This window comes from Lichenostomus cassidix, chromosome 2, assembly GCF_008360975.1.
Source record: "Lichenostomus cassidix isolate B80296 chromosome 2, HeHo_3.0, whole genome shotgun sequence".
NCBI classification, from domain to species: Eukaryota; Metazoa; Chordata; class Aves; order Passeriformes; family Meliphagidae; genus Lichenostomus; species Lichenostomus cassidix.
The window spans coordinates 108426832-108673710 of NC_139482.1; the positions used below are offsets into that span (position 1 = coordinate 108426832).

A 246879-nucleotide genomic window follows, 5' to 3' on the forward strand; every position below is an offset into this window, starting at 1 on the left:
ACATTGTGGAAGATACAAATTCCACAGGGTATGTCCTGAAATGTTAAACTTTCATGGGAAAAAAAAGCTTAAGCTTCTGCTTACTCATTTCAAGCAGGAATCAAAGAGCACCATTTAAAACTGAAGCTCCCAGCCAGTGAGTGAACAACTCACTTCCATAGAGCCAAAAGAGAGTTTTTTAAATGTCCTTAACTGATCTAAAAATACTCAAGGAATATTTCTTTTTCAATTTTACAATACAGAAAAATTACTCAGGAAATGCAGCATAAGATTCAATATTATACTTAATTGTTTATCACAAGTTATGCTACTAGCTCAAGTTCCTGAGAAAATACGATTCCTAAAAAGCTGTAGCAAAATGACTTAACGATCTTAATTTTGGAGATGTACATTTGACAAATATATAGATAATATGGATATTTATTCCAGGTCAGAAACTATAAGTATAGTCAGTATACTGACTATACCAGTCAGAACCTATACATGGCCTTGCAGCCTGGATGTTTACTTTGCTTTCCTGGAGCAGATTTATTTACAGAAAGTTCTACAAAAAATCTTCACTGTAAAGATTTCTCTGTAAAATCACTGAGATACTAACGTGATAGTGTTAAATCTGCACCAACCCATTTATCTTTCCTGTCCTTCTCACACTGTAGTGATTCAGGTTATAATTTGCAGCAAGGATTTACTCTGCCTGCATGCCTGCTCAGGCACATTCCATTCTCTACCCACCAGGACTAGTGTGAACAGCCTGTTACTGGCTTCCCAAAATATGCAGGACAAGGGCTTGGGCTGTGGACAGTGACTCCTGGGGTTGCCTGCCCTGCTCCTGTTCCTCATTCAAGAGAAGATCTCTGCATCTCTACCAAAGACCCAGACCTAAGTGAATGTTTTCCTCTCTGCTCCTCCTCTTCTGGGCTCCAGACTTGCTGTACAGCTGGACCCAGCAGAGTATGTGCACATTGTATCCAGAACTGTGTGCATGACTCATTCCCCACTGCCGAGTCTGTCAGGAGCCACAGCATGGGCTTAAAAATAAAATAACTCTGATGCTCAGGTCAGTGGCTCAGGTGTGGAAAAAAAGGAAAGGAAAGGAAAGGAAAGGAAAGGAAAGGAAAGGAAAGGAAAGGAAAGGAAAGGAAAGGAAAGGAAAGGAAAGGAAAGGAAAGGAAAAGGAAAGGGAAAGGAAAGGGAAAGGAAGGGAAGGGAAGGGAAGGGAAGGGAAGGGAAGGGAAGGGAAGGGAAGGGAAGGGAAGGGAAGGGAAGGGAAGGAAAGGAAAGGAAAGGAAAGGAAAGGAAAGGAAAGGAAAGGAAAGGAAAGGAAAGGAAAGGAAAGGAAAGGAAAGGAAAGGAAAGGAAAGGAAAGGAAAGGAGGAGAAAGGGGAAAGTCACCATTCTAGGTACTTCTGGGTCTTCCTTCAAGAATCTCAGCACTGCAGAAAATCTTTTAGTCATGCCACCTACTATCTATGCCAAACAGGACACACAGCCTCCTATTCCTGACACAGACAAACCAACTTACTGCTATTTGCATCACACAGATCAGCTCTGCTCAGTTTAGCTTTTGCATAAGTAGCAAATTACTGAGTCATAATGTCTGAGTCTGGCTGGCACTGCATTGTCTAAATGCAAAAAGGGACTGATCCTAGACACCAGCCCTCCTATTTCAGCTGAGTGTGTCAGGTGTCTCGTGCCACCCACGCTAGGCAGACACTGTCCCAGGGTGCAGGGCACGAGTCATGACTTGTCATTTTCTTTAGGTGAGATTCAGAACAGAGACATAGCATTTTTCCTTTTTATTTTCCCCACAGGTCTCCTCATCCACTGCTGTTAGAGCTCAGGGTCTTCTGCTGAGACACAGGTGCACCCAGCTGAGCTACCTTTGGTTCTGATAAATAGGATTTTAGTTCTCCTCTCTTTTTGGACTGCATTTTCAAGCTATCTTCGGGGCCGGTAGTATAGATAGTTATGTCTCAAAAGGAGAAGACAACCAACAATTAAAGTGCCTTTTCTGTAACAATCAGGTGCTGTTTCTCAAATCTAGAATTATTGCTTAGAGAACTTTGCAGTATTGGATGCAGTAATGGCAAAATAGCTGTATTTTGCTCTGTTCAGAAATTTTGAAGAGAGTAAATATATAGGGTGATCTCATTTTCCCACTTCTTTCAATGATATATATTCTAGTTTATTACAAAAAACAGCTCTGAAGTTGAGATTTAAGAAATTGTTTCATGCAAGAAGATAATGAATTTTTTTGCAACAGACAGATTCCATGTGGCTGCTTTCCTCATCTTCTCCCTTTGTTGAGCATCAACAGAAATAACTGGGGAAAAAACAATGATCACAAGAACTCAGACAGATTACTACTTACACCAGGTGCACTCTAACTGGTATAAAGGCTGCAGATTTACAGGTTTACAGGTTTACAGATTTACATTGGAGTTCTCACTTCTTTTGCTCATGAATTCTTCTACTTGAGATGAAAAGGTCCATGCTTGATCTATGCCTTTGACATCACCTACTGTGAAAACAAAATAGCGTCAAAGAAGCTTAACTGGAATATCCGGAACTTAAAAGAACAAAATCAAACCTCGTGCTTTCCCAGGGTTGCAATGCTTAATCCTACAATACATAAACATGGTCACTCTTCCAATGCAATACTCATGGGAAAAAGAATTGTGTGCTCTTTATCAGATTTCAATCTTATCTTTAAATTATTTAATGGAACATTTTGATTAACTTCTTAATGACAGCCTTTCTACTTTACAGGTACTAATGTGTAACTAGAACCAACCACCTTCTTATGCTAGAACTCTCTGTATGTGCACTTGTCCTTGATTTTTTATTTTAACACCATCTGGATCTATGAAGTCTGTGCTACAAAAAGCCAGATCAAAACTTGCCAGAAGTACATCTCCCTCTTCATCTCTCCTTTTTTTTCATTCCCCATATTTCTCATCATGTTGTGAACACTTGGCTTTGGAGGCAACTTTCACTCATGTAAATGATATTTGCTCATTCAGAACAGAACATCATAAATAACATAAAAGTGACTCCAGTTTTATTTGTTAAGTAAGCTATTAGTTTATTAAGCTTGGTAGTTACTAAGTTGTTTAATAAAATTTGTTTATTAACTGCGGAAGGAGTCTCTGTTGCTCCTTAGAAGAATCAGCTTTCATTCTGGCTGCTATTGTCATGCTTTCATCACCAGAAAAGATTTGTCAGGGTAAGCTGGAGATAAGGAGAGAAAAAGAAAATTAAAGGGTTGCCTTGACCAAAAAGAAAATTACCATGCTTAAGTCTTAGCAGGTGCGATTGAGAGGAATGGAAAAAGGAAAGCTGATGGGATAACAAAGTATGAATTTTCTTAAGGGAAAAAGTCTCTAAGGAAAATAAAGAAACTTAAATTGAGACAGTGAATAGCCACTATGGGCCACTGCATGATAGTCTGCAAGCCATGTCTCTTAAGCAGATTCCTCCTACTCAGCAGCCCAACCAGCTTTTCACAGGCTGCCAGCTCACAGCAAGATCAATTGCCACTACATGTGTCCATTTTAAACTTCTTTCCATCAGCTTACAGCAATGCCCACATCTCTCACTGAAAAGCGAGACTTCCAGCTGCCCAAACCCCAGGGCTGCAGTGCCTTTTTGGGCAGCTCTCTCCCTCAGGAGAAACTGAGAGCCAGAGAGATGCAGAGCTGGTGTAAGCATCACACAAAACAGACTTAGCCGCTGGGAGCTGGAAGACTGAGGAAAAGCTTGAAAACATAATCCCTTCTATGAATAAAGGTGGTGGTAATACCTCACTGTGCCAGCTCTGCTGTGTACCTATGGAGGGCTCATGCCTGCATAAGCTGCAGCTGGGAGCAGCAAACAAAAGTGATTCTTGCCTTGGAGGATTGGAGGAACAGGTGTTGACCAGCTCTCTGTTTACAGAGACACTGAAGAGCAGATTTTGTCCTCCTTCCTTGTGATTTTGTCACTATCCCACACCCAGTCCCCCTTGCCAGGCAGCAGGGTTGGCTCTTCCCAGCACTCTGCCCCACACTGGCTTCCCTGGCCAGGTCCCCACAAGGTCACATGGTGGGAATGACTGCAAAGTGATTTGATTAACATCAAACCTCCCCACTGGCAATATCCTATCCATGCCAGATCTGCAGAGCACTGTCTGGCAACCACCTTCCCCCCAGGAGCAAATCCTGAGTTTTGGAGGAAATTTGGGTTTCTGAGAAATACAGATAGCCACACATGCATCCATTTTGAGTGCAGTCCCAGCAGCCTCTACATTTCTGAAGTGATATGTGGGAAACAGAGAAATAGAGGTTTATTAATAGAGGTTTTTTCCCCCTGGGGGTTCAAATGAGCAGGCCACTCTTTGTGTTAAGAGAGTGAAAAAAAATGCTTTTTTAAAATGCCATGATAATGCCTGAGTACCTCGATCAGGTCATGCCACTTGTTTTCCTAAAAGCAAGTTATCTTGGCTTCCACTTGCCTTGAGTTATACCCATATTGCACAAACCACTTTGCAGGTGTGTCAGATTGCTCTCAGATTGGCTGTGGTCAGGCTCACTTGTGTATTTGCTTTTTCGCTTATTTCCCACTGCATCTCAATGATCTGGAGTGCAGCAGTGCAAAACCTGAGGGCAGCCCTCCCCTGCTGCGGGGGAGGGCTGCCCTAGAACCGGAACACGCAGGATGGTCATTCCATGGCCACGAGCTGTGGGGCTGGTCAGACACGGTTCTTGTAGAAGCGTTGCAGGTTTAGAAAGGCAGCTGTTTGGTTCCTGGTCTCCATGGTGTTTTTATTGAGGAAAACAGGGGAGGAGTGGGGAGACTGGGGAGGGGGAAGGGAAGGCGAGGGAGGGTACAGGTTCCATATGAGTCCAGAACCAAAGAGGCTGTTCCGGCTCTTGCTGGGGATTTTATCTCTAGGGATGGGGGGCGGTCCTGACTCACATCCAGTCAGAAGGGGTCAGGGGGGCGGGGTCAGGGACAGGAAGGACACACGTTACAACAAATCCACTTTTTCTCTTATACAAAAGGAAAAAAAAAATTTTCTAGTTCAGAGTCTTTTGGAGCTGGTAGAAATTTCTTCAGTAGGGCTGGAGTTGAAGCTGGTTGGCTGAAATCAGGTGTCTTGCTGCTCTGCTGTGCGACGGGGCTGTGCTGTCTGCTGTGCCCCCCCCAGCTTGGACGTGCAGGGAGAGGGGCAGAGCTTACACACAGCTGGAAAGACACAGGGATTTTGGGAGAAGCAAATTTTTAGAGAGCATGGTAGAGGGGCTATTTGGGGAAGAAGAGGGTAGGAAAAAAGGGGGTGAGGAGTGATTTTTTAAGGGTGATGGTACAAGGGGGGAACTGGCAAGGCGCCTGAGAGAATCAGTAGCAACTCAGCGTCTTTTTTGACGGGATGCAGCCTTGTTAGTTACCTCCTTATCAGAATGGGAGGGAAGAAGGGACATGGGAAGGAGGAAAGGTATTAATAGGGGTAAACAAAACATACTGTAACTCGAAAAAGGGTTTTAACTAAAGAAAATACCTTTCTTTTTTGAGGATTGGGCAGAGAGGGCCTTTTCCGGAAGCCCTCTCTAGCCCAATTCTCAAAATGCAACACTTGTTAATCTGTCTAAGGTTAAAATAAAAAAGAATGAGCTGGGTTTTAAAACAGAGCCCTACACCCTGCCGTGTTCTATGACTCAACCATTCACACCTCTGCACCCCCTCCCCTGGGGGGTGCCTTCAGCCATTCACACGTTTCCCACCCCCTCCCCTGGGGGGTGCCTCCAAATCACATTCATACAAACATTCACTCCTCCTCTGCTGCAAACTACACCTTTAGCAGAGGTCCAGGGTCGGAAAATTTCCCTGAATAGGCAGTGCAGGTGCTATCGGCTCACCACAAGAGTCTCTCTTACTCTTGATAGACTTTTGCCAACTGACAAGACTGGTCACCGCTTTCCGGTCCCTTGCAGTCCTCTTCGTCACTGTTTCATCCTCAGCAACTCAACACAGACTTCACAAGCTTTCTACAAGTCCCTTCAGGGTCCTCTTCTTGGGACACGCCTGTGTCTTTAAAGAGTCTCACAGCTCGCGGCCAACGCGTGTGCTGCACAGCAGAGATGGTGTTTGGCCATGCAGAGTTGGTCTCGCCGGGGGAGGGGCGCACTCGACACAAAATGGCGGCTCACAAGATGGCGGCGCCCATGTGCGGGCCACGCGGCCAGGGTGGTCTCCGTCTGCAGCACAGGCAGCGTCCCGCCGCGTCGGCGGCTCCCCGCCGTGCGTTCGCCCCTCCGCCGCAGCCCCGCGCAGCCTGGCGGGGAGGCGCGGGCGGCGGCCAGCTTGGTCCGGCGCGGCCGCGCCGCCGGCCCGGCTCAGCCCTTCGGGCCGGCCCGGCCCCGCGCCGCCGGCCCCGCCGTTCCCCGAGCACCGCCGGCTCCCGCCGCCCCCCAGCTCCCGCGGGCTCCGCTGCTCCCCGGCGTGTCTAGGCAAGTCTCTTACCGCTGCCCGCATTCTCCACCACTTGCAGCAGTGCAAAACCTGAGGGCAGCCCTCCCCTGCTGCGGGGGAGGGCTGCCCTAGAACCGGAACACGCAGGATGGTCATTCCATGGCCACGAGCTGTGGGGCTGGTCAGACACGGTTCTTGTAGAAGCGTTGCAGGTTTAGAAAGGCAGCTGTTTGGTTCCTGGTCTCCATGGTGTTTTTATTGAGGAAAACAGGGGAGGAGTGGGGAGACTGGGGAGGGGGAAGGGAAGGCGAGGGAGGGTACAGGTTCCATATGAGTCCAGAACCAAAGAGGCTGTTCCGGCTCTTGCTGGGGATTTTATCTCTAGGGATGGGGGGCGGTCCTGACTCACATCCAGTCAGAAGGGGTCAGGGGGGCGGGGTCAGGGACAGGCAGGACACACGTTACAACACTGGAGTACTAGGACCAGCTGGGTTAAAATTACTTTTTTTTTTCCCATTCCACAAATATTCCTCGGCTATAAAACACTTTCCTACTTCTTATTAGGTGGCATCAACAGCATTTTGGGGCTTTGTTTCCCAAGCCTCCATGGGCTGGGGTGCAGGAGCTCAGGTATGTGGGTGCTGGCTGATGCTCACAGCCTGCAGCCCCTCACACGACAGGAGGGTTTTAAAGCTCAAAAGATGGAAAGTTTGATATCTTTGGAAACGCAAGGCTGAGCATAAGTTTCTTAATCAGCAGTTACAGCTGCTGTCAACTGCCTTCCTGGCAACCCCCTGCTGATGGTGGAAGTGGTTTTTAGGGAATGTTTTGCTGTACAAAGATCACCTCTTAAAGGGGAAAGCAGAGCACTTTGCCATCTTCCACCCTTTTGCACACTGATTTTAGGACGGAAAAAACGAAATAGCCTAATAAGCAGTAGAGAAATCCTGACCTTTCTTTGCTACCATTTTATTCAGCATAGATGTGAATGATTAAATTGTGCTGAATAACTGGTGCAGCATCTGTGAGTGCAGGATGTCCCTCAGTTTATTAAACAGGAGTGCAGGAAACTCTCCTTCCCCACCACTTTGTGTTTTGTCACAAGAGGTGCTGAAAGCATTTGAAATTTCAGGAGCTACTGTTGAACTAAAAGTATTTTTTGGATATGTCTCTCAAAGGCCACTGTGTAAGACATAACTGTGCACTCCTAAGGGTCTGGATCATCTCAGATGGAGCCACACATTAGCAGGATTACCTTGCCAAAGATCTCTTCCCATCTGTAGGATAGGTTATTTGTCATTAAACCTCAGACTTCAGTGATATTTAAGAGCACAGCAACTCAATGCAAATACAAAAAAAAACCTTTTATGGAAGGGGAAATGTGGGTCCCAGCAGCCAGAGCCCTGACTCCTCTGCATGGATGTGCAAAACAAAAGGCAGGAGGAACATCATGGTCACCTCGTTCACATCCAGGGACTGCAGGATGCAGGTGCAGGCCTCTGAACTGGATGTTAGGGATAGTCACTAAATATTTACCTATGATGTTGAGCTAATTGCCCCAGTACACTGGAATCTTGGTACTTCCAAGCTCTGGCAGGAATGAACTTGAATGCGATGAATGTTCAAGCACTTACAAAGTAGTTTTACAATTAATTGCCCAAATACTCCTGAGGAATGGGAAATCAGTTTTTCCATTTATCGGAAAGAGTTAAATCAGTTCTATTAGGAGGCTTAAGTAAGGGCACAGAGTAAATTGCTGTCAAATTAGCTTGAGAAAAGGCAACCCACCAGCACCTGTTTGCTGATCTGACATTTTGCTGCCCCAGTGGTGTTGTTCAGTCCAGCAGTCACAGCCAGGGACATGCCACTTGGTGGGAGCAAACCCTGGATCTCTGTCAGTGGCTGCTCTGCCATGGCCACGATCAATGGTGAGACACTTCTTCCCCTTGGCCCCCAAAATCTGCCAGCTGCTGGCAGACAGACCTCAATGGCTGGATGAAGGTCGTGGCACCAGCAGTACCAGGAGTCCCTGATGATGGGTCAGGAGATGCTAACCCTGATCTTGCTAAATCCAAGGAAGTTTGGGGCTGTGTTGTCAAAAAATGCAGCTTTCCAGGCAGCTGAATGACATTTACAACCAGATTTTGTGTGCTACCACTTGATCTTCATAGTAAGTATTTTTTATTCAGTGTTTTCTAAGCTCCTTCACTGTGAAAAGAGGAAGATGCCTTTGACAGTGTTCCGGGTATGTTGAGAAGTGTCAAAGCTTTTCCTGTTTTCAAGCAATGAAGATGAAAACTTGCCAAGTTTAAAACATTCACTTAAACCTTGTAAATACCTTGAAACATCTTTACTACATATTTTTTATTCCTTTTATTTCACACGTTATTCAAAAACACAGCTTCCGTATAAATGTCATGAGATGAAATGTTCTGCTTCAGCTTTATAGGAGAAAATTGCGAACTAGTCAAATCAACACTTTTCATTATTTCAGGTACAGGAGCCTTCCATACTTCACCAGGATCTCCAAAAGCACAGGTCCAGACAATAGAAAGAAGATAAAGCATTAGAGAAACATGTGCTTGAGTCTTAAACTTCCCAAAGTTGAAGAGTTCTGGCTATAGAATTTTAGTTTGTTTTTTTTTTTTTTCAACATTTCCCCTCTAGAATGCTCCTGAGTCCTCCTTGCAAACTTGGAAATCTTGCAACACTAATTAGCTTCTAAACTGCTTAATTATTTGTATGGTTATACCAACAGTATTGGTGTGTATTGAGATCGCAATTTTCATTTCAGTCTCAAACAGGAAGGAAAAGAAACAGAAGCTGTCATTTCTAAGGTAATGACTATTAAAAAAATAAAATATATATATATAAGAACCAAATCTGTTTTCTTAAGGAAAAAATTATATTACTACAGTAATATTGCATGCTTAACACTCCTCTAGACAATACTGCAACACAGGTGGGTACTAAGGACATCCTCAAATTCTACTGTTTCAATTAATGAGACAGAAATGCTCAAAATATACTTTCCTTTAATTAGAGTTCTTTCTAAAGAATCCTTCCAGAATAAATATTAAAAAAAAAAGTATGATCTCATTCCAAATTTAAAGGAAGCTTGCCTATGTCCCACCTAGCTTTGAATTTCATTGAGGGACCAATTTCTGCCTTTATTAAAGCTTTAATAGACAGTCCTTTGGATTGCAAAGCACAGCAGATCCATTAACATGTGATGTGATCCATCAATGAGTGACATTAGGCAACTGCTTTGGACTTTTGTGGCTCCTCGTGTGCCACACTTGGGTTCCCAGCAAGGCAATGCTTTTTACCAGGGATGATTGGGCAGCAGATCCCACCTGTACTGATGTGGTTAAAGCGCCATGGCAGAGCCCTGTGGAGGAGGTGTTTCAAGGTGCCCTCTTGAGGAGAGAAAAGACATACTCAAAAGATTTCACAAGGATTATTGTTTAAGGCTAAGATATTTCTTGAAGCAAGTTATCAAACATTTGATTGAAACTCTGCAGAGAAACAAAGAGCTTGATTTATGGAAGGAAGCTGACATCTCTGCCAGGAGCTGTTCTGGAGCAGGTTAGAGTTTGCAGCTAATGTAACTTAATTACGGGTACTGAAAACAAAGCTTTTAGGAATGAAGTCAGAACTGAACAGCTACTGTGACTACAAGTGACAGAAGTAGAATAGTTCCATCAACTTCAGCAATAAACTGAAGCCCATTCCAGAAATCAGTGGGTGTCTCGCCCGAGTGAGCAGCGCAGGATTAGACTCGATTGCGCATCATGCCAGCACTAGTTAGAAACATAGAACAGATGTCAAGTAAATAGGGAAGTGTGGGACAAAACAGAAATAATTGTAAAAATGTGCCCAAGGATAAAATAAATTGATCCTAAGACACTAACAAACATTCTTGTATAAGGCAAAATGAGTCTTTGTACTGGGTTGGCTTTTATTTTCTTGCTAATATTGCATAACAGAACTACGCTGGCATGATGAGGAGGGGGGATAATAAAATAACTTATCAATGCACTATTAACTCTACACGCTCTTACCTAATAATAAGATATTGATGTCTCCTTTAATGCATGCCCCATTGTTGAGAACTTTCTCATTACCCTGCAGTAGCATACACAAAATGGCTTTTTTAATATACTCATGGCCGTGAACGTTTGGTGCTAAAGGCTTGCTTAAATGGTCAAAGATACCCTATTTAAGAAACAGCAAACACTTACATTGCACATTACCAACATTAAACGCAATCTCATTATCCATTAGCCAGTATTAGTGCAATTTATATCTTACTTTTGTTTGAGTTTTGCAGAATTTCTTGATCTTTGCCACATCATCAGTTGAGAATGTGGGTGCTATTTCTTTGCTCATCAGTTTGATATTATTAGGCAGCATTATTGTCCCAGGCTTTTTCCTCCAGATGCAGAGAAATGTCATGGGATTAACTATTAAATAAATACTGGACCAATGTTTACACAATAGAAAAATAATAAAATTCAAAGGATTTATTAGATTTATCCATTTTATTATGGCCCAGCAAGTGAAATCCACATGCCAGAGGATTCAATGAAATTCCAACATCAGCCCCCGCAAAGAGGGCTTTTGGAGGAGCAGGCACCCAGCTCAGGGTTATTACTGAGGAAGGCTCTGGACCAGGAAATGGGAGGAAATTCATCAAAGAACAGATAGCATTAGGTGGAAGGGCTGTTCTCAGCTCCAGGGGTGGCATGGCATGGCAGTGATCTCTGACAGGTACAGCAGGTGGTGGCTGGCACAGGCCAGGCCAGCTTCTGGCTCTGAAACTGTGGGATCCTTCTAAGTACTGCCAGCCATGCTGACAAGAATTTAACTGTTTGGAAAATGCCAGTCCCTCCCATGTGACACCAAGTTCCTCTCAAGCTAGTGCTGATGGCAGCCTCTCCTGCTGCCATGCCTGTCCATGGAGAGTTTTACGACCACTTATTCCTCCCATGCACTACACAAAAGAAATCGATTTTTCTGGAAATACATTTCACGTGACAGCTGTAATATTGTAAGCAGACCATTTGGTCTTGAGACACAGAGTATTTGGATATTTCCCCACTGAGGAGAAGGAGGATGGACGGAAACTCCGGCAGCTACAGACATACAGTGGAAGGTCGAGGAAAGGAGGATGCAATGGCTCACAATTGCCTGTATTTTCAGTGCCTGTTTCAACCAGACCTGCAGCTGATGCCTCAAGGCACATAAGGACACCAGGATCTGAAGAGACATCTGCCCAGGGATGCCCACTTTGCACTGAAGGACAGCAGCTCCCCACTGCAGCCACAGGACCAGAGCAGGCAGGGGGCACCCAGCGAGACCAGAGCTACCAGCAGGGAGGGGGAAATGCTGTATTAATTCTTGCCATTAATACTTACTGATTAAAGAAACCCAACAACCAGTGCATATTGCCTTTTACACAGTTGACAGACAAAATACAGACCAAGTTACAACAAAGCTTAAATCCAAAATAATTACATTTTTCACAATTCCTTCCACACAGTCCAAGCTACCAAGGAAGCGAGATGCCAGCACCTGAGGAGAGACATGATTTGCTCCACAGCTCCCTTCAATCCCAGCGCAAAAAGTTCCAAATGTTTGAAACGGGGAGCAAGTAAATCTTTTAATGCTCTCTGAAAAGCAATCAGCTCACCGAACGCATCATTCAGCAGCCTCTAATATAAAATAATTAAACCATGAAAAGCTGCTGCAGTAATCTTACTTAAAAAATCCTAAATTCCTTTACATTTTGAGGATCTGATGGCATTGACTCCCAGTCAGACACAAACAGGCAGGGCAGAGACCGCAGGAGCTTCTCACAGCTCAGCTGTACAAAACTCTTCCATTCCTTGAGCAGAGGCAGCTTAACTTTATGAAGATTTGTTGTTGCAGCACAACTATCCAAGAGATACAGCTAAATCCAAATTCATTTAATTTCCAGCCAAATTATATTTTGATGCAGGTCACTAGAAGCTAATCTTTCATCTCTGTTTTTCATACATAAAAACGAAAAAGTGTTTCAGATTAAATAGCATTTATCATACTAAATAGAATTAAATCAAATGGAAAATTGCATTAAGAAACTCGGTTAAAACAATCAAATTAAAAAGCCCTTTACCTGTGTGAATGTAACCTTTGATTTTCTCAGAAGAAAAGACAAACCTTATTATTAAGCAAACTTAAAGGGGATCCTGGATTTCCCTTTCCCCACTTCCCTGCACTTGAACTGTCAGTCTGTCTTCATGAGCAGACTTTGCCTCCTATCTGTCAGGCAAGTTCACTTGCTTGTTCTCACATGCCAGAAAAACTCGTGTTTTCAGTATTGCAGGAGCACTTAAGCTGTATAGTAAGCAGCAGATGAGTCTTTTATTTGTGATTTTTTTTGTTAGTTACATGCATATATAGACAGACACACAGGTGCACACATACATCTGCATTCAGTATTTTAACACAGCTTCAGCAAAAACCTGAGCTCACTGGGAGCTAGCTTGCATTTAACAACATTTTATTGATGCTCTGACAGCTCCTGTCTGAAATAGCTTGTGGTAAGTAGTAAAAATGAAGAAATAGCAAAGCTTTCTAGAAGACGCCTATTTAAAATGATCTCACAAGTATTGCAGCTTAAGTGAAGAAATTATATTTTTTTTCTCCAAAAAACTCCAGGACTTACATTACATCAATTAAAAATACATTTATGATCTTGGTTTATGGCAAAATGGAGAGCAATGAGCAGTTGCAGTTATGGAGAACAGCTCTCTGGGAGGAATTTTTCTGATGTATAACACAGACCTAAGAGGCTAAGTAACGCCTTGGGTCGAATTCTTGCTGATGAACATTACCTTGGTTTCTTGGCTGGAAATCCCTCCAGATTTTAAAACTCCAATTTCATTTCAAGGAGAATTTTGTCTTAGAACTAAATGCAGAAAACAATGCAATAGGGTTGGTTTCATACAGAACTTGAGAAATGCTGAGATTTGGGGTCCAAGGCAACATTTTATTTATTCCTTGGTATTTGGGTATTTTCCCTTTAGATCCCCATGAATGAGTTGGTGCAAACTGCATCCCTTGTCAGTTGGAAGGGGTTTTTGCACCAGTCAGAAACAAGCATCCCCTACTTCCAAGTGCTCCACACGTTATTGCATGAGTGTCAAACTCTGTGAGTACCAACAGAAAGTTGTAACACCTCAGAAAAGCATCCAAGGACAAAAATACCAGAGGCAGAGTCACATACTCTTTACAAACACAACATACTGACACTGTTTTAGTGGTGGCACTGGAGTCTCTGAATGCATCTGTTCCTATAGCCGAGATTTTTGCTCAGTGCTTCTGAATAAAATCCCACATGAGCCACAGGTAAAAATTTGCATTCTAGCATGAGACTTCGAAACTCATTAGTGAAGATGGTGGCTTTTAAACACAAAATACCACTACTGTCTCTGAAAGCCCCTGAGATGTAAATCACTGGAGATGGGGAAAGCAGTCACAAAGACCATTCTGGCGTTTCCTGTTCCCCTCCCTTGCCATGCCCTTTGCTCGGGGCTGCTGTGAGGGAGGTGATGCCAGGCTGCAAACTCAGGCTGAGCCACTGCAGCTCGGCTTACGCTTGTTCTTTCCCTGTATGTTGGTCCTTTGTGTTTGGAGATGAAAGGTGCAGTGCGACAGAGAGGCCTCTCCTCTCTCCTTTAGAAACTGCCTTCTCATCTCTGGCTTTTCTCAGTTCAAACGTAAGACTTTGAACAAACGATTTCAAAGCTGCATCTTGTATATGGAAATTCATGGCTTTGGGCAGGTTCATGATCAGGCCTGAAATTTCAAGCTTAAGCTGGTGCCTAAATGCAAGGGTTTTACTTGTGCTTTTCCTTTCTCTGTTATTTAAACAGCAGTGGGACATTTTATAAGCATTTTTTACCAGCCTTTTTATGTGGATATCAACATAATTGATTCCTTCAGGATTTGCAGGCACGGTAGAAGTCAAACTCGTGTTTATCTGCAGTGGAAGCTCAGAGGTGAAAGATCTCAGAGGAGAAGGGGAGCAGACAGCAGGAGCAGGTCAGGAAGAGGATGAGGTTTGCCTGGACATAGCAGTAGGGCTTTTGTGTGGGACCAGATTTGGGCAGCCACCCACCCCTGCAACCACAGCATCACCCACGGCAAGAGGCACCCAGTCAGTCTCTGAAGACCAAAAGGTAGCAAAGAAGGGTGACAAAATGTTGGGTTGGGTTTGGAGGTGAAGTTGGGAAACCTCAATTTGTACTGTTTGTTGGTTTTTTAATTTGTATGCTTTTTCCCCTTGGCCTGCCACATTCCTGCTGGAGGCTCAGTTTCCAAGTCCTAGTCTTTAGCATTGTACAAGGAGCTCAGACTGAATTGTATAAAATAAACATTGTAGAATCTGTGAAATGAAACTTCATTTTTCAGTAAACCAGCTCTAGCAGAGAAGAATCAGAAGAAGAAACAGTATGCGCCTTTAGATGGTTTTTTTTTAAATCAGGAAGGAAGGGTTATGGGAAGCCTTAGTCAATAGACGAAACTTTAAATATCACTGCCTTTTATCAAAGGAAGCAGAAGAGAAAAATGTTTCAGAAATCAGCAGTAAGGCAAGAGCAACTGCAGACCTACACAGATGCAGAGAGAGCACTGTGTCCATCTCTATTGAAGTTTCATCTATTTGTTAGTGAAAGGAGAAATTTCAGAGCCATGAAATTCAAACATCTCTCCTATTAAGACGACAGTTTTGGTTGCTTAGCCTGGAGAAGGCTCCAGGGTGACATTAGTGCAGCATTTTAATATATAAAGGGGACTCACAGAAAAGATAGAGAGAGGCTTTTCATCGGGGCATGTAGTGAGGAGAGAAGGGGCAGGGGTTTTAAACTGAGAGAGGGTAGATGGAGCTTGGAAATAAGGAAGACATTTCTTAGGATGGGACACTGGAACAAGTTGCCCAGAGAAGCTGTGGATCTCTTAAGCATTCAAGGCCAGATTGGGTGAGGCTTTGAGCAACCTGGTCTAGTGGAAGGTAGGGGTCGGATGAGATGATGGTTAAAGTCCCTTCCAACCCAAATGATTTTATAATTTAATGAAACACTAATCCAATGGGATTTTTCAGTCTTTTCTGAGGAATAAAAACAGCCATGTGTTTCAGGAGGAAACTGGAAGGCCAGTTACCAGGATGGCCTATGCTTCATTCACCAGGAGCAGAGGCTACTATCTAGGACTAGCATTTGGGGTAGTTTCTAGCTGTCATATGTTTCCCACACTTGCAGAGCTGCAGTGAAATAAATAAGATTAGACAAGATATATGCAGTTCTTCATGGCTCTGCCAGACAATCTGCCAGGTCTTACATTGTTGACCCATTACAGTGTTCTCCTGCATTCTCTTTGCACTAATCCACTGGAAACCCAGCCCTGGAGACCTGCCTCACTGACCCCCATAACCATTAAGAATAATTGTTGATACTGCACAATGGAGCAGCACCAGCACAATCAAAACAGCTCCTTCTCACGACAGAGATTTTGTGAGGTTGGCAGAGAGTCCTTCTGAGGTCCCTGAGCCCATCCATCACCCGCTGCAGCCCCTCCAGCTGGTTCCATCCGTTGTGGCTGTGCCAGTCTGACACTGTGTGGCACCTACAAGTACTACAGCAGCCACACAGCCAGGGGACATATCCCTCCTCTTCACTGTCAGGTCCTCAGGCTTGGCACCTTAGACACGTTTTCTCCTGCGTCCCTATTTTCTTCCCTCTTATTCTTCTTCCTCCTACCCCAGACACCCTGTGAGGAATGTTTTTCATTTAATCCAAGCGTGTTTGGCAAGAGATTCCTTTTGTCCCGCCCAGGAGTCAAGGGCATTTTGAGGTCTCATTGAGCAATAAATAAGTATTTGACTCCTATTTCTGTGGTCCCATTGTGATGGCCTGGTTACCCATCTTCAGCCTTCCACCTTTGGAATCTGATGGGGAGAATGGTTAGAAGACACCTACTTCTCAAAACCACTCTTCATGTCATCTCTTCATTATGCCAAGTAAGAATGAACAGAAAGTGATTTATCCTGGGGGTAAAGGAGAAATGCTGGATCCAGGCAACTGAATAAAAATATAAATACTGCCAGCTTTCAACAAAAATTGATCTTCATTGAGTATGACAATCACAGGCAAGAGAAAAAATTCTATATACAGAATGCAATTAATAGTGACTTTTTGTGGACCTACCAGAGGTGCTATTCCAACAGTCACCTATACAGGCAGAGGTAGTGGTCAGCAAGGGGTGCCAAGGGAATCCCTAAAAATCAAGCTGCCATGGAAGCAAGGCTGCTAGGGAGCTGGTCCAGCAGCTCTGAGTGCCTGAGCAAAATTACCAAGGGCAACTGCCCAAGCAGGACTGATTTTATGTTCATTCTGCAATGGCAAATCCCATCGTGCCCTCACGGCACAGAAAAAGGGGAGAACACGAGAGCTTCGCCCAGGTTTGCAGCTTCGAGTCACTCTGCACAGGAGAAAGTGGTTACATGTGATGTGTGCATCTGGTGACATAAAACGTGTTTATACCTGGGCAGCAGAGCGTGGTGTAGAGTGCCCCAAGCTAGCGAGGCCCTGAGTTAGCACAGTCCTCTGCAACCAAGGACTTCAGGGATTAATCACTGGTGACATGAGGCAGGACGTCAGGCTCTGTCAGCAGCCTGGATCCCACAGCAACTCAAGGGCAGGAGTCCCAGAGAGAGGGAGGACAGGGGATATACACACCTAACAGATCTGGGACAGCTCCAGTTAGAGAAGGGATCACACCAACAGGAGGAGCATGTCTGAGAGCTTTAAGCTTGCACTTTCCAAAGAGAAGAGAGCTGTATTTTCAGGTCCCACCCCTGCCTTTTTTCTTTACTCATATTTATAGGTAGCCATGGTGACTAATCAGACAGGAGATTTATGTCAGGCTTGGTAACTACTATGTATAATACATGTATATTATATATATATAAAATATACATGCTTGCTTCAGAACAGCACTTTCCTGACAGGGAGATGGACCTATTTTGATTTGGGCTACAGCCCTTCACTTCCCCTTCATGCAGTGAGTGCTACCATGTATCCTGTGGACCTTTTTGCTCAGGCTGGAGCCAATTGACTGGAGCATTCAAAAAATTAAATATTCTTCTTTCCCCTCTTAAGGGGAGCAGAGATGTGCCCTAGACAGACCTACTCACAGTGAGATTTTTCTTAACTTGTGAAAGCAATGCTGCTTCTCTCTGCCCAAATCCCCTCCCCCCATGCCCTGTGATGCACATCCTGCCTCCAGACACACTTCTTTCCTCGCCCGGATGTGAGAGTTGGACCAAGTAAACCCCATCTGTCTCAAATCCAACAGCAACTACCGTGTCAGATTCTGCCCTGCTTTATGTCTCATAAACAGACAGTAATATTCCCTCCATACACCCTTCCACAACTACTGTTGTGCTGCAGTAAACTTTCTCTTGGCCTAGTATCAGTGAATGAAGCTTCAGCCCAAGGGAATCTGGCACAGTAGCAACTTATCTGCATAACACGTGGATGGTTGTAGAGTTGACATTTCCCACCATTGCCAATATCGAAGGAAGTGAGAACATGCAACCTGCAACCTTCAGCACAACGTTGCTTTGTCTCCAATTCCCTCCCTATCTGGCAAATGCCTCAGAGATCTTCTGCAAAGCAGGAATATTTGTCCATGGTCTTGTACTTAAATCATATCCAAATTATAATTGAATACCTTTCTCAAAAAAAAAAAAAAAAGATAATAGGGCTTGGGAAAATAATGTTTTAGGTGAACGTCTGCTAAAGACAGGCAAGCTGTCTGGCAACAAATTCTTTTGGGAAACACAGCTCAATACTCTTGCTGAAGGGGAACAAGTGAAATTACAAGACAGGGAAAAGTAGTATGTCTTGAGAGGTTAAATGCAAATGCCTGATTACTCCTCTCAATGATCCCAATCTTACTTTGTGAAATTCACTATTTGAGAAGTGCTTATTTCCAAATTATACTGAGATGAGCAAGAGCATAAGTCTGAAATTACTAAATGAGAACCAACCCTTTTATATAATACATGCAATCCAACCGACTTAGTACAACAAATTCTGTACACATTTGAAGTATCATGAAAATAGTGTCTTTAATATACAGTTTATATACTTACAATACACGGTTTAAATTTGTTCATATACATTACAGGGATATTTATTTGCACCTGGTTTAAATAATAATAATCTGCCTTCAGCCTTTTACACAAAAGCCCAAACAGCACAGAATTCCACAAAACCCATGCTTCGTTTTATAACGGAAATGTACTAAGCCAAAGTTCTGGGCTTTTTCTTTTTTTTTTTGTTTTTCCCAAGTGTTAATTTTTTGACATACCCAAAGTGAATCTAAAGCACTAAGAACTAACATATTTTTAATACAATTCAGAAGATTGTCCAAGTCAAGAGAATCACTCTGCAGATTTTCATACTGAAAATTTGGATATTACACACAAAAACGGTGAAGTCTGAACAACTCCTGGACCATTAGGAGTTTAAGACATAACAAAATGAAGAGTCATTTATTGCTAGGTCTCAACAAGGGGCCTGCATTTCCCCACTGCCCCGCCATCTCTATAAATAAAAAGGACGATTGCTCTTGCTTACTAGGATTTCATCTGTACCTTCTAGCTTGTATACAGCAAAGCTGCAATTTCAGAGCATCAGAAAGAGGAGCCAGGAGAGCTGGGCTGAGCCCCAGTCCTCTCACAGGGCTGGTGTTTGGTTTTTAAGCACCATGGTGTAACCCCTGCCCAGCCTGCAGGCACAAGGAGCTGGTGCCACCACCATTTTTTTTAGTGGGAGGACAATCAAGAAGTTGATTCGAGATGAAAAGATAAGAGAAAACAATTATTTATAGACAGGTTTGAAACTCGGCGTGTTTTCCAGGCAGCTTCGCTGTTTACACTGTTTCTCTTGAAGCTGTTGTTGTGGAAGGAAGTTCTTTCAAGTGGCAAGTAAACCTGTTGTATTAGGAAATACACAGTAATACAGTAACTTCAAACCCTTGCTTCTAGCTGAATAGAACACTTCAAAATACAATTCCCTTCTAATTTTGGATGGACCAAATGTTTTCTGTCTAAGTTTCTAGCCGTAGGCAATTTTTACAATATGGCAAGAATAAGAAGGCAAATATGCGCTTTGAGCTGCTGTCAACACAGCTTTGGTTAGCCAGGCAGGCAGCAAGACAAAGAATCTGAATCCTAGGCACAGAAAGCATTTGAAGGAAACTAGCATTTCCCCTCTAGTTTCCTCTCCATCCCTCCCCTGCCCAATTCTGTGTCCACCTCCAGAAAAGGCCCCATGCCAGAATCCAGCTTTCACTGCTGAAAGCAGCATCAATCCCTGTGCCAACACATGACTGTTGCATAGAAAGGATGTGTTTCCTGATGCAGCACAGCAAGACAGCTCCATACAGAATTAAATGCCATAATTTTTGTTACCAAAAGCTTCTGACGAGCAAAAACCTCAAGGACAACACACAGCTTGGACACTGAAAACCAGGTAAGCACCAGAGGCCTTACATTTATTTAATCTGAGGAAACAAATCCAAGGTTAGGACTGGCCTATTTTAGTAGAATGCCTCAAAAAATTAAGTGATTTTAGGCCCACTGTGGCACAATGCTCAATGGTTACAGCTCTCAGGCCACAAGGACAACCAAACAGCTCCCATCAACATGGCTGAACTCCACTACTGTCCAAAACCAGATTGGTTCTCCCCACTGCTGACCTCTGTGATGTGCTTGGGAGTTGCCATAGCCTGGCTACCTATTGAAAGGTATCCCTTTCCATAACCTAGGATTCAAAGGCTGAGCCACAACTCTCCAGCTGCCCAGTTTGATCATCACTCTACTGATTTCACCAGAGCAGGTACTTCAGTCCAGCTTGGGCATCACAGCAGGAGGATCGACACCAGAGTCATATAATTCATAGAACACAAAGGTAAGGAACACCTAAATCCCCAAAAATGGCTTGGAAAATGAAGGCGATGAGTGGCTAAGGGTGAAAGAAGTTAAATGCTAATACATTATGCATAAAAGTAAGTAAGCAGTGCCAAGCCAGAACAATACAACTGGAAGGCCATCAATAGCAGGTTTGCAGTTGGAGGTTTCAGCTGTACTTTGGCGCACAGGCTCAGCTTCTGCAATCAATACACATTTCCAGGCCTTTCATTGGGCCAGTTGTATTTTGCTTTATGCACAAGATGTTAATGCAGCACGGTCATGAATGCAAATTCCACCAGTCTCCTTGCAAGAATAACCACAAGCAGGTAAGCAGAGATAACAGAATATGTGTACATCCACAGTCAAAGAAAACTACTTTCTCAGGGATGTTAATATACTGAGGGGTGTTAGCAATATTTAATGTCAATATTACCAAGACTGCAATATTTTCCCTTTTTTTCCTTTTTTTTTTGAGATATTTTAGAATTTTTTACCTAGAATTAATAAGCTGAGAAAAACAATGACAAGTACCTGACATTAAAGATTTGTCCCTTTCAAATTTAAACACTCATTTGACACAGTGATGTTTAAAAGGCAATTGGTTTCAACTTACATGTGTCTACCAACAAGCATACATATCTGAAGCATATGTATCTGAATTTGATCTAGTCTTATTTGCAGCTGAAATATTTTAGGATGCTAAATAAAAGCATTTGGAGAAAGCTATTGATCTGTTGCTCAAAGTCAAAAAAGAGGATTATGAACTCTTGGGGTTTTTCTATTGGGATATCTGTTGGCTTTGTAGTACCCACAACAGTTGGGCTTTGCTTTCTGGCTGGGAACTGTCAGTTTGCATTACTGCAAGACAAATAATGCATTTTGGATTCAGCATGGTGACATGACATGAAATTTGCCCCAACAACAGGAAGCTCCGTTTGCTAATAAATTCTTTTTAATGAGTCAATATGGCTCATTAAAACCTAGCAGTTTTTTCCCTGCTCTATATTTTCTCTTGATGCTCCCACTACATGCCCTACAATGGAGATATTTTTTTATACATCAAAAAGGTAAGCAAGGCAGGTGATGGTGTTCTCCTGGCCAGGGCTCTGCTCAGCAGCAAGTGAAGGTGAAATTGCTCTGGCATTCCTAGCTCTGACCACCTGAGGATCCTGGACATGCACACTTGCTGATGAGGAAGGGACAATACTGTTTCCTGAGACCTCCACAAATCCTTGCATCCAGTATATAAAGACATGGGCATCCTGGAGTTATTTAGACACATTTCAGAGAACTCTGCCAACTACAAGAAATCCACAAAGGACTATCAAAGTTAATCCTATTCCTAACCTTTTGAGCACCTAAATTTCAGAGGTCTCCAGGGGCAGACTAATGCCCACTTACCATCTCTGTGCTCCCTTTTAACTGCTACTTTCAAGTGACATCTATTGCAGTGAGTTTTTGCAGCTGGGTAACTGAATTAGCACAGCCTTTGATGCTACAGCCACTCCCACTTCGACACCCACATCCTCCTAGCCCACTGCAAACAGGTCAGGTGAACTGAAAAGATCACAAGCATTTCCTGTGGCATGGCCCAAAACTTCACTCAGCCCATTCTCAGCAGCATGCCATGCTCTGTTTCTGATCCCTCTCACCTTGCCAATGCTTTATTTCAAAGGCATGACGCAGGAGTGCATTCACCTTCCCACACAGATCCAACCGCAGGAATGGGAGAGCAGACTGAGCACATTTTCAGACGATCAGAACAGCAGCAGAGGAAACACAAGGGGCTGCTACCTTCCACCCCAGCACGGCTCCTGAAAGGGCTGTGCTAGCAGGCTGCTGCAGCAGGCAGGATCTGCTGAGAAAAGAGTCTGTGCACTGAACTGCCTTTCCCATGAGAAAGCTGCACGACCAGAAGTCATGCTATTTACTCCAGTCATCCGACTACAAAAGCAACTTTTGAAATCTACAGGTCATAAACTTTTAATTGGCCAGGGCAGAGTGGCTCAGTAGAAAATCCCCCTTCTCCCTCCCCTCTGGGCAACGAGCTAAGCATGACTCTTGGTTTAAAAACATTTAACTCTTTTTGCTCAAAGTAACATGGAAAATACATCCACGTTACAGATAGTCAGGAAGATACTGTTAATAAAAATAACGATGCAAGAATAGTGTATTAGTGGCACTTCACAGCAATTCTTAACATTTTCAGATGTAGTGTCAAAACCAATGTTTTTGTATATCTGCAAATCACAGCATGTTGCCAAATATTATGTGAACAGAAATAATCCCGTAAAAATACCGTTTTTTTTGCAGTTAACACAAAACTGTAAACTGGATTGGTGTGTGTCTTTCAGCATCAAATTGTTCAGTAATAAATATGACTAAGTCTTAACAGACTGTGGAGTCCAAGTTCCCTTAGTGTCCAGTTTTTAGCAGCTGTTGAATGTTCAGGGATGCACAAAGGCACACCTCTGCAGATTCTCTACCTTTATTATTGACATAGAAAAAAAATGTCCATTCACCACTCAAAAATGTTTATCTGCATAGTAAGAATTTTTCTACTACTATTTACATTTAGGATTTTTAGTGCAAAAAACAGGAAGTGATGTATTAGCTCAAGTGTATCGAGCAGACCTCATACAGTTTCACTAAAAGCTAGCCAGCATCACATCTTGGGCCGCCAGCCATTAATGAACTGCAGTATTTTCTTAACCTGCAATTTGCTTAGCTTGAAGTCTTCTGATAGAATTTCTTCTGTAAGCTGAACCAGTAAATTGCCATCAATCTTCTCAGTGACAAAAAAGGATATGACATCTTCTGACAGACCAATAAACCTCAATGATTTAGACACTTCCTCTATCGAGAGTCCAGAAAGGTCTGTGGGTGGCTGCCAGGGAGAGCCATCCCCACAAGACCTTGGTGCTAACTGGAGGTGGAGGGGAGATGAGAAGGGGTAAGACACAGAGAAGGTATCCTGCATGCCCTTTTTAGAGAGATACTGATCTTCCAAGACATCTGGAGAGCCAGTTTTTGATTCCTCCTCGGCACCATCTATTTTCAGTGGCAAGGGAGACATGTCTGTAACTGTCTTATCTTCATTTGACTTCGGTGCCCGAGGAGGTAAGGCAGGACACGAATGGCTCTGCTTTGTGTTGCTGACTCCCAGAGTTTTCTCATCAGTGCAGTCTAGAGAGTAACTTGCTGACTTTGGACAGCTGGAGATGGTGTTTGTGAACTCTGCTGGAGTCAGTGGGGAGTACCCCGTTGGGAGCTCACACCCATCAAAGTCAAAAGTCAAAGGTGCCGGACAGTTTCTCTTTGGCGTACCTGGAGTCTTCTGTCTGGGGTAACTGTAGCTCCTGCTTGGATCAAGCAGGAAATCACTCCTATTCAGGCCTTCAGCAGTTCCTGAAAAATGGTTTGGCCAAGACAACCTCGAAGGCAGAGGTTCAGCTGAGGGGCTTCCCAAAGGCATTGTGTTCTCAGGCTCTTTGGAGTCAGTTTTCATCATGTTACATGGGTAGCAGGAAACAGGTGTGCTCTCAGTTGGGTTGGTGTTGTCGCTCTCCGTGACATTACTTAAGGAAGAAAGCAGAAAGGATGTTGTTAGTAAGAAATAATTGCCATTTCAATAAACTCATAAATCATCTGACAGAATCAGAGGGTAACCATCACAAGGAAAGAATCTTCTTTCCTCTGGCAGAACTTTTCACATTTGAATTAACATGTTTGAATTAATGCATTGACAGTACTTTCACCCCTTCTACAAGCCTGACAAGATGCTGAATACCCAAAAGCCTCATGTCTTGTTTTGTCAAGCTCATAAGAAAGTAGATGTCTCAATTCAGTTCTGTGTCATCACGCAAATACTTGGTTTTTCACTGTTGAATTCCTGAGGGATACCACCATATATAAGAAACAGCTTCACATATACTAGAAAGATGTTCTAAACCAGTACTTTTATATATATATATATATATCACAGATGTGCCATGGTATGCAAAAGCTCATACCAGGGCAGTTTACCACTGCACTTAGCCATGTGCACCAGTGCAGAGTACAGAGACACAGAGTGAGTTAATGCTTACTGCCAAAGGAAGAGCTTTAGCTGCAAGGGTAAGCAGACCTAGCTGGACGTGCTGAAGGATCAGGCTTTAAGCTTACCCACAGTAATTTGTTGGTGTGTCTGGATCTTTAAAATGCTTTGATGTTAAACACTTGCTCTTCAAAGCCACCTAAAGAAAGTTACCCTGATCCACTTCCAGGTGGTGAACTAAGCTCAGCCTGTCTCAGGGAACTGATGGTTTATATCCAGGTGTTCCCAAGAGATGGAGATGACCAACAAAAGCATGCAATCTGTTATCAAAAGCAAATGTTTGCTGCTTTTATGCCACTTTCCAAAAGAAAATCTGAAAGATTGTGCTGGTCTTTGGAATTATGGCCAACTAAGCCAGAACACTGGAAAAACAATTAGCAAACTTATAAAATCCTTATCCAACACAACAGATGGAAACCAACAGTTAAAAAAAATTGTTTTAATTAACTTGCCTCTCTCTCCTGAAAATGAACTACTCAAGAAAGAAACTCAATAGTTATCCCACGACAGCTCAGTGAAAACTGCTTGAGAATGGAGCAGCTATCAAAAATCCAGCATAGTTTTCAATGGATTGACACAAAATTACTTTCCTGTGTGCTTACAGTGGATTGGAGAGGACGCCAATCGGGACTTGCCCAGATCAAATACAAAGTGCAGATGTGTAAAAACAGCTCTAATCTACATCACTGGAAAATATCAGTCCCAACAGATGCGTTTTCCCTCTTTCTAACCGTCTCTCAGTCTCCATTCCATGCCTTCCAAACTTTTCATCTATTTACATCACTAATATAGGTCTGACAGGTAAAGCAGCTGGCTGTTTACAATAGAGGAGATGGGTTTTTCCCTCCATCAACAGGGACACACCATCAACTGGTCATTTCTGGCAGCTTAAAGGCCAACTGGTGCAGTGCAAACAGTGCAAGTCATTCTTCACAAACCAAGCCATCAAGCTGAGAAAACAGTCAGTGAGGTGTTGTAAACAACCAACCATACAGAGCAATTAAATTGATTGATCCCATTTCCTTTTTCTAATTCCATACTAGAACTGGAACATTTATTGATTTCAAAAATTAATGGAATTTCTGAAAACTGATAAAGTAACATTTCAAAGTGCTTCCTTATTTGTCCTCCGCCAAAGTTAACTCCCTGGGATTCAGTGCCAAAGGATGCAAGACAGACCTCAAATACAGCTGAAGTCAGGTATCAGGCATTTTTAGAGGCAGAGAAGGACAAATCATACTGACTCTGTTTCTGTTTAAAATATTGTCTGCAACCCTTCATGATCCAGAAAACTTCACCAGCATTCCGGTTACTCCACACAATGCCAATTTTTTAGTAGCTTCCTCTGCAACACCACATCAACTCTACCAAAATGGAGACATCTGGTCAGAACCCAGCTGGACGTGAATTTCATGCAAATACTGTGAAGTTCAAGGCAAATCACAGAATCACAGAATTGTTTAGGTTGGAAAAGAGCTCTAAGATCATCAATCCAACCACTAACCCAGCATTGCCAAGTCTACCACTAAACCATGTCCCCAGGTGCAACATCTGCATGTCTTTTAAATACGTCCAGGGTTAGTAAATCTAACACTTCCCTGGGAAGCCTGTTCCAATGCTTGATAGACTTTTTCATGAAGAAATTTTTGCTAATATCCAATCTAAACCTCCCCTGGTGCAATTTGAGGCCGTTTCCTCTCGCCCTATTGCTTGTTGCTTGGGAGAAAAGATTGACCCCCACCTCACTACAACCTTCTGAATTCCTGAGAAACTTCACTTCTGTTTTCCTAGGTTTTTGGAAGGCAGATGTATTCTTAGCTACAAAGAGAGAAAGCAGCATTTGGTGGGCCCCAAATGCTGGGAGGTCTTGTGCTCAGCCTCCTGTGGAGTAGACCTTGACAGAACTACCCCACAGGCTTTCATAAAATAAGCAAGCAGCCTTGATCTAGAGTGATCATTGCCAGATCCACAACACTAAGCTGCAAAAGTGCAGTATGTCTTAGTAAGGCAATTACAGCATAAGTTATTATACCAACTGCATCCAGGCTGGAAGTAGTTCAGTGATGTTTCAGATGAATTTGTAATATCCACACAGGTAGCACTGTGCCATTGAAGGGGCACCAAAAATTAGGGCAAGACGACATCCAAGGCAAAAAGGAGGTGAGGCTTCAGAAGGTGTGTAATTTCTGAAGCCAAAGGAAGGACATTGTATCGCTAAGAAAAGCTATGAAACCACATAATTCAGAATTTATCACTAACTTTCAGCTAGCCTGGGTGGATTTTCCAGTTTGTGGGTTAAGTTTGTGCTGAAGTGTGTTTGATGTGGAAGCTGTCTGGCCCCCTTCTGCTACACCTCACTTTGCACTCAGAGGTGTCTGCTGGTCTTTCTGTCCTCCATCACGTCCACCCCATAGGTTTCCACATAGCTAACATGACACATTTCTGAATTACCACACTCTTTTTGCATCCCTGATTACCAGAGCTGGCTGCACTGCATGCAGCACTGAAATCCCACCCAAAAACTAGTTTTACAGTGGTCTAGTTTGAAGATTCAAGACTTTCAAGAAACATGGAGAACTATACATGATTTTTAAATTAGACAACCTGTGTCACCTAGGAGTGATATTACCTGTAGCAGTGTGTGCAGGTATTCTACATAAACTGCTATGCCCTATCTAGTAAAACATAGCTTCTGCTGGAGCTTTTCTTCCTTTTGAATCTTTAAAACTAACTTGACAGGTTAGCCTGTTTTACGAAGAGTCAGCAAGTCTGACACTGTACCATGCCTTAGAAACAGGCGCCTTCAAAAAGAACAGTGCTAAATTTAACTTTCTCAGAAAGTGCTAGCAAACACATACATGTTGTGCAGTCCTGAAGAGTAGTAGGACAGAGTGGGGCTGGGAGAGCGGGTCTGCTGCCGAGCAGGTTTCACTGTGCGAGGAGGGATGGAAGGACTGGTGGAGGACGGCTTTGAACTCCGCGGTGGGACAGGGGGAGCGTTGAGGAGCCTGCATTCCTCTTTCACCTGCACAAAAGAAGAACATATTAAGTAGGCAGAAAGAAAATCTGGGCAACAGCATCCTCAACCAGATGTAACACATCTGGTTCTGCCTTATTCTTTGAAAGGAAATAATTAGAAAAGGAGGAGAAGAGAAATGAAAGAATATATACATATGCAACAGTATGTAGCTGTCAAAGAAGTCCAAAAGAACACTTTGCCACTAGAAGAGCTACTAGTAATCTTTTCTAGAGCACATTTCAGCAGTTTGATATCCACTCATTTAAAAAATATCAGCAATGAAACAATGTAAAAGAACCTTCCAGTTACACAGAAAATCAGACAGACTGTTCCTGATTTTACACATTCTGTAAGGAGCAATTCATTAGGCCTAAACTTGATTAGTGTTGTTTATTTTGATGTGATAAACGCAGCTTATATAATAAAAATATCTCAATGCACTTTGATGTTTCCTGATTTACTTCACCCGTGATAGTGAGGCGTGCAGCTCTAGAACAATTCCCATCCTCCCTCCCTCAGGAATAGTACATGTATCTCATCTTTACCAGCTTCTGGATTCAAACTTGGAGGTTCAGTCCTTCTGAAGCTGCCAAAGCAGTGCAGGATAAGGCTGTACAAAATGTTCAAGTGGAAAGGTGTGGGCAGAAGAGCCTGTTCAAACAGCACCCCCAGCCAACATGTCTGCTCTGTGCAGCCAGACAACACTGCTCACCTGAAATTTAGTTTGCTTTGCCTACGTGGGAGCAAAATGTCAGGATCCACCCCCATAGAAAAAATCATGGAATTAAGGCCTTAATCTCATCAGGACATATTTGAGGGAGCAACTTTATTTAGTAGGGCTAGAGGTGAGAAGGATGCTCAGAATTAGGCTGCCAGGCAGGATTTTTAACGATTCACCACCTGCCCTTGGGCAGGAGGAGACCTCTATGTTCTCCTTGTGTGAAACAGTCTTAGATGCATCAGAAAAGGGAAATTATTTTTGTGTTTGAAAGTTGAAGCTTATTTTTAAATTTTACAACAGTGCAGAACTAAAAGTTATCTTAGCAGTTCTGCAACATGTAATTAGCAATTAAAGTGATTTATTTAAAAACAAAATAAATGTAGAACCTTTTGCAATCCACTTCAGTACTTTCAAAATGCAACAACATATTTAGTACTTTTGTGAAATGGAAAACTGGGGACTAGGACATTGTATTACATTTTTTCCCTAATTCAAAACAAGTCAAAATTACAGGAAATGCCCGACAGCATAAAACACTGAAATAAATCTTGTTCTAAGGGTTCTTATTTGCTCTTTCAAGGAAAAGGAAAAAAATGAATCCTTTTTATTCATGTTTGTTATTGAACTCAGGCATAAAACTCTTCAACCATTTTAATGTTGTGCCCCAACAATGCCTGAAGACTTTTTTCCCCCCCCAAGTCAGAACAGGCAAAGTTAATACTGAATTCTATTGAATATATATCCATGGGGTTAGAGACCATTCCGGGGAGCTCTGGGAGCAAAGCATACAGTTAAAGGGTTGAAGTGTTTCTTTCCTGGGAAGACTGAGGCATTCAAAGGTGCTGGCATAACAAACTGCCAAACTCCCTTGCTGACCTAGACTGCAGATCAGAATGAAGCCACATAAATAATACCAGTTTGCAGTGTCAGTTGGTCCCTGTCACCAAAACCACAATTACAGCTACCACACACAGGCCTCAGGAAACAAAGCAGAGGAATAAAAAGGAGAAATTTTGCAGATTAAACTGACAAGAGCAAGGGGAAGCTTTAGGAAAGCCATGCTCACTAGATCCAAGAGAAAGACAATGAAATAAATGCAAGAGATGAATGAACAGCCACGGTGCAACAGGACAGTGACCTCGATGGCTGCTGCTCTTAGCTGGAAATACTCTTTGCCCTGGAATCACCATAAGTCACATGGCTGTCAGATACAGATAAAACACATTGGTACTGCACAACCTGAAGCTTCTATTTGACACTGAGCTCCCTCATGCTCCAAGCCTCCTTCCTGTGACCTAGCAATGGTGACCCATTTCCAATAGCATGAGGTGTGACGCTGGTTTTAAGATCTCTGCTCCTTTGCCTTGGTGCCAGCCCAAGCCCTGCCAGCACCACCTTGGCCCTGGGGTGTCACTGCTGAATCTGGGCATCACAGGTGCCCATTGCAGTGACCAGCTCTGAGGCTGCCTGAATAAAACCCACCCTGTCACCAGTATGATTGTGAGTGTCACATGGAGCAGCTCCACACTTCTCGCCCACAGGAGCCTGAACTTCCGGCGCACTCCGTCAGGGATGTGCTTTATATCAATCAGGAAAACAGCCTCGGATTTTATGCAAATTATTGCTTGGAGAATGAAGCAATTACTAATTTACAGGCCTTAATTCAGAGGTTATTGCCCCCCTCCTCCATCTTCTGCCTTCACACTACTTTGATTTTCTGAACGGTATTTAGAAAATACTCGTGATATATCTGAATGCTTCATCCTGCTGGAGAGAAGAAAACCAGAACAGCTTCTGAAATACCCAGATGTCCTTTCCTGTCCTGCAAACAGCTCCTGGACACATTTTAAATTTAGTGCATGCAAAAATACAATTGCCAGCCAACATTTATACAGAAATGCTATGGAATATCGTTCTAGAGGGAGTGATGACTAAACCGCATGTTCACCAGTAGCTCCTGAGATCTACTACGCTATAAATACCTACATGGAAACCATGCAAACATCTCCTCAGCCCCAGCACACAGGTGAATTCAGTAGGTCACTGATACTTGTTCCAAAGCTGTTCCAGGAAGCCATAAAAGTGTGTCTAAATTATTATGATCTATGGGAATGTAGGTTTTTAGTTTTATTTTTAATGGGGCTACACCCCCTGCCCACCTCTAAATGTAAGCTAATATCTTTAGCAGAAATTATTTCTCCAACATGGCTAGAAAGCAATACTGAAATTGCTGACAGCACTCACATACTGCCTCAGTAACGTAAGACACACATGACAAAATTGCACACTTTCCAAAATAACTTTAAAGGGCAACGTACACATGCACCCAAATGTCACCCTGCTGTCCCCAAAAGGGAGTCCATAGGCCATGTGGATTCCCCAAGTATGAGGGTGCACACCAATGCTGTGCAGGTGCTCCACAGCTCTCCCAGCACCCCACTGCCCTCACATCAGGGATGACACAAGACCCTCATGTCTCAGGCATGACCCAGGAGGTTGGCACCCCCATGCCACAAGGCCTGCCCTCACCTCCCAGCAGGGACAGCCTTCCTCCCCCCGCCCACTCCCCAGCACTCCAGCACTCCTCTGACCCTGTGCAGAAGCAGTTCAGCCCGCAGAAATCAGCAGGAAACTAATCATTTTCCAGATCCAGACCTGGCTGCCTGCCCAGGCGCAGGAGTGCCAGAGCCAGCACAAAGGAGAAGCCAGGACGATGTGTCTGGGAAAGGAGGAGGAGGTGGAGGAGGGTAGGACCAGCCCCACGCCGGTTAGCGTCAGCGCAGGCTGCCAGGGAGCCTCATCCCGACATGGTGCTGCTGGGCACTTGTCCAAGAGTCTGGACAAAGTGTCACTGCATACCTGACCTCCGAGGCAAGGAAGTGCTCTTGGGTTCCTGCACTTAACATTGCACATAAACACTTTGCTAAGCAGACATCGTGTCTTGACTTTCCTGGCTGCTCAAGCTGCTGCATTGCTTTTTGGGGAAGGTTTGGCGGCACAGTCCAAGGGCTGCTGTTGGGCATTTTGTGCCTGCACGGTGTCCTCCTCCCCTCTCCTCGCTGCACCTCCCCAGCAAGCACAGAGCCTGGCCAGGGGGATCCCCACAGAAATCCACTGCAGGCTAATGCAGCATGAACAAACACAGCTTTCAACCAGGTTGTGACCTGACTTGTGATGGAAAGGCTATAGCCAACACTGTTGAACTGTTAGATGGCAGTAGGAAAGGTATGGGATCATCCCAGTTTGCTGCACTTTGGTCCAAAATTAGTCTTAATTTACTGTACAGCCATGATCTTGAAATCACTATAGGGCTTGCGAGCAGAATGGTATTTTTTTATATTCCAGAAAAGCCCCTGCAAAACAGATTTGTTAAATAATGATATATGCCAAGATTCATGCAATATAAGTATGTAGCACTGACATTTTGCTAAAGACACCTAGATACTCTTTCCTGGGGGAGTCTTCTTTTTTCCTTTTTTTTTTTTTTTTAATAATGCTTAGGACTGTGTCAAGAGACCATGTAACGAGTGGATTCCCCAGCCAGTCCACATAAGCTCCTGTTGATAAAACATATTTGCATTTTTCCCACTGAAGTCTCCATGACATTTCAGGTTTGGAGAAGTGATTTCTCCCATGAGTTTTCATTAAAACCTTAGGCCAGGAAACATGCTCTGTTTAAAACTGAATCCTCTAGAAGGCTCATTTACCAATTTTGTAGAGTTCCTATTTAAACACATTTTCTTTCAATAAGCAGAACAGAGCGATTAGTTCAGATCTCGTTTGATAAAGTTTCCCTGAGGACAATGACACAATATTCTTCAAAATCTGCCATAGACTCATAACAGAGAAGACAATCTCTCATTAAAAAACACTTCAAATCTGTAAAAATTCTAGCTGCCCTCATTATCAGGGCCTGTTAATTGAAGACACACTAAGGTCATCTGAGGCAGTTCCAAGTGGGGTCATGCCCCACACACTTTGGCCACAGAAAATATGAGAAAATATGGAGGTCACATGGAGATATGATGCGGAAAGCAAGAGAATGAAGTAACTCAGCAATTCTTAGAACTTGTTTGTGTGAGGAAAAAGCCCACAATAAATATCACCTGAAAGTATCAGGATTAAGCTACTAGATCAGTAATATTAAATATACTCCTGTGATTTTTAAGACATGACTTACAGTAGGTAACTAGCTGAAGTTGCACATCTTGCAAAGTTCGACTGTTTCCTTGCCCTGTACATGCCCTTCCCCCCTCCACCAACAATCCCCTAAAAAGATCTGCATGCAAACTTCACCACCTAAAAAAACGAACAAATGAACATAAATAACCCTGACTTACTGCTTCTGACTTGGGAGGCACTGGAGGTGGAGGTAGGGAAACATCTGAAGACTTTGTGGTTGTTCCGACAGTTGCAGGCACAGGAAGAGAAGCAGTACCACACTTTGACCGGAAAGATCCTCTGTAGTTGTCACACTTGTTCTTCTCACTTAGCGAGCAAGAGAGAGGCTGATCACCACCCTTTCCAGACCCTTGGTCCAACCAGAGCTCTTCGTAAGGAAGTTCTGGTTTTGTAGGCAGAAACATTGATTCCTCGCTGACTTCGGGGAAAAGGTAATCGCTGCCACTGTCCCCGGACTCCTGGTACTGAAGAGCATCGTGAGAGAACAGGGCCCACTCGTTACACAAGTCCCTGCAGCCATGGAGGTTCACCTCGCTATTCCCATGCAAGTTGTTCCCATAAACACACACGGAGAGCCGGTGGAAGGACTGCGTGAGCTCGTCCCGTGCATAGCTCAGGGAGTTTGGCACGTGGCTGTGCCCCGTGCAGCGGCTCTTCTTCGGGCTCTTGCAGTCGTCGTTCCAGTCAGTCTTTACATCGCGCACGGCACGGGAATACTCGTCTATGTCAAACTGCTCCTGGCATATATTAAACCAGTGCTGGATGAGCGATTCGTGCCACAGCTCCCCCTTCACCAGGCTATCAGGCAGAATAAATTTCGGAAGTGTCAAGTGCAAGGGAAAATGCATGGGAATGATTTTGTTTCCACGAAGCACGCAACAAACTACCACAGTCTTGGTCTGAATGTTGACAAACTTGTACCTGTGCCCCTCACGGATAAAATGCAGGTCATAGGGGTTCCTTGGCGTCGGACTCGGCACAGTCACATTAACGGGCAGCCTGGTTTTTTCTACTATATTGCGAATCGTGTGCTCACCTTCTTGCATCTGCACCTCCAGTGGGCTGCGAGTGCTGAACTTACCCTTACACTGGAAGGGGAGACTGATGCTCTCGTTGGTCCTGTGGTTCATGCAGATCAGGCAGGGCATTTTTCCCCTGCCTAGCTTACTAATGGAATTAAGCTTCCCGATTTTTTTGAAGATGGTGTTGAGCCGTGACTTCTCCTTAGAAGATTTTGCATAAAGGATTTCTGCTTGCCCCATTAAAGTCAGCTCATCCCCAGTACTAAGGGTAATGTTGTAAACTTCAGTGTCTTCATTGCATTCACCTGAAGCCACCTGAAAAATAACAATAAAAAATTTGGTTTTCCCCCAATGAAGACAATACCTCAAATCATATCAAATCTATTGAGGCTGAACTTACAAGATTACGTAATGGGAAAAATGAAAGTAACTTTATTTGAACAGCTGACTGGTCAAGTGCAAGGTGTTTAACCTGAAGCTCAGCTTAGTAACATTTTTAATTGTTCTGCACATTCCTGCATCTTGCTTGAGAGGAAAAAAATTACCTGAAACTGCCAAAGAAGGAATGGGAACAAACAAAATTTTAAAGAAAGGACAAATCCACATATCCCAGCAGTTCAAATAGCCACTTGTGTCATACAGCTATGACAGACCATGTCTGGATTCCCTTGGGTATCTTTTCCCCACACCCTTGTTTTTTGCTGTGTGTTAGAACTTATTTGCCAGCTCTTGAGGGAAGCAAACTTCTTTCACCATCTTTAGCTCCCTGAGGAGTAGAAAAGGTGATCTCATCATTACAGATGAAGCATATCCCTTTGATATAATCTTTTCCAGGCCAGGGGGAATGACAGATGACATCTATTCCCTGAAGGAGAAGTCAAGAATATCGGTCTATTCCACATGCCTAACTCCCCCACCCTGCTTTGCTCTCCCAGTCATAGACTTCCTTCCTCATTTTTTGATCATAATTGCAATTTAAGAGATTAAACAACATATGCACAGCCATGTGTGAGCTTTTCTAGTATGGAAATTGTAACAGGAAAAAAACCCCAACAAAACAGATGTCCAAGGCTCATTTGCTCCTGAAGTTATTTCCTTAAGACTGAAATAACTCTTTACAGACAAGATTGCTCTGCCTCATATTTGAGTGGTTTAACATGAAAAGCTCTTTTCAGGGACCTAATAGAACCCACCCAATCCTTTGGTAGCAGCAGGTACCTACTCATAAACGAAGGCGCAGCAGATAAACAGTACTGGTCTGTTATAGACCATTTTATGTGGGAATATTTAACATACTAAAGAAATTGCCAATGAAAACATATGCTAAAATTGTATATCCCTTCCTCACCTCCTAAACCCCTAAAGACTTCATGGACTTGAGTGAAGTTCAAACTCCGGGGCTTCAAACTCTGGTATCATCACACAATAGCCTCTGCACAAAATCAAAGCTTTAATTCCAGTAAGTTAATAACTGACAAGCGCTGTGAATAATGCTTCCTCTTGTAAGACGTGACCTGCAATTCCCCCGTATTTGCAGAACTGTGATTATCTTCCACAAGCCTCTCGGAGCAATTGCACAGGCAGCTCAGGCGAGGTGTGCCGCCTTAGCACTTCAGGCTCAAGGCTTCCGGAGAGGAAGTCATTCAAACCCTGAATTATCTAAACAAACACTAATTGGTCTAATCCAGGAAACTACTAGGATTTATGGTACGTAATACTCATTCACAGTTTGCACCACTGGCCTGACAGCATTTTGAAACCCCACGACATGAAAGGAAAGCACTCTGTGGTTTTTTTTGCTGATAACGCCCGTGTGACGCTCATTGCTGGTTTCTCCTCAAATGTCACAGAGCACTGCACTGAAGCTGCAGCCACATAGCCTTGCCTTCGAGGGGCTGATAAGGGCTGAGGATACACAGGGCTCTCTGCCTGTACTATGCAATCTCTCCCCTCTCTTTCTGAGAGGGTGTTTTCTCTAAGAATATTGGTTTCTAGAATCAACAAGTCCTGGCAAATGACTGCTTTGGCAATGCCAGCTACACTGTTGGGCTTTTCACTCGATGCTGCATGATCACAGGTTTTCCTCACTGGTTGTGGGACACTGCCCAGAGCGAGGGAGGTGTCACAACCTACAGCTGTGGAAGCTCTTCCTCGGCCAACTTACAGTTCCCTGGTGATTCACAAGCAAACAAGCCACTGTAGGAGGAAATGGTGGGTCAGATGTGAAACCACAGAGGTAACTAAATGGCTGAGCTTCACAATGAAGGTCTTGTGGATCAGCTACTTATTAATGTCATCCATTTCAACCAGCCAAACAGCAAATGGACTTTTAGAATCAACAGGCATATTTAAAGACAAAACTATTTAGAATCAAAAACTCTAAAAACCATTTCTTCATTGTTAAAAACATACAGTTACAGGATAATTACAGGTGAAATAAGGCTGAATTTAACCATGGATGTGTGAATAGACTAGGGAATGAGATGTTGGAGAGTAGCACTGTGGAAAGGGACCTAGGGATCCTGGTAAATGGCAAGTTGAATGTGAGTCAGCAGTGCCCTGGCAGCCAGGAGGGCCAACCCTGTCCTGGGGGCATCAGGCACAGCATCACCAGCCGGGCAAGGGAGGGGATTGTCCTGTTCTGCTCTGCACTGGGGCAGCCTCACCTTGAGTGCTGGGGGCAGTTTTGGATGCCACAATATAAAAAAGACATTAAGCTCTTACAGAGCATCCAAAGGAAGCCAAAAGGATGGTGAAGGGTCTGCAGGGGAAGCTATATGGGGAATGGTTGAGGTCACTTGGTCTGTTCAGCCCAGAGAAGAGGAGACTGAGGGGAGACCTCATTGCAGTCTGCAACTTTGTTATTGCAGAAAAAGGGGAAGAGGGACAGACCCTGCTCTCTTCTCTCTCCTGACCAGTGACAGGAACCAAGGGAATGGCCTGAAGTTGTGCCTGGGGAGGTTTAGGTTGGATATTAGAAAAAGATTCTTCACCCAGAGGACACTGGAACAGGCTCCCCAGGGCAGTGGTCACAGCACAAGCCTGTCTGAGTTTGAGAAGCATTTGGACAATGCTTTCAGGCACACGGTGTGATTCTCAGGGTGTTGTCCTGTGCAGGACAAGGAGTTGGATTTGATGTTCTTCATGGATCCCTGCCAACTCTGTATATTCTATGATAGTCTATGAAAAGAAAGATGATGCCATGGTTCTAGTTTAGCACTGAGAAAAATACTGTTCTGCATTCTTCCTTCTAAACAAGAATATAAGGTATCAGTTGCTGTCCAAAATTATAATAAAAACTGAAAACATGAAATTAAAAGTCTAAGACTGCACAAATTTATCTCTATCCACTAAATTCTACTATGGTGATGTTAAGACTCCTGATATATCCCAGTGGGCTAATTATACTTTAAAATTGGTAGGTAAATGGTAGGTAAACATGTGCTCCAGAATACTAGAACAAAGATATACCATACATATAATATAGCTCTCTCTCAATACACATAGTGCACAGATATTGCTCAGCTTTTGTTTTGCAGTTTACATAGCTAAATGATCTTTACTTTATCCTTGTAGCAATGACATATGAAAATCAGATTTGCTCTGTCTTGTTCACTAAAACATTTCACTTTATCAACAGCTACAAAACTTACAGAAAAATCAACAAAGAGCCATGGACTTAAGCTGGACTTTACACTGCCTTTGGTGAACTTCACAGGGCCTCCAGAAGCCCAGGAATCAGTCAAGCAGAACACTTCCTAAGAACAGATGGGACAAGAGGAAATGGCCTCATGTTCCGCCAGGGGAGGTTTAGATTGGATATCAGGAAAAATTTCTTTACCAGAAGGGTTGTCATTCATTGGAACAGGCTACCCAGGAAAGTGGTTGTGTCAGCCCTCTGAGAAGCAGTTATAATACGTGAAGACGTGGCACTTAGGGACATAGTTTACTGGCGGACTTGGCAGTGCTGGGTTAATGGATGGACTTGATGATCTCAAAGGTCTTTTCTGACCTAAATGATTCTATGGTTCTATGCCAAATAGTGCACTTATAGACAACATGAAAGTGCATATCATAAATTATTCCTGGAAGGCAGAATGAGTAGCCCCACACCAGACCATCTCCCTCCTCTACCCTCTAAGCTTTCAGCACTGACCCAGCAGGATTTGCATCTTCAAGCACCCCCTACACTCCTTCACAGCTCTGCTGAGAGCATTCCCTGGGCTCCTTTTGCTTCTTGCTATGTGATTGCTGGTGGGGTGTAGCAGAGCCCTACACTATTTCAGACACTTGGACCTGCTCATGGCAGGTCCCAGCAGGCAAACATGACACAGCAGATAAAATGGTATATGATGGACAGAAGACAGCAGTGCAGAGTGGCAGAGTTAAGGTGGTCTGGATCACAGACTGGAGCAGAATTAATCATACATTTTTGGAGCAAACTCTTAAAGTCTCGTCATAATTCCAGAGAACAAGCAATGCTACAGAAGGCAGAAAGCGTACAAGAAACTTTCACTCAGCTGCATCACATATCCAAGGAGGGCTTTATACATTTTAACAATAATGTTTCATGCATCTTAAGAACAACTCCTGTGGTTTTACTTTGCACTCACCCCTTTTTCTCTTCCCAGCCAGTTTTCATTGGTGACAGGTGAGAATAATCAGTGCTCCCAGCTTTGTGAAAGAGGCAGTGTTTGCCACACTACCATCCAAAGCCATGTAGGAATCACTAGCAGATGTTCAAAGTGAACAATGAATGCAGAAGGCCCACAGACCCAGAACTTCCTCCCCGTTGTACTTGCCTTCTCCTTCCCCACTGCCAGATGTTGATCCATACTATCTGTTCCCCACTGATGCCAGGATGCTGGCCAGAAAGGTTAGAGGCTTTTGGTACACCTTACCAAACAAAACAGCAGTGGGTTAAGTCACTATAATATTTTATATTTTAAGACTCTCACAATTTCAGTAACATTGAAAAGCCAACTGTAACTCCTGCAGAAGACAGGCATCAGGAAAGTCATGAATGATTATTTAGGAAACGTTCTTTTGGGAAAGTTCAGGTATACTCTTCTATTTGCTTAAGAAAAGGCTAACTCAGAGTAATAGATTTTTGATAACATCTGAGTCAATAAGCTGTCTTGTACTCTAATTGTTCTAATTTGTTATAGTTCAAAGCAGAAGTCTTTAATCACTTGGACACATAAGAACACCTTTATTGGTATTCCTGCTAGATTTTATTACAGTAATGCAAGCATTGCATTCACTTTAAAAATGCAATTAGGATTTTTAGGGTTTTTTTTCTGGTAGAGCTCTTTGTAACTGTGAGGTCTCTGATTCATAGCTACAGCACATGGCTTTTACTATTAGAGCCAAGGGACAAATCATAGCACTACATATATATTTAACAGATAATATATACTGGATATATATTTTTTACAGGTCACAAAAATGGAAAAAGATTTTTTAAAATGTAAAACAGAGTCTTCAGAAGAGGTGTTAGCAGGAAAAAAACAAAAGCAAACTTTTCAATGGAGTTGGCTAAATTCAGTGAGACAGTATCCCATTTTTCTTTTATAAATGTCTGTTTCCCAGCAAGTAATCAGCAAGTAAAAGTCTTCATGTTAGCATACATGTATTTCCCTCTGGAATAAGAAGAACTTTGCCTAATTGCTACATTAACAGCTGGCTTCAGTGCTCTTTAAGCATATCTCAAATAAATCAAAACTGTAAAACCAACTCCAAATGTGGCAGGTAACACCACAAGCTGTAACATGGGGTGTCTCTTTATGTGGGACGTCAGGAGCCACCGAGGCAGTGACGTTTGCCATCCAAGCTCCTTTTGGAGCACGTCCCTTCCCACAGGTACCTCAATGTAGGCACACAGCAGCAGCTCTGCTTCCTTTGCTTCTCCCTCACTCAAGCCACTACCTTTTTCCAGGAGGAAAAGAGGCAACCACAGCACTGCACTGCCAATGCAAGATACCAAGATGTCAAGCCTGGATGTACTGGGGGCAGAGGAGAAGAAGATAAAACCTAAACCTCTTGGAGCTGAGTCTTGCAGCTTCCTAAGGCTGGCATCAAGACACTAGGCCACTAAAGCACTAATTCTTGAGGTGAACTGCTATGAATTGCACGAAAATCAGGAGCCAAAACCTACATACCACCTAATTTCAAGGAAGTTACTACTGCAGCACTTAAGAATGCCACCATAGGTTACAACCTTCTATATATGTGCTTTGTGGCAACTTGGGGTGAGTTTATCAGAGGCATGAGAATTACAATCAGGAGATTAATTTTGCTCCACTGTGCTGCATTAACATCTGCCAAAAAAAACCCAACAAAAAAAGAAAAAGAGTGAAGTTTTCACTACAGATTTCTTTCTGCCAAAATGTACACTGTATGGGCCAACACAGTTATATCACTGTGAAAAGACAAATTACATAAAAAAAACCTCAACAAATCAGGTATCAAAAGTTCACATCAGTCACACAATGTCTTCAATAGGTAAGAAAAGAACCATTATAGGACTAACTCACTAACCCACCTCTCCATTCTGGAAAGTGTCTGCAAACAACTTCCTAGACTCACCAGAGAGACCAAGTGATGTCTTCAGGACAAAAATGTTTTCTGGAAGATCTGAAGGGTCCTGCAACACTAAGTGGGCTGGTTTTAAAGTGAAGGAATTCATGGCTTGTCCAATGTTCAGTCTATCAGACAATACTGTTGCTTTTTTAAAGAGAATTTTTTGTGAATTCAGTATGATGTGAGGGTTTTGTTCCTTGTTTTGCTTTGAAGTCTTAGTGCAAATAGCTTTCTGGGTGTTTGTACACACTGTCATCTGTATGGGACCAGAGCAGTTGGGAGCAGAAATTTACTGCGGTGGCTTCAGCAAAAGATAGGGCCCTGGGGTAGCTCAACCTTCTCAGTATTTTGTTGCTAGTAATAGAGAATCAAAAAATTCTCATCTTCATACCGTAATGCTGTAACATAAGCAGAATTTTCTTCAATTATGCACTGAATATTAATACAAAAAAGGTTCTTACCTATCTGGTCAGTGGAGGAAGGACAGAATGCCTCTAATTTTTGATCAGGAACAGATTAAACTATTGGCTGAGTGAAATTCACTTATCCCCAGGATGCTCTAAATTGCTGTGCCTGTAGACGCTGCTGGCCACTGCTTGAGACAACCAACTGGGTATCCAAGTGCAGCACATATGGACAGAGAAGTTACTAAGTACTTTTAGCCATCATAGAAGTTCTAGTTAACCTAAAATTTTTGCTTGCTATTCTGTGAAAAGTGATACCACCTTTCCCTCCTAGCTGCACTTGCTGGCATGTATTTCAAGCCATCCTTCAAATACCTGGCAGGGCCTCAACCCCCTCCCTCAGGACACTGCCCAGAAAGCCTGTCCAGCTGCAAAACCACGGGGAAGGAAGGGAGAACCATCTCCCCTGCCTACCCAGGATAAGGTGGCTGATTTTTCCCTTCAACCACTATTAGAAGACACAAAATAAAATTAAGCCCCTTGGAAAAGATCTCGCAGCCTGCTACAGTTTGCTGAATGACAGCTGTAGCTGTGAAATCCTGATGGAGCAGCCAAGGTTTTTTGCACAGGAGCAAAGTTAACACCAAGTGGAACCATAACAGTGGTGTACTGGCACATGCAGGCACAGACAAAAGCACGCAGTGACTGTCTGGTCACCTTGTAATTCTACAGGCTCATTCTTCAAAAGTTATCCACTGAAGACTTGAGTGTTTGGAACAAGAAAGAATTCCCAGACTTCAGAGCTCCTTCTCATCTTAAGTGCTTCATCAGATATTTTAGGCATTTTTTTCTTTTTATATCGGATTAGCTACTTTCTGATACTCTCTTCTGAATTTAAACAGGCATGCTGCATTGGACAGAAATCAACTGTACTTAGTATTCCTCCCTTTGCTCTAATCAGCTTGATAGAATCTCTCCTATATTAAAATTTTAGCGTACATAATTCTCTTGCATGTAAAGGGTTATTAAACACTTTAATAAATCCTGCTAAGTTCATTTATTTTTTGGAAGATGATAACCTTGGAATAGACTTCTATGAAACTGGAAAAACTGCCAGGAGGAATACTGCCAAGATAACTGTGTAACTAGGTTAAACCTGGATTATTACTACTGTTATTTACATTAAGGAGTATCACTACAAAACCTTTAAAAAATGGATTTGATATCTAACAGTAAGCTATGCTTATTTCTCAGTTTGCTACATATGACAAAGATTTATAAAAACACTCATATTAAACTCAAGATATGGCATGTTATGTTTAAACAAGCCTGTAGACAAATATGTTTCTCACTAGAAAATCAAAGCTGCACATTCTACTACACCATTCTCTTGTTTTGGTCATTGATCAAATGAGAAATAACAGCACAGCACTGGATAAGGCTAGCAGTCCCAAGGATTTTTTCTGAGCAAAAATGAAATTTTCTTGTTCCCTTGCCTAAAGATAAAGAAGTGTTCCAACTCTCTCATGCAGCTGTCATTCATGAAAGCCTCTGGTTTACAGGCTCAGGTTAATGCAGAGCACAAATGAAACCAGTAGGTTGCTACTTAAAGTAAAAGGTTGTTATACAAAGCCCATCTTGATACACATAGGACCAGGAAACTCTACACTGGTTTATTCCAGTTTTCCCTCTAGGGTACCCAATATGGATCTACACCATTGCACCCCAGCTCTAGGATGCTCTTCTGCCAGTCTGAAAAGGTGTTGCTGCTCAAACAAACCAGAAGAGCCTGAAGACCACTCTGCTCTCAAGGCAGAGCTGACCTACCTTGTGCTGTGTCACACATGTAGGTAGGAGAAAGAAGAACAAGTTGTGCCTTCACTGTTTCATGCCACTGCACTGCAGTGTGTTTGGTGATCTCATGGGATCAGTGACCCTTTGATGAGCCCAAAAGCTCTGCACATGCAAACACACACACATGCACACAGAGAACAACTGTGTCTTTTTTTGCTGTTGTTGTTTTATTCACAATGCTATTTAGCTGCAGTAATTTTGAGACAAGCAACCCCATCATTTCACCCCGTGTGCTCTCTGAGAATGAGGCTTTCTGGAGAGGGATTTGAGCAGCTGCTGCTTAGTAGAGAATGAAATTCAGACTGCTGGAGGGGGAGGAGAAAGGGGGCAACAAACAACATTTGTTTAAAATCTGGCAGGAGCATCCTAATTAGATGAATTATTGAATGGATCATCAGGATTGCTCCCCAAAGTGCCATAGGGCAGGAGAGCCCTTAGAGGACATGTTGATTTAAGACTGCAAAAATGATCCCAAAGAGCACCATCACTGAATATGGAACACTAAAGGCTCATTTGTCTCAAAAATCACACTTCCCACTCAGCACCATTGCTCACTTGCCATGTATATAAAGGTTGTAACAGTTAATCATTTAGACAGAGATAAATATTTATTCAGGGACTACCTTAACGTTGAATGTTATTTCCTCCATGACGTAAACTCGTTCAGGAAATGCTTTAGCCACCTCCTCCACACTGTTAAAATACTGCACTGGCTCCTTAATATCTCGGTCTTGTTCCAGCAGCTTAAACTGCCCTGAAAACAGATGATAAACAGAAGAATTGTAAGATATTTATACTGGACAACTGTCACTGTGGCAACTGCTGGCTCAACTTCTTCACCACTTTGCTCGGTCAATTTTTCCAGTTATTAGCAACCTAACAAGAAGACGAAAGACTGTAGAGTCTCCTGAACCTGCCATGAAAGACACCCAGTTTCACTGGGTTGGAATGAAAAGAACGTGTGGCAGCCAAAGTGAAATTAAAAAAGATAGTTTTATCACATGCTCTCTAGAAATAGTAAATAATTATGGAGGCATTTGCATTTGTGTACTTAATTCAGTGTCATAGTATCTGCACAGATAACACTTTTGGGCCTTTAATATTAAAAGTTCTACAGAAAGAAAACACACCCATTACTACATACCCCCAAAACAATAAACATAAGGGGTTTGGGTTTGTTTTTAGCATCATCAAACAGCTATTAAAAATGGTAGGCTAAGACCTTTTTACCTCTGGGCTTCCCTAAGAGTGGAACAGCATCTAACTTTCCTTAATCATAAACTAAACCCTTTGAGAACTACAGCTAACATAAGACATTAAACCACACACATTTAAAACTCTTTTGAAGGTGTCTCCCTTCAGAGGAGCATGAGAAAAAGGTGTTTCTTGCTAACCTTATCTCCCTCCAGCATGAAAACTTTGGCAATTTCCTATGTTTTTTAAAAGGCAAGAACTAACATGGAGGGAGCCACCCCAGGCAGCCCTGGCAGGGACAGCCAGGCACATCAATCACCTATGTGCACTACAAACACAATGTTTGAAAACTTTATTTTATACATACAGAGATAAGTTTTCTTAAGAAAAGTTTTCATAAGAAATGTAGACAGTTTACTGTTTTCATGACTTAAGCTTAAAATCAGTGGAGTTATCTTTCCAAATTTAGAAATGGTAACTACTACTAAGTTACAGGCAAGAGTCTCAGCTAGACTCAATGTAAGAAACAACTCTAGAAAATGAGAAAAAGATTGAGTAAAATCTATGGTTAGTGCACCTCCTGTAAATCACATTTTACCTCCGGTAAATCACATTTTAAAATTTGCAATGCATGCAGACACTGGATTATTGTTACAGTGCTCAACTTCATTAAAATACATCCAGTACATGAGGATGTCAGCCACCTACAGAAATATTTCCTCACTCCTTCAGCATTCTTGTGCTCAACACCCTGCTGCCCCTTTACATCCCATCAGGCTTCTGTGACACTTTTGGAGAATTCACCCACACTGAACTATTTCAGGCCACATAACAGCAGAGGCGGAAATGAATGCACACTAGCAAGCACCGTGAGAGAGAGCTGTCCAACCTCCCTGCCAGGTAAGTGCACACATCTGTACCCACCCACACCCACATTCCCCCACCAGGAGAGGTGCCAGAGCAAGAGGCTCAGCTCCACTGCCCATCCCCAGCACCTGCTGCCAGGGGCACACCTGGTTGTATGTGGCTGTAACCCTGAATATCAGCTTGCAAGGCAGAGGAACTTCCTTTTACATTTCCATATGTTTTGTCTTTCTAAAGTGATCATGGTAACTTTGAAGTAGTACCAGCAGGGTAACTACAGATGTTGGCACTTCTCACTGCAGGACTCTGTTTTTCCAGTGCTCAATAACCTTCACCACACTTCCTAAATCTGTTGAGTTTTCCCAACTTTGCCTCTGCTTCAGGACACACTATGATTTGAAGTTCAATCAAGACAATTCATGTACTTTGGAGACCAGCACTGGGGTAGAAGCAGCAGGACCTTTGGTCTGACCCTTCCTATAGTGTAATACACCACGAATGGCTTCTCTGGGTCAGACCAAAGTTCTGCATTGTGCAGCATTCCACCTTAGAAAGGAGTAAGCGACAGCTGTGTAAGGAGGTTGGACTTAAAGCACAATTAGCAATGCCACCCAGAATCTCCTTCACAGCTCTCGGCTGAAGGATGCCCAGAGCAGGGAAGAGGTTTTGGGCTTAGTAGCTCTAGAGGTTTTCTTCCCAGTAAATTTAATTGCTTACTGAAGGTATCTAAAACTTTCATTGTGGACATACCCTCTGATCTTGAAAAATTTTGGCAATCTCTTTTTCCACAAACTTTAAACTACCTCTGGGATTAAGACTACAAATTGTAGGAGTGATTAAGTGACACCTGGCAGACAGTATGGGCAGCCACAGAAAACCTGACAACAGACAAGCATTTGGAAAAATACTTCACATACTCAATAAAAACATGCCAGCATATTAAAGCTGAATTTCTCACCCTGTCTGCTTTGAGCCCCTTTTGGTGCAAAGCAATAGAGAGGCCAGGTAGCCAACACCTTTGGGCTAGGGGAATCTGAACAATTAGCAGGAAGCTGCTCAATTAACTGTTGCTGGAAAGTGCATTGTGACTGCTGCCAAGGCACAGACATGGGGAGTTGAAGAGAGAGCTGAGCTTTTTAATTTCCAGTCTGCCATACACCATGCAAGTCCTGTTTTCAGGATTTCCCTGTCAGCCACAGCCTTAGCAAGAGGAAGATGCATTCCCCAGCTGCACAGGTCCTTTCCCTCACAGGCACCCCACTTTCCTGCAAAAGAAACTCAGGAGTGTGGGGAGCTGAGTGAAGTCAGGTGCCCTCCTGTATGGAGTCAAGATGTGCCAGCAGCAGAGACTATGAGCTGCACCAGGGAGCACTGGACAACACAGAAAAAACACTGCTCTAGAGCACAGAGCCCGTATCTGCACTTCAGACAGTCACTAAGGGCAAGATTGTCTTAAATTGAACAGATGTCACAGTGTGTTCCTTCACCATGGGCTGACCCAAGGCTGTGCCTACGTCTCAATTGTTATACTTTTTGACCACCAACACAGACATTGGGATGCAAACCTAACTGATTGCCCAGTTTGGGATCCAGGGGTCTGATTTGCAGCCTTCCTGGCTGTGGCTACCATTTGAGACAAGCTGTGATTACAGTTTATAATGACAAAAAAAAAAACCAAACCACAGCAAGTTTAAGTAATCTCAGAAAGATCTAAACTCAGTAGAATTACTTCTGAATTAACACGCCGTGTTTATGCACAGAATGGAGGTGAATGTGATATTGCATGGAAGCTACATAGCTTTTTGAAACTGTGATATATTGCAGTGATAAAATTTTGCTAGTTCAGAAAGAAATTGGGAACTCTCACTTCAGAGTGGGAACTGAGTTGGACACAGTAACAAAGCCTGAATTTAGATGAACGAAGAAGGAAAACAAAATACTGAATGGTAATACATGATATGAACAATACTCATCCAGCCCTTTGAATGAGACAGTGGTCTTTAATTCTAGGTTCTCTAGTTACTCTGTTTGGAAGCATAATAACACTATTTTTCCATGACTGTTATGTATTTAACAACAGTCAATCTGGTGGCAAGACAAGACCAGTTACTCCTTGCAACCCAAAGTTCTACAAAAGAAGACCCAAATTCCTCAGCACAGAACAAACACTTTAGGCTGTGTGCAACTGGGAGCAGAGTCTTCTCTTTGCTGTAGAATTACACATTCCTGCAAAAAAAAAAAAAAAAAAAGGAAAAAATAAAAGAAAGAAAAAAAATCATCATTGGGAGCTTTGCTTCGGTACAAAGCGACGCTCAGAGCTGTCTGTGTCGCTATCTGTGCCATCCTCCCCGTCCTTCAGCTGAGCCTCACAAACACAAAGCCGTCTGTGCCCTCACTGCTAATAAGCAGCAGTTCACGAGGAGGTTGACGACAGAGGAGTACACACAGATCCCAAAGCACAGAATAGAAGGGCAGCATTAATCTCTGCCTGTTACGAAATCAAGAAGTATGCCGTGCATGGAAGCTGTCGGGCTAGATGTTAAAATGCCTCTTCCTTGAAAAAGATGAGTTTATAACTCAAGATTTTCTGTAGATGGTTTAAAAAAATATTTCCTCATTGAAAAAAGCAGACCTTTTTACTGGAAGGAGAGAAAGAGGGGCTGAAGAGGAGCTTACAATACATTTTTGAACCAGCTGTCAAGTAACTAACTAAGTGACTGGGAGGAAGCAGACAATTTCTTACTATGTTTCTCCCTGGTCTCTATTCAAGCTGCCATAAAAAAACCAAAGCACAGCTGAAATACAAGTTTAACAGACATAAGTATGGCTTGACTGCCCATTAAAGTGCAATTTTATTACACTTTGCAAGAAGCACAATTTCATTGGGGTACTTTACAAAATCGACAGTAAGCTTGAACAAACCACAGGGCACTTTCATTGGGTGTTAATTAGGAACTTAACAAAAAAATAAAGCAAATCTAAAGCTAAAACTATACTTTTATAGAAACTCTCCCCCCTCTCTTTCTCACTAGCACAAAAAGAATAATGAAATTTTTCTGTAGTAAATCAGTGAAGGTTCAGAAAGAGCAAAGATTTATAATACCTGTATGGTCCACTGAGCAGGTATGGTTATTCCTTTGCAGCCAAACGCAAGGGAGAAATGAACAACTACTGCAAGCTTTATATCTCTTTATCTTTCTGTCTGGCCTTTGGCAGGCACAGTACTGGAACAGTTTCATCCTAGTATATATTATCTCTGTAGATTATGAATTCTTATTTCTCTCTGAAGGTACTTACAGCAAAGACAGTAAATCCACTACTGGTGGAAATGAGTCTGGAAGCTAAAAAGGCAAGGAAGGACCTAAACCAGGGCTTATTCTCCAGTTTATGAAGGCATTTATTAAAACTCATTAGGAGCAGGAAGATCAGTCCATCTTCCTTCTTGCCAGATTGGCCCTGCAATGGCTCTGAGCAGGGGCATTAATCAGCCCTTTCTGTCCCAACTTCCGCTGCTTCCACTGCTTAGGTTCTTGCAGGCTTACAAGTCTCTAACTCCAACCCTGCTCATATAGGCTATTTCTGTGATGTAAGATCCTCTGGTTTTCACAGTGACTTACTCCTTACCAGCAAATAGTCCAGCAGTTTCCAACAGTCCAGAATGTTTCCAAAACAGAAACATTCATTCTGTACAGTGTCTGCACTGTGCCTAGACCCAGGCAATCTTTATCTATGGCAGGCGTTCACAGGCTGAACAAACAGTCAAGTTTTCATTTATATAAAAGGATGAGAGAACATTTATGCTCATACAACAAAAAGAAAATCTGGAAAAAGGAATTCTGTTAAAAAAAAAATGCATGTCATCAATAGGAGACATGGAAGGTCATTGAAACATCTGCTCAACTGCGTTAGCTGCTAAATGTTTCTCCAAGGAGGCGGGAGCTGTATTGTCTTTGAGCAGCTTTGATTATTTAGTAAGTCTCACAGCTCTCTGTGAGACTGTAGGCAAGACCCAGCGCTTCTCAAGAATGTGCAGACAGCACAGCAGGATAGCAAAAGTACTGCAGAGGTTTGTGTTTCATATTATTTGTTGACTGCAGACTGCATTTTAGTATTTCAAAAACCAGCAGAGCTACTAAAAAAGGAAAGGCTCTACCTGCCAGAATAATGTAATTTTGGAAAAAGACAGTTGTTGCCTACATTTTTCAGCATTCCTGTGCATAAAACTGATAGCAAATTGCTTTGCTTTTCTTCACAAAATGATGATTCTTGATATAACTGGGCAGAGTGGAAGAGCATAAGCCAAAAGTACACTTCAGCACAGCTAGTTCGTAGATGGACCTATACAGTCTTTATCTGATTGTGTACACAACTCTCCTCAGTTCCTGATAGAGATATAAATTCATTTTAGTGGGGAACGATGGAAGGAAATCTCAGTTTATGGTCTCCCCTGTCAAGCCCATCAACTAGATCATATGGTAGAGCTATTTCATCCCTAACTAATCCTTAGACAATGCAGCCAGTAAAGAGCAAGCATGGCAAATCAAAGACTCTAAAATAATAGATTAAGTGATAATCATAACACTTCAGCCTACCTGCAATTTAAAAAAATGGTCAACCTTTTATTTAAATTGACATTTGCCAACATGTCTTTGCATAGAACCTAAATGTTGCATTTTGTTGTTGCAAGTCTAGACCTGAGAAAAGGAAGAACAGAAGAAGAGCCCATCACAGTCTTTTGATGGCTATCCTGTGGCTAATTGGGACCACGATGTGAAATTAATACTGAAGCTCTTTCAGGGACCTATCATTAAGCCAAGGTGAAAGGGTTTGACAGACATGCAGAAGTAATGCTGAGTAGGAAACAAATGCCTCTCATCACTTTTGTCATCTTCCAGCTTGTTGAAAATGAGTGTTTGTTCCCAGCTCTTCAGAGGAGAGAAGAGTGCAGGCACACTCAGGTCCTCTGGAGCAGCAGAGCCCCACTGCAAAGAGAGAAATTGCAAGTGTAAATGGAATTACAGAATGCTGCTTTTAACAGCAGGAGCAGACAGTAGTGCAACAACAGACTAGTGCAGGCAGGCTCACTGCCCACAGGGAAGACAGGAAAGTCAATCACCTGCTGTTATCTCTGGACTCTCCACTGAAGGAGCTACTGATTTCATCTCAGGTTGGGATGTGGCAGCAAACTAACATGGATGCAGTGCCATGGTAAGTTCAACCCCTCAGTCAAAGAAAGAGCAAGATAACCCAACGGCACAGGTTCATCCTTATCTGCCACACTGACAGCTTCTGAGAGCTATGCAAAAAATGGCTTGGGGGCAGAGAAGATATTTTTTGGAGCTATTCATGAGAGCTTCTTTGTTTATTTTCATACTGTAGCCTGCTGAAAGCATACAGGAAACTATAAAAGGGTGGAGAGTACAACAGGAAAATACACAAGTATATCTTTGGTGTACAGGTTCCAAAGGATGACAACTGGGACACAAACTAGAAATGCTACGATTGATTCGTAAGGCATAATCACCTTGAAATAGCTATTAAAGAAACCAAAATATTCCTTCTGTTTTTTTAATAACGGTTTGTCACTACTTTTGCTTGAGGAGACAGGTGAAGAAGAGGACCTCCTGTGTCCCAATCAATACCCAATCTTCCAGAAATTTTGGGAATGTATTAAAAAAACACATGGAACATGAACTAGAAGCAGATCTAAGTAAACATGACACAAGTAGAATTCATCAAGTGTACTGGAGCTAAACTTACGGCACTGCAAAGCAGAGGGCAAGGCACAATGGCACATTCAGTCAGCAGATATTGTGTAACATTTCATAGGGAAGGAGCCCTTCAGAATGAATAGTTTTACTTCTTGGAAATATTATGAAGACTCTGAAGCCTTGAATGCCTTTATTCCTCACTGTGTCATGTCTGTGGCACAAATACCCAATCAAGCAAGAGAGAATGAGTCAGGCATCACAGCCTGGTGAGACATGTCGAAGCAGAGCATCAGCCCACTGACACATCACCTGTGCGTATGCACAGACACCATCTGAGAGATCAAGGAAGGGAATCCAACCAAGTTTCCCACACAGCAACGCAATGCTTGCTAATCAAACCCTCTAATCCTATGCTGGCAAAGCAAAGAGGATGGTATAGCCTAGCATTCTCTTTTGTCTTATCTTACTTTTATGATTCGTAAGTAGAATAACAAAAAAAAAGAAAAGACTCTGTTGGCAGCATAACAAAGAAAAATCAGTTCAAATGGTGACTGATGATAGCTTAAAGCGGATTTAACTCACAGATATTGCAAGAGAGGGAATTTTAGGTTACAGATGATGTAAAAAGACAGACAGGGAAAACAAGACTAACCTCCAACCTTTGTTTCATAAGTTATTATCATCACAAATACAAGATTACCACAATGAAATGTTCCATTTTACAGGGTCACATGTTTTGAGTGTCTGGACTGTAAGTTAACTAGATATAACTTACTGGGTTATCATTGATCTAACCTGTAATTAGCATAATTTTCTTCCTTTCCCATGTGCTTCCAACAGACATGAAGAATAAGTTCCATAAGCAGCGTGTTAGTTCACACACTCAATTGACCATGCAGAGGACTCTGATGAGCACCACACCGTCTGACTTTCCTAATTACTGTTAACAAAAGCTGTGGTACGTTTCCTGTTAAGAGATTGAGAGAAAGAGAAAGAAGGTACAGAAAGCTCAACTAGACCAACCCAGAGCTCGCACGAAACAGTACTGAGAGGACTACATTTAACACCAGCTGCCCAATGGCAAAAGCTTTCCTTGTCAGAGTATGAGCACCATGGCCTTGGTGCAGGAGTGGACAATGTCCATGCAGATCTCAGTTATGACAATGTTTAATAGTCACTGAAAGCTCATGGCTCTGACCTACTAAAGCAGCGTCCAGGATCCTTGTGAGAACATCTGATGGAACTGCCAGCCACAAGAGATAAAACTTTGATAAGAAGGTAAAGACAACTTATCACTTAGAGGAAGCCTCTAGCAAAATCCACCGGAAAACAAAACGAGGCAGAACCAAAGGTGAAAAAGTTTACGGTTACAGTTCTTACCACATTTAGAAACTCTCGCCTCACTAAGTTAATATATTGCTTTCACTTACACATTAACACTGATTTGGTACTGAAAACCAATCCTAAAGGAGCAGAGATCTGGTTTAAATATGTCAAAGCATACCAAACACCAAACCTTGCACTGGGTGGCAAATAAGACCATTTACAGAACCTTACACTGCTCTGCCCATAGATTTTTCTATTTTAGTGAAAGACATCACATACCCTTAAAAATAAGAGGCAATACAGACCTAACCTGGCTTTGGATCTAGTCTTAACTAGGTGATCTCCTCCCAGATCATCAGTATACACTCATCCCAAGATATACATACATTAAAAGAACACGGTTATCTACAATAGAGTAACATTCAATTAAAGCACAGAAGTAGATATGAGAGTAACAGAACAAACTCCTGATTAACATTTGAAATTAGTATAACTAGTTTCAAGCAGGCTCAAACAGACTACATTAGAATACCTGTTAAAAGTTAGCCAAGCATGCTGGGATTTTACATTACAGCTGCATCCAAATATTCTGCCTTTATACCATGGATTACTCACTTTATTAAAACTGATTTCACAAGAAATTATGAATGTGTAAGGTTTCTTCCTCAATGCTGACAGAGAAAATTCCTTTTTCTTTTATTTAAAGACAAATCTGCAATTAATAATTTGGAGAAAACACAGTAACAAAATCTGTTACCGTGGGCTGATGCCTGCACCAGCAACATAAACTGCATGCCTCCAAGTAGTTATGAGTACAGAAACAAAAAGCCATCTTTCCCTTGCCTCAGCAGATGCCTCCTCACAGAAAATCCACATAGGAAAAAAACCCCGTTCTTTCCCTTTCACTCTTGCCATTTTGTTTGCTAAATAGTGAACTTCAGTTTCTTGTGCAAATGCAGTGTCAATGAAAGAAACTGGAGTATTTTCTGAGGGCCGCAATATTTCAGGACCTGAGTTCAGTGCAGTTCTAGTGGAACTGTTTCTTCCAGGGTCTAAACTTGTTCAAAAAGATGAAAAGGATTTTTTGCACTGACAAAAAGATAAAAGCCAGACAGCACTCAAAAAACCCCTGTGTTCACCTGTGGCAAAAGAGAAAAATGTTATAGTGACAGATGGAAGAGGCTTCATTCTTAGAGAAACAGATGAGTTTGAAAACAGGGTTAATAATTTTAGGAGACCAAAATTTGATTGCATTGGAGAAAGCCAACTTCTCTAAATTAGAAACAAGCAGGTTCCAGCCTCTGTGTCAGGCCTGCTCTGAATCCTATCATTTCACTTTGATTAAAAAACTGGAGAGATTGCAGTTATAGGGAGAGATTTAAGATGTGCAGAAGCACATTTTTACCACAATATGGATTCCAGGGATCCTAACCACAAGCAAGTTGTGGATTTACACCAGACAGCTTTTTGGATTTGGTTTCCATCTTTTAAAAAATAAATTTGCAAACTGAAAGAAGCTTTTCCAAACAAGTTCATACACATTATTCTATTTCTTGGTAAATCAAAACTTTCACTAGACTAACAGCAGCAACCTCTGAGCTTAATCATTAACTTTGCCTTACTAACAGCTTTTATTTATTTGGCAAAAGCTTCAAAGCCCACACTCACCAAAACTCAATCTCTTAATGTTTCTGCCACAGTGCAAAACACTTTCTTCAACTGCAAACCGACCATCCTTTACACTTTCTGCTCTTTTGCTGGCAGATCTTTTTCCTCCTGCTACACCCACGTAAGAATCCCCATTTCTATGGCCTGACTTGAGCACCATTCAGTGCCTTCTTGCTCACTGAGTATTCTTTTGTGCCTGTCAGGTTCTGACCCTGTCCCATGGGCAGCACACCCCAGCCCAAGTGTAGGACGGTGTGTCCTCCACCCAGGGAGGGCAGTCACATCCACAGCAGTGCCCCTGGCAGCCACTTGTGCTGCAGTGAACAAAGCTAAAGAAAAAGTGCATTCACTCAGTGGAAATCTTTAAAATGCACATAGATCAATTCTGTATAAGAAGTGCTTTTGTTTCCTGCTCAGGAACAGGTTTTTTAATTAACTGAATGGGAGGAGTTGTAAAAAACAGGAACAATGACTGAGTCAGCAGCTCAGTTATTTCTCAGTAGCTTAACAGGGCTTTACATGAGGCAGAATAAACTTATTTCATTGAGTTAGACATTTTTGTCAATGTGTAGAGAGACTTCAGAGATGGGGCTTGGTATCCTGAAAGACCGTCTGTGCATTATAGAGCAGCTTATTGTTTCAAAGCTTGTATCTCATTTGCTTGCAGAATATATATGTAGTTTCTAGCAGAGCCTGTATTTTTTCCCCTTCTCCCCTTTCCCTCAACTTATATCTACTAAAGTATTGTACTCAAATTACTGCAGAATCTGTCACTCAAACAGTTCCCAACATTTGTGTATCTGCAATGGAAAGGAGTAGTTGCTCTTATTCTATGTAATTAAAAAGACAATTTTCTTTGGAAAGGTACTATCACTTTGTATTGTCAATGCCTGTCAATGCAGACTATAGCTTAGTTTACATATTTACAACACATTTAAATTAAGAAGGAATTCAATTTATTAGGAAGGAATTCAATTTATTATAGCTCCGACCACCAGCAACTATGAGCAGGTTCTGAAAAAAACAAGTTCACTTTACTTCTGGAACAAATTGAACAACATTTTAAAAACTGAAATGAAGCCAAATCCCAAAGAAACTCTTTAATTACACAACAGGTCTGGTTTATTCATCTGAGGTTTCCTGTCAAGGAGAATATTCGGCTTTAAGTACATTCATGCTACAGCTAAAATTACATTAAGGAGAATTTAAAACAAGTGTAGAGCCAAAATAATACACGATCTGAAAATCACCTTGATGAAGAACACAGGAGCTTATGCTCCAAAAACTGTCATCTGTAATGCTGGAATATCTATCAAGCATACAAAGTAACTTGCATCAAGCAAAGATTTCTAATTTTTTTTTGGTTTAGGATCAGCAGTCACGTTTGTGTCACCGCCTCAGTTGAGAGGCAGAAGGTGTTTTGATCCCTGCATTCTGCATGAGCTGAGCCATCTCTTCACTCACTCCCTGTGAATGCAACAGAGTTTGTCAGAATCGTCTGGTTTCCAGTACAAGAGGACATTGATTCAGTGCTGTGCAATTTACCCACGAAGCAGACAAAGCTCTTGATAACAGCTCAAAATGAATGAAGGCAGCTTTTAAGAATGAGCATTTTGGCATATGTTCACAGCATGTGCTAAAGTGTCACCAGGAAAAAAAAAAGGGGGAAAAAAGGGAGAGAAGAGATGAGCTGAAAAGGTGGGTGAATAGAGATGATGAGTAAGAGCACATTGCTTCAGCACTGCCACTTCATTTAATTTTCACTGCTACTCAAGAAGGCAACAAAGATGATAAATCTAAAATGCAGATCTAAGCAAGATATGCATCTGCCTCAGTTCTCTTGAATGCATTCCGTCACACAGATTTTGTTTCATTACCTTGAATAAGGATGGTACCATCTAAACCTCTCTGGCAGTTCAACTTACCACAGCTGAATCCAAAAGGTATAAAGAAACAGAATGCCCAGCCAATTCTTCCCTCTTGTAAGATGCCTGCCAGCTTGCTGAGAGCCAAATGAAACCCGTTACTAGAGGCTGCCAGCCTAGCCTAAACCAGCTTGACAGAAAATAAATGCTACAGACTACACATAGGGTGGTTTAATTCCAAAAGTGTTTTTAGACCACCACTTACAGGATTTTGTTATCTCCATCTAAATGATAATTCATGAGTTAATGAGTTGTACTGGTGAATATTTTTTCTGTATGTGTTTCTAGTGAAAAATACTCACTGGTTTGGGGCATCGCATATTGAAAGGCATTTTTGCACCAATCTCACTTTGTAGCCTGAAAGGGCTGTGAAATGATAATTATCAGAGTGGCTGGCCACCTCCTTGTCTTTGAGTGCACATGGACTTCCCGAGCTGCTAGATTATCATGAGATATATTATTACATACTGATTTCTAAGTACACAAGTTAACATTAGCACCTGCAAATATTCCAGGGAAATTCTGTGCTTTAAATTTCTGCAAAAGAACTTTGGTTGAAAAACAAGATGATCTGAAATCTACCCCTGGGATTAAGAAAAATATTATTAAAAATTTGGTTAAAAAAAAAAAGTTATTCCTTGAATAATGAAGCTAAATCACTAGAAAGATTGTGACCACCTAAACAAAGCCAGATACAGCCTGGTTTACAGTCTTTGCCTTTTTGTCTGCTGGGGGCTCTCTGACTGAGGGATATCAAAGTGGGCAATCCCCTTTTCCTCACTGCAGTCACTCTCCATGCTTTGAACATCTATTATTTTGGCCTCCCCAGCTGCTCTTCAAGCTGGAATTGCCCAAGTGAATGGGAGGTTAAATAGCTACAGCAGTTACCTGACGTCTTACCCACGTATTACCCTTCACCATGCCAACCATGCCCCACCAATGCACCCCTGCCTCCTGCAGGCTCCTCATGGCTGACCAGACAGCTCATTTGCCAGCTCTAGGAAGCTGTATGCCAGCTCTCAGAAAGCTGTATGCCAGCTGACCCAAGCTTTTCCTTGGCCAGGAGTCAGAAAACCACTCTGCACACTTTCCATCTGATACACATCAAACAAGCCTTACAGTAGCCAAACACCACAAAGTGACAAACATCTGCCCTATGGGAAAAAGGTGGCCATTTCCATTTTCCGGAGAAGACGAGTGGTGCACCCAAGCAGGATGAAGGCACACAAGTGTTGTGTCACACACTCCTGCTGCCCTGAGCCAGCATGGCTGACAGCAGCAGGGCAGACATGGCAGCACAGGAGGCCCCCCTTCCAGGGACCCCCAGCACACAGACCTTGGTTGCCATCACGTGCTGGGCTGCTGCTCCAGCCCTGCTGTTGTTAAACAGGCATGGAAATGTTCTTACACATCCACGGGGCTAACGTGGCCAGACCCTACATGCCTCACTTCCAGGGTTTCTAGGGAAAATCTCAGGCCTTGCAGACAGCTGATCCGCAAAACCTGCACGTCTTCATGCAGAGCTGAAGGCTTAGAGTAGCCCTTTGTATTTTATTTACTCACTTTCTCCCTCACAAACTTGCCTCTCTGCTCCCTTTCTCCCTCACCCACAATTATTTCCCTCTGAAGAAAAGCAAAAGCAAGACAAAGAATATGTTTGAAATTGTCTTCTGTGATTTCCCCTAGGAAGTGGCGTACCCAGGGATCAGTACAACCCAAATTTCATAACAAACATATAAAAACATACAGTAAAGAAATGTATGCTACACAAAATTGTTCTTTTCTTCTACCATTAGAAAAAACTTCACAGCAAATATTAATATATGGAGAAATCAAAGTTTAAAAGCATTCCTCCCACAGTAACAACAGATGATAACTTTATCTATGACCACATAGCACACCACTCTAACAATCAGTGAAAAAAGGAAGGTTATTTAGTAAATAAATTGAGCCAGATACGAATCCTTCACAACAAAAAAGCTTACATATACCAGAAATATCAAACCCACACACTTAAGATCTTCGTGCAAGATTACAGCATGAAGCACTATGGGCTAATCCAGGAACACCAGACAATTTAATTACATTTTCTACTGAAAAATTAAACCATATGCATAGCTCATCAGATCAAGCTTTCTAACATGTGTCTGGTTTTGATATCCAACATCTGTCTGAAAATGAGATTTTCATTTCCCTTATGAAATCTGATTCCACCTCCATGGTCAAACTCAAGGAGCATTGATGGAAAGAAGTGAGGGAAAAAGAACAAGTGTTGGGTCACCTGATTTAGCCTTATAGCTGAGAGTTCAAGCTCTAAATACTAAAAATCTTAGAATACAATAACTCTTTCTTCACAGGTGAAGGCAAAAGGGAAATGGAAGAACTATCAGATTTTTTTCCTCAAAAAATATATCCTAAATCATCTGCATTTTCTTTCTTTAAGCAGGGTCTCAGCCATTATGAAACAATTTCTCCCACGCTGTAGTGCTATCTCCCCAGTTTTAGCTGTCTCCTTGAGAAAACCTTGCACAAGGACTGCACATGTGTGATGTACAGACAAAGAAATGACACTGCTTCTGCTGGATCAGCTCATCTACCACCTTCATCACCCGTCCCCTGCTGTTACTGAGCAACAAAAAGCACAGTGAGCTTTATAAACCTGCCCATCAGGAGGATCCAGACAACTTTCAGTACTCCAGCTCCTGCCAGCTGAACAACATCTACACTAGGGAGAACCATGTAAGTAGTGACTTAACGCCTATAGCAACTGTTTTTTGGAGTTATTTCACAAAGTTGTAACATGAAAAAAAAGTGCTTTTCTGAAGGAAGAACACAAGCCTGTGTATTTTGTCTGTATTTTACCTTATGCTAGCAATTTGCTTGCCATTTTTTTCAGCAGCCATCTTTCCAAAGGATCTTGAAGCTCCTCTGAAAACTTTATTTCACTGAGTGTACAGAAGAATTCTGTATTCAGAAACTTGGTTAAACTTTTCTGTCCTACATATTGATCTGAAGTTTTAGAGTTATTTCTTTCTCTTCCACAACACAATTATTCCAAGATACATTCCCAGTACTTTGATGCCTGCCCAGGATGTCTGCGTGCACTCAGTGCCACCAACCAGAGTTGGAAAACCCTACATCTTGGTGAGCATCTTGAGTTCAATCTACCCTCTTCTTTTTCATTTGAGCTATCAGCTTGAATCCACAGTTTCTTACATCCCTGCTACAGGTTCAAGCTTTCTGCCGTAGTCAGAACTGTATACACACAAAAACAAAAATAAAGAAAAGAGGAACTGCTCCAAATATAATCTTTGGGGTAGGGCAGCTGATTTTGCACCTTTATGGTCAAGGAATTGTGAACATGGAAAGAAATTTCAAGTCACTGCTCCACATCCACCAGGACAAGAAGTGTATGAGTGTACACATCATAAAAGTTATATGCAAAAGTTTTAAATCACTGCTTATTGTATGGCACAATTTTCTGTTTCCACTGCATGCCTGAGAAGCTTCTCAATTACGACAAAAACCCAAAAACAAAAACACAACCAACCTTCTGATTTGAATTCAGCATAGTGCTACAAAAGTGTGAACAGTTCAGCATTCCCAGGAAAAAATGATATAGCCAAAAATTTGTTCTGCCAACTCTAATTTCAAACCTCTATGAAGAGAGCATTATGAATGTTCACTCACACCATTCACCCACATTTATACTAATAACCTGTATTTGGCTGCAAATTTCCTGATGATGGAAATGCAAGAGCAAAATATCTTGCCCACAGCACTGTCAATTTAGCAGAATAAAATTAACTTGCATCCTCCTGGTTCAGGAAAAGTTTCAGCAATACACATTGGGCAGCAGGGTCTGGAGTGTGAATATGTTCTTTAATAATTTCCGAGTAGCATTTGCTCATTACATTACTTAAAATAATAGCCCAGCTCTTTCAGGGTTGATAGTTTTCTAAAGATTAAACTGCTTTATTTCAGCTTCCATCCAGCAACAGGAGTAGGAAATTGCTCTTACACCAGAAGAGGGTTCCTTCTGACCAAGCAATTTACAAGATAATCCAAGATGCTGCAGCCTGTGGAGAAGCCAGCCAGCACAAGGGGTACATTGTTAGAAGCCCCCTGCCTCGCAGGGGCACGCTGGCTCCCCTCAGGGCAAGGGTTCAAAGGCTTTATACAGAGCTGTGGAAGGGGCAAGCTGCAATTCACCCTCTCTCCTGTTTTTTTCTCCTTGCCTGGGCTGCCAGAGCTGATGCCCAGCAGACAGGTTTCAAAGATCAAGTCTCCACCTTGACTTTCTGCACTCTTCTGGCTTGCCCCTCCTAAAAGGCTGGTGGCACAGCAAGGTTTTGGGGCTACCTTTCCTTCCCTGTCACGACTGGTCCCACAGGACCACACAGCTACTACACAGAAGGGAGTTTTGTTTCCACTTGGCATCAGAACTGATACAGAGAGTCAAAGGGAGGATCAGCACTGAGGATTCATTTGTATATAAAGGGGAAATCCAGAAGCCATTGAAATTGTTTACAGCAGGTTGAAAGAATAATACAAAGAACAAACATTGTGCTGACAGATATCCAGATGGCTTTTGCAGGCAAATCTCGACGCCTTTAGCCCAGCTAAGGCTCATTAACATTTATGTATCATTTCAGGGTTTTGTTTCTAACATTTAAAAAGCACCAAATCACGAAGGTTTCAGAGAAATGGGAGTCATGCCTTCTCCCAGTCCCACCTGACTTTGCTTTGTGACTGAATTGAATTTACATGGCAGAGAAAAACGGTTCAAACAACTGGTGCAGATGACAAAGAGGGGAACGGGGGAAAAAGGTGTAACACACTGGGGAACTAAAGGATGCTGATTGTGCAGCCCTGTAGACAGGGCTTTTCTGGGGCAGAATTTCACAGAATTCCTGCAGTTTCACACTGCCAGAACAGGCTCATGGAAGTTTGGAAAAGGCAAACCATGCATTTGGTAGGAAAAGGCAGGTCCATCACCTTGTATCCAAACACTTAGTGCTTCCTACATAAACTCACCTGGCAATTTCTATTGTTATTTGAAATCCCTGTGTCTAAGAGGATGACGGCAAAGTACAGCAAGGGATGCTTCCCTACCAGACACAAGAGCAAGCCAGCAGTGATGTGTCAAGGAGTTGCAGTATCCCACAGAGGCCACTCTCCTCAGTGGGAATCAGACACAAGTATCCAGGCTTGTTTGAAAACAAAGAGCCATGAAAGTTGAAAATATTCATCTACTATTCATCCACATCCAGTTTGTGTGAAAAAAAGTTTACTAGGCATCCCCTTTTTTTCCAGGGCTCCCCCATTTTGTGATCCCAAAATTCCCCGACTTCTGTACCGATGCATTCCTGGCCACACCACTGACTGCTGTTTCATATACTGGGTATAGACAGAGTATAAACACTTAATGTCGTTCAGCCTATCCAAATAAATCATTCCAGTTTGCTGCTGGAGGTAAGAAAGGGTGAAAAAGTAGCACTGAATCCTTCACCTTCATGTAATGGCACAAAAGTTAAAAACAGATTTATAAAATATTTGTAATCCTTAATCTCCATTGAAATCAAAGTGATGTTGAGATTCACCAGTGTTGAGAGACCCCAAGAGATTTATTTGTAAATGGCTGGCTCAGACTCAGCTAAATCCTCCTTTTTATTTAGTCAGTTTGGTGACCTGGTAACAATTCAAAACATAAATTTTAATGAGAAAAATATCCAACCACTTCCAGCACGTTAAGGTTTTCTGTAACAGACACTAGAAAAGAAAAAATAAGGTGTTGGTTCACGGAATGCTGGGGGGAGGGGAGACCTTTTCAGCAGCAGATGAATTCAGTGTTCAGAAGAGGCCTGAATCTTCCACACAGGCAATGTGTTTTGTGTGGTTCCCTGCACAACTAATCTGTTGTTACTTATTCTTTTCTCCTGCAGTATAGATGGACCCTGTGTAGCAGGGAACAGGGTTTTGGAGAACAGCCCTCATTTTGTTCAGTACAATACAGCCTTCTCAACTCTTAACGCTGCCACTTGAACCCTCAAACCATACATAGGCAAGAGGAGAACAATTTTGAAATAAATAAAGCAAATAACTGATTTGAGTCTTATTTGGGTGCAATGCCATATCCCAGCTTAAGGGCTAGCAAAAGCTTTTATGGGGTATTTTCCACACCTGTTAGTTTATACAAACACTCCCCATGGGTATTTTTCAACTTTCCAAAGAAGAGAGACAGTTGCTATTGTCCTGAACAGATTTATAATCAGATTTTTGGTGAAGATCAGAGAGCAAGGCATTAAATGTCTGCTTGCTCATGATTAATTGGCATCACTGCAGACTAAGTTGATACCTTCACTGATGTAAGGAAAAGGTTTTAGGCTTTATCAGTGACATTTTAGATCATAGCCAAGGAAGGTTTGCTGATCTACCATGACTCACCCAGATTAATACTTGCCATAACAAATTTAGTAATACTGAAAGAAGTATAAAAGTGCCCACAATAATCCATAAAAAAAATTTACCACCTAAAGCCATTTTTGGTGAATGCTGGTATTTTTATACTGCAACACCCGAGAACACAATTCATATGCTAAATCTGTTCCATGTAGATGAAGTTTTAACAGATTTTCATCCATAATTTTATCTCTGCTTAGAGAGATGCAAGCACAATTCCCAAAAGATGAAGGAATTCCCATTCTCATAGTTAGAAGGGAAAGGAGTGGGCTGGAGAGGGAAATGACTGTAGTTAAAACTGTCAAGGAGTCTCAAGGAATGAATATGCATTGCCTGACCTGAATCTATTCCAGTTTCACATAGTATGAGAACAGAACATTTATTTCCAGATGAAAAACAAAAAAATAAATGTGTTTCCATGGCTTTCCTGGGTAAAGCTATGTTTGAGTTTGTTTTGAGATAGCAATTTTTGTAAAATGGTTTTGGTTACTATCAAATAGTTCAGAGCACTTCAGGCTGGTAAAGGATAAAGTAGTTGGCTCACTAAAATAATATTGCTCTCAAGTATTGTAAAATAAACAGAAACTCCCCCTTAATTTAAAAAAAACCCCAACTGAACATGATCAGCAGGAGGCCCCTGGTTGTACTTCATTAAACAGGATGGAATTCACTGCTCAGTAAGGAAGTTCAGGATGTCAGATTTTTGCCATTTGGTGCAAAGCTGGACGCTGGTGTGAGAAGCAGGTGTGACAGAGCACAGAGTTGCTCAAGCTTGCTAAAGCAAGAACATCCTGTGAACTCCTCCAGAACACTAAGACTTCATCTACTCATTTGTCATCGTAAAGTCAGACTTGTCAGCTTCAGGTTTCTGAACTCAAATGCTCCCAAACACAGAACTGGCATTTCATGCACTTGCCCCTGAGGAGAATGTATGACTAACCAACCTTTTAAGGATACCTACACTGAGCTACAAGACATGGGATTCACTCTCCTAGGAAATTCTGCACTGAGGGATTTAATTTTATCTTTTACAAGCAACTCTTGGCAAGTGTCATTGTCAGCACAGCAACAAAGAAATTGTGGAAGATGAAAAAGGGAAAAAAAAAGCTTGGTGATATTAATGGTTATATCTAGCAAGAAACTAAATTAACATAAAATTATAAAATTACAAAGCTAAGAAATCATGGTCTTTCAGCTACAAAAAGGAAACTCTACCCTATTTAGCAGAGTGGCAATGAATCTATTCTGTCCCAAGAAGTGAGGGGAAAAGAGAGTTGAGGTGAGGATTCAGAGGAAGCTATTTGGCATCTATCCCAGATGCTAAGTCCTTTCCTTCCATCCCTGCCCAAGGCCCCAAACCCACCAAATCACAAAAAAGTGCATCCAAGGAACCAACTTATGCCCCAGTTAAGAGGGAAATCTGGAACCACACATTTAAAAAAGGAAACAGTGAGGCTTAAGTATATTGGGGTCATTACATCTGATGGCAAGAAAGTTTAAGTGTGCAGATACTTTTGGGGAGATAATATGACCAATAGCCAAAAGGCTGTTTATTAATAAAAATGAAATCCTAACATACAGGGCTTGGTTTCTGCTTCTACACAGTCACCTCGTGAAAAGCTGTGTGGATGTCTGAGTAGCCAAAGAGGCAACCTGGAAGGGTGGGGAAGATTTTGTGGGTGGAAGCAAAAAAACAAAGAGGCTGAAAAAGAAAGAAACTGTGCACAACAGCACAATTGCTCAGATGAACATGAGTATTCCCAACTTGGATGCATAAGGCTTAAACCAGTAGGATCCAGTTTTCACAAGTTCATGGCCATGAGCAGAGAGACCTTCTCTCTCCAGAGAAGGGAAGAGAGGGGGAGGAGAACAAGCAAGTTAGCCAAGGAAGGCCATCTGTTAAGTGAACTTCAGCTATGAACTCAAGACCTGCCCTTACTAGGCTCAAACATTAATAGAAGTGTCCAGAAAACACCAACAGCTAAGCAGAAAAATTCCTTTAAAGCAACAAAACTGAGAAAAAAATTTTTAAATTGAGGTGTCAAATTTCAAAATAAATGCTATAGCCACTTAAGTCACAAATTAGAAACAAAATAAACCTTACAACAAACTCCAAAGCAAAACATTCCTAGTAATTTTGAAGGCGTATTCTCATCAATTAGGAATAACTTAAATGATACGCACATGCCAAAATTTCTCCTGGCAGCATTTGTAAAGTTTAGGAAGAAGCATTTTGGAGAGATACAAGAAGAAAAGGGAGTGGGACAAAGAGCCTCCCACACACATCCCCAGCTCCTAAAAGAAAGGGAGAAAACAGAGAATCTCAACATCAGCTCCCAATCTCATGCATTGTTTCAGAAGGTTGGGAAACATGAGAAACTAGACGGCTATAACCCTTACCAATGCACATGGTGGTACACCATCAAACTTCCTTTCTAACAGAAAGAAATGTCACCAGTGAACTGCAGGTGACAAAGACAGCTTCATTCATTTCCTCATCTTGCAACTGTCCAGCTCTTAAGAGCATCTCATAAAACAAGACTAACATCAGAATTAAGTTGTCCATTTTAAACTAAGGTTTCAGTACTACAGATTCAGCATTTAGTAAGAAGCTGAAGTAAGAAATAAGAAGGAAATAAAGGGATGTCTATCCTTTTAGGACAAATCTGTAATGTCTTTAAGGAATCATACAATTTAATCAGGCAGGCACATCTGGAGGTCATGAACTGCTCAAAGCTAGAAAAACTTGAAAGGTGGATGACAGCACCCAGTTCCATCAGGGTTGGAAGGTGTCCAAGGATGGACACTTCATGACACCTCTAGGTGATCCCTTCCCAGCTTTAACCTCAACAACAGTGACAAAGCTTTTCCTTACGTCCAAGCAGAATTTTCCCTGTGGGACATGGTGTACATTGCTCTTTCATTGTGAACCTGTAGGAAGTGTGTCACTTGTCCTCTCTCAAATCCCCCTGTGGCTGGTGGCCACTGTCACCCCTCTGTGTTCCTCTTCTCCAGGCCGAACAAGCCTAACTTCCTCCAGCTTTTCCATTAACCCCACATGCTACAGCCCTCAACTATCCCAGTGACTTTTCCCTGCTGATTACTAATTCCAGATACACTAAAATTTGCGGAGAGCTCTTCACAGCTAAACAAGCTTGCCAGTACAATCATTCTGAAGTCAGCAACCTTCCTTCTTTGACATTGCCTTTATATAGTATGTTGCTGCCATTTTCCTCAACATGATGTATAGTTTCATAATTTTATCTATAAATGACTAAGTACTGGAAATGTAAACCAAGCCTCCTCTAGCCCAAAATAAATTCATGATATATTTAAAATGTACAATATACACACCAACAGCTATTTGGTTCTGCCTTTTTGTCAGATTTTAGTTTGCCGGATATATTTGTATAGCAGTCATCATCTTTTCTTTACTAAGAGTGAAAGAAGCCTGCATAGGTAATGATGTAACTCCAGAAACTGTAGTGTTCAACAGAATAACAAATGAAACAATTACTGCAGTTAAAAAAAAAAATTTAAAAAAATAATCAAGAATTGAGAGGAATTCCCTTGATGGTAAATGAACAGTCCCCTCCCTGCTATGAGAAGAATAAAAGCTAAAATACACCTCTCTGATATCAAAATTGATAGAAATACTAATGACCTAAAAAGAACAGGCACAAAGACTAAAAACACCACTTTCAGAGAGAGATTACAAAATGCCAGTCATGGGAAAACCCTCCTTCCACTCCCACCAAAGCTGCTAATCTCCCATTTAATCCTCCCCCTCTCCCTCATTTTGCAAAATAAATTATGAAGCCAGAAGGAGCCAATGTAATCATCTAACTCTTTATCTCTTTGACAGAACAAGCCAGAGGATTGCAATGAATTATTTCTTTTGAGTTTAGGCTTATGAGCTTTTGCTTTTTCCAAAAGGGAAGAAAGAAAAATCCCCTGTCAATCTTGATTGAAATGTTTCCAGGGAAGGAAGTTCTACCCTCAAATTAATGTTTTTGTCCTCATGCTGATTGCTACCATTTTGTTTACTTTCGATTCCAGTTCTGATGGGACTTGGCCTGGCAGGCTCTTCCAGCTTTAACATTACATGGCTTAATTTCAGTGCTTTGATAAGGGAAAGCTCTTTGAGACTGCAACTGAATAAAACTAACTTCCCTTCCAGACTCCCAGAGTTTGCAAGTGATATTATTGTCCAGTCTGTCATGTTGACATGACTCTTCTAGGAATCTTGCTTTTCCTCCACTGTGAAAACTAGACATGAATTGTATTCTGGCTGCAGTCACATCAGTCTCAAAGGGAGATCTGTATATGCCTCTGTTTTCTATACTCACTGGTTACCCACAGGATAACCAAGACCTGTTCAGAAATGATGCTACATAGAAGTGTTTCTTGATCCTGTAAATGTAATTTATATGCCTTTGTTCCTACATATATAATTTTTATATCTATCTATAATGAAATAAATACTGTTTTAATGTAGAGTAATATTTAACCTAGATTAATTTTCTGCTTGTGCCTGACCTTTTGTTTCCCAGGCATTTAACTGATTAATAAAAATGCTAAAAAACCACACACATTTAAGAAAGAATGGGTATGAACGGAACTTTATAATACCTCAGTTCTTAAATAATAGGAAACAATAGCAGCTGTCCAAAGGTTCTCTCTTCCCTCCCTTCTCTCACTTCCAATGCAGAATTTGTTATCTCTAAACCAATTCTGGCAGATATTTGACCTGTTTTTACAGCTTCTAACATAGGAGATGTCTCAAACTGTCAAGGCACTTTATGCCAATATGTAGCATCCTCACATGCAGGAAAGTTTCTTGGGTTACTTGGAATAACTCATTTAAATCTCCCTTGCTAGGACTGTTCCTTTCAGAGGTTGTATTTTCCAGCTCTTGATTATTCTTGCTGCTGTCATCTGGATTTCCAGTTGCCTGCACTTTTCTTGATGTTCAGTGTCAGAAGTGAACATGCTGCTCAGCTTCTGCCTCACCAACAGCTGAGAGAGCAGAACCGTATCATCCCACAGACTAAGTTTCGTCTCAGACACTTCACCCCTCCTCTTGCCTTGAGGCAACATCATGACACAGTTGACTCATGTTCAGATTTATAAACAGAAGTAAACTATTACTAAATTTGTTTTCCATCTCTAAATATCCAGCTGAAAATAAAATCTTTGATGTCTGTTGCCAGCAATGTGCTTGATGCCTGCCTTTAACCTTTTTCATGCTCTTGTTCTAAAGCAGAATCCATTTCAGCTGTCAAGAATTCTAAAACTGGAACAATCAGGAGCTTGGATGGTTGATTTTCAGACACATCAAAAGACCACTTTCTTAATATATAATAAAATAAAGCAGAACAGAGCAGTAGATGCAGACCAGAAAACAATTCTTGCTTGAATCTCAATTGTCTGTATGGGTGAAAGGACAAGCTTTCATTTTGTTTACCTACAACCACCCTCCAACATACCAAGTCTGCATGGGCCATATCTGCTATTTCTTCAGGAAAATCTGTCATTAAAATAAAACAACAAAGAAAGAACAGGGTAAAAGAGCTACTGGTAGCAAATACAGTATTTTTAAAAAACCAACGCAAGTGTCACATAGAACAGCATAAGAAACACATTCTTTATTTGCCCTCTTCTGTAGTGTTTCAGTGAAGTAGAACATCTTGGAGAACTGACCCACAATTAGAAAAAAGAGGCATCAGAAATGATCACTGATGTAAACAAGCAAAGTGTTCAGTAGCACACAGAGATTTCTGTCTTTGTAGTAACACTGAATTAGACTATAAAAACCCAACAAGGAAGTACTCAGGCTACAACCCTCTAAAACATTCCTGAGTTCAGAGTTTGTGTTCCTCACATATAACAACAACTGTTGCCATCTCAGATAGACTCCCCACGTTCTAGAAATGTGTGTAAATAACATGCACTACAAACTGTACTGCATTACAACTTTACAGAATATATGATGGTTGTATTGGACATCACAACAGTTTTCCAAAAGGGAAGCTAGTGTGCAAGAGCAGTGAGATGGCCAGTGAGGCGAGGAAGAGTCAAAAGAAGCATTTTAAAGGTATGAAGCATTGGGTAGGAGATGTATCATGCATATGTAAGTGCAAGTGTCTTAAGTTTCAACAGTTCCTAATGAAAGAGATGGAAAAACACTATGTAGGAACTTCCACTTATTAAAATGGAAGTCTTCATTTTAATTTAAAAATACTCGTATTTTTTTCTAAATGCTGTTGGACAGACAGATATGGACTGACACAATCTGTTGCTTGAAACAGTCGAATTTATCTCTTTGTTCATCACCTAGTAAGGTGTTAAAATCTGCTTAAAGTTTTGACATTGGCTTTGAATTCCTCAGAGTAAATTAGTCCAAGAAACAAACAGAAACCCCCAAAGAGGCTTCTGTTGAATATCCTCCTTCTGAAATGTGTCAGGCAAATGTTTTATTTTTTTTCCCTCCAAAGGAGTCACAAGAAGCATTAAGGATGTGTAAGAATTTACAGAAATAGCCATTGAAGTAATACCTTAAAAGGCAGAAATGAGCCATAAAATTAAGAGCTACAAAATGTGACATCTCCATGGTGCCTCCCAAGTAATGATTAATATTTTCCTTGCCTCATATACCCATATAAGTTCTAGAAGCTGCTGTAAGCCTAGCAATAGCCTTCTGTCCAGAAAGAACTAAAAATCCCTGGATTTTTCTTCCAGCTGTTGTAAACCAGAGTAGCATGAAGGAGTTTAAGTGAGGCAGCTCTTGTACTTTGTACACTGAAGTGCAGAGGCCATCCTTAAACCAGCTTGAATTTCAAAGCTTCTTGTTCAAGCATTAGCACCTACACAGTGCAAGCCCTCTAGAGGGGAACATCATTTAAGAAACATTTCTGCCTAACTCATTTCTGAGTTGCTAATTAAGGTAGATTTTATTGAATATGTCCAAATACAGCATCTTACAACACTCAAATCTGACAGGAAAGTACTTTTAAACTGTAGTAAATATTATTAAAACCACACTCATTTATAATGAAAAATGCTACTGACTTCCATGAGACTAACAGATTTGAATTGCATTTTCTGTCAATGAACACAGTTCAGCCTTTACTACAACTTTATTTTTCACATTTTACTGAACAGTTTTCTATTAAAACATAACTTTTCCACTTTTCCTGATGTGAACCCACTCTCAGCTGTAGGGTGAAACTGACTTAACCACAGCCAACATTTCAAAGTCTTTTATGGAAGCAGTGTTATTTTTACCAAGATAAACACCATATAAATTTCCACAACAGTCTTGTCTGGAAAAAGCATATGAAAGTGTTCTGAGTTCTAGTTCTGAGTCCTAGTTCAGCCAGTATTCTTTTAAATGAAGTGATTAGATCCCTCTGGCCCTCAACCATCAACAATAACAAGCATCTTCTAGAACTTCTTGGCTCATCTGACTTTTAAGGATGCTGTTTGCTTAAATACTACTAAAGCCTCCTACTCCCAAAAAAGACTAATGAAAGAAATCTAGAACTCTATATGCCTGTAAGACATCTTAACACACTTCTGTTACATGCCTCCCACACAATGCTTATAGTGACTCTAATGTTTGGGGTGTGAAGTAAAACAGTGCTAGGATGTTATTTAGAGAATCAAAATTTTCTTAAAATCACTCTGAGCTCTGTCCTGTTGGAAAACACCAGGAGGGTCTTTTCACATGGTTAAAGTGCCTAGATTAAAATCTTGCATGTGTGACTTCTTTAATCCAGATTAATCACAGATGGTGAACACATGCAGTACAGAACATGTAGCCATCTCACTCCCTGGACCCTTCTTATATTGGTATCTGGTAAATAAATGCTTTTGAGGAGGACTTAGAGCAGTGCCCTTTAATCCATTCTCAGTCAGGTAAGTGTAAAACTACACAGTAAACAACCATCTGCAGTCTTCTAAAGGAGAACTGGTTGAAAATAGAGGATAGAGAATAGGGACACATTACGGCACAGAGATACATCAGTCAGGGTTTGTTTGGCTTTTTTGTTTGCTTTTTAAAATATGGCTGGAATTCCTTCAATTAAAAAAAAATCTCTATTTTAACCATATAAACCCAAAAATAATGGTTATTTCTAGGAGATATTCACTATAGTTTTCTACTACAACATCCTTTGTCATAATTCACTTCTTAGGTTTGGGAGTACAGGCAGCATCTCTCTTCCATGCCTCAAAAACCAGGCAATCATCAGGCTCCCCTGCAACACAAGAAGTCTAGATTTCTATTCATCTAGACCAGCTATTGAAGTGGAGATGACTCACATTCAGGTAAGCACTGCTGGCTACTCTACAAGAAGGTCTCCAGCATGGCTACTTTCTCACCCATGTGTAACAAGAAAGCCTCCTCTCCTCACTTGCACCTTCCCACAGAAGATGAATTTCCCAGCTGCTGAAGCACCAAGAATCTGAAGTCTTAGCTGAATGCACCACTTCCCATCCAGGTTGGATGGGACTTTCAGCAGTCTGGTCTAGTGGAAGGTAGACTCCCCCATGGCATGGGGATTGAAACTGGATGGTCTTTGAAATCCCTTGAAGCCTCGTCCCTTTGAAGTCCCTTCCAACCACTCTGTGAATCCATGAAAAACAATGTGGCGCCCACAGAGCACTAAACTGGGGGCTTTCCACATTGCTATGTGTAAGATAAATAACAATGCCTAGTCACAGAGAAAAGAAAGTGTAAAATCTCACCCTGTAAATGTGAGATTAGAGGCTGAGAACATTTTCTGCGGTACATCAAACTGTTTTGCCCTCCTACTTCAATACTCAAATCCTCCATTTATTCTTCCCGCCAAGGACTCCATGTGTCTCATCCCTCCCATGCAGTGCAAAAATAGCTGTTCCTCCCTAAGAACCATGTGCCCAAAAGTGTGCCTGCCTTTTCCAAATGTATCTTGTGAAATTCCAGCTGGTCTAACAAAAATATTATGCCTCCCTATGTAACTTGTTGTCACAGTGAGACAACATACCTACAAACACTACAGCTACTGCCCCTCTCTGCCTGCATTTTCCTTTCCTTCCTCCTCACTTCTTCCATAGAGAAAGAATTAGGACATTCCAGGGTATCCAGATTTTAAATCTTTAGCTAAGATTTAAAGTTAGATATTAGACTGCTACCCAAAAAGCTGTCATTTATGTGATTTACAGGGAAAAGACAGAAACTGCTCAGACTGCCTGCCAAAGGCCTTCTGCTCTCTGATACCTCAAATATCAGCTGGCGTTTTGGCACCAGCGAGACGTAGAATCCACAGAAATGAATGGAAAGCCCCAAAGCCATTAAGTTCAGGTTTCTGATCAATCACAGACCATCACAGTAAGCTCTGTAGTCCACTGAAATTGCCAGTATAATCAACTACCACTGATTGTCTCACTTTGGACACGGACACAACAGGATTTTGCACTGGCCTCTGCAACTAGCAAAGGAGGACTATGCTGGAGCAAATTCAGAGGAGGCCACAAAGGTGACCAGAGGGCTGCAGCACAGGCTGAGACAGTTGAGACTGTTCAGCCTGCAGCAGAGAAGGCTCTGGGGAGACCTTAGAGCAGCCTTCCAGTACATAAAAGGGGCCTGCAAGAGAGCTGGAGAGGGACTTTTTACAAGGGAATGTACTGACAGACAAGAGGGAATGTCTTTAAATGGAAAGAGAGTAGGTTTAGATTAGATTTTAGGGAGAAATTCGTTCCTGTGAGGGTGGTGAGACACTGGAACAAGTTGCCCAGAGAATCCCTGGAAGTGTTAAAGGCTAGGTGGGATGCAGCTCTGATCTGGTGGAAGATGTCCCTGCCCACGGCAACAGGGTTGGAGCTAGGTAATGTTCAAGGTCCCTTCTGTGAATCTATGACATAGCTCTCCAACAGCCTCAACAGAAAAATGGCTCAGGTTTGTGCACCCAGATTATAAAAGTGTTGACCCCCATCTTCTCCCAGGCAACCCATTCACATCCCAGAGAAGACAGCAGGCTCCCTGCAGAGCCAGGCTGGCTTCTCCACACACTGTAGTGCCCTTTGGAAGAGGCGGTTGGCAGCTGCAGCTCCAAGTAGGATCCCTACCACTGCTACCAGGCAAGAGTCACTCCAATAACATTTTAATCCTGAACTGCCTCCTCATCTACAGCTAGGCCAAGTACTAGTAGTCTGTCACCATCTGTAAGTCTCAGACCTGTGACTGGGGCTGAGTTTCTGCTATGATCACAGGAGGTCAGAAACACCTCAACTCCCCAAGGACATTGTGGCCACCCCTCAAAAGCTAGTTTTCCTGTTAATACACACTATGGGGAATATTCTTCAGTTTTGGCTTATCTGTGCAGGATTTGCAGCCTCTGAATGTGAACCAATTCATCACATATAAGTTATGAGCATCTAGTTTCAATGAATACAAGCAGAGACCTTAAACTTCAACTGGATACTTTCATCAGTCTACTTCCATTTTTTCACCCATGCAAAGTTGTCAGGCATCTTTTTCATTTGCTGCAGGACAGTCATAATTAGTCATAAACCCCAAGTCCTTATATAGATTTTAATTAAATGTGTTTATAAAGTGCTTTATAAGATTACAGACAACATCTGAATCTCCAGGAAAGCCCTTAGGAAGCATTTAGTAAAGTAAGAGAATTCACAAACAAAAACACACCTGGAAAAAGCTAGATAACTGAATGTTTTGGCAGGCCCTCAAAAATTCTTTTACTGGTAAGCAAGCAACATCCACCACAGACTCTGTTTTGTCATCTACTACTTTTACAATAATGGGGCAAATCCATTAGCCCTAACTACCATCTTAAGCAAAAACTGCATTCAAATCAAATTTCCAGAAAAACTGAGCTAGGAAATCTACTCTTCTCCATTCTTGTCACTATTGAAAGTTTCTGCTTCGGAGTAATGAGGTGACAAAACCAAGTACTTGGTAGTTATATTTATTCTTGATTAGTCCAGAGGTAATATGCAAATTAATTCAATTTAATGAGGTACAGTGTCATCACAATCAGGTAGGCATAACTGAATCAATATGCAATCATGAGTCCTCCCAAACAGAAGTTTCATCATCTACATTAGACCAGCTTATCCTTTGATTGATGAAAGCACACATCAGCCTGCACAGGAACTACAGATTTTATATATTAAATAACCTACTGAGCAGCAAGCCCTGCACATCCTACTCATCCACTAGGGAAGAATTAGACTATCAGAGAACAGACATATTTAGTAACCAAAGCTTGGTTCTGTCCTCCTACTCTGCTGCGCTTCCTGTTCCTACCATCACATGAAAGATGTCATCATTCAGTATTGCCAGGTTTGCTCCACCACTATTTCCACTGTGTTTTCATTCAGGTTTTTACTTTGATACACCACTGAAATAAAAAATTACCCAGTGGACACTTTTGCGGAAGATTTCCAGGACTGTGCAGCACCAAACAGCTCACACCTACAACAGCAGAACACGGTGAAAAGCACCACACAGCTACTGGCTTGATGAATAGTTGATGATCATCACATTACTTAAAAGAGAAAGTACTTTTTTCAAGTATGTTTAATCAGTGAGGCGTGATCCTTAATTTTTGCTTTGCATTTGATTTTCTACCAATTACCTTATGTTTTCCTGCAGAGGCTTAGAGAAGTTATGTTAAGAGTACACACAGTTCATACACAGGAGACTTTTGAAGGAAGAGGAAGACGTCCAAGTTTGTTAACCCTGCAGTAATGGCTTTTAATGGTTCACTGACTACACTTAATGCAATTGTGAAAAGCAAGGGGTTTTTCTGTTGTTGTTGCTGTTATTCAGCTTATACTGGCCATAGAAATATCAGGATCTTTACAGAAAAAAAAATTCAAATGGGTGAAAGACATAATAATAAAAAGAGAACCCTGGACAACTTCAATAGAAGTGGTCCAACCACTTCAGCAAAGTTACAATTACTGTCTCCTACTCTACAATTCTGCACGAGTTTGCTGCACTAAAACAGCCTTCAGGGTAGTCCTGGTTTTTAACTTTCAACTGTTAGGTAAAAGTTGGAAACAAGGAGCAGCCCAGTGTCACCACCGCTTTGCTAGTTCCCCAGTGACCAGCTAATAGGTGGTCCCAGAGACCATAACCTAAAGGCCTTCTGTCAGAACAAAACACCTCTAGGAACCAGTTAACTTGGCAAGATTTGTGAAGAGTTGCAAAGAATGAATGAATGAACTCTAAAACACTCAGTTCCACATAAGCGTAATTAATGTATCCAACTATGAAGCATAAGACTGACATTATCTTGGAAAAACTCCAGGGGTCACAGGCACGATAGAGGAAAGGAAGCTACAGAAGGAGCTACTGTATTTGCTTAATAAATCTATTGCACAGACTGCTGTCAGTGGATTTTGTTCCAACAAACTACACAAACAAAACAGTCTTTACAGCCAGAATAGAGGGAAGGGGTGGGAGAGAGGCGAGAGGGATTCAATCTCATGATCTTTAACAAAGCTGAACAGCTGAAATAATCATGGACAATGTCTGTGGAATTCATGAATTTTCTGAATTATTGTGACAAACCTCAACTTCACAACCTGAGGGAGAAAAGAAACCAAGAAGTGTCACAGTTTTTCATTTAAACATGAGGTTGTATTTAAAGTGACAACTTCTTTTGTTGAGCCATTTCCATTTTTTGAAACATTTTTCATCATTTTCCAAGATGGGAATTATTCACACGTTGTCTGTAATTGCTTTTCTAATAAAACAAATTGATCCAATTGTATACAATCTGCTTTCCTATAAAATCACTGGAGAACTCAAAATATACACTTAAGTCTGATTTTTCACATTACCTTCTCAAATCACTTTAGTTTAGCTAATAGGCTTTAATTGTGCTGTCTTTGCATGGAAGTATAAATGTTAGGAATAAAAAAAAGATTTCTTTAGCAGAAATTCCCCTAAGTTTAAGACTATATACATTGCAAGTGTAAGGATGCCTTAAGATTACACAAAAATAATTTCTTCATTCAGATTTAAGAATATGAAAAATGCCAAAGGATAATCAGTTCTTATATCCTTGAGCTACACTGCCTTTCAGTTAAATTTAATTAACATACCCCAAAAGGTGTTACTTTCATATCAGACTGGACAGTAATCACAGAAACAGAACATTAGGTAAGATATTTATGTAGGGTACTACTGGCTCTTTCAAAGTTGTCCTGAGGAGACATTTTAGACAGGACTCTCAGATGACTCAGTAGATGGCAAAATTCCCTGTACTGCCAATTATTAATTAAACTTCATTCTACAGAATTAAGCTCACATACAAGTGTCTCTTGTAACTCAGAAACTCCTTGCAATCATGGCCTTGGCACGTGATTCTGGAGCTTATTACCTTCCAAACAGGCTTAATTTTTTAAGAAGTATTTTTTTTTTCTTTCACTCACTGCTGTTAAGAAAGCTTGGTATTAACTATTGCATTATTCTCTTCGCAATGAGAACTTGGCCTTCAGGAGGAGCATCTTACAACTCTGAATTGCAAACAGGCATTAAAAAGAGATGGCAGTAATCAGTAATCATAGTTTCAGACAGGATAGACAGATGTGTGTGTATATATATTTGGATATGCATGAGCATGTGAGTATATAATGTATATATTACATATATACATATAGATTTTTAAACATGGACCTTACTTATAAACCCCAGCAAAAAACTAACAAAAGCAAAAATCCTACTTCATAAACTCTTAATCTCCCACCTTCCTCCCCCAGCTTTCCCTTTTCCACATCTACCACGATACACTTAAAGCATCTGTAGATGTCAGAACAGCACACCCCTGTCTCCTTCAACACATAACCCTGACCCACTTCACTGCGGAAAGCTAGTGAAACAGGCTCCAAACATTTCACTCTGCAGCTGGTCTTTAAGCCCTAATAACCAAGGGAGGTTGAAGTCACTCTCTAATCTCCTAATGTGTAAGAATCAACAGAGCTCCCCTTTGAGCAGCCAGCCTACGCCGGAGCACAGAACAGATTGTGTCAAGTGACAGCTGCTTTCTGGCAGAACATGCAGGCTCCCTACCAAGAAAGGGAGGCAGGAAGCATCACTCAGTTGAGGAAGAGGTTGCCAGATTAAAAAAAAAAAAAAAAAAAGAAAAAACCTCCCCAAAAAATATAGCCATTTGAAGAAGATCCGTGAACCTCTAAAGAGTTGCCTGCATGTATCTTAAACATACATATTCTGTTGCCATCTTCTCTTCACCTCTCCTCTTTTCCTTGCCTTCAGCAGGAAGAAAGTTTCCCACCACAAGGACTATTTGCCTATGTATCTAAATGGTGCTTCAGGTATTATGGCTACTCTACAGGGAGAAATAATAAAGGACTGTCAGGCTCTCTAACTGGTTAAACCAAGTTTGAAATTGAACATGTCATACAGATACTCACTTTTCTTCAGAACAGAATTAGGTGTAAGAAAATGTGCTGTAGTCTGGTGATTGATCGTGGATATTACTATGTGCACATACACATGTACAAACACCTGGAAGCACATTTGTTGCAACTGTGTCAGCATTCAAGAACAAGGCACAGAACAAAAAATGGTTTCATGGCTCCATGTTCCGACCAGCTTGTGCAAGTATTATTTTAATCTGGAAGTATCCATTACATACAGACCAGCCACAGCTTGGATCAAATTGAGGTTTCTGAAGTTATAGCAGCATTTTTTTCTGGGTGGCTACAATGTTCTGCAGCACGGGGTTACAATTAATTTTTAAATGCTACATTTTTGAAAACAAGTTGCTGGAAGTACACGTTTCTACTTCTGGATGTATTAGACTGCAAGATGAGAGGAAAAAAAAATCAGCCCAAGCACATTTTCCACCTCTGTTAAAGAAAAAGAAACTAAAAAACCTCCCCAGGAAAATCTTGGCAACAAAGCAGCAAAGCATTTTTTTAAAGGACTATTTAGATATTAGGGCCGCAATGCTTGACAAATTTGTATTCATATCCTTTAGCTGTATGATTTAAGCTCTTGTTAGCTTGATTTCAGTCCTGCTTAAAACCTTTGTCATTATGTTAGACATGGAGCAGGCTAAAAACTAAGTGCTTTGTCAAATCCACGATTATGTTTAAGCAATCAACATCCAGACCACCTGAAGGGATTCTTACCATTTAGTTTCAGCAGGATGAGGAAAGGACAAGAAAAGTGTATGGGATTAAGCATTTTTAGAGGAAATGCACCGCACAGGTTCAGAGATCACAGAATATTCTGAGTTGAAAGAGACCCACAAGGATCATCAAGTCCAACTCTTAATGGAATGGCCCACATGGGAATCAAATCCATAACCCTGGTGTTATGTAGAGCACCATGCTCTAACCAACTGAACTGGGCTGGTTGTTGCTCTGAAAGAAGGTCATATAAATCAGACTCAAACCAGTTCTAATACTATATGGTCAGTGAAGAATGTTAAACTGCAGACTGCAGTCTTTCAATATCTCAAAAATGGCAAATGGGTGTAACATAAATACACCAGACATTAACAGCTCAATTTGTGGATGAAAGAGAAGTCCCAGCCCTAAGAATAAACATACCTACAAACTGATCTGATAATAGGAAGAGTTTTGCAATACAAGATAGTACAAATAAAACAGGAAAGATGGTTACAGAATCTGTTCTTGTAAGAGTTCTGATTACGTCACGAATTTAAGAGAATATAAATTATTGTCTTTACTACTTCCTCCAGTGCTTTACATTGCATTTACCAAACAGAAATAGCATGCAAGGACTTTGCAGCAGGTGTTCCACTTTGCTGTGCTGCAGCAGTGTCCCACTTGGCCACCAAAGGCCACACGCCAGTGGTGGGGCACCTCTGGGGAGCTGATGCTCCAGCCCACAGGACAGCTCCAGAGCTGAGGCACAGCTGAGGCATGTGAACAGATTCAGAGTCCAGTGCTATGTAACCAAAAGCTGCTGCTGCTGCTTCTGAACTGTTAGTGGTTGGACAGACATTTTCCATTGCAATTACATGATGCTCTTCTAGTTTTGCATCTGTGTTCATGAACACACTGCAACTCAGTGCCAAATTGCAACTGTTCTCACAAATATTCCTTTCTAGCTGGATACCAAGTACTTTTAAAGCTGGTCTCTGGTCAGGATCAGGCTAGTTCAGTTACTATTCTTAATTCTGGGTCTCTATTACACAAGCCCACACAAATACTTCAGCCCAGAGCCAGGAATTCCCCTTCATTTTCCATCACCTCAGCCTGCACCATCTGGTAAATAAAAATACAGAGTCTCTCATCTTAGGGAGCAGCTTAGTAGACATGGGTTATAACAGTTTCTTGCTATGTGTCCAGCCCATGGAATTTCAGTCTCATCCGCCTTCCCGCTTCACCTGGGAAGTTCTCCTTTTCTCCTGGCTGGGCCTAAACGTTGAGATGCCTCCAGAACAAGACTTTCAACAGCATGTTCATAGCCAAGAATGCAGTTTATCTCACAAGGAAACATGGGAATAGCCCCACTGTCTTGTCCTTGCAAGACTACAACAATAAGTAACCTCTTACTGGAAGGTTTACAGAACTTAACAACCATAGAAAACCTACTGCCACCATTCTGGACCTGAGAAGGATTTATTCTAACGCAAAGCAGCCCTTAAGACCATATACCAGTAACTTTTTAGGAAAGTAATAATGGCTTTTGTCAAATAATATGTCAGTCTTGCTAACTGCACAGTGAAATAGGGGAAAGTTTAGGGCTTTTTTAAAATGGCCCAAAATCTATCCTCACAGTTAACAGCTATTCAAAAATATAATTACAAATTTATCCTAGACAAGTTCAGCATAAAGGCATTTTTTCCTCCACCGCTTTTCACAGATCTCAAGAACACAAAGCTTTTACTCAAAACCTAAATGTAAAGTATTGAACTTGCAGGACAGTGGTGCTTAATAGATGAACGTGTATCTGAACGACTGCAAAACAAGAGGGAGAGAACAGTCTAAAAGTGACTTTGCTATATTTAGGAACAGCACAATCAATACAATACAAACATCAACTCTGCGAATATAACTCGGGTTAGTCGCCAATGCCTGGAGCGAGTACATCTGCAGAGAAAAAAACAAACAAATAAATAAACAAATAGTTAAATCAGTCTGATAGCATAAGGGAAAATATTCCAATAAAAGAATTTGCTGGGCACAGAAGAAATGCTTGCTTTCTTTTAGGAGAATTTACTAAATCTCTACACACATTTAGCAATCTCTTAGCTGTTCTTCACATGTTTAGTTTGATTTTGTTTTAGTTACTGTGAGACTGTTAAGTAGCCAAAAACATTAAGGTGATACCACACACAGGCTCAAAATGACAGGAAAAAAAATAAAATAGTGGCAATCTAACAAACTCTACTGACAAAATAACTAACTTTGCAGCTCAGAGGGAAATGTTGCATTATAATCTGGATGCAATCAAATCTCTGGTGGGTTTGTAAATCTTTGCTAAGAATAATCTGTCTGGTTGTTTACACTGCTTAGAAGAATACTTCTGTTGACACCCAAAGTTTGATTTCCATGTTGGCCTGAACTCTTTCTTCTGTAACTGTTCGCAGACAAAATTTTGTCATCTCTATTAGTCAGACCTTCTGGAATCGTCAATCATTGAAGTTACTAGGTCTCAACAAATCATAAATGACAATTCCCATGTAGAAAAGGAAGAAAGAAACTATTTACCATCAGACTGAAAGACATTCATGGAAACAGCACTGTGAAGAAATCAGTAACACATTTACAGTGTTACTGATTTCTTCATGGTATACATTCCATTCATGATGAAAAATCCTACAAATGTACATGGACACAAAACCAAATAGATTTGGCTATTATAGTCTGGATGTGGAGGTTTTTGGTTTTGGTTTGTTTTTTTTAAATTTAATTTTTTTTTTTTGTTCTTGTGCTCTTTCAAACTAAAAACTTATTATACAGTATTAGCCTCTACAAGCTAGTTTTAATGTTTGCAATTTTATCCACTGGAAGAAAAGAGAGGGGAAACAACAGTTGAAGGCATCTGTTTCCAAATGGATTGGATATGATTCAAAGAGTCTGCAGTCCAACTCTTCAAGAAGAGGTGCTCATATTAAATAATACAAGTGCTTTGTATATGATCTTGCACCTGCTCTTTTCAGTGGAAGCCACGTTTATACTGTTTGTCACTCCTCGATGTTTCTGAGCCACAGCAGCCAAGAGTAAGGAACCTAAAAGGTGCTCCCAAAATGCAACACACATAATTCTTATGCTGTGCATGGTTGGGAATGACTAATTCAGCACATTTAAAATTAGTACTTGTATTTACATGCTACAAGTTGATAAGGACACATTTTTTTGTTGCTGCTATTACAAACAAACTAAATCTAATGTGGATTCACATTTTTGTTGTTGCTGCCATTACATATGAACTACATTTATTATGAAAAAGGCTAAACAAATATATGCACCCTCCTACCTCTATTATCTCCATTCACCCCTGGGCATTAAACTGATATTGCTATCATTTATTTCTGCATATAGATGGATGTTCTTTTATAGCCACTAGATCAAGCTTCAGTGTTTGAGGCAAAAGGCTTTTGAGCCTTAGTTATCTCTGAGTAAGATTTGGAAACCTTGCCATCTGCAGCCTCCACCTCCTGTCCCTGAAGTGAACCCCAAGATCCAGGGCACTGTGTTCAAATAACCAAAAGCCACCCACATTGCTCCCTTGTATTTCTCACTTTTTCAACCATAGTTGCGTGAGTAGAATACCAGAGAGAGAATGCAAGTATTTCCAAATACTCAGAAGTAGGCTCTTCTCAAGAGCCCTTATTAGCAATCCAGTTCTACTCCCATTGAAACTACTGGGACTTTTATCACCCTCTTGAGCAACAACAACAACAACAACAACAACAAAAGAAAAGAAAAATCGATGGCTTAACTAAGGAAATGTTACATACTTCCACAAATGTCTTCCTGAGAGGCCAATGAAGAGTTTCATCTAATCCTTCCCTGACGCTGTTTGCTTTTTCACTTACTTCAAACATTACCCAAAAGTTCTGACATCACCCACGTGCCATAGCCACTTTCTTCTTACAGCAGAGAGAGAAGAATTTTTTCATCCAGTGAGGAATTACCAAGGGAAACAACTGATGAGCATTTCAAATGAAGAAAATACTTGGTGAAGAAATACCTGATGAGGGTTACTAAACCCTTGAACAACAAAACCAATCACTCAAGACAAATTTTGGAGTTATAGTATTTGTAAATTTTAAGCATAATTAACTTGTGAAACTCATCTGGCCTAAAAAGTCATGATATGACATACTCTAGCATGCAACAACACGGAGTTGTGGCTGTGTACCACAAGCAGAGCCTAAATGTAAAAAGACAACACACAAAGTTATTTTTAAATCTATTTCAGAGAAACTGTCTGAAGACAGAAGTAAGAGGGTGTCTGTATTCATTTTAATGGCTCCTCACACATAAGAACAAATTTGTAAAGCAGTTTTGTTTATTTGTTTAGTACAGAGAATTCCTGCAAGGGAGACTCATATTTATAACAATGCTAGTCAAAGTATTCAGTCTCCATTCCCAAGATCATTCCTCCAACTGAGGAAAGAAAGAAACAAAAAGCCTCATCTGCCAAAACCAGCCCAAATTGTTTCTATTGTTGATTTCTTTTGAAGTCAATGATACTGAAGCCTTGGGCAAATGCTTACCAACCAGGTCCCCCATTTTAGTTTTCCAGATAGCTATCCAAGCAAGGTTTTGAGCTTTATAAACAGCTAAACCTTTACAAAGAGAACATGTTTTAAACTGATCCAACTAAATTATGAACAAGATCAAGTATTACTCAAGTGCTGCCTTTCAAAATGCAACAGCTGAAACTTTTGATTCAGATTCAGAAGAGCAAGGCTTACTGGTTCTCAAGGGGAGGCTCCAGGCAGTAATGCTTATTTTCTCCTCCACTTTATTTTATAAATGCATCTGAGGATCACTGTGACTGGACCAGCAACTATGGAAAGCAATCAATACCCATCATCACCACACACAATGCAAACACTAGAAATACGCACATAAATCACACATATGGTTCTATGACACAGGCCCTTCAAAGTGAGGGTCTCTGTTTACACTCAGGACAACTCCTATCCATCAGAGCAGCTTATGAGCACAACAGGCATTTAAAGTTGAAAATGTTCTTACCCTGAAAAAGTAGCCTTGTATTAAGCAAGGCAGCAGATGACTCTGCTATTGATTTGAGCAAAACAATCCTCTCAGAAGCATTCATATAGTGGCTTGGTTTTCAAAACTTGGGGAAGAGAAATTTAATTTTTGTAGGCCTTAAACACTTACTAAGTTTCTAATTCTAGGACTCAACCTTCCTTCCACATTCCCTTAAGAGCTTTTTAAAAATGGAAAGGATGGACTGCAAACTTCTTTTGCAGAAACTTTCTAATGGAAATACCAGCTTCCTTGCACACCCACTCAGAGGTATACAAGTTGTGGCAACTTGTCATAGAGGAATTTCACAGCACCCCATACTTCTCTCACCATCTCCCTCAAACACGTTAGTTAACTTTATGCTGGGCTCTTAAAATTTGTGACATTAGACACCTGAAGCTAAATGAAATACTGAAATATATTAAAGTACTGTAATTTGGTTGAAAACTGCACATGAAAGAATTCTTCTGGCTATCTTTTTAGGGCCAGAGAGGGAAAGTGCAAAAGCCTGTTTTTGAGTTGCATTAAATTTACTTTACCCTTTTTCAGATTAATTTAAGACAATGGAAATAAACTAGATGCCTTATGAGTTTACTCACAGATAGGAAACTGTCAACTACTTACTGTACAGTCAGCAGGACCTACCAACTCCTGATCGATCCTATTTAACTCACCAAGCTGTAAGAGAGTGCACACCCTTTACGCTTTATAACGGAAAACCTAGATTTAAAAAAAATAAAACATCCCATGAACATCCCAACAGCAAAGAACACAGTTTAGCTCAGCCACATTGGTAAAATTAGGTAGGCAATTTTGCTACATTGCTTTTTTGGTTATTTGCCTAGCAGAGCATACCTTCCTTAAAATATATTTACATTTTTCTCCCCATGAAAAGCTCAGCCCACTCACACTGAATGATTTTTACTGCTTACACACAAAGAAGAAGTATCTGGGAGTAGTCTGCCTTCTGGTATAGAGATACCTTGGCAATCAAATCAAAGTGAGATCTGATATTGGTGTGTATATATAAATAGACAGAGGGGCTATTATTCACACCTTGCTATGATAATATGACTTGGCAAATACTGAGGGTCAAATGCCTCTGCTCTCCCCCCGTCCCTATTGTGCTGCTATAATTGGTCACCAGCAATGTGACATAGAAAAGGTTTGCACATTCGTACTCAGCTGGCACATGTCCAGGCAAGGCCTGGGCAGGGAGAGCTTCCCAAGAGTCCCTGCTAGACACACACATTTGGAAGAAAGCCTGCAAGACTGAAGACTAACAGTCTACAAAAACCCCTCCAACACCCAGACTGTGTTAGGCAGCTGAAAAGCTCATCCCCAGATTCCGAACCAGTCTGTCAGACAGCAGACCTGGCAGTGCCTGAGGCCAGCAGCACAGCTCTGTTTCCAGGCTGCCTAGATAACAACTGCGCAGCCAAGGGATGGACTGGGAGAAGTTATTTTAAGTTGCAATTACTAGTTAATACATTATCAAAAGAGCTGGATGAGCACAGTCATTGCTGCTAATAGCTTCCTTTTCCCTTCCGAAAGAGCAACCAGGATTTTAGCCATGGCAACTGAAGACAAAGCAAATAGCGCCAGGTGAAGAGTTAAGTGCACACTACTGCTGCTACCACCCCAGTGAACTCCAGTACCTCCCATTCTTTTTTCAGGCACTCCTATCGAAACAGGTCCGAAACACATCCCTCTTTTTTCTTGTAGACTTACTTAACCAGCCTCTTCTTAGAGAGGATCCAAGAAACCCACCATGTAGTGGCAGTGCTCAAGGCAAAGGACTGCACAAGCAGCCCTCTCTCTTCAGATGAAGGCTGGGCAGCCCAAATGCACACAGAGGGTGGCAAAGTACTTTGCACTTTCAAAGCAATCACCAAGTGGCCAAGGAAAGTGTTAGAAATCACAGAAAGAAGGAAAAGCAGCCCTACTGCACATCAGGTGAGGCCGAACTTCAGAAGGGGTTTGCAGCAAGATGCTGGAGCATGGAGTATTCTCCTTTTGCTATGCACAAGCTAATTCCAACCTGAGAACAAACACTAATGTCAGAGCCAATATTAAAAGTCATTGCTATAGCACAAAATATTCTTCAGCAGGCAAGGTTAAGTGTTGAAGGACAGCCCAACCTTGCTACTGAAGTCATAAGGCTGAATGAGGAAGTTGGGCATAAATAAATAAGTTTTTACTTGCATGAATCCTTACACAGCAACACCTTGGCAATGGATTTCTCTTAGATCAGTCACACAGCTATTACTAACAGCAGAGACTGATAATCATAAATTTTATGCTCCCATGCTGGTGGCACCCACAGTTTAGAAACAATGGTCCCATCAATCCTCCAGACCCATTACTGACTACCAAATACAGTATTTTCCGACAAGTATTTATTGAGATTAATTTTAAAAGTATTTTAGAGACCAGCTGCAAACATTTACTTCAGCCTTTCTGACTACCGTGACTTTCAAAAGTCAGACATTATGTTACTTAATTTTATTTATCATTGAAAATTTCACAGGCTCTAAAAAAGTATATATAGTACCCAGCCACCATGAGAGGCAAAGAACTGTGTGCTTTCCCGTTTTCTAAACTAGGTTTTGGAATATTTTCTTACCGTTTTGGTAACAAATTGTTGCAGAAGCTACAGCAAAGTTTTGTCTTTCTCTAATACTTACATTATGTTTCCCGTCCCCCCTTCCTGAAAGGAAACTCACCAAAAGGTTGCAGGATTCTAATTTTTTTTTTTTCTATCTGGCAAGAAGATGCTGCTCTAAGACTGTGCCACACACAAACTGGATGAGCAGCCAACTGCTGTGTGGGAGGCTCATTAAAAAGGGCCATTTGCTTGCCATATGTCTCTTTCTTCTAGACAGACTAATTCTAGTCATTAGAATTTTAACCAGAAATGCAGATTAGCAAAGCAAATTTTTGTCAAAATGGCACCAGAAATTTTCATAAGCAGAGTACTGAGAGCCACTCAGTGCTCAGAGCAAATTAGCCAGTTTGACAGGGGAGCCCTGATCCCAAAGCAGGGCTGGCAGAATGCCTCATCCTTGCAAGGCTGGTGTTTCCTGACCCCCCAGTGGGGAGTCCTTGTCCTTCCATCTCTTCCTCCTCCTGCCATCCACCGCCACCCACACTGCTGCTGTTGTCCCCTACTTCCCCCTCCACCAGCATCCTCACTCCTTCCTCACTCCCTCACTCCTCTCCTTCCCTACTACTGCCCTAACACTCCCACACCCAGCAGGACGACTACAGCAGTATAAGCTGACAAGATCTGTCTGCCATTAAAAAGTCTGTACCCTTTTCTCCCAGCTTAGGAAGGCAGCACAAGCATATTTGCTCCCAGCCATATACCTTGAAAAGCTCTTGCAGACCTTTGGATCCACTAGATCCATCAGATCCTTTAACACCTTTGTGTGTCTTGTCCAGTGTGTGTGCTGACACACCAGTGAGCAAACACAGGTAACCCACAGGCAGCCACAGACTTCCTGAAGTGGGACAGTGGTCAGTCAGCAGCAATCAAATTGAGAAAAAAGGAAAACAACCAACCAACCCCAACTCTCAGGATTTCAAGTCCATCTCAGTCCTCTTTTACACTCAGATGAGGCAGTTTTTCAGATAGGAACATATGCATACTAGATCTCATTATAAATGTCAGTTTCTCTTCTATTTACATACTGTTTTAAGACACTATCGGTCTGAACTCAATTTCAGATTTTCTGTTGATTTTATTTAGAAAGTTTGTCTAAATTCACATGCTATGTTTCTATAGCAACTCTCCTCTTGGAAGGCTCAACAGCACTGCATAGAAAAAATCTGATACCATGAACAGTTACAAATACTGACCATTTCCCCCACCCAACATTCCACAGTGTCTAGTGAAGCCTAAAGCAGATTTAATATCATACAGAAACTTCATTCCTACTCAGAGTATTTCTCATCCCACATCCCAGGATATGCTGTAGCTCTTCCCCTACACTGACCCTGAGGAACACATCCTTCCTGGCAGCTGGTTCTGGGTTTCCAAGTCACACTTGTAACAATCTCTCAACTCAGATCCATGAATCTAATGCAGCACTACTTTGTTTTTCTTCTATTTTCAGCAATGCCATTTGTGTAGCAAATGTCTTAATTCTCCCACATAGTTTGAACCCTTGTAGTTAATTTAGCAGAGACATGGTAGCTAAAGAACTGGATTATTCAAGTCACTGTGCCCATCCATCTCACCACTGTTTCTCTTTTCCCATCAAGTTCACAGTGATCCCACTTGGCCTACACAGACTTTACTTTTTGAGTCTGGAAATGCAGAGGTCCATGCAGCATTTTATCAGAGACAGCTTTCCCCAGTCAATACTTTCCATTGAACACTTTCTCCTCCACAGACGCACACCTCACACTTGCCTATGCTCAAATAGTTTTTAATGGTTAGAAAAAACAATATACAAATCAATTATTCTGGCAGAACAGAATGAACACACTTCCCATCATGTTGACGGGGAAGACCTTCAGGTGTGATCTTGCATCCCAATCACACATCCCTCTTCCTTTTTAAGCACGTGTGCAGCCATCATAACAAAAACAGGACCTTTTACATGCTGAGCTGGTCCACGCACAGCAAGAGAAGGATCAGGTGAGCACCATGAAACAAGGCAACAATGAATAAATGCAGCCTGCTTGAATTAGTTCAGCCACTTAAAAGCAGCCAGCCAGCCTTGGCTGGCTATTCCCAGTCCACTGCAAAACAGAATTCACGTGAGATGAATGGGAAAGGTTAAACTGGTGACAAATATTTAAACAGCATGATGTGAAGGTGCCTCCCCTGAAAAACATAACCTTCTTAACACTTTGATTTAAAAGGTCTTTCTTACTCTACATAGGCTATCAACCATCCAAGATGACAGCAGCACCTGTCAGTGTTGTAGGTTTTATCCTAGGTATGCTCAGTAGCCTGGCATTCCTAGTTTAAGCACATTTACAAAGGCCTTTGACAGTACTTCTTTGTCCCTGCTGCACCTGCCTTTGGGGTTAAACTGCACACTTGGGTTCAACAAAAGAGTTGAGTCTCACCTGGAGTAAAGGAAATGTATGGAAAAACAGAGCTTCATGTCTGTACATAAAGCTGCGAGAAAGTACAAACTTTCAGTTTCTCTCTGTTGCACAGGTCCTTCAGAGCAAGAAGTTAAATACCCATGTTCCTCCTCTCCGGGTAATAATGGTCACCTTTGCTATTAGTGTTAATAGCTTCCCCCCTGCCACTGAAACAAGTTCATCTCTGCCAACTGAGAACAGAAAATCTCTACACAACAGGTCACAACAGAGGAAGAAGCTAGGTTTTCCACTTCTTTAACTCTCAAAGCTCACTGAAGTGCCTTTGCCTGACACAGCAGAATCACTGCCTTGGATCACAGGCTAAATTAAACACACAAATTACATTCTCCATATAAACAGTTATACATGACTTAAATAGCATGGTTTTATTTTCCTATTGGCACCAATTGGTACAGTAGTTCAGTCAAAGCTTAGGACATCAATGATATCAGTTGCTTTAATTGGCAGCACTGACGTGACCAGCTCTCGTTCCCAGACATGAAGTGTGCCGGTTTCCATAGGGAGGATGCTGGCCGAAGAATTCCTACCACACTTCCTATCACTTGTTTTGTGCAGCAAATACTGGCTCCAGCAGGGAGGAAAAAAAAAAAAAAAGTCTGTTTGGGCATCCAAAAATTCACAGGATGATGTCATCCTGTGAGACAGATTTCTCTGCAGCTCCCTCCCTAAACACACATGACCTATCAAAACTCCTGCTTCACATTCCTGCCAGCTGGGTTCTGTATTTACAGAAGGGAAAGACATCAATAATTTTTGCCTTGCTTCTTTGCCATGTTAGCTCAGTTGTAAGAGTTCCCCCTCCAGCCCCAGAAGAAAAAAGAGACAGTCTGTCTGAAAGAGATTTCATAGACTAATTATAGAAAGCTCATGGCAATTTCTTCCCTCACAAATTCCCATGCAGATTTAGCCCATGTAACAAGTCATAATATCAGTAAAGGAAAAAGTGGGGATGAACTCGAAACTAAGCAAAGCCAAAAGCTGAAGAATCAACCAAATGAAAAGAACTGTGCAGTAGCCCATAACCAAATTCCCCAAGCATTAAGGACTGTACTTCTTTGCAAGTCTTTATCTGCTACTAGTATGAACAGTGATCCAGGTAAGAGTCATGGGTAAGTTGCATTGGTGACTGCTTCATTCCTAGCAGTTACTTTTGCTTGCTTTCTTCTGCACCTGGTACTCTGTATGAAAATTCACGCAGTATTACATAAGAGATTAACAAAAGGCATAATTGCCCATATGAACCATCAACTCAAAACATGCAATTTTTCAGAATTTAATAAAAATTCTTCCCCCAAGTTTGCACAGAAGGGAAAGCATATTTTTTAAACTGATTAAACGTAGCCTTTACAACTCCCTTCTCTTTATTCTTTTCTCCCATCAAGGGATAACTTCAAGGCCAGATGGGTGGTGTTAAAACTGTAAAACTTCTACTTTAGGAAAACTGTTGTGAAGTTCCAGATTGCAATTATAGACTAGGGGGTAAGAGACCCTCTTTGAGCTTCTTAACTACACTTAAAGACTTTTAACTGTATGGTTTTCTACAGGCCTGTCAGGGTAGGCAAGGGGTAAAGCAGCTTCACACTTTATTCATGCCTTGCTCAGTGCCTAAAACAGGCACTGTTTTCCTGCCCCAACCTTGCTGACAGGAGCTCACCAGCTGGGTAGGCTGCATTGCTCATGCAACTCCTTCCTTCTGAACTCTGAAGCTAGACCTCATGAAAGAGGAGAACAGCTGTCTCTTGGGAACTCAGGAGCCACATTTCCAATTTCCTTGTGGCCTCAAATTGTTAGAAATGTGGGATCACACCAGAAGCTCGAGTGCAGCCCTGAATACACCTCAGATTCCCAGTGGGGATCAGCCTTTTTCTCTCAGCTTCCCAGTGGTTAAGTTAGGCAGCTTTTAAGACCCTCTCCCAAGCACTTAAGTCTTTCCAGCATCATGCAAATGAGCCCAGCACTCCACTGTACCAGCCAAGAGCTAAGGCAAAGTAATTCAAGCAATGCCAAGCAAATCCTGTGTGATTCAGGCCATCTCCCAGTCTTCCGGGAACCAGTTTTCCTGGCTGCTATTCTACCCTTCCCTCAATTGCAACCTTTCAAAAAGCCATCCTCCCCAGCTAATTTCTTTTGTACGAGCCTCTAGAACTTTTTCCTAATTGATGCAACTCCAATCAGCTTCTTTGCTGCCCATGGAGATCTGAAACAAGCAAACAAAATGAAATAAAAAAAGCTCACTCGCCACCTTATAGTGAATTCTGCTTGTAAGGTCACAGCTGAGTTTCAGCAAATTTCAAGTCTGCAGACTTTGAGTAACAGCCAAGAGCTGTGGAAGTCTGAGAGGAACATGTGATACTCGGAGTCATCAGCTGTGAGAGTTGCAAATTTCCCTCTCTCTTCCTTTCTCAAAATAAAACAAATTCAACGCTGAGGCAAATTTTAGGGTTTTCCTTTTTAAAACAAGGATAACATATACTTGCACTGAAGTCAAAGTAGAGGAGAGCAAGACAGATGTATCTAAAAGCATGCACCTCTTCCCACCTAGTACCTCACTGTAATAGTACTGAAAAATATCACTATCATCACAAGCTTTTAGTCCCTGTAAGGCACCAAGCAAATCCCATGAAACAAAGCAAATTTTGTAGTATGAACTGGTGTCTACAAGCCACAGACTCCAGGTTAGAAAGCAAAGCAAGAAAGAAAATGCAGGTATTTTCATTCTGTGAATTTCTGGGACACAATCAGACTCTTTCTCCATTACATGGAATATCACTACCCTGTGAACTAATCCTACTTTTCTCATTACATCAAAGAACAACAGTCTTTGAAGGCTGCAGACTCTTACAGCAATTCCAGTTTTGCTGTCTGGCCCATCTGAAATATCTGGAAGGTAAACTGGAACTAATCAAGTGTTGAATGTGGTATCATTAGAAAGCTGGATACAAACTTTGATATATCCAGCCACCAAACTCAACATCAAGAAAATTCTACAAGTTCTGTAGGGAATACAAGAAATCTCTCATCGATATACGGCTGTATGTACACAAAGAGAGAAACAGTTTCACAGTGTGTTGGTTTTGTTTGACCTGGTTTTGGGTAGCAGGAGGGCCACAGAGATGGCATCTGTGAGAAGCTGCTGGAAGCTTCCACCATATCCAGCAGAGCAAATCTCTGATGGCTCTGAAGATGGACATGCTGTTGTCCAAGCCTGGGCCAATTAGAGATGTTGGTTATGCCTCTGTGATAACATATTTAAGAAGAAATTCAAAACAAAGGGACACACAGGTTTTTTTCTAGCCAGACAAGAGGAGGAGGGGAGAACATGTGAAGGAAAAAACATGGAGACACCAAGGTCAGTGGAGAAGAAGGGTGAGGAGGTGCTCCAGGCAGCAGAGCTCAGATTGCTCTGCTGGCCATGGTGAGACCATGGTGGAGCAGCTGTGCCCCTGCAGCCCATGGTGTCCACAGGGGATGCAGAGATCCACCCACAGCCTGTGGGGAGGTGCCCATACCAGAGTGGGAGGATGCCTGGAGGAGGCTGTGAGCCAGTGGGAGACCCAGTGGAGAGAGAAGTCTTGCTCCCAAGTTGGAACAGCCTGGCCTTGGAGGACTGTGCCCTGCGGATGAGTGACCCATGCTGCAGCAGTTTTGGGAGGACTGTCTGTCCATGGGGGAACTCATGTTGCAGCAGTTTTGGGAGGACTGCTGCTTGTGGGATTGGAGCCACACTGGAGAGGTTCACAGAGAACTGTCTCCTGTGGGAGGGACCCCATGGTGCAGCAGGGGAAGGACTCCTCTCCCTGAGCAGAGGAAGAAGATCTCGGGTGACAAACTGACCAAAACCCCCTCACCCTGTTCCCTGAGCTGTTGGTGGGAAGGAGGGAGGGGCTGGGGGAAAGAATGGTGCTTTAAGGGCTTACTTTTACTTATCATTATCCCCCTCTGACTCTGTTAGTAATAAACTCCTTTGTAACTCTAAGTTGAGCCTGTTTTGCCCTTGGACTGTTTCCTCCCGGTCCCTGTCTCAAGTCATGAACCCTTCATTAAATTTTTCTCTCCTCTGCCCAGCTATGGCAGGGAAGAGTGAGTGAGTGGCTGTCGAGGGTGCCTGGTGTTTGGCTAGTGTCAAACCATGACATACCATGACATACAGTCTGCTGATTTTAACTTAGGGGGATAGTAACTTTAAGGAAACTACAAACAAGTCTATCTGGGTCCAGAGAAATTAAGTCAAAAGTGTAAGATTCTAAGCAGTGCAACCTGATGAAGAATTGCACTGCATTGTTTCACTTGATGCTAAATTTCAATCATCTCTCTACGCTGAAAAGGTATGGCTGATCCATAGCTTCCTTTCTGGGAAGCTGTCAGCACATGACTCAAGAAGAAAGGGAAAAAAAAAGACATGTATGTTTTCCCTAATAGTTATAAAACAAAATGCAAAGTAGGCAACATTCTCCAACACAGGTGATCTGACAAAAGGGGAATCTTTCATTAAAATCGAGTAAAAAGCTGCTACTTCACCAGACTGGCTAATGGGGGCACAGGAAAGAACAGGTAGAACAAGCATAACCAGAGATAGAAAAGAAATAGGCAATTTTTGCCAGCAACCTCATTGACTGCATTTTGATTCTGCAATTTGATATTGCACTGTAGATCAATGGAGAAGTGTTTGCCAAAATTTAAATGGGCACAGAAGTGAAATCACAGACAGAACCATGGGAAAGTCTGACAACTTGTTGAAGGTAATTCTCTGAGTAAAAAAAAAAAGAAGAATATGACATTTGCCTGCATATGAGAAGAGTTCATCCAGTTTTTCAAGGTGACAGGTTTGAGAAGGATAGAAATATGAAGAACTTCCAGACTACAAAGCTGTGATTTCCTAGAATAAAAAGCTAAGTCTTTGTGGGGAAATGAGGTAGCAACATACTAAAATCAAGTCAATAAATATATTTTAAAGCATAAACATTTCCAGAAAAGCACGTAATTATGCTATATGGGCAATTAAAAGTGTTACAGACATTACTGATCTCAGAGTTGAGGAAGCACAAACTGTTCAATAAAATGAATGCCCTCTCTCTCTCTGCAATACTCAGGCACTACTTTACAATCAGACTTTTAAATGAATACCAAATACACTTCCTTCTACATGTTTATGGGGAGAAAAGGGTTGCAGTTCTCAAGAACTTCACACAGTCACGTATTCAGAACTACAGAAGTAATATTTCTCTTTTAAAAATATGAAGACTATATGATGATGGCAATGCTTTCTTTCTTAGTACTTGAAGTTTTCAAACCCCCAATTAATTTTCAGATGCACAACCCTTTTCAAGGGAAAAAAAAAAAAAAAGAAAAAACAAAACAAAACTTGAGTACTGGGGGGGTTAATTGTGTGGGCAGGTTGTTTTCTTGGTTTTCTTCTAAGGACATCCATTCATTAATCATTTACCAGCCCACATACACATGGCAGCCTGCCTCTCTCAGGAGCACTGCATTCGGGCCCTGCTCTCTAGAAAGTGATATTCAGCTGTAGAGCACAAAAGCCTCAGGAGAACTATGTGATAGCTCAGTGCCAACTTAAGTTCAAAGCAAAACACAAATTAAAGCGCAAAACATTTCATGCCAGGGAGTGGTGTGCCTGTTGGCTGGAAAGGATTCACCTAAGTTCTCTACTCCAGAGCAGTGTCCCTCCCTGACTTAGATCTCACCCACCTCTTTGAACTTAAAATTACCCCATCGGAGCTGTGCTGCTCCACTCACTCACACAGAACAGGCACAGCTCTCCCTGGCACCACCCGCTCTTCCCAGGGAGGCAAAGCACGGGACAAAGTGTTCTTTGTCTGACACCACCTTCCCTGATCAGCACACAGCATTAAATTGCTGAAGGAATGGAGAGTCTGAATTGAAGACAAGCAGGCTCCCCCTCTGTCCCCAAAGTAACACAAGCTGGCAGCAATGCCAACAAGCAAAGGACGTGTGCCAGTCTAATGTTTGCCCTTCTCCCCAGGGCCAGGAAGAACTCTCCAGCAAACTTACAGAAGACCCAATGTACTATAAACACCTAAGAGTGCTCAGCATCACCAAAGAAAAAATCTGAGCTCTTCCAGACCTTGGATGCATTAGGATCAGGGTGGCTAATGAGAAACAGCAGCTGCTGTCATCTTTTCAAGACAACTGGGAGATGCCTAACTCACACCATGCTCTCCTCCCTCAGTGTCCAAGGGATGGCTAACCCAGAGCAGGCAGCAATAGGCCTACAGGAATGGCCAGACTGTGCTTTGGAGGCAGCCATGCCTTTGGACTCGAGAGAGAAACTTCTGCAGCTGCATGTTGCCAGATCTCAGGGAGCTCTCCAGCTCTCCTGCTGCCAAGGCAAGTTCACTCCTGAGAGGACCTGCAGAGAGTCTTCCTCCATGTCAGCAGGACATGGGGAGGAACAGGCCCATCAGGCACTGCTCCGTGATTAACAAATCAAACCAGTAGAAACAGGTTTCAGTAGGGTGTTTGTTGTACACCAGTTCCAACACCAGAGAAGGGCCTTCTGACTCATTCCCATCCAACACCCCACCTGGGGAAGGTTCACATGACAAGGTTTTGTATTTCCTCATTTAAAATACATTAAGAAAGCTATCAGCACACTTAGGTAAGCAACCAGAGCAGGGCACTGGTGATTATTCTGCATTAGCAATTGCACACCTTCACTCTGTGGTAGGGAGGTGTGAGTTCACAGGAATATTTTCGACATCCTGGATGTGTTACAGTGTGGCACGCCCTAAAATAGGGTGTTACTTTCTAATATCTTTATAGAAGTATTTTTGTTATTAGTTGCCTCCTATGCCCACACAGATGGCAGCAGAGACATAAGCGGCATTCCCTCCAAACTCTGGGTAAAGCTGAGTAGAAGCTTACAGAAAAAGAAAAGGATTTTCACATGTGTATGTTTGTCTCTTTTTTTTTTAAACATCATCTCAAGGAACAGCTTTGCTCTCAGAATGGAAAAAAGCAAGCAGACAGTTGAGAAAATGAACCATCAGTTGCAACAACAAAGATAAGACCCTAAAAAACCCCAACATTAAAAGTCCTGTTAGGATTTGATTAAACATGGCAGTGAGTGTTGGGGGCAAAATTACCTAGATGCTGGCAACCCATCCCAAAGTACTTTTTTCTTTCATTGCATGCACTCACCAACACTAGCATGGCCTTTGAAAAAGGCTGCACTGTGTAGGTGGGGGTATGCACACACTCCACAGCCTTCTGTGACACTTTTCCTGTACAGCAGGTTTTAAGCAACCACATCCAACTCAATCATCCACTTTCACATCAATAATCTGCACTCAAACAACTGTGGCCATGTAGCACAGGCATTTGCAACAGACTGAACCCAAGCCATTTACAGTCAGAGCAGAACACCTCTGCGGCTTGAGCTGATGAAACCTCAAAAACACTTTTGATAGTTCTGAGCTGTAGAATCCTGGAAGGTAATGCAAGAAGAGTCAGACAGCACCCAAGGGCCACAGTATTAAAACCCTGAGTGTCTTCAATGCTTTTCAGTTATCATAGAACACATCTGAGATGTGGTCATCAGCATATCCCTGGGACACATCTTCCTATACAGAACCTCTGCAGAAGAATGAAAAGTATCCTTCTTGGCAAGCAGCAGCACAGCAAAGTGTAATTCTACAAGGCACCAACATGCCCTGTATCTTCCAAATTCAGATAATAAATCAGTATTTTCCAGAGGTTACCAGGAGAGACATTTATCAAGGTAAAGGTTAGAGTGCTGCCTAAGCAAAAACTAACAGTAATATTTAACATGAACTGGAAGGTACCAGTAATACACACTTGCTTTTAGAGTAGAAATTCAGTGTAAAGGATTTCAGAGTACCAGGAGGAAAACAACACTAGTTCAGAGAGCTGATAAGACCTTCCTATAAGTATCAAGTATGAATTGTGTACCCGAGGAAAGCAGAAGACACCAAAGGAATATCCATCTGCTGTGATGGTTGACCTCAGATTCTTGTGAAACCCATTTTTTCACGCCAAGACAGAGCATTATCAGGACATTAATTTTGATATGCTTTCCATTCTATATGCATGTGAAGACTTCTGTTGTTTTAACAGCCAGAAACATAGTAGTTATTTGGTTTTAAATACATAAAAATTTAACTTGATGCTACATTAATTTTTACTCAAAAGAGAAGCAGACTGGAGAGAATATTCAAGAGAGAATGGTTACACTAACTGCTGTCATATATGACCTTTAACAGCAAAAATTAACCATGTCTACCATCACCAACAGAAACAACCAGGGTAGCACTTTCATAGTAGGGAAAAGACCATCAGCAAGACTGCACAACTCAGTTCTGTTAATGAAATTTCACTTAAGTGTAAAATACAGCATTTCCCGCCTTTAATAAGGCTTTATTGTATTTGTTGTATCATATTGTTTAATAAGTGTATCAAAACCTGATTTAGCAAGTAGCAAAATAAGATTGACTTTATGCTCATGTTTTTATATATGAGTGATGACTTTGTGGTACTTAAACCATAATCTCAGGAAAATAAAAACAATTTCAACTGCTCTTCCTGCTCAACTGCTACAACCAAAATAATGTTGCAATTTGTGACACTGGAATTCTTCTAGAGCAGTGAATGTGAGGAACTGCACAGTCAGCACTGAAAGCACACTCAGTGTTAGCTCACAGATCTCTGCAAGGTACTCCACAGCAGCATGAGTTAATCTTTAGGGTATGGAAGACACCTCTAATTACACTGAGATGTTAGCATCCAAGTGCCAAACTGCAGTGCTTTGCTAACTAATCCTTCACATGCGTACATTCATCTCTCCTTTCATGTAGGCAAGCCCATCAGACATGCTCTGGTTCTGCAAGTCAGCACAGACCATTTTTGTGAAGTTCCTTTTCAGCACTGGAACTCATCACGTATTCAGGAAGTGCCCTTACTAGGTGGAAATTTCTGAACTTTCAGATATTTTCATCTCATTGAGGGTTTTGTGGCAGGGAAATGACAGCAAAATGTATTTTGCTAACTAAACACACACTCTTTTCCTGCATTAACACAAGCTAGGAAGAAAAGCACTTTGAGACTTTTGCAGTATCTTAGGGGACAGATTTTGATGTTGCTGGTGTCCATGTAAATTTAAGATATGAATGAATGGAAGCATGAAGAGTCAGGAAACCCTCCCTAGCATGTCTTTGTTAACTTTAAAAATATAGAACCAAGCCTTCAGTAAACCCCTTAAAATCTTCTTTCATGCCAATAACCATTTTATTTTCCATTCTCCTTCTTCCAGGAATCAGTGTAAGGATTTTAAAACATGGCATTCACTTTGAAGGAAATCAAGTGTTTATCTGTCCATACCACTGGAGCTTATGCAGCCAAGAGGTGTAGAAAAAAATAAAAAAAATCAACATTACTAAGGATAAGCACTAGAAATTGTTTATATCAAGAAAGTTAATTTCAGAGAGTTTTAAAGCTGTACATATTACGCCACTCTATGCCATCAGACCAAAGCTTTTAAATGTATCTTTAAAAAAACTGACCTTGCAGCAGTGAACTCCAAGGAGAAACAGTACATAAGAAGGCAAGTGGCCTACATTGTAGCAGAGCCAAGTACATTATTCAATTGATAACTGGTTATACAGAAGACTAGAGTAAAACACTAAGCCTGTGTTTGTATTTTGTAGCCATGGCTCTTTCAGTTCACACTTTCCAGCTTTTAAAAGTTTTCTATCTACTGCTGTAAGATAAGCACTTCCCACTTACATTGTATTGTTCTATTCAGCTTATGAATAAGAACACTAAACAGCAGGAAATGGTGTTAAAAATAATTTCATAAGAAAGTAAAAATAATTTGAAATCATAAAATAAATATGGATTAGTTGGATCATAGCTACTTGGAACAACAGTATTACTCTATCACCCCAAAAGGCAGACAAAGACAAGGCACTACTGAGGAGCATTTGTTTAAAATTGCTGTATTATTATGAAGACTGCCTGTTGTTTACCACGGAAATATCAAAAAATCCCCTCCAGCTTGAGCGTAAAATCTATTCCATCTTTGACCAAACATTTCAAGGCAATTTCAGACTTTCACACTTGTGTCTCCACATTCACACATGAGAAGTGCTGGCAACTCATTATGCTCAAATTGAAACCAATTCCTCTACACAGCTATGTGTTCTGTCAATGTGCCACTCAATGAAATACATCTATTTAGTTAGTAGCCCTGGGAGCAAGTCAGTATCTCTTGCTGTATAACATTACTAAAAAGTTAAGTCATAGACAATGGCATGAGACGCTTAGCTTCACTCTCTCAAATATAGTGATCAGTTTAAGTGGTAGGCAATTCATTACTTTTGAATTTGTATTTCAGGTCAACAATAGCTTTACCTGCATAATGCACAGGGATTTCTATCTTTGGCCCAATGACGTAGTGACCCTCCTCCAGACTGTGAGCTGTAATTGTTGTCCACTGCCGACACGAATGAATCAGAAGATAATCGCTCTCCCGAAGACCTTCTACAGTTTCTCCTGCAAAACAGATGTAGGGTTTTTTTTTAAGAATGAAACAAACCACACTTATTGCATGATGAATCAGGAAAATTTCACAAGCACTATATTCTTATTGGTGTTCATTTTTCCCAAACTTTTTAATAATTAAAATTCAATTAAGCAAATTTCAACTCTATACTGCATTTGATTTTGCAGCTTAAGCACTTTACTTTCCAGAAAACAAACATGAAGCAAAATACCTCAGCACATGCATACAATATTATAGAGATGCAATCCAGATTACTGAGTAGTGACTCTGGGACTCCTTTTACAGATTTCTGCACAGACAGGCTTTTCATATTTCTATTTCTGTCTGCCTAGCTCACTTGATACAAATACTTGAGAGCTCCTTTAAATTTAAATAAAGGAAAAAAGAAGATTTTTTCATATTTTAGAAGATCAGCATCACACTACCACACAGTAGGAACTAGATATCACACTTTCAGATACAGAGATTTCATCTTTGTCATTCTACCCCTTTGCAAGCCACTGCTTAATAAGCCATTCATATGGCTGTAAACTTAATCCTATCACTTAAGGAGGAGAAATAAATAATTCAATAAATGAATAAAAAATTTCTCACACACCAAAGTCCCCTCTTAGAGTGAAATTCAACAAGAAGCCTACCCAGACAATGTGTAGTTCATCTTTCTAAGGCACTCTCTCATGCTCTGGTCTCTGTCAAACCCATCCCAAACACAGCCAGAGATCCAGCTCTCCTTTCTCCCCATCCCTACTAACTTTGCATTTCTGCAGAGCAACCTCCCCTCCTCTACAGTTTGCAGTGCCTGATCAGGTCTGGAGTGCTTTGTTTGGTTTTCCAGCAACTGCAAGAGCCGTATTAGACAGACCCCTCAACATGCCAGCTACACATCTAAAGCATGATATATGAACAAAATTTTGGAAAGCAGGAAACTGTCCTGTGTATCATCACAGAATTGCTTCACACACCTGCAGTCCTGCTCAGTACACTTCTACATTAAGCAGACAAAAAAATCACCCTTTCTCGTGGTGTCTTTAAAGCAGTCACTTGGACTTTCAGGAACATTCAGTAGACACTAAAGATGGGCCAAGAATAATGAAATTTTAAATTTCATTTTCCTTCTCCCACCAGCCCTCTGCAGTTATAGCCAAAAATAACGCAAATAGTTTAGCTCTGGAATCAAGTTTGGACAAAACCCATCCCCTTCAGCTACTACAACAAAGTGAACTTTCTCCTCACTGTCCTGATATTCCTAAAAGTCAGTGGAAGAATGAGAATTTCCTCAGCCTGGGGCAGCAGACATTTCCTCTGTTCAATCTCTGCAGAGGAGAGCTACTTCCCACTAAGCTTTTTTTTTTTTGCCCACAACAGGCACTCTTCCACTGTAGGCCAACAGCTTCTACACACCCCATTCCTGCCTGATTTCATGCTCCCATTCTATCAGAAAGCACCCTCCTACACGATTTAAAACACAGCAACTGGTGTGTGTGAGAATTGTTAGATTTTAAATCAGAAGAGACCATTACGACCATCTGCTCCGACACCCTTTGGCCACAGGATTCAGCTTGTTGCCTCCAGAAACCTGGATTTGGCTACACAAAGAAGAGAGCTGGCCCAGCCTAGTCTAATAGATGGACTTCCCTTGGTATCGTGTTCCATGGCTTGTCAAACCTTAAAAACATTCTTGTTTTGCACATTTGGGTCTTTCACTTATAACCATGGGTAACCTGCTATTATGGGGATGTAGAGGAGAAACAAACAAACAAAAAATTAAGAAGTCAAAAGGTACACAAAGCTCCTTAGTACCAGTTATTCTTCCTCCTACGAAGGTACATTTCTAGGTTTCCTTCTTTTTCACAGCACAGAAAGTAGCTTCCAGGTAAACAGGCTGTTTCATGAACCTGTTTCCAAGAGTTCCTTGCACCACATTCCTTGGCAGCCCAGACAGGCAGGCTGCTTAACACCAGTTCCTGATCCCTGGGAAGCACCACCGCTCCACCCACAGCATGCTGGGAATAAGGCATCTTGGAAAGCCTAGGGAAGAGTGGCAAAACTGCCATGCAGCACCAGAGAACTCCTTGGTCCCATCCATATCTTGAACGAAATTCAGATCTATTTGCTGGAGGAATCACGCATCTGCTCAGTTTGAGCAAATTATCAAACCTAGAGCATCTCCTGTTTTCTGTTCAGAGGGCAACTTCTAATAAGTATAAAAATTACCTTCAGCTTGCTGCAAAGCTTTACAATTTTGAGGGAAACCACAATAATAATAACAATAAAAATAACAATAATAGCAATAATAGGTGTTATTTGACACTCATGTTTCAGGTCAAAGAGTTGCACTTATGCTTCCTATAATCCATGGCAACAAGTAATTATTTTGTCCCACAACAAAATCAAACCAATCATACCTAAAGGAAGAACTAGTCTTTTACTAGTTTCACTGACAGTGGTGAACAAGTTTGGAATAAAATACAAAGCATTTCCAGTATGCTTTTACTCTGTCTCACAGTCTGTAGGTATAATTTCAGAATATTACCTAAAAGGAGGCTGGACTCTACATCCCAGATTGCAGGGAAATAATTACAGTATTACAATTTATACTCTCAGGAAAATAAAGACACCCATTATGAAAGGTGCTTCCAGCCACGGCTCGCATGCTGCGATCTGTTTAAGTGGTTGCTCCACTAAAACTGGGTGGGACAGGTGAGTGTAAAAAGAGATTAGTAAGGCAGACCCAGGAGTGACTACGTAATTGAGTCTGCAGCTGGAAGTAGCTGTATTTTTTTAAACAGAACCTTGGAAACCACAATTCTCATTACACTAATTATTTGCTGCAACTGATTACATCGGAAATGAATTTCGTGCTTTGCCACAGGAGACTGGAGGAGACCAGGTGAAGCAGGTGTGACAAGGAGTTGACATTCCCTCTGGGTCCTTAACAAAGGGCAGGTCTGTCCTTACCAAGCCCTGATATTTCCTAACCATAGGTGAGACAGATTCCTGGGGTTTGCTTTACAGGAAGAAGCTCCTTGTCACTAAGGGATTAATGGACTCTCAAAAACACCTGGCTAATCATGGCCTCCATGCTATGCGAGGAAAATGTGACTGAGGACAACAAAGCAACTCACTTCTTTCTTCCTTTTTCTTCTACTCTGTCTCCCCCATAAGACTTGCATGCTGTTTTTAAAGTGGTTTCTTCCTGGAGGAGAGGACCTTACAGGCAGCAGACACCTCTGACCCTTGCTACACCGCTCATGTCCCAGCCCAGCCCAGCCCAGCCCAGGCTTAGCCCTTTACACTTTTCTCGGCCAACCATACCTTGCAAAACAGCCACACACATTCAATCTGACTTCCCCCCCGCCTCAGTAACATAAGTTATGCAAGCCTTCCATTAATCACGTCTTAGCTGTGTGGGAGAGAACTCGGCAGGCCTCACATTCACCAGCTACGCAACTCGGTTCTCACCTATTCAACACACTCCTACGCTGCTGCTTACATAAAAATAAGACGCCATGAGAAAACAGAGCACGCGGGCCACTCATGGTTAGTAACAGTTTTGTCTCTTATGATCCAGTATGGATTAGCTGCTCTATCTTTTCACCTTCTCCTCCCCGCCCCACATGCCTGCAATATAATTAAACCACTACAAAGAATCTACAGGCAAATACTTGTGCTGGTCTTTTACCCCCCCAAATAAAAGTCAAGAGAAGCAATGAACTATCACATGAAATTCCCCACCCTTCCCCAAGCTGCCTGCTGCCTTCCAAAATATGAGTCAAGTTTATTCATAATAATGCCTGAGACTAAGACACCCCATGATTCGCTAGCAGCTCCCAAACCCTAAATAAAGTGTCAACACCCATCCTGGCCTGAGATTAAAAGCTCACACCTCAGAACTGAAAACTTAGCCAGTATGTTCCAACACAAGCATTCTGACCACGATCAGTATTTCGGTACTTCACTCAGCACCACCAAAGTAGCATTGCAATAGGTCTTCAGGTGTTCATTGCAAATAAGATTCACTACCACTTTTTAATTGCATGACCCTTTTCTGTACAATTCCTAAAAACTTCCAACATTGCCAACACCACCCTTGTTGAAGGGTAGCTGTGGGGGAAATGCTGACCAGGAAAGGAAAATCATTTGCATGTTGATACAGTCATTGAAAAAAAAAAAAAAAGGTACTTGCTTAACCAAGAGCCCCATGCTTATTATATACCATCTACATTAAATGCCAATACTACTTTAATAATTCTTTCCAGTTTCAAAACTGGACCATCTACATTTGGCAAATCTTGCCTCTATCATCATAAACACTCCAATTTCAAATGAACAGCTAACCACTGCAGTAAGACTGATGGAGGAGGAACATGATACCTCCATCTACAAATTCAGAGATGAAATTCTGTTTTCACCTACAGGTTTTAAGAGCCAGGTAAGAAAACAGAGGTCAGCTATGCACAGGTACTGAGTTTATATATGTCTATGCTGCAGCACAGAAAGAAGCTCATTTCTTTTGAAAAGAGACTTCCCTGCAAGTTGTTGCTTAAAGACACACATTTTTGCTCAGTTTAGCATTTCACAATTCCAAAATGTCTGTCAATGCCCCAAAGCCTCAGGACTAGAACTGAAGACCACTCCAGTTTTGAAAGGTCTGAGCACTTCTAGCTCCTCTTTGCTTCCTTCTGGATCACAGAATATCTCAAGTTAGAAGGGACCCCTAAGGATCATCAGGTTCAACTTCTCCATTCTCACAGGACTGCCTAAAACTAAACCATATGAGTAAGTATTGTCAAGATGCTCCTTGAACTCTGACAGGTTTGGTGCCCTGACCACTTCCGTGGAAAGCCTGTTCCAGTGACCAACCACCCTCTCAGTGAAGAGCCTTTTCCTAATGTCCCAATAAAGTCCACAAAAGAAAATTCACACAGGTCCCACATACTCTGCTTGCCAAAGACAACAATGACTTTTCAACACCAACCACTAAAGAAAATTCATGAAACAAATGAAAAGAACCAAAAACAAACCAGCAACAAAACTTTCAAGGTTCTCCTCCTAATATTAAAAAACTAACATTCAAGTAACTGCAAAATGTTCAGGCCAATATGACTCACTCATTCACAGAAACTACACTGCTAAAAATAGGCAGTGATGTACAGGAATATAAATGCTTTATAATGCCACACACTTTGTCATTGTGGCTAAGAGTTTGCATCACTGCCTTAAAGCATAAACTTTGCGTCTAGAGACATTAAAATAGTAGGTAACAAGGTAATTCAGAGAAAGAGAAGTCGTTGCGTGCAAGGTTCCAGTAACGTAACAGATTCCATTTACACACACCAGATGAGCTAGATACCATTTCCTCCTGCCAGGAAGATGGTTGTGGACACATTCCACTCATCTCATTCATCACGGATGACTGCAAAGTGAGCTTAATGCTGTCCCTTGCACATTGGTTCAAGCACGCTGAATTTGCTCTTCCTAGAATGAAAAGGCTTATGGAAAACAACCAGGAGCTCACAACAAACTTAAGATGGCTTTTGTGAAATAACTGATAAAAAAGATGCCTGTGAAACCCCAGGGAAAACTCAGCAACACTTAGGGCCATGTGTTCTCATTAATCCTGAACACCATCTGCATGCAAGGTAACAGATGCCATACAATTAAGTGCATCACCCGGACTGTCTTGGTCAGTTAAGTAGGTGGTGAGTTTAATTATTCCATCTAATGTCCCATAATCACATTACATATCATTACACAGAAAAATCTCAACAATATTAAAAATCATGACTGGGTGTTCAGCCAGGTACCTACCAAACCACACAAAAGAATAACATCAACCTTATTCTCCCTCGAGTTTGCACTAACGTTTGCTAGGAATAAAGTGTTAATTTGTGCAACTTGAAAAAGAAGTGGCTGGCTGGTCAGGTGAGCACCTATGCTGTGAAATAATTAGGCAGAACTGTCAGCATGTGGCTAGTGTTACAAGGGAAGGAGGCTCATCTGGCAACAACTGAAAGCTAAGAGAAAGCAAAATGAAGCCAGAAAAAAGAAAGAAGCGAGGTTCTTACTTATTCATCATGCTATCATTGCACTGAGGAGCCCTACTTACACACTATCTGCTTCACTGGGCATTCAGTCCCCTAGTTGAGGTCCAAACAAGCCATGCATTAAAATACACCTTAACATTACCCTACCACATCATGAAAACAAAAGGACAGCCCCACACAGTCTGAAATGAAGTTATAACCTATCTATTGTTCAAAAAACAAAAAAAGAAGACAGTATTACAGACTGTGCAAAGAGACGTTTCGGATAGAGGGAGGTCACACTGCTAGCACAAATATAAATGCCAGCATTGCTTTTTCATGGCAAAAGAAGGGGCCTACAAAACTATGCACTAGTAAACTAATAAAAGCTGTCTTGTTTTCAGAAAGGCAAACTTGTGTTTGTAAAGACATAGCTGGTCACATAGCTCCCACACAAGGTAACACCTGAAGATGAATACAATTTCTTTTCGTCTTACTGGGAGAACCACAGACGGTAAAAGACGAAGCCAAGGCCTCTTCTCAGCACCAAAGCTCGAGGGGGGGACCCCATCTGAAAACGGGAAGCCCAAGGCCGAGCACTGACAAGACAGCACACCTGAAGGGACCACACAGGTCAGAAACGCCCAGCATTGCACAGCGAGCACCAGTGAACTTCAGGCACCACACACACTCCAGCCTCCTGGGCAATGAGGGTCTGGGAGCACCACAGGTACCTGCAAGCCTTTCCAAGGTAGGCTTTGCAGTACCACCAGATGATAAAAACAAGGCTGGGTACCACAACATTCCTCTGTCTTTAGAAAAATTAAACTAAGAAAGAAAAGATCAATCATAACTCAAGAGCTATTCTTATCTGAGAGTCTGTGTTTCTCTCACTGGTGGGCTAATCCTTTATATAATCTTCAAAGAGGCCTCAGCACTTTGGCTCTTGTTTAGCCAGTTGTTTGTTTGGGCTTCTAATCTCTTAAAATACAACACAACAAAAAAAAAAAAGGCATAAAATCCACAAAAAACCAGCAGATGGCAACTTGTCCCACACAAACCAAGGAAGCCAAAACAAAAAGATGTACACCAGGCTGCATCACAAAGAGCATTCACTGTTAATTTGAATTTGGACTTACTACATTCAGGGACACACAGAAGCACCACTAGTGCTCAAGCAGCACTGCACTATGTTGCTTCCATGGTATTAAGAGTGCAAGTTCTCTGAAAAACACACACAAAACCCCCCTCAGATTGTTAGCATGGGCAATAGGCTATTGAAAGAGAACTCCAAGTTCCCTGCAACAGTGCACAGGACAGCTTCCATCTGACTTCCACAGTGCTGTCAACACACGATCCTTCACCACCTCCAGCACTCAGCTGTATTACTGCCACAGCATTTCACTGGCACAACAGCTGCCTCCTCTCCTGCAGATCACTTCACTAACACTCAGAACTTTCTTCTTTAATAATCATGAGTTTGTGATTTACATTTTGGGTGAAGAAACAAAAAGTTTTTGCTAAGTCCGAGTATTTAAATTAGGGCAAATTATTATTTTATTATTATTTAGCGGGCTGTGCAACTTCTCCACGTGAGAACTCCATCTGAACTCTGAGGGAGGGTGGAGGGAGAAAGTCAGACCTTTTGTTTTCTGCACACTGCATCATACTGCAGACTATCTGCTGGGTATTTTATCTATGGAGACGCACCTCAATGAATGCCAAAGATTAATAAATATTAAATTAGGGTGGTTTGCTTGCTTAAGCTTTGGCACCATCCTTCATTACCGAGTCAAATCTCCATTGAGCTGTTCAGCCGGTCAGTGCTATTTCTTCCACAAATGCACTGGTCTATGATGTAGGTCAGCAGAAAAAGTTCATTAGGTAGAGAACAACATCTGAATTTTCCAGTCTGAAGTAGCAAAGGAAATTTGTACAGAAAAAATTCACATCCTTGCAATGTTCCTTAAAGGAATGAGAAGAAAACCCCAGAAATACTTTGCTACATGATGAAGTCCACTTGTAGCAACATTAGACCTACAAAAATGGAATTCTTTTTTTTTATGTCACTATGATTGAACAGATGCTTGGAGAATTACTCTTGCATAAAATGCCTAATGGGAGAGAAGTAGAAACAGCACGCAATTGTAGAAAATACTACTACCACTACTGAAGAAAAACCTATCCTGAAAGCTGCTTCATGTTATCAGTCTCACTTTGTTATTCCATACAGACACAAAAAAAGGTTGATTAAAAAATTAAAATCAAGCTGATCAGAGAAACTTCCTTGTTTAAAAGAAAGCATGACAACTTGCGTGGGAGTGTACCATGCAAAGTCTAAATACAGACTGCCAGTAAGTTAAAAGGGTAAATATTGCAAGTTCTAGGAGCAAATATTGTAGTTTCTAGTAGTAGGATGAAAAAAAAAACCAAAAAAACCAACCAAAACAAACCCAACTGACGTTAAAATTTAAACATCTCAGGGCTATATAATGTAGTGTACTAAATTTTTAATTTAAAGTGGGCAGATTCATTAGGAAAGCCTGACAGTGGTCTCAACTGACTTTCTGTGTCTGAGCATAGTGGAAAAGATGAAAGCAGAGGGCTCTGTACCCAGCTACACAATCTTTTGATCCCTTGCAACACAGGGATCTAGAAAAAAATTCCAGTTATATCTAGGACTGTTGATAATCAGCCTCACTTTTCAAACAAATTCCCAAGTAGTTTTCAATATGTGCTTCCATTTAACACTTCCATTCCTGCAGCACATTCATTTGTGCTGCTTCCTATTATCTGGATCAACCAGTATTTCTGTCATGATTCAAACTGTAACTTAACACTCCTCTCTCAAAAAGAAAATCAATCCAAAGTAATACTGACTTGACCTTCCATCAGTGGCAAAGACTTCATGTCTTCCACTGGGTGAAAAGTTTCCTTTGACAGCATAAGTAGTCATATTTGCTTTGATTTTAAGATGACTTACATTCTTCCTTTTTTTGCCAAAAACAAGAAATGGGGAAAAGTTGTAAGCAAAGCACGGAAGATCAGGCAAAATTTGTTGAAATTCTTGTGTGCTTTCCCTCAGACTAAGATTCAACCTACTGGTCTTCAGACTTGTTTTCAAATTTAAAAAGAGTTTTAAAAAAGGGCTTTTTATATTTTAAAAAATAATTTTGAGAGCCCAGGCACCAAATCCAGCAACTATGCTTGTCACCACCTTGGATGGTGGAGGGAGGGACATTGAATCTTTTTGCAGGTTCAGGAAGAGCTGACCAAGGTGCATCGACCCAAGAACCTGTTTGTCCAAGATAAAGCCTCTTGCCAGTGTACACCTTGGATGAAATGCAGCTGCTGTTGGCTACACTGCAACAATTTTCAGATGTGTGAATAGGGAATCCAGTTTGCTTCACTGGCCCTACTTGCTTAGAGAGGAAGGAGAACAGAAAGCATCACCTCAGACTGCCATATATTACTACCTGGTAAAGTACTCTCTGGGATACTTGGTGCATTGATGTAATCCTTCAGCCTCACAGTACTGTGATCAGACTTTGCTCTGGGCAACCATTAAATATTTCACAATCACGAGAAAGGAGATAAGGCTTTATTTCTGCAATTTCCAATCCCTCTGCAAAAGCCTGATACAATCAAATTGCTTCAATCCAACTGATGCTGAACTTAAGCTATCACCCACTAATACCTTACAAGAGTGCAGAGACTCCCAACCACTTTTTCTTTTTGTGCCTGCCAGCAAGGAGACAGATTTATTTCTTTGGGATTAGCATTTTGGTATTGGAATGACTGGATATACCAGTACTGTTGCAACAAATCAGCATAAACCATAATCTCATTACAAAGCTATGGGACAGATTAATCCACTGAAAAATCCAGTTTGTTCCAAGACAAGCTTTTCCCTAGCTGTAAATATACAGACAGTATCTCAGCAAGTCTTCAAAAAAACCTATTTGACCTACTGCAGGGAAAAGAAGAACAAATATTTTAAGTAAGCAGTAAGTGGAATTTTGGTGCCACTGCCACTGATGGTAAATTCTCTGCTGACTTCAGCAATCTCCAGGTTTGAACCTTGGCATCTTGCTTTCTTTGTGTTCATAAGAAAACTAGTGAGGAAAAAAAAGAAAGTAGTAACAACACAGATTTCATTGAGCTTTGTTTGTGTTTATTTCAAGCCTTCAGAACAAACATACCAGAATGAGAAACCTTACTTTTAATGAATTCAAGCCAAACAAGCCAAAACACATCTTTCAACACAGACTGCTCTTCACTCCCACACAGGGGAAAAAAACTGCTCAGTACAACAACATCTTAAAATTCACATTCCAAAACAGAGTAACTTTCTGTTGCTACCATAATTACTCTTGTTATTAATATTGAGCATCATCAGATGTAAGTGCAGATTTGCTGTATCCTCATGACAGATTTAGTTCTATGATTGATCAAACAAAACAGTCAAACACCATGGTTACTTACAACAGCCCAGAAAGCATCATTAATTCTCGAAACTATTCTGATACTCTGTAACATGTTGAATATGTGCCAACTATTAGTGGCAACTATTTATCATAATAAAAAAAAAAGGAAAGGAAAAAATATCTTAGAATCACTCCTTTCAAAATGAGATTCTTATGGAAGAAAGCTTTCTGGTTTTGAAGTCACCTAAGACCACAAATCTGAAGTGTTAATAATAACTTAAGGAATGACAAGTTTAACTGCACTTAAAATGGTCACAGGTTAGAAATATCGAGGAGAAAGCTAAATAACTTTTCATTGCATCCAAGAGACATTCCAGCCTAGTTTAGTGCTACCATAGCAAATGAGAAAAAGGAATTATGTTGATCCCACATTCAGTTAATTTTCCATTTTGAATTCTCATAGACAAAATTGAGGGGGTTAAAGAAAGTTAAAATATTTATATGCCCTTTGCAATCAAGGCAGCAGGCCTGGAAATGAGGAATGCACAGAGTAGCTCTCAAAAACAGTCTGATAGGTACAGATAAACAGAACAACAGTGCTACCTGACCAAAGGAAAAACGCAGCAGTAATGAGACCTCTGAGCAGCTTGCTGCCATCCAAATCAGCTCCTTCATATAATTCATTAAGAGAACTGAGGTTTTCTTTCATTAGAGGCAGGCATTCCTTATTCTAGAGAGCTCCTGCTCAGATGCATCTATAAATACTGTCAGGTCCACTGGAGGACACATTTCCAAGTGCCTGTTTAGCATCAGGTGCCCAGCTGGAGAAGTTTAATACTTAAGAGGTAGAAGGTCAGCATTTAGCATTGCACTTAACACACTGTTACTGACTTCCTCTTTATGTTCAAGCACAGACACAGAGTGGTTGCTTCAGCTGATCAAGCTAGAGGTGGTTGCAGACCTTTTGCACAAGTCTTGTGCAGTGGTTGGGAGTGTGGTCAAAAAGGCTGGCTAAAGCTCCCCAGATTTGGGATGCTGATGAAGAAAATTTTAACCCTACAAACCTCATGGATTTAAGAGCTAGAATTTGATTCCAGATTGCCCTGGCAGACAGAGAAACAGCCTATTCATCCAGACTTTCCCTGGGCACAGCATGAGAGCTGGGGAGCTCTCACTGACAGTTATTTATAATTAGATGATATTTTAAAATAGCATCCAAGTAAACACGCTCTTTCCTCTCATTATACATCCTAAGTCCTAAAGGGACACTATGCCACTTTGTGTTGCACAGCAGTGATCCCTGCTTGAACTTGGGGCATCTTGGATAAGCTCCCAATTAAAAATAATGTAGCCCAAATGCATTCAGAGAACTCATCATTACAATTTAATTTGTCTCTCATCCTTCTTGCAGCCTGGGTTAGGGACGAAATAAAAACAGCTGGAAGTGAACAAAGGTTCAGCTCTGCTCTGAAGTGGGGTTGCCACCTGGCTGCTTGCCCAGTGGCCTGGCCCACCTCCCTGTGCCCTCACAGTCCAAACAGGCACTAATGGATTGTGCACACATGGCACCTGATTGTTGGAGCTGCCCTTGCCTCTCATTTTAGCTACATCCATCCTACACCTTCTGCTCAACCTGGGAAAATTCAAGTATCACTAATAAGCCTCTTCAAACATGGGCTGACTGCATACACAGACAGAAGGATCAATGTTCAACTCTAATTAGGCACCTCTAAGTCTGGTTACATCCTGGGACAGTATCTGAGTGATATGGGAATACTAACAGGAGCAACACAATCAAAGCAGCCCCCACATCTTTTCTGATTAAGAACAGTCTTAATCCTGAATGCAATTTATTTCCATTGTTTCAGAGAAATCTACACTTAAATTGTAAGGTATAAAAAGAATGGCTTTGCCTTTATTAGAATGTAAAGGACAAGTGAGTAACAGCCCTTAATAGCTCTTTGATAATATTTCTATCATCTTAAGAAGGCACACACAAAAAAACCCAAAAAAGCCCCACTCCTCTGTGGAAAGGAAAGCTCCTACTTTTGGTAAGCAGCATGCATAACACAGAGTGAATAATAAAAGCCCATCATGCCTCACTCTCCCCTTGAGGGCACATTTATCTTTGCCCACAGGCAATTTGGTCTTAAGATATTTTGTTATATATTGACAGGAATCCAAATGATATTTGACATTGCAACCCATAAGACATGCAACAGAAAAATCTTCTCCTCCCACTCGCCCTACATTTGACTGCAGTGCTGTTACAGCTTTGCTGCTGGTCTGCAGCCACATCCTGGGTCCAGGGGCGGCAGCAACACGTGTGTGTAACTACATTTTGTATTTTCCTATAGAGCCCTGTCACCTTTTTGAGTCACACATGTGCTGATGCACGGAAAAAAAGTCTGACCGTAATGAAATTACATAAGAGCAACTCAGGTAAGATCTCAGATTTAACTCTATGCATGTGGCTGTGGCCCCTTCAAAGAGGAAACAGGGCAGTTTGTCCTTTGAATAAATAGAAACCTAAACAAAAAAGTGTTGAGAAAGAAACAGTAATAATTAAATGCTTTTGGAAGCCAGTCTTTCAGCAAGGATATACATCTAAGATTCTCCTTTCAGCTCATCATATCCTATAACAAATGGAAATAGTTTACCATTATTCTTACAAGTACACAGCATCCCCACTCTCCTTCTCTAGGTCAAGCAAGCCGTCATTGTGAGCTGAGAAAAGGATGCAATACATGCAAAGCCTACCAATTCACATTTGAGTCCTGCCTGCAAATTCCCTTCACTGAAGTTAAACAAAACATCATGTCAACAGCAAAGTGTAGGATTCCACAGGAAGAGATCCCATGTTTTCTGCAGTGGTATCAACCTCCCCCTGCAGCAGGGAAGGAATTGCAGCTCCTTCTAACAGCAAGCTGCAATTCCAGCCTCTGCTCCCAGCGACCAGAAACAGTGAAGTCTCTAGAAATACCTGAAATAACTTTGCCTGCTTGCTTTCTCACTTCTGGTAGCACATACACAGCTATCCCTCCTGGAACACACACAGCCAAATATCACACTGCTCTCTGGTCCGAGAAACACCCCGACTTCCCCCACAATGAGGGAAAAGGAAGAGGGCAGAGCAAAAAGATGAGAGCATGGAGGGATGGAGAAGTACAGTTTGCACAGGTGCTGGAAGAAGATACCACAGCAGATGAAAAGGGTTAAAGGAAGGACTACCCTATGTGAAGGCAAGAACGGATAAGAGAAGCAGCTCCTTACACTGCTCCATTCTGCCACTGCTGGACAGCACCGGGAGTTTTACCTGACAGCGACCTTACAGATAACCTTGCAACACCTGGAAGCCCACAAGTGCAGGACAGTAGCCTGGGGCACAGAACAAATGACACACACTGAAGCTAAGGGTTCCTTGAACCCCTCCATGCCCTAAAGGGACACACTGAAAGATGCAACAGGAAAGCTAGACAAGAAGAGGCATTTTTGCACAGATCTCCTTTTCCTCCCCCTCCTTAAAGAAAAAGTTTCCTTCATTTTCCCACCCCAATCTTCCCCCCTTCATCTCCAGAATGGTGAGGTGCCAGGAAGCAACAAGAATAGCTTTCAGTGGGGCAAATAAGCAAAACTGCCAGTTGGAATCACAACAACAAAAAAGCTGCAAACTGAAAAACAAACACAGGAGAGGGGGTATCCAAGCATTTGTGGGCTACTTGGAAGTAGTTCCTGGAAGTTAGTAACTTGACTATTTAGACTGCATAGCCCTTACAAACCCAGCTGCAAGGCAAACATGCTCTGTTTCAGTCTGGCTGCGCAGCTCACGCAGTGCTCAGCAACAGCCCTGGCAGCACGACGCCGAGTCGAGGGCAGTTCTGAAATGACTGCCTAGGTTACACACAAGGCCCTTCCTCCACTTGTGCCCCTGGGGCAGTCTTGGGCACACAGTCTGTCCCTTCAGGACACAGTGAAGGCTTATTCACTCTATTTAGGGTGGTTAATCTCTGTACTCTGTGCAGCTAGCCCATATCCTCCTTGTAGAGCAGAACTGTATCCTCACACAGCCTCTACTCCTGTGTTGCCTTCAGAGGATGCATACCCCAATGCTATCCCAGCCAGCAGCTGGTGCTCCCCTAAACAGTGGCCACAGTCCCCCAGCCTGTCCCCAGAAATCTGTCACCCATGGAACCACGTCCTTACCCATGCCAGGTAGACTTTTTGCCAAGAAGGCACCAAGACAGCAAGCAAAGCAGCACATGCACACACTGGCACATCAAAGGGGGCTTTTAGTTCCTAACTCAGCTTTTCTTCCCACTCCCCAGCTCTGCCTGAAAGGAGAAATGCCCCAACTTCCTTGTCGCCACCACAATGTTTTCCCTGCTCATTTCACAAACAGAATTGCAGCATGTTGTGTTTTATATAACATTTGAGTCACTGAGGTTCAGCCCTGGTATGAAGTAATTCTAGTATCAACTTCATCAGGTTGAGCTCTTGGGCACCTTCCAGCCTCTGACACCATGTTTAAATCTTTATTCTCGGTTCTCTTAGAAGCCCAGTGATATTCTCACAGATCTAGGATATGCATGTATCCAACTTCTCTGCAATTATGAGATTATAACATCCTGAAAGAAAAACCACAAAAAGGACACTATTCAAGTAATTTTGCATTTCTTGAAGGTTTGCACTACCAGGAAGCTCCAAGTGACCTTGCCCACCGCAACAAGATTTGCTGCTTTTCCTGTCAAAATCACCATTGATTCCTCTGCTGAGAGCACATCAGCTCTTGCCTGGGTGTGCAGATGCTGCAGCCCCTTGCACAGGGCTCCCCAGGCCCCCCAAACACACAGCTCTGGCAGCTATTGCTCATCTCCACCATGGCTTGATCCACTCAGCATTCATTTCATAGTCTCAGGAGCATCTCCCTCCACGTAACAGACAACCTGAAGGATGAGGAGGATGGACTCCACACACTCCCCTGCCTCAGGACGACCCCCCATAACAGTGGTACAGGAGATATGGAGACACTGCAGCTATTCTTGTTGGTGCAAAGCCTCAGCCAAGCATGCAGGTGCCTTGGCAAAGCTGTGATTTATTAGTTTTATGCCAACTTGCTCATTGCTTCAGAGACTGCAGAGCAGATGTGGCTCTGATCCTCAGCAAAGACACTCTTCAATCTGCTTATACACCTCAATTTTACACTTCTGTGCTGAGCTCTTTAGATGAGCAGACGTGGTTTACAGGTGGAGGCACAGTAAAGTTCACAAGTTTTTCATACTGCAAATGGTATGAAAATCGCAAACCACAAATGCTACATAAAACTCTTTCCAAAGAGAAGCACCATTAAAAGCAAAAAAAATCAGACTTGAAATATTGGCTCACTGAATTTTATGAAGGTTGGTTTTGAGTCATATGCAATCCACATTAAGATGATGAATATTTTCCTATAGGGGAGAGACATAAGCTTCCCTAATCCAACCAACTTGTTACTCCTAATGCCAAAAGGAAACACAGCAACACCCATGCCCTTTGCTTCTGACAAACCACCACTGGAATGACTGGAACACACTGCAGCTCTTCCCACAACTTCCATCAAATCCTGTAGCACCAGACCATGCTGTCCAATATCCTCCAGCACTTCATCTTGGCATAGTTGCCTTTGCTGGGGCATTACAGGGAGTGCCATTTCACGTAATCACCGAAGCCAGGAACACCTAGTTCCAGAACAGCACTTACAGACAAAGCAGAAAACAACGAAGCCCTTCTTTCCTATGCTAGACTTCTACCATTCCTTGCAACAGCAGTGTATGATTCATCACATCACATTTGTTTTAAGATTAAGGGTTTGACTAACTGTTCGAGGCACCTTAATACCTTTGATTTTATGTGTATCTTATGCTTTATTTGAAAGCTAGATGTAATTTAAATAGGGGGGGAAGAAAGAAAAAATTCCATGGATTTAAAGTTATAGCACTTGAATTCCAGTTGAGAAAAGACTGATGGTATTTCACCTGCCAATACCTTAACTACATAATTATCCAGGAAGCGTTTCCCCAGGTATTCACACGAAGGCTTCACCTCACAGAGTCAAAACTTTAGAAATTGAAACAAAGAGTTAGTGGTTTCATACCTTGAATAACAGAGAAGAATATGAACATTTATTAAGCACAAAAGAAATAAGAGCAATGCAACTATTTTCCATTCTAGCAGTCCTAACACATTACCAAGGATTCAAATGTCTGGTTAAGAACACACAATTCACACTACTAAAATGGGTATGATGCTGAACCCTTTATCTATTTCACTGGAAGTCCAGGGTACTCCTGGGAATAGGTTTTGCCAGGTTACTGGCCTCCATCTCCAGAAAGGCATGATAATCTTCACAGACACCATTCGGTAGCTGCAGGTTTTAAATGAATTAAAAGCTTTTTCACTAAAATGTTTCTGGAACACATCTCTGCCAGCAGGGGAAAAAGAAAGAGACAATCCAACCAAAACAAAAACCCAGGAGCAGCGGTTAGTGGCAGCCTGTCAATTGTTTTTTTCATTCAATTGTCTTGATGGAAACAGCAGACATCACAGCAAAGGTAGAAAGAAGAGGAAGCAAGAAGGAGATGCTACTGGGATTATTCTTTAATGGTAGAACACACAGTATAAACAGTTGGAGTTTCAAAGCTGTTCAGCACCTAAGGAAGAAATCAAGACATGGACAAAACATATCATGAGGATATCTGCCTTCAAATCAGACACTTGTCTGCCCCATACATAAGAACTATCACCTACTACACCCCAGTGGACAAGACGGCCACGCCCACGGTGGGCAATCAGATCATGGCTATTGCCCAGGGTCTGAGCATACCTGAAACCTCTTTCTTGCTCTGTTCAAAAGCTTTGCCCTACTCCCACATGATGCCTTTTAAAGATTTATTCAATAGCAGACTGCTGAGACATCCTGCACTAGCTTCTCAAAAGAAGGAGGTCATTCAAGACAATTAAAACACGGATAGCAGCATTCAGACCTTTAAAGAGTAAGTCTCTTTGTAGTTTCAAAGTACCGTTCAGCTGCACAGATAACCTGCATTTGTGGAGTGACGCAATGCAAAATTTTCATTATGTACACAGCTACGCTGTTCTATTGAGTATGATGTTCTTTGATAAGTTGTGAGGGTGCATAGTTTCCAGAACTGGAATCAGCTCTACAGTAATGTGCTGAACAGAACAATAGTCCCCTGAACATGACTGGGGTAGACAGTCGTCACCATGAGAAAGTTCTGAAATGGAAAAGAGAACCTGAAATAAAACTAAATAAAATCCCTTTGTCCCCAGGAGCAACAGCAGCACAAACTCCCTATTCACCCACTATTGATACGCACAGGAGTTCACCTAAGGGTAAGAAAGAAGAAAATCACCTTTTAAATCTCTTACCCATTTTACGGACTTTTCCTTTCTTTGTAGCCACTAATTCTGCCATTTCATCTTACAGCACATATTCAAAGCATAGAGAAGAATTTCCTTCACTGTCTCAGTGGCTCATCGAGATCCATGATCTTGCTTGTGAAAGATCAGCATGTTTTTCCCACCACTACATGATTCCAGTAGGGAATCATTTCTGTATGAGTTGAGGTCAAGTGCCACTATATTTGACCCCAACAGCACCAGCATTTAATTTTTTTTCCTAGATATCACTTAGGAAAAAAATATATAAAATCAGAGGACCACATGGCCTTTAAATCCCACAAACTTCAGTCTTTGTACACAAACTGTGAATTTCTGTGAACTCTTCTGGTTTATATCCAATATATGGGTAAAACATACCTACAAGGAAAAGCTGATCTTATGAAAACACAGCAAGACTGCCTGGGAAAAAGGGAATTCCACTAAGAAAAGAATGACAGGCTCTTGGGAGTCTGAAGGGAGCAGTGAGCTCACAAAAAAAAACCCCTTGGCCTAAAGCTCAGCTCTACACAAAGCAGTATTTTCCAGATCTTAACCTCGATAGCATTTCTCTTTTGCCCTCCAAAATTATCCTTAGAAAAATAATTGCCAGAAATTTAAAGCCCTGAGATCACCAGGCACAACATCACTTCTACATCAGCAACAAGACACAGCCACAGCTTCGCCCTCAGCTTTTTCTCCTACTGGTCTGAGGAGAGCCAAGCCAAGCCTCACGTGCAGCCCTGGTTCTCACAGGCCAGCGATGCTCACCTTTTGCCTTGTTGCAACAACCACACTGCGATAAAATCTCTTTCTGCTGCGGGTGCCCAGAGCAAAATCTCTTCCCTCCTGCACCCACCCACAAGTCTCTCACTGGGGTGGGATTCAGCTGTGACAATGCAAATCAGGACCAGGGGGCGGGAGGGGGGAGGACAGGAAAAACACAGCACAAAGCTCGTTCCTCTCTTCAAGTCTTGCTTCTTTCCATCTGAAAGAGCCCACTCAGTGAATTCCACAGGGTGAGATCAAGTCCATGCATTTTGTCTGGTAAGGCATTTAGCACTCTTTTAGAAGTTCTGTATTTGAGTTATCATCTAGGAGTATTTAAGTCGTTATGGACGTTGGGAAATAAACTCATATGAAACCTATTTGCTTCCTTCAAGAGTGACAGGTTTGGGGTTTTTTCAGTTCATTTGTTCAATTATTATAACAATATTCACCAGCAAAACAATAAAACACATGAATACATTGAAACAAACAAAATTTGATTTATGTCTTAACAGCATCCAAGAGCATAACCTGACACACAAGCAGTCTTAAAATTTAACTGAAAAAAAAAAAACCCAGTCCCAGAAGTTGACATATTTATCATTTTAGATGGATAAGGTAGGCATGAATGCCTAACTATTTCCAGCTATATCTCGATGAAACAAAAGACTACTTCCTCCCATACCATCAAGAAAAATGCTCCCTTCTTAGCAGAGGACCAAATTTAGTGCACATAAATATTTCATAACTTCATCCTGTCAAGAAATCAAACTGAATTACTTAAGGGCAATTTTCCAGGAGCTGCACATCCAAGCTCGAAGAATAAAACTGATCTGATCATACCCATTCTTCCACTTCATACTGAAAGGCCACAAGGTGAAGCAACAGTGGAAAAACTGGAGATCTTGTGTGGGCGTCATCTAAGAACATTATCCACCAAGCACTAAACTCCATTAAGAAATGTAGAAACAACACAGTAAGACTGGCATCTTCTGAAGAAAATACAACCCCTGTTTTACAATCCTCTCCTACAACCTGGTCTGCCAGAAGAAATAAATTTGGGCTTTCAGAAAACCTCATGAAAAGCCAAGAAACAACTTGCTGCTACAAACAGAGGCCAACCACAAAATCAAAAGGTGACTGAAGACAGACATCTACAGGTGGTTCGATTTCCAACAGCATGAAACGCGCAGCTTCCACTGATCTGGAGAGGAGTTCAGCACACGAGGAGGAGATGAGGCTATTTCTATGCAAACAAACCCTGACCCAAAGATAAGAGCCACACCCTGATAAAACTGGCACAGGACACTACTTTGTTAACAGAGATAGCGTTACACTTCCGAAGCACTGGATGACACACATTTGGATTGGACTCTGCATTTATTTTCTTCAGTGTGACCTCAAGAAATTCTCTGACAGAGCTCCACTTGTCAACTTGGCAAGACAAGAACAGGGATGCAGAGCAACCACCCCACGACAGCCCATGCTCCAGTCAATTCCACGAGCATTGCACATTCCCAACTTTACTCCTTTAGAAGACTATGCGCTGATTCATGGCTGCTTTCTCTTATTGCTAGGCAATCTCCTTTGGAAAAAGTGAAAGCATTCTCTTCATATCCCCAAGATCATGGCGTCTGTGTTCTTTATAAAATATTGATTTTTCTGCCGTCTGTAGTGCCCCAAGTTAAAAGTACATGCATTTGAGTAGGCAAAACCAGACCCACAAGCTGCTCAACTGGGCAGACCTAAAGCAGCTCCAACCCAAAGCCCTTCACACAGAGCTATACCTGAGCCTGCCTCCTGGCAGGGCTTAGTGTGGGGCTGAAGCACTGCTGCAGGACACCAACAGCTGCCCATGTCTGGCCATCTCAGGACATGGACAGAAGAGCTCAGGTCTGTTTACATTTGCTTGCCTGTGCATATGCTCTTAAGTGTGGCACTTGGGACAAAAAAGCCTTTGCACAAAAGCTGCAACATCTTCATCTCCCCAACAATTATGGCATATTCCCACCAACAGTCCAACACAAAACCACCCCCCAAAGAAAACCCCAACATCTGCTTGTTTCAGAACTCATAATCTTTCTCTACTCACAGAGCTTTTTTTCAGGTGCCTTCCAATGAAGAAAGACAAGAGGACCAGACAGATTGGGAGGTATAGCACACAGAGGGGGAAATTAATAAGTCATCAATATATACATCCTGTTAAAGCCTGAATCTCTGCCAGGAGCCTCAAGTAAATTGACAGCCTTAAGTGCAGTGACTGGAGGCCATCTTAGCTGTTCCTAGTGACAGAAGGTATTACCACGAGGAATTCCTTAATATACCAGCTTTGCCATTCTCATAGGACAACATACATTTGACACTATGGTGAACAGGCAGATGCAGTAATAAAAAAGCAAAAAAAGCTTTTCTTTAACATGCTCCTGAGTGCCCGCTCTGAGGAATCACTACAAGTGAAAGGAAAAATACTGCATAATCCAGGGGCAAAGTCAAAAATCACCACTGCATTATGGAAACTGCAGTTAAGTAATAAAACAGTCTTGGTCTTGACCTGTACACTGGGGAGTAACAGAGGATGATGCCTGCGCTCATTTTTAACTTTTCAAATCAATACAAAACTTGATAAATCAAGAACTGCACTATTACATTGTATAAGTACCTGGCGACTTCATAAGCTAATGAATTTAGAAGTCTGGACTTTTTTTCCAGTTTGTGAGTTACCTTATGCATTCCTTTAGAGAGCTGGACAGTTTTCACGGAGCTACCATGCAATGCACTTACACATTATTACAAAGCAGCTGTCTGAGCCTTTATAAAAAATTTCCCATATTTCCCTAGTTCTCTGTGCCAACACATTACTTTCCAAGACATGGATCTAGGAAAGGTAAAACGGTGCTGTCATAGCTGTTCTGTCAGACCTGATTCATATTTCCTGGAGTAAACAAAAAGCTGCCGACTTGGAAACTGCAGGTGAGCACCCAACTGAACTGTAATGAAAAAGTTATTTGGAGACTGTAAAGGCTTCTTAAGTTACTCCTTTTTTTTTACAGGTCCGTGGCTTTCTTAGGGAACTGTAACACTAGGGATTTAGCCCACTTGGCTGTTTAGTATCCCTTCTTATCTGGCCTTGTTGGAGCATCACTTCGTCAATACACCGGGTCTCCAGTGCTGAAAATGCCCTTCCCCGCTTAATTTGAGACTGCGGGGACCTCTCTCAGGGGGCAGGCTGCTGACAGCAAACAGGCTCCAGCGAGCTGCCCTCCGCACACACGGAGGGGGCACGGGGCACAGCACCCAGATATTTTGGTGCAAAGCACCGCGCGGACTCCGCGGCGAGCCAGAGCCTCGCAGCGAGCCCCGGCACGGCAGATGCCCGTGCGAGCAGCGCCGGAGAGGCACGGGGGATCCCGGGAGGGTGTCCGGCAGCCCGCCCGCAGCCCGGCGCCCGCCCGGCCCCGCTCCCCGCCCCACGCACCGCTGTCCAGCCGGGCGATCTGGGGCAGCCGGTAGGTGCTGACGAGCAGGTCCAGGGGCACGGCCACCGCGCTCCACTTCACGTCCTTGAGGTTGCAGCCCAGCGGCGGGCCGGGGTCCATCTTCCCGGCCCGGGAGGGGAGGGAGCGGCCAGACGGGCAGCGCCGGCGGGGTGCTCCCACCCGGCGGGGAGGCTGCCGGCGGGGCGGGCGGCGGAGGGGCGCCGGGAGGGAGCGCGGCTGCTCCGCGCCAGGCGCCCGGGACACGCGGGGCTAGGCAGAAAGGGAGGCCCGCCGGGCGCCCGCTGCTGCTGCTGCTGCTGCCTCTGCGGCTGCTGCTGCTACTGCTGCCTCTGCGGCTGCTGCTCCCGCCGCCCCCCGGGACCGGCTGGGGCCGCCCGCCGCCGCCGCCGCGCCTGGCCCAGGAAGCGCCATCCCAGCACTGACTAATCAACAGGGTGCGAGCAACGCCTGCGCAGCTGCCGCTCCTCCCCGCGCCGAAAAGGAAAGTGCCGGGCTGCCCGCCCGCCCGCCGCGGAGAGAGAGCCAGAGCCGGAGCCACAGCCTGCCAGAGCCGTCCAGCCCGTCCCTCTCACTCCACCCTCCGACCGCTCTCCCGACGTGCAGCCCGCGCTTGGGCTGTGGAGCTGGGCTTTTAGTTTTCACCTGTGACTCATGGATATACGTGGGAATTCGTGTATGCAGGCTAGTGCACAGAAGTCACTGTTACTGCACACGCAGGTATTACATATATTGCGTATTCAAAGGTTTTCAGACCATGGGAACACTGGTAGTCATTCGCTCTTCAAAGTGACTTATGTAATGAAATCTTAAATGATCTTCGTAAGATATTTTATTTAATGTTATCCTTTCTTCCATGCATTTTGATCTCCAGACTGCCAGACTGCAGGAACTCTGGGAAATTAAACCAGAAAAACGAACTCCTGGGTGGCTGCACCGTGCTGTGCTCAAGTTTTTGCTCACTTCTGTGTCAAAACTGTTTATTTTATTGCAGTAAACTTGGCTACATTTAAGCCTTTACTGTTGAGACACAAAAGTGCCTTGCACTGATTAGCACAAACGACTGACAACATCCACATCCAACATATCTCTCCAGGCTCCAGCTTCCCCATCTATCCTTGAGACTGCCGGGGATGGCAGAGCTCAGGGAAGAGCTGTGGTACCAGGAGCCCTCCTGCCTCTCGCCTTCCCTCATGGCCAGGGTGAAGGGCCAGACGCTGCTGCGTGCCTCTGTCACTGCTGGTGCCACAGCACTGCCAGCACGAGGAGGGCTGAGACAGAAACGCTCTTGTTCTGCTCTGCCGCAAACAGAGGCTGGGACTTGATCCATACTCTCCAAGATGAAACAAAGACCATGGAAAGTAGTTGACATAGAATATTACAGGAAATCCAAGTTATTTTGCTTTCAGTGGATCTAGGTTAGTTTGAAGCTCATCTTGCTGTGGGCCCATGCTTTAGCACTGGGTTTTCCCAGCACTGTGAAAAACCTTTGTTCTCTACACTCTGTCATGCTGCTGTTAGATCCTACCTACCAGAATAGCTTGCTTTAAAAATTTAGCTTGAAAAGATACTTATTTTCAAAGTTACCGAATACTTAGTATAGCTTGAAAAGATACTTATTTTCAGAGTCCCTTTTACCACGTTCACCAAATGCTTTTCAACAACTTCAGTGATGAAGCTATCGAAGTGCAAAGTATCACAGAATGGGTCAGGTTGGGAGGGACCACAGTGGGTCATCTGGTCCAACATCTCTGCTCAAGCAGGATCATCCTAGAGCACATGGCACAGGATTGCATCCAGACAGTCCTTGAGTATCCCTGGTGAGGGAGAGTCACAACCTGTCTGGGCAATCTGTTTCAGTCTGTGGTCACCTGCGCAGTAAAGCTCTTCCTCACATTCAGGTGGAATTTCCTGTGCCTCAGTTTCTGCCCTTTGCCTCTTGTCCTATTGCTTGGCACCACCAAGAAGAGGCTGACCCCATCCTCTTGACACCTTCCCTTTAGGTACTTATAGACATTGATAAAGTCTTCTCAGTTTTCTCTTGTCAAGGCTGAACAGGCCCAGCTCCCTCAGCCTGTCCTCATCACAGAAATGCTCCAGTCCCTTCATCATCTTTACTGCACTTCACTGGAGCCATTCCAGGAGCTCCATGTCTCTCTTGTACTGGGAACTGGACACAGCCCAGACCTGGACACAGCACTCCAGATGTGCCCCACCAGGGCTGAGTGAGGGGCAGGATTGATCTGCTAGCAATGCCGTTCCTGAGGCAGCCCAGGACACCATTGGCCTTCCTGGCCACCAGGACACACTGCTGGCTCATGGACAGCTTGTTGTCCACCAGAACCTCCAGGTCCTTCTCCACAGAGCTGCTTCCCAGCAGGTCAGCCCCAGCCTGTGCTGGTGCAGGGCTTATTCCTCCCCAGTGCAGGACCCTGCATTTGCCTTCATTGAACTTCAGACAGTTCTCTGCCAATCCCTCCCACCTGTCAAGGTCCCTCTGAAGGGCTGCACAGGCTCTGGGGTATCAGCCACTCCTCCCAGCTTTGTGTCATCAGTGAACCTGAGCACTGTCGCTAAAGGTGCTATTGGTGAAATATGGAAAGCATGGGTTTAGCTCATGCAGGCTTGATGAGGTTTCCAGGTGCAGTATGTAAAGCAAAGCAGATCAGGTCAGACTGAGATTCACCAGGACTTGAAGCACTAGTCTGTCAGGAATTGTTCTTAAACACTATCTTGTGTACCATTAATTCCAGAATAGATACCATCTCACAGCATATGCTTCTCTCAGACATCATGCACTTCTGCTGTCTGGGAAGAAAAGCATCTTGCACACAGAAATAATTACTGTTGATTTTTCTTGAAACATTTTTTCATTTTTCCATACTAGATGTCCTATGGCCTTTAAGTCTGCCTTACGAGTTTGTGTTTTCTCCAACCAGTGAAAAACCAGCCCACTCTTAATCATTTTACTGGAACAATGTGCATTTTAAAAAAATATAACTTCTAGATACTATCTCAATTTCATTCAGCTGTCTCCAGGCAGAGATGTCATAACACTCACTAGTATTTAAATGTTTTCCTCTTGCTCTTGGAGTCACTTTATGTCTCCTAACTGTACTACAGCTCCACCTCCTCGGAATATATTCTAATATTACATAAATGGCATTCAAATACCAGTACATAACAGAGATTTCTTGTTTTAACTGCACCTTTTGTATAATTAACATTTTAGAGATAATTTTCCTGATGTCTAGCAATGCCTTAATGTGATCTTTTACCAGTCTACTACTGGTGCAAAATGCTAATGAAGCCACCAGACCTGAAGAGCAAATCCTCCCTAGGGCCAGGGCCTCAGTTACACAACATCTTAGTTTTTGTCCATGTGCCTTTCAGATGGTGTTCAGAGACAGTCTTTATGAACCAACAGCAAACTCTTGCCATAAAACCATAAGCAGTGACAAAAGGACTTAGAATAACTCCTGAAATTATTCTTAAATGCATTTTGAATTGACTTTCACGTTGACTTCACAATACATTTATACAGCAGGCCGTAAAAGCTATAGTATAAATTGATTCCATTGCCAATAGCATTATTTTTAAAACATTTCAGATCATCATCAGTTCATATATGCGCTAACATCTGAAAAGGAACTGTTTACAACAAACTCGTTTTAGTATGAGTCTGGTAACATGCTTTACAGTGCAGTATGCATACACCAAATAAAATTGAGCTTTATCTGGTAAGTTTCATGGGAAGCCATAACATTTGGTATTTCTTTAAAAAAGCAAATTGTGCTTGTTCCTATATGATTTGTCTTTATATCAAAAGACAATTTTTCCTAATTTTCCTGATTTTCCTAATTTTCCTGATTTTCCTAATAAATATGTACAAGTGCAGTGGGCTATAACAGAAGATGCAGTAATCACTTCAGAATCAGATCCTAAATTTCTTTCTCTGAATCATGGAATTACAAAATTATTTAAGTTGGAAAAGACCACCATGATGATCGAGCACAACTTTTGACCAAACACCACCTTGTTAACTAAACCACAGCACAGTGCCACACTCAGTCATTTCTTGAACACTTCCAGGGTTGGTGTCTCTCCTGCCTCCCTGGGCAGTCCATTCCAACACTTAACAACCCTTTCCACGAAGAAACTGTTTCTGATGTCCAACCTGAACCTTTTTTGACCCTTTCTTGTGAGACTGGTGTTTTTGCACCAGTGGCACACTCCTATAGTCTACAATGAATATGTTTGGCAAAAGGCAGTTATTTTGCTCCAGGAGATGTGAAAAGGAGAGCACTCATGGTGCTCATGAAGCACACTGCATCAGCTAGCAGGCGTTAGCATCCTGCAAAATCTGCCATGGGATATCTGAAGATGCAGAATATCTGCATCTCCCTCAGGTGGGACTGGATCATACCTAAGCACAAGTAGTAGGAAACTCCACAAGAAGGAAGAATGTATAGAAGAAATTCCTGTACTTGGAATTCTCATTAGCTATAAATAGAAGAAAACAAAATTACAAATTAATCTGATGCTTTTTAATCTATTTTCATTGTTAGAAAAGGAAGGAGGAATTACATGGAGGCTTAAACCCAGAGAACTGATAGCTCAACAACTGGGAATTCAGGTAGCTGAAAGTTCAGAGATCCACTGCTGAAAGGCAAAACTGCAGAGCTGGATCTATACAGAGGAGGGGAAGGAAGTGAGATAAAGTTGGATGCATCACAAGATCTTCAATGACCTGAAAGAAAATAGAAAGTAGGTCAAATTACTAAATTATTAATAAATATATAGACTATATATGGACAAAACCTGAAAGATAAGATCCCAAAATGTTAGAAAACTTGATTTTAAAGATAGCAAGTATGTTGATAAGATGCCTAGTGAGAATACGAAGGAAAAATCTGGTCTGTTATTCCACAGAGGGGGAACTCAATCATCATTGGTGATGCTAATACTTTTAACCTCAGCATTCAATTTTAGAAGGCAAATGTGATTTCACTACTAGCACCACCGACAAAAGCCCAAGACTAGAAAAATGAACAAATAAACTGGAAAATACATAGGTAAGTTAAAGATTTTTGGACAGACTGGATCTGATGAAACTCCCTTATCATTCAAACTGTGTTAGAATTACTACTGATGATCTCCGAGAATCAACAGACTGAGGTTCCAGAAAACCCAAAAGGGATTGCATCTTTCTCAGAGCAAGGAAAGAAATACCTCTACAAACTTGTCAAGTGCATTTGTACCAAAAAAAGAGTTTTTAACAGGCTTTGAGAATGGGGGAGAAAGACTGAGGATCATAAGAATTTCTTATAATGTGCTCTTAACAAAAATCCCCACACAAACAGTCTAGACAATATGAATACCAAATTATTTGGAAATAATTAGTACTCCAAAGCTGAAAGGATACATTGAACAGGATTTCACTTAGATCCATCTTGGATCCAGAACTATCCAGGACTTCTGTCAACATCTTTGATGACTGAACAGAGTACACTTGTATTTGGAGACTGTATCTATAGGAAGAGGCTCCAACTATGTTGGAGCACAACATTACAATTCAGAGCAATCTTGGCAGACTGGAGCAACTGAAATGCCACCAAACAAGGAGAAACAGAAGGTTTTACACATCCCAAGGAATAATCAACTGCACAAATACGTAGCAGGATAAAAAAAGCAGTTCTATGCATCACAAGCAGTGCTAGGCTACCTTGCATTATGCTGATGCTGGAATGCATAAATAGGAGTATCACAAATAAGATGAAAAAATAATTTAAACCTATCCAGCTGTTTTTATTTAAACTGGAATAGTCTGCTCAGTTTTCAGCTCTACAGTCCAGGATGGTCGAGAACCAACTCAAGAACCTCAAGAGGAGGGAGACAAAAAGGGCAAAAGATTTTGAAAATCCAAACTACAAGGGAAGGTAGAAAGGTCAGGAGTTCTCTGGAGAGGAGAGGGGAGGGGAGGCAGAGGTGTTCACCTACATCAAGAGGAAAGGGATAACCTACTTTCCATGTGTACCAGTTAGATTAGGTATTAGGAAATTTCCTCCTTGCCAAACCAGTTAAGTAAGGACTGTTGCCACTCAGAGACACTGAAATCCTCTACCACTGCAGGTCCCTGACCATCTTGTTGCATTACATCGGGGCAGCTGATCAGAGATTGAGATACCATGAGAACCTAGACAGACTCAAAATCCCTTCCAGCACTATTTCCTCCCTCTGCTATGGTTTTAACGAAGGCAGGCATTATCCTTTGTTCCTTGTTTTCAGATTTTGTGATAAATACTAGCTTTAGTGAGGAGCCATGATGAATAGTCAGGAACAGCTGTAAATACACAGCCCAGCCCATCCTTTTGTACCCTTTCTGCAGGCACACTAATCAGGCTAGGGGTACGTGGACCCGGCAGTAGGCTCAGGCACATTTGGTCCCATGTACTTGAGAGAGCATTTTCCAGTTGAACTCCCTTTCTCAATACCAAATCTAATAATAATTTGATATTATGGCAATCTGCAAAATGCCCTCAAAAAAAGAAGCAAGCATATTTCAGGAGGGTAATGACATTCCAGAATAGTAAGCCAGTAGGGTTAGTTATTTTGGATGTGCTGGGATGGCTCAAAACACAATTCTGCACAATAGCATTATTCCTTCACAAATGGTGATAAAACAGCCACATCTCCTATACAAGGAAAAAAATTTACAGTCATCACAATTCTTCAGATTTCCCAACTTATGTCTGCTTTTTGCTTGTCCTGCAGGTTTGAGTTGTGCTTGCTTTGCTTTTCATTAAAGAAAAAGCAACTAGCATCCTGATTCTGCCCATGTTTAAAATGAAGTAAGATATTCTCCATGGATTTTAAAGATATTACAAGTCAGTATAAAACAGATCTAAATGAGCAGAATCAGATACCTCCACTATTTATACTTTAAAAAAATAGCATAAATATATCACAATATCAAACAAAGCCTTTTATTGTGATTATTTCTGACAAAAAGAACTTTCGAAAATGCAGGTATGCTACTAACATCTGCAGGAATTATTTCAAGGAATTATACACTTTTTAATCAGAAAGACTGTTATTATTATTACTGGATGCATTCTGTTGTTCCATGTTTTCTGAATTCTTAGGAAGGTCCAGCAACATACTCTAGTGGAAGTTGTCCCTCCTGTTAGGGAGGTTCAAACTAGATGACCTTCAAGCTCTCTTCCAACCCAAACCATTCTGACACCAATCTCCTATATGGTTTATCCCTTTCTCTCAGCAGAAATTTCACCTCTGCAGAGTCCCTATTCAAAATATCGACGTAGCACATATGTTTCTGAAATGGGTATAAAAGAAACCAAGCCAAACATTCTCTGACACTTGTCTTAAGGGATTGCAGTAAATGTCAGGTACTTAAATAGATGTTATATGCTTTCATATATCAGAAGGTTGCTTGTGTGATGATGTCAATGTTCATTATATTAGAAATCTGGTATAACACACACAAAAAAGTGAAGGGTGTTTTTTTAATAACAGAAAATCAGTACACTTAGATTTCAATTCTGCAAACAGTTGTATTCAAACACAGTCACCCAGTGATACATCTAATAATTCCAAAATCAGATAGCTGTTTCATCTTCACATTAAAAATATGAAAATATAATATAAACATATAAAAACATTTGGCAACAAAGTCTGTGCAATACAAAGGATGGCTAAACACTGTATTTTTGGATTACAGGCTTTGGATTTTAAAAGCTTGTAAGTTCCTTTGCAACACTTGATATTTCCTGAAGAGAAAATGGAATAAGAAACAGTATTTCAGAATGCACAGCAGGTTCTCTTCTTAGTTTCATTTAGACTCACAACATCTAAGTCATGTAATACACAGGATTTCTGGAAAACAAACAAAAGCAAACACTTCATTAAGATAACTAGAACACAATGGTTGAAAAGTTTGCTTTTTCACATACTTTAATGTAAAATATTTAGTGGAGTCACTGGATATATTTTTCCTTTGAACATTTAATTAACAGATTGAAGTTTTCTAATAAATGAGATGGAAACCAATGCCCACGCAAGTCCCAGTTTGCCATCTTTACATTCTTTATCTGCCTCAAACATCTCTCCTAAATCTGAAGGTGAGAGAAAGTGTCTTTTGAGGAGACACTACAAACTGTATGTGCCATTTCTGTAAATCTTTACTCACATGATCTGTTCTATAAGTACAAGTTCTTCTGTTGACTACACAAATTTTAGCTATTTTTCATTTAAGTACACTTATCTTTGAAGTATTGAGCATAGGGTGAAAATGTCCAGCTGAAAGGAACAGGAAAATACAGACTATCAGTATTCACTAAAATAAAGGTACAGGCTGTTAACTGTTATAAGGGACATTAACTTACTTTGTGGAATTTACTAAATTTCTGTTTTCTTGCCTCTCTTTAATAACTAGGAACACCCCCAAATAGAAACAGTTCAGTCTTTATCATGATAAACTATCAAAATAGCACTCCACCCTTGTAAAACATTTATGCACTGATTGCAAAAGCAGATTATAACAAAAATGAAAACCATCAAAACCAGGACTCTTCCTTTCAGCAACAAACCCAACTAGATAATTAGTGTTGACCAGAGAAACAATCAAACCCAGTTGTGCAATGCAGTGCATGTCACAATCTTGTACTCTGAAACTATGAACACTGAACCCTGAACAAGGGCACAGAGACACAGAGAATATTGTCACATGTCCAGGAAAATAAAACCCCCAACTTCTCTACCAGCCACTCTCCTGCCTATGTCTTGGCAGCTTTACCAACTAAGTGCAGAGAAGTAAGTGCAGCCACTGGGTTCACCACATTCTTCTCTCAACCCAAACTCAACAGCCATAAACAATCATTTCTGGCAATAAAGAGAAGCTTCCAGAGACAACAGCTATCTAAGCTGGAAATAATGAAATCCAAAGCACAGGAAAAAAAGAAAGGAAGGCGAAAAAAGGCATAATGTAGTACAATGCTAATTATGACTCAGAATTGAAAACTTACTCGTACAAAGTCATGTGGTAGTTGAACCTTGACTACATCCAGAAAGATTCACCAAAAATTACTTGGTGGCATCAGAATGAGGGCAAAATATAAATTTTCCCCTGTGTGATGAATAACATTTATGCCTCTTTGCCTGAGAGTACTTACCACTACCTAAAATTCTAGAGAAGACACATGAAATTTGTTTCCTTTTTCCTTCTCTGGCCATAATTCCAGCTCTTCCAGAGTGCTGGCTGCCCTGTGCCAGAGCTGTCCCCACAAAGAGAGTGGCTGAGCTCATTGCTCCCTGGGGCTGCAGGGACCCAGGGAGGCTTCCACAATGCATGGTGCTGGGGGGAGAAGATGAAACATCTGGAAAGGGATCAAGAGTGATGGACAGAGGAAGGAGCAGAGGGCAGGAAATATATTGTAGTGTTTAAACCTCAGGATGGATGCTGAAGCTGTCATCACTAAAATTATTAGCAAATATTGTCTGACTGTAGAGTACCAGAGGACTGTGACTTACTGATTTTAGGACTTTCTTCTCATAATGAATGCTCCAGATAATGAAGAAATACAGCATGTGCACTTTTACTTGGGTTTTTTAATTTATTTTTTGAGTGGTAAGGACCAAGAGACATTTTTATTACCCTTGAGAATTCCTACAAATACCAACAAGCAGCTTTATGACTTCTGATTAATTTTAACTTTTTACACAGTTGTGGGAGATACAGGCATTAGCTATTATGATTTCTGCTAGGTAGAGATGGTATTTGGTGGTCTGCAAGCATAGACAGTAAATTTAAAGTATGAAGACCTTTTTAAAAGAGGGAGTATGGCAGAATCAAAAGTGCACAAACATAACCTTGTCATCTAAAGGAAAAAGATACCACTCTTGTTTAGAGATAAGATTCTGAAGGGAAAATCAAAGCTTTGGAAGATAACGGTACAATAAGAAATTTAAATTCACTTTGAGACCAAGTGAATTGACCAATTCACTTTCTTGAGACCAAGAAATAACATTAAGCATTGACTGTTGTGGATATCAAGCAAGTAGGTTTTGTTTCACCCCTGCTTTTTCTTGAGGAGAAAATAGTTTAAGTAGTAAAAGAGTTCTATAAAAATCTCTGTTTGAACAGTTTCAGAATTCAAGTCTCACTTACTTAGAGGAAACAGGTAACCTGAAGATGTTGCAGATTATACTTCGAGATCAAACTTCATGCTTTCAGTCAAAGGGGAGAAACTTACATTTCCTTAAGCACTTATGACACTTATTTGCATCCATAGCACTTTACTACTTAATAGTACTTTCGGGTAAGCTGTTCATGTATCCTTAGCAAGGATCCCCAGTACTGTTAAGTGATTAAGAATGGTGAAACATATTTGATAATACAACAGCTCTTATAATCTGTAAAATCATTATTTGATAGTTCATCAACAAATTAGCCAAGACAGAAAGACAAGAATCACCATTCCACAAATAAAGAACAGCCATTTTAAAATCCATTAAAAAGCTGAGGATTCTTAATATCTTCACTTTTTAAGACTGTTCCATACTGGGTCTTTGTGAGTCAAATAAGAGTCTGGGATCCATTTAAGCAAATGTGCTGCACATGCATTTGAAAAGTGCACATTCATAATCTAAAGAGTTATGACAAGTCCTGCATAAAGCACTGAAGCAACAATCAGATTTGGGCAATCCCACATAGCACTCATCCTCAGCCAAGCCTTGGAAAAGGTGGGGCACCCCCTCTCCCAAAATTACAGCAGGGAGGTATGCAAATCTCTCCCACCTGTGAGAACAAGGCAGGCAGCATTCCTCCTTCAGGGCTCCAGGAACACTAACACTTCCAGCTCACATTTCAGCTCAGCTTGTAACTCACTGCCCCACAAGTCAGCCAACAAACCATAAAAAATTGTGAAAACATGAGAAGAACCAAAATGGTACCAAGAAGCAGGAGATTCCACTTTGGTATCTTGGGCAAGCTGGGGTTTTGAAAGTACCGCCACAAACACAGATGCCACTGTACCCTGCAGTGATCTCAGGAAGATGTTGAAACTTCCTGCTATCAAATACTAGTTTTTCCTGTTAAATAGCACAGCAGACATGTCTCATCTAACTGGCAGGCATCCCCTCAAGCCAGTTTTAAACTTCCTGCTTAAAACTCCCCTCCTGGCTGTCTCTCCTTCCCACTTCTAAGCAGAGTTTGCATCACTAGCATGCAATAGATACCTAGACACAGGAATTGTGATGAGATGGCTCAGTTATTGAATTTTTTTCTAAAATCAAGGCAAGAAAGCTAGGTGGTATACAAAGGAAAATGTAATGAAAAAAACCCCAAAACTTCTTTGAAAGGTTTCTAATGGAGTAAATATATTAATCTTCATTAAGCTCAGTTGCCCATTCCTTGCTGAAAAACTACTCAGATTAATGGTGCTATACCAGGTTAGATTCACCTTCTCTAAAACCTGTTCTTGGTATTTTGATACTGGTTTAGTTATTCTGAATGTGGGTCTCACTGCAGGTTTGAAAGAATGATGGGATTTTGCTTTATCTATTATCATGTCCCCAGTCATAGTCAGACCTGTAGTGCTTGCTGAATACTTAGAAGCTTTAGAGAAACAAATGGAAGGGACTTTAACTGAGGTTATTATTTATAACTTCTTTAGATTTTGATGATTTTTATTCTAGTTACAAAATTATCTCACTTAATTACTGCAATCACTTCATTTATATTTAACAGTGACAGTTGACAAAGACTGGCAGAGAACTTCATACAGCCAAGTCCACGTGACTTCTGTGTGTGAACTGCCATTAGAGAGAGCCCAGTCGTTAATAGTCCCAACACTTTCTATGTATTTTCCTTATATTCTGTAATTCAAATTATCTGTTCAAAACGTAAGAGAGTACTCTCACAATCACAATGGGCTGGACATAGCACAAACAGTATTAAGCAAGGGCTAGGGATGTATTAGCAGGGAAGGCAATCACTGTGGGAACAGGTACAGGAGCACAAGAGGAGGATGTGAGGTCTGGCACAGCAGGATCTAAATGCTGCTGAACATGTTCCTCAAGAAATGTTGATGAAGGTGTTGCTCCCAAAGACTGCTATTCCACCATGTCTAAAACATTTAACCCACTGGCAAAGCATGGGGCTCTATCTCCCTCTCCTGTTCCCACCATGTAGACTATAACATTGTACTGCAATTAGTTATTTCACAAACTTCAGAAGACAGCTGTGGATCTCCTGTGTGGGTCCTCAACCCTACAGATCATCCAGTGGAGGTTTAATACAGTGGCATCATAAAAGCCCTATTTAAGAGAGCAATGTGTTTTCAAAGTCAGAAGCAGAAGCAGCAAATGCCAAAAATAAGCCAAGTCTGTAACTTTTTTTTGGTTTCCTGGAGTTTAATTTATTTACTTTGAATCAAATGAAACCATGTAGGCTGAGATATGGAGGCCTCTATAATCAATGGAGGGAGAAAGGCATCTCCAAAACACAATTTTATCCTAAAGATTCATCTCTTTTTATTGAATAGAGATGACTCCAGACAACCAGACCAGTCATGCAAATTTTAGCTGGCTAAGGTTGCATGCTAAGATGAATCTCATCCCCCATACACAGACATTGTGATTAAGTTTTGATTTACATGACCTAATTATATTCTACTGTTTCCAGAAGAATATCTGGCTCATTCAATGTCCAGAACAGACTTTTTAAAAAAATTAAGTAAGATAGTGTAGTTAAATTATGCCTTACATTGGGCTAGCACTAAGTGAGTTGGTACCATTTATCCTCTTTGCTTTGATCTCTGTACCTCAGTTCCCACATGTGCAATGCTGAATATACTACCTAATGTTACTAAGAAAGTTAAGGAGATAAAAATCTAAAATGGATTTAAAGTACAGCAGTACAAGCATTATGAAAAACCTCTCGAAGGAATTAATATTCTGTGGTCAGTACAAGATAAATAAAGGGCAAATAAAGCCTGGGGCTCCATGCATGACTGAGGATAATAAAGAAACACTGACTATGCACTGCTGGAGACACAGGGATCTTTTAGACAAACTAACAATTCCATGAACCTCAGCAATAATGAAATCCGATTTCCTATGGATTTGGGTCTTGAAGTGAATTAAATTTGATATCTGTGATGCAAGCTCCAGCTGGAGTGGCTGGTTGAAGCAATTTTCAGTCTCCCTGTGTAGTGGTCTCTATTTAATTCTCTATAAACTAATGCTGGAGACTTTCCTTCTGCAGAGTACTGTGCCTCTCACCTTATTTTCAAGGAACTACTCAGGAACTTTATTATCTTTTAGTTTGACCTGTCAAATTTGTTTAAAAGAAGCTAACAAGTTCCAAAGGTACTTTAGGGGCAAAGGAATAGAAAACACAGTATAATCTTAAAAATCTTATTGCCATAGGAAAGAAATGTAAAGAAATGAAGGAAGGGCAAAATTGAGGCCTGCTACTTCTGAATGTTCATCTCAAATGACATCCAGCTGTTAAACATTAAATGTTACTCTCAACAGCACAGGGCAAGGTCTTAAATGGATTTTCACTGTTCTCTACTCAGCAGATATATGTTTATTTAATATGATTAAAATAATCTTGGTAGTCAATCACTCTTGGGAGGTAGGCAGAACGTAAGTTTTGGTTAGTTTTATTGCAGTTTTCAGAAAAAGGTGATAACTTCATTCTTTTTTTCTCTTTTTTTTAATGGAGTTTCACTCCTGATCTTAGTTTAGAAAAATACCAACAATCACACCCATAAGGACATATACAAAGGCTTTTAATATTTTTTTTTTAAACTTGAGTACTTGAGAACACTACTTCTTGTCAGGCTTGAAACCAAAGAACACAAAAGAGCAAATGCTAACCACATTCTGGGTGGTATTTTTTTGGTTTTGGTTGTTTTTAGAGGACTGACTCACAAGTACAAATAGTTCACTGGAAACCAGAAGCATTGTCAAAGAACAGCTGTCATCTACTAATGAACAGGTTTAGGCATATTTGAGATTCGTAAGAATTGTGAATAAATAAAATACTGTTATTTGTCAACATGTCGAAGCAAACTCCAGGAATAATCTGTGTCATCAACATTTATTTCCACTGCAGCCTTTCAAATACAATCCTATCAGTTATTATTGCCCTTCTCCAAAAAATTGTCAGTCAGAGAAAGTTAAAACTCAAGTACTGCATTCAGTTATTATTAACTGACTGGTTTGAAAATTGTGAGTTTTCAGAAATATGGCATGACTCCTTAGCTGTTACCAATGTAAGCTGTCCAAAAAAACCTGATGGTTTTAATGAGACTGCCCATGTAAATTAGAGTTGTGGACTGAGACCCAACATAGAACGGCTGAGATGGAAAGTATCTGAAAGGTCAAGCTGCACTTTAGTGATCCAGAGCACAGGGATACAGAAGTGTTCTCTCTCCCTTAAGCGCACTACAAGAGAAAATGAAAAAGAAAAGGGAAAACGCAGCACGAAATAGTGACAATACACCAAAATACTTGCCCTTTTTTGTTTTGTTTTGTTAAATGTCTGAAACCTTTTCATATGGTTTTTTTCCACCATTGAACCACAACTTGTTCTAAATTTCAGAAGAATCAAGAAGCTTAGTACTTGTATATGAACTCTATAACTTTGGACATCAATCTTTGCCATCTACAGGAGTATTTTGTGTAGATCAAGTTAGTAAAGATATGTCCATAGCAGATGGCAAGCAAGAGTGTACATAAGAAGTCCTGGATTTCCTCAGATTAATACAGTCTACTGCAATGCATCTGAGCCTGGTCTACTGCCTGCCAGCCTGGCCTGCCTATTTATCTTACCTCTGAGTAAGCTTCACGCACTTCCCAAAAGCATGGCCATAACAGACTCTTCTAGGGAGTTCCTTAAAACAAGTTTCTTCTGTGAGACTGGGAAAACAATGATGTGCTTCCACTGAAGCATCTCATCAGTCTGGAACAGGTGGTCCTACTGCAGAGGGAAGGGAGGCTGGATATCCCCAGACATAGGTGCCTTGGGCCAAAACACTATGCAAAGCTGTATCTCTTTTTTACCATCAGAAAATACATATTTCACCACAACAAAATGGATGTATGACTGAAATGATCTCTAGGACTGGCATCTATCAAGTCATTTTTCACAGCTACTAGTCACACTTCTTACTGCATTTTCCCTACTCCAAAATTTCATCAGTTAGAGGAAGTTAAAATTCAAGTACTACATTCAGATTTCACAGTTTTGTGAACAGGCAAATTATTTTGTCGAACCTGAAAACCATGATGAAACTGTATGGTAGATTTTTTTTTCACTGCGAACTCTTTCTTATCAGGCCAGTGCTAAAACCAATTGGGCTAAAGGGGTTCTTGTTTAAATCAACAAATGTATTTTACTAAATATGGCTAAGTATACACCAAAGTAATGGTACATGATGCCTTATCAGGATTGCAAATATTTTTAGCTAAGGTGAACCATTACTACAGAAAAATATGACAAATTCTCATGGGCACATTTTCCAAACACATATACATGCAGAGCATACAACTGTTCAAAGCAGTTCTAATTAAAACCAAGTAGCAGTATAACATGTTCAGCGTGGTCTGAATTTGTTTACCATGTCCACACTACAAAACCCATGAATTTTCACGAAGGTGAGTAGGAACACTGAAGTTTCACTTACAGCAAAATCAGTGCAGGCAATCTTAATATGAAAAATACCCAAACATCATTCCTGCATGTGCAGAGAATTCTCTTAGATATCACCCAAAACCACTCTGCAGAAATGCTCGCTTCGCACATATTTGCCTTTGCAGCAGTTATGGTCATAGCTATTGTTTTGTAGTTTTCATGTTTCATACTAACAATATAGTCTCTATTTACAGTAGACAATGTCTTTTTCATTTACAACAAAATCACAGTTATCTTACTTGAGACCTTTTTTTAACAAGCTCAGTAACTCAAGGGCCTGCCATTATCCTCCTGTTCTATACAACATTTGAGTATTCAGTCCCTGAGCTTCATTTTCATGTAAAAGTAACCACAAGATTTTTTTCCCCTTTTTTATCCTCCCCTGAAATAACCCACTATAGCTTGTGTTACTATGTAGTATGACAGGACCCTGATTTAGAAGCAGTCCAACCCTGAGCTATTATTCTGACCATCCCCTATGGCTACTTAATCAAAACACTGCTACTTGTGACTTTGTCAGTAATTTTACTCATTTATCTTTATTATGACTTCAAGAGTATTCGGAGTGGAAGGTTAGTTTTGTATAACTAATATTGGTGATGAATGGCAGTGATAATGCATTGCATGAAGAACATCTATTAATGTCTAAAATAATATTCTACTGTCTAAAAATAAATTGCAATGCAAAACATTTTCAGAGCTAATGAACAATAATTCAGTCCTACAAAAGTATTGCAACTTTGAGGAGTAAGGACATTTAAGCCAACACACTCAAGTTAGAGATGCTGACTCTAACAGCTACAATATTGGCTCTAATACTAATTAACTCAAATCTTTAGGCGCTGATAACTTCAAAGTCACTAGTGTAAATCAGCCAAACAAACAGCTATGAACTTTGGATAAAACATTTGATTGCTGAACATAAAAGCTCCACTGATTCCATCAGCATGCAGCACCTTCACTGTGTGCACACTCTGCAGAAACCTAGAGGAAAAAGGAATCTTCCTGGCACAGAAGCAGAACTACTCCAGAGCTGTTAACCACTTCCTTAAAGAAAAGCATGGGAAATAAAGCCACAAATACCGTTTTCCTGAATCTTCACTTTCTTTCTGAACTGTATTGTACCTGCTTGCCTCTTCTTTCACGATTCCTCTCCCTCATGCTCGTCCCCTGTATGCCTCCAGCTTTACGCTTGCAGAATCCCCCCAAAATATTAACTTGGTAAGACAAAACCAGCATTGGCTGTGCTTTGCTGAAACTATTCTGTGGTTAGAACCTTGTTTACCCACTCTGTCAAGAAAAATCTCCCATTTTCTTTCTACTTTAAAAAAAAGCCTACCTTTTCCAGAATTTCCTTAGTCAAGACTGAGAATGCGTGCTCAATGTTCACATTTTCTTTAGCACTGGTCTCAAAAAATGGCATTCCATATTCCCAGGCAAGCTGAAAAACAAATGTAGGCAATGGGATGAACATTCTTCAGGAAAAAAAGCAGTTCCTAATACTAATAGCAAGAGATACAGAGGTGTTCTGACTGCTTCTAACACACTATATAAACACTAATTAAGTACATGATTACTTAGTAAAGTACTCTATATTCATTCTCAGTTTATAAATTTCAGGTAACTCTTAAAAGATTCTTCTAAAATTTTTGCATTTTCAAAACAGCTTTTTTAATCTGTCTTTACTTGTAAATAACAAGAATAAACTCCAATAGGTCTGTTCTCAGTGTTTTGATTTATCTGGAAAATTAACTGCCTCCTAAGCAATCATTTAGAGGAAACTAATGGAGTGCCTGTAGATAAAAATATGACAAAAACTGTTGAAAAAAAAGTGGCATGATGAAATATAAAAAAAGAGATGTTTCTTTATGCTAGACAGAGAGAAGCACAGAGATAACAGGCAAGCAAAGAAAACATATGCATGTAAATTATATATTATGGTGAAAGGCAAGGAGAGAAAATACTTAGAAGTGCAGCATAGGTTTTGCACTGGTTGGTTTTGTTTAATTTACTCCTGTTGTCTCATTTGCTGTGTATTTTCATTACAGATAGCTTTGAGTTATGTTGGCATGAGGAAAAACCCCAACACAATGAAACTAATAGTTTGCTAAGGGCCTAAACTTTTCCACTTTATACAGTTAAATACACGGAGAAAAAGAAAAAAAAAAAATAATTGCATCATTGTCTCACATAGGAGGGGCCAAGGTGGGAATAAATATGCAAAAAAACCCATAGTGGGAGAGTCTACTCCTACTGCAATTATTCCCATTGCAATGAATCCCTTCTTGGAATACATCTGGAGAAGATAATCCCAGGCAAAGAAAATTCCCCACTGTTTTAATGTACAAAAAATCCTATAATTACTGACCACTTAATGATTTATTTGGAAGGCTCTCCATTAGGATAAAAAGTCTAATGTTGGTAACTTCTGTTTGCTTTCAGTGATGTTTAGAAGTAACTAATCAATGCTGGACAAAAATTCCAAAATCAGGCATGAAGATGCAGATACAATAATCAGACTTTGAAGTTTTAGTCAAAATATAATAAAGATTATAAAAAGGTTAAAAAAAATTAGGCAAAATGGTTTCCCTTCCAAAATGCTACAAGAAAATGTAATTCTGAAAATAAAGGTAATATCTAACTGATTCTTTTGACAGAGACCACTTCATAAGGGATTCTGAAACTCAGTGGACTGCTGAGAACTGTTTTCGACACTGCAGCAACTTGTTACAGAAAGTTAAGATCATTCAACTATTGCCAGTACAAAACAATGATGCATAATGGTTCATAAAGAAAAATACAAGCAATAAAATATCCTGGGCTAATAAAGAAGAGAAAAATGGTTTGCTGATTATAAAGTACACAGAAAGTACTTTCTTGTATCATGTAAGAGGTTCCTAGAGGTTACCTATGTACAAACTCTGATGAACACAAACCAGCCCATTTAATCATGGAATCAATCACAGAAATCATTTTGAAAGATAACCCCACTTGAAATGAGTCTACTGCACACACAATATTGGGTCAGCCATGGCTTTGCCTACAGAAGTTTTGAAATTCACCAATGATGGAGATTCTGTAGCCTTTATGGGACCCTCTTCCATGGCTACACCACCCTTCCAGTGGAACTGGCTCTTCTTAACTCCAACCTGAACCTCCCAAGCCAGGATTTGTGTCTGCTGCCCCTCAGTTTACTGTCTGTTTCTACTGAGAAGAGTCTGTCACTCCGCTAGTGCCACTTCAGTTGCTGTAGACCAACAACTGCTCCTTGGACTGCTCTTTACCCAGCTCCCTCTCCTCATGGAATACCAGTACTAGACCTCAACCACCTTTGTACCTGTCTGCTGGACCAGCTGCAGTTTCTCAACACCCTTCTTGAAATGGGAGAGCCAAAGCTGGACACAATACTCCATGTGGCCTTGCCAGCACTAAGTAAGGGGGGTAGTATTCTCCCCAGATCTGCCATCCATTATCCTTCTAATGCAGCCCAGTATCTTTTAAGCCATGAAGGAGCACTGCAGATTTATATTCAAGCTGGTGTTCATTGTAACTCATCAGTCTTTCGCAGTAGGGCAGTGACTCATGCCTTGGATTATTCCATCACAGGTGCAAATCTTTGCACTTCATGAACTTCACAATGTTTCTGCTGGCCCAGTTCCCAAGTTTATCAAGGTCCCACAGAATTGGTGTTCTCCTGTATGGAGCACCAATAACACCCCTTAATCTGATGTCATGCAAATCTCCTTCTATCACCAGCCACATCACCAACGGAGATGTCAAACAATGTGACTGAGGCAAGGCTGACTGAGTAGTTCCCTGAACCCTCTTCCTTGACTTTTTTAAAGATACACATCATGCTGGCATCTTTCTAGTCAAAAGAGATCTCTCCCAACCATCACAATTTTTCAGGGTTGACTGACAGCTGACCAAATTATAGCAATCAGCTATTTCAGCACAATTGGGTGAACTTCATCACGTCTATGGGCGAATCCAACCTTCCCAAGCAATTTCTAATTCAAAGCTTCCCCACTGCTGGCTGACCTGCTCCTTCTCAAACCATGCTAATACATGCAGAGGCCTGAGAGCAAACTCTATTTGTAAAGACCAAAGAAAAGAAAAATCAAATCAAACAAAAAAAAACTTGAGTACTTCAGCCTTCCCTATATCATGTTGCTACATTGCCTACTACATCTATCAATACACCCACATTTTCTCTGAATGTGCACAATACTGGCCAAAGAAGATCAAAGTATGTATTTTTTTACTTTACCCTGCATATGGCTAAATTCTGTGGCAAGCAAGTCCTCCAAAAATGTAGCTCGATGGAAAAACCCCCACAGGTCCAGTGGAAAAGAAGTGGAAAGTATGAAAACATATTTGGCTACTCCCTCTCCTAAAAGACATATTCAAAGAACTATTTTTCTTTTCCTTTGGGAGCGTCTTGAATAGATCCATAAATAAAATACCTAAATACATTTACAAACCTGTGGGAAGTATGCTACTGAAAAATGACATTTTAAAATATCCTTTATAACAGTTTGGAGAACTTAAGTGAAATAAGCTCATATCTTACCTACATATAATAAGTATACATATAATAATAGCATAATAAGTAATGCTAATACTACTTCCTAGCAAAGTGCTCCCATGATTTCTTAGTGCTGAAACAGAGAGAGATGTCTGAAATATTCCTAAACTGTGCAGACATGTAAAAGATCAGTTTTGAAATTAAAAATCAGCTTCAGCTATGAAGACAGCAAAAGCAAAAAAAAAGGAAGAAAACTTTGCTTGGCTTTTTCTGTTAGAAAGATTTCATAGGAGAAAAACAGTCACATTCTACCAGGTCATACAACCTTCAACATTTTTATCTTTTAATGAAAAAGAGAATGATATTGGGGGTGAAAGGAGGAGCCCAAGAAGGTTGAGTTAAAACTTTTGTCAAAGTGAGTAAGGAGCAATTAATACCAGAAAATTATATTTCATAGTGTTAAAATTAAATATCTCATTTTCTGAGTGATCAAAATTACATAAGTTTGTACAAAATGAATTATTACATGATTTTGTACAAAAAGAAACAACAAAAAATTTTCTCAGCATTAAATTGAAATGAAATTATATACGACAGCCACTCAGTTATAACGCATTTTTACAGAAATGTCAATATAGGTGATGAGATTTCCACAGAATCTAGAGTTCTGTGCAAGAGACTGAACAGAATAACATTTACAGCTCATACTCTCAGGGTATTATGAAATACGTAACTATTAATTATTATTTGTAAAAATTAGAATCCAACTGTTTCCCCCTTTCAATAAGGACATTTTCTTCTTCAGAGTGAGAGGACACTTACTGTCTCTCTGCTAAAGGAATCATTCTCCAGTCCACTCAGTCAGACCTTTTAGCACTTGTAAATCATATTAAAAGAAGAAATAGTATAACAGAAAAGTTGCCTCTCCTCCATACAGAGGGGAAATCGAGAAAGCAGACTCACTGGGGAGAGGGTAATGATTTGTTTCAGAAAAAAAAATACTACATGAAGAGGAATTTTGGTTGCATGGTTAAGAACCCAGAAGTAAGAAAATGTCTTGGTTAATACCCTATGCAAAACCCTACTACTGCCCTCTTGTGCACATGCATCAAGTGACTCTCTAGGTTTCTGACAGTTCATCCTTTGTGTGAGAATACAGTATTTTTCAGCAGCCTTAATCCTTGTACACAGATATGGTACATTAACACTGAAAGCATCTTGTATATGAACTATGAACTGTCAGGAGTGTAATGCTGTCCAAAAGGTGATACTATTTTTTTAAAGTTCCCCAGTTTGGGTTTATATAATTGGCAAGAAGCTATCAGTGTGTTTTTCTTTAAACATGAGACATCTTGCCTGACTCACCATGCCTGAAAGCATAGCAGGAGGGTGACTTCCAAGTTCCAGAGAACAGTTGCATACAGTTTGCAGTGGCAAAATTTACTGGTATATAGGACACACTCTCCTGCAATATTTAGTCATTATCCCAATTTCTTCTGTCATAGCATGGCTTCTGAGTTTCCTCACTGGCTCTCACTTTTGCCATTCCCTTTAAAACAGCACTCCCCACTTAGTAAGTTCTTCCCCTACCTATGGTCAGCAGCTATAAACTAACTCTACTGTAGTCTCAGCAATACATCACATACACAATTATGGGGAGCTGGATGCTCAGTATCTGTCCAATCTTATTTAAGGCTATTCACAGACAATGAAGATCACTTTGCACAGGCTTCCAGAATAGCTCTTTATAGTCAGACTGCAGCAAAAATATCACTGATGGGTGGTATCAGAAAAATTATGCAGAATGTATTACATTTTAGTATTCCACATTACAATAGTACTCTGAAAATGCAGACTCTATGAGATTTCTACTGTAGCACCTGAAACTTTTAAAATACATTTTAACCTTAAAAAAAAAAAATCAGTATTCTAAAGAGATCTGCTAGGAATTTACTTAATGCATTTCTAACACTCCAGAACTCCACAACTGTTCTTCTAGAGCAAGTCCTAATAGAATTTTTGGAATTCAGGAGCTTTTTACCATTTTCAGTTTAACAGCTCACAGTCACATACTAAGATACTCAGGAGGACCCAAAGAAAGTACCAAAGATACCTTTTCTCCTTTCTCTTTTGGAACTACCCGTTCTGACTCCTTATCACACTTGTTGCCCAACAGTATTACGTCCACTTCATCACCTGCTTTCTAAAAGAGAACCAGCATTAATAAGTATCAAGTAAGAAAAAAAGCAAACAACAAAAGCCCTTCACCTTCAGCTCATGTTAACCTTCAGCACTCCATTTCCTTGCAAGTAAAGGCTAAATTGTGTCCTGACCTTCATATAGACAAATATTTTCCAGCAGTTACTGGGATTTAGAGAAAAACAGAAAGATTGTAAAGACCAGAAAAGAGCCACTTAGAAGTGCCACGTATAATTTCCAACCCCTTTCGTAAGATATAAAGTACATGGTGCATGGGCACCATCTTCTGATGAATGCTCCATCTTGAGGCTTTAAAGTGACTGGAAATGTCCTGAATTCACAGACACTGCCCTCCTTAAAGTAATAGATTCATGGATTAGCATATGACTCTGGTCTACATCCAGCACTCACAAGTAAAAGGGAAGGAATTTGCTGCACCTGAAAGAGCACCTCTCTGTGCTTCACTTTTGCACACAGACAGTAAAATTACTTTCAAAGTGTTCAAACTCAACATAAAAGTCTGATTATTCCAAGACACTAGGAAGAAGGCAATAGATTTTTAATGAAGTAAAATTTAAAACCCTCATTGATTCCAAAAGGAAGAAAAATCTACCTTTTTGACCTTGTCTCCATCCCCATTCCTCTAAACCACTCACATGCATGATGACTGTGAAATGCACTGGGTTTTTTACATCAGTGTTATTTTAAGATAAGTTATTGTAACTACACGTGACTGGAATAATGACAAGGAAAGGGAACAGTTCTGCAACAGCATGTGGAATTTGGAAACTGACATTTGTTGTGGAAATCAATATTTAAAACCACTTTTGATGCTTAAATGGAGGAAACTGAGGGTCTTCATTACAAACAATTGAAGCTAATGTGGTCTGATGCCATGGCTTTTATTCCGGAGGTACATGCTCACACAGCTTCCCTGATGACTCAAAAAGCCTGGTCTCAGGCTGCAGATCTCCCTACAGGGAATTTGATGAAATCTCTGATCTCTGTCAAATCCTTAACTTTTGTAACTTTGCCATAAGACAAAATCTGTCAGAATCATACAGAGAAAAACCCCTGTTCATTACAGGATAACAGAACATTATTTTTAGTCTATTTCTACTTTTACAGCTATTTGACAACCTCATCAGTAGGCATAATTTAATATTAAGGAACACTATTTCTTTTTTTTTAATCCATTCTCCTCTTCCATTCTGAAATAAGTCAGATAGACTTATTTCATACCCACAGTTTATGTTCAAGATAATGCAGTATTAAAATGAAGTAAATTTCATAAGAGTGTGAAGTGCAGGCCTAAAATAATGAATTAATCTAACCTGCATTAATAGACCAAAATGTTGGCTGTTTCAGAATGCATTGAAGCTTCACTCATTAAGATCAGTGGCTCTCCTACATAAAATCACATACATCAGTCCCAAAATAGAGTAAATAGACAATTTAGTCTCATTCTATAATCAACTTTGAATTCAGAAGACTTAAGGTTGATGAAGGTTTTAAAAGTGACATTTGACTTCACTCTGAAGTTAAAAGTGTAGAGGGAAATACTTGCATACTGCATGTACAAACCCACTGAATTAATTCTGTAACTTAATTTCTGTATAAACAACACAAATTTTTGCAGTAAGAATGTTCTTTCTAAACAGCTTCAAACAATAACAAAATTTAAACAAGATTTGAGGTACCAGGCCTTTCAGTGTCTATTTAACAGTACTACTAATCACAATTTCTGCAAATAAGTACTATTTCTACGTCACTATAATGTATTAATGTATTTTCACTTTATCTGGATCCTTCGCCAAAGCACTTACACTTCTCCTTTTTTAAAGATGGTATCTTGCAGTTTCTTACATTTAGAAAACTGAAGATTGTAAGTCAAAATTATATCCATTTTAAATTCTGAAAACTGATAATGTGTGAAGTCTTAAAAAATTAACTCAATACGACTGTGCAGAAGTTTGACCGTATGCTCAGCTAGCATAAAAACTGCATGGGTACACTGATTTGAACTGGCCAAAAATATGGCTTTTCAGTGCTTCCAAAAGTTCACTGTATATTTTCATATGCTGTTATTTATAGCTCAGGAATAAGCTTTCCAAATGCAAAATCTAGAGCTAAAAAGACAATGGTTATTTTACAGCTGTTAAAATCCTATTATGCAAGTCAGCACTGAGTAAGCTCACAGACTCAGAAAAAATATTATGGAGAAGTACTATTAAAAATTTCATCAATTTCATCCAGGCAAAAATAATTTTTTTTTCTCAGATAAAGTTCTGCTCTGGTATCTCAAAAATACCCATTTTTGATTCATTCTCTGTTTTTCTTTGGATTTTAACATTTCAAAGTTCACATTTTACTAAATGTTAAAATAAATATAATCTGAACCTGGAGAATACCTACACTATTTTATTTTGAAAAGGAAAACATCAGCACTATATTTGTCTGAAAAAAAATGGAACCAAGAGATTTACTGAGACTGACCACGTTTTCTGAAATGTTAGGCACAGTTTGGAGTCACCAGGTTTTGGCAGAAGGGATTTTCTTCCACTGGGTTCCCAGGCAGGAGGATCTGGCAGCAGCAGGAGCCAGGCTGCTCTGAGCAGTGGCCACGGGAGGGAGCAGCAGCAGAGCCTCAAGCTCAGCGGTGCCACATCCTGGACTCGGAACACTGGACACTCACATCACAGTACCACAGCCTCTTTAGCACACTACTGCTGGGATCACCCACCTGTGCCCTCAGCCTACTGCTTAATGTCCACCTAGCCAGGTAAACACACAACCTGACTATGTGGCTTTGAACAGAAATCAAAATGCAGAAGGGAAAATACATTGCTCATCCCTTTTGTAAGTAATTTCTTTGGGGGTTTGGGGTTTTTTGGTGGGTTTTTTTTTTTTTTTTTCCTAATATTAGGTCATTCTTTTTTTTCTGCAGTTTTTATTTTCCAGAAGTGCTGTGAATTAATGTGAATATGAAAAGTAGCAGACACCTTTTCTATAAGAGAACTACACCATATCTGCGTAGTTACAGGTTATTGGAAGAAACTATCCCTTCACTTTTTAAACGGTGAGCACAGACCTATCACAAATGACCTTAACTTCCCCTGCAGCAAACTGACCATGATGATTATGAGCTCATCCAGACTCCTTGTTGTATAAAGCTATCTATCCAGTGATCCATCTTCCAGAACACCACTTTGTCCCTTCACCACACTTCCAGGGCATAGTTGGGAAGGGCTGTGTGATTTAGATACTCATTTATGACAGTCAGAAAAAGCAATGGAAGTTTCTTTGTAGGTTTGTTTGTTTTGAGCTTTTTGAAACAATGAAACTGAGAACCCAGACCTGATAAATACACTATGGCAATACTTAAATAGTCTGTATTTGAAGAAGAAATGTAGCATTAATATATTTTTTCACATCTGAAGATGTACATTGTCAAATGTCAAGATGAAGGCAGAGCTGGAGAAGGCAATAAAACTGGGAAGCCTCTTACTCACTAGACAATGACACTAGAACTTTACCCTTTATGATATTGAAGAACCATTTGTTAGGAACAGATTGTCCTCAGAGTCTCTTTGAAAGCATCATGTGGGCAGCACTCCCATTAGGACTGCCATACACGTCTCATTCCACATATTTTCCTAAGTGCCACCTTATGACCTCAGCTATAAATGCCTGGTTTCCAAGACTTCAGTGGAAATAAACGAATGATAGAATTTATTTGTCTATTAGCAAATTTAGAAGGCAGTAGATATAAACAAATTTATCCCAAAACCAACCTAGGACTACAGATAAACCAATTTAGTAAAATGACAAGAACAAGAATTTTAAGTTCTAATCAGAGCCATAATGACAAACCTATTTATGAACTGGGACAATTAAATCTTTTGACATCAAGCTTTCCCATATGAGGAAGGAAAATTCAGAAGAGTTTGAAGTCAAATTTACATTTGGAAAACAGTTTGCTGTGCTGCTTTTATTTAAGCATGATGCAGAAACACTGAAAGACAGTCCAGTCTCCCAAATGCACCAGAAGAACCAAACCAAAGAAGGGCACTATGCAGAAATGCCAGCAACTCAACAAACAACCCATACAGTTTATATCCTGATTGAGGAGTCACTTCTTCAGGCAGGACAAATAGATTCCAAGTAATGTATTCCAAGAACACTAAACTACTGTCACCAAGACCTGCATGAGAAAATTATCTTCCCCATGCAGAAAATCCTGTGACGGCAGAGAATTTCCCACACAGAGATAATTGTTAGAAGCTGGTAACACCACCTTAATGGCCACACCAGGAGAATAGCACAATTAAAACCAATCCAAGGTATTTAGAAGTAAACTAGGACCTACCATTTATGTCAGCAATTTTTGGAGATCCAGATACCATGTGTGAATAATGGAGTGATTTAGGTTGGCATGGACTTCTGGAAGTGAGCTGGACTAATCCCCTGCTCAAAGGTGGGCCAACTTCAAAACCAGGTCAGGCTGCTCAAGGCTCTGTTGAATGAGGTTTTAAGTATCTCCTTTACGTGATCCTCTCTGGGCACCTATTTGAGCATTTGAACACTCCATTGTGAAGAACTTTTTGCCAATTTTAGTTGCAATCTCCTTCAAAACATCCTGGAAAGAACTGTTTTCTGCACATGGATTTGGTACATGGCTGCTTGTATTTAACTTTCAAAGGCCAAACAGAACCAGCCTTTCAGAACAGGAGCATGCAATAACTAAAAGCCATGCCAGCAGACAAGAGAAACACTTTAATAAATTGGACATAACCTCCAAACCTACACGTAAAGAATGGTTTCAGGTTCTAAAATTATCTAACTCCTGCAATTATCATGCTCCTAATGAATGCATTACAAATCCAATATCCCTATATTGGATTTGCCAATAATGTCCTAAGATATTAATCTGTGAGTGAGTGTATTTTTCTAGTAAGCTTTTTAAGTACAGTCATTTACTTAGTTTCCTCTAGTTCTGAATTCAAATTTTACAGCAATACAGATGTGGCAGCATATTTGTTTCTTAAACTTCCTTGGACAATAATTCATTTTTAATAGTAAAGCTGCTGTATTCCACACTTAAAATAACTGAAGTATAATGAGAACATTACTGGTAATCTGATTATAATTGCACTGACTGGCCAGTTTTTATAAAATCAATGGGAGTTTTTACGAATGCTAAATTGCCTGGATTGTTATTTTCAGCTGTTGCAAAAATGCCTTAGCACACTGAACATATCTTTTTAAAACTTCCTGTTTAAAATCTTTCTGTGCAAAGAACCAAAAAATGAGAGTATAGTGTAATAACTGAACTGCTTAAAAAATTCCTGTTTGACTGGTTCAGGTGCAAGCTTTACATTACCCAATAGTCTGGTATTAAGTGAAACTTGTATTCTCTGTTTCCCTTTATAAAACATATTTATTTTTTCTATGCTTGCATATTTAAATGGTGCTGCAGCAACAGTCACTTTGATTCTGGGCATTTGAAGGGAATTAAATACTGGTTTGCATTCACAGACCAAAGCAAATGCAAGGAATGTCACCGACCTCCAGGAAGTAATTAATTTTCATGAAATGCCCTGTGTTTTAACAGTTATTGCTTAAAAACATTTCTTTTGCAATGAATGGCCCCATATATTTTCACCAAGACACTTCAGAAATTGATATCCCACTAGGACTAAATTAAATTTTTTATTACTATCTAGCTCTATTACAACACTAATTGCTAGTTTTGAGATTGGTACAATCAATCATGCAATTTACATTCCTAGAAATTGTTTTAGATTGAGTATTTTTCCATTTTTTAAACTTTAACCTAACAAAGTACCTTCAGGGGTTAAGATTAAACAGTCTAAGTATTAATAGCTTGAGTACATTTACACGAAAGCTTTTAAATGTCACAAACACAGAGCAGGCTTGTGCAGGTGTCATTTCCTGATTGACTAAAGCAGATCTAAGGCTGCATGGTGGCCACAGGAGTTAGTCCCATCCTTCTATCCTTCTCTCCACCCTAGCCATACAGCCCTACTACCTTCTTGGTGCTTATGGTTGTGCACTGAATCCCACTGAATCAACCACCCAGCTGATCAAATTGAAGATGACAGAACAAAATGACCCCTTTGGAGCCAGTGTGAAGACAGACCAATAGATAGATAGATAGATAGATAGATGATAGATATAGATAGATAGATAGATAGATAGATGATAGATATAGATAGATAGATGATGGATGATAGATGGATATATGCAGATAATCTACATTTTCAGTTTCAGGTAACAGTAAACCTGCTATCATACTGTTTGCTGAGCTAAATATTTGTTAACCATGAAACTGTACAACCAGTAGCATACCTAGCTGTGTCCTTTGTTTGGCCAACAGAGGAAGGGCATGTACTTTTCTTAACAAAATAATAAAACAGATGTGTTAGTTTAAAGTGAGTGCAGCCAAGCCAGTAAGAATTGTGTGTCATTGAATCTCCTTTGTAACACAGTACTAAAGTTAGGTTCTGTTGCCACTGTGACTTTTAAGATGGCTCTAAGGTCAAGAATAATGATGTACTAGGTCACCAGAGTAATGTTTTTAATAATGAGATAATATGAATATAATGTTTTACCAAGAGTCTAAGATATCCCATGTATGTATTACTGGATATATGACCACGTGTAGTTCATTAATTCAGCTGTACACTGATGCTGTGAAGAGAGAAAATAATGCATTCAAGGGTTTTATTTCAAGCCCCCTTTTCCAAGAAGAACTCTCTCATCCATCACGTCATATCCACACCAAATCACGAGAGTATTAAAAAACCTGCCTGAAAGGTTACTTGATTTTAATCAACAAAGAGCACTACCTTGCTTGGATTCTTACACAAGCACACAATTCCATAGGAATGCTAACTACAAACTGCCCTGCTACTGCTGAGGGGCAATCTCACTGCTCCCTACAGCCTCCTGAGGAGGGGAAATAGAGAGAATGATGCTAATCTCTTTTCCCTGGTATCAAGAGACAGGACATGTGGGAATGGCTCAAAGTTGTGCCAGGGAGATTCAGAAGGAACATTAGGAAGCATTAGGACATTAGGAAGCATTTCTTTACTGAGAAGGTGGTGAAACACTGCAACAGACCTCCTAGGGAGATGGTCCACTCCGCAAGCCAAGTTAAGAGGCATTTGGACAATGCCCTTAATAATATTTTAACTTCTGGTCACCCTTACGTGGTCAGGCAGCTGGACTAGATGATCCCTGAAGGTCCCTTACAGCTGAGCTATTCTAAAACTGACTTGCCTCTATCTAATAGAGAACACATCAAGGGAGACCTAGCAAAACAGACTTGGAATACAGGGTTACAGGCAGCTGAATGATCTCATCTCTAAGGCCTTGCCCACTCCTCCCTTCCTTGACATTGCTCCCACATATTCTTCTTCTGGCCTTCCTACTCCTACTTGTTTACCTTGCTCCAACTCCAGTAAGTGTCAGACCTTTCTATGAGTCTCTTAAACTCACTGATGGAGAAGAAAAAACGCTGAACTTTTTTTGCTGTTAGTTTTCTACCACATTAGGAAGTCAGAGTGAAGCACAGAGGACTCTGACAAGCTTCAGTGGGAACACATCCCCCCTCTGGCAGCCATGTGCTGTTGAATCACTTCCTATGTTACATGAAAATGTATTTCTGGCTGCAGCACCACGAGCAGCTGAGCTAACCAAACAGCTTCCCACCCCACTTCCTCCCTATTGAAACCATCCTCTCAAGGAATACCCAGCAAGGACAAAGAGGATATTTAATTCCTTTGATCTTGGGATGAGGTAACTACACTGAAGTAATGAAATTAGGAAAGGGAAGTCACTGACTGTGATACGGAATTTTGATATGGAATCTAATTGAAATCCCGGGATGAGCTCATGGATAATGACCTGTGCATAGCCACACCAGTGACAAGAGCACCAGAACTCAGCATGCACAAAGCTGGATTGGAAGCTATGTTTTAGAAGTACTTCAGAAAACATTCCTCCATCACCATGAGCTTGTCTAAATATACACTGTGTTCCAGTTTCAGATAACAGTAATTCTACTATCATACTGTGTGCTGAGTCAAATGCAAGAAGTTCTGGTTAGAAACATACAGGAACAAGAATACATCTCATGCAGTCATTTAAAATGACACATCAATTACCTTCATTGAGAGATCAACCACTGACAGATATATTTACCTCATATATGTCACTCATCCACATTGTTATACTTTGAAAACTCTTCAGATTTGTGATGTCATATACGAGAACAAAGCCTTGTGCACCACGGAAATAGCTGGTACTAAGTGTATGGAATCGTTCCTGGCCAGCAGTATCCCTGAAGGAAATTGCAACAATCACACACACACAAACAAACAAACAAACAAAAAAGAGATGATCAAACAGCAGAATCCCCAAGAAAGAATCCTTTACTTTAAGGAATATTGCCCAAATTTTAAATTATGTACTCTAACATGAAAAGAACAAGAAAAAATACAGATGAGAGAAAATCTGGGTGCCAGCTATAGCAGTATAAGAAATACACTGGAAATTTATCCTGAATAATACAGCCCTACTAGGAAAGCCAAGCCAGTGGCTGAAATCTGAGAGTAATGTCAAGCCCACCATTCCTTCTTTATATACATAATAATTAGGATCAGTACAACTCAGGTGATTAAAAAAAAACCAAACATCAGATGACATCCCCATATTCTGACAACCCCTTTGTAAACTGTCACACACACAGCAAGCTGGTTTAGATGGAAGACAGGTTTTATGAAAAAAAACCCATAAAATACATGGACACAGAGATTCCTACACATAACAGAATGGTGTGCCAAAACCTGAGGAAATGAACACAAATAGAGTCCCTCAATCTGCTTCAGATGTTGGCTGCAAAGTATCACACCTGAAATGTTTCTACACTAATACACCAAGCAAGAAGAACAAAGGAGACAAGCTCCAAGCTTTGGCCCACTCCCAGAGACTTGAATCACTGGCATAAGTGAAACTGCTGGGAAATAAGATAAGTAAGGAAGGTGTATGCCTAGTGGAAGCAAAGTCAGGTGACATGGGAAGAATACAGAGGTGCTGCCTCCCACTGCAGGGCAAAAATTTGTGCAGCCAAAGCTCAACTGGAGCTGAAGCTGCCAGAAATGTGGGAGACAACAAAAAGTTTTTTCAAATATATGAATGGCAAAAGGCAGTGTAGAAATAACATTGTCCTGTTAGAAGATGAAGATGGTCACCTCACCAACAGGGACATGGACAAGGCAGAGCTGTTTAACAACTTCTTTGCCTCTGTTTTCAACACAGATGGCAGACCAAAGGGGTCTCAGCACCCTGAGCCGGAGGATCATGACTGTGAGAATGATCAAATCCCAGTCGACCCTGAAATTGTGTGGGATCTGCTTCTCTAGCTGGATCCCTACAACTCGATGAGACCTGACTGGATTCATCTGAAAATTCTCAAAAAGCGGGCTGATGTCATTGCAAAGCCTCTCTCAGTTTTTGAGCAGTCTTGGGAGTCCCAGCTGACTGGAAGCTGGGTAAAGTGGTCACAATTTTTCAAGAAGGGCAAGACCCTGGAAATTACAGGCCTGTAAGTCTTACTTCAGTGTCCAGTAAAACAATGAAAAATATGATTCTGGGAGATACTGAGAAACACCTGGAAGACAACACAATCATTGGTCACAGCTGGAACAGCTTCATGAGGGCAAAGTGCTGCTTGTTGAACCTGATTTCCTTCTAAAACACAGTAATTCACCTAGTTGATTTAGGAAAGCCAACAGGTAAGATCTCGTTGAACTTCAGCAAAGCTTTTGATACTGTCTCTCACAGTACCTTCCAGACAAAATGTCCAGCACACAGTCAGATAACTGTATAAGGCGATGGGTGAGCAACTGGCTCACAGGTCAGGCAACAAAGGGTTACAGTGAATGGGGTGATACCAGGCTGGTGTTCAGTCACTAGTGAGGTTCCACAGAGCTCCATGCTCAGCCCTGTGCTCTTCAACATCTTCATTAACCACCTAGATGCAGGACTGGAAGGGATACTAAGTAAGTTGGCCAAAGACAGTAAATTGGGAACAGCTTTTGACTCCCTCCAGAGCAGAGAGACCTTGATAAATCAGAGGACTGGGCAATCACTTGCTTGAAGTTTAACAACAGTGAAAGCTGGATTCTGCACCTGGGACAGGGCAATCCTGGTTGTGTGCACAGACTGGGGAATGAGATGCTGGAAAGCAGAGATGCAGAAAGGGACCTGGGTGTCCTGGTCAATGGCAAGTTGAATGTGAGTCAGCAGTGCCCTGGCAGCCAGGAGGGCCAACCCTGTCCTGGGGGCATCAGGCACAGAATTGCCAGCTGGGCAAGGGAGGGGATTGTCCTGCTCTGCTCTGCACTGGGGCAGAGGGCTCACCTTGAGTGCTGGGGGCAGTTTTGGGCACCACAATATAAAAAAGACATTGAGGTCTTAGCGATCATCCAAAGGAGGGCCATGAGAATAGGGGAAGCAATACAGGGAGTGGCTGAGGTCACTTGGTTTGTTCAGTCTGGAGAAGAGGAGACTGAAGGGAGACCTCATTGCAATCTGCAACTTCCTCACAAGGGGAAGTAGAGGGGCAGACACTGATCTCTTCGCTCCCATGATCAGTGACAGGACTTGAGGATGGCCTGAAGCTGAGTCGGGGCCACGCAGGCTGGATATCAGGAAAAGGTTTTTCACCCAGAGGGTGGCTGGGCACTGGAACAGGCCCCACAGGGAAGTGGTCACAGCACCAAGCCTGACAGAGCTCAAGAAGCATTTGGACAACGCTCTCAGGCACACGGTGTGATTTTTGGTGTCCTGTGCAAGGCCAGAAGTTAGACTCAATGATCCTGATGGGTTGCTTCCAATTCAGCATATTCTATGATTGTATGAATTATGCCTTAAAGAAAGCTGTAAACATGCCTCTAATACTTTTGTATTAAAGCCTGAGATGGAGTAACTGCAGATCCAGTACTGGTCAGATAATTCACATACAGATTTACTCCTTGAGAAGTTAAACACTGGTAAATAGATATAATCTTCAGTATTAGATGCCTGGAGAGCCGGCTGTCAGAAGCCCTACACACCCTTTAGAAAAAATTCCAAACCAAAAAATAGTGTATGCTCCCAAAGATTCATCTTCTCTAAAGTAACTTCTCTTGGTGACCCTTTTGAACATACATTTGGTGGGTAATGAAATATAACATCATCTTGCTTTGTCACTTCCATCGATACAATATTTCCTATACAAATAAATACACCCCATTTGGATCACAGATCTACATTTGCTTGTATGCTGCAAGTTTTATTGTTAAAGCAACACACTGAGAACCCTCTTTTTAACTTACGTTAGCTGCTGCAAAAAATGTACTCTTCTAGGCTAAATTCAAATTTTAAAATTACCTAGTAGGAACACCTGCACATTACCAAGACACACAATTAAAAGTTGATGAGATATTTCATGTCATAATGCAATTTAGTTGGCTTTCTTTTGTGATACTAATTAAAACTTACCATATTTGAAGTTTCACTCTTGTATCATTAAACATTACTGTCTTTACTTTAAAATCAATGCCTAGAAGAAAAAAAGAAAATCTGTTACATTTCTTATAATAAAATGGATTCCCTTTGAAGATGGTTTCTCAGCTCTAGTTATCACGCAATTTCAAACAGAAAGTGAAAAGGAACAATACCATAGAAAGAATAACTAGCCAACCATATACATTCAAAATGGAAGTTGTAAAAGGAAATTATTCTGTGCTGAAAGCAACTATGTGCCAATACATTGCACAAATACAATTCAAAGCAATGCCAATACCAAGCAAAGAAGGGACAGGTCAAAGCAAAGGTGCAGATACTCTGAAACTACAAGTATTACTATGGATTGGCAAGGGACATGACAGCAGTTTCATGGCCTATGCACATATTGGTACATTGTGCAAATATATTGGTGGTTTTCAAGAGCATGGCAGCTATGAATGGAAAGGTAAAAATGCTTACGAAGCTCTCACATGTGCAACACCATTTTTCTGTCCTTACTTCCAAATCCCTAAAAAAACTATCCAGGGTTACATGAGCAGAAATAGGAACTGGCTGTACTCATTAAATGCAAAGACAAACATACATGGGATTTAATTCAAAATGAAGAGGATTGGCTCTACAGCCTAAACCAGATCCAGAAAGCCAATGCTAAAAGCAAGATTTAACACTTAAAATCAGTGCAGAATGTTGTCTCTACACATACTACAGATCCTTCCTCAAAGATATTTTCCTTATGATTTATAGTGTTTTCCCTTATTAAGTCATTAAATTAGAACTCCAAATGTGTTAGATGATACCTAGATTTATGAGCTGTTGAAGTTCCAATATTAAAATTAGAACCTGCTAGCTATGAACTGCTATCTTAGAGTGACATATTTTCGCAGAGTAAACAATGGTTTCCCCTATTACTTCATTGCTGAAGTTTGAAATACCAGTTGACAATTTCTCTGATTGCTGTTTTTCCCCCAATGAAAAGCAATTAGGCTCTTTTTGTCAATTATATTACGAGAAGTTAAGGTAACATTGTGACAGCTAATAATACTGTGTGGTCAAAATTCCATAAAATCAAACTATAGCTACTTAAAAGGACAGTGGCTTTTCACCTGTAGTAATGCCATTTGAAAGAACCAGATAGATTGAAAAATCACAAAAGTTATAAGTTAATACCACTGTACTGATTTCTGTAAGAATGTGCAAGTCAAGTTACTTTATCAAAAAAAAAGCACCCATGGCAGCAAAGCAAAAACGCAACAGAGGAAATGCTCCCTTCCTTTGTACTGACAGATGTATTGTGCACAAAATTTTGGCAGGTACACTCTCACATGCATGCACCCACATGCCCTCTCAATGCTATTAACATTTTTTCTGTGTATGTGGTAAGGGAATTGAGGTGGATTAAAAAAATTATTATGATAATCATGTCCTTCACTTGATGAATTTTCATTGAAGCTTCAATGAAAAGGAAAGATGAAATAATATAATTGGTATCTGTAATTAATATTACACAAGCTTCCTTGATGGAATTAATAATGTCAGAAGGAAATGTAATTTAAGTAAAATTTGCTCATGTAAGGTGAAATTCCAACGTGATGGAAAACATTTGCTCCGGAAATTCACATGGTTTTGTTTAATTATCTGTATCATTTTCTACAACTGATGTTGGAGCAGTTGAGAGGGACAGTATACACTGGGAGGTTGGAACGTCACTTTCAAATGGTGCATTGGGAATACAGCAAAAAATTATAAGGCAGACAGGGATTCCCAGAACTATAGGAAAAGTTCTTAGTTGACATACATTTTAATAATAAATTACTATAAGCTTTTAAAAAAATTTATTTATAAAAAGGGAAGCAGAGTGCTGAATCAGACTAAAACTTAATCTAAATTAAAATCAGGCATATTGACTTCTTAAGTCAACTTCAAAATTTATTGACCTAAAAGGTCAATGAATGTTAGTGAAAAACAGAAGTCAATATGTTCTGCATGCATGAATTGTTCATGTCTTTATATGAAATTTCCAGCAAACTTAGCAAATTGGAAAGACAGAAAAGAAAAATGAGATACACAATGCCAAGGACAGCTCACGGATTTCAGATGCTTTTAGGTCTACCTGGTATACAACATGATCAACAAAACAAAGCAAGCATTGATTACAGATCTTGAGATAAATGTTATTGGAATGCAACAGCATGTACTTGCTTCTTTTAAGCTGTCAAATAAAACAAAGAAGGGGGATGAATGGTGCAAGTTCAAATTCTGGTTGTTATTTCCAACTTTTACAGCAATTAAATTAATTTCTTTTCTTCATATTTAGAAGAGTAAATAATGCCCATATTAGGACTGAAGCACCTTAAAGACAATTAGGACTAAAAAGCATAAAAATAGTCAGCCACAGAGTAATTCAGCTGTGACATGCCCCTCTCTTCCCTGCCTATTAGCTCCTGCACCCAAACTGGCAAGCGCCCAGTGAGATGTGTGGGTTGAGTTTCCCCTGTTACTCTTACTCCTACTCCTACTCCTACCCTACTCCTACTCAACCCCTCCTAGCTGCTGCTGCATTACTTGCAGATTCTTTTCTGTATGTGTTAAGAAATGTCTGAAGCAGAGTGGTATCTGAGCAGTCAAAAGTACTGATAATTCCTGTTTTGCTACGAGAAGCAACTCATGGGATAGGACGGTTTGTTAAGAGAGAAAGAGTGACAAAAAAATCGTAATACAGCAAAATAACCTCACAGCCTGTGAGATCACAATTCTGTTCACTGGTGTAGAAGCAGGGTTTTTTTTGTTCATAAACCTTCTCTATGACTTTATATGCAATGCCATTGCTTAAACAAAAACATTTATTCTTTATTGTCTATTCATAATACAATGCATTCGCCTTATGATGCGTATAAGTTTAATTAGAAAACTATAGCTGCTTATAATTTATCCAAACTGTGCAATTGAAGAGGAGGAAGGGCACCCAGCCTTGAGTGTTTAAGTGCTGCATTAAAAGCTTTCAATGAAAATTTACTGTGGATATATTTTTTGCATTTTCTCATAAAATACATAATTTTAGAAAAGATCACTACAACTGAAGCCTACTACAAAATGCTCATTTGGCTTTTCCCCCCTGCAATAACACTGGGATTTTTCCTAGTAACACAAATCTGTGATTCATGGTGATAAATAAATGAGACTTTTGACAACCTTTTAACTTCTTTGCACGACCCTTTGCAACCAAGGAAGGTGATGGCACATGATTTTGTCAAGAAACTCAGAAAGCTGCAAGACTGCACAGCTGGGATAATCTTCCTCCAACTCAAATCATCATTTCACCAGGACAGGTAAGGTAAAAAATCAGCTAACAGCAGATGAGCATTTAATTGGCTGTACAACAGAAAGGGATCATTTGACTGAACTTGTTTGAAACAGACATCCAGACAAAAAGTTATTTGTTTTGATGGTGTCAGCAATGAGGGCGAAGATATCACAAACTGAGAAAACAATGTGTTTCTTCTTCCTTTACACCACTAGGAGCCACAGTCTCTAAGGCATCCTCTCCCATTGCAGCTGACTCCATGAAGAAGGAACCTTGCACCTCCAACATTACTCTTTTGGAAGACACCACTCATAATCCCATTTGTTTTCAAAGTCTAAGCTCTAATACACCTGGTAAAATGGATTTAAATGGAACACAGTATTTCAGAAACAACTTTAAAAACACATTTGGGTAACAAAGACCATGTTTGGATTATGCATTTACATTTCAGATAAACATTTTTTTAAAAAGTTTTTAAATGTCTCAAAAATAGGTGCCAGTAAGAAAACTAAGGAGATTAATCTTAGTCCATAAACTGTCACAAAAACTCTATTATCTTCATTATTCCTTGAAATAGCTCAAGTCACAACTTGGGAACTCTATTCTTAATATCATCACCATATAAAAGTTTTTTGAGTCTGCAATGGACTGAATCAGAAGTAAAAGAAATCACGTCTCAAAATAATAACCTCATGTTCAGGTATCTCGATGTAAAGCACATCAACAAAGCTGTTGTTTATTTTTATAGCCATTCTTTGCGCTTTCTTACTAAGCCCGGCAACAAGTTGCCTATTATTAAGATCAATTTCCTGACTTTACTGTTGTGTTCTTCCCTCTTTGTCTGTGCTGGTTTCAGAAACTGCTTTGTAAGAAGGGGCAAGGAAATAAAAAGTGGTTAAAGTTCAACCATTCTTATGTGAACAGGTCAAGTCATCTCTCATACATTAAGTATTCCCTGGACCAATTACTGCCACAGCTACTGTCTGTTACTTCATTCAGTTATGCCAATAACGCTCAGACTGAAATATATATAAAACCATGCATATTCCAAATGAAGGAATACACAATTTCCTGGCATAGTTTAGTCTTCTCTTCAAGATCAAATAAAATAAAATAAAAGAAAAAATATTCTTACACACAAACTCTTAAAAATTGAAACTTCCCAATGAAAATTTGGGACAATCTCCACAGCAAATCAAAGCACTGCACTCGTGTAACACATTTTCATGCTGGAGACATGGTTTTCAGCATGTGGACAGTCAGCCTGACATTCCCCGTGGCACTGTGGCCAGGAGTGCCAAGGCAGTGGGGAGTTCCCCACCTCCCCCATCTGCAGTGTAAAGTGCCAGTGCAGAACTGACATGGTCTGGCAGAGTCAAGTATCTCCATCATAGCAACAGCTCTGCTTTAATCAGCATGCACACCGCTAACTACAGTAGAACATATCTTTATATGATTAAAATTATAAGCACAAAGTTAAAGCTCTTTCTAGCCTGAAATACTGAGGAACTGGTCATATTATGACATCTGACAACTCTTTGAGGTTGGTACCTGAAAGGAGGCTGTAGCCAGGTAGGGATCAGCCTCTTCTCCCAGGCAACAAGGGACAGGATGAGAGGAATTAGCCTCAAGCTGTGCCAAAGGTTGGACATTAGAAAGAATTTCCTCCCAGAAAGGGTGATTAGACATTGGAATGGGCTGCCCAGGGAGGTGGTGGAGTCACCCTGAGGTGATGAGACTGGACATGGCACTTAGTGCCACGGTCTATTTGACATAGGGGTGTTTGGTCACAGGCTGGACTCGATGATCCCAGAGGTCATTTCCAGCCTGGCTGATCTGGCATTCTGTATTGTTTGCTCTGCACCTGTACGGATGTACAGCAGCAGGGCTTCAGTGGGCAACAGGAAACCGTGAGAAACAAGTCTTCACAAGTTTACAGCAGCAGTTGGCTCCCGATGCCCAGAACAGCAAGGAAAGTGCAACAAGCCAGCACTCCGCAGCGGCTCCGGAGCCAGGCTGACATGTGTGTCCTGACACCGCGGCGAAGGTGTATGCTGCTCGACACACACAGCTCAGCGCAGGGACCTCTGACAGCTCCCAGCCCGGTAGAGCCGCGCTGACAGCGCCGGTCTGGCCGTGTGTGAGCCGCGGGCAGAGCGGAGCGGAGGGCGAGCAGCGGCAGCGAGGCGGGCGGAGGCGCACGGAGCCCGCGGGCACTCACCGATCGTGGCCATGTAGGAGGTGGCAGCAGAGCCGGCGGGCGGCGAGACGGGCTCCGTGTACCTGCGCACGATGGAGGTCTTCCCCACGCAGGACTCTCCGGCCATCACGATTTTTACCAGCAGCGGCCGCGGCTCCGCGGCGCCGCCCGGCCCTGGCCCTGACCCCGGCCTCAGCCCCGCCATGGCGGGCGCCGAGTGCCGGCCGGGCCGGGCCGGGCAGGGAGGGCTGGGCGGGCCGGGGCGGGGCGGGAGCGGGCCTGGAGCCTCCTCAGCGCCCTGCCAGCCGCTGCCCCGAGCCGAGGTTGGGAAATCATGCAAAGATACAGCTTTTTTTTTCAAGAAGTTTCATCACCGGGGAGGAAGCGGGGAACTTTCACAAGCCCGATGACGCTTCCCCCGTCAAGTACAGAAATAAACAGTCTGGTTTCACATTGCTTCCTAGCGTTAAATCAGAGGCAGAGGAAACAGGCTTCAAGAATTTCCTCTTTTTGACTTTTAATTTGTTGTCATCTGACTGTAAAAGTGACTCGTAACACACACAAAAAACCCCAAGCCAAATCAAAACCCCTGTATCTGCAGTGTAGGCTTGCTGCAGGTATGTCTGGATGTTTTTACCAGAATCCCACACTGTCCAAATCACAAGGCTCATGGCCATTTGCCAGTGTACACACAGAAGTGTCATAAACTTAGGAACAGGATATATTTCAATGAAAAGTGCTAATGTATGTTTGAAAATGTTTGTGTCTATCTAGGCCTGCAAAGACTTCCTATGGGATTTGACACTGTCACCTTCAACTCTTCAAGCAACAAATGGATCAATTTATGTACCAGAGCTGTAGATGTGACACCCCTGCGTTTTGTGGAGGACAATTTATGACTCAGGGAGCTCCATCTAGCATGACTGAGGATCACAGAACTAGGGCCATCAAGGTTGGAAGAGCCTTTGGGATCATCTAGTCCAACCATCAACCCAGCACTGCCACAGTCACCTGTAAACCACTAAACCATCTCACCAGCACCAGATCCAGACACCTCTTAAATACCTCCAGGGATGGTGACTCCACAAATGTCATCTTATCAAAGGCCAAATATTAATTCAGTCTTATGTCCCATTCACCCCTCACATGAACCTCCACCTCAGCTTGCCAGTATCAGTCTTGGTAACCTCTAGGACTTTGTGGTCGAAAATCTCCAAAGGATATCAGCAACCTGTTTCTCAGTCAGTGCAGTTTTCTTCATTGCTGGAAGAATGAAAATTTCTGCTACAAGCTGGGAAATAATGAGTAGGAAACAACAGATTAAATCAGCTACTGAGTTAGGTGGGCTTTTTAGGTGTGGTCTCTGAGATGTGACTGTGTAAAAACACAACACTAGAAAATGAGGCATCAGTTAAAGTGTTTCCATTAGGAACGGAGTAAGGTTGTGTATTGGTGAGTCTGAACTGAGCAACTGTTGGTGGAAAAACATGAAGCCACAGGATGCTTTCAGGTGGCACATCATGTTAAGAAGGCTTTTTGGGAGCCTAGCCTGTACAATAAAGCAGGAGGCATGTGGCTTGCTTGGTTCAACAAAACAAAGGCTAGCAGGGAATGTGGTTACTCTTTGCCTGGGATTCAACTATAAGGAGGCAAAAAAAGCTGCTTAAAATAAAGAAAACATAGTGAATAGACATACACTGACCATGAATATGGCTAAGCCAAAATTTGTGAGGTTTCTAATATATTTCATAAAAGTCTTGCAGTTGGGGTAATTGAGAGAAAATTCTTGGTAAAGGCAAAACAAGAAGAATGTGTTAGAGGGGCTGTAACTGCTTGAAATAGGGAAGGACTGTATTTCACAAATCAAAGTACTTCCTATGAGGAAGATCCCCTGCTATCTCAGCAGCCCCATGAAGTTCTGCTTTCCCATGCAGAAATTTGAAGTTACCATTGTTATCCCAGATATGAGGGAAGATGGGGTGCTGGCATCTCCTGGTATTTCTCATGGGTCAGAGGTGATGATGGGCGTGGGAAATCTCTTACATAGGTAAGGAAACATCTGCAGGCACAAATGAGTGTCTCCAGCCAGATGTGCATCAATCCTGCTCCAGTCCCTCTGTCAGTACAGCTGCTGGAGTGAGGACAGTGGTGCAGTATCCTGTAGATGGATGCTGTAGCATGGGTTGGACAGAAGTGATGTGCATGTGGGTAGCACACTGCTTAGCAGACACACCCTAAGGCTTTGTCTTTACTGGGAGACTTCTCCCGCCATCTGCTCTGAGGTTGTCCTTCTCAAAATAGCTTTCTTCAAATTCAGGCAGTGCTGCAGCTGCCTGCAGCAGTGAGATTTACGTGTTAGCTTGGACTGATGATGTTAACAAGGATGCTACATTAGGTCGATCTTTACCCTCTGCTGTCCGTCAGGCCAACCAATTTAGATTAAAAGGCTCTCCATAGCATTTTGTACATTCGGGTGTTGATTTATGAGCCATGTGCAAGGCAGGATTCTTGCCAAATTCCTAATGAGACTCCAAATACCCGGGGTTACCGCTGCTCTCAGTGAGTTACAGTATCACTTTTCCTCATACTCCTATCCACAAGGGGACAGTCTTTCCATCTCTTACCACCGACTAAAACCATTTAAAAGTTAGCTCCTTGAAAAAAATACCATTCAATGAATGATTTTTTTTTTAATACATGTTTCATGCTTTAGAAAAAAATTCCAGATCTTTGTAAACCATATGATATTACAGTACTTACAGAGCTAATCATAAGCAAAGTTAGTTTAATGAAGCTAATGACTTGAAAATAATGACTATGCCTACAAAATAATGGTGTAAAGCACAAAATGAAGTTTCCGTTATGTTTATTGAGACATCCTTGAAAAAATATGTATTTTCTTCTCATTCAGCTTTTTTGATTGTTCACTTCCATTTCTTAACTCTGTCCAAAAACATAGTAGTACTAATACCAATACTACAAAAACGAATAGTACTAGTAATAAAGACACAGTTTTTAAAAGCATTTTAGTGGGAGACATTTGAATTTTCCTGTAGAAAAATGACTAGATTACTATAATTTAATTTTATAAAATGTTAGATCATAAAGACATCACATTCATTTTTCTTCAATGTTTGTAAATTGTTGCATTTGCTCTCATAGATGTGATTCTTACATTTTTGCTTCTTACCTGAAACATTTAGTTTAGAAATAGCTGCTTCGTTTACTCTGCATACAGAAATACTTTGGGCAAAGCAGATAATGCTATATTTTTAAATTCTCAAACTGCTCACACCTTTTAGTTTGCAGTAGTGGGGCATATGACCCCAATCTCTCCTGATAAGTTGATACAGCAGCCAACATTTTATAGAGCCAAACCCCCACAGAAGTGGGATAACTCCTCATTGCAGTTACAGAAAGTACTGTAAAGTGCTCTGAATGCAGGAAGGAACCAGAGAGATTCTTCAGCAAAATATTAAATGCAAACCATGCACCATAATCTTGTCACTAAGCCTGCTTTGCACATATTTGCAAGCAACCATCACTAAAAAAAAAAAAAGAAAAGTTAAGGAGAACATAAATATGAACCAAGGATGAAGAAACATTCTTTTGAAACATAAAGGTACCATTACAGATGCCACAGCCTCCTTAATAAACGAAGTTTCCTCCTTAATGAAATAAAGCTTACAATATATTTCAAAGTGGTTCAATATATTTCCATTTGAAATTATTTTGATGAAATATTAGAATACTAATGCAATTACAAATATTAGCAGCATATTCATGAAAGTTTTCCTGAGCTGGAGATATAAGCTAAAAATGATAATGAGAAGAAAGAGCAAGGCTTAATTTGGATTTAAAATCCTCGGTACTAAGTCACTACTTGTGTCAGGATTACTCACTGAATAGATTCTCTTAAGTGACCAAAGTGGAACTTTTTGCTTTCATTTCTGTTAAGATAAAACCCCTCTGAGTGGACAAAATTGAGGTAAATTACTCATGATAAGCAAAACAGGGTTCACTAATCCTTAAATGAAATTTCTGGGCCAACTGTAAAGTATTTTAGTTATTTAAGAGACAGGATTCTCTGTCAAACCAGAATATAATTTTTAAGATTTCATCAGAGAACAGGACATGTGTCTGAGTCAGAATGACTCAAATGTGTGGTTACTGATAAAAACTGCTGAAAAGTGATTGCAATGAGGTACCCATTGTTTATAGCTGCTCATGATCCACATTGGATTTGCAATAGGTTTTAATTTTACTTTCTTCAATGGCAGAAATCATCACTACATTCTGCCTTGGCTTATTATCTTCAGTTCGTGTATCCCTTGATATCTCTGGATTCAAAGCCATGTTTCTCAATATATTTGAAAGAAGCAGTGCAGTGGTCACAGTAACAGGTAATTTCAGCTGCTTGAAGAATAGTAAGGAGAATAAATGAAAGATGTGAGGATTTCCATAATCAGAGAGAGAGGTAATTGAGGCTAAGAGAAATATTTTACTTACAGAGACAAGTAAGAAGGATGCTGATATGTTATAGGGGAAGAAGTAGGGTCACAAGTCGTGCCAAAAGCCTGCTCCAGTTCAGTCTTTCCACAGGGTTACAGACTCCTTCAGGCATCCACCTGCTCCAGCGTGGGTTCCTCCACAAGCTGTAGGTGGATTTCTGTGACACCATGGACATCCAGGGGCTGCAGGGACACAGCTACCTCACCATGCTCTGCACCACAGGCTGCAGGGGAATCTCTGCTCTGGTGCCTGGAGCACCTCCTCCCCCTTCTGCACTGACCTAAGTATCTTCAGAGTTGTTGCTCTCACATATTTTCACTTATCTCTGGCTGCAGTTGCCATGGAGTTTTTTTCCCCCTCCTTCCTGACCTGGACAAACTTGAGAAGTGGGCCCACAAGAATGTCATGATGTTCAACAAGATGCAAGGTGCTGCACCTGGGTGGAGGCAATCCCAGATCTGAGTACGGACTGTGAGAAAAAGTCATTAAGACAGCCGTGTGGAGAAGATCTTGGGTGTTCTCATGGATACAAAGCTGTACTTGAGCCAATGCTGTGCTGTCGCAGCTAGAAGGCCAACCTGGGCTGTATCAAAAGCAGCAAGGACAGCAGGCTGAGGCAGATGGTTCTTCTCCTCTACTCCACTCTTATGAGACCCCACTTGTAGAAGTGCATCCAGGTCTGGGGTCCTCAACACAAGAAAGACATGGACCTGTTAGAACAGGTCCAGAGAAGGGCCATGAAAATGATCAGAGCGATGGAGGACCTCTCCTATGAAGACAGGCTGAGAGAGCTGCAGCTGTTTAGCCTGGAGAAGAGAAGGCTTCAGAGAGACCATTCAGTACAAGGGGCTTTATAAAAAGGAGAGATGGGAACTTTTTATATGGGCAGATAGTGACAGTACGAGGGGCAATGGTTTTAAACTGATAGAGGGGTGGTTTAGTTTAGATGTTAGGAAGAAAAAGAGAGTAGTGAAGCATTGGAAGAAGTTGTCCAGAGAAGTTGTGGATGGCCCGTGTCTGAAAGCATTCAAGGACAAGTTAGACAACCTGGTCTAATGAATGGCATCCCTGCCAGGGCAGGGGTTGGAAAAAGATGATCCTTAAGGTCTCTTCCAGCCCAAACCATTCTGTGGTTCTATGATTAACTCTGTTATCCCAGGTGCACTACCACCATCAATGATGGGCTCAACCCTTTGCCAGCTGCAGGTCCATTTTGGAGCTGGCTGGCATTGACTCTGTTGGACATGGGGGAAGCTTTTAGCAGCTTCTTACAGAAGCTACCCATGCGGTTCCCCTGTCTACAAAAACAATACAGAAAATATCTTGGTAAACAGTATCCACAGGAATTGCCACAGGAATCTCTATTATTTGAAAAAAAACCAAACTTGGGAAGCATCCTAACATCACAAAAAGAAGCCTGTAATAGAAAGAGGGGTGGAAAGATACGTTATAATCAAGATATAAGGACTAGGAGGAAGACACTAAGTACATGTGCTTATTCTGATTTTTCTTAGCACTTGTAATGTCAGGAGCTTAGTGGGCAGAAGGAGATGATTGATCTCCAAATCAGGGGGATGGAGAGTAGAAAATTAGAGCAGATGTAGAGGTGAAGGACTGAATACATCCTCTCAGGGGCCTTTAGGTACAATTTATGAGAATGATTTCCTACAGCAGTTTTAGAGGATCTAAATGGAGTATGTGGCTTAGAGAGGTCACAAACTAAAGGCCAAGCAGCTGTGACAGTCAGCTTTGAAGGTAAGCTTTGACGTACTCTTCCGGTCGCTTTTTTACCCAGTAATGGAAACAAATAGGAAACCATGCAAGCAGACTGCTTATAGATGAGCTTGAGAATACACAGGTTACATCTGTATCACCTTCAGTAGAAATATCCATATTTCAGTTCAAGTTCACCAAGCGAAGTTGCTGGAGGAGTAAACCAGTGAAAATGCTCCATCCATCGTGTAGGCATTAGGTAATTTTCCCTGGCTGTCACTCACTGGGTTGCTCTTGTCTCCATGTGTAGTGCTACAGGTGATCCTGCTAACCTCCATGCCACATGTTCCTCTTCTATGTCCAGACTTGTTACTCCAGCTACGAGGTGGCCATCAGTTTGTCACAGACGGGGTAGAGGCCACAGCCCTGCTGCCTTTGGTGGAGCAGTGTTTCTGGAGGAGAGGTGCTGGAAGTTGCTGTTGGGGTGTTTAATACTCCAAACCTTGATTAGCAAACTGTAAGGCAGCTGGCAGCTCCCCAGACAAGTTAGCTTTCTAGGGTAGGAGTTTCCATCCATGTTACCCAGTTACCCCCAAACCCTATACAAAGGGCCACATGAACATGGATCTTCTCCTTTTTCATCCTGGCGAGGAACTCTCACATCTGGACTGTACCATTCCCCTGTGAAATCACCTAATTCCTTTGACCTTCAGATCTGATGGTCCCATCTCCAGTCCTCACTAGTTATGGAGCACAAAGCTGGGACTGGGTTGGGTGCACTCAGAGCTGGGGGCTTGATGAGCCCCTTTTGTGAATGCTCTTAAGATTTGAAGTTATCTTCTCAAATTGGCCTTATGGTTTTGGTTAGTGCAGGCTATCTGAATGACTGTCTAGAGCAGGCAATGGTTTTTAATTTATTTTTCAGGGATTGTTTTCTGATTTAATGGAGGTTGCTGGGTTTATACTTGTTTTCACCAGTCTGACTGTATTTTCCTATATATCAAAAGCATGCAGAGTTGCAGATAGACCTTTTTATGTGTCATATAAATTTATTTAAGTGAATAAATAAATATACACTTCCAGAATGCAGTAAGAGTGAAAGATTGCATTGATGCTGTTAGGAGTAGAAATATTTTGGAAGTACCACTATTAAATCATCTGTGAAAATGTGACATAGGCACATGCACATACATAACCCACAGAGAGTATGTTTTCCTTGGGATAAATGTCAAAAATTCGGGCATCCATTTTCATTTAAGTATCTGATATGTTTTTCAAATCCACAGTGCTTGGCAGATACCAGAGCATTTTCCACTAATCGTAAAAAGATTTAAATTGAATTTTATTTATATTTAGCTTTCTGAAAGCAAAGTAGAGAATAAAATTATTTGAAGACTAGATTCCATAGGCTTTTTTTCCCGGAAAAGACTGCTAGAAGAGTAAAGCTAAATCAGTACTACCCTAATCTGTTGTAGATAATCTAATTTATGTTGCTGTGTATCATGTTAACGACTCAACCGATGTGCACATTATAATTTTTTTTTTCATTTGCTGTTTGGGATTCTCAGAATAGGAGATGCAAGGATAACCCATGATTTCCATGAGAGATTCATGGAAACTGAAAATTAAAGCCTTTTAATATCTTTCATGATAACTGTTTTTCTTGGCTTAAGTGTAGGTTTTAAAAAATGGTGCTCATTGTTTTGCTTGTAGTTCTTTCATGCATGAACAATCATGCTGATGATGCATTTACTTCAAGTGAATTTTCCAATTGAAAAAGTGCTCTTGAGTAGTTTAAGTACTATGAATCAGCAAAACCTCATCTAAGTCCCATAAAAGCACTGGCTGCAGAAAGCAGCTCTGGAAAGAAGACATATTGGGATTGTACTGCATGATTCAGCTCAATGGAAGTATATTTGGCCACAACAGTAGACGCTGATGAACCCGACAGTTCTGTAAAAATGAAATTGTAATCTGGCAGACAGACAGAAACTAACTGCTGCAGCCCCCTCTTATATGCTTCACTTGTTTCTCACAGGTTTGAAGCAGTGATTCTAAATGTGAGAACCTCAGCCCTTGAAACAGGATTTTTGTGGGGCATTTTTCATTCCTTATCTCTTTCTTAACTTGTTATTTCACTATTATCTTCTTTCCTCCTTAGTTTCCCTTGTAGTCTGCCTGTAGGAAGTGCTCTTTTTCCTGGTATCACTGCCTGGACCATTTGGACAACTAATGTTTCTGATACAATGTTTTCTTAATATTAGCAATGCAATCTATTTATTTCTTATATAATAACATTTTGACTGAAACAACTTTGAGTCATAAATATTTGTCAGGGAAAAATTAGGGATTTTTCTGTTCTTATGTAGCTTTTATTTAAGGCTACCTTTGAAAGCAGATAAAACTATTCCATAAATCACAGTGTTTAAAAATTGTGAAATGTTTAACGATAACTTCAAAACATTAAGCTATTGACTTAGAATATCTTTTTAAAGTCATTATATAACTTAAGGTTACAAGTTCTTAACATCTTAAATATGTTGAGGGTTTAAAAAATTTAATGTAGCTTTCTGTATCTTGCATAGTGATGTATTGTCTCAAGTGAGCAACACAAGTTTAGTGGGTTTCCCTATGCTTGGAATTTCTGTCAGGATCCAAGGCCTTGGGGCCCAGATCTGGTCACAGACTGACAAGCCCTATGGTGCTCCTATGAAGGCTGAGAGAGTCTCTGGTCCCAACATCTCTTCTGCTTGCTGCCACTTATGCAGATGCAGTTTGCTTGTTGGTGGAGTAGATGGCTTCCTTCTTGCCCTGGTGAAAGACAATATTTTTTCCCAGGTGAAGCCCCATAAAATATTTACATTTTGATTGTTTTTCTGAGAAAATTTGGATACAGGTTAAGATATTTAGTATGAGCTAGGGGAGTTTGCACAAGAACTTTGGCCAGCAATGCTGGCAGGGTGGTCACTGATACCCAACATCAGTTTGTGATTACCAAGCAAGGGTGCCTGAAATGCACCTTTACTGGAGCAAGGGTCCCTGAAATGCACCTTTAGGGTAGAAGATGCCTAAGAAAATTTGATGGTTTATCTCAAGTTTTGTTTTGGTTTTTTTTTCTTTTTTTTGTGACACCATTGGTGCACAAGCCTTACTTTGGAGATTAGCATTCTTGTGCTGTTCTTTGAAATAAAACACTTGGTGAAAGTGGAATGTAATTAAGTAGCTCACACCCTCTGATGAGTTATTAGAACAATAACTGTAAAATGAGAAAGAATAAATAAATTGCCTTTTGGTGTCTATAGCTTCCTAAGCAACAAGGATGGTATCTTCCCCTTTCTGTCTAAAAAAATTTAAAATTCCTTGAGGGAGGTAAGGAAGGGAGGGAAGCTATGTGAAACATGAATGCTTAATACCCACTGAAGAGAGAAAAAACAGAAGGTGCAGTTTTGCCACAAACATATGAAATAATCAATGCTCACTTCTAACTCAGCCTAACCTTTTTAAAGACATGCCTCCCTTAAGTAAAAGCTATGTTTTAAATCAAGGACATTTTCTTTGATTTACAGTTAAAACAAACTGAACTTCCATCCAGGTCCCCACACACACACAAAGGTGAAGGAGTGATTGTGCACATCATTTGAAATATTGATCAAGCCGTTGAAAGTTATTTGGAGAGAGAGTACAAAAATGTTGAGAAAGGCCCATGTGCCTTGTTTAGCAAAACAGACTCCTGCAGTGGGACACACAGATTGTAAGCCTGCACGACGAGCTCTCTTCCCAGTCCAACAGAACGCAATTTATTAATTTTGCATTTCGGTAGTATTTCATGTTCACAGTTTGCCTGGAAGCCTTTAATATTGCTGCAGAACAATCCAACTGTATGAAATTGGTGCTTTCTTGGGGAACACCATTTTGCTCAATATTATTATTGCTAACCTTCTCTGGTTATTTGTATACCAGAAATTTTGAAGCCACTACTAGGACTTTTTAAGAAGTGTGGCTGAGGGACCTGATGTTGTGCTGCCCAGCGTGCCACACACACAGCATTTTCCCCATATGCTACTCTTACAAATGAGTAGTTTAGGCCACTAAAAAGAATCACCAAAAGTATTACCATAAGAGGGTTTTAATATAAATTTGCAGAAGTGTGGCTTTATAGAGTTCAATGGCAAGGTTCACTCTATTACTCACTATATAAATGAAGCATACTAAGGAAAATCAGTTTAGAATCAATTTTAAATGATTTAGGCTGAGACTGAGGATGCAAAAGGGTAGGGGTGCAAAAGGGTAGAGGTACAAAAGGATAAGGGAGACCATTCTGTTAAGTCACAAAGTTCAGAAAGGATCCCCTTGCTTTCTAAACTCCTGAGAGATCCTAGATGCAGCCGAGCCCAATCTAAGTCCCACATTTAATCAACAATTTATATCTAAAGGGTTTAGCAGCACTTAATTATTGACTAGTATTTGTAAAGTGATCCAGTATGATTTACTATACTCACAACAACTGCTTAATTATAGATCAAGGATGGCAACATTCATACTATACATGTTAGAGGGCATTTGGATCAATTCACAAATGTATACACAGAGATGCAGTGGTGTGTGTGTATATATACATATACAAACATACATATATATATACACACAAATATATATGTAAAAAGGTACCTGTTAAAAATTCCCCTTGAGTTCAGTGAAATACTCATGTTGAATGTCTATGCATTTCTCAAAGGCTGAGCATCGGAAGAGTGGAGGGTATCAGCCCATGCCCTGTCAGCTTTTGGTGACGGTCCTTCAAGTATCACAAGCTTGAGAGTGTGTGGGCTCTGAGAGGCATCCACTCCGACAAAGGTACTGGCACAGTCCACTGCAGTCCATCAGAGGTCCCCTCTTTATAGGGTGACAAAATTACTGACTTCAGTCATTATGGCCATAATCCTGGCCATAGCCCAAGTCGGTAACTACTGAAGTTTTTCAAAACTCTGATAACAATGGTACCATTCCACTTGGGCTACAATTCAGCTAAGTAACATTCCAAGACTGTCAGGGGATAATTGATTATCCTTTGTTCTCCACCTTGGTTAGGAAATGGATGTCCTGGGTATGAACAGTGCCACTCCCAGCTTTGCAATTCAAGAGTTCCTGGTTTAGTCAAGGAATGCTTCACTGCCCAACTCATACAGTCAAGGGATGCTTCACTGCCCAGCTGGTATGGTCAAGGCCTAATAGAAATTGCTGAAGTCACAGGGCAGGTCCAAGGGGGCTGTGAGGGTGTGGGAAAAGCACCACCACAACACATCCCATGACTAAAGTCAATTTGTCTTGCTCCACAGAGTGGTGATGGGGTCACCTCTTGCTTCTGGACCTATAAACAGATTAATACCATATTCCACTTATAATTTGAGGGAAGTTTTTGGTTGTTACATAATTATTTAGGTTTTATTAAACATGATTGAGTAGTGTTACATATATAAGGAGGACTTTGCAACTGTGCCACCCATCTAGCTATTTTCCACACTCATTCAAAACCAAGCATAATATAACATAAATAAAATTACAGTGGGATCCAATTTAGAGTTCCTGTTGGTGATGAGGACCACCCAAATAAGGTAGCCCACTAGTGATGTCCTCTGTCCTTCTTCACTCTTTCTAAGACATGGTGTGTCTCTTCTGTGTCATGATGAACAGTGCTTGGTGGGTTGTGACCAGAGCTGAATGGTAAAAATTGCATCCCAGTTTGGTAAAATTACAGACAAAGATATTTGACAGATTGCTTGTATCTGCAGTGGTATTACTTGTAAGTATCTATACTCTTATATCTATACTCTTATCACAAAGAGTTCTCAAAATACCCCAAATCCATTTCCAACACATACAAGTACAATTTCAGGGTTTCATCAGGATGTATTTCAAAATGACAAACATTTTGTTCAGTGTCAAAACAAATGTCTTGGGCCATGAGGGTATTAGTTTCACAAATAAAGCCCTGTTGTTTCTGAAAAACACATGGAGCAACATTAACAGCTTTGTGCCCAGTTTCTTGGCCTCATAGTCTGTGTTCTATCAGACAGAGTATAGTTTCATGGTGATTTAATCCCATCACAATTATTGGTTTTATGACGTATACCAAAGTATTGTATTCCACATCAAATCAAAATGATGACTCCTTTAGTTCCCTTTAAAGATGGACTTTGTTGGTTATCCTTTTCATCTGCACTAATCCATTCCTTCCTACAAAAGGAGGTGTTATTGTTGTGCTACTGCTGATATATTTAGATCAGGCATGGCTACAGTTAGTATTACATATGCATCACCCCATAGATACCCGGTTGTACACAAATTCCACATTTTGTGCTTAACAATAATGAAAGCAAATAATAATTCTACAGGTTTACTCAGGGGAAAAAATGTGAGTATGGGTTGTGTAAAAGTAAAATTGAACCAACAGTCTGGTTCTGAGAATTTATAGCAAGATTTCTCATTATTTCATGGTTTGAAAAAAATCAGTATAGTATATATTAATCTTGATGGGACTTTCTGGGGTAGATCCATTGATTGTCCAGCACCTTATTTTGATTTTGATTTTGGTTTTGATTTTTATCTCCTCTCTTGGTATTACAATTATTATTATTCTAATTGTTTTTCCATATATTGTCTCCCATCTTCACCTATCCGCTAGATATGCCTATTTCAATGTATAAACAAAGTAGCAAGGTTTCAGCTTGCCTTATCTTCTGGCAGTATCCCTAGTCTGCCAGTATAATGTTGTAGTGCTGGATCCCAAGGTTTTTGTGATTCATCTGAAGAGATTATATTGTCTCAATCAAGAGGAAAAACAGGACTTTGTTGGGGGTGTACAGCTGTTTTCATTGCTGTCAATACAGATTCTTTTCTGCTGTAAAAGAAAAGAAATAAAAGGTTTTGTTGGGGAAAGTGGAATGGGTTATCCCTTTTGTGATGCAGGATAAATCCACTGTGCATTGATTCTGTATTTTTCAACACCCCTACCAGTAGCTTCCCAAGCAAGTGAGCCATAGGGTTTAGTCAGAGTCATAGGCACAGCTTCCATTTGCAGTAATGTTACAATAACAGGTTGTCCTGGCTGTAATGCTATCCAGTATTTTCTTTCATCGGAAGGTAAAGCATCAAGTTCAGCTTTTGCAAAGAATGCTTGACTCACAGATTGCTGATTATTCAACTGATGAAGCACTTTGGAAAGTCAAGTATGCTGCTGAACATTGTGTGTCCTAATGCTCCTTTTCTATAACCCTCTAGCTCTTTCTACCATCCCATTTGATTTGGGGTAATTTGGAGTGTGTACCCATTGAATTTCTTCATGCCTGGGCCATCCTTCCAACTCTTTGTATAAGAAGTGAGAGCCAGTATTGCTTTGAATGGTATGGGGAGCAAGTAGACTCACAAACCCAGATCACAACCCCTGTACTTTCATCCATCAGCCCTTCAGCACTTGGTCACTACAGGTAAGCTGGAAGACTACTGCTACACTCCTGTGAGGATAGGTTGGTATCCTACAGAGGGTTTGTATGGCCTGATGCAATCAATTTGCCACGTAGACCATAAAGTTTCCCCTTGATTCATATGTAGCGTGATGCTTTAGCAGGGTGATCTGATTGTAATTTTAAGTTGCATTGAGGACATTCTGGAAGAGTAGCTCCACAAGTTTTCCAACCTTTGCTCTGTGCAGCAATATAATGTGCTGATTTGCCAGTGTGACCTAATTTTTGATGTGGCTATTCTCCCAATTGATGACGCTCAGGATTTAAAGAGTTCCCTACTTTTATCTCCCTAATTTTAGTCAATTCATCTACCTTTTGATTCCAGTTTGTGGCTGGTTTATTACCCTTGGCATGAGCTTTCACCCATCCCATTTTGAATTGTTTTCCTGTCTATATCTAGTAGTAATTGCCAGTCTTGAGTTCTCCAAAGTGAAGATCTGCCAACTTCCCAGTTCAGTTATTTCCATTGTGTGATACCTATCTGCACAGCATAGGAGTGCACATATATCATTTTCCTCGATTTTGAGCTGCCAAAATAACTGCCCTTAATTTTCCTACTTGTGTACTACCTTCACCTTCTTCTATTATTTGTTTGCCAGTGTTAATGTTTAGTGCAACAGCCTTACATTGCTATTCACCTTTTATCCTTTTTTCTGAAGCATCAGTGAAACAATTTCAAACAGGTTACTGGAAATACCCTGTTCAGCAAATCCCCATTCTGTTGTGACAGGGTGTACTGGTCCCAGTGATTGATGGTTTTAATTCCTGTATTAAGGTTTTGACTGCCTCTTCATGTTCCAAATTCCATCTCCACAGTTTTCTCATTCATAAAAGGGAATATAACGTGCAAGTAGCGGTAGAAAATTCAGATACTTGTTTGCTCCAATATCCTATAGTTCTTATTAATTCTTTTTAACTTTTGTAACTCTTTCCTAGATTGGGATGACTGCAGCTGTTCTGCTTTTCTTAAGGTGTCTGGAAGAATTACCACACTGCCTGCTATCCACCAAGTACCCAAAAATCTTTGCTTCTTCACTTGGCCCTTGACATATATTTCAGGTGGGATCTCAACTTCTTTATGCAGTTACTGTTACTACTTCTACTTTTCAGGCAAATCTCTGGCAATTAAAGTGTCATCTATATTGGCGTAATTTCACATCTTGAGGAAGTCAGACTGTCTGTAAAACTTCAGCAAGTTCAGCAAGTGCAGCATGAGCAATCATGGGTAAATGTTTATACCCCCATGGGAGTCTGCTAGAGGTACATTGTACACTGTCCCAAGTAAAAGCAAATTTCTCCTTATCATCTTCCTGTAAGGGGACTATAAAGATCATATCTTTTCTATCTACTGCTGCCATCCATGGATGTGTGGCTACTTATAGTGTGGCTGCTGGGTTTGCAGCATTGCAGTGTTGAGTACTGCAGCTGTTAGTGTGGCTGTGTTGGCATTTAAACACCAGTAATCTGTAGTAACTCGTCATCTCCTGTTTCGTTTTCAAACTGGCCAAAGCAATGAATTACAGGAGGAGTGGGTTCTGAAGATGGTCTGCTATTTTTTCAAATCAGCTATAACTTCCTAAATTCTGTTTTGTGCTGCAACAGAAATTGGGATGGGGAGAATATGGGGGAGGCCAGGTGGAGGTGGGCTGTGGGTGGAATGCACCACCACAGATGTTCCATACAACTCTTCTTCAACCCTGTTTTCACAGCTGCCTCATCCATCATCTTCCACACCCTCCTGGGTTTTCCACCTTGCATATCTCTCCAACATTGTGCTTCACAAGGCATAGGTGGGACTTGGCGATATGGAAGGACCAAAAGGGTGAGAGGAGCCAGGATGGGAGACACAGCATCCGGTGAGTTGTTAGAAGATTGAAGCAGACTGTGAAACTTGACTTTTCTGTCCTTTACAAATGACAGTTGTTTGTTCTATACTGATGGCATGACTTTTCTTAAACTAAATCAAAATCCAAGAGGTGACCTGCCTCAAAGACGACTGAAATTTGGAGTTTGTGGTTGTTTAAAGTGAAGGAACAAAATTACCTCAGGCCCCTGCAGGCTGTGGCTAAGCAAAGCAGAGCAGACAAGTTGACAGTAGTGCTGTGGTTGCAGAGACTTAAGGCAGCTGTGGCTGTAGTTTATCCACAAGTGTGAGCACTGATATCTTCTGTGAAATAAGGATAGTTAGCACTGAGGGAGTGCTCCAAAGCTCTTCTGGAGCTGTTGATCATGCACATTACAAAGTGCACAGGAGTGTGTCAGCTTAAAAGAGTGCTGCTTGATGACTGGTGAAGTTGACCAAATCTCACCTTCAGAGGAAGCTGGAGATGAAAACAAGTAATGAAATGTGTGCCAGATAAGTTACACAGGATAAGCCTGGAAAATGATAAACGTAAAGCTTATCTTTAGAAAGCAGGGAAAGGAAGAGCCAGAGACTAAAGGAACAAATAATCAAACAAGCTGCAAGGACAAATGGGATTTGTCAAGTACAAATTGTATTAAACCAGCCTAATTTCTTTCTGTGACAGGATAACAGGCCTTGTGGATTAGGGAGAAGGAATAAGAGTCCATAAATCACAACTTTGGGGAGATTTTTGTCATGGTTACACATGGAATTCCCATAAGCAAGCAAGGAAAATATACTCTGGGTACATCAGTCTAAAACCACTTCAAAAACCAAAGGGAATAATTAGTAGATCACTGTCACACTGAAGCATGTTTCGAGAGACAATGTCCCAGAGATCTGTCATGGACCTGGTATTACCAAGTGTTGAATATTCAATATTCAACCCAATATTCATTCAGAGTAAATTTCAGTGCAACACTGTGGATGATGTAAATAGCATATTTATTAAATATGCAAAAAACACCAAGCTGAGAGAGCTGCACACAATTTGCAGGACAGAATTAGGATCTAAACTATTCTTGGTGTCTTGAAGAAGGTGATAAGAACCAAACACTGTGTGAGTTCATGAGGAAAAATCCTACACTCAGAAAGGAGAACCTGCACTCCCAACACCACAAACCAGGTAATAGCTGTAACACCATAAAAGTAATGGAGAAGATCTGGAATTTACAGTCAATGAGTTAATGATATGGCAAAAAGGCAAATAGTGAACTGGGTTGTATTAAAAAAATGCCCTTCATCTGCAGTGCAGATGAAGTTTCCTTCTGCTCAGTGCCAGTGTGGTGTTCAGCTGGAGAATGGTGTCCAGTTTTGAACACTTTTAACACCTAAAGAAAGGTAAAGGTGAAGGAAGTAAGGTGGATCTGGAAATTTTCTTTATTCTCCTCTAAAGATTAAAGGAACAAGGGCTCATGTCTTCGAGAAGCTTGTGCTAGCTTTGCAGAAGAGAAGACAAGATCAAGATGTAATAGAAGACAAGATGTAATAGAAGACAAGATCAGCTTTTCATAAATGAGTTAGACTAACCCTGCCTGCATGCTTAGCTTGACTTCAGCAAGGCTGTTGGCAAGTTAGGTGAATTAAAGTGGATGGACAAGCATGGATTTACAAGAGGCACTAAATGGTATCAGTAGAATAAACCCAATACATTCTTGTGCCATTTGATGTGACAGCACTCAGTTAACTGTGCAATCTCTTTGGATTCCCCCATTTTGATCGGAGCTGCAGATATGCAGAGGTGCAAATCCTCACAAATACAGTACATTTCTTTCTTGAAGTTCAAGATCGCTGAACACTGAGCACCTCTTGCCATTAAAAGTAGAGGCTTTTCAACTGGGTTCCTTCCTGTCTTCTGGAGCCAGAAACACTGTACATGTAATGCAATAATATGGAGCTCTCTGGGGCAGAGGTGTCACAACAAGGAAGAAAAAAGCAGCTGAACCTTCATGGTTCCACTGTGCCCCTGGTGGAATCACAAGACAAAAAGTTCAAAGCCCAAATTGATGTCAGGTTTTTGAAGCAACTATTTGGTTCAGGTCTTCACTAAAGGTTTCAGGTCTTCACTAAAGCTTTTGATAATATTTTTAACAGCAGATCTCTCTCAGAAAGATGGATGTGTAACATCAATAAGAGGGATGATTTTTGCATTGCCAACCTGTTCTTTGCATTCACATGTTGAAGGTGAAATGCAGATACTTTCTGTCAATCCATGGATTTTGAGAAAGTACTTAGCCTCCACTATCATTAATAGTTATATGTAAAAAATATAGGTGGTTCTGTCATGCAAAAAGGAATCCCAATAGCACAGTAAGGCTCTCCAGGCCTTAGCTCCAATCTTCTACCACTTTCTGTGTTGTGTAAATAAATTCCAGTCTCTGTAAAGGTCAGGTTCAACATATAGAGGTTGCAATTAAAAAATGCTCTGAGATGCACTTGTGGCTCTTGGACAGCATTTCAGCAGCCACAGATTGGCAGCTTACACTGGATGGCACATGCTAAATTCCAAAATATGATGTAGCTGTGATACATATCTACAGATATGCCAGACACAGACTGTACTAACCAAGTAACAGATCTAACCAAAGATATCATCTCTCCTGACAGATTTGTCCCTCTGCACCATGGGCAGCAGAACTTGTCAGTTCTTGCTGGTGGCCTCTGCTGGAACTGTGCTGGCAAGTGCTGTGGGACCCTCCATGGGGACTGTGGTCCTCCCAGACACAGTGGAAGCAGGACAAGCCAGGGATGTGGCAGCAGCTAGTGAGTGAGATGATAGACGGAAAAACCTCACCATTTGCCCCCGCAAACCCAATATCTATCCTGCAAACCCTGTCAGGCTTTCATTTCCCCTCAGGTGCCCCAGCTTTGTCCCTCATTTGGACAATGTCAAGCCATCTCTATCCAACCAGGATAGAGCTCCATAGCTCTTGTTGCATCTTTCCAGAAAGCCCACTCAGCATCCCAGCAGCAGCCACCCAGCAGCCACCTGCTCCATGGGTGCCAACAATCAGCCATCACTTGCCACAGACACCAAAGCTGAAAAAGGAGGAATGCCACAGCTCTTCACTGAGTACAAGTGCAAAGCACTTCTTTCCAGGGAGCAAAATGATAGCCGAATAAATCATACAACTGCAAGATTGATTCCAAAGTACTAAAAGAGGCAACAGAAAATGTGAACATTTCCTCTTAAAGTTAAAATAAGAGATTGAATATTATGAAAAAGGGCAAATATTTTAAATCACATGCTACTTTTGCAGGCTTGCTGACTTCACCTTATGAACTCTTTGCTGAAGTCCAGAAGTACTTAATGTCCTGCATTAACTAGACTATATTTCCACAAAATGCAGCCTAAGTACCCTTTTTTGCTTCCTTCATATATTTACTTAGACATGAACTTGTGGTAAATGCAGAACTGGGAAATTTTAAAATGCTGAGTCAAGCTCATAATGAGGAAAACAAGAGAAGTCATGAGAGGACTGGTAAGTACAGAGAATCTGTTTCACTCTAAAGCTGCTTCCACCTCTGCCTTTCCCTGTGCACTAGTCTGGAGACATGGTGCCTGTACAAAAGCATCAATTTCTACAGCAAGCTGGTGTTCAGCAAGTGAGGTGTTCCACAAGGCAGTGCTGGTGCTCCAGAGGCTGTACACCCTGGGGGCTGGTTTTTGTGGAGCAAACAGTAGCATCCTGTGCCCAGAGTAAGGGCTTTGCCTTGCAAACAGTAGCTCTGTGCCCTAGCTGGTGCCTTGATCCCTTTATTCAAGGAAGCCAAAGCAATATTGCCCTCCACTGGTCCTGAAACTAGTTTAACTGCTAATGTGAGTTGGACAAAATCTTTGTCAGTACCATCAGGGACACTTTGAAACCAAAATTTGACTCAGATTCCTGGGACGTTGGTGTTGTTCCATCTATGCTAGGAGCTTTTGCTTTTCAGTCCCAGCTGTAGCAGGGACAGTCATTCTGAGTGGCACGGCATGGCTGCGCAGCAGGAGGGGCTACAAGCAGCATCAACTCCTGTGAGGGATCTTTGGTCAGGGAATTTGTGGCTCAGCTTTTGATCAGACAGAAAATCAGATAGAAACTTCACTTAGCACCACTTCTGGCATTGTCCAGCCTGAGCCTGCCCAAAGATTGGATTTGCTGTTGATATTGAACAGTGACATTGCAATCAGGTAAAACCTACAGGCCCACTAAGCATTTCAGGTTTCTAAAGTTTGTGATACTATGTTGAATATCAGTGTTTTCAACTATTATGTCTGCTGGCTGAGGATGAGGTGAGGTACAGAGGTTACAAAACCTAAAGACCTTGCAGGTGCCAGAGCTGCTCCAAGTCACCCAACAAAGCCAGCCTCACTCCAATAACCCAGCCAAACACCAGCATCCAACAGCCCCATGCTAACAGCTTCCCCTGTTACTTCCCCTCGTGCTTTGAGGAGCATCCAAGGACTGAGCAGGCAGCACAGCAGGCTGCAGGTTTATTCCTCGGGAGTGTGGTGGGAAGGTGTGTGGCATTGGTGGGTTTCACCTGTGTGCTGGTGGCACAGAGGAAGTCTGTTAGGTGATAGGGGTTTCTGGTGTGGTGAGCAGCAGTGGAAAGATTAACTGTCCTGGCATTTAGGTGACCAAAATTAGGCTTCCTGTGAACAACCCTTTGAAATAAATAATAGAAATTCACACCTATCTGGGTCCTACAGCTTTTCAGACTATTTGGGGCAGGCTGAAATTGGGTGTGTAAATCTCCTTGAGTACCTTGGGCACTCTGCAGTTGTCTTAAGGAGCTCTGGCAGTTGCTGGCTTTGCTGACTAGTTCAGTCTTTTAACCTGCTGTTCCCAGCATCACCTCCATGAATAAAAATGCTCCTGGTTTGCAAGGCATGCTTCCCAGAAAACTGCTTTTCTAAGCACCCACAAATCTTACTTCTGTCTGAGCGTGGCTTGATACACCTAGAAGAGCTGTGGAAAATAAATCCAAGACAGTGTGAATGGTTGAAGTATGAAAGATTTTAATATTGATACATTTATTGTGACTTATCACACATCAGAAAAATTTATTTAATTTACACCATTGGTTTCTTTCAATGAAGTTGGAAGAGGTGCATGGGAGCAGCTTGGATGTCAGAGAGTTTTTTGCAGACTTAAGGACTTAATTTTGGAATAATTTCCAATAAGTTGCTAGCAAAGATTATGGGCTTTTGCAGGATATTAAGAATTATATCACCCCTTCCAGAGCTATCTGCAAATCCTGTGCTGGTGTGATAAATAACCCCACGCTCGTCAAAAGACAGGGAGCAACCAATGTCCTTGCAAACTAGAAAAGGTCTGTTTTCCAGACAGTGAGGTAGTGAGAGCTACAGTTGTTGTTCTAATGCTGTTAATGGGTGACTGTATGCTAATTAGTCAGATTAACTAAGCGGGTGAGTCATGCACTAACCCTTCTTGAGAGAAAGTGCCCATTTTGAGATGCTAAATGAGAAAATAAATGCAATCAGGTAGAGAATTCCTGAAAGATAAGACGAGAGCAGACCTGCTTGTTAATGGAGTCAGTGAAATTAATTCTGCTCTGGAAAGGGGTGCACATTTTCATGTTCAGGGCTCATTTTAATGGGGAAGGGTTCAAAACCTTCAGATCTATACAAAGCATTTTACTAAGTAGTTTAAATGACCTAACATAGCAAGAAGATTTCTGATATTCTGTTATGCTTGCACCTTCAGAAAGATTTCTTTTTCCTTTTTTTTTTTTTAATTAGAGGCATTCAGATGTTTCAAATGAAGACAAAACTATAATATTCTGAAAAAACACAAAGCCCTCTCATCTGTGATTGATGGAAAAGTATTAAAAATATTTATTGTGAATGCTCAATTTATTATACAGAAAAACTACAGTCTTGCCACATTTGAGAAGTCTGCATCAATGCTGACAGGGACCACAGATGTGCTTCTGCTGTGGTGCTGGGAGTCACCACTGAGGGTAAGGGAAAGAGGGCTGGGTGCCCTTCTGTGGAGAAGATTCGCATCCTCTTTTTGGTGTTTGCGATCCCTTCCTGTCAGGGTGGCTACCCATTATGTGTGTGTTAGCCTATTTCTAAATATTTTTTCTTCATTACTCATAACACTGCAGGCATCAAGGAAGTGTAGCAGTGGTGGTAGCATCCATTCCACGATGCCTGGGATGCTTTAGGTCCTGAGCTAAACAGGGCTCAGATAGCCGGGAAGCCCCAGTCCTCCCTCTGAGATCCCTATCAGCTTCCCAAGTGCCTGACATGGTGAGAGCAGGAAGCACCAGACCTGCCTTCCACTAGCTGTTCAGTGATCCAGCCTGTACATGGCAATTACTCATGGCAGCACCTCCAGCAGCCCTTTGGGCACTGTGAGGTTTGTGGGGACATGCAGGTGCACATGGGAGCCAGTGGGAACAGGTTCAGTGTTGCAAGGAGACTGATGCTGGGCAGAAGTTCGGAGGGAATGATGTCCAGGGGGTTCTGTGGTCCTCAAGACCTCAGGAAAAACACAGACCCTGTCACAGCCCTTCAGCACTGAATTGACCATGAAAGTATTTTTCCTCAAGCTTGCTTTGAACACGTTCTGTTGACTCATCATTTGTCAGAAACAATATTTTTTCTTAAAATTTTCCAACCCTTCCAGTCTGGTATCAAGGCAGCAGCTTGGCAGTAAGACTGCTAGAAGTGCTGGTTCCACAACCCTGCTTTCTTTTCTAATCCAAACTCTTCCCAGTGCCACTGCAATGGCCACCAGTTTCCAGCCCAGAGGTGGCTGCACTGAGGTGATTGGTGAAGTGATCCCTATATATATTTTCAATTCTCTGAAGTGCCTTGAGGCTTGCAAAAGGCACTATATAAATCAATTAATAACAGTATCAGAGGTCAGTCAGCCAATAAGAATACAATTTAGTTTAATGAGAGATAAATAAGACAGACAGAGTGAGAGGGAAAGGGAGTTACAAGGCTACAAGCTGGCTCTTAATACTCCAGCTCCTGACTTTATCATAGCGATCATCAGAAACACAGAAGATAATTGTGTCATTGCCATTTCTTAGTCCAGTGTAATATCTATTACTGGTTTTGATGTCTTACTCAGCTCTGTACCAGTATGATTTTAGGAAGAGTGTACATTATTTTCATGAAAACAAATATGAGCATGAGGAAGCGTTTTTCCCTTGCGTGCAATTCCTACTAAAGAATTTACATTCTTCTAATTTACTGGTTTACTGCACCACTTAGTGCACTCCTGAGATGTGCAGAATGTCCTCGCAGTTAAGAATGTGCAGATGAAATTTACCCTTTTTGCACTGAATCACTCACTCTTCCCTTGGAAGTCACCATGCTCTTTCCTCCCTCTAAATCTCCTTTAACCACTCTAATAAAAGAACAGATTATTCTGCATAGCTACAAAATGGATCCAAAATGGATGGTTGGCAGTTTATTTGGATTTTAGGGTAGTTATATATTTTTGTAACCATTCTGGTACTAAATAGGTGAATGGAAAGATACTGTTTTACCTTTGATTCTTACATTTATATGAGACTGTGGATGCAGGAATGAAAATTCTCTATTGTAACCCCAGACAAAAAGCTGGGCTACACCACCCTCATTAAAGTAGTATTGGTTAAATTGCCAGAAGACGCAGAAAACATGGAGCAGGAACCCTGAGGGGGGCAGGACAGGGGATGGGGGAAGCCTGTGTGGCTAAGCAAAGAGGAGTTCCATGTTTGTGCCACAGCAGAACATAAGCGGCACAGCCCATTGCTGTGTCTGTGTCCACATGGACCTGTTGGAACACACTGAACATCACCTCAGGCTCCACTGCCCTGGACGTGAAGCCTGAAGAGCTGTCAGAGAAGGCAGCAGCTCCTGTCCAGCCCCTGCACATGCCCTTCCGGTGGGTCTAGAGGGAGCCTGTGCTTTGGTACTCATTGGTACATGGAACATTGCTAGGGAATGTTCCAAGGCTCAGTATTATAGAAACAGCCATTAGCAGCAGAGCATGAAACATGTATCTGAAACAGAATTAAGCAGTATGAAGCACCCGTGGTGAGAAAGTCCATAGCTGTAGGGCAAGGCTGACTTGGGTTCAGATTTGAGACAGTTTAGTGTAGCATCATTACATGCAGAATCGTCTCACCTGGTAATTCCTAGAATCTCCCTTTTTTTAAGCTGTGTCTGCACTCACTGCATCTCTATTTGTTTGGTAGTTTACCTATACTGTGCTTCAAGGGGTTACTTGTTCAGACCTCAACCTGTGGCAGTGGTAAAGGGAGAAAACAGAGGAAAACAGACCTTTCTAAAGCTCTTTCACAAGAATCCAAAGCCAAATGGAGCTGACTTCATCACATCAGCACTTCCAAGGCTGCACCCCCCAAAAATCCCACTTACATTTTTGAGTCTTTTCACGTGCCTCAACACAGCAGCCTGTTCAAATCTGGGGCTGTCTGCTTCACACTTAGGTAATCCATTTTCAGCCACTCAGACCTGGACATGAAAACATTTTGTCTGCAAGGGACACTGCTCTTTGTTCTCTCTCCCCCATGCCAAAAAAATCCAGCCCTGAACACTGTGACAAAGGATTAGCTCAAGCTGAGGCCAGGCTTTAATGTAAATAGCCAGACAGAGAACAGAATGGCTTCTTTTATCAAACTTAACATCCCAAAGCTCTACTGATTTCATTGTCATTATGGTGGTGATTAATTTGACCCAGAGTACTGCCACCCACTGTTAAAGCCTTCGCTGCATCCCTGTTGATAGCTCTCATGACAGAGATTACAGTCTGCCACTGCGTTGTCCATAATTAGTACTTGTCAAAATGAGATTTGCCTATGGTAGCCCACTGCTCATGAGAAACCCATTCAAAATTAAACATGCTTTGGAAAATAGAGGACAGTTCATCCTCTAATTGGAACAGTAAGTGCAGAATGACAACTCTTTTTCTCATCTGTTAAGTGTTGTTCCAGGTCTTAAAAATGATTTTGTGAGCTCTCTCCACAGCTATCAATAAGTGCCCTCTGGTGAAGTATGAGGGTGTCGATTCTGTTCTGCAGCTGGGCTCTAAAATGTTAGCACAGTTAATTCCCTAAAGCAACGTAGTTTAATTACTTCATCTGAAACAGGGATGGGGTCAGGGCACAGTGGCAGTCCCTGACACATGGCCACTGCCAGCCCTGCTGCCCATCCAGGAGTGACAGCAGGCCCTGGGGAAGGCCAGGGCTGGGCACAGCCCGGGGAATACCAGGAATGACACCAGGGAGGGGCATTTGGAAGAGCTGTCACATATCCCCAGGGAATGGAGGAGAGAAGAAACAGAGAAGACACACAGCCCGTGGCCTGCCCGATGGGCTGGCATGGAAATGTTTATAGTTACTGGGGTGTGAGCTACTCCAAGACTTAATTCATCAATGTTTTGGGTTGGACTAGACATGGAGTCTAATACACAGTCCACTTTGCTGACCAAGGCTACAGCTCTTTGGGATTTTTCTCCATGGTAAGAGGAATGGCCAGTGTTATTGTAACCCTGAATGCAAAGACTTAGTTACTAGATCCAGTATCACTAAGATGTGCAACAAAAGGTTTTCTGATTAAACTCTGAACTACAGGGCCAGGAATGGAGTAATTATCCATGTTGGAATCAACTGATGCCCAATGACATTTTTTACAGGAGAGCTGGTGTTTTTGTGAAGCATGAATACATGTATCTATGAAAGTAGTTACCTTTAGACCACCTAAAAACAAGAGGAGGAGATCCAGAGCACGACACCCATGTGCTACTCAAACCAGACCACTGTTGGAGAAATATATCTTTTCAGTTCAGGTACTGGCAGTGCTCAGCAGCTCTTGAAACCAGTGGAATATATCATGGCAAAAGTGAATGCTTGGAGAATAATTCACAAGAGGTGATGATGTGCCAGATATAATTCTTCACTGATATCTTTCATTTTATTCCACAGGAAGAAGCAAAAGAGCTTAAAAGACATCAGTAATTTTTTACTGAGTGTCCAGCCACTGATTAAAGTGGCACATTTTCCTACAGCAGGTTAATTGATCTTTGCACAGTCCTGTATGTAAACTGCATTCACTAAAGTTTGTTGGAGTCCCTATCTGAATGTCACACAGCCAGATGACAACTTTCATCCTTCAGTGGAAGTCCGGCAAAAAGTGGATGCTTTGTCTTGAATAGTGCCAAAATATCAGTCTGATCAGTTCTGATCTGGGCAAGGTATAATGAGGCTTCCTAGGGATGGAAAGACCTCATTCCAAACTTCAGTCCATTGCAACCCTGGGCCGCATCTATGTAAGTTAGACAGAAACCCCCTCATCTTCTCTGCACTGGTCACTGTGCAGCTGAAGATGTGGGCCAGGAGGAGATCAGCAAGAAAGGGAAAACCAGAACTGCTGGTAGATGTAAATTCCATAGTCAGGGAGAGACTGAGTCACAGGCTTAGAAACAAGTGAAGACTGGTAGTCTTTGGGTTTGCAAAAAAAGCAGTTGCAAAGAGTGGGAATAAACAGTTCTCCTTATCCACCAAAAGCAGAAAAGGAGAAGGAAAAGAAAGGAGAATAAAAAGCAGCTTTGAAGATTCTGATTTTTGTGAAAGTTTTAGATTATTTAATTGTACACTTGGATTTTTGGAAAATATTTGTTTTCTATTTTTGGTTCTTCCTGGAATCACCTCTTTAAACTAATGAGACATTTAAGCCAGACATTAGGAAGCATTTTCTGATGATGACGGTGACTCCATCCCGTCACACATGGCTACGAAGGTTAGGCGAGTCAGCAAATATCTGCTGGGAGCGCGCCGGACATCGCCAGCCCCGCCGTGCTGTGGGGGAGGCAGGGGATGACCTTGGCAAGCCCCAGCCAGTCCTGTTCCCTATCACTCCAGCAAGTCTGAAGATTTACTTTCACCCTGAAGGTAATCAGTCAGTCGTGATTTTGACCTACAGTTTAATGTGCTCTCTTGCTATAGTTACAGACATCCTCCTTCTGGTTATGCTCCCTGCTGTGACTAATGGCATCTTTGCAGTTAAAGAGGTGGTTTTTAAAGAAGAACATCCAAGTTTCAGCGCTGCCACTGAGTTTACAGTTTTAGCAAAAACAATGGCACAGCCATCCTCACTATGGCCTATGAACTTGACATTTTTTGGGTGCAAATGTGTACATGTATATTAATACACTTTTTGCAAAACCCCTGCATACACAGGAAGCAACAATTTTTTCTATTAGTGTTTATGCAAAGGATCATCAGTCTTGGTATTCACTATTCGCAGTGAAGTACATTTAAAGTTCAGCCTCCATTCATACAAAATAGTCTTGGTCACCCAAAGTTTTTCGAAAATTGAATTATTTTTGCACAAATGGAAGTAAAAATGGAAATGAGTTCACAAAGAATCAGGAACTGAATACCACACAACATACCAAGATAATAAGGAAGCTTTACAAATCTGATCCTGCAAGTGTGATTTTCTGGAATATGTTTAAGGGTGACATAAGAAACCATTTATTAAAGATAAAACCATAAGGATTTTAAGGATATTTTTGCAAAGTACCTCAACCATTAATCATTACTCCTTTTTAAAACACTGCAATGATTTAAGGTAATTCTCCAAACTGAAGAGCAGGTTTTTAGATTTAATGATGAAACCCCTTTAAATAAATTCAATACATTTTTTTTTGTCTGTGTAGATGCTGATGAAAATTTGGGGAAAATGTTACATTCATTTAAATCTCCTTCCCTTGTTTTCATTTTATAAATAGGTTCCCTGTATCTGTTCACCTCTAAGCCCAATTAAATTCAAGGGCAGCAGATTACAAAAGCTAATGCTACTTGACCAAAATTTCTACTCTGTGTAGCAAGAAAATCAGCAGAAAGTAACTCAAGTTTTTCTTTTCTTTGCTATATAAGACTGCAGATGTCATTTGGATACTAATTGGAGTCATTGTACAATCATGTTAGATGCCCTGTTCTCATTCAATACGTGGCAGGTAACATAGTGCCTATGTTCTTCCAGAAAAGATCAATGACAAAAAGGTAGTTTTCTGCTGCAGGGAGAAGACAGACAATTAGAAAATCACTATTTGTATTCAATCTCTGTTTACACTGGTTGACCACATCTCTTGCAAGTGCACATTTCTCTCCAGCTTCAGAAATACACAAATATATCAGCACCAGAAGTCTCCTCTCGTTTTAGTTTGCAATTCAGGATTGCTTTATTAATCAACACAAGATGCATTCATTGAACTGGATTAATCCTGCATAAGTAATTTTGAAATTTCCTGCTGAAGTTATTTTTCATTTCTGGGAACAAATCATTTATTTGGATTTTCATATATCAGGATCACAGAGATTTGCCACAGTCAGATTTTAATTTTAGTTACATCTGAGCTGGCTTATATATTAGGGCGCATAGTTTTGCATGAGAGCATCTTCTAAAATCTGTAATTGGTGTGGAACACTGACATGCACAGAATACATCTGACAAGGTCCAGGGAGTTAGGTTCAGTTTCACTGATCAACATCTATGCTGCAGATTAACTGAATCTTTTATGGCATTACAAGCCCTCTAGAATTCATTAGTGTGCTTTCCCTTCCTGCAAACCACTCTGACCTCCGTCACTGCTTCCTTGGACTGGACCTGAGAGGCTGAAACACTGACTCTTTTCCATTGCTGCACTAATAACAGGAATTAAAAATGTGTATCTTAAAAACTGCCCTGGAGTGTGTACATCAGCACTTACCTTGGCCTTTTAGCACTGCTTGGGATTTCTGTCTCCTTTGTTTGTACCAAGAAAGCTCCATTTTAATTGAAATACGGTCTCTCCCTCAAAAGCAATGGAACTAGAGTACTTTATTGATGAGTGATTATAAAACAATAGAAACCAGTATATATAATGAGGTTTGGCATGGATTTTTCTGAGAAATTGGCTCATGGATGCAGCTAGCAGAGTGAATCATAGCATTAAACGCAGAAAGAGGGAGAAACACATGAAGGAAAGCATTTGGGAGGTGGGTGCACAGGACCTTCGAAGACAGAGCTGTAAATAATGAAAAGAATATTTTCCAAATGCCCTCTTTGTCATTCTTAAGGATATGGATGCAGGTTGCAAAAGCAACCAGCAAATTAGTTTTCTCAGACAGTCGATGGGACCACAGCTCAAGGCCAAGGAAATACCTTCATTCACCAATCTGTTGTTTTCCAGGCCCTGCTCTGCAAAAGTACCTAGGCAAGTTTGTCATGCTGAGGACAAAATGGAGAAGATTAAGGTTTAAGGATTAAGACTGAGGTTGGCAGGAAGGACATGAGAGAAAGAGAACTATGGAACAGTCCATGTGTCCATCTCCCAAAGATGACTGTCATCCAAGAATCAGAAATGGAAAGGGTGCTTCCCTCCAATGCAGCTGGGACCAGAAATTAACTCATCTGCTCTTCTTGTGCTTCCCACCACCAGGACCAGCTCTGCTCCCTTGTCACAGGTGCTGGCTGTGGCTGGGTGCTTGCCACAGCCCAGGCACTGCAGAGGGGTGTACTTGGACATCTCTTTCATGCATGTTGTTATGCTGAAGTCCATGCATTGAAAGCTTGAACACTGCAACATTAAGTTTCCTTTCACTCTGCTGATTTATTCTTCTGCTTGACAGTTAGACCACTGAAAATGATTAGCTGAATACCATCATCCAAGTGCTTATTTACTTAGTTTCATGTTTATCTTATTTTAATGTCTTCTATTGAATTTTCTTACATTTCTCTTCTGTTCTTTGTATCGCCTTTCCTGTCATTTTTTCCAGCCTTGCTCTGATACGTGCTTCTCAGAAACCATCTCTGCTTTCCTCATTACTCCTGATTTTCTGTGCCCTTGATCCTCAAAAACTTCCCTTCTCCTCTCGCAGTCTCGTTTTCTATTTCTTCCTTTTTTTCTTACCTCTTCTTTCTTACTTTATTCTCTTCCTTTCTAAATCATATCTCTGCCCACTGCTTCTAGTTTCTCCTCTTTATCCTTCCCCCACATTGCTTAAAAATAAATAAATAAATAAATCTCCCTTCCTTCCTCTGCAGAAATAAACTCATTAATGAAACAATCCTATTCATTGTGCTATCTTACCACACGTGGCACTGGCTCACTTTTCTGTTCCTCCAAAGATCTGAACAGGATTGATTCCCTCCCATCAGAACACTCTTTCACTGTGCCCACAGCCACCCTCCAGTACAGCTCACACTTGCTGTAAACACAGGGGCTAGTTTGCTCAGTGCACCCCCCTGGTTCACACAGGGAGGTTCTGTCTCTGACAAAGGCTGGTAGGCATGAATAAACCATGCGTGAATAGTAACTGGCATTGCTAATGCTTCTGCTTCCTGGTAGAACCTTCTGCTTTTACCTTGTCTTCTCAGCCTGGCAATAGCACTTGTCCCAACTCTCTACTGCAAGCCCATGCTAGCGCTTCGCCCCCAAGAACTGAAATACCCAGCTAGAAGGGCCAGTTACAACAGGAGAAACATTTGGAGAGGTATGAAGTTTACACGACAAGCACTAAATTCTCCAAACTAAGACTGGGCTTAACAAAGCAGTGTCCTTTTCATTTACCTCACCGTGGGACAGAAGAACAGAGGGAGCAGCCCAAGGCAGAGGCATTTCAGAGGCTTGCAGTGGCTTCTCCAGTCAGAGCTGGAACAGGAATGGAGCTTTCCCTACTGGAAAAAGGTGCTGCTTTCCCAGGCCAGGCACTGTGCTCAGGGGAAGACCAACTCACTACAGACCCACGTTTTACTGTGGTTGCTGCACTGACAAGCACTGAGTAATGACACTTGGAAAACAATGAGGCCGTTACATTACACCACAAAATAAAGGAAGTTTACACATCTACATGATAAAAAAAATTCCAAAGAATTTAATGTAGATATTATTTATACATACACTTTATAAGTAGGAATATGGCAGACAGTTGAATTAGTACATAAAGTTTTATTTAAAGTTTCCCCCTACAAGCAAGCTTCATTTACACAGTCTAGTACTGTACAAAATTTACATTCTTTGTGTGACTTATTTAGTTAGCACTTTTTCCTTGGTCATGCCTTCCTGAAAGATAGAAAGATTTAGATACAGTCCTCGTAAATCTTTAAATTATCTTGGTAAAAAAAAGGAACCATTTAAAAGGAAAAGAAGTATCCTTTAAAAATGGTACATTTTAGTAGAGACAGGTGACAGTGTTCAGTGGCAGACCTTTTAAATGTCATACAAGGTTTCCTCATTTAGTATCTTAACAGTTTCCTTTTTATATATATTTATATTTATATACTTTCAACAGGAAAGGAAAAAAAAGTCATGATTGCACCAAATATATTTTACAAGGGATCCCTTGGATCTGAACAATATAAATAAATACAAAACCAACTAAGATTGCACTATATAGGAGAAATGGATTGATATTTCAGGATATACACTCCACCTTTATGAGTTCCTTAGTGATGCTCACTGGAAAGCTCCCCAAGGGCACATTCAAATGTTAGCATCTTCAGATAATTATTTTGTTTAAACATTTTTTCCCAGCCGTGCAGCTACCTCATCAATTGGATTATTGCATTTGTGTGGTATCAGTCTTTACTCCAATTTTACAAGTTGTGTAATTCTGCTGCAAGCAAGGGAGTTGCAATAAAACTGGACTGATGCCAGAGAGAAACAGTCCCGTGGTATTTGCTCTCTGTTATTTATATTGCTCTCAAGCATCAATATATAGTGTAATTTCTGTGTACATTCACCCTTTTTCTATTTTGCAAAGCAAATAATGAAGTCTTTCTCCCATCTATTGCCTCTGCAGCAGAAACCAACCTCCAGTAGCTGCCTGCTCCTTGCTTAATGCACTAGCATTAAGTCCTGTCATGAAAGATATGTGCAGGGTTGAAAATGCAGGATCTGAGTGTCCTTTGCCTTTTATCTGATGCAGCCAGCTACAAGCAGGCAAATTAAAGGCCAGATATTTAGCTGACATAAAGTACATCCATTGGCTTCAATGGAGTCATGTCACTTTACTGACATTAGTGAAGAGGATGGTCCTGAGAGTATGGATGCAGCACTAGTAAACCACAGTGGAAGAATTATGCACATACTTTAATGAGGTGCAGATGATTATGTTTGTTAACTGCAAGGTGATGAAGAAATCAGGCTCAGATTTTGTCACTGCTTTTGCAAAGCCAGGTCAGAAAGACATAAGCTTAACACACAGACAGTCTGATTTGTGCAAGCAACTATGATTTCATGAAGCAAGTCTTAAATGCTGCTGGTCCCATGTGGGAGCATTCTGAACTCGCTTTTCAAAGTGTAAATAATTACACAGGCTATAAGGCAGTGGAAAGTCTAGCCTCATATTACTTTGGATCAACAGTAAAAGTCTCTCAGAGTGCATCTTAAGATCAACCACACAGGACTACTTTAACTACTTACCAGTTTCTCTCCAAAAATATGCATAAGCATTTCAGAGTCCAAAGCAATAAATTTATGATTAAATGCAGTCTTCTTGTCTTTGGAAAGAACTAGCACAGATGCTGATATCTAACAGGTTAGTGAAAAGGAAGTAAGGTTTCTGGTGCTTCGTTAAGTGGTCATAGAAATAACTTAACTTTACAAAGCCAGATTTTAAACTGTAGGATCCAAATTCTGTTATCCTAATGTAAAAACAGTCATTCCATGTGATTTCAGTGAAATGACTCTGACTTTACACAAGTGTGATTAGAAGAATTTGATCCTAATCCCTAAGCTGCTATTGCAAGAAGTGCTCTGCAAAGCATAGCTTTCATTGTAGTCTGCTTTCTGCTGCACTTGCACATGAGGACTTTGAAGGCAGAGTGTATTAGTTGCCAAGCTGTGCAAAAACTGAATGATATTTCTTTACCTTTTATAATCTTCTGATGCTGTGTTGCTTGCAGAGCATATGAAGTAGTTGTAGGTTAGGATTACAGAGGAGGAGACAATTCTGCAATGCAGTGTGAGCTTTTCACTATCTGAATTCTGAAGCATTCATGAAAACAACATCCTCATGACTTCAACACAGATCACATGCAGGTAGATACAATGCACAATACTGATCTTGTCTCTTCAGGCTGTATTTGAACAGTTAGCCATCATTTTTTTCTTAAAGTTAAATTTGATGTGAGGAGTGTCTCTGCAGCAGGAAAGTTTAAATCAGTCTGAAATGGCAGTCTGTCAGCATGGAATGTTCGGTGTGTTTTAGCTACTTGCTTCATAAGACACTGGCACCTATCTGAGATGGGACAACACTTAGTTTTTCTTTTCTTTTAGTTTGCTCCTAAAGCATAAACATGGAATGAGGGGACAATCATGGTAGCTTTGTTTTAACAGGAATTCTGTTCTAATAAAATATTTACGTCACCCGTCATTTTTTTCCCAAATGCACTCAGTGTTCGTGTCAGTGCTGCCAGACCATCACTTGTTGTAGGGAACGCAGGCTGGCAATACCACAGTTGAACACGCAGGTCCTGCAAGGGGCTCTGCAACATCTCCTTCCAGTTCTGTCCAAGTCCCTTTCTCAGGACTATAGCAAATAGTAGAAGATTTGTAAGCTCCCTGCAGTAGAACAAAGTGTCATATTAAATGTGGCTTCGGTAAAATCCAAGTCACACATCAGCTCTAAAGATGTTTGAAAGTGACTCGTGGTCACTCTAACTTAGAAGCTCTGTAAGTGGTTTGGGGGTTTTTTCAGCACCCAGCCTCTGAAAATCAGTCTCCTTTATAAGCACCTCATAAGCAGAGCTATAAGCATATAGTCCCATCAATCACTTTTCAAAATTCTTTCTGATTTTCAAATTACTCCATATCAGTGAATACAATGTAATGATAACGTATCTAAATAGAAAAGCACAAAGGTGAAAAACCCCTCCATGTTCTCCACAAGCTGAAAACCAACCCAAACCTGCCCCTGCAGCTACTTCCCCTCTCATCTCTCCATCCCATCTGCATATTATATGGACTGGCCACAAGAACCCAGAAGGAATAGAAAGGTGAGTGTAGAAAGCAGGTACACACCATACTCCAGCTGTAGCCTCCCACAAGGTAAATACTGTCATCAAGGACTGCGCAGCCAGGGCCACTGCGACCCTCCAGAATAGGAGTCTGGAGGATATTCCACTGATCACCTTTTGGATCGTAGCATTCCACAAGCATTACATCAAGGTGGGAGAAACCTGGATGAGGGTATTGAGAAAAGAGAACACGTGTTATGACACACTGTTTTATTACTTGTTTTACTGTTAAATTTATTCAATTACATTTACATTATTACGATTATAACATGATTGCTGAACTTTTTCCTAGAAAGCATTCCCATATACATTTAAGCCAACTTCTGTGACATTAATGCTTCATTATTTCAGTTCAAATAAATCCACTGAAGGCTTTTACCATTAGTTCTACAGTTTTCTAAAATTATGAGTCTATAGAAAACCTGACCACATCACAAAATACTCAGTAATAACTTATCAGTGATGCCAGCAGGTTCAAGCAAAATTCGTCCTCATCTATCAGTGCTAATACAAGTTTGAAGATGTAGGAAAAGACTGTCCTGGCAGTCTTTCTCAAAAGTCAGTAGATCTGATCTATTCAAAAGTGAACAGATTGAATTTTGTTCAGAAATCAATGTCTAGCAAGTCCAGGGAGAGCTGAGACAACCAATGCCACTTGGTTCTAGATGGACAAAGTGATGGACATGATGTGCAGGAGCAGTTTCAGTTTTCCAGCTGATTTAAGGTGTACCCTAAAGCACACAGCTGTGGTAAAGTCTTTAAGGCAACAAAAGACGTAACCACAAAAATTGGTGGTCCCATCCTTCCCTGATAGGCCAAAAAATGCTCCAAGCGACTGCTGCTGTTTGATCACCAAAGGGCAGAGGGGTGTCTGCTCAACATTCTCAAGCTGTATCAATTAATATAAATTAAGTGAGCTGAACACAGACATAGGCAGGAGACTTGGTTCCTGCTCCAATATTTAGGCATTTCCCTATCTCAAACGACCTTCTTTATCAGACTACCACAGTAAAAAAAAGGGACTTTCTTAATTTGCTGATGTGCTTTATTGAACAATTCTATCTTCTCTTCAAGGTATGACAGCAAAGAGAAGCAAAATTTTCTGCAAAAAGGGTATTTGGTGATACTGGCCCTTCACAGGGAAGCTGCTTGCTAGAATATTATTTATGTCAGGAAAGAATAGCTAATATGAAATAATTCTTTGCTGCTTTAAGGTTTTCAAGGGGCCATTAAAGGCCACTGCTGTGCACCCAGCACCCATCCAAAGCTCTGTAACAAACTGCAGTATGCACATGATTAGCTGTGATGCGGTAAATGCACCACCAACACTACTCCACAGTTCCAGCTTCACAAAGGAGGGCTTTGCCATGGAGCCCTGCTATTCTCTGCTGGTGGAGAATTTGTAACATTTCATCCACACTTCAGTCCCCCCCACTCCTCTCTTGTCCTTGCAGTTCTTTCTTTTGTTTCATTGTATAGGAGAAACCATTTCTTTCCAAAAAGTCCTTTTACCAGAAGAAGCCTGGACATTATATAACTCTCACAACAGTGAGCAGTTCAGACATAACAAAGGCACCCAGAGCAACAGCTGTAGAGGCAAAAATGCAAGGCTTATTAGAAGTAGGTGAAATTTATGAGGAAAAAAAGAGAAGTGGCAGAATGGAAGCAATTCAAGCTGATGCAAACCAAGGCATGTGAGAGCTGGGACAGGTTTTAGTTTTGTAGGAGGAAAAGCCAACACTGTGGAGCACTGAAAACATTTGTAGGTGTTTATGTGCAAGCAGCTTTTGCCCTCTTCACCTAATAAGGTCCAGACCAGAAACAACCATCACTGGGGGTGGGGAGTGGAGGCACAGCAGCCCTGAACCCGTGGGGGTTTATGCACCAGTACTATTTATCAGGGAAAACTTACATCTGGGACTTTGTCCCCTGCATGCTCCACAGACACTCAGATCTCCAAAAGCAGCATATAGCTTTACAGTGTTACGGAGACCCAGCTACTGGAGTCAGACATGACCTGGTCTTACTGGCACTTAACATTTTCTTTTACTTTTTTGTTCTGTATTATGATTTTCTTTCATTGAGAGTCGTTTTTTTTTTTTTGGTTGGTTGTTTTTTGCTTGTTTTAAACATTAAAGGAGAAAGAAGAAAATAAAGTGAACAGAAACCATAAAATATTGTCATGGGACAATGGAGCAGGAGGTGTGCTTTTCGTGTAAGCTGCCAGATTAAGATGCATCTCTTTAAGATTAACCACAATGACATAGAAGTATTAAGATAAAAATACCAGATGCTTAAGCAATAGTTATTTTAATATGAGACCTTTCCAAAGGATTAAAACAAGAGACCTCTAAAAAGAATTATAATAAACAAGCTACATGTAATACTAAAAAGGGATCTAAAGAGCCCAGTCCTAATATTTGATGGCTAGAAGTTTGCTTTTTTTTTCTCTCTTCATTAAATAAGGAGCTTGTTTTTGTGTGCTGCTCTGAATAAAGCTCTCTTTAACTGCACATTTTGGAAAATGATTTACAGAGGAAAATATTGCTGGTACTTTCGGGTCAAAGAATAATCTGTTTGTTTCATTGAATTCTTGGTAATGACAAATTGTCCACGCCTTTGAGTAATGGAAGCTCCCATTTTTATTATCTAAAGCATTCATTACTCATATATTTAATGTACTGTTATAATTTTAAAATAATTTGCATAAAATGTTTTTAAAATTGCTGGCTCAAGTGTCCTGTTAAATTGTGTTGCTTGGTTTTTAATGTATTTAACAGTGACTGTCTAACAAAAATATTCTTTATCAGAGATGTGGGACACACTGAGATACTTTTTCGCTATTAAAAATGTGACCTTTCAAATGGTTTCCTCCAATTGCATACAGTCGATCATTCATTACAGCCAAAGTGTGGATTGCTCGTTTTGTGTTCATGTCCTGTTTTCGGGCCCAGACGTCCATCACAGGGTCATAGCAATATAGCCAGGGGACATATTCTCCATTGTGAACACCTCCTGCAAAGTAAATACACATAAATTAATTAAGATAAAGAAAGACATTGTGTTGCAGCAGGAATTTTGCTCTCTAGTTTTGGGGTTCTGCGATTTTTTTTTTTTTTTAATGGTGGCTTTGGGTTGTTTTTCTTGTTATATGGCAGGAATTATGCAAGACACTGGCCTGAGATATATATCTTGCCATTGTGCACGGCTCCTGCATGGGCTGCCAAGGGCTGTGGTAACGAAGATACGTAACGCCACTCGTTTGTCTCCAGGTTGTAGCACTCAACGCTGGACAAGTAGCCAGTTTCGTTTCTTCCACCGATGACATACAAGTTCTTGTCAAGGCGGCAGGCGTAGAAACTGGCCCTCCTGGAGGACAGGGCACAACAGAACAAAACAAGCCAACAACAAACCAATTAGCCATGTCAAACATTTTTTTCCCCCTCTCCAGTTGACTCCCTGAACTAAGAGAGTTTCTCCTTCAAATGCTACGTCAGACAGAAGTGTCCAGGAGCTTCACATGCTTACAGCTATCCTAGAGACTGCGGCTGCTTTGCTAATCAAATACACACTTCACATCAAAAAATATTTCATTTTTTGTGTCAGAACAATTAGGCACACATAAAACTGCCAGAAAATACCCCTTTTCAAAGCTGTTTGTTGCTTTTTCACACCCGTGAAAGATAAAAGGGTGCTCATTAATGTTTGGGGCATTACCTTGTAAGGGATATAACAACTCAGTAAGACAAAGTGAAAAATGAGGTAGATAATGTAACAATAATAAATTATCTTGACATTCACTTTCTTTATGGTCCTTCAAGGGTCATTGTTCCCAATTTACTAAGAGAACCACATCATCAAAATTTTTCTTCAATTATCATTTTTTTCTTCCTTCTGCAGTACTGCAAATAGAACAACTTTCCTTATGCTAGCCACAACATTACACTTCCACTCTTTAACTCAAAAGAGGTTTGTCTCCATCCAACTAACCCAGAGAAAAGTTTTAGCCACCTGTCTGCTTTTACATGCAACTCAGGTGTGCAGGAAAAGAATTAATTTTTCTGGCCAGGACTGTTGGGCATGTATTAGTTTGTCTTCCTCGGGCCTCCAAAATTAATGGTGAGTGCTTGTTGATGAAGTAAAAATTGAACAGTAGATGATTTTGAGAGAGCCTGGTCAGTGTAATCTACTCTCAGGGAAAGCTCCCTGGATCATTCAGCAGCAGTAAGGTCTGCTAGAGTGGAGACCTTTAATTTTAAGCTGCAATAACATGAGAAAGAAAATTGCAAAAGAGCACAGCTGGGCTAGGATGAAGAGCTGTACAAAATATTGAATGACAAGAGTTGTCAGTCCCCAACATAAAATTTTCTCCTGGGTGAAACCAGAATGACGTGGGAACCCAGAAATGAGCAGGCAGGTCAGGCACAGCAAAGTGTAGCTCTGACAGCTCCTGCAAAGCAGGCACTGTGGAGTGTGGCTGTAGCTTGCCAAACCCTGCTCTGTGGCTGATTCAATGTGCTCTGGTTCCTGCCCAGGCGCCTGAATTTAATCTGGGAGCAGCTGCATATTTCACTCCTGAATCATGCAGTAAATTCTGGGGGCTTGCACCATCAAGGACTTGAACCTGCAGACAACTGCAAAGCATTTGGGATGAGCAGTGGTACACACAGAGCACAGCACCCTCAATGAACAGCCTCGGTATGTCCAACTCCTGTCCAGGCTTCCTGAGAGCCATCCCACGACAGGGGAGCTAGCAAAGTCTGGTGTGCCCTGTCCCTACCTTGACAGCTAGCCAGGCATGTTGGGGAGCATTTCCTTCAGCGAAAGCAGGAATAAGATCTTGTTCTTTTGCACAGCTACCCATTTTCACAAAATTTGTAGCATCCTTTAACGTTTTGGAGAAATTTCCCTCTTTGTTAAATGTATCTCAGCCTGGCTGGTGGTTTATAAGTTGAAAGAGAAGTCAGGCAGACACCAAGAGATACACACATGGAAACAGCAGGGCTGGCTGGGCATCCAGGGAACAGATTTGATGCACCACTGCCTGTTTATGACCTTACTTTCTGGATTTGGTGCACACCTGACAGGGTTCCTCACCAGCCAGGGTCACTGAGCACCTCCTGTTCACTTTGCTTTCACCTTGCCTGCACACAGGCAACTTGGGTGGTGTGGGAGAGCACCCCTTGCTGAGTGGGGCAGAAACTCCACCACAGGGAAGACTACTGAAAAAAACATGTAAATAGGAGGACAGGAATACTGGTAAGTGTCCCCAGATCAACTGATGAACTAAATGAGACCATTTAATTTATCTGTCAGTGGGCAGAGAGAAGCTGATGGCATATTTTTTTCCACACGGTTGGGCCGCAAACCGTGCATCTATGTTTTTAGCCTGATATTCTATGGAAACAAAGCTAATTTGATTACACTGTACATGTACCCATGTCTGCCTACTGTTGTCTCCTAAAAAAAACCTGCTGGCTGATTTCACTCTAATTTGACAGAGGCTATAGGTGTTACAGGCAATCAAGTGCTTATAAGCTTTCTGAGAATATGTGATGGGCCTGAGGCAACACAGCTCACAGCTGTCCCAAAAGTAGGAAAAGCTGCAGAGGTCACCTCCTATCAGATATGAGAGAGCCTGCATAGGCAGATACACATTCTCCAACCCTCCTGTGTCCAGCACCCACAAGGCACAAACCCACTGGGTGCCTGTTGTCAGTGCTCCCACATCCACTCATCTCTCCTTGTACACCTTCTCTGGTTAACCCAGTAACAAACTGCTCTCAGCATGTTTTGCCTTTTTTTAATTTTTTTTTTTTAGTTCAGGTTTAATAAACAGAGGTAGACAAAGTGTGCATGCTTTATTCCCTTAACTAGGATTTCACTGACGATGTTCTGTACATGTACTCCTGGTTTCATCCACACAGTGTCACTATAAGGAGCAAAAATGAAAGCATCAGCACACTTCACTCTTTGGCTTGGATGTGAACATTCTCAGTAGCTTCTGTCACAAATACTTTAAGGTTTTTGGTTTTTTTCTTAGTTTTCAATGCTACAGTGTGTAAGGGCATGCTGTTACAGTGTGTAAAGGCATGCTGTCAAGTGATGACTTTTAAACTGCTGTAAAATATGATTCAGATTAAACTGTAATACAGCAATCTTTGCATGACAACTTTCCCCTCAATACTGGGAAGACACTATCCATTCTAATCAGATAACCAGAATGTATCTCAGGGTCTGAATATGGACAATAAGACAATTATTTTGTGATTTTCTTCAGGACTTGAGAGTACTCAATGTTCACTGGTCTCTGAAATGCTTTTCCTTCACACTCCTTCACTCAACCATCAACACAACCATCTCCTTCTTTCAAGTATACATGTATAAAAGGGAAGATTTTCCTCATGATTTTCACACATGATGAATTTATGCCCTGAAACACCAAATACAACTACCAGTCTCAGATTTAAAGTTACCAGTGATATTACTGATCATCACAATATCTGGACCTGATTTCAGAGTCAGTTTTAGAGTGCATGCTTTGCTTTTTAAAAAATAAATAATCTTAATGGGAGTTGACGTTATTAGTATTAAAGTCAAAGGGAAAAATAAAATGTTAAATTGTTTTATCTCTTTTTTGGTGCCTTTTCTCAGCTCATTCAGCCTCAGACAGTATATTGACCTACTCACTTCCCACTTCCACTTGTGCTTCTTCAGAACCTGGTACAATGCCAGGCTTTTTGCTAGTCTTCAAACAAAAAATGTTGTTTTGTTCCACCCACCTTGAAAAGCCCTGTGTTTAGCTGGCAAGATGCAGCAGTTCTGACTGAGGTGTCCAGCTGAGGCTCACACCACAAGTTCAGATAAAACTGCTACAAAGACTGCTCCTTCAGTAGCCATCTTAGTCTAACTGAACTGCTCTCCAAAAAACCTTCCTCCTGTTATGGCATTGGCAGGCAGATGTGTATTTCCAAAGCTTATGAGTCACTTGCTGGTTCTCTAAACAACAAACCCCTGAAAATTGTACATACTTTTCAAAAGCATCCATTTTTGAGATGATCTTCAAATGAAAAGAAACCAAACTTGGCTTTAAAGAAAATCCACTGGCGACATTGAATCCATAATGGGATTAGACTTTTCTTTATAGCTCATACAGTAAAATCAATCAGATATGGATTTTGGCATGTGAGATAAAAGTTTACTTATCAAATATTTCATACAGATTTTCGACTTGAAAATATACTGCCTGTGAATGAGTCCCACATTTACCTGGCAGTCATTTCAAAGAAGCTATTATAGTCTATCCAGCCAATTATTCTCAGACTAAAATTCCTAAGTAGGTTTTGACTTGATGGACCATAATGACTCAGAAAAACCCATTAAACAGTCTGTCTTGTCAATGGTGCCTGCATTATGCCAGCAGAGACAGGGCATGACCCTGTACTCCTAGCAGGGGGAAAATAGCCTGTTGACTTTAATGGGAACTTTATCTTGCTAAAGGAGCTAGGGAAGGAAATTGCATAAAAGCTCTCTCTTGTTGGTCTGATCTTCTACAAACTGGACCAGTCCATACCTCTGAAGGCTGCAACAACTCTGAGGAAGTCATTAGGATTTAGCAAATAAACCACAAAAAAAACATTTTAGAAAGTGATTTTAAAATCCCTGTTTTCCGACAACAGCCCTAATGCTTAGGAGCTTTTATAGCAAAACAGTGGGCAAGCCTATGAGCTGTATATCTTGAACAAAAGATATGACAATTAACGTTGTCATAGCAAAGCCCCTTACAGAAGGAGCTATGTGTAAGTGGACTACTGTATTTCAGTACCTCTGTAAGGAGCTGTGGTGCTCATACATTACAGTTCATCAGGGGCACAGCTGAGTTTCTGCCTCTTTGCTGAAGGCAGCAGCTTCACCCAGAGCACAAGGCCAGTCACTGCCATATGGTTTTCCAGGGAAACACAACTGGCCAATGTGGAGATGGAAAAACTCCTACTGCCTCCTTTCTCCAACCCTCAACCGCCTACTTCTGCTTCCTGTGCTTTGTCAGCCAAATAAACCCAACTGATTAGCCAGCCACCAAAGCCCCTCAGGAATTCTCCTTGGAGATACCCAGAGGGTCTAATTAGGACACAGATTAGGCTCCACGGAAGAGTTCCAGGCTCCATACAAACACCAGTTGGTCTCCTAGTCAGTCTCTGGGCACAGTGAGGATGACTTGCATGGTGATACCCAATGATGCCACCTCCTGTATCCCCCACGCCTCAGTCTGGGAAGCTGAGCCAGAGGGGAAGGTGTCCCTCTGTTTTAAAGGTAACAATCACAGCTGTGAAGGTTATCTCACAGTGCTGGCAGGAATGAGGGAGAACACTGGGTGCTGCCAAAGCAGAGACTTAGGTCAATCAAACTGAAAAACAAAGGTCCTTCAAAAATTCTGCAGACTGACATTTTACCCCTGGAAATTTGAAAGACAGCCATATTTCCACACATCTCATAAGACACACCTTGAATCACAAGGCTGCACTCAATTCAATACATTTATGACTGCCAGACACCTGAATACTGTGGACAGTCAACAAAAATGAACTGTAATATTGGCAGGAAATAAAGAAAGCATGTGAGAGAGACACTGTGAGATCTTTTGAATATGGGATCCATGAGAAGGTGGGTGTTGAACTGAAGGAAGTATCCTGAACACCTTTTTCAAATAACATTGTACCTTTGGATCTTCTGCCTTTTAGATTCTTCTTACAGAACATGCATAATTCAGTTCAGTTTTAGGGGATTTTTCTTCCTGTCAGGGTAGGGTTTGGGACCCACAGTTAAGTTTACGTCATCTTTACAAGTCATTGCTCAAGTCCATGTGCACCTTTGCTCTTTGGTACACAGCAAGATTAAAACATGAGCTACTCTAATATGCATTTGCTGACAGCAACTTCACTCAAAGACCACCTAGGATTAAGAGTCCTCTGACAAGTGGAGACATGTTCAGGAGTGCTTTTCATGGCTGGCGTGGTGAAACAGGATGGAGTCAACATGTGAAGGTTTCAATTCCCTCTAAGATATCTGACTATAATTACTGCTTATTTACTGCAAACTCATCATGACAGTTCAGTCAGGGAACATTGACAGGACACTATGGAGACTTCAGGAAAATCCTTCAGACCGTACTGAGGCAACCAGTAATTGCATAAAGTCCATGGCTATTTTGCATGAGTTAGCACTGCAGGACTTGGCATCTGGAGTTCTGAATTTGAAAAGTTCTAAAAATTAGGAGACAAATGGGACACAACTGCATGCTGCAGTTTTATCTGTGTTTCCAATGCTTCTATAGGCTTCCTTACTCCCAGAACTAAGCCAAACCTCAGCTGCTCCTAGGATGAGAAAACAGAAATTGAAAAACACATAGCAGGTTTTTACCTCTCTTGCATGGGTGGAAGTTGTATCCAGCTGTTAAACCTGGGATCGTATCGGCTAACAAAGTTTGTACTGTGTTTCCCTGTAAAGATAGATTATTTTGACACTCAGCTGTTTGTTTCATGTATTTAACATCATGACTGTAATATATATTACATATACTTCACAAGTTGACACCTTTTATGAAGGGTTCCCCCTTTTACAACAATGTATGATTACACTATGTGTACAGTAATAATTCAACAAATGGGGCACTGCAAGGTTTGAATTAGCAGTCACTAGCAATAAAAGCAGATAGTGATTATTCTTGGTCTTTGTAATAAGATCTTGAAAATGTGCATTTAAATTTACTTACACATGCTGTGGTATTTTCACAGCCACAATAAATCACAGCACTAAACAAAATTACTACCCAAAAGAGGGCATCCCCGTGGTATTTTTATTACCAGAATATCTTTTGTCAGGTAAAAAAATTAAAGGGAGAACACGTGCTTTCCTTTCTCCTTTCATCATCTCTATGTGGAACATGGCAAAAACCCCTTGTGCAAATAACCAAGAGCTGCATAAGCCATCAGCATGGGGTATGCAGTGTTTGCACTAGATGGTTTATTCTACCATGCACTTTCAGTGTAAGTTAGAAGGAATTACAGATGTGCATCGAAGGGGCAATACACTCCTAAGAGTTTTATTCCAAGTGTGTTAGCTAAAATATGAAGCATGAGCAACATACACCAGCTAACTAGCTTTTCCCTGCTGTCAAGCCCAAGAACTGTGTTCATGTCTTCACGATATTAAGATTTCACCTTATTTTACATGCAGATTGACATCAAAGCAAGAAAACTGAAGCAAGAGAGCACATGGCAATTTCCTGTAACACCTGAGACTTCAATAGATGAGCATTTTGAAAATAGAAACTTTTGTTTATGTATGTGTGACTAAAAAATTGAATTAGAGGCTTCACAGGCCAGCAGAATAACCTAACTTCGTATGTCACAGTTCTATAAATGGTCACTGGGCATTCTACAAGGTGAATATATTTGCATCAGACAAGCCTCTGCAGGATTGGCTCGCTTTGCTTGCTTCATTCCACACTTACTTCAGCATGTGTAAATAGACCATCAAGACTGCAGAGAAGAATAACAATACAGCTAGAATTTGTATTCGTAATAATTTAGGATCATGTTCTACAAGAAAACAGAAAAAGAAACCACACTGACCGCTCTGGAAGTAAACTGATTTCCTCGCCATGTTATAAGCATGTTCTATATGAGGAGGGTAAAGCAGAAGACTGATGAGTAATGCAGTATTTCCCTTCAAACCCAGCATGGTGCCTAATGAGGACTATGCTGAGCTCTGCTCAAAGACATGACCATCTCAGCACCATCTCAAGACATAGGGTGAGATCCCCATACTATAAGGGCAACTGGTCATTCTGCCATTGGGCTTTGTGAAGTGAGGCTTTGCTCTTGATCCCTATCTGGATTCCTTTAGTCTACACAGACAATTTAGAAAAAGAGGCATTGAGAGCTATAGGTTCAATAAGCAGCAAAATAGTAACAGTGAGCTTGAACAGGCTCTATGTTTCACTGGCTAAGATATTTACTAATCTCTTTGTAATTCAAAAAGCAGGAATTCAAAATAATAAAAATATAGATCCTTCCTGTGTTTGGACTTCTATTTTTTTTTAGGTTTTTTTCTAGGTTTTAATGCTGCCTTATTCACTACATCTTTCAGAGTTACTGGGACTTCAGTGCTCATTGGTTATACAGCAGCTTGTTCATTGCTGTCATACAAACCTGTGATTTGGGGACCTTGGCTGCCTAACACAACATGTCATACACATATTCACTACAAACACCATGTATGTAGATGATTGTATAGTGCAGGGTAGAAGAAGGGTTTAGTAAGCCTAGAGTGGGAATGCAGGATACAAATCTGGGTCCTTCACAGGAAGGGAGATGAAATCATACTAGAATGCACAGAGAAGAGCTACTATGGCAACAGGAAGAAGAGAAAGTTTACCTTAAGGAAGGAGACAAAGAACTTGGCCTGTTGTACCTAGAAACACAAAAGCTGAAAGGGGATAGGAGTGCTGTCTGTAATACTTTAGAGGAACAAATCTCCAGGAGAGGAAAAACTATTAAAGGCCAGCCTTGGCATGAGAACAAGGTTATTTAGACACTCAAAGAATACATTTTACTGGATATCAGAATGAGGCTCCTAGTCATTTAGAGCAATTGGATTCTGTAACAGCTTTTCAACAGGAGTACTGGGGGCTAGAAATCCAACTGCTTTTCAAATGTAGCTTAGAAAATTTACAAAATAGGACTACACAATGCCTGTGATTGCAGGAAAAGGACTTGATGACCTACTTAACCTGCCTGGTGTAACTAGTTTGACTGCAGTTTAAGTCTGGACTTGATTTTGAAAGAGAACTCTATTATTTTGCCTTGCTCATCAGTCAGGAGATTGCACGTGTCAGGATGCACCTGTCAGAACACAGAACTTGGGAGAAGTGAACAGAAATCAGGATTAGCAAATCAGGATGATGGGACAAAAGGAGGCAGATACTGCTCTCTGCTCTGCAGCCATGCCAAAGGGGAAGAACTCTGGAAGTTATGATGGTTGGTCTTAAATCCATGCCTGTGTTGTGCACCCTACTTTCATCAGTGTTTACTCATGCAGGAACCCCTTGTGACTGGAAAGGCATAGCCATAGGAGGATGTAAAAATGTGAAAAAAATGTCTGCCATACTTTCTGGGTTGTCAGGAAGTAAGCAGAGCACGAAGGAGGAGTGAGCACTCCTTGGGGTCCATGCAGCTTCTCAAGAATCAGACTGTCAGATGGCTAAAGCAATGTCTTTACATTGCTACCATCTCTAAGATAATTCTTTACATTGCAGAAAAACCCTGTAACATTCTCATTTGAAGCAGAAGCTTTGTAAAGCCTTGGCAAGATGGTTCCAGGTAGGTCCACCTGAAGTCCCTCTTGTGCTCTGAGGATAGCAGACAAGAGCCTTTGCATGAATTCAACTGGGCATGTGTGAGCTGCCCCCACCAAAGTGGTTTCTAGAAAGAGTATTTGCAGCAGTAGCACAGGATGTAGTTTATGATTTCAGATCCACCTTCAGTGACAAGCAAGATCCATTTGATAAAGAGATTAGTATAGCAATGCTCATACCTTTTTTATTGCTATCTTCTCTACAGAAAAAATCCCAGCCTGGTATTCACAGAACAGGGAAGTTGGTAGATGTCTTCAGCAACATCTTCAGGTCAGAAATTGATCTAGATCTAGGCAATTTCAGACCTTAGGTACTATTAATCTCACAAACAACTGTGTTTGACTCCTTCTCAGATGCAGGATATGTATCCCTTGTACCATCTCTCCATCACCTTGCAATTCAGTTTCCACATCTTTAAAATGGGGGTGAGTATACTTATTTTCTTTTGCTCTTCATGTGGCATGGCCATTTAATTATAAACTGTCTGGAACAAGGTCTGCCTATCCATATGCCTACCAGCAAATACAACAGGGCCCCTCACTGGATGGATGTGGCCAACGATCCTAAAAGAAACTGGCATTAGTGACACTGCGCTGTCTCCTGTTTCAAATAAAGGACATTCAACATTACAACTAAAGGGCTCTTCTCCTAAGACATATAGTGATATTCTTAACTACACCAGAAACATGCTTATAGGGTGGCCTGCATTGTTTGTCTCAGGTTTTAGGGAGTGAACAGATGTAACAATTTTCTATAATTTGGTTTAGTGCAGATGCTGAAATGGGGCATTCACAATAAAATATATGCAGTATATGTAATTTCAGCTGGATCCTCTGGTGTTTTAAAGTAAAAATGTGTACCTGCAAGCTGTTTTATGGTTTCTCAGTCATAATTATCTCTGTTACACAGACTGCTACAACTACAACTCTTTCTTCGTGTGCAAGCTTTTTAACAATGTCTTGACAATTCTGTGAATTTTGCAAGGCATGGTATTCTCCTTTTGGTTTGCTCAGAAGCCTGTTAAATTGTTTAATTTCTCTTTGCGGTAAATTTATGAAGTAATCAAATCAAAGAAGGTAGCAGCAGATAATCTATATGAGAAGCTCTTGCATAAGACTGAAAAAAGGATCAGTTTAAGAATCTCAAAGTCTAGATAATTAACACATTAACAACTTGAGCTGCGAGTATCTTGTTTGACAATAGAAAAGAAGCATTCATCTACTGCAATTGCATTATTATATTATGATTGGAAGGAGACTGGAAATGAAGGTTAAAAATTTTAACAGCTGCTGCCTGGTGCATGCACTTGAAAGAGTCTGTTCTGCTGCCTGTGGCATTTCTCAAGGGATGTGGGAGCTGATGAATGACAGAGATGCTAATACTAAAGTACCAGATATTTATTACATCAATACCAAAGAGTAGCCTTTACTAGGTTCAACAGTTAGGCTGAGGGTCCTCAAAATCCCTTGCTAATCACTACATCAGCTGACCTGACAAACAGGAAGGCACAGGAAGACAGATGCTGCCTTTGCCTTTTAGTATTCCATACATACCATTAGGGTTCCACTGGTCTTCTCCTCCCAGCACGAACAAGAAGTTTTCCACTTCCACAACACAGTGATGGGCACTGTTGTATGGCATAACTGCAAGCAAAGAAAGAATCCTTTGTCAGCTTCGGATACTGATTTTATCAAGTACTTTCTTTTTACAATCTGTATGAAATAATATGAGAATGTGTCATCCCAAGCATGTAAGTCCACTGACTTAGCAGCAGACAAAGCCACTTATTAGCAAACTAATCAAACTTAGGCTATTTAATTTTGCAAATAATTAAGGAAAAAAATCAGGAATTCTGGTCCATCAGTACCCCTCACCTGCCCAAGCGCCGTACATGCTGCTCGAAAAAGAACTTGTAAAAGGGGGTGAAGCTGCGTGATATTTCCCTGAAAATAAGCAGATACTAGAAATCCTAGTATGCTAGAAAACATTAAAAAAACACTCAGCCCAGCTTTGTTCTGCTGGTAATGTTTCCACAAGAAGAGTCAGTATGTTCAGTAGCTTTCTATTACACAGCAATGAACAAGCTGCATTTCCATACAGTTTTAAGTTTTTAAATTAAGGTCCTGCTGATTTAATGCCTTTTCCAAATGTATATGCTTAATTTCCTGTACAATGTCATTAGCAGCACAATCACACATCTTCTATTCCTCTAATCAGGAAGCCCTTTGTTAACAAAGATCAAAACTGTGGCATTAGGTTTGCAAAATCCCTTTTTTTGGGGGGGTAGGTATCATGATTACTATGGACCAGCTAAAGATGCAAACATCTGCTTCTAAAAATTTATGTTTTGCACTGCAAATGCTAAACTGCAAAAATAAGGATTACGTGTACATAATACATACATATTACTGCAGTGTGCCATACCCACTATAATGATATTATATGGCAAATGTAACTTACACAGCATCGGTTACCACACCACATAGAGTAGTTTTGGCCCAGTGACACCAGTAGGAAAAATGATGTCCTTGTTCAGCTCATCATATGGGCACCTTAAATCTAGGTGAGGACAAATGGGGAGGTGATGTGCATGTACAGGCAGGGAACTTATTGCTTGACACGGATCAACAGAGCACTTAGGAAACCAGTGCAGTGGGAAATCAATATGACTCAGGGCCAGCTCTTACTTTGTGCTCTTTTGCCAATGCCAAAAAAAAAAAAAAAAGGAGGCAGCCTATCTCACACTTGGATTATTTTGGGTGATATATCTCTCATTTCATTTGTTTTATTATCTTTTATTTTTCTCGGAATGCAGTTGTGCAGTATAGCATATGCAAATAATAATAAGAAGAAATACGCGCAGCTTTGCTATTTAGGACACATTTTCTTAAAGATCAAGTGGGCTCATTTAAGCTTCTTACTGAAGTTTTTGCCTAGGCAATGATGAATAAATAAGGTATGTTTTTAGTTTCTAGCAAAGGTCGGATATCTTTTTCATAGTCTGTGCTCTTACAAGTCACATAAGTGATGCAATTCTTAAATTAGGCAGCCAGGTACAGTGAAAGTTCATTAATTAAAGTTATTTGTTACTGGTTCACTTTATATTAACTGCAAACTAATCTAATACAGAACCGCAAAAGATTTTATACTACCTAGAGATTCCTGCAGTGGGATGAAAGAATGAAGTCAGTTTTTGCTATCTTTTGAGCCACCGTATCATATTTCTCTCACTCTTCAGTCTTCACCTTTTCCTATTTTAAAATCTTCTCTCTCAAAACCATGGAATTTTTCTTGATTTTGTGGATGCTTGTAGTAAATAAGAAATTTGGTCTCCCATGAGAAATCTGCTGCCTTCCTTGGATGCTTTTTGGGACCTTTCCTTCCAAGAAGAGACTCCGCAGGATCAGTCTGCAAGGGCTTCAATTTTTACCTAATACAATGCTCTATTATAGTTTCCAATTATGCCCAAGCCAGTAGTTGCACCCTAGACCTCTTCTGTTAGTCAATCTGGAGAGCTACAGCATTTATAAAAAGAACTGTCTTGCAGGCAGCACACATGCATATTTTTCACATGCTGTGTTTTCACTTTTGCAAACATTTGTGTTTATTTATCCACCATATTGACACAAACAGGCTCAGCAGAGGAAAAAATTCTTCTTTAAGTTTTTCTGCTGTTTCCATGCATATAAGGTATACAATAAGACTCCCATAATTATTATGATAATTAAACCTTGAAAACCAATGGCTTAATTCTGGCTCCTACTTAACTTGACTGCAACATTACCACTGATACAGGATTGGGCCCAAATGACCCAAACTACCATCCATAACTCATGGGAAAGCTAAAAGGAAGCTTGCCTTAGAAAGGAGGGTAGTATTTGGCCTTCAGAAAGAAAGGTGACTGCAATAAAACACTGCAGACCTCCACTGTGACCTTTGTTTCTCTCAGAGCTTTGGGGAAAACTCAGTTCTTAGTCTCATGAATCTGCCCATAGGGCTGGAGGAAGCTGGACAAAACAGGGAGGATGGAGCAACACTGTGGTCATCTAAGAGGGAAGGGAGCTTTGGGCACTGTAGCTGAGAAATCAACCACCTCACAGTCCTTCTACTTGACCCCTCAGAATCATGAGTTATACACAGAAATCAAAACTACACGAATGAACAATTTTTTTTCTGCTATAAAATGTCCTTTGAGAGCACAGAAAACTTGCACTGTAAACTATGTTTCTTGTGAACATACACCCAGATAGGACCTAACTTTTCATAGGTAACAGTGAAAATGACATGGCAATGAGCATGCTAAATACAATATCTAGTATGAACAATCTTCTCAAACTCACTGGGCTTGCCAGGGTGTAACTGGAAGAATCTGGCCCATCATACAGTGTGGCCAGGCTGCTGCTTTCATTAATTTTATATGAGTCTTTGTCTGCTGTTTTAATAGTGTGAAAATCCCATCTTCTCATTTTTCGATTTCAACTCATTGGAACACCTGCCTGCCCCACAAAAAGGGTATTTGAAGAGAACTTTGTACGCCACGCTCAAACACAGCCCGGCGTGAGTTTTTAGCGTGTCAGTCAGTGAGTTAGAGGGAAAGGGTAAGGAGAAGCTAATCAGGATGAAATGAGATTAAAGGCTGTCTAATTTTACAGCAACTGTGATCCATCAGCCACTGTGAAAGTGACAGTGGAAATGAATGATGGAGACAGACAGGTGGGGCTGTACATTTCACTGATTTATCCTCAAATGCACTGGGCCTTATTTTATTGAGTGAACATGACCGCATTTATCATGACTGTCATCTAAACCCACTTCCCTCCATTTAAAAAGGTCACTTTACTAGGAGGGAGTAGGATAGAGGCACTTTCAAAACAGATTTAAAATTTAATAACACATGTTTATAAAACCCTGTGCAAGAATTCTTAACTTTATTAAAGACCGATTTAAAAAGAAGGCAAAAACACTGTTAAAAACATGAGAAGATAAAAAAAGCTATGGTCATCTGAGAAACATGTCTAGCTGCCAAGGTGATAGGTGCCAGAAATATGTGAGATAGACAGATATAAACAGACTAGTTGGAGTGGGCAGAAACCACCTCTCCTAAATCCCTGCCCCTCACACACATTTCCCAATGCTCAGGATGCCCATGTTTTCCTGGACCAAGAGCACAAACAAGTTCAAACAGCCCTGCTGAAGACAACATTCCCACCAGCCCCCTTTCCCATGCATTTGATGTAGGATTGGTAGGAGAGCATTGGTAAAGTGGGAGGCACTTTCTCAGGTACAGATATGTAACATGCAAAGCTTTCTAGGTCAAAACCAAATGTAAGATTTATACTTGAGCATGGTCTGGAAGGATCCAGTGGAGTCCAAGACTGGAGTGGTATTTGCTAAGAAATACTTCACTACACAAACATCAGTGACATTGTGTGGAAGGTGACACTCCTGGTTGTTCTTCAGACACACATGCAAGTGGAAGACACAGCAGCACTGCATATCAGGATAGCTAAGAAATTCCTCACATATGCCAAAGCTCAGCTAATAAAAGGTACTAGACAACGTTGTGGGACTTACTTTCAAAATCAGATACTACAGATTAGAGCCAAATGCTCATGAAATCAAACTCTCAACCGTAATGCCTGTGAGGTCAACTAGAAGCAATGATGCTCCAAAGGTACCTCCATGACACCCCTCACACACCTAACAAGCAACAGTGTGTGCTCTTTGTCTTACCCAGTTTTGCTTAGTTTCTGCCAATAATTGCACATTTAAGAAACAGCATCTGGTTGTTCTCCATACATTAATCAAAGGGTCATCAGTTCCTCCTCCACCTTATACCTTCCCCTGTCTGTCGTCACTTCAACACTAACTAGCAGGGAAGAAGGGAGATCAGGAATAGCACTTCTCAAGACAGGAGGAAGATGAGCTCTGGTCCCAAGAGATCTGAAATCTGGGATACAGCCTATAGCCACGCTCCTTCTCTGCTAAAAACTCCTTTCAGAAATGGTACTTGATTGCTATACTCAAAGAAATACAGCCCAAACTAAACCAACCAAAAAAACTCCAAACCCCAGCAACAACAAAAAAACAACCCCATAGATTTTTCACTGGCCTGCAGCGTTCAGCTGCTTGAGATACAGGAGGTTCTGTAAGAAAAGCCAAGAAATCTCTCCCTCAGCTACTGCACAGCTTGAGCATAGCCCCTTCAAGACTCAGTACACACCAAGAAGTCATGCTCAGCATCTCTAATGAACTGTGCGGATGACGCAAGAGAAGAGTGTGTTTCCAGAATGAGGATGTCATTATCAGAGGACATATGGAATCAATAATGACCTTCCACAATACTGACAGCCTATCCTGTTGGCTACATCATATTCAACTACTGCTACTTGAAAACTGGCTATTTCTACAGCTCTGAAGAGGGCAGAGCAATGAGAGATGTCTTTTTCCAGTACAGAAGGCACCTACACACTCACTTTAGGGGACTGTGAGTTGCTCGTGGCAGAGACACAATATTCATGCAGAGACACAATACTCCTTTCATTCCCAAGCCTATCTGCAAAATGCTGGGCAGACCACAGCTGGTCCAATTATTTCCTGAGAACAAAATACCAGATACTGCTCACCTTTCTGTGTCTCATACATAATTTGCAGAAAGACTACACATTTATTACCAAATGTTACTTGTTATTTCTCACCAAGGAGGTTATATAAATAAATGCTAGGATTCCTGTGTGAATTGTTCTCTTCAATTATTTGTTATTTAATAACTGTGGGGAAAGACTGACCACAACAAGTATGAAATTCTAGCCTTGGTGAATGTAGTGGTAGTTTTGAACTGGCTTTAAAGGCAAAGATATTCATCTACTGGTATTTTCTGCTCAAAAGATAATGAAATAAAGTGAATTATATTTCATATTAATTAGGGTATTTCCCATTATGAAGATATTTCTTAATAATGAAATTTTTTTCTTAATTAAAATGTCAAGAGTTATTATTTTATACATTCTCTGGAGTAACACCAGCCAGGTTTTTCTAGAGGTCAGGGGGTTTCTCAGTTTAGTAATTTTAGGGCCAAAATGTTCATATGTGAGCAGCTAAAATAAAACACTTAAATTCATGCTGACACATCAGATCAGGCAAACATCAGGAATAGCTGGCATGCTCAGCTCCCTCCTGAGACAAATTGCTTTATAGTTACTTGGATTCAAGTTCTGAGTACAGACTTGTCTGTTTCCATACGTGAAATTCACCCAATGGCAGAATGTTCTACTGGGTTCTCAGCAACAGATACATCTGACTGTTTGCATGAACAAATTTTATCTGTACATTTTCAAAGCTGCAAGCACCCATTTGGATTTCATTTGAATAACAGAGCTGCCTACTTGGATCAACAGTGTTTAAGTAGAAAAACAGTGCACTCCCACCTTAAAAACTGATGCTTCTGTACCAAACCCCTGACACAATCTTCCCCATGCAACCTATACACACTCTGCTGTGTCCCCCTGCTGCCTTCCCCATGGGAATGGCTCCATGCAGCTGAGCTGCTGATGCAGGTCTGAGAAGCTCATGTAAGTGAATACACTAAACAGCTTGGCACAACTCAGAGCAGAGGATGTAATGCCTGGTCCTGTGGAAAGGTCAAAGCGAGAATTGTTCTTGTTTTATTACTCCCTGCTTACCCACCCACCTGCTGAAGTTGCCCCTCACCATCCAGATGCCCCACCAATTTCCACAGACCATTTAACAAGAGACATTTGTCCACCACCAGGAGTTATGCAATGTTACCTCAGTGATGGTTGCTACTCAGCAGAATATCTTGTGTACCTACTCAGGCCTGGGTTTACAATCGCTGAAGTAGAGCCCAACATGTATTCCTGGGAAATGACATCTTGTCACATCATAAAAGAATCATGATGTGACATTTTGCACAACAAAAGCTTCTCATGGACGAAATGATGGATAGTCCCTGATGGGAGAAAACCACTGCAGATTTGCCAAAAAGCTCTGGAAAGAGATACTATTCTGTCCCACTGGGGGCTTTCAGATTCTCCAAGATGTCAGCTCAAGGACATGCATTCCCTTCTCCAACAGTGCCATGGGGCAGAAAACCGCAACCAGGAATGGTGTGTAAATGCCCAACTGCTTGTGACCAGCTGCATCCATTTATGGCTCAATTTCTACCTGACCTTGAGACGCAGGCATTCTCCTGGTCTCCTCTGAAGGCAACCTTCCAAGCTCAGGACAATCACATCCCCTCCTTGCATTTTCCTGGCTGGATCCTGTTGATGCTGCTTGAGGACCCATGTCTTTAAAAGCCTTCATCACATGCAGCAATATTGTACTTGGCCCCTACTGCCCCAAAACATGAAACTTTCACAATATTCTCTCTTGGTCTCACTACTTCCCACTCTGCTCTCAACTCTTGAATAACATACTATTTTAGAATTACCAAAAGGTTTTTTTACCCACTAAGTCTGGAAGTCATTCCAGGAGAAGAAAAATGTGATTTTCCATTTGGAAAACTCTACATGGAGGAGGGATGTACCTGTATTTCACCATATTAAAAAAGCAGTTTCGATACACCTAAGTTCATTTGTAATAGATAAACTGAATTCACTGCTAAAATTCATTGCTACAGATTTTTCAGGTTTTCCGTTTAAATACTTCAGTATTTGCAAATGAAAGGTCCTGTTTACAAGAAAGTCCATCCCACACATAAAGTGCTAGACCTAAAGCAGGAGATGGTGGAAGGATCTGTCCAATTCCTACCACCTGGAAAATACCTTCCTTTCCCAGAAGGCATATACCTCATATGGGTATCTGAAGAAAAGCCTGAAACTCTAAGAGGCCTAACTTCCAGCATGCCCAGCCACAGCATGCAGAAGCAGGAATGTCCACACAGTAGCTAGACAAATACAAACACAGAAGGAAGCACAGGAATCGATCCACATAAATTAACCGCCAAACTGGTGGTTAATTTGGTAACACCAAAGACTGGTTTATCCAACAGAAACCAGGCAGAAATGTTGCTCTCCTACACCTCTCCCCACAGATGAGCTCCTAAGGAAGGGAGAGACAGATCCACAGAAAATTTTCAAATTCAGGACAGGAAATTCAACCTAGGCAGCAAAACCACATACTTATGTAAAACTTGCACAGATGAGTTACTTAAAAAAAATCCATTAATAGATGTGGACTAAATTTATGTTAATTTTCTTCTGCTTTGTATGAAAACACTACTGTTTAATATTTTCATAAAAAGCAGCTGAGAAAAATGTGTTGTGATGCCTACTCATAACAATCTGAAAAATTCACTCCATGTGAGTACTCATACTAGAAATTTTGTCCTGTGTCCTCAAAAACCTTCTGTGGATTTAGAAAGCATCCAGTCAGGAAACAGAAGAAAACTACATTTCTCAAAACTGAATGCTAAATTGAGTATCACAAGGAGCTGCTATTTAAATCATGAGGTGTCAAAATTCACGGGCTGAACCACGTTCACACAGAATCACAAATAATTCACAAATCACACACTAGTGCATGATCATGGACTGCTGACAACTAGGATGGAAGGCCATGTTAATTCAAATCGCTGGCCATGCTGGCACTGCAGGATTTAACATAGACAGTAGACTAAAGTAAAGCTGTTGTGATCAATCCCAAATACTTTTTAAATATGCATAAGTAAGTATCATCAACTGGCTTGCATCTTTTGTTAAAGACATTTACTTTGTAAAGAGTATTGTTCAGGAAAGTGTGATTTGCACTTAGGTGAAGGAAAGCGAGGACTGAGACACAGTCTGCATAAACAAAACTGGGACTCACTGTGCTAGTAAAAGTGGCTTGGACCAGGTTCTGGTAGAGACTGAATTGAAGAAAATGAAACAGAAAAGGGCAGGGATGGGTCAGGGCAGGTTAGAGGGGACATGGCGAAAGGACTGGGAATGGAGGTAGAGAGAGCAAAATCTGCAAACACAGCAGCATATACTGGTCCAGAACTCCTGCAGTCTTCACATTCCTTTGCCCTCTGCATATCTGGGTGGAACCCAGTTGTGTTCCCAGGAGAACCTTCTTGCTGAAATACCACGCACACCAGAGGCCAGTGGAAACTGTCACTGCAAAAAACACTTCTGCCCTTTCTTGTTTTAGGATCCATCACTCATTGTGATGGCTGATGCATGCATGAAGCCAAGAAATAAACAATTGAGAAACCACATTATTTTTTTAAGGTGCATTGAATTTAACCCTGATTTGTTCCCCACTAAGCTTCCCTGCCTGGCCTCACAAATTGGAGTGAGCAGGAGCGCGAGGCCACAAGAAGGGAAGGACTAATGTATTAGCAGCAGCACCAGTTTGGATCAGCTTGTAATGGTTGTGAAACTACAACCTCAGCACGTAACACCAGGCCATTAAAATGGATCTAACCCGGCATTGCTGTGGCCTTGTCACTCTTACAGCCCAGGCAATCCAGGCCACTCCTCATGCTAGCACAGTCTCTCCTTGGAACCCCCCAGTGAGTCCTTTCAAAGCAATAATCTGGCATAAAAGTGATTCCGAAAAGAAGTAAGTATATTTTCATTTTGGTTTAAGCTGTTTTTTTCTACACCTACCCATTTCTCCTATTCTGAGAACACTAATTACCTGTGCTTCATTTTCAGAGCCTGATTTGATCCCTGTGCCTGATATGCAGGAGCACTCCATGCTGACTGCTGCAACAGAAGTAAGTGGGAGAGACCATCTGGAAAGCATGGTCTGAGAGGTCTTTAAATGGGCACCCCAAAATAAAGAATACATTTGACTTTAAACACACTGCACCTCTGTTCTTCATCTGCAAAATGGGAACGATTTTGGGACGATGCTCCTCACAAAGAGGATGGTACAAAAATACCACAGTGAATGTCCATGAAGCAGTTGGCCTTTGTTGTGAAGTCTGTGAAGGAAACCTTGTGAAAAAATTCTGTCATCAGAAGATTTCAGAAGCATGTGACAGACAGAATCTACTTGCTGAACAGCGGAGAAATGCTGTGAGCAGAAATTCAGCTCAGTCCCTTCTGTGCACTGACATGTGACAAACAATAGTGTGTGATATCACTGGAGATTTTATCTTAGTGCTTATGCAAACAGAGGCCAAATTAAGGTTGCAGAGGCAGCTTAATTCTCACATTTCTTAACTCCAGAGGGCTTAGTATCACCGTCTGTCTAACACTGTTTCCAAGCTGGGTGCGAGTCCCCTGTGTGTGATCCACCCCAGCTCTGACAGACAGCTAACACCTTCCTGCTGCTTCAGCATCTCTGAATCACCCACGCAGGTGCCGCGGAGTCCGAAGGCTACGAAGCCCCTGGCCGGAGGTGCAGGAGCCTTCCTCCTCCTCCTCCTCCTCCTGCTGCTGCTGCTGCCGCATTTCCCCGTCGCCGGCAGTGTGAGGCTAAGCCACTAGATGGGGTGCAGTGTGCTCGGCTCCCCCCGCCCCGGGCAGAGGCGTTTCAATCATCTTTTGGCTTCAGGTTTTGCAGCCAACCAAAAAACAAAAGAGGTGAAACGCAGCACAAAAAAAAGGCATAGGCAGCTTCCTCCCAAGCAGTTAACTTCTGCTTGTTGCTCGTGTTCGGCGTGAAAGGGAAGAAATCAAACGGAGTAGACGAACCCCGGGGAGCGCTCGGCGCATCAATCCGGCTGCCGCTGCCTGCAATGGGCATGGCAGGTGCTCAGGCTTTGGCACGAATATCAGTCATACCTGCTTTGCCTCGTCTTGTCTCGGCTCCTCGAACCCAGACTGCGCAAGGATCAGTCAGCGATTTCTCTGGCAGTCCACACACATCTGCTTTTCTACTCCACGCGCCAGTCCCAGTGAAATATAGCAGGCACAGTTCCCGTCCCCACCGACCTGCCGCCAAATCCCTCTCCCGCTCTCTTAATAATGATCTGGAAGCTGGGTAAAAACAACATGCTCGCTTCTAATAAAGAGTGTGCTTCCTCATTACAGGGGTAAGGAAGAGGAAAGCGGACGTGAGGAAACCGTGACACGAAAAGATAACTACAGAATTAAATGGGGGAAAAGAAAGGAACCTTTCTAAAACAGTCACTTCTTTCCAATGGAGAAACAATGCTTTCCTTGCTTAATCCAGAATTGAACAGCATAATGGTGGCCAGATTACAGCTCTCTTCTCATTGCCCTAAAGAATGATTTTTTGGGGAAGGCATGATGAGGCTGGAGCAGGTCTAGTCCATTCAGGAAGGAGCAAAGGGACTTGTATTTACCTGCGTTTCCACTGCTGCCTTCCCTCACTCTTCCCCAACAGCTTACAGGAACAGTCCCTCTGAAAGCACCATCCATCCCAACAACAATGCTTATTATTAAACCTGTGTATGAAATACAACCAAACACTCCTTCCCAACATCCAGCTTCTTCCAGCTTCCCACAAAAATACCAACATCCTAGATCCCCTGCACAGCACCTTCTCATGACTCAGCCTAGCCTTGTAAGCTCCTACAGACTCTTTCTTCTCCATGGCCAAGAGGAGGAAAGCAAAAGGCCAGGATGATTTTGAAGTCAGTCACTTATTTTCCTTGTATGGTATAGATAGAGCCCCCTCAGTACTGGCAAGGGTAAGCACACCCTCAGTTCTCCTCTTTAGCCCAGCAATGGAATAACTTGCATTTTGCAGCCTGTCCCAGCCAGTACTGCACACACCAATATCCCTGTGAGTGTCTCAAAAGCCACCTTGAAAGAGCCACATGCAGGGGTACAGCCAAGTGGCAGTGCAGCACTTGGAACTGGTAGGATTGCACTTTAGCTGTGAAATGGGAGAGGAGCACGAGCAGACAGGTATGTGCCTGCCCAACAATATGTCCTGTCACATACCCTGCAGGTGCAAACTCAATTTAACTTTCATTCCTGATGAATTTGGATTTTCACAAAGGGAAACAGACGTAAAAAAATTGGCAGAAAAAGAAACATAAAGGAAATAAAAAAGGGAGGTGCTTTTGAACTGTTCTTTTTATAAATTCATTGCAAAAATGCTGGTAAAATGCGCAGTGCATCACCTCTAGACATTAATGCAGACCGATCCTGCCTAAGGAGTTTGCAGTCTTTATATAAATTAATAAAGACAGAATATAATCCCAAGAGCAGTGCATTTGATCATATATATTAATATGGAGACTGCTGATCCAAATCTGGCTAAAATAAATGTGTTTTTACACAAATTAGGTTACCACTGATACAAACAGTTTTGATTCATACTACAGAGCACAAACAGATGATCAACACTATTGCTTTGGTTTAGCACTGTGCTTGTAGAAGTCACCACTTATCAGCTGGGCTGCAGTAATTGCTTGTAGTCTCACAATTAGAAGAAGCTACTAGCTTAAACTACCTTAAGCACTGATTACATTGTTTAAATGAGCACATTTTACCTTACACTTGTAACTGCTCAGGAACAGGAGCACTAGCAGGCATTATGGCTCAACGAGTGGGTACTACCTTGGGGAAAAGCAGATCAGCTGGATCTCTGGCAATCCTTTGGCCTCAGAACAGAATTACAAAAGATCCAGACTCACTAAACTTCCAACGACTACAAACAAACAAGAATTGCAACTACCTGCAAAACGAGCTGGTGAAAGCAACCTACTCTTTATGCCAGTGCATCCTATTTACACAGAACTAAAACACTGAAATTTTGTACTGATTGTACATATCCCAAGAAGCAGTGTGGAATATTTATTACAGAAATAACTTTGTTAAAATTCTGTAGAGTCCTTAAAGTCAAACTTGAGCCATTAAGTCTGCAAAGACAGCTCTGTATGATCAGCCGTATGTAGGCTTTCAAATGGTAAATCTTCTGATTTATTTTGTTTTCTGACATAAAGTACTTTTTGGTGTTCTTCAGTAAGTGGAACATCTGAAAGACTGCAAATACCTGTTTGGGACACTTGCTGAGGTCTATTTCACTGGATCTTCGCAAATAAATTCATTTCTATTGCAGCACCAGGGTGCATAAACATAGTTTTGATAAAAATGGATATTAAGCAAGTTTGAAAAAATCTTGTCTTCAAATCATATTACCTTGAAGGCTTATTTATTTGTTCTATACTCTACAGCACAAGTGCTGATAACCCAAAACATTTTCAAAAATTACAAGCCAGACCACTAAATCCAAGACACTACATATGCTTGATGCCCCTTCAATTTACTTTCCTCAATTTACTTTCAATTGACTTTTAATTTTCAACCATAAGATCAAAACCTCCCATTTGAAAAAACAATCAGTTGAATCACAAAGCTTTGTCTTAATACACTAAATGTGCAAGATCAGAGATAAAGTTGTTGGCAGCACAGCTAATGTAACTCTGCAGCAAGTTCCCTGCAGTAATCAGAATTAGGTACTCAGTTGTGCTTTACTTGAACATATGACAAAGGGCAGTGTTGTTGTTGTGCTCTGAGGGGACAGTCCCAGGGTAGAACTGTGAGTCCCGAAATTGTTATGGTGTGATGTAGTGATAACTGAACTAACCTCATGTTACTGACCTAGCCCTGACTGGTGCACTCTCAAGTTTTCCTTTGTTTTAAAGGCTGGTCAAGGGCCTGAGTTCAGCAGGTTCTGTATCCACCAGTGGCAGGAAACAATGCATTAAAAAAGGCATATATAAATGATCCAAAATGGGTAAATTGAGTATTTCTTCCGAGTTTTTAGCGTCTGTCTGTGGCTTGCTCTACTGGACAACCACAAATCATTTACATGTAGAACAATAAATTCTTAATATATTTAATCCCTAGATTTCATGGAGTGATATGTATTTGGTCCACACCACTCTCTTTTCTTAACCTCTAATAGGCCAGACTCTCCTTGGGTTGTGTTTTTTATTATTTTTTCCTGCTACACTTGCCTAACATTTTCGCATCAGCCTCTGGAGTCCACCTGGGATGGATTCCAGCTGTGGACTCAGTGGGCAGCTCTGATACCTACCATCATTGTCCAGCTCAACCAACCAAAACCAGTCATTCCTCAACCCCACCTGCACCCTCTGTGGGACTCCTGACACCCAAAATTGGCGTGCAGTCTTTCATTTCCCAGTACTTTGGTGCTACTTTTGCAGCCTTGCTTCTGTGAGGAGGAAGAGGATTCCCATCCCTGGCTGTGCACTCCTGTGCCACTGCAGCAGCCACTGAGACCTAACCCTGCAGCACTCTGCAAAAAGCCTCTGAGCCTCAGGGGAAACACAGAGCCCTCAAGAATGCTTTTTGCATATTGCAAAAGGGTACTTAGGGATTTCAGCAGAAGAAATGGTAAAAAAACATGGTATCAAGAGGTAGCTTCATTCCCTTTGAAAAGCACTGCTTTGTGCCATGTAAAGCCAGAACACTTCTCCCTCAGTTATTTTCTCTGATGACAATGAATTATTTTCCAATACTGAAAGTTTCAAATGAAAGCCCTGAAGTGACTGCAGCTACTTCAGGTGGGCACCAACGCTCTTCCTGGGGGGATCCCCTTTCCATAGCAGCCCTGCCTCTGAGGAGAAGCCAGGCTGCTAAAATAAAGCTGCTGGAGTGAAGCCAAATCATGGCTTCAGGAAAAGGGATGCTATGTCAGGGCTTTATTCATGTTGTAAATCTTTGCAGTTAAGAAAAATCAAATTTCTGAGTGCTGAAGTGATCATTTCTTGGAGCAGTGCTGGAGGCAGCCTCGCTGCTGGCAGAAGGACAGTGGCTCCAATCTTGCTGGGTGAAATGTGCCCTGGTGCAGAAAGCCCCTGAAACATTCTGCACATTAACAGGACTTAGGTTGGAGGCTTGAGTATTGTATAAACCCTTACATGGGACATCTCTGCCCTGAACATGCCTGTCTTTCCTGGAGCTGAAGCTATTGGGAGCCAGCAAATGCCCAGCTGATTCCAGCAGTCATGATTCTGCTGAATAAAACAAAGCTTAAATGAGCTTGTGCAGATATCAGTGGTAATGCAGCTGGGAGACAGGGACTGCACGGGGACCAGCCACAAGGCTGGGATTTGGACACCACAGATCATCCAGCTCTGTGCTGCTGGCTGCCACGGTACTTAAAATAATTGCAGTCCTCTGGAGGGAGTGTATAGATAAACTCTATCATATCTTAATGCACCATCATATAGAGTTGTTTACAGGCAGTACTTAGTAAAGTACTTAAGCATGTATTTAAACAGGCTGCTGAACATCAGTGTGATTAATACTTTGCTGAATTAGAGATATAATATGAATACATTTTTCTGCTGTAGCAGTTTTCATTATGTACACTTAAAAGCTGGACATAAGGATTTTCTTTCAGTTTTGCATCCAGCAAATGAGTTAATTTGGGATTCAAATTCTGCCTTAGTTATGCCTGCACAATGCCTTTCATATGCATGAGGGCAGAAGACTTCTCTTTAATTGGACTTATTTTTTGTTAGTCTATAATCAAAAAAAAAATGAAATCGGGTTCTTTCTTTGTGATCCTGCAGCACTTTGACATTCCTTTCATGTAATTTCAATCAGAAAAGTATCTTTTACATATGGTGTGTATATTTGTTAAGGCTGTGCACATACAGCAGCTGCAATTCTTGACCAGCAAGCAAGCAGCTGCTGTTGAGTACAGACTGGAGCCACACTTTGTTCTTCTGCATGTAAAACTGGGGAGGGGGGAGGGAGGAAAAGAGAAGAAACATGGCTCTTACATCACTCATCATGGTAATTCTATTTAAATATATTTTAATGATTTCTAACAACATAATTTGCCAAGCCTCCCCACCTCAAAGTGATGCAAAGACATCTCTCTCCCAATTTTTCCTCTGCTGCTTAGCCTAGGAGGAACATTTACCATCTTCTAGTTCAAGTTTTGGAGTCAAACCTTTTTTTTTCAATCCATATACAGATATATATATAAAAATTTATTTTAAATAATCAATTCAAAGCGTTGGCTTGGTTGTACACATTAATGTCATCACTGCAGAACCATCACTTCACATGCATTTACTTGCTGTTTCTGTTCACGAGGAAACAAGTTTGATTTAATAGTTTTAGCTACAGCCATCTCAAGAGTTGAAGACTTCCCCCCCCCACACAAATTAAAGCTAAATCGTGTGCATTAAATACATTATCTACTTGTAATAAAATGGGAATATTTAAAATGATTCAGTCACAGATAATTTGTTGCTGCAAACGACAGGCTTGCATCAGCCACTGGCCACCCTGGGTGTTTGCTGAGCTCAGGGGATGCTCGGCTAGGCTTGCCCACCTCATGGAAAACAGATGTTCACACTGTGGAAAAGATTCCTATTCCCTTTCATGGTCTCAAGGATCCTGAGTGGGATCTCTCATGCTAAACAGCCGGGGTGCCGGGCTTGCTCATGCCCCTAAGGCTTCTCATGCAGGTTAGTCCAGGGCCCTGCAGCTGGAAACCAGGCACCCTTCCATGCCAAGAACACAGCCTAGTTTATTTCCCACTCAGCCCTCAAGAAGCCAGCAGAGCAATTTTCAGAATAGCTCTGGAGGGGCTCAAAGGCACCCCTTTTTTTCACCTCTGGGGATGATCTATTCACAAGCAGAGGAGGCACAGCCATGGGGCAGGGAAGGGCAGCTTATCCTACAGCTGTCTTTGCTGCTCCTGCCTGGCAAATACCAGAAGACACCACTTGTCTAGACTGATGGGAAGGCATATGTTAAAGTAATTAATTAATTTGCCCTAAAAGATTGAGGCTAGGCCAGGATTTGTCCCTTTCCCAGTGCTCAGTCTGATCTTAAGCGATGGGATTTCCACCATTTCCCATGGGAGATTATTCCACAACCTAATAGATCTCAATGTCAGGAAGTTTTTTCCTGATATTCAGCCATAATTCATATCCATGAATTATGAGCTACTGTCGACATCACATCCATTGAGGCATTCCTTGAGCCTGCTTCATTTAAAATTATATGCTCTAGTTATGCAGGGTTTCTGTGTACTAGGGCAAAATGCTTTTTCTGCAGGTTAATTCATTACTATTCAATTTGTTAACACTTTTTTCTCGGTGTGAGCAGTCATTCTGCAGTTGCATATCCTGTATAGTAGCACAATCCCCATTTGGGAGTGGAATCACAATATATAAATATGACACAACAACATACCAAAACCCATCCCTGTAAAGACATATTAGTCTGTTCCTGCAGATACTCCAGCATTCAGTTAAATCAAAGCAGTAGCTCATACCACACCTGGTATGAGACAGAAAGCTTAGAAAAGCCCTTCTCAAGTATGTAATAAATTTTATTTCTGTCTTAAACAGAGGGAAGGTAAGGGAGTAGGGGGGCAAGTAGGGAAGGGGAAAGGGATGGCAAAGGGAGAAAGGAACTTAAGCTGCAAGAAAATAGAGGAAAATTGAAAAGAGAATGACTTCCTATAAACAATGAGCCTCTACAACACCATAAGAACATACAACAGCAAATAAAGTCGAGAATGCAAAATGTTCACTTCTTACCATAACAGCACTTAGAAAAATGGAGAAAGCTAAGGCAGGCTTCAGAAATCTATATTGCAAATAATTGTGTACAAAACACTTCTGGGAAGGAAACTGCCTTTTAAGAACATTTGAGAGGAGAAAATTCATAAAACACACCGATTTCTCAAAAAAATCTGAGGATTTCAATGAGAGTTTTTTATTATTAAATTTTATCCAGCTGGCAGTGTTCTGCTATCCTGTTTGCAACCCATTTGTAGATAAATGCCACATTAGTCACTGGAAAAGGGAATGCTTTCCAACGTAAGCAACTAGAAACACACCTGAGTTCATTTTCATCTCCATACGTGCCTAGCTCCTATTAATGCTACATAAATCCCAGAGCAAGTAGGTAAGAATAAACACACAAATTTTACCTGGAATCATCTAAAAACCAGAAAGTAATGTTTGCAAAGAACACTGAATTTGCATAGTGCCATATAATTTTCTGTGAAAGGAGTTCATGATGGCTGATATTTGTAGAAACAGTGGCCAAAAGGTATTGAGGGACCTATACAAACAGGTCTGGTGAGAACATTTTGACAATATTTCCTTTCACCAGAAGTTATGAGACTTTATAGAAATCTGTACCTAGCCAGGTGGGATGCTTGCTTTGGACAGCAGACAGGACAACACAGCTCCCAGTTCCTGCTGGATCAGGGGATGTGTGTACATAGCAGACAGACAATGCCCATAGGCTGAGATGGACTCAAAATGTTGCAGATCCTCCAGGGCGGCATTAAGCCCTAATATCTACATTCTGTTGATCACCTGAGTTTACTGGTGAAATCATAGCAAGCAACTTGTCATTTGTAGCTAGGCAGTTTCTGGTTTGCAGTTAGCCTAGCAAAACTTGATAAAACTTTCTTTGGTGGGGCTGTGAAATACCCATTAGGATATGCCTGAATGATTCACAAGCTAAAATACTGTGCTCTGACTGCAACCTTCTTCTACAAGAGAAGTTGAGAAGGGGTGCTCTAGTATGACTATGGTTTTGCAAAGGCATTTGAAAGATTTTTTTTTTTCATTTTGCCTTGGAACTAGGCAGTAGAAGTTGCTGCAAAATGGAACTGTCATCCTCAAGCCATCTGTAAAGATATGCAACTCAAGTTGAAAGATTACTTGGAGGAAGGAAAGCTCTGTGACCCAGAAGGAAGGCTTTGAGTAAAAGGTTCTGATGCACTGGCAAGGATGTAGCAAGGAGTGGCATCTCCAGGAGCCAGAACCTTTCTAAGATGTCCCCACAGAAGCCTGACATCAGCATCTGCTGTGAAAATCGCACTGATCATGTGGTAACTCATCTGTCTCACACCTGCTGCCTTCTTACTCCACTCTCCACTGTCTCGGTGCCCTGCCTGAGGAAAGGGCACTCCTCATTGTTTTGGAAGGGGTTTGTGCCTTGTTCTTTCATGCTACTCAGGTTTTTAACCACAAAGGGTCCTGGCTGAGCACAGGCAGAGAACAGGACATTCGGGTAACACTTCTGGACTCTCCCTGAAAGCAACTGCTTGCCAATGGCATTTTTGAGGACCAAGATGAGTAGGTAGATTCAGGCATCTTTTTATATTCAAGAGGAAATGAAGCCTGGTTTCCACAGAGGTGGGTGTTCACAAGCCCATAACAAAGGGGGCAGAAAGCAGCCAAGAGGAGCTGCAAGGCTGTTGAGGGCTTTAGCACAAACAGACTGAATGCAGTGGTAAGAGTCCTTGTTTCAAAGATACATCATAGCAAGAGGTGAAGGGACTGGGAACACAGGAATAGAAAGCTATCCAGAATCTAAACCACCACATTTACAAGTAAGGCACAGGGAACAGAAGACACAAACAATCAAGTAACACTTGTGTAAAAGCAGAAGCTGACAACACTGTAATAAAAACCAAAAACATGCACAAAGAGGGCTGACATTTCTTGAAAGTTATCTCAAATGGCAGTGCAGAAGAAAACAACATTTCACACATAAATACAGCAATCATTGTGAGAAGCCACTATGTTTTCACCCGCTATGTTTTACTCATTCTCAGACTTCTGTCTTGCTCTTAGACACGCCGGCGTGCGCCATTAATGGCACTTGCACAGCTGAACTCCCACGCATCATCCTCAGAATGGGAGTTGTGGTTAACCTCTGCTATGTCAGATTTAAAAAAATACTCTTCACTGTATTTCTGTTTCTCACTTCTATATTCTTACTTCCCTGTAGGTGTAAAACATGTGGCTTATTGGCAGTGTTTTTGACCACCTTGAATTAATCTCCTAAATCCAGGCTTAAAGCTGGACAGTCATACCAATTTTCTGTGTGTGAATTTTTCTTCCTTTGTGACCCTACTTTCCTGCTTTGGAAACTTTAAAAAAGGGTCTAAGGATGGAAAACACAGATAGAATTTATGTTTAAAATTAGCTTTTAGTACAATTCATGTTTTTTTTAAGGAGGATACATATAAGCATGTGCATATGTGTAGGTGTACAGCTTCTACATACATCTACTACATTTACTAAATCTGTCTAGTGGGTAATATAAAGACTACTGGCTTAGCAATATGCTAATGCTTGCTCAAGCTTTTCAATGCAGTGCTGAAACCATCCTTGACACAGCACTGAAGCAGAAGCTGCAGCATCCCCAACTGCTGGATAAATGGAGTAAGAGAGATGAAATTTATCAGGGCTGCCAAGAAGTGCTCATCAAGACACATTTTTGACTAATGTAAGTGTGCACTATTCTCACAAGTACAAGGAAAAAAAAAGGAGGGGGAGGAAGAAATTAGAATTTATCAGGACAACCTGTACATCTGATCTGACACAATTTTTTGCAAAGATCACTTCTTCTATTCAGTAACCAATCAAGTTGGGATGAATTGAAGAAGGCCTCTAACACACTATCATTCTTCAAAAAAGTCAAAGCTTTACAGTGGATGAATGTATTTACTTGAAAGACACAGCATTTCCAAAGGCACAATGTGGGCTAGGCATCTAGTAATACTCAAGCTGACACTTAAGCCTTTGAAAATTTCTTCCAAGAACCTTTGATGTGAGCTATAATCATACTGTTTGTCTTACAAGTAGCCAACCTGGAAAATAGAAAACTGGATAAAGCACTCCAACTCATGAAGGATTGAGAAGTTCTCAGAGACTCCAAAGACATTGCAGAAAAAGAGGAACATAAGTTTTGTTATTAATTTGCTCAGGAAGGACAAAGTATCATTCAGTATAGGAAAGGCTGATACAACTGAGCACCATAGAACTGCCAAAGAAAACATGGAAGAAAGATACACAACTTTCTCCAGCAGAAACAATGCAGGCTAGGGAGTGGAGTGACCCAGGTTTTCTGATGCTGACTATGAAGAAAACCATTCTACCTTCCTTTTACGTGACTTCCCTTTGGATAAAATATGTCAGTATTGATGTTCAAAGGATTTTGAGAACCACCAGTATGCCTAAATGCTGACTGACATTCAAAATGCTGTTACTGAAGATGGAGGACTGCTGCACTGCCACAGAACATGTTCAGGGGAAATTTAAAAAGTCAAAATGACAGAAATAAAACGTTGTACTCAGACCAGACTACCTGGAGGAGACTGCTTCATGTAAAAATGAAAGCACAGCCAGCCTGGGAAAGGACGGAAAAGGTGGACTGCCTTTATCAGAGCACCAAGGATGAAGAGGTTTCTGGCTGCTTGTTATGATCAGGTAGTCAGAGGAAGACAAGTAAATGACAACTCTTTGATATTGTGTAATTGATGCTAGCAGGAAAGGAGAGGGATTGGGAAGGAAATCAAAATGCCCAATTCACAGTTTGTCTTTACACATTGAGCAAACACAGAGGACTTAAATACACCTAACAAAGGGCTGGAAGGCCAAGAAAACCAGAAACAAAAGACTAAAGGATAGCTAGGAGAAGTAGTAATCTGAAAAGACATGCTGGTCATACTGACTAAACTCTGCAGTCTGGTGACTTTCTGGACATTTTCCTGTCTTTCCTATACAAATATGAGACAGTTCTCATTGGACAATGATGTTGGCTTTTACACTGCATTAAAATCCAAACCTATTGCTATCCTGAAGCATAAATGCATTATTGCCCATATATATATATATATTTGCCATTATTGTGATGTTCACTGAATTCTTTCTGTGGTTCACCCAGACGATGCAGTGAACTAAGGAAGTTAAGGAATGTTACAATTAACATCTTATTGAAAAATGAAGTACTGACACGAAAACAGTATCTGCTGCAGCTTCACATGGATGGAATGTGCCATGTAAGACTTCAGTAATGTTTCCAACATTTTACCTTTTGTGCTTTGAAGAAAAAGGAATTTTGCATTGAAACAAGGAATCACTGTATATCTAGAAACCTGTAAGACACCATTTCTCTTCTAGTCATTGCTTCTAATCAGACAGATAGATAAATTGCTATGGAAAAAAATACAAAAAAACCTCACCTAAAACAATGACTGCATCATTTTTATTTATTTCTTGCATTCTCTGTTCACACAGCAAGAAATTTAATTCCAGTTGGATCATTCTCTTGTGATATTTTTTTCTTTCATTTAATATATTTTTTAAATGCTTAGAAGCATTATGACAGAAAAGCATGTATTTTTTGCCCTGGTTTATACCCATCATCCTTACCATTACAACAAGACAAAAGCATTAAAGTAAAATTAATCATGTCAAAAGATTTTAGCAAAAAACAAGGGAGACCATGCATAAAGCATCGCTTTGTCTAGTGTGAAGTCATGCTCTGATTAAAAACATATAATGAAAGTGAAAGTAATACATCATTGCCTTAGCAGTAGGGTTTTTGGGAAAGCTATGCAATTCTGAACACAAAAAATCTTCATAGGCTCTGGATTTCACAATTATTACAGAATAATTCTAACAAACAAAACATTGTTTTACTTCCTTAAAGTTTAATTATTCTTAAACGTTGCCATTAAAACAAACAGCCAAAGGAGCTCTAGAATTAAACTTGGACTCCTGGCAGGACCATAACTGGTAATTAAACCCCAAGCAGCAGTGGCTGGTTCTGGGCAGTGAGGCATGAGGTGGTGACACAGACACCCCCCCCCACCACCCCACATCCACTAAGTGGTTATGAAGACTGTAAAATATAATGGAATAATGAAACTCCATTAATAGAGCAGAACTTTTGCTGTTACTGAGGACTGCCACTATTCCATTTCTGTCACTGGGCAGTGGTAGCCTGTTGCTGCTATGCGACCTATGTAGTGCCCAGTTAAAAAGTGAACTGGTGTTTGTGCACACACAGGCAAGCTTGAAAAAACCATGCAGTGAAGCTATTTGCTGCAGTTTGCCATAAAGTCTATAAAAGCTGCTACTTTACTTGGCACAACTGTGCAATAAGTGCTTCAAATTAAACACCAACGTGCAGATTATGATCCACATAATATTATTTATAATCTCAGATTAGGATTGTGCCCATATCAAGCAAAATTAGGTGGTAAAAATGTTTGTAGAATGCCACTTACTTTCTCCTTTTTTTCCTCTTTATTCTGCCTCTATGTTGTCAACATAGAAAAAATAACTCTCTGAGAAATATCAGATAGGAAAAATACACAGTAATACTAGACTGTGAAAAATCTACCGATCCCCTGAGCCATAGCATTCTTGCCTATAGATGATGACATTAAAAAATTGGAAATGGGTGCATGCTTCCCCTCCTCTCCTGGGTCTATGAACAAGGCAAGTTGTTTTCCTGATACCTTTAGAATTACTCCCATTAGTACTGATGCATTTGGTGCTTTGGCTACCCAGGCAGAGAGAGGTGGGCAGGATCCCCTGCCAATAGATCTGGTCTTGTCTAGGGAACAAAATGAGATTGCTCCTCTGCTGAGCTGTCATACTCCATAGCTTGTGCTGTTACACACCTGCAGCCATCCTCACAGCTCCAACTGCAGTGCCACAGCTTGCAGGGAGTCAGTTGCTCCTGATGGTTGATCTCCTCCTGTTTCTTATGCATCACACAGGGCAGGACACAGAGCCCTAAGAAACTGAGTGGTTGCAAGAGCCACTCTCCATGCTGAGAAGGAAAAAGGCAACAGGCAAGTAGCTCCCTCTCAAATGGGTCTGCAGGCCCTGCTGAGTAACTTCTGGGACCCCTCTCAGAGGAGATTCAGGCTCCTCTCATCCACCTCCCCCTCAATGGCCCTGCCACTGCACCCAAGATTAAGTGTTTCAAGGCTTCTTTCCCACCTTCCCTATCCCCAAATGCCACTGGCACAGAAAACAGAAAAAGAGGAATGTAGATGGGTTTGGAGGAAGGGAGGGGGAATTTCTGTGCACATTTACATTGGATCAGTAAGCCTCTATGTGCAAAATGTGGCATTTTGTTGGTGTGTGGGGGAGCCTATGGGCAGGTAGAAGGTTAAAAAAAACTTTTGTAATAGGAAGAAATCAAATACACCTAAGGCGATAATAAAATAAAACATAAAATACCAGGCTACAAGAACTGATATTCTTCCCATCACAGAACCTCATGAGCAGGACATAGCTTTTGCTCTCTCCCTATTCATTGAGGAGCAAACTCCTCATTTGCACTAACAAGTTGAGAGTGAACTGCAATCTCAGGGCTGAAAGCACTGTCTAAACAAGTGAGCAAAACCAAAAAAATACAACAGAAAAAAAATCTGCCTTTGCTGCTGATTGTATGTCTCTGATAAGACAAATGTGGATTGAGAGAGAGGTAAAAGGGTAAATTGCAAAAAGTACAGGAATTGCAAAAAGTACAGGATAAATAAAGATAGGAATATGCCCTTAAATTCACACACACCCTAAATGTATGTTGATACCACACCATGGCTGCACTGAACTACCACTATGGTGTAAGCTTGGACAGTTTGATGTCTTCCCTAAGACTTCTCAGTTGCAATTCTTCAAGTCCCTACGTGCTGTAGAGTTTTTCAATGTTTCATCGAAAGGACAAAACTTCTACTTGGACTTATCTCCCATTCTCTCTTAAGTTAGAAAAAATGGGGATACATGAAACTCTTACATCAACTGGTTTTTTTACATTGTTGTTGCTACCATTTTGTGAGTAGTAAAACATTTTCTAAGAAATAATGCTTGTTAACATTTAGTCTTTTTCAGTGTGAAAAGACAGGCAATCTCCTCGGTGTTCTTCAAACTTTAGCCCAGGCCAAGAGGATTTGCAAGAACAGGATTACTCATGTCAAGAGAGGTCTGTGTACTTGGCAGCCATTGTCTCAGCCGACACTGGGACAGATCCTGGGACCTCTAGGACTTCCAGTGCTGAGCACCAAGTGCTTGAACCCAAGCTAGCCAGGCCTGGAACAGATGCCTTGTCTTTTAACCACAGCATAGAGCGTTACGTGCGTTAGCCATAATGGAAGGAGAACTTTTCTGCCCTATTTCTTAGAGGTAACAGAGAAAAGACTAAATTCTCCACATAAAATTATTCTGAAACATCTCTCAACACCACCATAGACAATGGTGTTACTCCAAAAGCAGTGATGAACATGTAACCAGAGCATTTAGGTATCCTGCCTCTGGGTAGCTTCTCAGAGTCTTGGAGACAGCAACACAATGTAAATAACCAAGAGCTGACTAAATTCCATTCTTACAAAATCTGACAATCTACAGCTAGTTAAGATTCAGAAAAGAAAGCTTTTTACTTTAATTCAGTTGAGAGTTCAGATCTTGAAGCAAGGGATCCATTCCTCCTGCCTCTCCTTTTGAGCCACTGGATTAGACACAGCAATGAAAAAAACACACCTGGACAATTTTGCCTTAGGCAGTGTCATTGATTTTTCACTGACTTACCATATTCAGAATTTTCTTAATTCTGAGAAATGGGTATCGTAACTCATTATTCTGAAAAATGTGAAGCATAATATGTTCTGTAGCACAGATGCTGTAGACTTTTATAAGGTACTGTTCATATAACCTTTTGTAATGGTCATTCTCACACAACACCCTCAACTATTAGTCCAGGTCATGTATACCCAAATAGTCTTTATGTTGCACCACTTTGTGAATGGCTCCTAAATCTTCCATGGGGAAAAAAATTGCAAGGGCGTTATTTTCAAGTCCTGCATCATAGCAATCTTTAAATTTTTTTTATCCTAACCTGTGTATGTAATATTAATGTGGATGTACACCATTACAGGCTTTGGATAAGGAAGAAGAACAGAATTCTGTAAAATGTATTTCACTGGGAGGGGAGGGGGGAGGAAAAAAAAGCAGGTCTAATAGGAAATCCAGGTTTTACCAGTTGTCCAGTTTTAGAAGTATGGCTTTGATTTATGGATCAAAATTGCTCATTTATTATTTTATCTATACTGCTTTGGGCAATTTTGACAGTTAAAATTTAGTTTTATTGACCAATGCAGCCAGTTTAGCCACAAGGGGACTAATGCACACACAGCCTGCTGCACTCAAGAAGCTATGATTTGATTCCATGACCAAGTCAGACTGGGAATCGCAACCAACATAACAATAAGTTCCAAATCTCGATGCTCGAGGCAAAATACTTACTCTAAAACACAATCCACTATTAAAAGAAGGTGGTAAAGAATTTTGTGATAGCAGCCTCCATGCACTGTTTATTGTAGCTGATATATTCCACCAATGCTTCTGTCAGCAATGGACGCAGGGTAGTACAGAGGAAACCTTTCTTTAATGATTGTGGACAACAGATAAAGCTGGAAGAAGGAAATGAAAATGCAAAAGAGAATCAAAGGTGTGCTCTAGTACTATGGCTTACCAGGGATCTGACTCTGAGAAAAATGTCTTGAACACTGCCTTTTTTTTCCTAAACCAGATTTTATTCATATATACATAAATATGCATGGGTTCATGTTGCAGCTTGAAAGACTTACAAGTTTACTTAAAAAAAAACTTAGTGGAATGATTTTAAGCCAATGTTAATTTAGGCCTATCCTATTATAAAATTAGCATCTTCTGCAATCTCAATTTATTGCTCCATTGTGAAGCCCCTTGTGATACATAAACAAATCTCTGAAGAGAAACAAATCAATAAAGTGTCTAATTTGATTAACCATGTTTTTAAATTCATCAAGACAACTGTACAAAAATAAACCACTTACTTGTCAGTATTTTCCACGTCTTCTTTTCATCATCATAATACTGAACCAAATTGCTGGGTAGCCGGTCAGGTCCGGGAGGCAATCCTCCAACCAATAACAGCATTTTCTTATTGGAACGAATTCTTCACCCAAAACAAGAGGAAAGATGAACAACCACATTACTGAGGAGTATTTTTAGTGGCAACAAAATCATAACCATCAAAAGAATGTTCACTGCTTGCAGTTTTCTATTTCATTTTTTTGTGTTTCTTTTCCCAATCATGTCTCAACAATTTCTTGAACCAAGCAGAAAAATGATCAGAAAAGCTGCGTATCTCTCTACTCATGGAATAATAAGCTTCCTTTATGCAATTTGTTAGAGGTTCATTCTAGAACGACCTTTTTCTTATATTATCCCTTTAAATCATCACTCTTTACAGCTGAATACACATGAAATGCTCTGGAGTTGTACTAAGGTTAAGCATTAAAGTTGCATGTCAAAAATCGTATTAGTCAAAATCATTATTATAAGCCATTCTACACTCAAAGAACCTTGAAAAAATTAAGGTTATGCAGAGAGTTTGTGAGCCAACTCTTTAATCACACACTGAACTTCAGATATATAGTTTAGTACAATTAGCAGCACTGGGCTAATGGTTATGGGTTAAATGCTACTTACAAGCACTTTTGTTTGTTTAATTTAGTCCAGACTCTTGCTTTCATTCTCCCCCCCGGCTCCCCCCCTTCTCTCTGCTCTCCCCCTGTGCACCACTGGCTATAGCAACACCAATTGGTAAAAATGAGACTGTGATGTTGTTGTGAGCCTCCCCAGAGTGGAGCCCTGCCAATGCTTGCCACTGATCCAGCGGCATGAACCTGCTCAACTGTGCAAAGTCACTCTAATTCCCTCCCTCTGTTTTTCTACCTTCTCCCCCAGGGGGCAACCACTGAAAGGAGTGACTACCCACCCATCAAGAGCTGGCAATTCGCTGCTATTAACCGTGACCGTGATTCCCAATCTGCCTGGCAGTTCTTAAGAACAGGACTGCAATGTCTCATCTGCAGTAAAAGTGGTTATCTGCACCCTGGCCTCCAATGCTCCACCTGATGAACGTACGATTTCTCTGCAGCATTAAGGGATTTAGCACAATTGTAAGTGAAAACTGGAGGGGAGGCCCAGACCCCCAGATGAGCCCCGATGCTTTAATAGTCACTTCGCATATAATTGAACTTTCACCAGTTATACTTAGCTTGGGTGAGATAACACTGAAATAAAGGTCTAGGCTCAAAATGTTCCTGTTAAGTAGGAAGGTGATATAGCCTGGTAAACATCCATCCACATGAATGACTGTTCAGAGGGACCATGCATTTGATGGAAAGCACCCTTGTCAAGCACCATTTTTCCAGGCACGACAACACCCATGTAGCACTGTGTGTGTCAGCCTGCAGCAAACAGCCCTGGCCACGAAAGGCACAGAACAGCATAAACCAAAGTCTGCCACCAGAGCTGCACATGGTGGGGTCAGAGCACCCCCCAGGAGCTCCAACCTCAGCAGTGCACTTGGGGAGTGGGTGCTTTATGACTGAGGCACAGCCATGGCTTCACTCCAGCTGCCAGAATGTGTGTTGGTGACCCACCGATTTACATTTGTACCAGGACTGCATCCTCTCCTGAGAAAAATGGGCAAAATGAACAAGGCTGTGCTGGAGACATGCACCAACCACAAGGAACATCCTTCAGGAAGGGAACACACAGCTGAAGGCTAATCCATACAATGCTCCAGAATGAAATTTGTCAAATGTCTGTCCAAAACGCAGCTACAGACTACATCTATGACAAGGATGGCCAGGAAACTACCTGGCATTTGGCCTTGAGTGTTTTAAACAGATTCAGGGCTCAGGGAAGGTCATGAATTGACAGTGGATGAAACAAAACCCTCAGTGCAGGAGCAGGAGTTAAGCCATGGGGGCAGTGACACTGACCCATGCTGTCCTACCCCTTGATTCTCTCCCGACTTGGGGAGAGCCCCTGCAGTCCCTCAGTCTTTCTGACAAGCCAGCCTTTGCTGCCTGCACTGTACCTGCTCTGTGCTGTCAGATGATGACTGCTACCTGCCCAGCAGACTGTGGCTGTGTAGGATATCAGGAACTGTCTTATGATCACTGTCGGCACAGATTCCATAGTGAGACCCAACTCTGGGGAAACCTTACTAAAGCATTGCCAGTATCTTTTAACATTCAGTCTCCCCAGTGAAGTTTTTAATGAGAGAACACTGGATAAAAACTATGCAACATGGGAGTATGATAAACTGTTTTTGGTATGAGTTAGGGATGACTGCACATGTAACAAGTGGCAGAGCAAACCAGAGCCATAAGTCAGTTATGCATGGCCATCCCTAACGATAGAGAATAAATTGTTTATTCCAACCCTTCTGTGTTGTATGTTATATCACAATCAACTCCCTGCCTATTGTAAAATTCAGAATGCCCTTGCAAGGTTTACTTGATAAAGGAGTTTATTTTGATTTTCATCTTTCATCTGTAAAACTCCCTTCTAACTCCAAAGCACTGTGAAAATCCAATGAATGGCCAAGGCTCAATAGTTAAGGTGAAGAATGAAATGTCAGATGTAACTCTGAGTTTCCAGACTTTGGCAGTTGCAACTATCCTTAACATTACTTTTTCAGCTAAACAGTCTGAGAAGCTACTGTTTTTTCAGAAGGAGAAGTGCTGCTGTATTGGTATGCTTAAAAAATATTAATTTGTAAAATATGTTTAAAATGGGAAGTAGCAAGAACAGAGACTTTTAGTAAAAGTTTAGTAAGAACTTAATAGTCAGCAAAGTCTCTACCAAAAGCACAGAGTAATCTCACATGGCAAAGAAGGGATGGGTACTTATACTCAAAATATCTAATTCATTGACATTGAGAGCTCTTCCAACGAAGCAAGGAAAGACAGTACAGTGGCTAAAAATATGCAGGTTTGAAACTGGTATGTTTCCTTGGAGCCAATTCTGGTTCTTAAGTTTTGATATGAGATAGTGCAATCTAGGTTTTGAAAAAATATTTTCTTTATTATGACATATTTATGTTTCATATTGCACTAAGCAGTACTGCTAGAATCTTACAATACTTTCTAAAATATGAAAAACATGTAAATGACCACTGCTTATATGCAGAAGACTTTTCCAAACATTAATAAAAATGTAATTCAGTGAAATACCATGATGAAGACAGGATTTAAAAATGTCTGTAATACATTGAGCAAGATACAGCTTCCCCCTTTCTTGTATTATTACATGTTAGCTATTTGGGTAACTTGAGATCACAATGTGAAATGTTCTTAATTATATCTGGCACACTTTTTTTTTTCACAGTCCTTATTTCACAGTGTAATATAGTATTCAGTTACATGCTGTGGTTCACAGTGTCCCTAGCAAGGATTTTATGGTCATCTTGTGTTCTATTAAGAGTAGTGGGTCTTGATGAGGGAAGGCTAAACCGTAGACAGGCAGGCTGATGTCATGGTAAAAAAGTTGAGAAATTTATCCACGTGTGATCTGGCAAGCATTACTTAGACCCCCAAACTCTGGTTCTCACTGATGAATGTGCACGTGTTGTTATTATTCTGCACACACTTTGCAGTTTCTGTTCTGCTAAGATTTTAAAACACTTAATTCACCTTAATTAAGTTCCTGGGTACCTCATGTGGTGTGAAATTTATTTTGTCTACTTACAAGACTGGAAACAAAAGTATATTTCAAAGTCAACATTTTCAAACTTGTGTAGTTTCCCCTCAGGCACACAAATCCAGGAATTTGAGAACTCAAAGAAGTGGCCTCATTTTCAGAGATACCCATCAACATTTAACTAAATCCTACTCACTTCAAAGGTAGCAGCAGATGCCCATCAGCTCTAAAACTCAGATTGCTAGTCCATGGTCTAAACTAATAATGAATATTCACGAGAGTCTGAGCCCAAGAGAGTTTATAAACTCCCAAGAAATCAGTAGAAAAGGCTGCAAGAGACCTCAATAGTCCTGGCAACCACTCCTACTCTTTTGCAACCTTGATAGCCTCATGTTAATAGAAAACGCATGAATGGGAAATACTCTTCTTGTACATTGTTTTTCTTTATTAACATATCCATCAATCTTGTACTGGTGGGTTTTCCTTATCTGGGCAATTAGTAGAAGTTCATTCTACAAAAGCTAGCAAGAAAACATGCCTCAACAACAGGTTTGCTCCAGACTCTTCCAGTTTTTAAATAATGCACTAAGGCTCTGCTCTCTGCATTAGGGAATGCAAAGAAAATGAAAGAATACAACCATGAAGTGCCAATTCTGTGGTTGTGTTACACATCAGAAATAAAAATGATCTTAAGACATACATGTGGTCATCAATGAAAAAAAAAAAAAGAAGAAAAAAAAAGAGTTCTCAACTATACTTTTCTCTCAACTCAGGGCTATAATAAACCCAGAAGCCTGGATCATTAATTATCTTTTCATATAGGCTATCACCATGGCTTTGAGTATGGAGAGAGCCAGGTAGCTCTTCAGAGCAGGGACTTAACATGTATGATGGCATCCTTGCTCCTGCTTCAGTGCTGCCCTCAAACACAGCAGAGCCAAACTGAATTTCAGGTACTTGCCCACTGAACTCAGGCACAAACAAAACTAGCCGTAAGACCAGCACAGAGCCAGCAAGAGCAGGAGAACGTGTGGTGAGTTTTACTTACATCCTCCTATCTGATTACATCAAAGGATTTGAGAAACTGAAGTGACAGTGATACTGCCAAAACAAGTAGCAAGAATCTCAGAAAACAGGGCTGCATTAACCTGCAGCAGACACAAATTATTTCACAGAGGTTTAGACACAAACCTCAAGGTAATATACAAATAGATACATTCTATCCCAATCAGCATTTCAGTTGCAGACCTTTCGTTTGCTAGCACCAAAAACATAATTTCATCTTCAGAAATCAGGATGGTCCTTAGCAACCCTTTTCTTCTCAAAAGGCATCTGGAGGAGTGCTGTAGTAGACAATCTAGTTGCAGTCTGCAAATCTGAACAAATGTTGCAGGCATCCATCTGCCCATGACTGAAAAAAATGTTTTGCCATCAAGAACATGGGATATGATCTTCAACAATTACCTCCCCAGCTCCTGGATGGGCATTTCAGTGCAACAAAAGTGTCATATGAAAACTACTTATTTCAATGGATTTTGGCTTCCATAGTTGACTGCAAAGATAGCCATGATTAGTAACACATGTTTAATAGAGAGGAAATGTAATTATCCGGGAGTTTAACTATGAACTCAATGAAAGCCATAAGGTACAATGCAAAATTTATTTTGGACAAAGGAATTTTGAGGTTTTGTTATCGCATGAAATGAATTAACAGTCATCACCTATAGGTAAAGAGGCATCCAGAATCTCTTCTTCACCCTATAGCACTGCCAGGGGAAGGACCTGAGGTCTCATAATCAACAGACCAAGTCCTGCAGAATGTCTTTCTCCTTATGGGTAAAGTACAGACATAAAGAATATCTTGATTTTGTCAAAACCTAAAGTATGATAAAGTCTTGCAAATTATGACCAATAAATTATTTAGTTCTTCAGTTCAAAGAGTGTTCAAAAATTTGCTGAATGTATGAAAGTTGCTTTATGAAAGGATTTTTCTGCCTCTTCTAATTTGCACCTACTGCCCCAGGCACACTTGAAAGAATGCAAAAGAACTTTCTAGAAATACTAAAAATCTGGAAACCAGTCTTATAATGAAGATTTTGGTTTTCATTTTTTCATTCTCAATGTAGGCATGCTTAGCAGAAGGCCCCAAGTAAAAGCTTTCATTGCAGCAGAGCTCACAGTAACATTCACTGAAAATGATGCTCATTTAATACATGTTGCTGACCACTGACAGAATGAAGATTAGGAACATAAATACTAAGATGAGAATGATTTGCTGCAGACATTGATTGTTGGTTTTGTCCTCTGAATCTGCCCGATTTTTTTTTAAATTTTGTCCAATACTTAAAAAAAAAAACATAGAAAAAATTAGTTAATGTTTGCTTTAACAATAATCATTCCTTTCCCTTCTAAAAGCATAAGTGCAAGGGTGAGTGAATCTTTTGTCTGATGGGACACATTTAACTGTTACAAAGTTACCTTACAAGTTAAAGTTTCCTTTATTTCTTAAGTCATCAGGCAATTTTCCATCCCCTGCATTAACATAACTTAGAATCTCTTTGAAAATGTGAAAACCCAATAGTTTTTTTATGAATCCAATACCACTACTGTTAGTCCTTAAGTAAATCTTTAAGAGTTAACTTCCAGCTTTTGGCTGGAAGATTTTTTAAAGTCGTTGTCCCTTCCTTTCAGGATAAAAGCCTCTGATGCAATAGGTGGCTTAGGGGTGGGCAGCTATCCTGGAAGAGTGACATCAGTGCTCCTTTGGGAAGAACAGAGAGGACTCTCCTTCTCATCTTTACCTCCTTGTATTACCAGATCTGAATGCTCAAGGTATTCTTACCAACCACACACTGAGTATCTGGAGCATTGTAAGGAATGTAAACTCAAAAGAATGTTACTAGCAAAGCAAATTGGTAAATGAGACACAAAACCTCCTGTGGCATGAATCTTATGGGCAAAACAATACAAGCAACTGATTTTTGCCACTGATGGAAGTTCTAAAAAAAACTTTAAGTAATTCCATTTATCATGAATACTTAAAAAAATAAAATAAAATAAAGAAAATGCCAAAGCTAAGTGGTTTTGCAAATTGCTTCCCCTTCCTCACCTCACTTTGTTTGGCCTTTTTTTGGGTTTGGTTCATTGGCTGGTTCCATAGTTTGGTTTTTTTTTGTTTTGATTTTTCTGACAGAGGTTGTAAAATGGAAACGCTTTATAGAATGCTTCAAAGTGGTCAAATCCTCTTTTTTTTTCTTTCCCTAGGAAATTTCAACCAACTCCCGTTTTTTTTGATTTCCAGGCTGTGGAAAGTCAAGAAAGTCCTTTTTTGTTTGACTCAATATCTGACATCCATGTCAACAGAAGGTCTGCATCAGAGGCTGTGCTCTCTCCAGCTGAGGCTCCTTTTCCTTTGGAAGCCAAAGGAAAAGAAACACCTTGCTGCTGGCTCACACAAGGTGTGACTCTTTACCTTTTCCAATGGTTTGGTTGTTTTTTTTCCTGAAATAAGGCATCATTGGGGAATGCAGGAAGAACCAACTGTGGCACCAACTTCTATTTACTTCCAGCTTCACTGCAAACCGTCTGCTTCCATTGAACTTGGCAGCTGACAATATTTGCTCAGTTTATTGTCTGCTTTCCAAGAATACAGCAAGTGTTGACTACTAAGTACTAGGCATGACGGTCTTTGAAGAAAATTTCAGGGAGGCAGCAAATATGAAAAATGATGCCAGGAAGTATCTACTAATAGTTTTCAACTTTCCATATTCTTCAATTTCTTTAAGTGGTCCTTTGACAAACCTGTAATACCAGACAGAATCTATTTCAACAAAACCAACATCAGAAATGTTTACAGAGCAAAGGAGTCCAGCTCAAACCCTCCTTTTAGGATTCCTATTAACTTCCTTGCTCAATCTTTTCAGGCCATGCTGAGCAAAGGATAATAACAAATCTTGCTCCAATCTAGAAAACTGCTTGTATTTTTAAAACACAGGTGTTGTTTGAAAAGACAAAACTGTTTTTACAGATTATATGGATTTTTTCGTAACATGAGTTTAACAGAACCACAGCTTTTTCCTCGCAAACTATTTTTCTGTTGATTTTGTGTTCTACACTTGCTCTCCTCACTCCCCTTGCCCCCAAGGCTCACTGTGCTTTCTCTTCAAGTACAAATCCAAACAATTACACCATCACAGCTCTGTTCCATTTACTGCTCAGCAGTTACAGAGTCAGAACCTCCATATTTTTCTGCTATAAAAAAAACTATAGTGACCCCAGGCCACAATGTGCCCTCTAAGACCCTCTCCTTTCTATCTCCTCTCTCCACATGAAGGGGAGGCACATCAGGCAAAGAGTGAACAGAAAAGTCTCAGACCCCTAGCCAAGACATGTATGTCTGCTGCTCATCATGATCCTATAGCATTCTACTTGTAAAAGCTACACCCTAAGTATAAATCATTCCAGGAGGATTTTGTCTGAGATGGAACTTCCTTGTCTAGGAGGCTCTGCAACACTCATGACCTATGTAGCTCCCAACAGGACAGTTGTGGATTGTGTTGCCAAAGGATGGGCAGGAACAGCACAGGAACTCATGGGGGACAGCTCTGCTTTTAGAGACCTGCATGATTTGCACATCTGCTGCACAGACTGTCACAGGTGGTGGAAAGGTGCATTTCTGCTACAGCATTTGAAAAGTAAGTCCCATTTTCATAGGCACTTTGTCATCAGTGTGAGTGGCTTAGTAAGATTACTTGTTTTGAAACTTAGTTTAATTTCTCCTCTACAACAAGGCATTTTGAATGCCAGTGGAAGATTTCCCCTTGGAAAAAGAGTTTGGTGATGCAAATATTTGAAGCTGCTTCAAGTGCTAAAAGGGGCAGGGTGACACAAAGCCAAGGAGGAGCACAGTTCAGCGAACTGCAGCAGCCTCTGGAGATCCAAGCAGAGAGGTCTGGAGCAGTGGGGATTGGTGTGTGTGAGGTCGGCAGCCTGGTGAGAGGGGCACTCAGGAGTTGGGGTAACAGAGGATTCAAGAAAGGGGACAGGGGGAGGCAAAATTCAGTAGACTGGATCTGGGGAAGAACTCTGTCATCTGAGGACTTAAATCCAGAGGTGCCAGTTCACAAAGGACACTATTTCAAGCCTCTGACTGCTAAACTGGCTGGCAGGGTAAGTACCTGCACAAGGTACCTGGCAGCTGTTGGAAAGATAGTTGTCTGTAAAAAAATGCCATTAAATGTGCTTCATAAATTATGTTTCTCCCAACAAATACTACAACTGAGCCAAAAAAAAACAACCAACAAAACAAAACAAAAAAAAGGGCTATCACCTATGCCTCTGCAGCTCTCAAGGATTTTACCAGCTAGAACATGCATGTCTTTAAAAACGCTCCCAAGGACTTTCCTGACCCACAGTCACTTCAGGACAATGTTGGTTGTCTCTGTCCATAACGTGAGCCCCAGGCCTCCCACACTCTTGTAAATTCCACATCTCTACACTTCAGCATGAGCTGTCTCCAATGGCAAATGAATGCACATAAGGCAGGTAAGGAAAGTAGGTGAGACTAACTAGGATTAAACTGACTACAGGTCTGTGGTTCACTACTCCACAGCCTCTAATGTGTCAGTCTTCCTTCTGCAGCTCAGCTGAGAGAGCCCTGGCACATGTACAATTTTCTGATATTAATTCAGGCACATAAAAACTGATCCAAACCCCACTAAAATAAACCAGAGCCTTACATCCACTTTATTCATACTGTAACGCAGAAGTTAATAATTCACATACATTTCACGACATGGGTTTTTTTATCAGGATGATAATTTGGGATCTGAAGTATTTCTCACTTGCAATTAATCATGAATAACAACATTAGTTAAGAACCCAAATATTGGTGTTATGATCACAAAGGGACAGATAGGTGGTTGTAACCAGAACACAGAGTGCATTTAAATGAAAAAACACACACATTTTTTCACAACCACCAAACATGTTCTGCTGAGATTCTACAAAAATCTCAGCAGAAAAAGAAGTGAAATTGAACTACAGTCTGTGAGATTTGGAGACAAACAGTGTATGCAAGAAGGAAATTATTTAATTGCCAAGGGATGTAATTGGTTTCTTCAAATTTTTAATCTCCTCTGTAGAAAGTAAAACAGACCAGGCATATATGTCTTCCACATAAATGCTACTGTCTCACGCTGCTCAGCACTTTACATTTTCCTTCTTCATCAACAGTTATCATCTTCCTACTGAATGAAAACTGCTCATATCATCTTCATCACCTGTCACCGTTTAATTTGCTATCACTTCCACTAATATTGCCTAACACCAAACAGTCTGGATGGCACCCTCTCCCCTCTGAAATTAAAGAAGCAAAAAAACAACCAGCAAACCAAACCACCTATACAATTAGCTTTAGAAGGACCAGAATTTGCACTTCTAATCTCCCCAAGGTCTAGTAGTCCAGGGAACAAAAGTATAAAAAAACCAGCTGGGTCTGTACGTGCTGGGGCTGTGCTGAACCCATAAAACAGCACGGTCAGGCTTAGCCTTTTTATCTCTTTCTCTCATTTCCCTCTTTTCTCTTGTGCTTTTAAATTCTGTATTTGTTGTCTATGACTAGTCCTATCTCATGTCAGCTGGTTGATCCCCACCTCATTTTCCTCCCCCAAGTCTGAAAGAGCTTTTCCAGAAACTGGAATACTCAGCTGTTACTGACAACAGATGATGTTTCTGCCAAGAATTAGTTTTCCCCTTTTTGCTTCATTCCCTATCTTCTTTTAATCTGCCCGGGTCTTTTTTGTTTTGCTAGTTTCCTTTCCTGTCTAGTATTCCATACTTACATTTGCTCCCTTCAAAACTATCCTTCTCTCACCTCTTTCTTCATTTGTACTTTCCTGCATCTGCTGCTTATATCCCATTTCTCCCCTGGGGTATCTCAACTCCCTTATTTTTCTGCATTTCCCCCTCTCTCCCAGTTTTACTTCCCCCACTCCCCTCAGGTATGCAGCTGTATTTGCTGCTCTGCTGGCAGACCCTGGGAGGGACAGACCAGCCCAAATGCCCATTGCTGGCGAGAGGAGCTGCAGGTGTCCTGCAGCTCACAAACAACTCCCAGACCATCAGGGCTGCCTCCCCCCACCCAGCCCATCTTCTCCCACCTGTCCGGCATGAAGGACATTGTAAATAGTTACAGGTGAGTGAAACCATAAAATCATGGTAGTGGTCCATAAAAGGCTACAATATTTAGGCAAAACATTTAATAAGTGCCACGAATAAAGTGTCTTTTTTCTATAATGCTCCACTGTATGTCTACAGCTATACTGTGCACTAGCACAAACAAAAGTGAAGTTAAAAGCTAGGTGATGTATTTTTAACCATTTTCATTGTGGAAAGTAAACACAGAAGCAATAATAAGTCTCAGTAGCTCGCTCATCTTTAAAAGTGGATTTCTTCCCAGCAACATGATAATGCCCTACGCCCAAACTTTAAAAAAATTGAAAATACATACCATGTATTATATAAAATATATTATATTACACAATAAAGCATAGAGTCATTTTATTCAACTCAATACTCTGGTGAAGATCTGAAAGTCATATAAATGTCTGTAATATGAACTTTCCGCTATCTAAATGCATTTCCTTCACAGAACTACAGAAAAGATGATACAGCACAGAGCTACGTATCTCTTTCAGGGACAGACAAATATAATTTAAGCCTAATGTTCAGGGTCACTCACCCCACTCCAAGTCAAAATCAACTATGATTTTTCCTTAGTGACACCAAAACTGACTGTGCCTCCAGAGGCTTTAACAGCAGCTTGTATGCTGAGGCCCTGGTGAGGTGAGAATCACTGAGCCAACAGAATTACTAGCTTTGCTTAGAGTTAAGCACCTGATTAAATGTCAAATCAAAGCCAACACACCCATTCCCTGTGGTGAAGTCTTAAACCTCAGAGGGGACAGTAAGGCTAACAAGTCAGGAACAATAATTCCTCAAGTTTTTAAATTCTGGTAATTTAGTTGTTGTACCTTGAAAATTAATTTTACAAAAACACATGAGGACATTCAAGCATTACCTTCTTCTAGGAAATTTCAAGGGAAAAAAAAACCCAAACCTACTCTCTCTGCAGGTAAACAGTTTTTCACTGCAGCACAAAAGACAACCCAGTACCTACTAACCCCAGCATCAATTGTGCTGCAGGATCTGCATTTGTGGCACAAACTTTATAAATACTTCTGCTCACAGAGCACAGTCTGGCTCTTATGAGGCCAAATCTCTTTCCTCTACCCCTGACCAGAGAACTAACTTTATAGTTACATTTCAGAGGAGAATCAGTGTATTTTGAGCTTCCTGTTACATTCATTTCCATTAAGAAATATAAGTAGCCCTTATGCCAGCGTACTCCAAAGTGTGCACATGATTATGTATGTAACATAGATGCTTTTTTAAAAGTAGCTTGTTACAAAAAAAGAAAAAAAAAAGAAGTTCTTTTAAAAAATACAGAAAAGTTCTTGGCAAGTTCTAATACTGAGTGCAATTCTCATTCACCAGGCAGGAAGCAGGTGGCTATGGCACTGGGCTGCTTGCATTTCTCACCAACCTGCACTGTACTGTTCAGGAGCTATTACACTGCACAAGAGGAACAGTTAATCTCTTTCTAAAGACATGTGAGTCTTTTGCGAATGACCTTTCATTAAATTCCAAATTAGCAAAGTCACCATTACTCACAGAAAAAAGTAATCAGAGTTTTGAAGTCTTTTTCTGTGTAATAATTTTTATGTGTTTGCACATGTACTTCACTGTTAATTACTTTCAAGATTTCCTTCTGCAAATTAGTAACTTAAGGAACTCTTTGCAGATTTTCTTCCTTAAAATAAAATTCTAGTGAATGAATGCCAACCTGTTAAATTTGCTACTTTAGAGAAACTATGAGTAACAGAAAGGACAAGTCTGGAAATCTGTGTAATCTTGAGAGTTTCTTTTTTTTTCCTCATTCATGTTTCAGAAGGCATTTGTACACTTAGGCAGCCTGACAAAATCTTAAAGTGATTAAGATTCAGAGATGGGCCTTCGTGACCTTTATGAATTTCTAGGAATTTTGCCCAAGACCAAAAATGAAAATATACCAATTGCATTCTGCATTACTAAGCATTTCAACATCTCCAACACTTTAACATCTGGAGTAAGTTTTAATGCCTGCTTATAAATAAATCTATATGGTTTTGCTCCCATCTCATTGCCACTAAAGAACCCAACCAAGAGAAGCTAGTTACAAGGCTGTTACTAGACACACATTAAAGTTAAGAAGGTGACAGTATGTTTTCACCCACTGTAGTTAAGGATCTCTGAAATACCACTGTCTGCACAGACATGCAGACCTATTACAAACAAAAAAGTAGCATTTATAGTGTTTGGAGTCTCCTGTAAGTCGTTAAGTGCAACTTAGACTCTCATCTAGGACTACCTAAAGTGCAATCCCTTTGTGTACGCTCCCGCTTACAGAGAAAGCCAGCTCCCAGCACCAGCAGTATCAGATTCTTGCAGCATCCATGACACTTGTAAGCATTCAGTGGTCAGAACACCACTACATATCCTTCAAATGACATGGACCACTGAAGCTGGAAAGGTATCTTCACTGAACCAAGCCGGCTGGTATCTCAGCAATCCACCAGGACAAGAGCATCAGCTTGCCCTGGCGGCATGCAGAATCTCGCCTGAGGAGTTGGTGGGGTTTGCATTTTTGAAAGTCATCACTTTTGAGTATTGAAATGCAAAGGACAGGCACCAACTTACAACAGAGGCATCTCAAAAATACTTGACACCACAAAATACTTGTATTTGATTTTTTTTCATTTCAGAGCAAGAATCAGTTAGACAACAAGGTGATAGGTATGACAGAACTAGGTATGACAGTTCTGGCTAGTGAGCTAGCCAGAAATAATAAAGGAGGGCACACCATCTCCAAAGTTAAACCATAAGTGTACCCCTTGCATGGAGATACAAAGAATCCTCTGCATTAATGCTAATAAAGTGTATTATCTAAAATATTTATTAATGTACTAGTTTTTTCTTGCTGCCGTCAATTCATTAGTAATATGCATCTATTCGTTAAAAAGCTTATAATAAGCTGAATAATACAAAGTGTGGCTTGATTTCTGTGCTACCATGCCACTGTATAATACCAAAACTGGAAGATGGTATTATCTTTCAGTTTTTGAATGAAAAGAAGTACAAACATATTTTAAAAGGAGACAAATAAATTTTGTGTATGTTTATGACTTGTTAAACTACATGCTGTGCATTCAGATCCTAACACCAACCTCATATTGCCAATCTTTGACATCATGATTCATTACCTTATTAAATGAAAATAACTGACATGTCATAGATGGAAGGACTATGAAGTCACAAG

General features: G+C 41.0%; 3 protein-coding genes across 12 annotated transcripts in view; all 3 read right to left on the reverse strand.

Moving 5' to 3' along the window:
- Positions 1–18609: 18609 nt before the first annotated feature.
- Positions 18610–120023, reverse strand: GAREM1 (GRB2 associated regulator of MAPK1 subtype 1). 3 transcript variants are annotated; one of them, XM_085052754.1, is made up of 6 exons: positions 119563–120021; positions 97282–97422; positions 42980–43110; positions 32653–33831; positions 27431–27597; positions 18610–24054 (listed from the first exon to the last, which is right to left on the reverse strand). In XM_085052754.1, the coding sequence occupies exons 1-6, from the start codon at positions 119681–119683 to the stop codon at positions 23142–23144; spliced, it is 2652 nt and encodes an 883-aa protein (XP_084908880.1). In that variant the 5' UTR covers positions 119684–120021; the 3' UTR covers positions 18610–23141. The 3 variants fall into 3 exon arrangements, with proteins under 3 accessions (XP_084908880.1, XP_084908881.1, XP_084908882.1); XM_085052755.1 differs by lacking the exon at positions 97282–97422 and having other exon boundaries at positions 119563–120023; XM_085052756.1 differs by lacking the exons at positions 42980–43110; positions 119563–120021 and having other exon boundaries at positions 97282–97408.
- Positions 120024–124113: 4090 nt separating this feature from the next.
- On the reverse strand, positions 124114–159535 carry LOC146441950 (ras-related protein Rab-10-like). Of its 4 annotated transcripts, none has more exons than XM_085052757.1 (6): positions 159153–159535; positions 153604–153664; positions 150262–150400; positions 141947–142036; positions 136645–136746; positions 124114–124331 (listed from the first exon to the last, which is right to left on the reverse strand). In XM_085052757.1, exons 1-6 carry the CDS (start codon positions 159334–159336, stop codon positions 124230–124232), a joined length of 678 nt encoding a protein of 225 aa, XP_084908883.1. In that variant the 5' UTR covers positions 159337–159535; the 3' UTR covers positions 124114–124229. The 4 variants fall into 4 exon arrangements, with proteins under 4 accessions (XP_084908883.1, XP_084908885.1, XP_084908884.1 ...); XM_085052758.1 differs by lacking the exon at positions 124114–124331 and adding an exon at positions 127094–127477 and having other exon boundaries at positions 159153–159510; XM_085052759.1 differs by lacking the exon at positions 141947–142036 and having other exon boundaries at positions 159153–159528.
- Positions 159536–189641: 30106 nt separating this feature from the next.
- Positions 189642–246879, reverse strand: part of KLHL14 (kelch like family member 14) — a 60345-nt gene continuing 3107 nt past the window's right edge. For 3 of the 5 annotated variants that reach the window (XM_085052762.1, XM_085052761.1, XM_085052763.1), the window contains exons 3-10: positions 232796–232917; positions 206782–206871; positions 203445–203489; positions 202231–202309; positions 195992–196182; positions 195670–195828; positions 192818–192975; positions 189642–192358 (exon numbers count right to left, since the gene is read on the reverse strand). In XM_085052762.1, coding sequence (XP_084908888.1) covers positions 192218–192358; positions 192818–192975; positions 195670–195828; positions 195992–196182; positions 202231–202309; positions 203445–203489; positions 206782–206871; positions 232796–232917 — 985 coding nt within the window. In that variant the 3' untranslated portion in view covers positions 189642–192217. The remainder of the gene's footprint in view (positions 192359–192817; positions 192976–195669; positions 195829–195991; positions 196183–202230; positions 202310–203444; positions 203490–206781; positions 206872–232795; positions 232918–246879) is intronic. The other 2 variants (XM_085052765.1, XM_085052764.1) reach the window with 1 other exon arrangement.

Excerpts from the sequence above, each read along its gene's own strand:
- GAREM1 (XM_085052754.1), bottom strand. The coding sequence starts at position 119,683 with ATGGACCCCGGCCCGCCGCTGGGCTGCAACCTCAAGGACGTGAAGTGG. Across the intron at positions 27,598-32,652 it reads TGCCTCCCAAGTCAGAAGCA|GTGAAAGAGGAATGCAGGCT; the intron begins GTAAGTCAGGGT and ends TCTTTTGTGCAG. Across the intron at positions 24,055-27,430 it reads TCTTCAGGACTGCACAACAT|TAATGTCACGGAGAGCGACA; the intron begins GTATGTGTTTGC and ends TTCTTCCTTAAG.
- LOC146441950 (XM_085052757.1), bottom strand. The coding sequence starts at position 159,336 with ATGGCGGGGCTGAGGCCGGGGTCAGGGCCAGGGCCGGGCGGCGCCGCG. Across the intron at positions 136,747-141,946 it reads CAAAAGAGAAAGGAGAAAAG|CTTGCCTGGGAATATGGAAT; the intron begins GTATCTTTGGTA and ends TTTGTTTTTCAG. Across the intron at positions 124,332-136,644 it reads CTAAGGAAATTCTGGAAAAG|GTCATTGAAGATCTTGTGAT; the intron begins GTAGGCTTTTTT and ends ATTTTCTTTCAG.